Source organism: Bombus huntii, chromosome 6 (genome assembly GCF_024542735.1).
Source record: "Bombus huntii isolate Logan2020A chromosome 6, iyBomHunt1.1, whole genome shotgun sequence".
NCBI lineage: Eukaryota > Metazoa > Arthropoda > Insecta > Hymenoptera > Apidae > Bombus > Bombus huntii.
The window spans coordinates 16,854,618-17,137,997 of record NC_066243.1 but is presented as its reverse complement, the minus strand read 5'-3'; the positions used below and the strand labels follow the sequence as shown (position 1 = coordinate 17,137,997).

The 283,380-nt window shown below is 40.4% G+C and overlaps 20 protein-coding genes, 1 long non-coding RNA gene and 1 pseudogene across 75 annotated transcripts in view; 12 read left to right on the top strand and 10 right to left on the bottom strand.

Annotated features, from left to right (window-relative positions):
* Nucleotides 1–5,415: 5,415 nt before the first annotated feature.
* Nucleotides 5,416–44,820, bottom strand: LOC126866800 (cell adhesion molecule 3-like). The gene is made up of 6 exons (XM_050620761.1): nt 44,353–44,820; nt 29,370–29,578; nt 20,209–20,344; nt 13,064–13,197; nt 9,641–9,947; nt 5,416–5,657 (listed from the first exon to the last, which is right to left on the bottom strand). The coding sequence occupies exons 1-6, from the start codon at nt 44,387–44,389 to the stop codon at nt 5,569–5,571; spliced, it is 912 nt and encodes a 303-aa protein (XP_050476718.1). The 5' UTR covers nt 44,390–44,820; the 3' UTR covers nt 5,416–5,568.
* Nucleotides 44,821–44,910: 90 nt separating this feature from the next.
* Nucleotides 44,911–50,719, top strand: LOC126866806 (uncharacterized). The gene is made up of 2 exons (XR_007690045.1): nt 44,911–45,047; nt 45,263–50,719. It is a non-coding gene; the product is annotated as an uncharacterized LOC126866806 (long non-coding RNA).
* Nucleotides 50,720–88,191: 37,472 nt separating this feature from the next.
* On the top strand, nt 88,192–130,349 carry LOC126866256 (probable Na(+)/H(+) antiporter nhx-9). 7 transcript variants are annotated; one of them, XM_050619597.1, is made up of 19 exons: nt 88,192–88,562; nt 88,918–89,013; nt 89,103–90,491; nt 94,249–94,512; nt 97,823–98,019; nt 100,251–100,507; nt 103,197–103,414; nt 105,855–106,057; nt 113,022–113,111; nt 114,670–114,740; nt 115,668–115,883; nt 116,900–117,035; nt 118,295–118,456; nt 118,568–118,637; nt 118,724–118,828; nt 119,114–119,215; nt 121,551–121,712; nt 124,148–124,324; nt 126,595–130,349. In XM_050619597.1, the coding sequence occupies exons 3-19, from the start codon at nt 90,026–90,028 to the stop codon at nt 126,831–126,833; spliced, it is 3,135 nt and encodes a 1,044-aa protein (XP_050475554.1). In that variant the 5' UTR covers nt 88,192–88,562; nt 88,918–89,013; nt 89,103–90,025; the 3' UTR covers nt 126,834–130,349. The 7 variants fall into 7 exon arrangements, with proteins under 7 accessions (XP_050475554.1, XP_050475553.1, XP_050475556.1 ...); XM_050619596.1 differs by having other exon boundaries at nt 88,192–88,739; XM_050619599.1 differs by having other exon boundaries at nt 88,192–89,013; nt 118,316–118,456.
* Nucleotides 130,350–130,486: 137 nt separating this feature from the next.
* Nucleotides 130,487–138,684, top strand: LOC126866826 (uncharacterized; annotated as a pseudogene).
* On the bottom strand, nt 138,674–142,698 carry LOC126866264 (uridine-cytidine kinase-like 1). 2 transcript variants are annotated; one of them, XM_050619629.1, is made up of 11 exons: nt 142,557–142,698; nt 141,395–141,547; nt 141,194–141,324; nt 140,651–140,821; nt 140,466–140,572; nt 140,227–140,397; nt 140,082–140,153; nt 139,720–139,971; nt 139,441–139,650; nt 139,178–139,363; nt 138,674–139,099 (listed from the first exon to the last, which is right to left on the bottom strand). In XM_050619629.1, exons 2-11 carry the CDS (start codon nt 141,445–141,447, stop codon nt 138,782–138,784), a joined length of 1,671 nt encoding a protein of 556 aa, XP_050475586.1. In that variant the 5' UTR covers nt 141,448–141,547; nt 142,557–142,698; the 3' UTR covers nt 138,674–138,781. The 2 variants fall into 2 exon arrangements, with proteins under 2 accessions (XP_050475586.1, XP_050475587.1); XM_050619630.1 differs by lacking the exons at nt 141,395–141,547; nt 142,557–142,698 and having other exon boundaries at nt 140,466–140,583.
* A 94-nt stretch (nt 142,699–142,792) lies between these two features.
* LOC126866275 (ras-related protein Rab-10) lies at nt 142,793–144,633 on the top strand. Its single transcript, XM_050619653.1, has 5 exons — nt 142,793–142,936; nt 143,247–143,307; nt 143,363–143,501; nt 143,588–143,677; nt 143,753–144,633. The coding sequence occupies exons 1-5, from the start codon at nt 142,810–142,812 to the stop codon at nt 143,936–143,938; spliced, it is 603 nt and encodes a 200-aa protein (XP_050475610.1). The 5' UTR covers nt 142,793–142,809; the 3' UTR covers nt 143,939–144,633.
* Nucleotides 144,634–147,039: 2,406 nt separating this feature from the next.
* Nucleotides 147,040–159,193, top strand: LOC126866250 (retinal guanylyl cyclase 2). 6 transcript variants are annotated; one of them, XM_050619575.1, is made up of 23 exons: nt 147,044–147,346; nt 148,192–148,340; nt 148,436–148,836; nt 148,992–149,155; nt 149,321–149,447; nt 150,005–150,157; nt 150,370–150,808; nt 150,933–151,249; nt 151,490–151,595; nt 151,718–151,820; nt 151,900–152,088; nt 152,212–152,292; nt 152,393–152,569; nt 153,006–153,165; nt 153,255–153,404; nt 153,485–153,656; nt 153,751–153,891; nt 154,078–154,270; nt 154,434–154,605; nt 154,709–154,979; nt 155,459–155,470; nt 155,765–156,324; nt 156,404–159,193. In XM_050619575.1, the coding sequence occupies exons 3-23, from the start codon at nt 148,563–148,565 to the stop codon at nt 156,703–156,705; spliced, it is 4,263 nt and encodes a 1,420-aa protein (XP_050475532.1). In that variant the 5' UTR covers nt 147,044–147,346; nt 148,192–148,340; nt 148,436–148,562; the 3' UTR covers nt 156,706–159,193. The 6 variants fall into 6 exon arrangements, with proteins under 6 accessions (XP_050475535.1, XP_050475530.1, XP_050475532.1 ...); XM_050619573.1 differs by lacking the exon at nt 148,192–148,340 and having other exon boundaries at nt 147,042–147,346; nt 155,765–156,328; nt 156,408–159,193; XM_050619576.1 differs by lacking the exon at nt 148,192–148,340 and having other exon boundaries at nt 150,436–150,808.
* Nucleotides 158,443–162,035, bottom strand: LOC126866281 (uncharacterized). 2 transcript variants are annotated; one of them, XM_050619669.1, is made up of 4 exons: nt 161,889–162,035; nt 159,902–160,146; nt 159,560–159,739; nt 158,443–159,468 (listed from the first exon to the last, which is right to left on the bottom strand). In XM_050619669.1, the coding sequence occupies exons 2-4, from the start codon at nt 160,144–160,146 to the stop codon at nt 159,459–159,461; spliced, it is 435 nt and encodes a 144-aa protein (XP_050475626.1). In that variant the 5' UTR covers nt 161,889–162,035; the 3' UTR covers nt 158,443–159,458. The 2 variants fall into 2 exon arrangements, with proteins under 2 accessions (XP_050475626.1, XP_050475625.1); XM_050619668.1 differs by lacking the exon at nt 161,889–162,035 and adding an exon at nt 160,234–161,685.
* Nucleotides 162,036–162,910: 875 nt separating this feature from the next.
* LOC126866282 (dynein regulatory complex subunit 2-like) lies at nt 162,911–165,458 on the top strand. Its single transcript, XM_050619670.1, is given in 6 exon segments — nt 162,911–163,517; nt 163,582–163,871; nt 164,027–164,149; nt 164,211–164,635; nt 164,638–164,886; nt 164,982–165,458. Coding segments are annotated over 6 exon segments (1,326 nt in total). The 5' UTR covers nt 162,911–163,443; the 3' UTR covers nt 165,147–165,458.
* On the bottom strand, nt 165,196–169,929 carry LOC126866825 (dolichyl-diphosphooligosaccharide--protein glycosyltransferase subunit 2; the record flags this gene model as incomplete). The annotated part of the gene is made up of 11 exons (XM_050620782.1): nt 165,196–165,920; nt 166,154–166,325; nt 166,665–166,877; nt 166,960–167,182; nt 167,253–167,432; nt 167,641–168,016; nt 168,137–168,270; nt 168,382–168,542; nt 168,741–168,872; nt 169,099–169,307; nt 169,752–169,929. Coding segments are annotated over 11 exons (2,121 nt in total), but the record flags the coding sequence as incomplete, so codon positions are not given.
* A 399-nt stretch (nt 169,930–170,328) lies between these two features.
* On the bottom strand, nt 170,329–182,847 carry LOC126866248 (uncharacterized). 7 transcript variants are annotated; one of them, XM_050619560.1, is made up of 16 exons: nt 182,415–182,847; nt 181,825–182,089; nt 181,496–181,756; nt 181,090–181,343; nt 180,876–181,029; nt 180,496–180,789; nt 179,713–180,375; nt 179,347–179,589; nt 179,107–179,277; nt 178,895–179,019; nt 178,376–178,758; nt 177,941–178,311; nt 177,355–177,822; nt 177,124–177,266; nt 174,106–177,030; nt 170,329–173,371 (listed from the first exon to the last, which is right to left on the bottom strand). In XM_050619560.1, exons 2-16 carry the CDS (start codon nt 181,949–181,951, stop codon nt 172,418–172,420), a joined length of 7,536 nt encoding a protein of 2,511 aa, XP_050475517.1. In that variant the 5' UTR covers nt 181,952–182,089; nt 182,415–182,847; the 3' UTR covers nt 170,329–172,417. The 7 variants fall into 7 exon arrangements, with proteins under 7 accessions (XP_050475517.1, XP_050475519.1, XP_050475520.1 ...); XM_050619562.1 differs by having other exon boundaries at nt 182,531–182,847; XM_050619563.1 differs by having other exon boundaries at nt 177,941–178,308; nt 181,825–182,847.
* Nucleotides 182,848–184,171: 1,324 nt separating this feature from the next.
* Nucleotides 184,172–213,532, bottom strand: LOC126866263 (peroxisomal leader peptide-processing protease). Of its 8 annotated transcripts, none has more exons than XM_050619626.1 (10): nt 213,405–213,508; nt 204,053–204,296; nt 200,210–203,680; nt 187,001–187,796; nt 186,722–186,915; nt 186,502–186,614; nt 186,175–186,370; nt 185,140–185,424; nt 184,966–185,046; nt 184,172–184,403 (listed from the first exon to the last, which is right to left on the bottom strand). In XM_050619626.1, the coding sequence occupies exons 4-10, from the start codon at nt 187,729–187,731 to the stop codon at nt 184,309–184,311; spliced, it is 1,695 nt and encodes a 564-aa protein (XP_050475583.1). In that variant the 5' UTR covers nt 187,732–187,796; nt 200,210–203,680; nt 204,053–204,296; nt 213,405–213,508; the 3' UTR covers nt 184,172–184,308. The 8 variants fall into 8 exon arrangements, with proteins under 8 accessions (XP_050475583.1, XP_050475585.1, XP_050475584.1 ...); XM_050619628.1 differs by lacking the exon at nt 213,405–213,508 and adding an exon at nt 204,524–205,802; XM_050619627.1 differs by lacking the exon at nt 200,210–203,680.
* LOC126866274 (ion transport peptide-like) lies at nt 188,283–211,958 on the top strand. Of its 7 annotated transcripts, none has more exons than XM_050619649.1 (4): nt 188,283–188,828; nt 205,820–206,382; nt 207,243–207,363; nt 209,003–211,958. In XM_050619649.1, the coding sequence occupies exons 2-3, from the start codon at nt 205,823–205,825 to the stop codon at nt 207,361–207,363; spliced, it is 681 nt and encodes a 226-aa protein (XP_050475606.1). In that variant the 5' UTR covers nt 188,283–188,828; nt 205,820–205,822; the 3' UTR covers nt 209,003–211,958. The 7 variants fall into 7 exon arrangements, with proteins under 7 accessions (XP_050475606.1, XP_050475605.1, XP_050475608.1 ...); XM_050619648.1 differs by lacking the exon at nt 188,283–188,828 and adding an exon at nt 190,986–191,128; XM_050619651.1 differs by lacking the exon at nt 188,283–188,828 and adding an exon at nt 191,476–191,620.
* A 398-nt stretch (nt 213,533–213,930) lies between the features above and the next one.
* LOC126866257 (klaroid protein-like) lies at nt 213,931–221,402 on the bottom strand. 6 transcript variants are annotated; one of them, XM_050619605.1, is made up of 15 exons: nt 221,037–221,402; nt 220,151–220,351; nt 219,698–220,063; nt 218,727–218,940; nt 218,277–218,419; nt 217,925–218,178; nt 217,618–217,803; nt 216,274–216,482; nt 216,108–216,179; nt 215,792–216,029; nt 215,542–215,670; nt 215,173–215,459; nt 215,014–215,106; nt 214,553–214,628; nt 213,931–214,460 (listed from the first exon to the last, which is right to left on the bottom strand). In XM_050619605.1, exons 2-15 carry the CDS (start codon nt 220,342–220,344, stop codon nt 214,405–214,407), a joined length of 2,517 nt encoding a protein of 838 aa, XP_050475562.1. In that variant the 5' UTR covers nt 220,345–220,351; nt 221,037–221,402; the 3' UTR covers nt 213,931–214,404. The 6 variants fall into 6 exon arrangements, with proteins under 6 accessions (XP_050475562.1, XP_050475564.1, XP_050475559.1 ...); XM_050619607.1 differs by lacking the exon at nt 221,037–221,402 and adding an exon at nt 220,715–220,855; XM_050619602.1 differs by lacking the exon at nt 221,037–221,402 and adding an exon at nt 220,417–220,616 and having other exon boundaries at nt 220,151–220,368.
* LOC126866251 (zinc finger protein 658B-like) lies at nt 221,060–228,783 on the top strand. Of its 8 annotated transcripts, XM_050619579.1 has the most exons (6): nt 221,060–221,125; nt 221,409–221,680; nt 221,913–222,043; nt 222,294–222,521; nt 224,092–225,679; nt 225,778–228,783. In XM_050619579.1, the coding sequence occupies exons 4-6, from the start codon at nt 222,383–222,385 to the stop codon at nt 227,777–227,779; spliced, it is 3,729 nt and encodes a 1,242-aa protein (XP_050475536.1). In that variant the 5' UTR covers nt 221,060–221,125; nt 221,409–221,680; nt 221,913–222,043; nt 222,294–222,382; the 3' UTR covers nt 227,780–228,783. The 8 variants fall into 8 exon arrangements, with proteins under 8 accessions (XP_050475536.1, XP_050475537.1, XP_050475540.1 ...); XM_050619580.1 differs by lacking the exons at nt 221,409–221,680; nt 221,913–222,043 and having other exon boundaries at nt 221,087–221,125; XM_050619583.1 differs by lacking the exons at nt 221,060–221,125; nt 221,409–221,680; nt 221,913–222,043 and having other exon boundaries at nt 222,453–222,521; nt 222,843–225,679.
* Nucleotides 228,081–231,757, bottom strand: LOC126866265 (transmembrane protein 209). Its single transcript, XM_050619631.1, has 8 exons — nt 231,503–231,757; nt 231,278–231,403; nt 230,889–231,190; nt 230,490–230,810; nt 230,292–230,425; nt 229,877–230,203; nt 229,575–229,796; nt 228,081–229,474 (listed from the first exon to the last, which is right to left on the bottom strand). The coding sequence occupies exons 1-8, from the start codon at nt 231,547–231,549 to the stop codon at nt 229,346–229,348; spliced, it is 1,608 nt and encodes a 535-aa protein (XP_050475588.1). The 5' UTR covers nt 231,550–231,757; the 3' UTR covers nt 228,081–229,345.
* On the top strand, nt 231,268–237,801 carry LOC126866279 (39S ribosomal protein L14, mitochondrial). Of its 6 annotated transcripts, none has more exons than XM_050619663.1 (3): nt 231,268–231,325; nt 237,114–237,317; nt 237,397–237,801. In XM_050619663.1, the coding sequence occupies exons 2-3, from the start codon at nt 237,128–237,130 to the stop codon at nt 237,648–237,650; spliced, it is 444 nt and encodes a 147-aa protein (XP_050475620.1). In that variant the 5' UTR covers nt 231,268–231,325; nt 237,114–237,127; the 3' UTR covers nt 237,651–237,801. The 6 variants fall into 6 exon arrangements, with proteins under 6 accessions (XP_050475620.1, XP_050475622.1, XP_050475617.1 ...); XM_050619665.1 differs by lacking the exon at nt 231,268–231,325 and adding an exon at nt 236,509–236,649 and having other exon boundaries at nt 237,117–237,317; XM_050619660.1 differs by lacking the exon at nt 231,268–231,325 and adding an exon at nt 236,509–236,649.
* On the bottom strand, nt 231,901–235,743 carry LOC126866259 (methylcrotonoyl-CoA carboxylase subunit alpha, mitochondrial). Of its 4 annotated transcripts, none has more exons than XM_050619610.1 (10): nt 235,153–235,743; nt 234,916–235,046; nt 234,770–234,839; nt 234,314–234,698; nt 233,869–234,203; nt 233,473–233,769; nt 233,090–233,302; nt 232,508–233,002; nt 232,220–232,408; nt 231,901–232,159 (listed from the first exon to the last, which is right to left on the bottom strand). In XM_050619610.1, exons 2-10 carry the CDS (start codon nt 234,951–234,953, stop codon nt 232,031–232,033), a joined length of 2,151 nt encoding a protein of 716 aa, XP_050475567.1. In that variant the 5' UTR covers nt 234,954–235,046; nt 235,153–235,743; the 3' UTR covers nt 231,901–232,030. The 4 variants fall into 4 exon arrangements, with proteins under 4 accessions (XP_050475567.1, XP_050475565.1, XP_050475568.1 ...); XM_050619608.1 differs by having other exon boundaries at nt 235,216–235,743; XM_050619611.1 differs by lacking the exon at nt 235,153–235,743 and having other exon boundaries at nt 231,901–232,141; nt 234,916–235,138.
* Nucleotides 235,884–236,707, bottom strand: LOC126866276 (28S ribosomal protein S28, mitochondrial). The gene is made up of 3 exons (XM_050619654.1): nt 236,429–236,707; nt 236,165–236,286; nt 235,884–236,104 (listed from the first exon to the last, which is right to left on the bottom strand). The coding sequence occupies exons 1-3, from the start codon at nt 236,705–236,707 to the stop codon at nt 235,957–235,959; spliced, it is 549 nt and encodes a 182-aa protein (XP_050475611.1). The 3' UTR covers nt 235,884–235,956.
* A 622-nt stretch (nt 237,802–238,423) lies between the features above and the next one.
* Nucleotides 238,424–248,290, top strand: LOC126866272 (mitochondrial import receptor subunit TOM40 homolog 1). Its single transcript, XM_050619644.1, has 6 exons — nt 238,424–238,808; nt 238,971–239,085; nt 239,169–239,422; nt 239,498–239,659; nt 239,766–239,915; nt 240,081–248,290. The coding sequence occupies exons 1-6, from the start codon at nt 238,631–238,633 to the stop codon at nt 240,218–240,220; spliced, it is 999 nt and encodes a 332-aa protein (XP_050475601.1). The 5' UTR covers nt 238,424–238,630; the 3' UTR covers nt 240,221–248,290.
* LOC126866255 (box A-binding factor-like) lies at nt 244,378–276,093 on the top strand. Of its 3 annotated transcripts, none has more exons than XM_050619593.1 (9): nt 244,378–244,513; nt 259,587–260,043; nt 260,302–261,642; nt 267,146–267,288; nt 267,371–267,700; nt 272,601–272,689; nt 273,807–274,069; nt 274,431–274,708; nt 274,792–276,093. In XM_050619593.1, the coding sequence occupies exons 1-9, from the start codon at nt 244,441–244,443 to the stop codon at nt 275,205–275,207; spliced, it is 3,390 nt and encodes a 1,129-aa protein (XP_050475550.1). In that variant the 5' UTR covers nt 244,378–244,440; the 3' UTR covers nt 275,208–276,093. The 3 variants fall into 3 exon arrangements, 2 of the variants coding, with proteins under 2 accessions (XP_050475550.1, XP_050475549.1); XM_050619592.1 differs by lacking the exon at nt 272,601–272,689 and adding an exon at nt 271,914–272,089; XR_007689825.1 differs by lacking the exons at nt 272,601–272,689; nt 274,792–276,093 and adding an exon at nt 271,914–272,089 and having other exon boundaries at nt 273,807–274,336; nt 274,431–274,565.
* Nucleotides 276,094–280,530: 4,437 nt separating this feature from the next.
* The window catches only part of LOC126866824 (polyhomeotic-proximal chromatin protein-like), a 7,035-nt gene continuing 4,185 nt past the window's right edge, over nt 280,531–283,380 (top strand). The window contains exons 1-3 of the mRNA XM_050620781.1: nt 280,531–280,539; nt 281,789–282,342; nt 282,403–283,144. Coding sequence (XP_050476738.1) covers nt 280,531–280,539; nt 281,789–282,342; nt 282,403–283,144 — 1,305 coding nt within the window. The remainder of the gene's footprint in view (nt 280,540–281,788; nt 282,343–282,402; nt 283,145–283,380) is intronic.

The window sequence follows — 283,380 nt, the reverse complement described above, 5'->3', positions numbered from 1 at the left end:
AAATACGTTTGATTAGTTGCGTGCCGTGGCCAGCCGATTAGGATATTATCTTCGCTTCGGTCGCGGATACATTGACCAAGCGGAAATAGAGTTTAATCGAACAAGATGAATGGATTTATATCTTGGAACTTGAATGTCTGGGAATTTCAGCTACGGGTATACCTTGTTTACATATCTTTATTTCTCGTTTAAGCTTTTTCTTTTCTTTTTTTTTTTTTTTTATCAGATCTTACATTTTATCGTCACAGTATGTAACTTTTCTATTCGTACGAAAGTACGACTAAACGATATGAAAAATATAGCTGGTCCGGATTAATTAGCGCGTCGATGTTACGATAAATACAATGCTATGCAAATAATGTCTGTGGTCACTGTATGGTATACTGTTTTGTGGTCAAACGAGAGGAAATAGAGAATTGGAAAGAGACGAGGAAATATATGTCGTTCTAATCGAAAGTTTGTTTTCTTGATATTCTGGGTTTTATATGGGTTCGAATGGTTTTCAAGTTACAAAATGTTTCGAGTACTCGGAGATTCGTGACTATTTCTCTTTCTTTTAGGTAAAATATTGAAATCTCTTAATGTCCGAGTTAGAGTTACCGCGAGAAAATGGTCGTTTAACGAATTATATTTATAAAATGTATATCGAGGAAACGTCGTTACCGTTGCTTATTTGCTGAATGTAGCGAAATATAGACGTCTGGATGTTTTATCGGTGGTTTCGCATCGATGCTTTACAAATTGGAATCTATAAACTGCTTAAACATATTTTGTACAATTTCCCTCCGCGAATTAAACAGGAAAACGATTTAACGTTGATTTAATGAAAAAGAGCCATACATATTTTTCAAAGCATAGAGATGTTAACACTGTTCTTTATTAATCTTTCGAACGGGACAGATACGTTAGTAAATGAGAAAATGTAATCCCCGACAAAATGGGAAAATTGACGTTGTCGAAGATAGATATCCAAAATCGATTTTTATTTCAAAACAAATACCGTGCATATTACAATACATCCCGATAGCAATTATCGAATAGATTTTGCGTTACAGCTACTGAACGAGAAACTTTGAATACTGTTTATTCATCCATTGATTGCTACATATGTAGTTTCAAACGCATGCCACAATATCGCACGATCGTTTATTGCGAATACAAATGTACAATAGTGGCGATTATGCCCATCAAGAAATGCCAATTGAAATCAAGATAAAGTCCACCGTATCGATGCGTTTCGATGGTTAAAAAAATGCCAAAAATATCAGAAACGACGAATCAGTAATTAAAATTTTGACCGAGAATTGTAAATTATTCCTAGGTTTGCTAACAATTGATTTGTAGTTCTCGAACAGTACAGTGTGTACTAGACGTCTAGACGGACAAAAATGTTCGTTTCATCTTTTTGCATTTCATTGAAACATTATATTATAAGATCCACTCGTTGAAATTGGACGAACCGTAGTAACGCGGCAGATGTCTAATTCGTTTCCTTTCTATAAATTATCCGCAGACAGTTTTTATCATTAAGGAGTTGTTTATCGCCGGCAAAGTTGCTCAGAGTGGGACAATATTCGTCTTGCGTAACTTCCACGAGTCGATACGATACCAAAAACAGAAGTTGAAATATCTTTAGTTTCATCGAAGTAAATACACGCTGATATTTACCTCGGTGGTGGGTGAACTTCTTGAAACTGTAAACATCCGAATCAATAGAAAATTCGTACTTCATGGAAACTGGATCAGAAAAGAACAGAAAAATGCTTAAAGTTTCCGAGGAGATCGCTAATAATTCAAAACAGGACATTCTATTTATCGGAAGGATCAACGCTTGTCGCGTTAGCTTTCTACGTTTGAAATTAATTTAATTTTAGAAGACTCGTTGTTATCGACAGTTTCGCGTTCAACGCTTTAGGCCGAATTAACCTGTGTGACGTTAAGATTTAGGATAATACGTAGGATAATACGTAGGATCAAAGGAACGGATAGATCATGCGTATGAATCAAAGCGAATCATTAAATACGCAAGATATCTAACAGGTGGCGCCGGTATTCTAAATAAGTATGCAAATTTCCACGTAGATTCCGTTTCTTTGATTCTACTCGTAAAGAGAGAAACAAAAATCCGTAATCTGTCGACGATCGCTCATCTTCTTCGTTTTTCAAAAGAGAAGAAGAAAAAAGGAAATCCAAACAAAAAAAAAAAAAAAAAAGAAAAATACGAATTCTCCAGTAGACAGAACGAATATCATCCAGCGCTGGTTTTTTAGGGAGGCGGACGATCGAAAAAAAAAAAAAAAGAACAAAAGTACAAAACACAACAAGCGTTTAAGCCTCTCGTGTAAGTAAAAGCGTGACGCGGCAGAGCGTGGCCTTTCGAACGAGATATCGGATTTCGGATTTAAAAGAATAAACGGATTAGTCGGTGGTGAATAGCGCATCTTCGAAGATTAATAGGGGTGAAAGTTAGGAGTAGAGCGGGGCCGTGTTGCACGCGCACCGCCATGATGATCGTATCGCATGCAAAACGGGTAATTGAATTATTTCATCAGCATTATTGCCTGTGACGCGGAAACAAATGGAGTAATAATGCCAACGAAACACGATTCGATCGGCGAGCGTTTGATAAAATAACGTTTGTTAACCGGTAGCGTTCGGATCGACTTTGGTGAAAAATCGGCTGATTCGTTAAGGGGTTGTTTCAATGGCAGGAACACGGATATCGTTGATGAAAAAAAAATCGCTTCTCGAAATTGCCTCTTATCCGTGCTAATACGTAAAGCCGTGGATAATTCGTGCGCTGGAATATTTGGTCCGTTTTATGCTGAATTTTCATGAACGGCCATTAGGAATTACGTTATATCGTGGCGAATAAAACAGGGATTTAAAAAAGGAGGTTAAGTGGTATTGAGAGACTCTGAGTAAGCTACTTTTCCTTTTTACCTCCGCCCCCCTCTCTCGCAAGGTGTCCCCTCGCTGCAATTTTTAAAGAGACGACCGATTTCTTGCGAGAAGTCGAACAGCGAAAGGGAGTAGGATTTATATTTTTAACAGGAGTACGATGTTACTCTGTATTTCGATATCCTTTTTGCTTTCTTCTTACATAGTGCTTCGCAATGATACGAATTAAAGACGATAGATGGTAAAATGAAAAGTAATAGCGAGGAAGAACGAAAATGACGGTGAGCTTTTGAATGAAATGAAATGAAATACGATGTTGTGGTCATATCGTTATTATTATCATAAATATTCTTTCGTATCGTGACAAGCTGAGGAACATAACGAGCATCGATACCAAAAAATTGGCAAAAATTTCGCTAACATCTTCTCTATTACACAAAGAATCGTGAAACTATGCTGCGTGCACGCGAGATTCTCTCTCTCTCTCTCACTCTCTTTCTCTCTCTCTCTCTCTCTCTCTCCCTGACACTTTACACTTATTTTATTCTTTCTTCTTTCTATTAGACGCATAATATCTCGTTCGAAAATATCAATTACACCGCTCTCGTGCGTTTTTCTTTCTCTCCTTCTCGTTTCTTCGTCCTCGTCTATTCGTTTTTATTTGTTCTCTTTGGCTAATTCTCCGAATGAAACACGTTCCCTATCGAACGCTCGCTCGCGTTAGCTACGTAGAAACGATGACGGTTTCAAAAATACTTATTACAATTAGAAAATCATGTAGAGTATTATTCAGTCGTTGCGATCCTTAATCGATAATTCGTAACTAATACTAGCACACATCGCTCGTTAATACATAATATACATATACATATACATATACATATATATACGATATTCCTCGTATCGCTTCTTTCTTTCCTTTTCCTTTTCTCGTCCTTTCTCTCTAATTCTTTCATGTTCGATCGTCATGCCTCGTCCGTTATTGCGAAACGACAAATAAAAAAATAAATAAATAATTGTTGGAGCGACGCGAGTCGCAAGACGTGGAATTTGTGCGCGTACCGATTCGAGGCGAACGATGCACCGGCGTGAGCAACAGGAAACAACGTTCGAAACCGGAAGCAGACGGGGGAGAACAGTAAGCTCGATATTCATTGTAAACAGAACGTGACTGTGTAAATCGCTTTTGTTGTTCGTTACGTACGAAGGCGTGTCACACGCGGTTGACAAATGTATCGGAGGGAAACGCATTAAATCGAACGGTAAATGGCTATTAATTTAATAAACCGAATACGTAATAACCTTCTGCCGATGGAATTACACGGTGTGCACGCGGATAGAACAGAAAAGCGTAGGGATAACAAACGACCAAATTTTTTCTCTTTTCCAACCGTAAACGGATAAACTTTTCTTTCGCCAATGTCCTTTTCTTCCTCGTTTGTTTGGCTTGTTTTTTTTTTCTATTTTTTTCTCCTCTTTCGTCCTGCCCTTTTGTTTTCTCCGTTGCCGCCTATTTTCCCCGCACGAGAGCTTTTCACGACGGCGAACAATTCGCGCGGGAAGAGCACCATCTTTTCTCTTCGGTTTCGTTCATCGTCCTCTCGATTACAAGAATATCAGACACGATAACAGTAGCAACGCAAAGTGACTCGTCGAATATCCGATTCATCAGGTACATCTACTCGCTCGCTGTTTCTTACGCATTTCCATATTTTGTTTCGTTCTTCTTGCTCGTTTAGGTGAATCGCGTGACGTGATGGAACCGCTTTGTTTCTTTCAAAATTGAAATCGACGCACGGGTGGAAAGACAGAGTTAAAAGAAGAAGAGAATTAGAGGCAATGAATAATGGCAGTGAGAGACGGATATACAGACAGATTATACACACACACATATATATATTATATAGAATATACATGTATATATATACATATACATATACATATATATATATATATATATATATATATATATATATATATATATATATATATATATATATATATATATATATATATATATATATATATATATACACATCCACGCTACGAGTTTAGTCCATTGTAGGGCTTTATAAAAGTATGAAAAAGAAAACTGTCATTTTTATCTTGGAAACGATGCCACCGTAAATGGTGTACTACACATTGCGAACACACGATTTCTGCCAAAGAGAAAGGAAATGCATAGTGTCTAATAATGAAATATTCCTCGGACGTTGGCCGTTTCTTCTCCGATTTTTGGCCGATCACGGATGTACCTGTTTTCACGAGAAGTCGCGGTTCGTCGATCGCCATCATCGTAGAGAAAATTAAGATGCCGCGATACAGCTGTATCCAGTTCTCCGCGATTCACCGGCGAATTTCCCCTGTCCATTGCCTCCTCTCTGCTTCGCCTTTCTCGCTGCTCCTTCGTTTTTTCAGCTCGATCCAACCGACTTATCCAGCATCGAATAGCTTCCTAATAACTCGTTTCGTCTCGTTTTCCTTCGATCTTCGGCCGCGTTCCTCTCCTCTTCCTTTCTCTCTCACCGTGGTCCAGAAAAGGGCGTGACGCGGCACGTGCGTCGCCGGAGGACGACCATCGCGCGACACAAAGCGGCCTGGACTTTCTTACAAGCACGTCGATTTATATAAACAGCTCCAAAGCGCGCGTAGTTGAATGCGGTACGGTTAACGAATGGCGATCAAAAGGAACGCGAACAGTCCCAGGACCAGCCGCGCCGACGGCAGCCGCATCTCCGACCTGGACGAGCCGAGAACTGAAAACAGAGAATACACAGGCTGCTGCACTCAAAGTTCTGCGTTCGTTGCTGCGATCGGTCGCGTGCTCGCGGCGATCGTTCGCCCGCAACGCGATGGACGAATAAATGAATTTGTACCCACCGCTTCCATTTTGCCTTTTAGACGTACGAAACGGGTTAAGCGGAGTTTCGACCAGGCTGAGATTACGTTTTCGACGATGTTTGAACAGAGAATATTATGAATTTTTGCCCCGGACCAGAGACCAACGCGGTAACAGGCTAAATTGCGTATTCGACCATGCTACGCGCGAGTGTTTCCGCCATACGGTAACGTCGTACTTTGAACCGACTAATGCTTCTCCGTAATTAACGATCGAGCAGAACGCTTTTCCGATCGTTTGGAAAATGAACGGAGTAATCGGAGAACGCGACGAAAGCAAATTACTTGGTGGAAGCGGAAGTTACGAATTTCTTAGATCGTCGAACGAATGGAATTTATCGACGCTCACGATCCGCGTTTACGAACATTGTTCAGGTTGGAATCGTCGCTAATGGATCGAATTACCGATCATCGGCGTTCTCCATAGGGCAGCTCTTTTTTTTCAGAGAGAACAAAGAGCGAGGAGAAGGGGAGCGCGACTACGGGGATCCCCTTGCGTCGAGGCGCGAAACTTTCCGAATTAATACGCGCCATTCTACGTGCTAATACATGGCTGTGTAGTCAGCGATGTAGGTGCTGAGCACCGGGAATTGAAAGTAATAAAACGGCGCTTCCGAGCATAATAACGCCTGCAGAAAGAAAAAAAATCAAATTGAGGGTACGCTTATGCTTTAACAGCCGCCTCCGGATGTAGGTCATAGAATTTCGATCGAGGCTTTCGAACGATGATGGATGACGGATTTCCTACGCGCTACTGCGAATGAACAAAAATTTCTCTCTCTCTCTCTCTCTCTCTCTCTCTGTCTCTGTCTCTGTCTGGTCCGTCTCGACGCTTGTACGCGATGGCAAAACGATAAATAACATAGATAGAAGAGAAACGATTTTTGGCCTGTCGACGCTCGATCGCTAGGCTGCACTTTCTCGACCCACTAATTAACCCCTAACCATGGTGACTTGATTTACACTGGCAGTCCCGATCCAGTCACGGGCTTCGATCAAATATTATTCAATGCTCTGCGAGTGAATTAACCAGCCTGGATCGCTGCAGTCACGCTTCAAGGCCTCGAATAACATTTGAACGAACCGCGAGCGAACCGTGACGGTAACGCGACTCTGTCTCTTTTCTCCTGGTCTCGTCTGTCATCCCCTGCTCGCCCCCTTTATCACCAATTCTATCCGCATAAACGACGCTTAATTACGACGCCGGTTAATCGCTGGTATTACCACCTTTTACAATGCTCGTTTGTGCCCGATGGTTAATTTAGTAAATTTAAAGCTGAACGCGTTCCTAACTATACGTAAATCGCGCAAACATCGACCGCAGGCTAAATAAAGTAACGTGGTCGCCGTGGATGCCATATGCTGCCATTAATTATCGTTAATAATCGTCCCGTTCACTATTATATCGTATTATAGTTACACTTTGTTACAAACACTCGGGCGGCTTCGCTCGTGTATATTATAAATTAACGTTTATTTATCGTGGCAATTACGCGCAATGGGCGCGCGGTTAATTCGTCCGCAAATCTGACTATCCAGCGGCTCCATCGAGGGAAAAAGGCGAATGGATATCATCGGTGGAATCGCGATCGATACGCCATCTAACGAGCAAATATTTCGTTTATCAGGTAACTTGCTTTGCCACGATCCGGCGGAGAAACGAATACAGAGAAAGGATGGATGAAACGAAAGAGGGACTCTGCTGCTGCTGCTGCTGCTGCTGCTGATGGAAACTAGAAGAGCCACTTCTATAACGAGGCAAACCGGCTAACTCAAATAACAAAACGAAGTTTTTTTTTACAAACCACGATCAATGAATTCGACCGTGCGTTTTTTTTTTCCTCCAACGAGATGATTTCGATCGAATTGCGACTGGCACACGGCTTATTATACAACGCTTCTCCGGTGCACCGAGGAAACCTATACCGCGTCCTTTCGCTTATTTATTTCCATCCTTGTTTTTCGCCGTCGTTCGTCGCTATAGCGATCGTCGTCGTTGTTTCGTCGTCGTTGTTTCGTCGTCGTTGTCATTTTCGAGAAGAGCGCGGCGCGCCGCTGAAGTGCGGCTCACTTGACGCCAAATAATCCAAAGCCGCAGCAAATAATCCTGGAATACGTCGGGAATTATCTTCGCCGCAGCCTCGGATTAGCTGGCGTGAAACGAATTATTTGATGGCGTGCCGAGCTATTTGACGTTAACCAGGATAATTCGACCGGTCAGATTATCCCGGACCACGATGTGGACAAACAACCGGATGCTCGGCCGTCGTGCACAGTCCGTTCACGGCTCAATGAGAGAAACGAAAGGAAAAAATAGCAGACATGTCAGTTGCTCGATTTAATCGGTCCAAACCGGCTTCGTAACTCGTTAATCCGTAAAACGGACGTCTTTCGTTCGGCAGAGTCGTCGTAAACGAGGCACACGGATTGAAATGCTACTGCAAATTTCTAACTTGCCTGTGATGCTTTGCAGTTTTTGCGCGCGATCGATGACGCGCTCTTCTAATGGATTTTTCTTTATTTTTTAATCTTCGTATAGAAGTGACACGGTTCGAATTCGTTAACGTTATAAGCCTACGGCGGTGATTGCGCGATTTAAGTAAGTGGTTTTGCTAATTAAATATTGGAAGCGTATATACGGAAGCTAGGTAAAATGTGGCGATGTTTCTGGCGATGATAATAGGAAAAATGAATATTCGTTGATTTAATTGGATTAGAATGGAAACCACCATCTCGAGCAGCCATATCGAACACGACGATTTTTCTAACGAAGATACTTGGCTGTCGTAGATAAAGCGTGACTTTTATTCCCGAAGAATAAATCGTCTTTGTTTCAAAATTCACAATCTCCCCTTTTCCTCGTCTTTCAGATATTTATCGGAAAGTTTGGAAATTTCGCTATCCCGGAAACTTATCGTCGCGTTTTAATCCCAACGGTTTCAGATTCTCCGGAATACTAATCTTTAACGTTTATCAAACATCGTTATTTCAGCCCGACAAATTCTCTGAAAATAACCAATGAAGACCGAAAGTTTGAAAGAGAAGACGGCAATCCCACGGTCTGCAACGGTAAACCAAACCCTCGACAGTATCGCTATCAAAAAGTTCAATCAACGACGGGTGGAATGCTTTCCATGAAGCCTCCCTGCTTGTAAACACCCCAAAAGATCTAAGAACTCGCTAAGCCTATTATACGACTTAAGCAACCCTTCTCCTCCCTTCGCAAGAACGCTCTTTCATCCTGTTGCGATCCTGGAATTTTCTGCCTTTCGATCTTACTTTCTTCTTTCCTTTCGAAAGTTGAAGTGTCAAGTTAATGATAAAAATTCACGAAACGTTTCATTCCAGAAGAGAATTTATCGGATTTTTACTTATCAGAGACTGCGATCGAGGAAGGCTGAATCTCTTTCTACAATTTCCAGCGATCGCTCGTACGATCGTTTCATAGGACATCGTACTATAGGAAATTATAAAGCGCGAACCTGCTTCTACATTTACATATTAACGTACAGACGTGACAGACGCTGATACTTCTCAATCGTAGCAAACATAAACGAAGTAGCGGTAAATTCGTCTTATAAATTCGACTGCTAATTACGAAGTTGCAAGCGAACGTCATAGAAATGCTTCTCGAGGGTTCGATATAACGATAATTCTTAAATGACGAATAATCACAATCGTTTCTCGTGTTTCTCAAACTTAACGAATTCTATGGAAAATTACCGAAAAAGCGTAGGAGAGTTAATATTGGATCGGCAACTACCACCTAATGACAAAATCCGCAGTCACTCGGCTGCCAATCTAACAGTTCAGCAAATGAAAGTGCAAAGATTTGTTTTACCTTTGACTCCAACGTGTCCATCGGGTTTCTTCTGGCCGGTCTGGAAGTTGGGTGGCGGCTGCAGGTAGTTGATACCGACGATGGTCGCCGCTGGTTCGTAGTGTATCAGCCTCGGTTTGTCCTCCTCGGTGCTGACCTCGGTGCTCTGCCAGTAAATGTCGTATATGGAGGCGCTGCATCGTATTTTCAGCTTGCCCCCCGCGAAATGGTCGTGCGTAACGAGGAACTGAAGGCCGATCTGTGAAATGTGCCACTCGGACTCGTTCGTGTCCAAGGGACTGTACGTGCGGACGTGCGATTTCAGCGGCTGCGTGTGACAATTTGTACGAACAGGTTAAACAGGTGGCCTGCCACGTTCCTGAAAATTCTCTGGCTCCCGTTCGGCTTTCCACTTGCCGATAATTAATCCGAACGTCGTCGTATCGATTTAAGGACAAATTTCAGCCCGATTAATTGGCCGCGATCGAGGAATTTGCTAATCGCTTCGAGCGTTTCCGATAACAAGGTTTCTACGACGTTTAGGGCTACTTGGACCCTTTGTGGTCTTCGACCGACGATAGTTTGCGAACCTGATATGCTGTGACCGTAAAATGTTGGTATTTAATGGCTATTAAAGGTCTCATTACCTATAGTATCGGAAATCAAGGATCCTCCCGAGGGAATTTTCAGAAAAATACTCGCACCATTGATCTTCGTGGTCGTCGGTCGATCTTTCAAACGATCGATTCGCCGACGAATCTCTTGAACCACAACGTCCGATTTTGTAGTCGAAACTGTCTATATATCGGGTGCTTGGTATTTCGTTAATTATTCGAAAATTCTATCAAGTTTGAAGCGATACTTTGTTCGGCGTACTTCTTAGGCGACGACATTCATCGTTAGACTGGGATTGTCTATCGAGTGCACGAGGTGCTCGATATACCGTTAATTATTCTGCAATTTTATCAAGCGTTAAATTAATTTAAATTTATGTTGCGATATCTGCTTTCGACCATCAATTTTCCAATGTTTCAACGAAAACTTTACAATGGAATATTAACGAACATTGAATCCGTTTAAGGACAGATCAATTTAGAACCATCGGCGAGTAAAATGTAAAACTGGCGGAAAAGTCTAAACGAACGGTACAGTAACAGACAGGCTTTTATCGTAATATTTTACAACGAGAGAATCGTTCAAACTATTAAAAACGTACCGTTGTAAATCTGCGGAATTTTCACGGAAAATCACGAATTGATTTTTCGAAAATTCGCTACTTCCGCTGCAGATATTTTCTTTGAAGAATAATATGATTTTTAAAAGGGTGTACGGTGTCGCGTAAGAGCAGAAGACAAGCGCAGCGGCTTTCTGTCACTCCAAACTGCTGATAAAGAGGAGGGTGCACGTCAAAAGTATCGGTATTTCGAGCAACAATGCGATTTTATCGCCGGGCACGCACGTAGCACCGAATTGATAGACAACCGATTCGACAGGACCGTGTTTTGATAACGCCGTCATTACACGTCCAAGAAACTTCGATTACTTTTTCTTCTCTCTTCTATTTTTCTCCCTTATTTTTCGTCATAACGTTGCAACGTTGCTTTTTCCGTAATATGTCATTTTATTGAAGGAACAGACAGGAGAAAAACACGCGACGAGGTTTCGTTAGGTAACATTTCATCGCGAAATCAAATTTCCGAGCCTCGTTCCGATCGCAATATGCGTATTCATCTCGGACAAAAATGTCCGAAATGCGGTATTTCGCGAAATATTTCGCATCCTGATGAAACAACAGACGTTTCTCCAGAACAGACTTCCCGAAAATATAATTCGAGTCTTCGATCTTTCAACGTGACGTAATTAAAGAGTAAAACGTATCGATGTTTGAGACGTGGAAGAGCGAACGACGTTTGAAACGCGACAATTTAGAAATTGGATCCAACGACAGATTGCACGTACGAGGCTGTGTATTTAAAAACCGTCTAGAATTTGATCAGCTGAATAAACTTGGCCGTTCTTCGCCGCAAAAAAATGATAAAGCTTCGAGGTGACACGGGACAGCGTGGGACACATCCGAACAAAAATTACGGAGCACGGTCGGCGAACCGTCCTGAACTCGATACGACGAATAATAAAAAATTGTTGGTTACAAACGAAATTAGGGCGGGACGCCGTGGCTTGGAATAAAACGAAGCTCGAGAATAACAAGAAGAATCAACAAATTTCAAATTGAACTGTCGCGAAAACGAACCTCGAAGAGGAAAGATTGCATTTTACATTTTCGATTCGTTATCGTCTATATAAAATAATGCAAAGAAAGTAAGCAATGGCAAAGAAGTAATCGAGTGTATTTGACAAATTTTCGATTCAGGCCGACATTGAATTTTCGAAAATGATGCTCGCAGGTGCAATTTTATAATTCTCCGTGGCAATTCTATCGTAAGTAGTAGCTGCCCGATCTCATTTGTACTAGGAATTTCGATCCAAGCCCGTCTAATTCAATTTCTCCACTCAATTTCGCTTCGCATCAAGATAGAACGAATGAAATTGAGAACGAAACCACGTAGTACTCGACGTCTTGCGCGTATCGAAAGACGCGACGAAACGATCGGAACGACCGTAACTCCTGTTGTCTTCTCTCCACGGCGTACATCTATTTCGACATTTTAATTCAATTCTGTTCTATTTCGATGGATGATAAAAGCCGGGAAGCTGAGCCACGGATTTAGCGCAATCAATACCTCGCTGTGTTCGAGTATCGCGGTGTATAACTGGAAACTCGGTGGAGGAACGCGTCAAGACGATATTATAATCTAGAACTTTCATAGAATCAAATAATCTCGAAACGAGTATCTTCCAAAATCTGCAGAAACGAGTCCGCGGACAAATCGATAACCGCGAGTATCGTTGAAAGCGTCGGGTCACCGTATCGCAAATACCTCGGAAATTTCGTTACATTTCGCAAAAACCGTAGAATCTACGCGGAATAGATCGCATGGGAAAAAATATCTCTGGATTCTCTTTTGTAGCCGCGATATCCAAAGGTACAGAGGCGCGTTATAAATTGATGGAAAAAGAACGCAAGAGCGAAGCGTTGCCGCGATTTGATCGCAGCCCCTTAATGGATTAAATCCATCAAACTGCGCAACCGTAGTTCCTCGACCGCCATAACAATTAACTCTAAAATCTCAGACGCGATCCGCTAACTGTTTCCTAGCCAATGCATCCGCCGCGTAATGCACAGTCTCGAAGCATTCGCAACGGCGGAAAGGGGTTGTAACGCGAAACGGGTCAGGGGGGGGGGGGCGGTGGCTGCTTGGTTACGTCTTACAGGAGCCAGAGAACGAGAGAACGGAATACGATACGAGAGGTATGGGAAGACATCGGTGATAGGAGGCTAGGAATTTGTAGCCGCTATTCGCGATTTCATATAGCAAACCGTACTTGTCGATCGTTGATGTACCAGGTGAGATTGGCCGCGGGTTTACTCCGTCCGGATGTGCAGTTCAAACGTAGCATATCGTCGATCCGGTATTTCCTCCTTAACCCGTGTATCGACGGCCCTTGAGAGGGTAATTCTGCGGAACAAGAGACGTCAGGTACACACGGGTCCCGGAAGTATGCGAAGCATGTTCGAAACACCGCTTTGACGTTCGACCGTTTCCTACGTGTGTGTACATACATACGTGCACGTACGTACATACATATATATATATATATATATATATATATATATATATATATATATATATAACAAATATATGCATACAGATAGGACGTCGGGTGGTTTGGTTGCAGGGGCGGTGGCGGGGAGGGGACTTTTCAAGATTCCCGGATGCACCAACCAACCAACCAACCAACCAACCAATGTACTCACGTGTGCACAGATCGAGCCGATAGATTCGACCGTGTGTTTTCGCCAACGCACCAACAGCCTGCATGCCTGATGAAAAATTCTTCTTTTATGCCTGGCAATTCGGGTTCGCGTTTCGATATCGGAATAATGCATTCGTAAGAGAGACGGCATCGTGCCGATCTCCCCTTACAGAGAATTCACCGTGCCAAATGTTTCCGCGCAAGTGTTTTCGAAGCGAGATGCGTCTCGTACCTTTCGTTTCGTCTCTACACCGATGCACGTGAACGTGCGAACGTGTGTGCACCGTTATGCAGGGGCCTGGTAAATTGTAATATAACGAACAGAGGTATACCTCGTTGAAAGAACCGGTATAAAGACGCGGAACAAAATTTTTCAATTATCGTTCTAGTTACCGGAGGAAATGGTTCTAGCAGGCAGTTTATATCGTTAGCTTAGGGGATTTAACGTAGGCAAACTTGGTCGGTGCGTTCTATTAGGGTAACCGAACAAAAAGTGGTACGTAAGAGGAGTCGTACAGAGAAGATCATTTTATATTCTAATTAATTTTCTAATATAAAAGCTTAGATGTTTGTACGATATCGCGCGCTTGGTTATATTCGTGGGATGTGTCGGACCTTTTATACGAAAGTCGCGTGTGTATAAATTTTCATTTTCGCATCCAACAACGATCGAGCGTCTTTCTCGTTCTTAACCCTTTAACCTACAGCTACGGGCATAGCCCGTAGTACGATGATCGAGCCAAACGTAAATATTACGGGCATAGCTCGCAGTCGATCGGACCAAACGTAAATATTGCGGGAATAGCTCGTAGTACGATGATCGGGCCAAATATAATATACAGGGTGGTTGGTAACTGCTGGTACAAGCGGAAAGGGGCTGATTCTACGCGAAAAAAGAAGTCGAAAATATAGAATAAAAATTTAAAATATTTAAAAATTAAAAAAATAACGTCAATCGAGACAACGATCTACAGTGAGACCCGTTATAACGAGACGCGATAAAGTGCACGCGTACCGAGCCTAAATTCAAAGTCGATTTTCTCGGAAACAAAGCCTCGAACGAAAAATTTGTATTGTATATTTTCGACTTCTCTTTTCGCGTAGAATCACCCCCTTTCCGCTTGTACCACCAGTTACCAACCACCCTGTATAGTAGCTTGTTTAGGTTTTCGGCCCAAAATTCTCGAACGTAAATCGTAGGTTAAGGGGTTAATTACGTAGATTAAAGAGTACGATAATGTAACGATTATGCAGCAAGCCTGATTCATCCGATAATTTCACGTTGAATCGTGAATTTTTATATTTTTCACGATAGTGGCGTAAGAGCGACGGATACGTATCGCACAAAGTTTAACTGTTAAATCCTAGGCTGCCCTGTATATAACTATAGACACGAACATACATATACGTAGCCGGATCTGAGAAGATTCGCGTGTTTCGTTTTTCCATCCGCGGATATAACGGCACCGTTTAAGCATACGGATCCCGTGACTCTCTTCTTTTTCAGCCCCCTTATCCTACCCTTCTTTGTTACGTATCGTTTTCGTGATTTGCGAGAGCCTCTCGAGCTCTTTTTTTTCTCTTTCCCTTTCTTTTTCCTCCTGTATGTTTTTTTTTCTTTTTTCTTTTTTGTTATTCTGCCAGGGAGAATTCACTAGCCGCGCGATCGTCGAGGAAGGAAACGTGGGAAGAGCGCGGAGGAACTTCCCCCGACCAGCGAGCAATGCTCGGCTCTGATGTAAAAGTTTTCTCTTACCGTGTGCATACGTAAGGTCTTTTTATTGTCGTTCTTCCTTCGAAATTTGGGACTTATTAAAAGTTGAAAAAAAAAAAAGACTGGCGAGAGAGTACGGTCGTAGGATTTCATCGTTGTCGCGAGTTGGAATATTCTAAGCATTTTGTTCTCCCTGCATTCGTTCGTAATCCTCGTTAAACCGTTTCGGACACACGAATATATTCTATCGGAGCTGGAGCTTTTTCTCTCGTAAGAAAATTTCATAGTTCTGTGTCTCTTTTCCACCGCTGTCTGTTTTCCATGAAAATTCGCCACATGATTTTGCGGCTGTAAAAGTAAATGAAAAGAATAGAAAGAAGAACGGTTTGTTCGCGCAGCGCGCTTTATCTTATCTCGTTTCTCGGAAACTTCCAATTTTTCGATACTTTTCTAATAAAAATAATCCGAATATAAATATCGGTTTCGAGAGTTTCGTACGAAAAATTCCTTTCCGCGAAACTCACCGCGCTATAATACGGGGAAACTTTTCTAACCAACCACGAGGTCGCCGGAAATAAAGGATCGCGACAAAAATTTCTCGCCAGAGACAACGAAATCTGATTCACTGGGGAAACACCGTGCAGGCAGCGACAAAATTCAAAACGATCGGTGTTTTTGCAGTGTTCGTATAATTGTAATTCGGACGAAGCGACGGTGTCGTTTCGTGGAAAACACGGTTAATTCGATTCGAGTCCCGTTTGTGTTAACGCGGCAGGTACGAATGAATAAAACAAATTGGTTGGAGAGCGACGTTGAAATTGAATATTTATGTAGAAATATTCGCGAAAGTGGATATTTATGTAGAAAGGAATTCAATGATTCGTAACAAGATGAAATTTAGACACGCACTGTGTACATTACCGCTCAAAAGTATCTCGATACTTATAGGTTTCCAGCAAAATTTTATAAGTAGAAGTACGATCATTTTATCTTGTGCAATCAGCATTTCTCGATAGAGAATTTTATCCTCCGATCAGCACGTAGATTCCAAGTCTTATGATTTTTAGAAACTAACGTGCAGTGAGAAAACTATCGTCGATGCTCTTCTGCCCGAAAGATGTTTCTTTCTTGTTAAATTGTCAGAACCAACTCAAATATCGCGAATCTGTGTGCATTAAATAGTCGCGTATACCGTTGCCCCGTCTTACAGCGAATAATTGAAACGATGAAAATAATTATGATTTTTAGAAACTAACGCGCGATGAGAAAACTACCGTCGATGCTCTTCTGTCCGAAAGATGTTTCTTTCTTGTTAAATTGTCAGAACCAACTCAAATATCGCGAATCTGTGTGCATTAAGTAGTCGCGTATTTCGTTGCCCCGTCTTACAGCGAATAATTGAAATTTATAGACTCTTGATTCCATTAAACGATACCAAGTACTATTTGCGGTCGTTAATTCGTTATTAATTTACGTACTTTGTTTACATTTAAATGCTGCTACTGAAAATCGAGGAAAATGTTCGGATACTTATGAACCGTAACGCGTATCGTCGATCGTGTATTTCCAACCACCGTCATCGTATCTCTCGTTAATGAATCAAAAACAGATTGGTTTATGAAAATTCGATAATTTGCGCCCGCGCACGCCAAACTTCTCGCAAAGTACGCACCGTTCTCTTCTCTCTTAAGCTTCAGTCAGAGGAGAGAACGTTGCAGCTCATTAGCTTTATTTCGCATCAACCTACACACCGCCCTTGGACCGCGTTTACAACGGATCTGTTCTACGTTACTTTTACCCTCTATCGGTGTCTTAATCATATTTTCCGATACGGCAACTCTCTTTCTCTTTCTCTCTTACGTTGCTCGCAATTTAGAGACGTCTATGTTCCCCTGGCCTACAATTTTCCGGTTAACGCAGACGAGAAATTTAACGACCTCGTAAAGTGCTCGTTATACCGTAATTCTATTCGAACAAACGACAATTGCGTATTAATTAATACATCAAAATGATAACTCCGGTTGTCTGACTCTGTTCCACGCGAACAATTAAGAAAGGCCTTCCAAATACTCTGGTAATATGGAACGTCGAGATTAACAACGCTGATTTACTTCTCTATGTTTAATAAAAAGTTTCTTTCGCTTCTGCTGACCCTCAGATTCTCACGCGTATTTCACTTTTCATTTGTTCCACAAGCTATATCGATATGCTAACGTAGTGTTAGGTCAGGCAACGTATACGAAACGTGTAATTCGTCACAGCAAGTTACGAAACATTTTCTTTCTCAATAATTATTTTCACGTTCGTAGAAGTATCGTCGTCCTAATGTGTCGCTTTAAATCTATGGAATCGTCTTTGTAATATACGATTTAAAATAATGAAACTTGATTTTTCAAGATTTCGTGAGAAACGTCACGATCTGGTCGTTGTAACACGAACAAATTGGCAGGTTCCGGCTCTCGTAACCGAGATTATTATATAATAGAGGAAATTTTTATCATTTTTATTCATACCGATGCAATATTAAAAAGTTACAACCTAGTTTAGAAAAATTTCTTTCGAGACGCGCACACACTTCGAACAAGCTTCGAACTTTTCAATTTTAATTTCCATAACGTAAAATGCGTGGAAGATGATCGGTTCAACGCCTGTTTCAATATGTCGATTCACCATACCGTCGATAGGATAATTAATTTCATCGCTCTTTCGATCGATTTTACCGAAGCGATTTATTTTCTTAGAAAATGTATTTTCACGTTTCTCTGTCCCGTTTGATCAACCTCGCGCTTACGGTTTCGAGAAAAGGGTAAATTAAAAAATGATATATCCGACATTTGCATCGCCGTACGAAACTGATAGGAAATTAAATTGTTTGTAACTTGAAAAATAACTCTAAAATCACACGAATGTGTGAAATTCTTTCCTACCACGTACGCTTTAACATCCTACACGATAGATTCATACAGAATTCACTATAATAATATTTGTTTGATATTTGAGTTTTTATATTCATTACGCGAACACGCTGCATACTGATACAATACCGATATTGTAATTTTAGCGTGTCGCTGTTTTACCTCGTTCGCTTTTTTATCGTCGAGTTATGCTTCTTTGTTGCTTTCCACAATAACGAAATACGATAGAAAATATAAAATTTTTAATAAACATGGGGCAAATATTTTTCGTTTGTACGAAACCAAACTCTTTGAAAATCTTGCACTGTCTATCTATGTAAGAATAAAAATTGCTCGAATTTATAGCGCACCACATCTTGCGTTATGGAAATTAAAGTTGTTATTTTATTTATTTTATTTATTTTATTTATTCTTAGTCCGTACCTTTTGTCGCCCTTACATCACATATGCTTCTCTTACTCTAGCACCTCTATTATTATATACTGTCTATACCTACCTATTGCACCTTGCTTGCTCCATTTCTAATAATTAACTACTAACTTATATCTAACGCTTATAACTAAGTGCTCATTCCGAAATTAAAGTTGAAAAGCTCGAAGCTAGTTCGAAGTCTGTAAGCGTTTCGAAACAAATTTTTCTAAACTAGCCTTTGACTCATATAGCATCATATGTGGGCAAAAAATGATGAACATTCCCTGTATTATATGACAATCTCAGTTACGAGAACAGGAGGGTTAAACTGCAATCGAGTCGTTTAATATTTGTTCGGAAACAAATTAAACATGTTCCCCTTGTTACTCTCCTAATTACATCATTTAACAAGTTTCCGTTTCCAGCAACTCGACGGAGGCACGAGATGATAACCGAAACCGTCCTTTTGCCTCGATACGAAACGTATCGTCAAACGAAAGCGAAGGAACGCTCCTTAAATTTACATTCGCGACACTCACGATACACAGGAGGAGCCTGTTCAACCCTTTCGCGATTGAAACTTCGTTACTCCGCGCTCTCCAATTTGTCGCTCGACGAGCTGCCAAGTGTTGACAAACGTTCTCCGCCCACATACCGAAATTCTCTTGTCAAATCCTTAGCAGAAAATAAAATTACCAAAGAAGGAACAAGAAGAGACGAAAAACGAAGCGAGTGAAACTTCGTACTTCGAGGCATTTACAAAGAACGAAGTTAATCCGAGGAATGGTTGGCAACTTGTTACAGTTTCTAACGATTATTATCTGATTTGAAATCTGTACGAAGACTTTAGGCGTTAGGTAGAGTTAGCTAAAGAGAGCGAATCGCTGCAGATTCTATGTGTCTCGAGCAACTTTAAGTAGATCTCGGTATGGCGAAAGGTGGAATCGTCGAACGACCTGTTTCTCTTAATTAGTTGGTAAACGTGGACTGGCGATTTTTCTACGGTATTACGGCAAAAGGATCCGAGAATGCGCACAATACGAAAACAACGCGTAAAATAATCAAAGCGAACTGTACGATAATGTTTCCCATTATACTCCGTGTGCAAAACAATCTTCTACCGGGCTTCTACGTTTTTAATTACACTCTGAAAACCGTACGAATTTGCATAAAAATTCGTTACAAGATACAAACAAGGTGTACGCGATTTTAGCCCCGATGTATGGTTTCGTACAGGTTGCTCGTATTTACGAACGACGACGTAAACTCACTCTGCCAGTGGCGAATCGCGCAGCAAGTTTGAAAAGGGGGGCGAAGCGAGGGGCAGAGGGTTGAAAAAGAAGAGTAGGAAAACGTAACCCCGGGGTGGCTTCGTTCCCTGGGCGCCTAAGACACCTAATTCCCGTTCATTCCGCCGCGTGTACCCGCAGTATTATCTTCGGCTCGGTCCACAGCGATTCGCGTAAGCCTTTAAGTCCACCGAGCCGGTGGCTGGCATTAATTCGCAGTTCGAAAGTGCGCTCGCAAGCCAACACAGCTTCGGCTATGTACACGTGTACGTGTACATATGTACACACGACCGAACCTTTCGGTTCTATGTGCCGCTTATGGCGGCTCGTAAAGTAAAGCAGCTCGAGTCTTTGACCGGAGGGTTAATAAACACGTTCTCTTACCGACTATGTTCATGGTGCCTTGGACGCAGGCCGTCTGGAACGAAGGAGCATCCGCGGACACTTCGCAACTGTAGACGCCCGCTGCGTCCAGTTCCAGGTTCGTCAGGGCAACCCGGGTCGAGTTGCTTTCGCTTTTCTGCAACAGACAGGATCGTCGTAGTCAGACGTGTATCGTGACGGTCGTTCCCTTTCGCTTAACCCTCGCGAGCAGTCGCCATTCGCTTTTCTATTCCAAGGTCTTTTCAGAGGATTTTCTTCTTTTTCTTGGAGCTCGTCGATGTACGACGCAGGAGGAAGATGCGTTAGGTGTATCGCGAGATCTTTGAGGCTTTCTCGTGGATGGAGGAATTTTTTTCTTTTTTCTTTTTTTTTGTAGATTAGACATCGTTGCCGTTATCTCGATTTTATTTCTTTTGAAACACGTATTCTTAGACACGTAGACGTATTCTTGTCCAAGCCAGACTAGAAACTCTTCTGGTTATCGCGACTCTGTTTCTGTTTGCAACGGGGAATAAAGGTGCAAATAGCGCGAAGAACGTGGAGATGTATTCTTCTTCGAGTTGAAAGGGGCTAATTCCGATAGAAGGAAGATCTTTTTTCTCAGTTTCAGGGATTGAAGATTTTCGTATAAAAGCGGTTTCACAAGTTAGAGACAGGGACAAACGTTCGAAGAATACGCAGTTGTATTATATTCGTAAAATTTCCCTAACAAAGTACAAATTGTTCGTTTTGGCCGCTGTGCCAGTTGTAGCGTTAAAACGATCCTCACGCTCATTCGTAAAAACAAAACGTTTCCGTTCCGTAAGTGGTTTAAGGTTTTCGCGTAGTACTGCAATTACTGCGTTTGTTTAGCGCAATTTCAGTTCCATTAGAAGTTGAAAACAAAAGACACGGACGAATAATTAATCCGTGCGGACGTTGCGCACAGCTAGGACTCGAAGATAAACGGAAAATGTACAACGTCACCGGATGCGTTAAACATCGTTTCGAATCAGTTGCACAAAGTTAACGTTAAACGAATGTCCGTCGGACATGTTCGTTCCGAAGGTCGAAATATGTCAGCATTTGATTTCTATTCATTTGGATTTGTCACGTTTGGACAAGTCGGATGGTGCAGGTGCGCAACAGAGCTGGAACAATGACGACAAATGTCTTTTGTTTCCATTGTCGTTTATGAAGCCTATTGTCCACCGCCATTTACCGGAATATTCCAGAACAACTCTGCTTTCTTCGATCTATTTCTCCTTTTAGGAAAACACCGATGCCAATTTTACGTTCAATCGATATCAACGAAGGAATCATCGCCGTTCCATCGCTATCGTTCGATCTTTTGTTTTATCGCTTGATTCGAAACTACGCGACGATTCAAGAGCGATAAACTACGCAACGAACGTAGTACGAGAGAATCCCAGCAATCTGTCACGCACGCACACACGCACACACACCTCTGGATGATACTTATACGTCGGAGATGGAAGGACAGATGGGGACAAAACCCCAATACCCTAGTCCACACTTTTACTATAGCTGCGCTTAAGTAGTAAAAATAAGAAATAGTCTTAATGTTCCAATCTGACTTTACGACGATGGGTTCGGGCTCGAAGTGACATAGCGGGTCGCTAGACGTAGCCACGGTCACGGGAGGGACGTGTACCTGACAGAGGTACGAAATGATTATATGGCTCTCCTTAAAAACAAAGATCGACCCGAGAAGCGGGGACAGGAGTATATATAAGGGAAGTTTCTTTTGGATTAAGGGAGAGTTAGTTTGTTAGTTAGTCGTTGGACGAATTGCCGATCGAGTTATCGAGAAGTTACCCGAATCGAGTAGTACGTCGATACTTGTCCTCCCGTGGACCGTGGATTCGTCGTCGAACCTGAATTCGTTGTCACCATCATCTCGACCATCCGATTGCCATTACTCATAGCCTCTTGTAGCGTCCACATTCGTACTGATAAATATTAGCTACGTTCGCGACGGTAAAGTAAGTAAAGGTTCATCGAACGCCCCAAAATGTCAATCTGACTCCGACATATATTTAAACATTGATATCTATTCCCTGGAAAAAGTTGAAAGCGCGCATGTTTCTTCCGGTCGTAAATTTTCCATCGAAAATCCGCAACATCTTCGCGTCGAAGAAACAATTATTTCCCGCATCGTTCGGCATTCTTCGTCGTTCGATTACGCTGTCAAATGATTGATCCGTACCACGATGCTACGTCACCGCTCCATCCGTCATCCAACAGCGCACGAGGAAAAGTTTCAAGTTCCTACACTGTGACTAGTCCTTTGTCACGACCAGTCCTGCATCTTCGATGCCTATGAATCGGCTTTGACAATCGAGGATTTATGACTCTACCTGTCCATGCACCAGCAACCTGTGCCACGGCATGGAAAAAACTCGACACAACAAAAAAAGAGACAGAGAGAGAGAGAGAGAGAGAGAGAGAGAGACAAAGAAGAAAAAAAACGAACATCGAAGAATGACCGCGCGAGTATCGATCAATCGACCGGAAGACAAAGGGTGATGGTCAGCTCGTCGCATTGTTTCGTCGCAGAATCGAGCCACGAGAGCATTTCTACGACGAGGAAGACGAGTGGAGCTCGGCGGACCGTACAAACGCCTCCTTGCGATATCGATTGCGAGGGCCACTCGATGTCACCCTCGCCGACCGCACGTTGGCTTTTCGCGCAGTTTACGAGCAACATTACGACTCCGTAACGGCGCTCCGACGGCTGGTTACGCGAAATTTCGCGACACCTCGCGATTTATTCGCGCGTAGGCTTGTCCCCGCGGCGGCAATTCGCCCGAGGTAAATGGCGATGGGATCGGCGAACGCGGTTTCCCTCGGATTTACTGGAGCTGATAAAAAATCCGACGCTGACTAGCCGCGTGTTTATGGCGTGGCGACATTTTCGCTGCTGCACCTATTCGTCGTGGCTTTCGAAAGGAGTGCGCAGGGCCGATGACCATACCTTCGTAATAGGCAATTTTTGCCTGCTCGTAAAACACGCTTTAATTAATTACCGTCTTTCTTTAGATTTCGGTCTGGGACAACGGGGGTTGATAATTTGATACTAGAGGTGTTTCCAGAGGATACTTTGTAATAAAATACCACGGAGAGTATGTTTTTAATCTAACGTGTTCTTTGGTAAATAAATTGCCCTCGATGTCGGCGTGGTAAAAGAATCGGTGGAACAAAATGGTAAAAATTGCGCAAATTCTTTCGTTGCAAATAAAAAAAAAAAGAATGAAATAACATTGTCTCGCTTTGTTGACAAATAACAAAGTGGCGTGGAGGGCTGTCCTATTTTCGTTAAACGTAACGTTATCGAACTGATACAAAGGATGGTCGAGGATGAATACAACAGAGAAACTCGAATCGATCAATCGCTAGAATCTTAACAACCTTCGTTTGAAGAAATTTTGTAAAAATAAAAAGTTTGCCAGAAGGGCGAAATATCGTCCTAAATAAATAAATAAATAAATAAATAAATAAATAAAGCAACGTATAATATACTATTTGCCTAAAAAATAAGCGAACTGCACTTTTCGTACGTGATTTTCGAAATGACGCGCACATGTAAACGCGATATTGCTTATGGAATCACTTAACGGCCAGCTTGACGCGCGGAGGTGTCGTAATAAAATATAGTAGCGCGGTGTTAAAGTAAATAAAAGATTTTTAAAAAATACAGACACGCGAGTGTGTAGCTTCTACGTTACACGGCACGCTGCAGAGGATTAAAATGTATTTGTTCAGTTAGTGGAACCGTTGTAAGCTGGCGTATAGTTTGTTCGGAAGTTTGAAACGGTACTGAGGGGAAGTAATATTCGTTTTTCCGTTTCGAAATGGCGAGAGCAACCCCCCTTGTTTGTGGAAGACTGACAGGTTGGAAGATTGAATTTCCCCGATGGTTTTATTTCAATTTTAAAAAATTACATCGATTTTTATCTACTCGCGAAAATAGATAGATTTCATAAGGGTTGATTCGATCTTCAAATGGACGAATGCCAACTCGTCGGTGGTTAGTCCATGCAATCTTCCTTTTTTTTCTTTTCTTTTTTTTTTTTTTTTTCTCTCGCGTATTTAACTTTAAAGAAGTGTAATGTACGCTTGCATGAAAGGTGTTTCATCTTTTTGTTCCAGCTTGTACGAATACACTCGATCGTCAAATATTCATTTCCGCGTTTGGCGGAAAACGATGGCTACGAAAATTAACGCTACAAATTAAATTAACTTTGCTGCTCTCTCAGTGGGAATTGCGCTTACCACTTGGTATTCTACTTCTGTCAAGAAACTAGGGAATTCCGACGTTAATTCGCCGTGGCGAGAAAACCACGAAAAATTTTCATTCGGACCAGGCAAATGGAGAATCGCGAAACGTTAGACATCTACGTTACGCGCTATTTGTGCGAACATTTTGTAATTCGTTCGATATTTATTATTAGAGCTGTCAAATCCGACAAATCTGATAGAACGACAGGATCTCGATTCTTATTTTTGGATTTATGAAAATTCATTTTTACTTCTACTTAAATAGAATCGTGATTAAGTTATCGCGATATATTTCGCTGAAATTCTGCAGAATGACAGAATTCAGATTTTTCTATATTTTTCCGTTAACTTTTGACATTAATTTTTATTACGGCGCTAGTATAGTTGTAAAATAGAAAATGTACGCGGCACGAGCGAAGAAGAGGAGACTTTTTACTTCAAGCGAAATTTAAATTTCACGATGCACCTTTTTCATGCAAGGCTTTATTTTCGAAAACAAACACTTGGAAATCTTTTTCGAGCATGCGTACGTTTATCGTGAAGCGACTTTTTCACCATGGACAAATATACTCCTACACACGTTTGTATTTACAAACGTGCTTCTGTTCCATCTATACAAATGAAAAACAAAGCTTGGCACGGAAAAGTTTTATTCTACAATTCTAGTCTTCCTTTCAAATCTCTGTTTCTGCGCAAGGAATCGCATCTAGTATCACGAGTCTTGCACAGATACTTTATTCTCATCGTACCATTTCGTGATACGTGTTCACAATATTTTATAATATATATTATTAGTGTAGTATCATGGACGAGGGGCCTGGGGAGTGTCGGGTGAATTATAAACAAGCGGTTGCGAAACATGTGCGCGGTGGGGCTAAGACAAGGGACACGAGGCTAAGACAAAAGACAAGGGGTTGCTAAGGCATGAAAACGAATTAACAGCCAGTGTCAGTTAACCCCTTAACCTACGATTTACGTTCGAGAATTTTGGGCCGAAAACCTAAACAAGCTATTATATATTACGTTATATGTCGAAGATGTAAAGACATCGGGCCTTCCTTTTGGAATTTTGGGAAGATCCCCGATACTTTGGTCTAAACTATTTGTTATAGCTGTACTTAAATGATAGAACTAAGAAGTAGTCGTTGCGATACGATCTGACTACGTTTGCCCGAGATTACGACAGTGGGCTTGGGCTCGAGGTGACGCAACTGGTCGCCGAACGTAGCCACGGTCACGGGATGAACGTTTGTACCTAACAGAAGAAGTACCAATATCGAGGAACACACGCTGATTAACAAACGAGCCCCGGGCAGGAGCAACGACGGCTCTACGCGGGTCTGCCTGGTAACGGCGCCTGGAATTTTGCTGATATCCCCGGTCAATATGCAATTGACAAACGTGATCGTATCGGTCTTTTATTCTTGCGATCACCTTGGAGCGTTTACGCACATCGTCTTGTCGGTCGGTCGGAAAACCCGTGCGTCACAGCTAACGTCACTTTGTGTTTCAAAATAGGTTCAATTGTACAAAGAGTTTTCCCGTTCACCGTGGATTCGTTATCGAACCTAAGAACATCGTCTTTAACATCGAGAGTGTCTAATCGCCACGTTTAATTGACAAACTCTGTTAAATCGACATTTCTACGTATAATTGAAAATATAATCTCCATTGAACGACGACGATGGCTTGTCCTAATGAGGATACGTTACACGCCCCTAAGTCTAACGCCAACCCGACATATATATTTATATTATATGCCCGTAATATTTACGTTTGGCCCGATCATAGGTTGTAGTTGTAGGCCGTAGTTGTAGGTTAAAGGGTTAACAAGTCAGATTGTGAATTGAGAAGTGAAGGAGTGCGAACTGCGTTGTCGAGAGAGCGTTGGAGCTGCGGTGACGAGAGTTGCAAATTAACTATCTAGTTGTCTTAATTATAATACGTCACTGCGATTAGTTCGCGTTAAACAAGCATCGTTTCCTGTTTGATCAACATCTGTTTGGTCCATTTATTTGAAATAAACTAATTGCAGTGAAGATAATACGTTAGCGTATGCAAAACGTCGATGACGAACGCCTTAAACGACACTCTTTTATCGACCAATCTCCGCTATAAATTCAGTCGAAAGAGACTTTTTCTTTCGAACTTTAGCTTCTTCTTCGACTCTTCGAAGACTAATTAGAACTCGCTGTATTAAAGTTCATAAAAGATACACTTTTGAAGTATGAAATTGGTGAAAGAGAATTTTTAATCTCCAACGCTTTTCCAAAGTACGGTCCCCCCTCTCTAAAAAAAAAAAAAAAAAAAAAAAGAAAAAGAAAAGAAAAAGACGGAAATTCGTGCTCCCCGTGATTAGTTTTACGTTCGAAAACGAATTTTCCACCGTTTCATGGAAAAGTGGAGATCTAATCAGTCTTTCGCGGGCGGACGCTGGTTTCGAAGAAAAGGAGAAGAGCAGCGGCGAGATGGAGGGAAAAAAATATATCCTGACGGGATTAAAATTCGGGTCGGACGATTATGAGACCACTGGTTGCCATTAAGCCGCCGTCCCTCTCCTAAAGGGTTCCAGCTCGCCGCTGTTTTACGCGTTACCGCATAAAACACCCCCTTTATCGCCCGAATATTCTAAGCTATCGAACGTCTATGAAACGTTCTTTAATCCTGCCGTCTACCAGCCCCGAGTTTCATCAGCATCAGCACCGACCAATGAATAGAATTTCCCATTTTCTCGTACCATTTGACCAAAGCAATTCCGCCGTTTTAATATCCTTCTACTTGCCACTGCTAAAAATTAACGAGTATGTTAACAGAATATTTCTCTCGGGGTTAAAAAAAAGTCACATTCGACGTTAATCTATTCAGTTTGTAACCAGCAACGAGAAACTATAAAATTCGTGTTTGCCGAAAAAATCAAAATGAAAGGCAACGTATTATTTTATGCATCGAGTTTAAAGGTGAAGATCTTCTTTCTCGAGCGTGATTCGAATTCTTCGACATTTACGTACAGACGTAACCTTCTTGAGATTCAACGAAACGTACAACCACATGGTACTACGATAAACTATGATCTCTTTTAAATCGTAGATCGGACGAACGTTTTATATAGCCAGTTTATTATAAAGCATCCGTTTTTCTAGTTCAATGGTACTTTTACAGAAGTTTAGAAAAATTTACTTGTAACGTCGCCTTCGCGCAACCTTTACGCATTATTTCACTGCTTGGCCTTTAACGAGTCACGCACCCTTGTTATCCACGAGAAAACGAGCCGTGTTTACGGTATCTTTGGCCATGATCGCGATAATACTCGATTCTCCAGGAACCCTTTTGCTCATTCCGAGACACGCTCGTAAAAACGAACATTGGAATAATCCTTCAACGAAATTGACGGCGTTGCCTCCCCCTCCGCTCATTAAGAAACCAACGCGACTCGAAGTTTCGTCGAAGAGAGGACGATGATATCTTTCTATCGTATTTTACAACGATTGGTTATTCCTCCATCCAACCTTCCTTCATTGCGATAAATTTCTTAATAACCAGTCCCCTTCGACCCTAGCTAGCTGCCTTTTACCTTGCTTTACTTTTTATTATTTTTTCCTTGGTTTGTGGGTGTGAGGGGGTGGGATTAAAGTTAACGTATATTTAGAGCGCAGTACGGGAGCAACAACGTTATCTACGTATTAAAATATTAATCTAACGCGTCGACGTTGATACGATATCTCTATAACATTAGCAACTTTATTAATTTCAAAAAAAAAAAAGAAAAAAATCACATTGAATTATTTTGCTATATTACGAGTGGAAAATGAAACGTTATTTTTTTATAAGAAACGTTGACTAATTGCAGGTTTCCAATTTTTACAGAGAGGCAGAGACGTGTTGTTTGTTCTGTTCGAAACGATAGTTGATTACTATTTGTGTTCGGTAATCGTTGAAGTATTCTTAAGAGGAATACAGAGTGAGAAGCAATATGACAGAATTAAGCATTGGAGAAATTAAGAAGGATATTATCAACGAAGAGAATATTTATTACTATTATTTACTAGTAAAACAAGCGAAACAACTGTGAACACGATTTCCGATTCTCGACTCGTATGTCATACTCTCGATTCTCAATCATGCTGCGTTTTTAAATGTCTCACGCGTGCAACATATATACATTCTGGCCACGTGCACCACTTACAAATCTCCACACAAATCTCCACGTGCCACTCTGAATCTCAAATATCCATGTTCATTCACTGAATCCTCTGTAACCGATACTTTACCATAAAAATGAATATATTGGCGATCGAAATCTACCAATTTTTCATTATCCGCCGCGTGAAAAATCGCAGCGTACTACGCCAAGGACCAAATTACCAATCGACAAACTTGATCGCGATATGGTTTCTCGGTTATTCCCTATAACGCTGTTTGTTGTTCCGATATCGTCGTTCATACTCTTCGTTGAAGCATCGACTCCCTTTCAATCGTCGTGCCACGAGGTCGAAATGCCACGAGGAAGGTGAAATACAAATGGAACACGTCGAAACTACGCGGTGATTCCATTTCTCAGACATGCTGTGCAATAATCTGATTTACCTCGTACGCTCTCTGTTCGACGTCGACGGTCCTGTAGACTTCGCGTAGGCTCGCGGGCCACGAGGTCGAGCATACGAGAAAAAGAAGACGAGCAATAGACGAAATACGATACTCGTCGTTACTCTGGAAACCTCGTGGTGTTTTCATTTTTGGGGCACCCTGTATAACAATCTGGTGTCATTGCGATACCCGACACTCTCTATCGAGCATCGACGACCCTCCAGACTCTGCATAGGCTCGCAGGCTACGAGGTCGAGTGCGCGAAAGAAAATGCATAGACAGAACACGATGCTCACCTTCACCGTCAGGTTGCCGATGGGGAAAGTCTTGACGACCGGGATCTCGTTCGGGGCATAGCGATAAAACTCTTGACCCCCTTTGTACCACTTGACGGCGTATAAAAGATCCCCCTCGGTGTCATACCAGCAGTTGAGTATCGCCGAGTCACCTTTCTTCACGGCCGTCGGTATCTGGATGCGCACCTCTCGCAAACCGGAGCAAATTCCTGCAACATACGGTTCACACGTATACAGCATAGCTGTCGTTTTGTATTTGATATTGTACGTGCACAGCGTGCAGAGTGTTGGTGCGTTCCGTTTCCTTCTCGCACCAACGACATCGATCCTAGAAGGTGTCGACCCTCTCGAGCGAGAATTAATGAGCTCGAGACCTGGGTTCAAGTTGGAATAGTATTCTCGAACTTTCTTGGTGGAAAGAGGAGGCAAGAAAAAAGAAAGAGAGCAGGGACGAAGTGGTAGAAGGAGAAGAAGGTGGTTGGTTGTAGGAACCGCGGCGATGCGTTTAACGACAGGTAGCTCCTGCTCAGACTATTTCAGAGGTTTTATCGTTGGGTTTTGTTTCAGCATGCAGTCAAGGAGCCTGCGGCTTTCCTTTTTTCGTTGCCTTTTTGGTCGAAGGGAAAGCTAAACCGAATTGTAAGCTCGGTTTCACGCTGCTATATTACGCTGCGTACACGAGCGAATTGTAGCTTTCATTGAGTTACACGACTGAAAATGTTCAAGTTTTTCGTGCATGGGTCGTGTGCTTGTAATTTTGCAGATGCACTTGGCTCCACGGTCTTCGAGACAGCCGCGTTTCACCGGAAATAATTGCGACTTCCGCCGCGATCCCGCTGAATAATAAAAATTCCGACGTGAATATTTTACTTAGAAAAATGCACGTCAACTCGTTCGTCCGGTGTGTTTCTCAACGTGCTTGGATTTTCGAACGCTGCTTGGAAATGGTGAATTTTGTAGTTGACCTTATTGGACACGCTACACTCGCCATTTCGCCCCGATCTTTCCAGATAAATTTTTAAATATAGCGGATATAAATGAAATAATAAATTCTCCGGAGTACAGCAGTCTCGAAGAAAGGAAAGGTAATTACGTAATAGAATATTCCGCCTTTGATCATCGTTTTCAAGCTGATTTCTTAAACGTAGCAACAAATCTGACCGGAGGAATAAATAAATAAATAAATAAATAAAAAAAAAGAGAAGGGGGGATTGATTCGTCATATACCGTTCCGTCCTCGACGAAAGATACCTTTTGCGATAATAGAATAGAATTAGTTATGAAATTTTGAAACGATTCTTAAAATTAGTCGTCCGAATAATCAGAAATTTTCCAAAACTTTCCGAAAATATTTCTCGTAAAATTGCTCGAGAAGAGTAGAGACGTTATACCGTAATGTACTGTTTGTCGATTGTTGTTTTTCTAAAGATGGTTTCGTAAACGGAGCAATAAAGGCTGACATAACGATAATCGAGGTTTATAGAGGATCATAGAGGAGCAAGAACAGCGTTTCGCGTGCAACACCGAAGGAAGATCGATGTTTGTCATCAGTGGAAATCGTGAAAGGGTTTGAGGCACTTCAATCGACCTGTCCGGAACAGATTCACCACTTTGAATGCAGTTTAAAGCACAACAGACAAATACCGCATAAACCGAGCGAAATGAATTTCGCTGATTACGGTCAACAGAATTTAATATCCTACGGGCTAGTTAGGCGCAATCTTCTGCAGATATTTTAAGCTTGGGAAAACAACGAATTATTGTACGACTACGTAAAGCGTGTGTTTTTTCTCGCTAATTAATTCCACTTGCGCGTTATCGTGTATAATGGTATTCGTAATTATTTAACGTATCGCTGTTTATATCGAAAATCCTATAATCGTATTATAATGTGAAATCAAAATTTTGACCTCCGCTTTATCCCTTATATAACCAAAATTTTGTTTGCTCGCGAGGCGTAAAAGTTGTAATTCGTTACAGTTTGTTTGCTTAATCTGAAATCTCCGTTTAATTATTATCGTAAATACGAGCAACGATTTAGTATTATTGCGATGCTGCATTGGTAAAATACTATGGTAAAATGATATCGAAATCGAATAAAATTAAAAAAGATACTGCGATTCGCGAAAGTATTTGGACACTAACCGTACAGCATTTTTACAAATATACTATGCGCGTTTAACGTTCGCACTCGAGGTAGTTTTCTGGGAGCTAACCGGTTACATACAGGGTGTAACATGTGCGAGTTATGCATAAAATTTCGTTGCGCGTATTTTGCTTATCTTCGCACGCGCAATTCTACCGATTGTTTGCTCGTGCCTAGGTAGTAATTAACCAAGTTCGAGTGTACTTGACAAATTTTCTTAGCTCGATCTTCTCGAAAAGTAGGCGTCGTACAAAGCAATTTTATTCTACTAGCTGTTTTCTTATTTCTTCGTCGGATAGTAGCTTATGGCCGTTCGTACGTGTTATTCGACCGCGCACTCTGTACGCCGAAAATGTTCACATTCCCGAGAATTAGTTTGGCAAGTTGGCCCAGTGTAATTTAACGACGCGAGTGCAAGAAAGCAGTTAACTAAATCCCGTCGCAAGGAAACGTTACAGTAGCGAAGACCATCGATTTCAACTAAATTTTGTCTAGCACGTAGAATCTAGTGCGGGCAAATCTAGAGCAAACCCGTATCCCATGCATTTGGATGAATATGCATTATTTACGAAGACATCTGATATTGAAGTTTCGAGAACCGAAGACTCGTCTTGATTGCTTAAGTATTTAAGTCGGATTGCAACTTCCCACTGCAATTGCACAACGTAAATCGATATTGAATACAATCTTATAACGCGTCCGTTAGATTATTGATAACTATTGTAAATTTCTTACCGTTCTATAACGGACGACTTATACTTGCTTTATTTATATCGCTGTAGAAAGGGTGCACGTATGTATATTTACGGACATTGTCCAAGGATACATAATATATTATAGCAGGGCGACACGCGATATAACGGTTCGCGCAGAATATTCGCCAACAACGTATTGTACGTATGTATAATAGATCGTTTCCAGATGATGTTTGCGAATTTATACGCGTCTTAATGCCCCGTACACAGGATTTTACTTACTCGTATCAAATTCTCTGATAAATTGTGTCTGGCAAAGTAAAAATTCTCTCCTTCTCTCTCTCTCTCTCTTTACCCCCCCAACACACACATATATATGTCGGAGAAGCGTCAGGAATAGGGTTGTGGGCGTTTGATAAATCTGCATTGGACTTAGCCATCGTTATGGTATAACCAAGGTACGGTTTATTAACAAGAGTATGGATACTACAGACTTGACGATCAACCGCTTAGTGCGATTAGGCACTCGCGACACTAGCGATAATGGTCTTAGGTTCGATAACGAATCCGCGGTCAACGGGATGATAGATATCCTTGCTCACAAAATCTAACTCAAACGTGTAATACTCGCAGATCGTAAGGCGTTACTCTTATCGTCGATGAGATCGCAAGAAAGAATGACTTTTCGTCCCGATGATGCCACAGAGGAAATCTATGATGGGGTGTGTCTAAGGACACGAGATCATCGGATTCGTCGAGTATAGCCCTCGTTCAGAAAGTAAGGGAAATTGACGTTGCTGTCAATTGGTCAATTTGGAACAAAGACTGCCTGTCCGTTTGAACAACCTTAATTAACAAAAACCTAGGTTTTATATCGGATCCTCAGGCTAGCTGAACTTGTGCCGTGTAGGTGCATCGACATCTGGTACTCACTTTGTCCGAAGGAACCGTTGGAATGTTTTACTGTCAAGTACCTCTACGGGTATTTCTTTTAACGAGGGCCATACTACCACTCCACACCTTTGCCAGACGACGCGTCCGTCCTTGAGCCCAAGTTTATTATCACAAATCGCAAATAAGTACAATTGGGTAGAATGACGGCAAATTGTTTAATTATAGCCGTGAACTTTAATTACAATTTTACGGATTTTCCCGAAGTTCCAGAGGGAAGGTCTCCGGTGTCCTTTCATCTCCGACATATATATGTTGAGAACTGTGGATTTTAATTGGCGAAATAAAAGTAAAGGAACACTGAGGTTATGCTTAGAATTCGTATTAAAATAGTTTTAGACTTATTTGATAAACATTTGCACGCGTCTCGGCACTTTCTTTGTCTCGCCATCTTGCATACCACGCTACCAACGTAACAGTTACGTTCATCCGTTTTTCGAGACGCCGTGCACACGTGTGTCGCTGCTACGCGGCCAATCTAGTCCAGCACACAAAATTATATATATCTGAATAATGTAAATATATATAAAAGGAAGTATGATAAAGTAAAATAAAATTATTTAAATATAGACAATCGCGGTACATCGCAACTCGCAAAGCATCTAATACCATTGGGAACTTTTTGTTGAGGAAGATGCTAGGTTGGTACGATCACTAGTTCCTACGTGCAAAGTTGGTACGACTTCTAACGACGCTCTTTTGTTTTGGCGTTCGTCGCGTGTTAATTATCAGAGAGTATCCGCAGCGCTCTCGTAGCTGTGCGAATCAATTTGAAATATCGAACCTGAAAACCTATTTAATAATATTTCTATAACACATAACGCGGCTTGTAAACGTTTCTCCAACGATCGGTCGATCTTCCTAACTACTTTACAACAACAGATGCACGCTGTATCTGGAAATCGCATGCAAGTGGAAACACGAAAAGGTCTTTCCATTAACCGAATCGAAGGCAGCACACAGGTGTCCACAATCGGGCAATTGGAGCTCTCAAAGGAGACGATCTTCGACCTAGCGAATCAAGTACAACAACCACGAACTCCCTACCGAGACTCGTTCGTTCCAATTCAAGTCTCGATTCAAGAAAATCAAAAGGAAAGCAGCTATCCAACGAACGAAAAGATGGATAGAGATAGAAGCAGGGGTAAAAGGAAGAATAGAAGTTAGAATGAAAAACGTTGGGAACCGGAAGGTTGGTGGGATGGCGGAGAGATCGAAGAGCAGTGGAACATCGAACGGAGGTGAACGCGCGGGACTCGGGAAATTAGGTTGTTAAGATTTAATCGGACACAGAGGCATTTTAAGCGTCCCGTTGTCCCATTCTCCGCGCGATGGGGGTTGGCGTCGCGAGGTTGGCCAGATTTAAATTGCACCGGCTCCCCTGAGCCACGCTTTCCCAGTCGCCCTGCCACTCTGTCCCGAGAAGATAGCGCAGGATCGTTAAGATTTCTGCCGGATTCCGTTCGCCGGAATTTCATTTGCGACTTGGCCCCGGTAGCTCACCTTTGCCCGGCCCCCCTAATTTAATCGTCGACAAGATTGCTTGGCTAGGATTGTTTAAAGAAGATCCTCGATGAACGTTTGAAACGGAGCTGTCGCTGCCTCGTCAGGGCGCGAGGATGTTTTCGCAGGGTCCATGGAGCGAGGGACGGCACACGAATTCGAAGGCGGAAGTTTCGGCACGGATAGGGCAAGCGCGCGTTGTTGGAAGTAATTAGGGGATCACATGTTTCGGGAAATGAGTAATATCGAGGAATAATGCGAGTATCGTCGGGGTGTTTGATGTAAGATACGGCTCGCGTTAGGATTGTAGTATCGTGGATTTTCGAGTAGAATGGACAGACGATTTTACAAGGATGACGCGATACGCGTATGCGACAGGCAGATTTTTAGAAGAATGGCTTGAAATAATTACTAATGTAGTGACTGATGGATTCTTAGAGTAAGGACGAGTAATGATGGTAGGTTCAAAGTTTAATGTATTTTAAGAAGTGATATTCAATAACAAGAGGACCGACTACGATATCGTCGCACGTCGACTCACACTCCGTGTCCGCTTAACTCGCACTCTGCTTCTCAACCGCCTCTCTGGCCGTTGCAGCATTCTTGCGTCTTTTGCTAGGCCCACGGCACACGCGTTCCGCAGACGCTCGTAGCCAGGGTCACGTAGGTCTTTTCGGCGAAGCTATTTATTTGAAGGACCCGATAAAGCATTGATGGAGCCGACAGCGCCTCGGCTCTCGCGACATTGTCTGTAGTTAGCTCGACGTTTCTTAGGCCCTTCTCCCCGATACTACACTAAGCTTACGGGAACGAATTTTTTTAGCGGAGGTGGAGGTTTACGGAAGGACGCGTTGTTGTAATTGGGAAATCGCCTATTAGCGGAAATAAGTTATACCGGGACGATAACAGGGAATATCGAAGAGTTTGACGTAAGATATAGTTCTAGACGTCAAGCGACTTTGAGACAGCGTAGCGAGAACTTTGAAGTAGAATGACGTCGATGACCTTGCTATCGTTTAGTACGTGAAATAAATTTAGGAAAAATCTGGGAACGATTTACAGATCTGCGAAAACGTAGTTTTCGATGAAAATGGAAGTTTAACAGTAGGTAGAAAATGGAAGGACGTATCGGTAGTCGCAGGTTCGAGGACGCGGCTAATATTGCGAGGATAATGGAGGATATCGTTGAAGTGTATGACGTAAGGTATAGTTCGTGTTAGACAACTTTGACGATGTGCTAAAGATCTCGAAGATGGGTGATGTATAATAATATGGTATATCATTATATTATGTAATAAGGTGGATTTCAAAGAATAATATGGAAACGTTCACTGTTTGTAGCTTTGTGAAAACGTATCCTTCGTCGAGAATGAACGTCTGCGTATAAGAGATCGATAAAAGATCGACTCTTAGTTTTTAAGAATTAAAGGCAGGTACCTATAATTAAATTCACTTTTCGCCTTTTATATCCCGAAGTGTATCTTTTATGGAACCTTAAACGGATGAAATTCAATTAGTCTTCCTAAGACTGTTACTTCCAGAGGGGAAAGTAAAAATGTCGTTAAAATGCTACGGTACTTAAAATTATCGCTGATACCTCGGATATATAAAAACAGTGTATATTCTCAAGTTGCGTGATACGCTAGAAGAATTTCAAGAATCGTGTAAAAAATATAGGCGCGTTTGGTATAAACCGGATCGTTTATATTCACGCTTGATCTTTTTTTATCGTTTTCGACTTACGAAAACTCGTTTAAAACGTTCTAGAATACTTGAAAAGACGAATAGAAGAATTTCGGCTTCACGTTCTTTTGTTTCTTTAAATTAACGTTCGCCATTGCTTCATCAACGAACCAAATTTTCTGTCAATCGGACGAGAAACGGCCAATTCGCGGGAAACTCGACAAAACTCGGACTCATCTCGTTTAAACCTATAAATTAATTTTCCAATAATGTAACCGAAGTAGACTTTACCGAAGCTTCTGATCCTACTAAACAAAACCTTCGTTATAGAGTATCTCTGAGAATCATGAAAATGTAAGCCGCCCATATAGTCAGCAGATGAAAGAGCATGAAATATACGAGAGTATCAAGATTTCGAGAGCAGTCGGTTCGCCGGAATTTCATTCGCGACACCGACCCACCTTCTGCCAGGCGGTCGTAATTTAATCGGCGATGTAATTGGCGGCGGGTGTGCCGGTCGTTTAAGAAAACCCTGGCGAATTCATTACGAGGCGGCGACGATTAAATCTTGGGCCCGTGAAAGCTCGTTCGTTCAGTGAAAATCATCGGGGATAGAAATGGTTTCGATAACTCATAACGTTATCAAAAGACTCGGCGAACAATCTTCCTGGCGATCGCAAGCTATGAAAATTGGTTCTCATGGCGAATAAACCGATTATATAAGAAGTTTGAAATCTGATGGATTTAACTTTGTAAGTCGAGTCGCGTTTCTTATGGCGAATGGTTTTACGAATTCCTCGATGCTCCGGCCAACTTAATGGCGCGAAAACACTTTACCGATTTGCATCGTTTTCGATCCGATCGTGTTTTTCTGCCGTTAGAGAGTTTCTCAAGTTCCATCAGGATCTTTTTGTTTCAGTTTTGTAACAATGTTTTCCGTGGAATATTAAAAGTCTCTTTTATTCGTTCAAACAGCACGAGGATATAAAAATTCGAGGACCGTAACAGAGTTGGCTGTCATCCCTTGCGTCAATTTGTCACGTTAAGAGGAACGAAAAAAAGCAGTTTGCTCTGCTTCTCGTTTTATCGTTTGTAGAGCTTAGCGAGAACTGCAAAAACGCATATTTTTCTAGAAACAAGATAAATAACGATAACGATGCACTGAGATATAGGTATATATCGTAATTGAAAGAGCAACGATACAAATTGTATAACAGTGACACGCGATGTCGATGTTGCGAGTTATCCTTTACGCAGCAGGAATTATTACTATTATTTTACAATTTACAGCGAAATTGTTTTACGATAATTCTCCTATTGGATATATCGTTGAACATCGACGTCTTTATTTCGATACTACACGGATATATCAACTAAATTCTTGTGTTTGAACTCTGTCGGACAATATATAACTTTCGTTAAAAGAAAGTGGTGATTGGTTGGACGAGAGGAGTGAAAAGTTCGGATGGTTGATTGAATAGTGAACGAAATTTGTAGAAGGAAAAGGTTAGGTTGAAAGAGGTCTGCAAACTAAATGAATGCGAGGAAACTCGGAAAAAGAGAGAGAGAGAAAAAGAGCGCTGATGGAAAGAAGCCAAGGATGTAGCCCGTGATATTGTTAAAAATTTTCAATTTACGCTGTTTCTTAGTTTTATAATAATCAATTATTCGGTTTAGCTACCTAACCTTGTTAGAATTTAATCTCGAAATTAAGATTAATAATCTGTGGAAGACACGATGTTCGTGTCGAAATAATATGTGATATTTATTAAGCAAAAATTACAGGAAATATAAGCGAGTTATTCTCAGACTGACTGACTTAGTGACCCATGGCTCTTGAGAAAACATTTCGAACAATTTGCAGTAACGAGTGTGACCCGAGTAGATGTCTGTGAGGCGGCACGTGCCACGGAACCTTCTAGCAGTTTCGCGATACAAAACGCTACGCCGTCAAGGCGCGACACCGACGTGCCCAATGTTCCATCCATATCCTTACGCTTCTTCCGCCGAACCCTCGGAAGAGCATGCACGCGCCAGCCGCCGTCATACATCCAACGAACGCACGCTAATGGGGATATCGCTGGGCAACGAAGGGAAGAATCAATCAGCTCGTCTGTACGCGATTAATATCGTTGTATTCCAACAAGCCTGTTACAACTTGTTTCGTTATACCTTACACCTTAGAAGTTTTGACGCTAACGATAGAAATCCGTAGTGTAGAATATGTAATCTGAAAAAGAAAATTACCGAATACGAGATACAGGCTGGTCACCGAAATACAGTAACATCCAAAAAAGAAAAAGACTGTAAATCGAAGAATCGAACAACCACATGGATCGTTGCAACGACAATCGTGGTTCTGCGCGGCGTTGTAAATTTTTCAATAAGAGATGGAACTAAAGCTAAAGTATAGTAGTTTCTGGGGAATCATAAAGTCAGTCAGACGTCGTCTCGACGAACAAGCGTAGACGACACAGTTGTAAAAGTTAATAGAAATGACGGAAAATAAGTAGTCGAAGAGATCATAGATCGGACACAGAAAAGAATACTTTTTCGTTATAGCAAGGTTGCGAACGAAAAGATCGAGAAATTGACACAGTGACGCAGGAATTTTATGTGACATTCTACATTTTTTAACAGGACGTATAGTATCCTCCGTGAGACCGTAAAAGACTGAGAAACGTCATGGTTTACGTGTTCCGGTATATCGACGAGTAAATTGACATAAAGCATAGACGATAAAGTTTCGAAACCTCGGTCATGGATCAGCAGATGGTATATATAGGAAGACACAGTACGTACTCTCTCTCTAATAAAAAGATTCTAAATTAGAACATGGAATAAAGATGGTTGCACGACCGCACTGCGGATATTTATGCAAATTGTGTTCATACGAGAATACACGTTTTCATAAAATCATCAACGTATCGGCGGTGTACATTTTATTTATCCAAAATACCCTGTTTCACGTACGTAAAGATCGCATACGCTGCACGGTATCGCCCGATTTAAACTAACAAAGAGTACAAATCATAAAGTCCTTTGAATTCGATTCAAATAGTTTAGGAATAGTGGCGTTCAGGATACGATCGTTTAGGGAACGTATCAACGTAACTGTCGCTTACAAATTCGATGACAAAACGACCGGGCCAATTATGCCGCGAAAAGGTCTAACAAATAGGACAAATCATAAAGTCCTTTGAATTCGATTCAAACAGTTTAGGAATAGTGGCGTTCAGGATACGATCGTTTAGGGAACGTATCAACGTAACTGTCGCTTACAAATTCGATGACAAAACGACCGGGCCAATTACGCCGCGAAAAGATCTTTTGATATGTTTCTTCTGACTGCAACTTACTTACCGGTCATCGAAGCGCTACGATATATTTTCGAGGATCGTCTGGCAGGAATGGAAAATCATTCGCTCGGCGATTTAAACGAATCACGTCGCAATACTCGTGAACGAGAGTGTGTGTATCGTATACTCCATCGGCTCGTAAAATCGGTCAAGCGTCATAGTTTACACGTTCGGGTGGCTGGACGAGGAAAGTGAGGGAAACCATAGAAGATAAGGGTTGGAAACTTCAGTCAGGGATCTCGAGAAGCGCGTACTAACTTCCACCTAGTGAGATTCGGAATCGAGGTGCCAAGTAACAGCATACCAATTGATGCAACGACAACCAGAATTCTATGCGCGACTGTTGTAAGCTTTTGGACAGGGGACCGAATCAGAGCTGCATTTCACGAGACGCAAATCGAGGCTTCGTATCTTCCGAAATTTCGACAAATTGGCTCGTGCAAGCGTTCGAATATGTAAACTTCGATCATCTAACCAGCGTTACGACACTTGGCCATATCGTACAACCTATTATCCTTACGATTGTTCGGATTCGGGCGCGACATTAAACGTTCAGGGAGAACACGTTGCCGACTTCCGAGCAGGAACACGCGTTTCCTTCGACGATGAAACGCATCCAAGGCAATTATCTCCCACTCCGGATGATAAACACGGATGCAAATTAGCGAGATCGCGCGGATGGTGTCGCGAGGATTGCGTTTAACGTGCCTTAACGCCGACGATGCCACTACAATCAGGGCAAATTTCGTCTGTTTTGTTGTACACGGTGCTGCAGTTATCGTTGAATTTCTACGCGAAAAACAAGTATTTTGTTAGAAGACACTCGTTTCGAAGAAAATCGGCTTTCGAAATCTTCGTGAACGAACGCAGCGTGCTGCGGCAACGTAAAATTCACGACATCCTCGTCCTAAGGTCGCCAAACAATTACGCTTCCAAGTTGGAATGTAGCCTCTTAACGCTAACACCGGCAACTGTTGTACCAAAATATGAAAATGCGTGTTTCAAATGTGAACAGTCAAAACGAAAGCCTGTACAAAAAGACATACGTATCGTACACCGAATCTTCCAAATCTCCGTCGCAAGTAACGATATGCAAAAGATGATAAATTGGTTATTTCTATTCTTCTATCTCGTAGTATTTCCCGATCTCTTCTAAACCGCAATTTCCTTTTAACGATTGTCGAACAAACCGAATCTCCGAACATGGAAGAACAGTTTTAACCGTATTAAAAATAATTACTTCGGAATATAATTTTAATTGAACGTTTAACCAGTGCTAAAAACAAGCGAAACAAACGTCGCAAAAATACTTGACCTCGTTGAGCGAAAAATCCGAGTTGTACTACTAACGGAGCCAGCGACCCGAAACATCAAACGCTGCCATTCCTTGATATTTTAATCTACGATCCACGTATCGCTATATTTCGTCCTGTCCAGCCAGTTACTCGTGTCCCAGACCGCTTCCTAGCCATCAATCGAACCCGAGGAATTCTTCCGGTTTCTCGTAGCCGCGGTCTATAGCTCTTTCGAAAGAAATAGTAGGGGGGTTGGGCGCGGCAAGAATCGCTGGTTGCGTAAGAACGGAATAAGGAGCGGCGACCGGATGGGTCTGAATAAATCGGGTCGCTTGCTCGTCGGGAGAATTGCTTGGCCGCGGTGGGAAACGACGATCCACGCTGCAAGAGTGGCGAAGCTATTCAACGGAGTCTGGCTGGCAGCGCGACGCCGCGCGATGCTGCGTGAAAGATGACAATCGTCGTGACTCGTTAACCTCTCGTGGCTGCTTGGCAAGGGGATGAAAAGAACAGCTACGACGAGGAAGAAAGAAACGGTAGCTGTAAGGGTGGCACAGAGCACGGACAGCAGACGGAGAGAAACACGTAGGAAGGAAGAACTGCGCGAGAGAGAATGCACCTGCTCCCTCCTAAGGGAGCGAAACGGCATGAGAAAGGAGAAGAACGGGGATAGGAAATAAAGAAGAAAGCGTGAGTGACGAAGATGGGACACGCTGCAACCGATCCGACCGACTTGCGTCTTTCGTACGATCGTGTAAGTGCACGCGTATCGGTGGAGGCTTGGCGAGATATGATTAAAAAGAGAGAGAGAGAATGGAAAATAGAATAAAGGAGAGGGCAGAAACGGAGAAAGGATCACGCTGGAAGAAAATACACGCGGGAGGGGGGCGGGGAAGGGCGAAGAGGCAGAAAGAGGCAAGGAAAACAATCTAGCGGCGCCGCGCGAGTAAAGAACAAAAAGCCGGTCGGGAAACGGGAAAAAAGAGGAAGAAAAGAGCGCTCGATGTCGATGGAATCGCTACAATGGAATCGACGTTTCGACGCCGCGCGATCGTATTTCACGTCGGCGATTCGACGAAAGAGGGGTGTTCTCGCGGCTGAGAACCAAAACGAGACGCGCGAGTTTCGCGCGCGGTTCTGGCTCCCGGCGTTTCTATCCGTGAGCTCGTAAAACCGCACGAATATACACGTTCGATTAAACCGCGGTTCTTCGACACGAATTTTTCAGCAGTGAGTTTATCGTCGGTCGTGTTTAAAAAGTTGAAAGGGACGAGAGATCAGCTGGATGAAACAGGCGGTAAAAAAAAAAAAGAAAAAAGAAAAAAGAGAAGAACTCGATAGAGCGTCGATGAAATAACTGGACGATGAACGAACGCGAAGGATGGCTCGACGATAGAGGCCAAACTAACGGAGGGGGTTGCGATTTGTTGCGGCGAGTGAATTACGATAGAAAGAGAGGGGTGATCTGGCCTGAAACCGGCAGTGCTCGTTCGTGCAGCGTTAACGCAATTATCCATTGACACAATTAATCGTCAAATTCGCTAAATTTCCATCATCGAAACGACCGTTCGACCGTCCCAGAGCAGTGACCCTTGCAAGCAGCGTCTCGTCGTCGCGAGCCACCCCCCTTTCGCGAGTTCAATGCTCCGATGGATGAGAATCCTCTCGACTTCCTATTCTCCTTCGTATCTCGTACTTCGTCCAGGTCTTTGTTTACGTCTTTGTCTACGTCCGTCCATGTACCACTCGTTTCTCCTGCCATTTCCTCCTTTCGTATCCTATCCACCATCCTTTGTCTGCCTCTTCCCTCCTGCTGCAACTTCTTACGGTTTTTTTGCTCCTTCATCTCTCCGCACGAATCTGCACGGAGTAATTTTTTTTCGATCGATCGATACGGTTGTTCGTCGACGAGATATCGGTTCTCAAACGCGTTCGCCAATCGAGCTGTTCGATTCGCGTTCGACGAATAAATAGTTGCGAGGACAAATATTTTAACCGCCCGGTGACGAGTCGCCCTCTTCGGCCCTTCGCGTATCGTCGAAAAACGATCCCGACATCCGACTTTCGTTCGCAGTTTTCCCTTCCCTTTCGCTCGTTTCAACCTTGCTGTCCCTCTTCCTCTCTACTGCATATCCCCCGTGCGTATTTTGTACCTGTACATGTGTGCACGCGTATGTTCACTTTTTCGTTTCTCCTCTTTTACCTCTTTTTTCGCTTGTTTCCCTTTTTTTGTGCTTTTTCCATCCCCTAAACAAAGAGTCGGTCGATACACACGGTCGCGACACGTGAAGCGAGGTGAAATTACAAAATTTCACGGAAGCGTCGATATTCAACGAGTTCCTTTCTCTCTCTCTCTCTCTCTCTCTCTTTCTCGCTCTCTCCCTCTCCCTCTCTCCCTCCCTCTCTCTCTCTCTCTCTCTCTCTCTCCTTCCTCTCTGTCTCCTGTTCACGTTCGAACGGCTTGATTTCATGCGTTCATTTTTAATTGAAGCGTCCAGATCCGTTGGAAATCCGATGGCGATGATTTCACGAAAATTTCGATACACTTTCTTTGACTCGATATAACGGCCGTTCTTTCTGTCGTTATTCACAGGTGTTGGTTGATTTATCGCCTTTCGGCTCGACGGAAATCTTTTACGCGTTTCAGCGTGTAACCGCGCATGCCGTTTCCTAATTCCTTAAGCGAAAAATAAACGAAAATGTAACCATCGTAAGTAGTGGAAAGAAACTCGGCGCTTGGTGAAATTAAATCGCGTTTCAATCCCCTCAAAGAACGAGCCGCACGCTTTTCACCAAACAACCCCGCCGCTGGTGCATGAAATCATACTTAAAATTCATGCCTCTGATCTCATCCGGCAGCTCGTGTTCCTTCCACCCTCCAGCTTGCTTCAATCTCGCTCTATCAAAGAGAAAACCACCGACGAAATTGAGAGACATCGACGTGCCGACACACGTCGCACACAATCTACGCGAATCCTCTTAAATCTATCTAAAATAATCGGAACCTCGTTCAATCGCCTAAGAACACGCGACGAAACTTCAAACCGCTGTACGCGTGAACGTTATTTTATCGTGCCTTTGGGATAACGGGCTTCGTTCGAACGGAGAATCTAATCCATACAGGACGCGAGACACGAGGGGCAACGGCCCGCGAGGATGGCCGAGAAGCGAGGGTCAAGCAGGGGCAGAACGACGGACGAAGCGGAAGGAACGTACGAAGACCAGGGACGAGAACAGTCGGACAGAATTTCTACGCACAAGGATCACGAAAACGTGGAAAGAATGCAGCGAACGATCGCAGGATCGTGTTACGAATAATAGACGCGAATTTGACGATATGGTTCCACTCACCCACGATATGAACGAACCAGAGGATTTTCAATTCCATGGATGCTCTCCTGCAGTGTTCGTCCTGCGAATATCACGTTCCTACTCCTGCACAGATCGCTGGTGGTTACGATGATCGTGGCACGTCTGTGTGTGGTCGTAACGCGGCCGGCGCGACGCGTCTCTTCGCATGTCGCCCTTCCAGCGCGTGTTCTCTCCCCTTCGCGTGTCCAGTGCGTGTTCGCGTCCTCTGCTATGTTCCCGCTGGCACCCGAGCGAACGACAACGACAACGACAACGACCACGACCACGACCACGACGTCCCCTTACATAATAGCAACGTCGCGCACGGTCGACGAACAGTCGTGCCCCCGACGGCTAGACGAAGGACCAAGCGGCGTATCGGACGGTGTCGTGCGAGGCGAACGATGCGAACAACCCCCTGTGCGGTGTGTGCGCGGTCTGCGGAGCCCGGCTCTTCCGACGATGCTCCCTCGTAGCCTGGCGTTTCGCGCAGAATCAATTTCCTTGCAAAACGACGTCGAGGAGCGGCGCGAGTGCGAGTGCGCGCGCAAGCGCTCCGCAACCGATCTCTCTCCGCTATTCCTCTTGGCTCGTCGCCGTCGTCTTTCACCACCACCGAACCAGTCGACGAGGGGCGAGGATGGTCGCGGAGGACGCGCGATAGCAAAGCGAGAGGATATCGTTTGCGTGTGCCGGTAAGCCGTACACTGTGTCAGTGAAATCTGGCCCACCGATAGATTCCGAGCAACCCCGAGCCGATAGGCCAACCCCTTCCTTCTCTTCTCTTCTCTTCTCCCTACCCCCTACTCTAAAATCATCTACTCCCACCCTTCCCACAATACCCACCGTTCCTCCTTCTCTGTTCCTCCTCTTCTTCCAACCGTGTTAACTCGTGGCTGCTTCGTTTCAGGAACCTCTTCGTCCTTCGTAAGCCGGCGAGTATGTGTTCGCGGAGGACGCGAACGCAGACGCGTCCCTTGTGCAACGCGGAACGCTAAACTCGTAGCGGAGCATCCTTCTTCGCGACACACAGAGACGCATCCTTGCCCTTTGTGCATGCTTCTATTGTTCTGGAAGCGGAGCCAGGTACCGGGCCACCGATACCGGCAATTCCTTTGCAACCGGCACCGTCGTGACACACGTCGTCTCTGTTTCGTAGAAGAGGCTGGCTGCTAAGAAAGAGGAAAAGAAAGGGAAGAGCTCGCGAGATCGCTCGTCGTTTTCGGAGATTCTGTCCGCACGGATGCCCGACGGATGCTTTCGCCCGTGCCCGCGGGCGACTCCAAGTCGCTGTACTCGATAGAGTCGGCTCTAATCGACTGGAGATCGAAGAATGGATTCAAGCAGGTTGTCCCGAGACGCTTCGCTCTCGCGTGGAGCTCGATGCTCCTTGTTTTTTTAATGAAATTTTGTTGCGTAACACCTGTTGGCCGACGTTACCCCTCTCGTGGCCCGATTCCGACGTTTATTTCTATGGTTTCGCGAGGCAAGGAAACCGAAGTCGTCCTTGGGGAAGTACGAAAGTCTATCGTTCTTGCTTCTTGAACTTGGAATCGTTTTTCGGCTTTTCCGACATACACCGACGATATTTCGCGATACGTGGTAAGAGTCGAACGCACTTGAGCGCGTTCGTTTTTTAATTCACTACCGTAGATTCGTTATCTTAAGTGTCAAGTACTCGAGATAAAATTTATCAAAGACTTTCAGTTCACACTAACGCGTAAGTGTCCTAATAATAATAATCGTGACTCGCTAGAGTATTATCGTAATTACAGACGCGTTCGTACGTGGTCGAAATTCGATACTCGAAACGTATACTTCGCTTTTTTGCAGGGGGTTGTCGTCGCATGATTTTATTACGCGTGTTTGTCAACGACTTTACGCCGATAAAAATTCGTCCAAGTTGGAAACACCGATACATCGTAAATTTCAATTTCGCGGCGATCTCTGGGATAAATCGTTCCGCGGGAAAGTCGGGGGGGGGGGGGGGGAGAAGTTCGGTATCGATATATTTCGCGCATAATCGAGTGTCTTCTCGAGAACGATCGGATATAAATAGATTCGATGTATCTCGATCGTTGAACCGCCGCACTGTTTTAATATTCGCGGGGAAAAAGACGATTCTCCGTAGTAAATCGTCGCTGTCTCCGGTGAGAGAGTGCGTTTGAAAAAATGCACGGATCATAGACAGGGTCGGGAAAATGGCGAATCTAAAGCGTCATCCAAACAGCGTTACTCGAGGCATCCAATTTCCTGTTAATATGTGGCCAGAAAATATATAGGAGATGGATTTCCATGATCTTGCTTTTCTCCCGTGGCAATTTTTCAGAATAATCTGTCGGAAAATTTGCCACCGGATGCAAGACTCTGTCGCTTATATACCTATATGTGTGTGTGTGTGTGTATGCGCTGGTGCTTCGTCACACTTAACTTCTTTTCGTTGGATTGCACGGTTTTTCAATAGCTACGTCTCCAGAGGATGATGGATTTGGTTAGCATAAGTAGCGTAATGTGGTCACCTCGATCTCTCCAGACCTCTCACTTAGATATATTTTTTGTCCTCCTTTTTATTTCTATCGCGCGTAAATGGAATTTTCGTTAGCTGTTGCGCCCAGTGAAAATCGACGAACCTCGCGACCCGCAACAATGGCTTTCGAAGTCATTAAATAATACACAATGGCTTTCGAATTGCTCGCGCGACGAACGATATTTTCAGCTGCTTTGTGGAGTATGTTCGACCAGACACTACGAGCATCTGTATAACCCGGAACAATCGTAAACCAACTGGTTGTTCTGCTCGTTTATCGAGTTGTTGTTGTTCGCGTCTTTCAGAATCCGGATTTCACTGACGAGTCTTTTCGACGAGGATTTTGATGAACGCGACTACGTAACTGGCTATAACGCGGTTAAATGGCCGCACGATTACGCGTACTCGCTTGACAGTACGAAAATTACGAGAAAATAACGAAGAGAAATTATTTCGCGAGATACATTTCACGCTAACCTATGGCGACCTATGGGTACCTATGGCGAAGCTTTCAAAGTCCGTTCGATGCGTGTTCTAAATAGAAATTTCTCCGGAGCGGAGATCGCACGATGAATTATATTTTTATCGATCTTCAAGACGAAGAAGTCTTCAAGACGAATAAGAGTACTTTGCTACGACGTATGTAGTTGCAAAGGGAAACAATCTGTTCGTTAGTCAAAAAAATAGGAATCTTCTGAAATAACCGATGGACGTGCAAAGTTTTACAAAAGATCATTAGGCGATATAATTACTTTTACGACGTACGCTACGGATATTTATACGAATATCCAATAGTAGCTGATAATAGAAAACGTGTTATTAATAATTTTCTACTTGGAGTTCGGTTATCCAACTCGAGCTTCCATCTCACATCTAATTTCTGACAAATTCAGATTTGTACTGCTTAATTCGAACCTCGTTATTACTACTCGTTCTTTCGTGTACTTTATATCAAATCGTTTAATTTAATCGCTTAGAAATTCGAAGTGGAAAATAAGAGACGAAGTTATTTGCCAAACCACTCGATACTATAGAGTTTTATCGAAACTCGTTACCGCGGTTAAATGCGATAAAAATTCTCATAAATACGCAAAAAATGTTATCGCGAGCATGATCCCACCTCCTATTACAATACTTACGAACGACCTTTCGTAGGCGAGTCGGTAAACGTCTGAAAAATGTCAGGCTCTGTGTCTTAGAAACCGAAGAAAACGCGACAAACAGGGGGAGGTAAGCGACCAGTGTGCGTCGCGAAAAAGGAAACGGAAGATAGGGGAGAAAAGGGTGAATAGAACGTTCGTGAAAGTTTCGCGTGACACGCCGCGTTGGGCTATCGTCTGGTTCGTACAAGGGTGATTTTGCTAGCCATGGAACGCAGGAGGGTTCGCCGACCAGGGGTTGCTCGGCATCTATCGGTAGGCCGGATTTCACCCCCGTGTGCACGCGAGCCCAACTTTCTATGGCATTGGTTTCCGTGGAATATTCGTGCTGGCTCGATCGGTCGACGGCTGATGAGCGCGTGTAATAGAAGAAACTGACTGGCTTTCGTGAGAGAAGAAGGAAAGATAGGAGACGATGTAGAAAGAGGCATAAAAACAGGAAGAACGCGTAAGATGATTCCACGAAAATAATTTCCCTTTTCGGTCGAAGAGTCTTAGTTAGAAGACCGACTTGCTGGAACGGTTCGTGCTTTTCTGGTTGGAGCTTCCCTTCGGATAAAATTGCGGATATTGTCGATGCGAGATTCATGGAGAGCAGATAAGATGGACAATTCAAATCAATGGACGATTAATTATTATCGATTTGTTGTATTATCGGTTATAAATTGGCTATTCCAGTTGTTAATTATTCTTTGGTATTATAACAAATTTCTGAAGAAGAAGAAACACCGATAAGAACAATATCTGGCAAATTTGTGCAACTCATTTTTATAATCCGCGGATCTTTATTCGTTTCTAGAAAATTTCAAGGTGGAAAATCACGCGAAATCCAAATGTACAAGGTGGTTGGTAACTGATGATAGAAGCGAAAAGGGGGTGATTCTACGCGAAAAAGGAAGTCGAAAATATAGAATAAAAATGTTTCGTTCGAGGCTTTGTTTTCGAGAAAATCAACTTTGAATTTTCGCTCGGTACGCGTGCACTTTATCGCGTCTCGTTATAACGGATCTAGATCGTTGTCTCGATCGACGTTATTTATAAAATTTTTAAAATTTTTAAATGTTAAATTTTTAAATTTTTAAATTTTTAAATTTTTAAATTTTTAAATTTTTAAATTTTAAATTTTTAAATTTTTAAATTTTCACCCCCTTTCCGCTTGTACCACCAGTTACCAACCACTCTGTATATAAAATATTCGAAATACCAGACTCTACGACATTTATAATAACTTTCTACTTAGGCTGCATCTTTTTAATTACATTCATAAAGATAGAAATTCGTACGAATATCGGTCTCGATAGACGTCGATCTTGTGAATCGATTAGAAAGAAATCGTAAAACGACCGAGGCGTTAACGCAACGTTGCTTCTCGACGGTTTAATGTCAAGCTCTCGATTTCGCGTAGCTCGGTCGCTCGCAACGAACAATCGTGTTAAATACGCGTTTCCACGTTACGTATCATCCCGTTTGTTTCGATCGTGGCTCGTCCGAAACTTGAATTTTCCCTTGCTTTTTCGTAGAACGCTTTGGTTTTTTGATATTTTTGAGAACGAAGCCAACGAAGCCAGACTTGGAATTGCTCGTCGCCGTACACGATGTCATTCCTGGTTCTTCCAATTTGCCGGCAAGCTGCCGCGTTTTTGAGAGGCTGCGTCAGGGCTTTTCCGTACATAGTCTGGCAGAGTTTCGGTAAAACGGCCATTCAGGGGAAAAGCAGTTTTCTAGAATAGAATCGCGACCGTCCGTTTCCTTCTCGCTCTTCTACGCGGTCTCTTATTCTCTGCGTCGCTGTACAGTTTTAACGATGTTCGGATCGAACATTCTTCTTATTAGAATGCTTTTGTTACCGTTGCGTTGAATTTTTTGAAACCTGAAGCTACGGCTAACTTCTTGTCTGTAAGTTTCTGCGCGATAGGAAAGTCGTTCGTTCTTCTTGCGAATCCTGCACTTCAATTTTTCATTTTCTACTTTCGTTGGGTTAAACAAAATGTTTTTGCATTTCTGCGTATTGCGTTAATACGATCGGGTAACGTAATCTTCCAACGTTTCCGAGAGTTTAGCTGTCAGAACTTTCGGTTTGGTTCTTCGAGCTTTTCAACCCCTTCCTTCACAGAAACTTTTTCCGTTCGGATAAACGTATTGGAATCTGAATAAATGACAACCGTAATGGCTGATGTTAAATCAAGCGAATATAGACGAAGCTTTTTTTATACTGATCTCCCGTTTAATTCCATAATTTTATCCAAATCGTAAAACTGTTACGCTCTCGAATGTTATTCTAAAGTCAGCCACTCTGTTTAAATCACACTGGATCGAAACTTTGCCTTAGACCGTTGACCTGGAATGGATTAACTCTAAATACTAGTCTATTACATATTTCGATGTACGATATTAGAACGAACAGATGGTAAAACGAGCGCGACTGTACAGCCAATTACGTACGTTTTAGCATACGTAGGACGCGCGACGAAATAAAAAATTACCTTATAATTATTCTTTTGGAAGGTTGATGAACGTGTTTAATTGCGAGCTAATATTATTACCTCGTGAAAATAACACCGTGACAATCGCGATACGTAACTGCAAAAAGTAACTTCCCCCCTTGCTATTAATAGAACGTTCAATTGCATTTATTTGACTCTATTGATCGGTAAAATAAAAAAAAAAAAAAAAAAAAAAACAGGACACCAGGGTGAAATTTGATCGAAAACGGTATTATCGTGATTTCGTTTGATTATTTTATCAGCGATTATCTCGATCGCATATAGCGTGTAATCGAAAGAGTACGCGAGAATAACGAATGTGACGATGCGACGAAGCGAGGACTTACACAATACTTATCGTAATAATCGAGCAAGACACTACCGTGACGTCTGGTACATCATTTTTCAGAAGTCAAACTGATTAACTTCGTTTCTCGTTAATTTCTCACTGTCGCTACATTGTCGTCATCGACAATGTTGTCGTTGCTATCGAAAAACGAATGGCTTACGTCTGCAACTTTATTTATCGCGAAAAGATAGCCGAAATGACAATAAACCGTTAACCTAAATTTTTAATCGGTAGTTGTGAAATTTCGTCTGATTTATCACCGATTTATTTATCGATCTATTCGTCGATAATCGTATGCAAATAATATCGACGAATTTGTGGCGTGTGAGATTTTATTAATAATTTCAATCGCGCAATCGTCGATAGTTTAATGGGTAGTTGTAAAATTCCGTCTGATTTATTACCGATTTATTTATCGATCTATTCGTCGATAATCGTATGTAAGTAATATCGACGAATTTGTGGCGTGTGAGATTTTATTAATAATTTCAATCGCGCGATCGTCGATAGTTTAACGGGTAGTTGTAAAATTTCGTCTGATTTATTACCGATTTATTTATCGATCTATTCGTCGATAATCGTATGTAAGTAATATCGACGAATTTGTGGCGTGTGAGATTTTATTAATAATTTCAATCGTGCGATCGTCGGTAGTTTCGATGTTAATGTCGCGAAGCTTTAAAGTCGCGAAGAAAGATAACTACTTACGACTCTTTCAGTGCGAAACACGAAGTCTCCTATTCGCATTATCTTTTTCCCTTTTTTTTTTTTTTGCGGCTCCTCGATGAATTCACCATATTTCGAAAAACGCCGTGTCAGAGTTTTCGCGATCGTCTACTTCGCTGATGACGCGACGACGAAACTCGATTGCACGCGAGCCGAACGAGAACGCCGGAGTTGGCGGCAGAACCGGCGTAGTTCCGTTCCCACGGTACCGTCATCGTTGATTTTCTCTTCTTCCCGGGAAGTTTTTTTACGGTTCGAAGAAACTGTGTCAGGTTTTCCGCAACATCTACGAGCCCTGCGAAAGATACGAGGACAAAACGCGGTTGCACGCGTTTGCGATGGCGAACGGCCACGGAGTTCTTTCTCGCCACGTTCCTCCCCGTTGTCTCCTAGCTATATTTTATATTTCCGAAAGACTGCGTCTGCTTTGTTGGGACGCGCATCGCATTCGCGAATATACGACTATGAAACTTGCTTCTAAACAAAGAAAAACAAAGATGGTGACACGTTCGTTGTGCAACGTACAGTGCTTCTTTCGCTCGCTCTGATCGCTCGCATCGCTAAAGAATTATCGTCCACCGATGTGTTTCACCGATCGCTTTGCTAGAAATACCGTCTGAAAAATATTGTTTTGCGTAATAATAGGATATTCGTGTTCCCCCTGTTTGAACTCCTCGTAAAGTCTCTTTCAGTTGCGATCGATTTGCATTCGACAAATTTGAAAGCACGCAACCTGCTTTCCAATATCCTTTCGAATTTATATACTTGGCCACGTTGGTCATGTTGTTCGAATTCTGATTATTCTTCTGGTTGCTGTTCCTTCTCTAGCTGCTCCGGTTACTCGTATCCGGAGTTATCTTTCCTACGTTCTTATATTATCGAGGAACGTGAATGGTTCTCGCGAATTTAGAAACAAAAGTGAAACAATAGGAGGAAGGAAAAATTGCATTAGGCACGTCGCAGTAGTCTGGTATTAATGCAATTAACATTCATACACGCCTAATCTCTTTCCTGCGCGCTATTTTAGACATCCATTTTAAACGAGACATCCACATAAAGTCAGATTACATGAATTTAAACAACCTCGAGTCAAACATCATCCCCGCGTATATGAATATAAATTTGAATTTAAATTTGAAAGAGGCTTAAAACTTTCTATTTTCGTCATTTAAAGTTTGTGCTACGTGCGAAAGGTATTTTCGCAAAGTGTTTGCGATAGAAAAGTGCGTTTCACTTGGAAAAGAATGACGGCGAGCCTCGGCTCTCGTATGAAATGAACTTTGACGTTCGCATTAAAACGAGAAGTTCTTTTGATCATAACAATTTTATTGCGCGACGTTTCTCAGAATTCCGCGGAAACTGAGCCGGGTTTTATGTGACGAGGTTACAATCTTTGCCAAAGGTAAGTAGTATAAGCGGAACTCGTTCCTCATACAAAATGAACTCCGACTGTTACAGCTTACGCTAGTTATTGTGAATTTCTAATATTAGCAACGACTGCGGTGACACAATTTTTCTTTCTTTCGCCTTTTCACGATAGAAGAGGCAAATTATATAAAACATGGAGCGCAATTCGCTTGAAACGAATTTTAATATTTAGAACGAAAGTATGGTGGTGTTCTCTGTCGCTAACCATTTTTCCAGAAACGTTTTTATCGCCTTTAATCACACAGAGCCATGCACCGGGGTGAAATTATAAATATTCGTCGAATACATTCGACGAAGCTTATTTTTCATATAAAAACGTAGACTCTTCGCGATGTTTCTGTTGCACGAACATCTCCGGTAGTTTTAACGAATTTCATATTTTAAGATTATCGTTGGTTCGTTCTGTGACAGACGGTATCGTTTCAGACGGAAAGTACAATGAAAGTTATCTCGGAGAAAGGAAAGAGTACACCGACGTTTACGAGGAAACAGTTGAAAATAATACTTTGAACATACTGAAAAAATGATATTATGGTAGCACGCTGGCATCGTAAAATTCTGCATCGATGTAGCCATGAAAGTTGCACACCGGAGCAAGAAGAGTTTCGATATTCTGAATAAAAGTCGGAGTTTCGCTTCGAAACTACTTCTCCTACCTTATATTTTCAATATATCCGACAAATTGTTTCTCGATTTCTGCGCGATAACGCTACGAGATTCGTCAAAGCTGTAAACGATAATATTCCGCCTTTTGCCGTGCAGAGAAAACCGTGATTTTCTTTCCGAAACAAAGTGATTCTTATTTAAGATACGTTTCTTACTATTTCCGGGCTATCAAACAAAAATAATATTACCATTTCTATGACAATTTGAGAAATCTGTATGTGAAAGGGACCTCGAAACGACTGTATACTCGAACGTTCAAATGCTTGGAATCTTTGCACGTTAAATTCTAAGACTCTAACTTTACCCTCGTCGTATACAGGGTGGTTGGTAACTGGTGCTACAAGCGGAAAGGGAGTGATTCTACTCGAAAAAAGAAGTCGAAAGTAAAGAATAAAAATGTTTCGTTCGAGGCTTTGTTTTCGAGAAAATCGACTTTGAATTTTCGCTCGGTACGCGTATACTTTATCGCGTCTCGTTATAACGGATCTAGATCGTTGTCTCGATTCACGTTATTTTCAAAATTTTTAACATTTTTAAATTTTTAAATTTTAAATGTTTAAATTTTAAAATTTTAAATTTTAAAATTTTAAATTTTTAAATTTTAAAATTTTAAAATTTTAAAATTTTAAATTTTTAAATTTTTAAATTTTAAATGTTTAAATTTTTAAATTTTTATTCTATATTTTCGACTTCTTTTTTCGCGTAGAATCACCCCCCTTCCGCTTGTACCACCAGTTACCAACCACCCTGTATAATTGGATATATGGAAAGTGATGTAAGTCCATTTTCTTTTGTTTCGAAATATTCAAAGCGTTTGCGTTTCCATCGATTGAAAAATCCTGATAACATCTATTTAGTTTGTTCACCTCTCTATATGTTTTAAGTACATGTAAGTTCATTATACAAATTATACAAAAAAGAAGACACAGTTTTTTCGAGGATCAACTAGACGAATATCTTTTGTCAGGATCATTATCCATTGTCGTTGTCCATTGAGTAAAGATAACGACAATATGTAATACTTTTGCACTTCGATACGATGCGATGCAAATGTAATTGATTTAATAATATTTCAAATGTCGTAATAATTACGTTCGATTATAACAATTTAACTTAATAATAGTATCGACAATTTAATAAATGTAATGATAATTTACGGCTGTATCACTGAATCGCATTTAAACAACTTGTTCACATCCATGAATGCAATATTATTGGTACAGAGATTACGATTACATTCACCGTCATTTGTTTCTAGCTATTGCTTTATATTATAAATTATATTATAGATTTCAGGAAATGGATTTACATCGCTTTCGAAATAAACGGCTGAATATTACCATATAAAGATATAAATATGTCAAGTTCTCATTACGATTAGGGTTAGGGGCGTGAAACGAATGCTCATTCGGACTGCACATTGTCGCCATGCAATGGAGAAGACATCGACTAGTGCAAATACGATTATTACAGAATTTGACAAGTAACCGCGGTAATCGGACGCTCGAGAAGCTAACGACAATGATCCTAGGCCCAACAACGAATCCGCAGTCAACGGGGTAACAGAATGCGCTTTCTTCCAAAGCTCAAGTTGTAATCGACTTGCTTGGCTACGGTGAAGGTATCACTAAACTAACTCTTTGTTAAAACGTGGAATATCCACCGAGCGTAAAGTCACTCGCTGATACGACCTCGCGAGAGAGAATGACTTTCCGTCGCGATGATGCTCCAGAGGAAAACTATGATGGGGTATGTCTAAGGACACGAGATCATCGGATTCGTCGGGGATAGCCTTCGTTCGGAAAGCGAGGGAAATCGACGTTGCTGTTAATTGGTCAATTTCCATGTTGGTGGCTAGAAAAAGATGCTAGCCGCCCTTGAGGGAAAGTCGCTAGCGGAAGCGTTGTTCGTGAGAAAAATAGATTTCTCGGATCTTCTCATAGTTGGGACAGAGACCGCTTGTTCGTTTGGAGAACCTTAATGAACAAAATCCTAAGATTTCTAGCGGGTCCACAGGCTACCTGAACTTGTGCCGTGTATGATAGGTGCGTCGACATCTGGTAATCATTTTGCCCGAAGGAACCGTTGGAATGTTTACTGTCGAGTACCTCTACGAATATTTCTTTCAATGAGATTAAGAAATAATTCTTTTAATCTTTGTCTAAAAGGATGCAACTCACTGGCGTTACCAACGTTCTCCAGTTTAGAATATCTTAACGAAATTCGCAGGAAGAAGCCTCTCGCAAAGAGCTGCCTCTTCATGCTACATAACGTTCACCATTTCAGGACATGTTTCTTCCCTTACGTTTTCAATTTATCCAACGAATTACATTATAGTCCGTGCGCGATGGTTCGCAGAGATTTGCCAAAGGTGTAACGCTGCAAAACCTCGTTTGTCACACGAAATGAACTGTGACGTTTATGGAGGAACGCGGTGTTCGCTTTCTACGATATTGTCGCCGCTGGCACGACCGCGTCTCGGGGAATTTTCTCCTCTCCCAAGGAACTGCGCTGGGATTTCCATGACATCTGCGAACCCCGTTAAGGAGACACCGAGCAACAACAACAAAACTCGTTTCGGACGCGCAACGAAACCACTGACGCGTTGATGGCGAATCACAGAACGAGCGTCGGCGTGTGTCGCGAATTAGATTTCACCTGGTATTGCCAAGTATACGTGCAGCCACGTTTCTTTGCCGGCGTTCCACGTGTCAGAAATGGTTCGAAGCGTAAACTTCGATCGGTCGTTGCGTATCCTAATCCTCTACGCGAACGTATTTCGATTTTATTTCTCTGTGTTTCGATAAATATCGAACGTAGAATGCGAGGAGAGGCATATGCGCCGGGACAAGATGTGCTACGGAACGAAGAATGTAGAAATATGAAGCGTAGAGCGGAGATATACACCGTGTGAATTAGAATGGAATATATGGTCCGAGGATACTGGGAAAGGAATATAGAAAAGGAGACAGGGAATATGAAACGTTGTTGGATGCGAGATGAAAATGTGAACTGTGGAATAGGCTTGGATAATGGACATGGATATGGATATGACATAGTGAATGTTAAATGTCGAATATAGAGTATAAAGTATGCGAATAGTGGAACACGTGGCGAGTGAAATAAAGGTCGTGGAACGTAATATGCAACTTTTGTGTGGCATCGTGTATGGAAAATGAAGTATTGATTATGGGATGCACGATATAAGATGTGACATGTGAGTCGTAGGACGTAAATGATGGAATAAAACTCGGGAAGTAAGAATCTTCGTCAGGGTACGACGTTGTAACTCGTTGATAAATTATTTTCCAAACGATACTTCTGATTAGAAGAATCACCTTTGTCTGAAGTAAAAAGGAAACACCCAACAGATCTCATAAAGGATATAATCTAACAAACACGAAGATGGTACCCCGCTGGGAATAGCCACCCACGTGATAATCAAACAGCCAAAAAATTCTACCAAATGTCCAAATCGGACGAATTGTGAATGTAAACAACTAAATAAGCAAAAAAAAAAAACCTTTGTCTGAAAGCATTTTTTCTAGCTCTTTCAGTTGGCGAGTTGTAACGAAAAATCGGAAAATAACCGAATTTTCAGGGATCGATCTCAGCACGCTGCCCTCTCTTAAAGCGAATCTGGTCAGGAAAAAGAGAATAAGGAAAAAGTTTTATAATTTTTTGAATTTACGGATCGGAGTCTGATAGACTCGTAAGCTGAGATTTTTGAAGAGGAGCACGTGTCTCGAACAGACGAGCGATTCCGAGGAATGTGCGCGCGTGTACGTGCGCGAATCTGACAAAAGCACTTAAAGGTACGAAACGAGATGGAATTTTCAGGAGCTGAGAAGAAACGTCTCTCGGACGAGAAGAGTTTAGAAGAAGTTTTTAAGTTTACAGGTTTCAGTTAAAGAGTAGCTGGACAGTTTTCGGAAAGCGTTTAACATAACTGCATCGATTCCATTTATCTTCTGCATCGTCCTCGGAGTTTCTATTGTTTTCATTAAAAACTTTTCAACCATCGGGACGACCAGTCGATAAACTTCGAACAATAATCACTGAACATGGAAGAAACTCGAGAACTTTGCTTCGCTTTTTCCATCTTTTAACGACCTTGAATCAGCAACGATACCAATTCAACGGCGTGCCATAATTTTCGACTAATCTCGAACATGAAAATTTGTCGTTTCTGCTCGTTTCCTTTTCGTGCTATTCGCTTCACTAAGAAATACCATCCAAACGCTATAGTGAATCGTACGTTTGCAGTATTTTTTGCTGAGCGGTAATCTGAAATTTTATGCACGTGGAATAAATATGGCCGTATCACGTAAACAGTACGTATACGTAACATGTTTGTTCTTATTTCATGCAAAAGCGTTGAATTTAAACGAATCACGGCCTGATTGTTTCTTGTACTTTATACGTATGTATACGCACGCGTACGTACGTGTGTAAGAATCGCTAATGTGTCCATTTCTTGTGCTAACCGCTAAAGGGGAAAACCTAGTATCTCGTCGGTAGACAGAACAAACAATCAAAAGTCCCTGACACGCGAAAAATTTTGCTCGTTACGGCCGAAATACCGGCGTCGAGGTTAATTAACAAACGCAATAGCAACTTGCAAACACGTTCCACTTGCTCTTCTCGAGCGGATTAGACAGCGATGCTTTAAAGGAAGCGGCAGCGCGTCCGGTTTAATTAGCTTAGACGAGACATTTTTTTAATTTAAACAGACGTAGAAGGCACGCGATGCTTTTGTACGAATCGACAGTGTTCTAGCTCGTTCTCGTCGCAACTAATAATTGCCGTTGTTTCTGCTTGTATATAAATCTGTATACACCGCGTTCAGAAATATGTAGACACTTTTGGTCGATTTGTATCAACGACACACGCGAATGTTACCAAAGTATACGAATTAATGGTAAACCAGTTGTGACAAATATCGTGGAATCAACAGATGTATATCGTATGGAATACAAATTATTTGTTTAGAATTTTTTCCAATGAAATATCGAAAATGATCGCAGCCCATGTTTTTCCAGAGAAACGCGCCAGGACATGCTTCGTATATTTCAACTATTTTAAACGAAATACTCGTGAAATTGCGCAATGTTTGTAAGTATATCGGTATATCGATATCACAAACGAGCTGTATTTATTTAAATCATAAAATCGTCGAACCTTGATAAATAACATTCTTGTAGAACCGTTTAACTTTGAATTTAACGAGTATATCGTTATCTAGAAAGTAAAAAAAAAGATCATTTTTGCTATGGCCTATCACAGTTCGACAACGAAACAATCCGAGAACAACGAACTCTTTAAATGACAAAACTTCTCCACAATGTTTGACATTTAATTTGATTATTACGCGTTAACTTTTAAAAGTAAATTGTACAATTGTTGAAATATGTATAATTTTCTATGCTGGACTAGGTTAAATGCGTAGTAGAGATACTTGTATGTGAATATCAGTGTGTGGAAGTATGTGTGTCCGCAGCGTCTCGAAGACAAAGGAATGTAAACTCTTCAGTCGGTTAAGAGTCGGTTAACAGTCGGGTATAGAAGAAAGTGCTGAGACGCGTGCAAGTGTGTATCGATGAATATATAAGGAATCGTTCATGAAATAAATATATCATTATTTTAATATTAATCCTCGGTATAAACTTAGCGTTCCTATAACGTTATTTCGGCTTCAAAGATCCACAATTTTCAACAACGATACTAATTAATATTCCAATAAATGGTAAAATCAGCACGAGTGTTTCCAGCTGGTTAACTTTGCAACTAAATCATATTCTGCTAAGAAGCAAATAAACGTTTACGCACTTTCGACCAGCAGTACGTGGTATACGGTAGCGTACATGTACAAATATACATAGACACGTTGCAATTTCGGATCAGCGTTGCTTTGATTAAGCGAAACTTTCAGCTTCTTTCAAACGCGTCGAGTTTTTCTGGCTACGAAGTCAGAGCTCGATGCAAAACTTTCACGACTCTACCTCTACCGTTGCTACTCTTATCCCTTCCATCTCTGCTCGTCGTTTCGTCGCTTTTTTCCCCGCTGCTAGTTTTTCCATTATCCGGTTTTATCTGTTACCGTGGCGCGCTGCTTTGGCGGAAAGCAGAACCGCGTTAGAAGCGAAACGACCAGAAGAACGCCTGCCCGGGTCGAGCAACCTGCGGAATTGGCCACTCAGGGAACGTCCAGGCTTAGGATATAGAAATTGCTTGGATTTTTTCCCTCGTACGAATATAACGTTGAACACTTGCCACCCCCTTGTCTCCTAAAAGAGTGCAGCTACGTTTTCATACGAATTTAAATCTGCATGAACTTGGAAATATTTAAACACGCGGAGCAATGGTAATCTTTCTGAATTTTTCTTGCTATATCGCCTTTTTCCACATAGATACGCAACTCATATGGAAACAGCATATTAAATCAATAATAGACAAAATACAGACAGCAAGGAGACAAGTGCATTGGCTAACAAGTCGAAAATCCAATTTAAACATGGAAAATAAGTTAAAAATATACAAAACGATCATAAAACCAATCTGGACGTACGGAATACCACTATGGGGAACAGCAGCAACGAGCCATATAAGCAAAATAGAGACAATGCAAGCTAAAATTCTTAGAACAATAGTAAACGCCCCATGGTACGTTAGAAACGAGGATATTCGGAAAGAGCTGGGAATACCAATGGTCAAGGAGGAGATTAGCAGATGCGCAAGAAGATACAGAGAAAGAATAGCAACGCACCCGAACCGGCTGGCAGCGGAAACGATCAACGCATCAAGCATAGAAAGAAGACTAAAAACACCCAGCAGATCTCATAAAGGGTATAGCCTAACAAACACGAAGATGGTACCCCGCTGGGGGTAGCCACCCACATGATAATCAAACAGCTAAAAAATTCTACCAAATGTCCAAATTGGACAAATTGTGAATGTGAAATACTAAATACTAAATCGCCTTTTTCTATACATCTATACATCCGTATCTCTCGCGAAGAGCTGCTTATGAAAAAAATAAGCCAGACGTGAAAAAGTTCGAAGATGTTGTTAAAACGTTGAAAAATAATGTTCTCCTTCGTAATGCAAAAACTAACTTGATATTATTGTTACGATAAGACACTGGTATATTCGTGCATTGATCGTTAAAAGGTAGTCGCCGATGAACGATGCGAATCGTAAATTATTCAGCAAATATCGCTTTGATGCACGCGATAAAACTTATATATTTTTATGGATAGTCGCGAGTCGTTATCGCACCAAGGACGATATCAATAAATAAATAAGTTTTCATTTGTCGATTAAACGATAGAACGAAGAGGATGAACGAGCTCTCGAGCTTAACTCTTCTCCTCGACGATGTTGAAGCCTGGCCTCGAGCAACCCCACGTCTGTGTACTCTGTCTCGCCGCTGTCATCTAAACGGAAAAGCGGGGGGAATAACGAGGGACGAGGGTCTTTGTTTGAGACCTGGAAAATGTGATTGTTTAAGCCGCGACGACGGCTAATCCGGAATCGTTCTACGGATGGGACAAGCCTCGTATTATTTGGCTAAAACGGATTCGTGGTTAGTGGTTATTCATTTGACTCTCGAGCAACGTCCCAGCTATTTGTCTGGTCGAGTGAATTGCAACTGCTTTGCCATTGCTGATAACTAGACTGCCAACTCTTATGCATTCGTATGGAGGAAAATTAAGGGATGCAAAAATATACAAAAATGTTACGAAATACGGAAAATACGTAAAGCGAATCCACTCTGATATTTGAACAACGAAACGAACATCCGTTTAGCTTTCGCTTCGGTAATTGCATGCATAAAAGTACGAATTTGTATAAACATTGGCAATCCGCTCGTAACTATACGATTTAATACAATATTCTTAAATCTTTCGAACGCACAGTACAACGAAAAACAAGCATAGGATTTTACTTAAAACTGCGACAAAAGTTCTACCTCCGAGGAAACCTCGATTTTACAGTTTACCTGCTCTTTGTTCCATACTCTTTCGTTCCATATTCCTGACGATCTGTATAATAAATCGATTACCACACACGAAATTCCCGAATTTATAAGAAGCCCACAGAAGATCCGTATCGTGGCCAGAAAAGGACTTTATCTTCCGTTCTTTTTGCTTATTCTTCGCGTTTATACTCGTTCTTCGTAAATTTTCAAATATGCATTATACTTCATTGGCGAAGAGTAGGAAATACACGATATATATAGCAACGAATATCAACGAGGTTGTCACGTAAACTTGAGGGTTGGATGATAGAATAAAAATAGCTGAGTCGTAACACAACTATTAATTTTGTTTTAATTGAACTTTATTACAAATTCAGCGATCAAACTGCAATACACGCTGAATTAACCTAAATCACAATTCACTCCAACCACGTTATGTAAAACTTAGTTACAGTGATACGTTAAGTACGCGACAGTTATAAGGGTAGAGACAGGCAAAGATACGTTGACTATTTTAAGGATACAGGACACGAGACCATCGGATTTGTTGATGATAATTTTGGTTAAGGAAGCGAGGGCAGTAGACACCGTCTCCGATTGGATAATAAGACAGTTGGTGGACCAGGAAGGGTTTTAGCCGCCCTCGTGAGAAAGTTGCTAACGAAACGTACCAGAAGTGAGGAAAAACTAACTTTCCGTGTTAACCCGTAGTAAACGATAAACGTAAAAGGATACCTAAGACAAGAGATACTCGCTTGGTCCGAAGGACCTTAACTATGAAAATTACAAGACCCCCGGTGGGTACTTAGGACTATCGAGGGTACGCGCCAAGGATGTGCAGACATCTGAGCGTCATCCTGCCCGCGGTGTGTGACCTGGTCTCTGATGTGAATTGACGTTACAAGGGAATGGCGAACTATTTTGCAGACTATGACAAATCAGTATATAAAAAATCGTGCATTAATTCGCTAAAATACTTTCGACCAATTTAAATTGAAATTGTAGAATCGAAATATCCAGAAAAAGTCGAAGAACGTGTCACGACCGGCACACGTCAACCCGATGGACTGACGATGGAGATAAAGACGTGGCGGCACTCGGCGAAAACGTATATCGCCGAAGTGCCTAATGAGCCATCGATATCCCAACGGTCCTTTAGCCGAATGTTCCAGAAGAAAGCGTGCGTGGCAACGGTCGCGGACGCCTAACAAACGCGCGGTTAGTGGGGATGATATTGAGGGGTGACAAAAGTGAAATAACCGAATCCGATCGGAAGTCGAGTTGTAAGAGTCAGTCTTGAAAAGTCACGCTTAGAGCTCGGAAACAAATTGTAAAACCAAGTTTTTTTTATTTATTGATATTTACGATCAATTCTCGCATTGGGAATTTTCAGTCATTTTTTTCTGGCGTGGAACAATGACATGGGTAAATATTTATAATAAGTTAATACTTATTATAGATAAGTAAGTTTTAAGTAAATGTTGTAAATAAGTAAATATTGCTTAATATAAATAACTAATTAAATCTAATGTTTAGGTCTATCGAGTAGTCCAGTAATTAGGGGGTTTCGATGTTTGTTGACTCTTTTGCTATATCTTTCGCTATATTTTGCTATTTCTTTCTTGACTGTTGTAAAACCAAATGTTAGAAAAAAAAAAAAAGAAATAAAGTTCCTTCTTTTATTTTTCATCTTAAATTTGGTTTTTATTTTTTTGTGTTATTCTACGCGATAAACGCAACGTTTTATCGAAGAACGAAATTAAAATATAATATCTGTTAAAATACGATTTTTATTTCGAATGAAACAGCCTTGAGCAGAATGAGGAGTTAAATCGCCTCTAACGATTGTCTCGTATCCACCGTATAACTCACGATTTAACCGTGGATAATGTAAAACTAAAGCCAAATTCAAGCAGAAGTTATTTCGAGAAGATGATCGCGTCGTACAGCGCGGCATTTGAATGAGAATTCAGAGCAAAAATCAAAATTCACTGGACAGACACGGAGTGCACGGTCTCGCGTCTTACAGTGCGGCATTTGAACGAGCATTCCGGACAAAGATCGAGAAATGCATATAATGCGCAGTTTCTCGAAACTTGATATCAGGAGATAGGACGCGAGTAGAAGTCTATTTATCGAATCTTTGTTAGCATTTTCCCTACTCCCTGGCTCGACTGAAATATCTCCAGTATTCGTTTCTTCGTCCAAGCATACACGGTGACGTTTGAATAAACAGTGCCGATATCGGCAACGATCTTTCCATCTTTTCCTAACTGCCATGCGAAATTACTTAGTCGCGATTACGAATAGATTTCATTAAAAAAAGAAAAAGAAAAAAGAAAAATAAAGGATATAAGGAAATAAAGCGTGGCAGTTTTTGTAGCAGAAAATAGATTATACAGCAACGTAATACGAAATGCCTCTTTGACACAGAAGAATCAGAATTACAGGACGGTGCGAACATTTTCTTTTAAATTGCTCTTTGAAGAAAGAAAGACACATCTAAATTGGAAATTACAATTATGCGTCTTTTTATTCGGATTCTCTGCATTTGAGACGTAACAGCTACTGTTTGATCGGAATTAATAAACAGGGAATTATCGTTTACAACCCGATAATAAGATCAAAATCTAACAATGATTTTTTCGACTTTTGTCCACTGCATGCCGTGCTGTGACGTCGGCCCGTTGGATCAACTTCGAGTCTCAACTTACCAGACGCTCGTCTCATTTTCCTACGTAATCAGAAAATAAAATCCATCGTCGAGATGGTCCAAGTTCGCGTTCCCTTGCTTCTCTTTTCTCGTCGTGTTTTCCCTTTTATTAAATTGATCGCAGCCCGGCTGCTGGAATAAAATTAGCCGTAGTGTATCGCGATTAAAGTTTCCCTGGTAAATCAAACGAACGGCCTGATCCGCGGAGGAAGAGTAGAAGGGTTGGAATCCGGCGAGGTTGTCGGCAGGAGTATCGAGATCCCGCGATTGTTTCGCCCGGAGGAGAGCGTTGCAAATATAGGAAACTTGGTGGATGCATCGATGTCGTCTGTAATTTACGTGCAATGCGAAAACTTCTGCAGTCACCGTTATTTCCACCCTTCCTACGGTGCCTCGCCTCCAGGCCACCCTCTATCTCACTACAGTTTCTCCCCCTCCTGCTGTACCATTCCGTTCCCCCTTGTGCTCTTGTGTTCTCTTGCTTCCCTGCGTTCTCTCAATCTCTCCTCTCCTCTCCTCCCAGGGTTCCGCTGCTCAGTTCCACTGGGAGAAAGTCGTCGATTTGAGAGAGAAAGAAAGAGAGAGAAACTAAGAGGGTTGAGGGGGTGCAGTGGAAAAGCGGCACGATGACGTGTCTCTATATTAAGATCTTGAAAATGTGATTGCTTAAGCTGGACGGTCGTTTCTCTTTTCTCCATTTCCAACGTTCCCGAGCTTCTCTTTCTCTGTAGGTGTATACAGTCGGGCACAAGAATAAGCGGCCAGATAGTGGAAATAGGCATCGGTGAATTGAAATGAAATGCGGCTTGTTTAAAGAAAAATGTAAATACTAATTTCGATTATTTTTTACTGAATAATCTAATGGATTGGAGCAATAAGTCGGTTCGCTTTCCATTAATGTATACATTCAAAGGGAATGTTTTAAGTAGACTGCAGATTTTTATGCAAATTCACGTTCTTGGCAATATAATTAAAAAAGTAGAAACTCGGTAGGAAATTGTTTTAGTCCCCAGCAAGTACCACAAAAAGCAAATTATAATTTGAATATCTTGTACGTTTTCGTACATCATATTATGTACATTCTGGTGCAATTTTGTGGCTTCAAATTTTTTAGAAATGCATAGAAATTCCCAGTCTGGTTACAAGAATAGTTTAGAAAATGTGAATGCATCTGAATTTATAAACAAACCGCCTAAATATATTAGAATGTCTCAAAAGTTTCTTTCAAATATACGATATATATAAATGGATCGTACATAATTCAATGAAACAAAGAAAACAAAAAGCGTCGTACGTCTATCGTTTATTTACAAAACGAAAGATACTTTCGGAACAACTTAAGTTCATCGAGAAGAAAAATATATAATAATTTAATGCTTTTTTGGTTTTTCGTTTCAGTCAAGAATTACGAGGTGTATCCTTCACGCCGATCGAAAACCACAGCCCTTGAAATAGGCTTAGAAATCTGTTATAATTTTTTTGTTTACTCTAAAAAAATTTTTTTTGTATTCGTTAAATATATACAAAACCATACCTCAAAATTCAATAACTTCGTTTCTTTCTTGCCCTTCTAAAAAAAATCACAAACAGACGCTGTTTTAGAACATTGTAATTCGGGACATCCCTTTAATGCGTTATTCGTAGCTTTCTTAAATAGATTTTGTGCGAAAGTAAATAATAGTATCTCACGCGCTCTTTTAAGTAAACGCGAATAAACTTATCACTCGATAAATTAAACTCGAGCATATAACGCCAGTACCGCTAGTTCGATTAAACTTCGTTGAAACCTAGTTCCACTACCACCTGTTCTTTTGTTTTTGCACCTGACTGTATATACGTGTATCGGACGATAAGTCAGCAGACTCGAGTAAGAAAACGGCTAACCAGTGAGCGGTTCAAGTCCTTTGAACTCTGTTTCTTTCTTTCTTTCCTCTCGATTCCCATAATCGTTGCACAGACTAGCGAGATGTCCCCTTAATGAAATGAAGCCTGTAATGAAAGGGGAGCACGGTAGCGTGAATAAGCGCGACTCCTGCAGAGCCACGTGGCCACGAAGAATATTCGTGGTAATTGCGTTCAGGAAAACGACGCGAGCCAACCAGCGATTCAGCCGATCCACGTATTTAAAAACAGCTTTAGCCTGACTCCTGTAATTACTGGAATGCGTTTCAGCCTTGTTTCCTTAGCGATTTAGTGGCTGCGTCTGACGTCGCGAGCGTTGCCCGTTCCCGACACCTTCGTAGTTCGTTTCTAATTAACACTGGCTTTTGCATATCGACGAACGTTTGACGACTGATAAATCTTTTGAGAAATTTTATCTGTAACGAGAAACTGATCGAGGAATATTCAAGCTTCTTTTCCTCTTTTTCAATTATTGCTCGAAGTTGTTCGGTTGTAACCATTTGCTTACGAATACGGTGAATTTTAATCGAAACATTACAATTTTTTAATTCTTCGGAAATCACTGTGTGCTAATAATAATTATCGATCAGACGAAATATTTAACTTTTGTTCGCGGTTCAGCATTTTACAGTTTAGATTTTTAGAAAATGTTTTTTCTACAAAATTTACATCGTTTTAGCTTGTCGGGGAAAATCTCTAAATCGAATACCTTTTCTTTCTTTCAATTAATTTTCTTATATTCCATTTTATATGCCTTGTGTTTTTTTATGTCTCGTACCCCCTCGAGGCTACCTAAATCGTCAAAACGATAATACTAATCGTCGATGTCACCGTGAACTATTACCGTCGGTTTAATCTACGAACCTTAAGAGATCGTTTCAAGCTTCTCTTTATTCCCTATCTCTATTGTTTCCATTATTGTCCTACAATTTGATCGCAATTGCATTTGCGCTTTAATTCGACTTCGCATCGACCGAAACTAACGACTTGGCTCGTAACAAATGGCGAAGAGAAATAAAAACATGCTGATAAATAAATAACGCGTTCTCAAAAATCGATAATAAATAATCTAAATAATAGTTTCTTGTCTCTGAATCTGTCCTTCGAAGTGATTATCGTGTACCGACCAATGAAATATAGCGTTCCAGTTAAGTCGTTGCTAAAGATGACTATAGCCGCTCAATGTCGAGCACTTGGTTGCATTAAAAGTCACTATTTATAGTCGCTAGGCGCTTCTTATGTCCCACAGGTGATTATGGCCATTCTTTCAAATGTCACGTAAATAACTGTACGTAATTGAGCGTACTGTAACTTTCTACTCCGCTGACCGACATTTTTTTCTTTTTATACAATTCGTGTATCTTATTTACGGGATTCGTTCGATCGTTTTAACAGGCTACGTACATAACTATAATAATAAAACTGGATGACAATATTTACTAAAATAACGTGTCGTTTATCGAAAACGAACTGTGCAACGACAGTTCAGATTAATATGGCGAAATTTAGATTCGTGAAATTGATTTGTAAAATCCTATCTTACTTTATCATCAGACTTGTTACTGATATACGAGAGACATTTATTAACATTGAAAATTTGCGACTCGTAAAATTCCTCTAATAATATTAGTTGATTTATATTCAACGGATGAATCAGAATCTCAATTCCACCATCTTATTCTACCATTCCGCCATCTATATTCTTATTTTTAAACAACATATCGTTATTTCTTATAGAACGTGCTATACAATTGTTCAAAATGTTATATTTTATGGTGTATACGAAGTGAAATATAAATTTTAAGAAAATTTAAAAAGTGTAACACAGTGGAAAGCCGGAAGTTTGTCCGGTGCCGACACCAGAGAAAATAGAAAAAGTAAATAAATAAATAAATAAATAAATAAATATATTCAACAGAAATTGGAGGATATAGAATTAAACGAACCGCTCTGTATCCTTGCAACAGAGGATCGCTTTTAACTATAAATCATGGAATTTTTGCCCGTCCCCGTGCCAGGATTATTCGAACGATCTTGTGTCAATGTTTAAGATTTACCGTGCGCTTGGTGTTTACAGAGTCCAAGGAATCTAGTCTCGTTGATAGAAGAGCAAACTGGGATTCTAGTTGATGCCAGGCTAGAACGAACCTGAAGTGTTTCTTCAAATTCGCCTGTGATCGTTCCGAGCCGCGTGTCCGCGCTTTATGCATGCGAAGTTTGCTGTCACGAAGGACGCTATAAATTTTCGAGCAGCCATTATGCACTTCCGTTGGCAACGCGTCGAAATGTCAACCATTTTTCCACGATCGCGGATCTATTGTTGCATACTGAATCGATAAACATTCGAGGATCTCGTCTTTTCACTTCGTTTTTCGTCGACTAAATATTATAACGTTTAAAGCACTAACTGTCTCCATCTTTGATACCCTTTGAAAGAAAAATATGGCTTCTCGCTTGGTGCACGAAAGATGTTTTACACCATAGACGACACAAATTTGAGAATTAATTCACTCTACAAAATTGTATTTCATTATATGCTGGCAGAATATTATTTCTATCAAGTCACCCGAAAAGTTTCTTTCGTTTTATAAGGAATTAATCGATGCACAACATTTTCCGTTTTATATTATTTTATCGAATCACGCGTTGAGAATTTTGGATCTTAATAGCCGAAATAATGGTATAAGAACACTAAATTCACACTTAGAATTCATATTAGAATAGTTATATATTTATTTGATAAGCGATTTCAAAGATATTCATCGATACACACTTGCACGCACTCTCAGCTTCTTCCATAGCAGACTGTTAACCGACTGAACAGTTTACATTCATTTGTTTTCGAGACGCCGCGCACACACACACTTCCACACACTGATGTTCACATACAAGTATCACCACTACGCAACTAACCTAGTCTAGCACATAAAATTATACATATCGCAATATCACGTATCAAAATAAAGATCACGACGTTCGACAAATTAGGTTTTACGTTTGTATAAAGATGCATCGTTGTAAAAGACGTATCTGTAAAAGAAAGACGTTTTGCGGATAACCTGATAAATAAGATTATCGTTCACAAATTTCCATCGATCGTGTTTGTTAGGTTAAATTTAATTGGATAGATTCATACTAACGTTACGTAGTCGCAATCGTTAATGCTAATTGTGATTTTTCCTTCCTTGGTGTGAAAAAGGAGATTCAATATTCAAATTGCATCTTTCTAAAATGGAAAATATCTGAAATAAGGTACAGGCTTAATATCTTTAATTGGGAAATTTATTGCTAACAACGTTCTTCGACAGTGAGTTTAAGTGGTTTCTTTCATAATGATCGGTTTCTTACGAAAATAGCTCCAACTTCTTATACTTACTATGTGTTCCATCGCAAACTCACCGAAGGATCTTATCCAAGTTTTTTATCACCAAAAACTAAACCTTGAAGCAGGACTTACACAAAGTGTAATATATCGGTTACTTAAATCAGCACATTTCGGATACCAGTACCGGTGATCGCAATAAACAACAAGTTTCGCTCAACATATTTCTTAGCCGCGCAGTAAACGGATCGCGTGAAAAAGTATCGACGATCGATGGATCAACGAGACATCCATTCGCTTTAATTGGCGAACAGCGATGCGAGTTCTCGTGGCGTAACGCGAGATTCACGCGTTTCGAGAATTCCGCATGGTCGAGTCCATAATTCAGCTCAGTTGTCTCATTATCCACGCTTTGTGGCTCGGATTGCTTGCATTTTTCAGACCGTCCATTAATTTCGACGCACGGTGACATTTAAAAAAGAACTTGCAATTACCAAATACTCGGATACTTTGTAAATAAACTGTCCGTTAATTTAATTCTATAATTGAAACACCTTATAATTTGCATCTGTTGTTTGCTCGCCAAATTACCGTCCAGTTTCAAACCGGATAAAGTTCGCCCTTAAAATAACGATCCCACTTTTCGTTTGTCTACTTTCTTTTTTTTTTTTCTTTTTTCAATCTACGACTTTATTATACACGTGAGCGCATTACACAGGGGCCTGTACATGGAAAGTTTGAATTTCAAGCCTCGATGGTAATTAACTCCATAACCCAGAGGTTTCACCCTTAAAACAACGGGTTGTAATTGCCTGTAAAATCTATATCGCGTATAGAGGCCAGTGACACGCGAAGAAATGAGAATCTATATCAGGTATGCAGGGCAACGGTACGAAGAAAGGAGAATTCATACCAAGTATAGAGCGGCCGGTATCGTGGGATTAAAGGCGACAGAACGATGCACAAACACGATCAACGTAAGAGTATTGCTGGCAACCGTTCGCTTTTTTATTGTTACGTAGAAATAAATTATCGGATATTACGATGCATGCAGAGTTTCCTGCCGAAAATTGGTTATCGATAGTTCGCTAAATAAAAAATTGAAAGTGATAATACTTTATTGCACTGCTTACAAGTATCCAGATAGACGCGTACTTTTGACACAAGGCGATTTCGTAAAATTATTAATCCATCTGGGATCCCTAAACGAGGGTTGACAAATTTATAAAATCGTAGAACCTGCCATTTTGACTGCTGTGATATTTCTAGCGTTAGCATCTAGCTATTTTCCTGATAACTGATATCATCATACGCACTTGAAATTTTGAAAACGTGCAGGAAGTTGTAGAAAACGAGGAAACTGGTTAATTGGGGTTCGATGAACAGATTGCAGGACCCTTTTACACTTTGACAATTACCAGCCATTTTGACTGGTGTTGGTATAAGTAGCCTTGATACAAAATTATTTTCAGTTTGAATACATAGAAGATAAAACACAATACATTATATTATTCTTTTAGTTATCGTTGCGAAAGTCATTATATCAGTGTGGAAAAAGATATAACATGAAGTAGGAATTTTAAAATAAAGTTGTAAAATCAGTCAATTTGACTAGTGTGGTAGTTCTAGTGTCAATATTAGCTAAGATATACTATTGTTCGTTTAACCAGATACACCAGATGATCAGACAATTTAAAGTAACCAAAATTTACAACTTTCACTGACTCTGTAACAAAGTATTAGTAAATAGAAACCTGCAGTCGTTATAATTCGCCATTAATTTCTACGATTTATCAAAGCTCACACATTCTTACTGCGAATCGATCAGAGTGTCCAAACACTTACTTACCGTGCAAGTATAGTTATTTCTAGTGGAAAAATTGGAACGTAAGATGGACGTTCTAGTGTTAATATTAGCTATGATATACTATTGTTCGTTTAACCAGATACACCGGATGATCAGACAATTTAAAGTAACCAAAATTTACAACTTTCACTGACTCTGTAACAAAGTATTAGTAAGTAAAAGCTTGCAGTCGTTATAATTCGCCATTAATTTCTACGATTTATCAAAGCTCACACATTCTTACTGCGAATCGATCAGAGTGTCCAAACACTTACTTACCGTGCAAGTATCGTTATTTCTAGTGGAAAAATTAGAACGTAAGATGGACGATCAGCGAGGGAACGGAAACATTATTCGATACTTAAAACTTGCTCGAATTCTGTAGAATGACTTTTCGACTCTCTCGACTTTCGAAGGTGCAACGATTCCAATTCAAAGGGATCAATCTACCGGGCTGTAGCAACTCGAACCGGAAGTCGAAGAACCGTAATATCGTTATAGACCCTGCCGTTAAGAAGCGAGAGAAGTCGAGAGGAGGAGCCGGTAAAAACAGAGAGGAAACAAAAAGGAGAGGAAGGAGACTCGTTATCTGGATGTTGCTCGCGAAAACGCTTTAAGCTACGCGATCCTTCAGCCGTGTAACGTCGATTTTACGTTTCAATCGTGCTCGATAAATTCGACACGCGAACAAGCCATTTTCCCGGAACAGACCAGACCAACCGCCGAAACATATTTCATTTTCGTTCCTTTTCTTTCTTTCTTTTTGTTTTTTTCTCCTCCTTTGTAAAACCCTCCGGTTACATCCACCCTCTCGTTATCGTTATCAATGGTTCAAGGGGGAAAGAGAAGGATTGTTGCAAGTCTTGGCTGTGATCAAAGAAGCGCGGAAGGCGTAGAACGCGAGAGGTCGTGTTACATCGAGTATTAAGGGAAAACAAGCCGTCGTAAAAACTCGGATTCTTTGAACTTGGAAATGAGAGCACAGCCTTCTCAGCCATGTTGAAGCGTCGAAGAAAGAAGCGAGGCGCAGTTTACGCCTTGATTAACGCCGGCCAGGCTGTGATCAAAGCGTGATCAAGCGGGGCAAAGACGAGAAGGGAATCGAAAAGAAAAACGGCCAAGTGATGCGACTTTACTTGTTTCTATCGAGGGTTCAGTACGTACGTCGTGGCGCTAAATCTTTTAATGTGACGTTAGCAGAGTTTCCATGACCGGAGGATAATGAAATTGCGTTGCGAGCTGAATTTTGGAGAAAATCGAAATTTTGGAAAAATTCCAAGTATGTCCGAGATATAATAGATACTAAACTGGGCTTGCTAGAACGCATTACGATCTATAAATTATCAACTTGGACATAGAATGTATGAAACATTTCTGTAAAAATTCCAAGGTTAAAATTTCATCTCTTTACAGCTGTCTGTCTACTCAGGGATTATTCAAGCTATTAATATTTAGCGCAAATTGTACACATTACGTTGCTTTTATTTATTTGTGTGTTAAATATTTTATTTAATTTGCGTCACGCACTAAAAGTACAAGTATAACGCTAAACGAAGTAAAATTTGCTACATCTTTCCAATATGAACATAGCGAGTAGTTGTCAGTATAATCGAGTGCCTGAAAACTCACGCCTCTGACATAATTTCGTTATTCTCAATTTTTTTCTTTTTCTTTCTTTATTCTAAAAAACCATAGAATCTCTCTGATTTTGTTCGAAGCATTAATTTAGGCACACCGTGTATAATAGTCGAACCATCGCAGTTTGAAGAGGGAAACGAGCGATGGAGCGTACGCGTGATTTTCTCGTAGAAGCAGGCGAACCGACACCAGCCAACAGCACTACACAGTGAAGAAACGAATTTTGGGGCGGGTTTTGATGGAGTAGCTTGGAGTGTTCGCTCCATTGCTCGAGCGTTGGTAATTTTTTGCTAAGTCTTGACCTGATGCTACGGGTGTTCGGAAAATATATTCGTTTTAGAAAAAATATCGGTCATGCTGGAACGAAACTAGAGCAATGGAAAGTTGTTGCGTCTCTACAAGTAGTGGACGTGATACGATTTTCAGAGAGGAAAAGATGGTGTGTTTTTTTCACAGATAAACATTATACACTTTTGGAAGTTTTAAATCAGTTATGAATTTTGTATGGCACGAGTTCTTTCGCTTCATCGTGCTTTTTCAATTGGCAAGAATGCTCGAGCTCGGAGAAACTTGTTTATTTAGAGGTCTTTTGAACGATTTTTATTGCAACTTTTATTAGAACGTTTTCTCCGTCTCTCTATTCAAATCTTTATTTCCAGTAAAAAATTTATCCGTATTTTAGCTTCGTAACGTTATAAAATCTGTACGAATCGTAGAATTTTCTTTGTAATCGGAACGTTAAACGACGGAATTCAATATCGTGTTGATTATCGTGTTGCGTAGTCGCAGTTACTGTCCGCTGGCACTCGAACTACTAAAGTGGTCAAAGTTATCAATCCGTAATTTTTTATACAAGTTCTCACTTAACAGTAGGTAAGTAAGTGTTAAGTAGTCGGTAACTGTTTCATTTAAAAGTGCACATTATCGAAGATATAAAAATACGTAGACATCGACAGCGATAAAACAGCGGCGATATTAAAAACCAAAGCAATAACATAAATTGCCGGAAGAAAAAGTTACGAATGCAATGTTGAGCTAATTTTAAATTAAGCTTTAATGGATTAAACTGAACAAACAAGCGTTAGTAAATGAAGATAACGGTAAAGAAATGCGCAAGGAGATCGATTAAGATGGACCATCCTGTACATCTGTCGCAATGCGTAGAAACGCTATATACGTTACACAATGTCTTTTAGAATGTATGATATTATCGAAAAGTTATCGATAATCATTTTTAAGGAAAACATCGATCGATATCGTCGAGCGGAATTTACCTTCGAAAGTTGGCGATTTCAGCAAAATCGAGCTTGCACAATACATAGAGCTAGAGGAACGCTGTGCTCATCGAGTTCCGTCGACCCTTAGATTTAGTGACTGTAAGTGGCAATGTAGAAGTGTCACCCTCTCGTGGCTCTCTCGGTGCTTCTACTTCATGTTCCCCTTAAAAAAAATGATCCGGAGAGCCTAGCCGATGAGATTTCAAAGCTACAAAAACCGTACGAGGATGGCTCCGCCCAGGCGAAATTTATTTCGACTCTTTTACTCACTCGCGCCCTCCATTTTATAACTCGTGTACCTATCCAAGCGCCAGCAATTCACCGGATTTCTTTAATAAAAAGGCAATCTCGACGTACTGGTGGGGATTTTTGTTGCTTTATTAAAACGCTCACCCGTTATCGATTTACATCGCCTGCTACAATGAAAAACAATGGTAAGATAAATAAGAGTAGATTACTGTAACACGCAATGCTGTTGGTAAAAGCATCGGGAAGAACACCAAAATGAAGAAACTCCGATGTTCTACAATGTTCTTTCATTAGCCCCGACACAACACAACTTCTCTCCTTTTCTTTCTCTCTCTCTCTATCTCTCTCTCTCTCTCTCTCTCTCCCTCTTTCTTTCAGCTATTATAGCGCTCTGAGAGAATCTTTTCGCCAACGAGACACCGTATCGATTTACCAGCTACGAACAATCAGGATAATTACGTTCGAGGGTACTTTTCGACTCCTCGCGAAGATCCCAGGATAACTGACAATTTGTGTCTTAAGCTTCTAAATTATTATGTTAGGCGGGTTACGCAAGTCGGATTATTCGAATCGAAATCGTTCGGATTCGTGAATATGATTTTATATAAGTGGATAATTTTATCGGAGAGCGGATATGTGGGATGAAATCGAAGGAAGATTTGTTGCCACGAGACGATATTTTTAACACGAAATCCGGTAGAAAAATACGTATGCTTCTAGATATTAAAACGTATTGTTGTTCAGATGTATCGTTAAGGATTTTCAAACGAGTCTCACAGTAGTTAAAAATGAAGAAAAAAGAAAGACACGAGGTGATCGTCGGTGAAGGTGCCCACAAGAAATACTCTCGATTTTCAACAATAACGTTTATTAAACTCTTAACAATTAACAACAAACAGCGATTAACCACGATTAACGATTAACACTGAACTATCGAGAGTCGATAACCCGTTTCTCTAATTGTGTTTACTTCGTTTAACCTTGCGCACTTCGCAGCTCGGGACAGAATGAATGTTTTGGTTCGAAACCAAACAGATTCTTTCCTTTGTTGCCCCTCGATATCCCCACTACGCGTGTGTTTATTCGAAGTCCGCGACGGTTGTCGCGTATACATTCTTCGGAATATTCGGCGAAAGAATCGTAGGGATATCGATGGTACGTTAAGCCTGTCGCCTTACGCTTTGAACGCATAGCGCTTTGCGTTGCGAAGCCGTTGGAAATTTCCGTGGTCGAGTGCCGCCACAGACAGTGTAAAAGCAGTAATATTTCTAAAAATTGGTTAATTTAGATAGGGTCACATCTGTCACTTTGTTAAAACGTGTTAACTGTAGAAAAAGATAGTGAATTGTAGTATCGTCGACGAAAGGCCTAAGAAATATCGAGCGAACCGTAAACAATGTCGCGAGAAAGCCCTAGCGCCGATAGATGTCCTATGCCCAGGGCCCAACGATGTATCGTCGGTCCTTCCTTCGAGCGAATAGTTACGCGGAAAAGGCAACACGTGCGTGGTGGGGCTAAGACAAAAGACAAAGGAATGCCAAGGGACAAAGGGGAATTAACAGTCAGTGTGAATCGAGAAGTCAAAGAGTGCGAATCGCGTTGTCGAAAGAGCATGGTCTGTGTGAGAGAGAACGTTGGAACCGTAGTGACGAGAGTTGCAAATCAACTATTTAATTGTCTTAATTATACTACGTCACTGTGATTAGTTCGCGTTAAACAACCATCGTTTCCTGTTTAACCAACATCTGTTGAATCCATTTATTGTAAATAAAATAATTGTAGTAAAGATCTTACGGAATAATATAAAATTCAAGTGGCTCGACCAACAGGAAGAAACAAACGCAAAAGAATATTTCGAATCATACGAAGAACAAACAACGAGTCAAAATCGAATAACAAATTGCAAACTTCTGAAATTCAAGTCACTGAAATCCAGGTAATTGATTAATCTGACCAAATGTACACGCAAATACTTCTTCGCGTCTCTCCGGCCATTTATTATCGTCAAACAGTAAAGAACACTTTGTCAACCAATTTCCATCTCTGACAACATCCTCTCGTAACAATTCCGTGGAACAGGATCAGCAGTTTGAGAAGGGAAGCGAGAAAGCCACTTCAGCGTGAGATGTTAACCGAAACTCAAGCCGGATTTGCATGACGCGAAGGAATTCCAAGGATCCGCAAGCATCGAATACGCGGTTTCGTGTATCGGCCGGAGAGTCGGTCATTGATCAGCGTCACGAGGGTAAATCTTGATTTTAGATGCGTCACGGTACGCATGGCCAACGAGCAACGGTTCGATATAGTTCTCGGTCATTAAAGTGCCATTAGCCGGGCTAACTTGTCCATCACGGAAATTAATGTTATAAATCCAGCACTTTAGAAACCATGCCAGACCAGCCAACTCTTTTTCCCTCGTCCTTTCGGTTACACCCGCTGTTTCTGTCATTTTGATATCGCGTTAGGTCATCTCTGTTTCCAGTTTCATCGAAGAACACAGGAAGTTTCTTGCCGCGTTTCCGAGTGTCCGTAATTGAGACACGGCTTGCAGAATTCCAGTCTATTTCCATTTCTGACGGATAGACGAATAGCTTTTTCCTTCGCTGGATAAAAATGAGAAATATTTGTTAAACGTTTATGCACAGTGTTTAAAAATATGACAGCAAGTTCTACGAGCGTCTCTAGAGATTGATATATCTGTGAATACACTTAAAAAATGAAACCCACGCCAAGATATTTATATGTTTCATTAAATATCTCGAGTACTATACTTTGAAATATTTTACATATTTTTATATATTGCGTGTATTATTGCGCGTTCGTCAACCTTCCAAGTGTACATAAACGCCCGCGATCTCACTCATATAACGAAACTATTACAAAATAGTAGTCGTTAGAAAATCCGGATAACGTTATTCAACACGCGTGCACTCAGTTGACCAATTACATGTATCAAGTAGAATACACATGCAGCCGCGAATTTGGTATCAGCCACTTGAGCCGGCCGAAAGCCAGCGATTCAGCCGCCCGACGTTGCAAAACCTCTTCAACACCTGGTACAGCCGAAAAACGAGAAGAACATCGGTCGCAAAACACGAAACACCGTTACTCGTATAACACGTACCCGTCGTGGAATCACAATTCTCCTGGTAAATTCACCTACAGACGCTGTGATACAACTTGCGCAGACACAGTTGCCAAACAGTCACCGCATCTTCATCATACCTATCATACGATACATAACATTTTCCCATTCTTCGAGTCGAATTTGCCATAGGAAACATTCCCAAGCAGGTATCCGGTTCGAAGTAACGCTTGTTGCGAATTCCGCAGTGCTTCCACGTCGTTGTCGTCGTCGTCGTCGTCGTCGTCGTCGTCGTCATTGTCGTTGTCATTGTCGTTGTCGTTGAGAATTTCACGGTGAAACTCGTCGGTACACGCGGAAACGGATTTGCCATCTTGAAAAATAAGCGCACAGCCTACTACGGCGGAGGCTGCACGTGGTCTAACGAGAAATCGATATCGGCTCGCGGTGGAAACGTGGACAGTTTTCCTGGTGCCGTCTCGGCCGCTCGGACACCTTTATCGTACGTTAGCGCGATTTGTCGGACGGAGCGATAACGAGGATGTAAGCGGAGAGAGACTGGCATGTCTGAACGTTTCGTCATTCGACGGTGAAAAATCTCGTCGACCGGAGAAGATCGTTCGTCGTTCATCTTCGCTTTTTCCTTCGTGTCCAGCGTACCTTACGAGCGGATTTTCCCGATGATCGTCAGACGTTGCACATCCACTGTCGGCACCGAGTATCAGGACACCTGGGTCAGCTTGCGCGATAATTTATTATGTAATTACATAATTAGATCGCCGGTTTCGATGACTCGCGACTGTACCCAAGGGAATTTGTTAACGTTGGAAACGTTGGAATTTGTAAAATTTTCTTGGTAATATTAATTTAATGGTCGTGGAGAAGGCCGTGCTGACATTTGGTAGAATCGAATGCTCTTCGTTGCCCGTGTTTCCTAGTTGTTTCATTATAAATTTGCTTTATGCGCGTCGTGTTTGTACGTTTTACGATGCAAAATGTCAAATTAAAGCGAAGTCTGGCCAAGTTTGCCAATATTTATGGCAGTGTACGTAGCAGATTCTCTGACTTTGGCTTACGAAAGAATCATAAGTACAGAAATATATGGAATGGGAAGAACGGAGGTTTGATTTTAAAAGCTCGAAGCTTTTTTGAAAAAATCTGATGGTGAATGTTGGCAAAATGGAAGGATTAAGCTTGCCTTGTTAATCGTGGGCAGAATGTAGAAAATCTGCTAGATAAATTTGGATTAATGTTTGAAAGGTCGAGGAAGGATCGAGAAGGGTTTGATAATATCTGAAGATTGAAAGACTCAAATTAAAGGGTGAAGGTATCGTGGAATGAGAAAACTGAATTTGAATAAGTCGTGGGATGTTTGATAAAATCCGAAGGTAGCAAGAGTTAAGAGTTGGAGGCATCGTGGAATGAAAATGTTCGGTTTGAGTCTGTCTGTGAAAATCGGAGGATTTTTAGTCAAACCTGAAAGCGAACGAAATTTAAAAAGGAAAGGATTAGACGTGGAAAATATTGGAAAGATACAATTCGAGGGCGAAACAAATTGGAAACTAGAAAAAGTCGTAACGTGATCAAGAAATGGCAAGTTTCAAGAATAACAGAGAAAGTTTCTGGTAAGAGAGCCCGTAAAACAGAATGGTAAATCGAGTAAATTACGTCGAAAGTAAGCAGTTTTTCAATATTTGAATTGATAATTATAATGGCGCTTAAGGAACTACGTTCTTTTTATTACTTGAAGGATAAATAAAAAGGTCGTAATAATTCAACAACTTGAATATAAAAGAAATCTTAGAAGAAAGTTCCTCCATTATGATCTTTATAAGCGAAATCAAGTAATTTCAACGTTGCAGTGATTTGAAAGGCGACAAATAAAATTTCCACCGGTCGATATCGAGCGTTGCAAACAATTTTAGCCGGCAATTTTGAAGAATATCTTGGGAAAATGTTGGCGATGCGAACAAAATAAAAAAATCCCTGCCTTTCTGATTTTTCTATCGTCCGCCAAAAAACAACAGAAATAAATTGCACATTAACGCCACTGTGTTCGAACCGTCTTGTACTATATTTTTGGTAAATCTGTGCCTGTTGTAACACGAATTGCGATACAATAGAATCGATATACACCTATTTCGATTTCGAACGTTCTGCCCCTGTTACCAGCGAACGCTGTAACATTTCCCGAGCGAAATTAAGGCTGTGTCGCAATATCGATTGGTTTACAATTGGCGCAACGTGTCTGCAAGGTACACGACGAATTATCTTTCCAACTTCTCCTATACAACGAACTCTCTATATAAATTGGACGAAGGAAGAAAATGCGAAAGGTCGGATCTTGTATCTTCGAGTTGTTTATTATTTTATTATTACGGACATTGTTAGCAACGAAACGAAATATATTTCCAGAAAGGAAATAATCATGGTCTTGAAATATTTAAAACGGAGGATCTACACGAAGAAACTTACATAATTCGGTGGCGCAAAGACACTCGACGCCATCAGACCCTCCATTTCTCAAATTTTATCAGCGACAGCGAGAATCACCTGTCGCGTAATACAAGAACTCTTCAGCATTACCATACTGCGCGTTTTGTCCCGCAGAGAAATGGCACAGCTTGTTTTACGTACACCTTCTACTTACCAGGTAGAAAAATTGAAACATCTTAATGCTAATTTCTAAATCGATCGTTACGCGCTAATTATACTTCCTTCTATTTATTTACGTAATCATCGACAGATTGGAAATCACGGATCGCTCGATGATTCTATGTAATTTTATTATTCGTTTGTCACCTTGCTTAGGTAATAATCGATAAACTCGTGTAACTATAACGATGTACGATATTTGAATTTCGCATAGAGATGTCGGTACAGGCATAAAGAATTAATCGAATTAATTTATACTTTTATATCGCTCGATAACAGTTATCTGAATATAATCGGTTACATAGATCGCGAGTAAATCGTTTGTTCTTTTTATCTTTAGCATCTTTTTTTTTTTCTTTTAGACGATAAATATGAAAAAGTAAATAGATAGCAGGAGGATAAATAAATAAAAATAAATAATAAACACGAAGGGCCGTTTCACGAAAAAATGGCATCGACCAGATTTACACTGCTACGTTCCTCGGTTCACCGATCGCTAGCCAACAAATGATACCTTTTTTTTTTTTTTTTTTTTTTTTTTCGTTCTACAGCAATTAGCACTTGTCAACGAAAACTTTATCCGGCGATTGGCGTTTTTCCAATTCGATAAAATTAAAAGGCATTGTTGTGTAATCGCGATTGATCCATAATGGTTTTTCACGGGGATGGGATTTGCCGCGCTGACTGCAGTATTTCATGCAATCCACGGCGTCGATCGAGCGAATTGTCTCGAATAGTAGTAGAATTAAATAGCGCCTGACTTAAGATTTATCGTTATTCGGCAAGGTGCGGATCCATTTGTCTTCTATTCTTTTCTTTTCTTTTTTTTTTTTTTTTTTTTTTTTTTAAATCGATTATGCACTCACGGAACGACCGCGATTTGTCCCGTGCCTGTACCGTGAAAGAATATTGTCGTTTGTTATTGTTATTATCGTACAAAGACGAATCGAAGTTGGCTGAAAGTTTCACAGGTAACGGCGGTAGAACTGGAAGCAAAAAGCTTTTGATAAACGCGGTCCCCGTGTACTTCTTGCTTCCAAAATAAGCCTTATCAGTTTCGGCATGAATCATACATCACGTTGAGCCGCTGCTACTTTACTACGTTGAAAATCGTTTCTTACAATTGTGTACATTCTCGTTCACAAGTATCGGACCGTCTTGTACGACTGAACCGATACTGTTACCGAAATTTCACAAGTTTCGAATTATCAGCAATTATATACATCCTTTCGGAATAGTTTAATGGAACAAGTTTGATAACGAGGCGAATGAAATTTTACAAGCGAATGTTGGAAGTTACAAGTTGCCCGATTTTCTTATTTTATGAAAGTTTATGGTAGAGATCTGTAACTTGTAACTTGTTTTCTACGAGATGTCGCAATTCTTGGATCGTGGAAAAATTGGAACGACAATAACGATGTTATCGATATTCTTGACGATAATAACGTTAATGTTAAAATTTATCAAGAAACATAACGGACATATAATAAGAGAAAAGGAAATTTCATCATATGAAATTAGTAATGTTGAAACATATTTTTAATATAATATTATTGAACTGTATATTATCGTATTACGATCATTGTTAACCATCTTTCAAGTTTTCTTACATTTCTCCTAATAATCGGCTACTTGTGAACGAGGGTGTACGCGTTTGTGTATATCGGACAGATTAAATAAACATCAGCGTAAATCATCGTAATTGTTACATGTATAATTTCGAGAGGTTTCTCGTGAAATGTTTCATTAATATTAAAATAACGGCTATTTGATCGTTTCGATGAAACGATAATGTATCGGTGGGTTATTTGCGATAAATGGACGGATAAGCCTCGCATTAAGGCTTTGTTTAGACATGGTTTGATTGATATTGCAGAACCGGTATTCCCGAACACTGAAATTCCATGAGAACGAAGTAAGATTTGTAAATTTAATCGATGCACCCTCGAGAACCGCGGTGATCGACGATAATGTACGAATGACGCGCGATCAAGTTATTTCCGCGTTCCTTTCATCTTGAAAACGTAATTTTTCATTTAATAACGAGCCGATGTCCGTTTGGCGTTTGCTCGAATTTCTTTTCCGTTGGTGTTATTTATCGCGTCGTTAGCCAAACATGGAACGATAAAATCGATAACGATGTTCCTCCTCTATTTTTATTATTTACGAACGAGATAGCGATCCTTCGTTTATAATAGTGAGAATTGTGATGACGGTATAGACAGACGGATGAAAGGTACGTTAACAAAGTGAGGGAAGACAAAGGTGAGGAAACGCGTAGCTGAGAAACAGAGCGCAAAGAATATGCAAATACAATTATGTATCAGGCTGTTCGAATGAATTTCAAATAAAGTGAAAATCAACTTCTATTATCGTGGCAACTATTGTCTCCGACGTACACTGAGAACATCGATTTTTCGCTCATTTGAAGACTAATATTTTGTAGTTGGAGAAATGAGATTCAATTCTCTTTCATTTCCATTCGACTTAAATTTCCTGTCGTTCAAATTTATTAATTTTACTTACGTATGAAATGCGACTGTGCTAAACTAACTATAAATACCGAACTATTTTTAATTATAAAAAGAAAATTTGGTCGTTTACAAGGAAGATAATTGACGAATGATAATATTTTCTTTCGTTTACGATCAATAGTAGAATCCTTTCGTGAAGGAGGAACGTTGCGTTAAAATTGCGAAGAGCAGTTTTATCGAATCTATGTTTCCCCATTTGTCGTTGATTAATAACTTGTTGAAATAATTTGAAAAGATTAATCCCGCAATTGCTGTAAAATTATTACCAGCGAGTAATAATCTTTTCAGCATCATCGAAGAGAGTCTCATCCTGTAATCCGATCTGTAATCTTATTCTTTTAATCTAAAATCCAATTCCAAGCAGACCTCGTTTCGTTTGTTCGGTGTCGTAATACCAAACGACACTCGGAACTATTAATCACATCAACTGATTGAGAAATATGTATGCAGCGTACTAAAAGAGAGACGATACAATCGGCAAGGTCAATAGATTTAATTGATATTGCGTTTTTACGCTTTCAAACCAGGGATAAATTATTCGAAGCTTTTCTTAAAAAAAAAAAAAAAAAAAAAAAAAAAAAAAAAAAAAAAAAAAAAAAAAAAAAAAAAAAAAAAAAAAAAAAGAGAAAAAACCCTCTTCAAGGCTGTACGACTTTACGATCTTCGAGATTCGATAATTCCCCTCTACGAAAATCTTCCATACAATCGCGTTTGTATGATTTTCAAATATCTCGTTTGCATACGATTTTTTCTACGGATTTATATCGATATTATTCTTAGGACTTTTGCCCGAAATCCAAGTTTCAATTGTAAAAATATTATTACGAAACGCGTGAACATTCACCCGTACCCTTGTATTTTGAACTCTTCTTAATACATTATATAAATTTGTCGATAATATCGCCACGGCATATTTCTTTCTGCCGAAATAAATAAGTGTTATCTCGATCCGTCCGCCACAGTCCATTTATTTTCCCTATTTTGCTTAAAAAGAAAATCCGGCAATCCCCTACAAATTCAACTTTGAATAGCGACTGATAGACAGACAGGACAAGGTTAAAACGGCGCCATAGCTCAGCCCTCTACTCTCTCGACTTCTCTGTACTCGCGAATACACGAAAGAAACAGCCTTATGAGAGAGCGTTTCGTTGCCGAAGAAAGGCAAACGCTTTTCTGGTAAAGGCAGAATTATTTACGAGCTGAAGGATCGTTTTCGATATCGAAACGATCTCGTTCGCTGCATGTGCGTCGTTTACATTACCGCCATCGATAGTCGATCGGCGCACGTTCGCCAAAGCTCCGAAAAGAAATCCCGCCCACTCCTTATACCTTTCGTGTAAATAAAACGTGTCGATCGTAACTGGTTCGCGAACCGGTTCGCTGGTTCATAATAGATTCGCGATTCGAGCGGTTGGAATAAGCTGTTATCCGAGCCTCTTCGCTTTGAAAACGATTTAAACGTCTGTCGAATATATCCAGCTGCGAATCATCGCGAAATTCATATCGGAAACGTTACGTAACGCGTTATCAACGAATAACCGATGACACCGTTCGATTCGACCGGATCGTATTAGATTTCATGCTAGGCCGTTTATCAATCGGCTTATTATCTGCCTGAAAACTGACTGGCTCGATGTCGCACGTTGATAAAAAAAAAAAAAAAAAAAAAAAAAGAAAAAAAAACACACAACGTGTCAACGACAGATCGTTCGAAAGATGATATCGCAGCTATTGATGTTCTTTCGAATTGATTTGCGTATATTTTTTTTCTGACTTTTCTTAGATTAATCAGACATTCTATGGTATCTTAACGTTGGACGAAAAACATCGTCTTAACTCGTATTTCATTTTGTCAAATTTTCAAACTTTCGATACGTAAAGTTCGCGAATATTGGAATTCTCGAATATTAGAATTCTCGAATTTTCCAATTTCTCGATTTTTAGTCTTCGGACTCGGTTCGAGCCTTGTGGCGTTTGAATTTTCAGATTTTATCACTGTTTGGTCGCTAATCGTTTAACGACGGTAGAGTTTGAAGCGTTGATTGTTCGCGAGCCGAAGAATCATTTGTTATACCTGTGTTGCGTTTTGCAAGCAAAGAATCGTTGACAAATTACATCTCGAATGGAACGAGTAACGACGAGGGACCTCGACGAAAGTTCGCGTTAAAAATTCCAAATGAATACGATTAATACGATTAATAGGATATCGAGGAAAACGTTGACAACCTAATGACCCTGAAGAAACGGAGAAAAATGAGTGAACGATATATCGAAGTTTGTCAAAGCGTAGTAACGTGTGATTTATCGAGTCGTCTTATAGATTGGACGAACGAAATTACGTGAATTTAATTCCAACTGGATTGCGCGCTATAATCGTTAATACACTTCTAGTTTAGAGATATGATATTTACGAATTCATTGTGATAGGCATAGCACGATAATAAAATTAATTTCGTTATTGCAGGATGCAATCGTTAATATAGCCGAGAGATACAGTAATACAGTTTAGAGATACGGAATTTACGAACGCGTTGCGATAGCTTTACCACGATAATAAAATTAATTTCGATATTTCAAGTGGAAAAGATTGGAGACAAAAAAATACGATAAATTCGGACGAGCTACAAAGCGAGTAGTATTTTTAAGATTTCCATAAAACAAGGTAATTAATCAAACGTTGACGTACGTTTTAACGTTTACGACACGTTCGTGTTCCATTTTCATCATTTTCGGAACTTCGAACACCGAGGGAAATGAGGATTTATAGACGCAGGAATTATTCGAACAGCAAAAATTTCAAATCAAATTTATTACGAAAACCGTGCAGCGTAAAATTATACTTCGCGGATCGAGAGACAGGAATTACGAGAACAGAAACTCACGATCGCTATATATAAGACGGGATTTCATTTTTCAATGTATTTTCTAACCACCGAGTGTCGTAAATGTCAGAAAATCGACAGAGACAAAAGTGCAGAGAGAAATTTAAAGATGCAAAACTACACTGGGTACATATGATACATAAAAATATACAAAATATCCCAAGTAGAATATCGATTATAATTTTTCTAATTTCTATTTCCTTAATTGTGCGCGTAAAACTCTAAATTTGCTTAATGACCTACTGTTTGATCGTTACATTTCCCAAACGTGTCCCAAAGGAACGTAATTGTTAACAAATCGAAGGGCAGTCAAAATGGAGAAAAACGAATGTCGTGGCAGACATTTCGATACGTAAAGAAATAATCGAAAACGGTAACCTACATACGATAATTGCAGTCGTTGATTATTCTACCATTTTTCAAAGAAAGAAGATTCGACGGTAGCATCAGAAACAATTCCATTTTCGTTTCAAATCGAACAGACTGCGTTTGCGAATAGCCACGTACGTTTAATTATCGTGTTGTTATCGGTCAGTGGAGAACGAAGAGACGGCGTATAGTGTACGATTTTCCATTTGTAACGAGAGAAAAAGCTCCGATACCGATCCGTTACCAGCGCGGTTTATCGAGTAGAACAATCCCGAACTGATCAGACCGTCTCTCTCTCGAACCGACACGTGCAATAGGCTAGGAATGGCGAGCACTGGGTCGCAGTGTCGCAGCACACCGTATGATGGAAAAGGTTGGCAAGTAGCGAGCTGAATGTCGAGACAGCCCAGCATTTTGCTAGCGCAACAGCGACGAGGTCAAGGTTAAAGATGTCTCGAAGATCCAACGACGTGACGCGGCTGGTTTAAGGTCGACTCTCGATTTTAAACCTGAAATCTCGCATTCCCTGACTCGATATAGACAGGTCGACGTAATTTCTCTGTATAACTAGGATTTTTCGCGCTTATTGTACTCTATAAGATATTTAATGTAATCGAGAGAAACGTTAAAGCGACACTCCGAATCCTGATATTTCCAATCGACTAAATGTTGTGCGTCTGATTCTCGTCGCGAAAAATAAACAGCTACGAGCGATGCGTTTCGTAAAACATTCTTACGAGCGTTTTCCTCGAAACTGTTGGTAAAATCGCCGAAGAAGCAAAAACAAAGCAGTGGAAGCTTACGTGCGTTCTCTCCTTTAAATCCAAAGGTCGGGTTTCGATCGTACCTCGTGACGTCGACATACGGTATACTCGGTCAATCTAACTTACCTATGCAACGTACAGCGACACTCGATATCCATTGGAAATTTAAGCGAACAATCGTCTAAAATTTATCGTTAATTTTCATTTGAAATGATCGGTCGAGGGACAAGCGATTAGACCACAATAAAGTTAAGCGAGCTCGTCTTCTATTTCTTCTATTTGCGAACGAAGCTACGAACGACGTGTGACCATCGGAAGATAAATAAAACAGTTGCTCGAAATAGTTGATAGTCGAGTAAAATTAATCAAACGATCGACCAAAATATAACTCATCTTCCAACTTGGTCTCTAACTGCACTCGCGGCATACGGTCTCCGAAAATTAAACGAAACGATCACTCGAGATGCGAATATTTGTGCATGAACGAGACATTGAAATGTATAAAAATAGACAAAAGTATATAAAATATCGCAAATACGACTGCTCTCACAACGTCTATGAAATATAGCAAATCTCTCTCTTTCGTGTTATAGTCTTATTCGTAAAAATACATATGCAGCTCGTTAATCACAATTTCCTCATTATCGCGCGAGAGCATCAATCAAGAAACAATCGGTGGAAATCAAACAAAACACAACATCCCGCTACGCGTCTCCGATTCCCGCCATTTGCAAACAAAGCTGCACCCGCGGTCCGCAATTCAATATCCCATTCCGTCTATCCTTTATCCAGTCTGATTATCGATCATTCCAGCCGCATAGAATTCCAGTAATCCCTTTCAAACGCAATATTCGCAATGCGATGTCCGGGCCTCGGCAGAGTGAGAGAGAGAGAGAGAGAGAGAGAAAAGGAGAGCGAAAGAGAAAGAGGGAGACGGCCGCGTTCAACAACAAACCTCGTCGAAGCTTTGGCTGCACGCATCGCACACCCAGTCGTCGTCATCGTCGTCGTCGTCGTCGTCGTCGTCGTCGCCGCCGCCGCCGCGTGATACTATATCGGGGCGTCGCGACGCCTGCGCGGGTTCTCGCAACGATCAGCTGGCTGGAACCTGACCGACGAGGGGCAAGGAGACCTAACCAGAGGGAGACGGAACGATCGGATACCAGTGAGTCGAAGCGGGACAGCGCTATATAGGAGGAAGACGGGAGATATCGAATGGGCGAAAGTTAGAGAAAGAAGGATGGAAATGCGTGGAGTCTAGTGTCAGTAGCGACGTCGAGGGTGGCCTCGTCGGCAGCTACGCACGTTTTTGGCAACGTTCGTCGATGCCCATAGCTCTGATCGTGGCAATGGTGTTGATCGTGTGCACGACGTCGACGTAGCTGCCGAGAGCCGGCGCGCGACTCGACGACTCCTTTTCGCGCAGTGCTGCCGTGACGGTCGATCGAAGCGCACCGCTGAAACCTGGGAATGCCACGCAACCTTCCATTTTAACGACTCCACGATGCATCTGCCCGGCTGCCACGTCGTCGTCCCGTGCCCTCCGTTCGAGTCTCCGGATGGTTATCTGAGTTACAGGAGGCTCGTGTATCGACAAGTACCAGCGTGAACCCTCCTACGCTAGCTGCCGCCCAGAAACTCGTCCGAACCAGCGGTATATCCACCCTGTGGTTTCCTCGCTCGTTCGCGAACAGTACCGTATCTACCTTTTGGAAATTGTTCTCGTTGAATTAGAATATCTCGAGTCTCGTTGACGAATGACGACAGCAAGGTAGAAGGAACGTTCTACTATCGCAAGAGGGACAGAGTCGACCAAAGAAGCCTGTTTCCAGTGAAGTATTTTTCTGATTATATCGTTAGTAAAGTGATCAGGCGAATCTGTGCGCTCGATCGATCGTAATCGCAAGGCCGTTGCTTGTGCAAGGAACATAAACACGATGGTTAAGTAGTGGAGGCTCGATAAGGGCTGCTCGAGTGCCTGATCACCCCCTGGTCTGGTTCTGTTGCAGCTGCGTACCGAGAACACTCTCTCTTCTTCGTCGATAACCAGCCAATAAACGGCGGGGAGAGCACGCTCGCGAGGCAGAAGCAGCGTCGGACCCGCGGTAAGTACCAAAACAAATATGCCGCCGCGGACCTCCGCTCCTTTTTTCCGCTGGAACGAAAATGGATCTCGATTTTGCCCGACGTCTAGGTCGCACTACTACGTCTCTCTCTCTCTGTGTCTCTCTGTTCTTCGCTGTACTCCAAAGGGTTCGTTGACACTGTGGCTAGGAAATCGACTTTGGAACTCGTTGGCCGCCGAAAAAGGTCACCGACGATACAAATATAGAAACGCGGTGGAACGAGGCCGACAGTGGAGCGATATCGAAGAGGAGAAGGGAAGCGCGGCTGTTTAAGGATCCCTGCCGTGTCTCGTTTGTGAATCGATAGGAATTTTTCTCCTCTGTTAAGCGGAATCTCTAACGAATCGTTCTGATATACGGAAGAATCTTGAGAATCTCATGTGTGTTTAGGAAAACAGTTCGAAGAAGTTGTTGTTGCTATCGCGAACCGTGTGTACAACGAGTGATAGAAAACAGAATCTGAGAGTAAATGCCTGCCATAGAAGCAATAAGCGAGCCTGGCTCGTTTAATCTGCAACTTCAATAAATAGGACTACCGTAGAAATCGGACCTACTGCTGAGAGTGTGAAACGATCGTCTTCCACGTGTGATACAATACGATACAGTCTCCTCGAACGATTCTTAAACGATCATCGTTTAGGAAACGGAATAATAGAATAATTGCGAAATAATCTTGCGTCGAGTACACAAACGAATAAGTAAATAAATAAACGAAATCTTGGACGTTGAATAAATAAATAATTCTTAGAGACTCGGAAGATTATACCGTGAGAGCAAAACTCGTGGTAGAAAAAAGCACGAGAAGGGTGCAGTGAGGTAGATACACGAGGGTGCACTCCCTTCGAACAGCGGGAGCCATTGAAACTAAGGTTTCTCGAGGTCGGAGGTCTCTGATGGTACAGAGGGTGACTCAGCACCGGTGGACGAGCGCGAAAAATCAGCGCGGTCCCCGTAACCAAGATCGGCATCATAGTCGTCGAGTAACATCGTCATGGCTCCACGTATCGTCATCTCGACGATGATCGCGTTTGCGTTGATCCTTGCTTGCTGGTCTGCTCAAGGTCACGCGGGTTTAGCGAGGTTCTACGAGTCCGTGCCCGATCTACAACCGGACAGACGAATTCCTAACAACGACTACGCGATTCACGGACCGATCGTCGACGATCATGAGTTCCCTCGAGATCTCAGGGAGCCTTATCCAGGCAAGAGTTTCGGTCCCATGGGTCCGATCGATGGTTCGTTGCCCGATGACGTATCTTTTCGAAGTTTGGCCTCCGGACAAGAGGAAGCAGCCAATTCCATGGAACATTTGTCGTCGAATCAGGCGATGGAAGGGCACGAAGATGAATCTAAGCCTAGCAAACCGGAGTATAAGATCATGTCTGTGGAGTTTCATCGGGTCGAGACACCGTTTATCATTGGAATCTGGATCTTCTTCGCGAGTCTCGCGAAAATAGGTACGGAATGCGTGGAGCTTGAACTTGGCTCAGGCATTGATTGTTTGTTAGTTTCGTTGGTAGCCGCTGTGCGGTCGACTCTTGTCGCTGCCGTGTGGTAATTTCGGTAAACCGATGGCTTTCGACCCTCGTTCGGCGAATTCGATGCTGGAATTTTGAGACGTAATGGAGGAGTTGAGATGTTTAATTATTTGTAGCGATTCGTGATAACACTTTGGTTTAGTTATCGTGGCAGAGTTTGACGAATGTATTATGCGTGTTATGCAAGCTTTTATACTTTCATTTCTGCTCTCACGAAGCACGATTATATTGACAAAGTTTGGCAATCGATCTGAACTTATACGCATATATAGTTATCCTCACTCGTGTTCGGATTTCACAGTATCTTCGAATTTATAGTTTTGTACACGAAATAAAAAGACGAACGTTTAGCTGTAAAATTTCTTTCAATATCGATAATAATTTGATTAAATGTACAATTAAATAGATTAATATCGTATTATACATATGGATTTGAAATAAAAAGGAGAAACATTAATTTTAGTTGCGTGTAGAACGATCGTATGGAACGTAGAAGCTAGATAACGTTAAATGCAAACACAAACTTGGTAAAAAATTAGTATACAGTGTGGAGATATTGCCTTACAAATTTTCGATAAATGTGTCATAGCTTTTAGTTTTCCAATTTGTTTCAGTACTATCATAATAATCGTGTCGTTACAATATTAATGAAACTTTGATATTCTTTGCATGATGAACGTAGTATTATACGTAAGAGGTTCTTGCGATAAGTATTCAAATACTTCCGTGAATCACTCTAAGTGTCGAAAGTGGAGATTTTCAGTATGAATGAGATATACTGGTTTAAAGTCGACGCTCTATTTTAATAGTTCTAAAACCTAATGAATTCTTCAATGAATTATTCTAGCACTTGCGATGTTTAACGTCGTATTCGGTATAGCGTTTAATCCCTTAACCTACGATTTACTTTCGAGAATTTTGGGCCGAAAACGTAAAAAAGCTATTATACAGGGTGGTTGGTAACTGGTGGTACAAGCGGAAAGGGGGTGATTCTACGTGAAAAAAGGAGTCGAAAATATAAAATACAAATTTTTCTTTCGAGGCTTTGTTTTCGAGAAAATCGACTTTGAATTTTCGCTCGGTACGCACGCACTTTATCGCGTCTCGTTACAACGGATCTCACTGTAGATCGTTGTCTCGATTGAAGTTACTTTTTAAATTTAAAAAATTTTTAAATTTTTAAATTTTTAAATTTTAAATTTTTAAATTTTTAAATTTTAAATTTTAAATTTTTAAATTTTTAAATGTTTAAATTTTTAAATGTTTAAATTTTTAAATTTTTGAATTTTTAAATTTTTAAATGTTTAAATTTTTAAATTGTTATTCTATATTTTCGACTTCTTTTTTCGCGTAGAATCACCCCCTTTCCGCTTGTACCACCAGTGACCAACCACCCTGTATATTATATTTGGCCCGATCATCGTACTCTACGGGCTATGCCCGTAATGTTTACGTTTGGTCCGATCGTCGTACTGCGGGCTATGCCCGTAGTTGTAGGTTAAGGGGTTAAATTCTACTAAAAAAAGAGTGACTTTTTATCCCATTTGCATCCACATCGTTTATCGTTCGAATTCCACAATTAACGTTTTATTGTTGTTCGTTCAAGAAATCGTCGTTCTTACTTTTTACGACAATATTGGGATTTGTTGTTGAATTCACATTGTGTTTGGTTGGTTGGGAAGATAAGAGATAATATTTTACGAAATGATTACTTGGAAATTTCGAACAGAATTATCGGAAATATTGAAAATTATCGAGGTAGAAACATTCGACCGATTCTTAATCCGATTTATTTGATTATATGCTTCTCTGTGTGTCGGTTTTTGTATTTATTAAACGCTTCGAATCGCATTTTGCTTTCAATCGCTTGGAAAATTCAAACTCGAGAAAATAATCTTCATAATACGTTTTGCGTTCTCAGTTTACATTTTTGCTAGAAAATCGTTTCAGTATTTCTTCTTTCTTGTCTGAGAAATAATAATTATTAGGATTCATAGTAAATATTCGAAGAAATTTCTTTATTATGCTTTAAATATTCAAAAAGGTTCCGTTATAATATTTAGCATTATCTACTATTAATTTACTTACTCTAATAATTTAAACATTATTTAATATTAATTTCGTTGCTCGAATAATTTAGTATTATTTATTATTAATCGTATTATTTTAATAATTTGATAATTATTACTTTTATTATTATCAAATAATTTTGCATTATCATGGTATTATTTCGGTGAAATAAATCTCTGTTTAATTTCTAGAATTATATTTACAAAAAGTCGGAATTGCATAAACATCTGCAGTCTACTAATTAATAGTCTCAATTATTCGAATTATAATTGTAACCATTATGAAACTAGTCGATTGTCTCATAGTTTATTTCCACCTAGTAAACATTAATCTCTGGATATTACCTACTCTGTTATATAAATGATTATTGAATATTAGACTCGCATTAAACTCTATAAATAAGGCTGCATTGTGTTGCATTCTATCGTGTTCGAGTTAATGTAAAACGTTTCCATTTCGAAGAGGGACGATATAATATAACCATGTCGATAATACAGTGGTCAGACAACTCGATGTAACAACTACGAGCCAAAGGTTCGAATAACGAGGGTTCTACTTGTTTCTCAGTAATATCGATCCCGTTTGCAGCATGCTCCTGAACTACTGTACTGTCCGTATACAATCAGGCTTTTTATAGATTCAACACATCTTACAAAAATAACAGCCAATATCGCGTCTCCCTCCCTTCTGTTCGACGACACAATTTGCAAAATATCGTCGCGTGTCTATCTCTTATAGGAGAGCAATTTCAAAATTCTAATACCATGTCAAAGAGATCACATTATTGCGACAGAAACGTTCGGGTCATATCCGAATTGATAATTCTAGTAGAATTCGATCGTTAAACGATATTCACAAAATGCTCGTTATCTCGCGATGACCTGGTCGATACCAAAACCGAAGACAAGAGGACTAGTTCCGTGATAAGCTGCAACAGGCGGTTTAAAAACCGGTCCAAGTACAGCGTTCGTCGAACGAGCGTTAATAATAAAACGTTCGCGTGCTACCACTACGATCTACCAACGAAACGATTTTTCGCGATTCTACGTTTCCGCCGCATTCCCCGTTCTATTAATACACCTACGTGCAATATTATTCATAACTGTTCGAACACGAAAAACACGCGTCTTTCGCGTTATGAAAATTATAATCTAAAAGATGTTTATCATTGTTAACGTAAATAATTCTTTATTGAAACAACGAGTACTATTTTCATGTGTCTTATTGTATGCCGTGGATTCAAATTATTCCAACAACGTCCACCGACCATCGATATCGTTCGAATAATTGCAACGCTGTGAATCACAGTGACATAAGTCGATCCACAGCTACTTTTGATAAAATAGTGTTCGTTGTTTATTATTGTCGAAAATTCGTCGTACCTTCTCAAGCCCTGAAAAGTGCATCACGTTCGAGAATAAAGTTACAGCTTGTTAATTAATTACGAAACCAAAGAGATGATACTTTCGAAAGTTAAAATACGCGACAAAGTTCGACTCGCCGATATCTTGACCTACACCACTGCGATTTTCGCGTCGTTCAGTTATCACGGGTGATAATGTACGTAAAAGCGAGGCCGTGTTAAATTATGATCGCGTACGTGCAGGCTTCCACATGACGTCAAAGCTGAGCAAGATCTTTCCGGAGTCCTGTTTGCTGATCGTTGTCGGCGTCGTCGTTGGTGTCTTACTGTTCCAGGCGAGCAGCGTCCACGTGTCACCCTTAACTCCCGACACGTTCTTCCTCTACATGCTACCGCCCATCATCCTGGATGCCGGCTATTTCATGCCGAACCGACTATTCTTCGACCACCTGGGAACGATACTCCTGTTCGCCGTCATTGGGACTATATTTAACACCTTGTCGATAGGTTAGTAAAAATTCAAAACTATTACGAAGTAGCGGAAAGTAACGCCGTAAAATTTCATTTCAACGTTGTTTGCTCACCGATCCATTCGATTTTCCGCTATTAGCGTATCAAATTTTTAACAATCGCCGTGTTTCGCGTAATTCATTGCACTGCTTGCTCTTGGCCTGCGATAGGAATCATTTCGCTTAGAATATTTTCGATATCGTAATATCTTTTAGTTGTACGTCAGACTTTCGTTTCATTTTAGTCAATTTATATTAGAAAATTTTCTTTTCGTCAAATTATGGCTATGGAAAGAACGAGAATTCCAGCAATTTTCTTAATATCTTCTAGACAAATACTATTATAAATTATTTCATTGAATAATAAAATTGATAAATATCGATAAATGCTGGATCATAAATTTTATGATACTTGATACGCGTTATCCTTTATAAACCATGACAAAATTTGTTTTATGTCTCTAATTTATAAGACGAGCTTCCAGAAGGGATCTCTATCGTTCTAGTACGTTTTTTTATTTTATTATTCTAATATTATGTTCCCATTATTCCAATACAAATCACAGTGAATCGACTAAAATTTAAGATCCACTCTTCGAGATTACGCAAACAAGATACGCTCTTCTCTATATATTTTTTTAGGTTTTCTCTCTTGCTAATGTAGCTTTTCAGTTACATCGATCTACGACCTCCACGATATTTTTTTATTTTCGTTTCGCCTCTTCCATGCGGATACGGGTTCTGATGATTTAAACAGACGTGGACGTTTTTCAATGTAAACTGAGATAGATGGCGCTTTTTAAAAACAGTAGCGAAGCGTTTCTTCTTCTTCTTCTTCTTTTTTTCTTTTTTTTTTTTTTAAGAATTCACGTTCAGGACGTAAATATTTATTTCCTCCCGTGTTACGTTGTTTTTACGCTAGTTATGCCTTCTACGTTTCTACCTCTGTTTATTTTTTACCGATCACGTGTTGAGTGCACGAGAGTAATTGTGCAGCAGGTGTTCAAACTACTTGTGAGATTATCGATGCTGGTCCAGAAATACTTCTTTCTCAAACATTGGCAGCGTTCGATGCGATAGAATCGCGCAAGGGCACTTTACGGAGTTAATTAGACCTCGTAATGGAATAAAAGATTCGTTGTCGATTAAACGATAAACTCGAGCGATATTCACTGACGGCAACGTATAAGTACTTTTACGTCGCTTGAACGATTTGAACGCATTTTCAATGGTCTTAATGTAACTATCAGGTACAGGAATCGTCCAATTAATATTATTCTTTACTTTATATCGCGCGTATATGTAAATGTTTCTTAAGATATTCCGTAGTACAAAAATAGCTGAACGCGTTTAAAAGTTAGTGCAAATCGTCTTTTGATGGATCTCAAAGAGATCGCTTTAAATCTCACTCTGTTTATTTCTGAAATGAAACATAGTTTTTTATATTACTCTAGGGATTTTGTTTTTCCAACTATTTTTAGATAGAGCGGAAAGCTTTTCGAAGAAAAATACGATATAACGTTTAATACGAATCTAGAAATTTTAGTTGTCAATTAATTCTACGTACGACGGCGAATGAAAATGTAAATAAATTTTTTTATTAATTTGAAAATATTTTTTTAATAATTCCTAGTAAAGCCTATTAAAACGCGTGGAAAATATATGAAATAAAAGCTCTTTCGTTCGCAGTTTAGTTTTTCACGGAATTAATTTCGAAAATTTCCACGTATACGCTGAACCGTGCGCCCGCTTCACTCGACGTTTATAAATATCGTAATAATCAAAATCGGCCTTCCACCTTGTCTATAACGACTAGAGAAGATTTTAAGGGAAACGTTCTTTTCTTATTAAAAAAAGAACATCGAAGCCCATCCTACAGCGTACTTTAAAATCTATTAATATCCAAAACTCGCACTAACGCTCACAGTCGCCAGTTACAAACATTCGTAGCGTGTATTCTTTTTAAATATTAACTCAACATTTCGTATTTCCATGTCAGCTGTCCGTTTCGCGCGTTCACCCATTCGCAAAGTTCAACCACGCGCTTCGCAACCACCCATACAAACACAGAAACTCGTGCACGCGAACGCCTAGGTGTATCGAGTGTGGAAACGCGCGGATGTCGAACGCGCCCACGCGAATTCTGTTTACGACGCAACGTGTTCGCGAACGTGCGACGTTTCTTCGTTACGAAACGTCCGCAACTCGCTCGATGTCCACGATAATTAAAGACTCCGCGAGAACGCGACATTCGTGGAACCGGTGATCCGCGTTTGTTATTAATATCGATGAACAAACGCCGCTAACGCGAGGACGGTCCTCGCCAAAAAATTTTCGTACCGACGATTTTTACCTTGGACCGCGGATCGATCTTTTTCTTGTATCGAGTTACCGATTGGTCTGTTTACGCGTTTGGGTTCGAAACGTGTCGCTTAGAACTTGGAATTTGCACAGGACGAGATATAACACAGTACGGAAACGCACAGGACAGAAACAGTTATGACATTGGTGTATTGAGAATAGCGAGATATATAAAAAGCTGGAAATGTTATTTCACACACGAAGTATTAAAAAATACTGGATAAAGGTTTACATGAAAATTTAATAAAGCGATGGAGATTCTGGTTTTATATTTTATTACGAAGCGAAACAACTTTGTTACCGGGTTGCTATGATGCTGATTGAGTGAATTCATCTGTGGACATATACGTAGTTTCGATGTAACATTTTTATATTTTACCATTTGTATATCGATATATGTGTTCCAATTTTACAAAGTTTACAAAGTTTACAAATTTGAAGTTTAAACCGAGCAGTATTACATGATATATAATCATTACCTAACGACGATCAACTGGATGTAAAGGAGATAGGGGCAGACGATTAAATATAACGAATGGTTACGACATTTTAACTTTCCATTAAATTTGTAATTAAATTAATAAAAAGGAATGTGGAACATTCCCCCCTAAACACCTACGTTCATCGCGAACACGAAGAAATGAAGTTTACATTCACCATTGATTCCGATTGAATTTCATTAAAAACTAATTACATTTGTAGAATACTTCATAATACGAAACAGTTGAACGAGCTTCAAAATGAATCGTTTTACCAATTATTGAAAATCCAGAAACTCGAGTTTCGACCTTTTAATAAACTACTGCTGAAAATTTCAATCTCTCGCATTTCAATGGCGTTTAAACTGCCATCTTAATTATGGTTGGATTAAACTAAAATTTGATTAAAATGGTTAATTTTTAATATTCTTATTTTTTTTTTTTTTTTTTTTTGTAAATTGTTTATAGGAGCTTCGTTGTGGGTGTTAGGTAAGAGCGGCCTGTTCGGTTTCGAAACTCCGCTGTTGCAAATGTTCCTGTTCTCCGCGTTGATCAGCGCCGTCGATCCTGTCGCCGTGCTAGCGGTCTTCGAGGAAATTCACGTGAACGAAATCTTGTACATCGTCGTATTCGGGGAGAGCTTGTTGAACGACGCTGTCACCGTCGTAAGTACCGTTTATGTTCATCTTACAGGGCTTAACTACGTTTAATGTTGTACTAGTTCCGAGGATCTTTACGCATACCTGATTCATCGCAATTACGCTGCGCGTGTATATGCATTTCTGACGAGTACAATGCGGATGCCCGTGCATTTTTGAGAAGCTTAGGGCTGAAAAATTGTACACAGTGACATATAAAAATATATAAAATATCTAAATATTATATGTAACAATATATAAAATATACAAGGCGGTGATATCCAACAGAAGAAACGAATTCCTATCTAAGATGAATTTTTCTAGTTATATTCATGACCAATGTTATACAGGGTGGTTGGTAACTGGTGGTACAAGCGGAAAGGGGGTGATTCTACGCGAAAAAAGAAGTCGAAAATATAGAATAAAAATTTAAAAATTTTAAAAATTAAAAAAATAACGTCAATCGAGACAACGATCTACAGTGAGACCCGTTATAACGAGACGCGATAAAGTGCACGCGTACCGAGCGAAAATTCAAAGTCGATTTTCTCGAGAACAAAGCCTCGAACGAAAAATGTTTATTCTATATTTTCGACTTCTTTTTTCGCGTAGAATCGCCCCCTTTCCGCTTGTACCACCAATTACCAACCACCCTGTATAAACATTATTTTCTAGTTATAATACGAAACTGCATAAACATTTGTAGTCTAACAACGAGTATAAACATACAAAGTTTACAAGGATAAGAATAAACGTATAAAATATCACAAGTGAAACACACTTTAACCCTTTGCACTCGGAATTTTATTTCAATTTCCTTATCAGCAGCTCTCAACGCTTTTAAGCGTTTTATTTGAAATTTACTTTAACCAAAACACCAGTTAACATCAGTTTTATTCACACTATCGTTGTATTTTCTAATTTTTAAGTGTACGACATATCTCGAAACAATTTCTAGGACGCAATCCTGCTTTTCTTTCGCACGTTTCACAAAAAAGGGTGGGACTGAAAGAACGTCGAGTGAGACTCGACAAAGGAGTTGCTGAGATAAAAACTGATGTCGAGTCACACTCGACATAGCAGTGCAAAGGGTTAAGATACTCGTACATAACATATTACATATATGTTGTTTAATCCCAGACTATAGATATATTAGTTTATCAACTTTCATCGATCGTTGATCAAAGTAACATCCTATTACCGCATGGATCGATCAAATGAGAGCCTACTATAACTCACATTGTACCTTCATTCGTCCTTCCACCTTAACGCTAGTACTACCACGCCAGTCAAATTGACTGGTTTTACAATTTCATTTCATGTTTGCAAATTCAATGTTATTCAATTTCAAATTCATGTTATACGTTTTTCCGCACTGATGTAATGACTTTGGCAACGATAATTAAAAGAATAATATAATGAATTGTATTTTGTTTTCTATGTATTCAAACTCGAAATAATTTTGTACCAAGGCTACTTATACCAATAGCAGTCAAAAATGACTGGTACTTGTCAAAGTGTGAAAGGATCCTGCAATCTGTTTATCGAACCCCAATTAACCAGTTTCCTCGTTTTCTACAACCTCCCGCACGTTTGCAAAATTTCTAGTGCGTATCATTCGATATGATGATATCAGCTATCAGGAAAATAGCCAGATGCTAACGCTAGAAATATCACAGCAGTCAAAATGGCAGGTTCTACGATATTATAAATTTATCAACCCCCGTTTAGGCATCCCAGATGGATTAAAAATACCAAAAATCTGCTACGTAACATGGAATTGCTTCTGTGAGAAAGTAACAAATCAATAAATATAAAAATATTCTATTACTACGTATTTTTTAAAGACCAGTCATTTTCACTGGTTTTGGTAGAAACAGCTTCGTGCTAACTATCGGTAGTTCTAGTGTTAAGATACAAAATTACACATCGGCGCTAATAACATTGCACACACCATTAAACGCTAGTAAAATCTCCCAAGAAATAGTCGAAGAACGTGATGTAACGACATTTCTTCGCAGAAAGTCGGTAAATAAAAGTTCGAACGTAATCTTAGCCCAGATCAGAAAGTCCCTGACTTATAACCTTATCTTGGAACGGTACTTACATCATTTAAAGATTACTCGACCTCACGTGTCCTCCATTTCATAGACTCGGCTTCATATACCCGAAGAATTCTTATCTACTCGATGGCATCTCGTGCAGTCGTTTAATCGGACGGACAGCTGAATAAGTTGTGGTTGTTTAATGATACGCAGGTACTGTACCACATGTTCGAGGCGTACAACGAGATAGGACCAACGGAAATACTCTACACGGACGTACTGTCAGGATTTGCTTCGTTCTTCGTGGTGGCGATCGGCGGCACGATAATAGGAGTGATATGGGGTATCGCAACTGGATTCGTTACGAGGTTCACTCATCAGGTTCGCGTGATCGAGCCCATCTTCATATTCGTCATGGCTTACCTGGCCTACCTAAACGCTGAGATTTTTCACATGTCCAGCATTCTGGCGTAAGTTAACCCATCTACTTCTGCAAGCTCTTTGGCCAGTTGTCGCAATGCAAACAGGCAGAATATTTAAAGGCAACGCGTAAATTCGTTATACGTACGTATCGATCGAAGATTTGGCAAAATTGAAAACGAATTGTCATTTGTCTTTGACGTCTACCGAAGAAGCTTCTTAGTTGTTTCTGTGTACACTCGAACGTTTATCTTTCTCTATTAAGAAAACTATGGATGATTATTGTTGTCCAGGTTGCTATATTTTTTACGCGAATGAAATTATTAGCAGACTCGTAACAAATGAGCATAAAATTTTCCGAAAGGTCAGTTTACCATGAAAACAGAGAAGAACATATGCAAATTTCTCCACTGTGTTTCTCTTGTTTACATCGATAAACCCAAATAGGCCGCACGTGGCCACCGCGACCTAGAAATTTGCAGCACGAGCATAGCTCATTCCTCGACACGCTCTCGACCTGCGGTAAATTCCAAAAAGGACCTTCCCAGTTCTCACGCGAATCGTTACCTCTACAAGGTGTCTCGTTACAAACTGCTAATACGATTCGACACGGAATAATTCTGCGTAGAAAGTTAAATCGAAAGTATGAAACGAAATTTTTGAAAATCTGTCCAATACGCGCGTATAGGGTTTGATACGATGAAACTGTGTTTTCTTGAAAACAACGATTTAAACGAACGAATTTTATGTTTCGTACGTTTCGCTTGTCTTATTTCACACGCGTAGAATAAAGTAATCTCCCGTCGATTATCCTTCTTCTTGCCAGCTGAAAGCCAACCAGGTTCGCGTATACGTTTCCGACAAAATTTCCAAACGCAATTTTCCCAAAAGCCGTGCTCCGTATGAGAAAATGTTCTTGTATAGTCTCGGTTTATTTTTCACGTAGGATCACGCTGTACGTGGTTTTATACGTTGTCAATTACAAAATACCCTGTATATCGAGCGAAGCGTGCACATTTTGCGTGATGTAGAAACGTAACGATTTCGACACGCCTTCCAGCAACCTCGCAGAAACTGTTCGTTAAACGACGAAGTGAAAATAGCACATTTTTCCCACCGTTGTATCATGCAAAATGCGGAACGTGTCGCGAAAGAAAGAAAAAAGATCGAACGAAAGCGCGGCGCGTTCTCGTGATCGTCGATTTGTTCGATAATTCTCTCAAGGCTGGTCTTTATGTTAAAAAACGAAAGGGTAAGAAGAAATGGTCGTCGTAAATAGTGGAAAGCTTTACGACAACGACGCGATTCTAGTTAAGTCTATTATTTACACGTTTCTCTAGCGAAATCGATGATCGATCTCGATATAAAGAATGCTCGCTGTACGATAACTGTTCAAATATGCTTAACCCGTAATCGCTCGGTTCTTGTTCCGCTTACCGTGATTTTTCTTCATACGATTAAACAGAGCCTCCTTTTGTGTTTGATTGACAAACAGACGGCTTTTGAATATACGACCGATGGTCGTGACACGATTACAAACCGACGGTTTGTTTATTTAAAAACGTTTAAGACGTGCGAATATTTGGACAGCGAAGCGAAATCGATGAGAATCGTTCGTTTAACTGCTTTTACGACTTTGTATTCTTTTCTTCTTTCTTTCAATTTTGCTCCGGGGAAAATATGATCAAGAATTCTTGACTAGAATTTTAATGATGCTACTAGTCCTTCAGACCGTTTTAGATCAATCGAGAATTGATCGGATGTAATCAATGTCGATTGTACGTATATTTATCATACCGCGAAAAGAACGAAACCTTCGCCTTCTAAATTACTTTCGACGTTTCGTTCCAACTAATTCATATTCGATAACCTATTATTATTCACGATTGGATTATATCTTTGTATTTTTGTAGCCAATAACCCATCGACCTTAATGTATTTCGATTGAACTCGATACGAAACAACGTATTCTGTACTCCAAAAAAAGAAAGAAACGGAGCAAACTAAACAATTCTCTATGGTGTTAATTCTACAGGGTGGTTGGTAACTGGTGGTACAAGCGGAAAGGGGGTGATTCTACGCGAAAAAAGAAGTCGAAAGTATAGAATAAAAATTGTTCGTTCGACGCTTTGTTTTCGAGAAAATCGACTTTGAATTTAGGCTCGGTACGCGTGCACTTTATCGCGTCTCGTTATAACGGGTCTCACTGTAGATCGTTGTCTCGGTGGATATTATCGCAGTTTAAGTTTGTTTTTGCCGTAACGGAAAACATAATGAAATAATATGAAGTAATCATAAAGTTTATTACAAAAATTGCTGAAAATGTTGCCCATTCTGCCGAACCGCGCCGACAGATCAGAAACGTAAGATGACAACTGTAATAGAAGACTTGAAACTTGCAAATTCGAAAATCAAGCTCCTAAATTCCCTTAGCCCAATTTAGCGAACGATTCGCAGATCCAGTCTACGAGCCATCTAAATGTACGTAGACAGACGTAGGCACGAATTTGCAGGGGTTGTGGAGCGGTCACGTCCCTGTCGTAAATCGAATCGACGTCATTGGCCCGTAGCCCGTCGATTTCGTAAACCCCTCGGATCGTATACGTTCGAATTAATTTCGACGACGTTTGGGAAACTGGCCGAATGGCGATCGATACGCGGCTATCCTAACGTCTCTCGAACCACCCCTCTACGTGTCGTCCACCCTCGTCGATTAACCGTGACCTCTGTATGTCGTAGGATCACCTTCTGCGGCATCACAATGAAGAATTACGTGGAGGCGAATATCTCGCACAAATCGCACACAACCGTCAAATACACGATGAAGATGTTGTCAAGCAGCTCGGAAACCATCATATTTATGTTCCTCGGAGTCGCTACGGTGAACAACCGTCACGACTGGAACACGTGGTTCGTCGTCATGACCATCGTATTCTGCTCGGTTTATCGAATCGTTGGTGAGTAATGTCAAGGTCGATGCTGTACCCTATACGATGACCACACACAAGGGTAGAATATAAGTTGTAAGATACGCTCACGAACGTATTGCGACATATTTTTCACTTCTATCCGCCTCTGTTCGCCAAATATACCGATAGAATCTCGTTTATTATTTATGGCGGTCTTTACGAAACTTAAAGGGGTATTCTGGTCTAGAGGTATAAATTTCGGGCGATTTTCGAAGCTCTGTACGAGCGAAACAAAAAATATTTTTGCTATCCTTCTTTTTAGGAACTTTTTAGAAACGAAAGAAACTTTTCGCACAATAATATATTTCAAGGTTTTTGCGGCTCACAGGGCAAAATACATCAAATTCACGTGGCAGTCAACGCGTTCTAGTACTTTAAAAGCCCGTAAAAGTTGGTTGGAGCAATTCGTTCCCGAGAAAGACGAAAGATCTTTCGAGAAAATATTCGTTGAGTTATTATACGTGGTAAAAAAATGAACTCTCCAGTCGAACCTTTCTTAGCTCTCGTTACGAATCTTCGTGTCGTGTATGTGCCTAACTCTCGCGACAGTAATCTGGTCACGTGACTCCAGCTATCGAGCTGCACGATTCGAATTTGACACAGACAGAAAGAGAAAGAGAGATAGAGAGAGTTGTTAATGCTATCAAGAGATAAAGGAGTCTTAAGCTAAACCGATCATGGCTTATCGAGTGTCACTTACTTAGAGAATGGTTACGCGGCCGTGCCAAGAATAAAGCGTTTCTCGTGTTTTGCTATTTGTCTTTTTGCGGAATATCGATCCGGACTGAAGGGAAACTTGGCATGAAACTAAGCATTGTTTCTTGTTTTCTGGTGTAATTTGGATGGCAGAAGGAGCGAAGATTAGGGTGGAATATGTGCTTCGGACGGTGCCCTGTTTTAGGTGGATGATCGCTCATCTGGTGTATTAACCTCTTAAGAGATCACAAAGTTCAGGATCATAGTACAACGTCTCTTCTTATCGTATTATTTTATTATGCTTATAAAATGGTGTTAAAAATTACTTTTTGGAAAGAATTTTATTCTCGTATTTATCGTAGAGGAAATTAGACGCGCGAAGATGATACACGAGACGAATAACGTTAAGAAATAGTTGAAAAAGCTTGAGAAAAATAATCGACATCATTTTTGGTCATTAGATCAGACAGAAGATTCAAGAGCATTTTAAATGTACCAATATCTCGCGGAAGGTTAATAGATTAAAAAATGAAGCGAAAAGAGTAATTGGAAGATAGAAAAAGTTGAAAAATTAGGAAATATAAAATTGTATGTTACAACCCCTATGTATAATAATTTATCTCCGTTGCCCGCAATCTCGATTATCCAAATAGCCAATCCCGAAAATTGATATTGGCCATTAGACAAACGGAGAGAATAATCTTGAAGAAGCACGAATTTTTCTGATCTATCCCTTCCCTTAAGACGCGAAATATATCGAAAGACACTTAACGAGATTCGTCTAGCTCCTTCCACAACCGGCAGTTTACATCACGGATTACTGTCACGAGCTTACGGCTTCCTGTTCCATCGGCGGTTTATCGCCAAATCGTCAGCCAGCGGCGACACTTAAAAAATTCATCGCTGTCTCTATAGATATACCTTGGCAATATTCTGCTTTCCACCATCTACAGCCCGGTATTTCCTTTTCCCTCTTGACTCTTCTTTTTTTTATTTTGCGAAATAAAAGATGCGATTAACCGCAGCTTTTTATTCCCGGATAAAGTATGTAAGCTACTGTTCGTTCTTTAAAAAACGTTGCAATTAAATACAGATTTTCGTTGTCGCATAAGAAATGGGAACTAACGTCTATTTCGATTAAAAATATATTCGATCACAGTGTATACGTCGACTAAAAAAGTGCGAACAACTAATTGTTGTAAATAGAAATTTTCTTTTCCCTTTTCCATTACGACTAATCACAGGCCTTCGTTGTCGGCTGGAAAATGGAAATTTGTAGTTATCGCGAATATATTTCCCATTTACAGAAAGGGCTTGCAATTGCTCGTAGTTGCGACGTTACATACAAATTGGAAATTAATGATTTCTTTGCACGGAAATTTTTTTGATCGTCGAAAAAATTCCAATTAACTGCGTTTCTTCGTTGACGCGCGAGATACGAAGAGAAATTTTTTGGATGCAAATTTTTTCATTGACGTATGCAACGATACGAAGACAAAATTCTTTACGCACCAAAGACAATTATCGTAAATAGAAATTTTCTCTTTCCTACGGTTAAACATAGCTTTCTTCCGGTGTTACGTCAAAGTGTACAAGTTAATAATTATTGGAAACAGACGTAGAACTCACGACGTATAAATAGACACGTGATTAGCTTTTGAGTCAGATCTGTAGAGGATTATCAGCGACGAAATGGGCAAACGCATTGAGTCAGACTGAAATCGAATTTCAGGCGTGATCTTACTGACAGCCTTGGCTAATCAATTTCGACTGCACAAGCTGAACAAGGTGGAGAAGTTCGTGATGTCTTACGGTGGCTTACGAGGTGCTGTAGCGTTTGCTCTGGTCCTGCTGATCGACCCAAAGCACGTGTCCTTGCAGCCAATGTTCGTCACCACTACGATAGCAGTCATCTACTTCACGGTGTTCATACAGGTAAGACAACGATAACACGATCAATCAAGTAACCTCGCAGTACGATAACGAATAGACCGAGGGAAATCAAATATTACGGTTTATGCCTCGGGAACCAATTCGTATCTCGACTGCTATAATATTAGAGACTATGGTTAATCTGGCCTGTTAGGAAAATAAAAGGGAATAATTCATTTTTACAGATTATAAACTACTTTGGAATAAAATATAGAGTATACGAATAGCTTAATATGGATTCATAGAAGGAATTTTATCGGTAGAATCGAGATCGATTAATCATTTTTTTTAGTAAAAAAATATTACAACGAAATTTATATCGATACTTTTTTCAAATTTTCGATAAAGGAAACGTAATTAGTTTAAAAGTCTCTTTTACTATTCCAGCTATCCGTTTTTAATTAAAACGCGTATTTAGTAAAAATTCGTCCCACGTCTATAGCTTTGAAACAAAGTTATCATTCGATACAAATAATATAGAAATATCAGGAATTAAATACTTAATATCTGCTCGTGTCAGATCGCGAACAAAATTTCTTTAATAGAAAGAACGATCGATCCAACATTCACGAGGAAGATAAATCGCGATCGTTATCGTATTTGCTTTTATTACTACAGATATCAACGTTATTAACAATAAGCTAGCAATACGACCAAGTATTACTGGTAATACTGATATTTCCATACTCCTCGGGTTTCCCTCTGACCGTCAATGATTACAATATTAAAATCCCGCAACCGCTTTGTAACGTTAAATATCACGAAATATCTTAATTCGGAGGTAGTCTTTACAATTAACTATACTACGCGTGACGAAATGACGCTGTTAACGTCATTCTAAGCCCTTAGATATTGTCAGAGTTGGGAAATTAAATAGAAAGGATGGAAGCAAGCGAGCCTTCGAGTTCGAGTCAGAGCGTTTTCTTGTGTTTCGAGTGGTGGAATAACTCGGCGAACTTTTCACGGATATTTGCCTTAAAAGAAGACATTTAAGCAAATAGTTGAGATTTGTGCATTACGTTCTTTTCATCTCCGTTGCGAGCATTGTTACGCGCAGTTTCCATCGAGTACTATGGCCTCGGTTATGCTTGCTTTTACGTTTGCCATTATAACTTCATGCTGCCTCTCCTTTTTGCGTCTTTCGTTTGGATTGTCCCAATACATCCCAGAATTGTTTCGTAGACAACAGTTGTTTGAACCAATGAGGTTCAACGTTACTTTCCCGCGTGGTCTCGTATCATTTGCGTAAAACTTTAAATTAAACTTCACCGTAATCTAACGCACGGTACGCTCGAATGTGTTTTCGTTATGTTACGTTTTAATACGAAGTTATTCCGTGGAGTTATTTAACTCGGCAGGATATTCGAGTCACGTTGAATTTGACTAAAAAATAGTTCGCCTCGTAAAATTTCAGCTACGAAGAATTTACAAGCGATTTATATTTGAAAACAGACTTAATCGTTAATGACATAATAAACAGTGAAATATACCCCGTACGTTGGCAGCTCGACAGCCATAATTTTCTACGAGATATAATTTCTGCTTGTCGGGAGAAGAGAAATCTGCTTAACTAATTTTAATATTCTCACTTGTAATTATCGTAATCCAGTAGCTTGTGTACATTACTTTGTTATTTTATTAATTCTAATACAATAGGCTCCTCCCTCATTCAAATTTTCTCGTTCTTTCGTTAATATGTTAAAAGCTAATAGTATTTTATAATATCGCGAACTTTGTTATTCCTGTGCAAAGTTCAAGATTGATTTTTAAGATGTTTTTAAGCTTGGGTGACACAAATAACCCACCCTACCTGTGCCATACGAAGAGATAACAATAAAGAAAGGTTGCTCGATTCAGGACAGAACGACGCGATAGTTGGAACACCCCCTACCTCTAAATCAACATTTCACCCCGAGAGCCCGTTGTTCGTGAGAAGTAAACTTTGAGAAATGTTGATTCAGACTCGAGAACCATTCATTGGCTCGGCTGGGCCGAAGCCATTCTTACGAATTTTCTCGATTCCCTTTGATTCTAATATACCGGGTACATCGATAGGTGGACCAAAGTTTCTCGGAAATGAATGATTTTTCGAAACTCTGGAAGGTTCCGGCATTAATAATTATTGGAGCACGCAGGTTAAAAGGTTCCAAGGAAGAAGAAACTTAAATGGCTTTTACCTCTAAGTATTTAAGATGACAGCTTTTAAGGTCTCTTCTCGTTTGTAAAATTAAAAAGCGGTTTAGATAAAAAAAGAAAAAAAAAATGTTCAGGAAATAAAGTTACGTAAGACGAAATGAAATTTCTTCGTCTTTCAGCATTAATCGTACTAATTTTTAAAATTAGTGCTATCTAAAATATTCATAGATATTCGACCAGAGAAAGAACTCATATATAAATTATTCCAAGACATTTATTAAAAATAGAAGAAGATTATACGAAGGAAAGAACACAATTTCCTTTATTTCACTAAACCAAGATATATGGAAAGAATGAAAGGAAATATACAAACGTAGCTGAAACATTTATATTCGATTTGATCGTTGCTCGTGGAAACTACCTAAATAACGTTCCGTAAAAGGCTAGCAGCGATGCGACGTATGGGAATTCATACGCCGGAACCTGTTATCACAGTTTGTACTACTAAGTATACGCGTTAACCGGGAAATACGCGAACATTCGCTACTTGTCTCGGTCATTTTGTCATTACAGACAACTACTATCGAACCGTCGAGTTTTGCTCGACTCGCGCGACTTTACGACGATCACCGCACACCGTCTAGTGAACGCAAACATACTGCGTTATAATATTTCCGATCGTAATATCGGTATATGCGTGAACATACCACGTGGAGGAAATTCCCTTTTTTTTCTTTTATACTGCATGTGTGCACGCATGTATACATAGGATACATCGAAAATCAAGGTACGAGCCGAAGGGAGGAGATCGCTCGAAGCTTGGAAATTTGTCAAAATTAAAATTATGGTCTCTTCCTGTACTTCTTATCTTATAAATTTTCTTCTGTCTGTATAAATGATGAATCTTCGATCTTCTCGAGAACGAAGCTGTAAACGAAACAATTACATTCTGTATTTTATTTATCTTGGCATTTAGTATAACATATGTTTTTCAGAAATATCGCATGATAAACCTAATGGCAAAATTTTAGACGTAACTGATCATTATAATATCAATATTAATATAAAATAATTGAGCGTTATAATATTTCCGGTCGTAATATCGGTATATGCGTGAACATACCACGTGGAGGAAATTCCTTTTTTGTTTTTCTTTTATACTACATGTGTGCACGCATGTATGCAAAGGGTACATCGAAAATCAAGGTACGAACCGAAGGGAGGAGTCGCTGGAAGCTTGGAAATTTGTCAAAATTAAAATTATGGTCTCTTCCTGTACTTGTTATCTTATAAACTTTCTTCTGTCTGTATAAATGACGAATCTTCGATCTTCTCGAGAACGAAGCTGTAAACGAAACAATTACATTCTGTATTTTATTATTTATCTTGGCATTTAGTATAACATATGTTTTTCAGAAATATCGCATGATAAACCTAATGACAAAATTTTAGACGTAACCGATCATTAGACAAATACTTTCTACGCCTACTGTAAGCGAGACGTTCTTTCGTCCGCCATTGTATGTGCAAGAAATTCGACGATGTCTTCTCCAGCGTTGCCTTAGAAATTTTACAATGTCTCCGGCATTTCTCGTGTAAGTTATCGCGCTATGCAAAAGGATCGTGCCGGATATCGCGGAGCGTGCCGTCGATATCGAATTTCCGATCGACTGCACGACAAAGTCGATGGTGTTTCTAGACTTAATGGAGGCCCAGAGCGGTAGTTCCGCGGAGGTCGCAAACAGGACGCGCCTTCAGGATGAAAGGAGCATGTTTTTCTATCTAGTCGTTTTTTGCTCGAGGCGCTTTAACCGTTGCAGTTTAATTACATCGCTATTCTATTTGGCCACGCTTCTTTTAAACTCGATTTAATTCATCAGCGAAGAAATTCGACGAAATTAAAGCGAATAACTATGTACGAAGTGTTAATAAATTGCATTGGATTTTTCCACCCAGTCTCGCGATATTTTTGTCCCAAAACACGCGCAAAGATACGATCTCTATATTACAATTATTCGTATCGAGTTATCTCTTCGTTTAAATTAATTTACTCAAATACGAATATTTCCCAAAATTTCTTTTATTTTTTAATATGTACTGTGTTTCTTCCCATTAAAGAAATTTACGTAAAAATCAGAATAAATAATGTATTTAACAAAGAAATGGTATTTATGGCAGATAAATATGGACACCTCGATCGATTGTCGACTCTTCTCCATCGACCAATACGGTCAATTCCTTTCTTCGTCGATTATTCCATTTAATGTCCAATATCTGACAAATAGAAACATTTATCTAAATACATCATCTACTTCTTTCGCAGAAGTTTCTAATAAATAGCCTAATCTTGAAAAATTTTCCAAACTTTTCCAACAACAACTTTGTATAGAATAAAATTAACGATGGAATATCGAATGAAATTAATTTCCCTGAATTACAAGTCTCTCGTTAATCTTCAATATCTTCCCTCTGATAATCTTCCTGCACCTTTCACCTTTTAAACTTTTTAAACCTTCTTCCCCGTGATCCACCGGAGTAAAGAACCGCCTGTCAATTCGTACCGACCTATAATGCGTTCGAATATAATACGCGCAATCACTATGCTTTAGTAGCGCAGATTTATAATAGAGCCAGGCAATCGATGAGTATCGACATAGAGAAAGGTCATCGTCGATCGCGTATTTATAACGCAGCTAACAAAAAGGCACGCTGCACGCGTTTAAATTCTATATACAAGGTGTATGAAAAATTGTGATACGAGGGTGGTTGCTCGTATAGAATTAAGTGAAAGATCTAGACAAAAGTTTCGTCATACGGAGCTTCATTTCCGAGAAAATCGAATTTGCAAGTTTTTCGAATACGCGTGAACTTGATTTAACTGCCAAGATTCTAAGGACAATTCGCATGAACGATCGACGGAAGAGTATTCCATAGACAATGGCGGATAAAAGAAAGTTCACTCATTTAAAAAAAAAAGTAAATTTGCTACAAGAAAGTGTTAGTATGGTGATCGATTACGATTAGAAAGTTTATTGACATTTGTAAAAGGTACATATGTTATTTCAAGAATATTTGCTCGATAATTCGTGTCACTATACGTCTCTGCATGCACTTTAACGCGACGTAGAATATGCAAGAAAGAGAGATGCACTCAAATATATGCGAGAAGTCTTCAGGGACTTTGAAAGCTTCTGAAAGAAACGACCCTTGGGTAATAATAATCTTTGCAGCGTGTTTTCCTTTGATATCTTGATTGTATCGTCGTAACATAACGATAATATTTAGGTGATTATTTTTACATGGAACGCCCTAAATATATTATATTTATTCGTTGCTTTCGTTAAACGTTATTCCATTTTGTAATTTAGTGACGTTTACGCGTTGAACTTCCTTTCGTTCGCCACTGTAAATCAATGGAAAGTAACGTCAACTGTTAACTGTGGAAGCACGAATACTACCATGCACGATGTATAAATATCGATAATATGCAAATATTGGAATCTAAATATTAAATAGACGGATTGAACGATTAATTTAAAGTTAGACTCGCAACTATTCATTTCCTTGCTAATTATGTGAATAGATTCGTAGATATAAAAGCTTGTTATATTATAATAAATCATGATTCCTAATTTTATCTTCCTTTAAATAGAAATAACGCGTCGCGAGCGGATAACTATAATACATTGGGAATACTAAAAAGATATGGCGAGGGTTATTTCGACTCCACCCTGCCAGTTAAACGACGACCCTTTAACCCTTTGCACTCGGAATTTTATTTCCATTTCGTTACCAGCAGCTCCCAACGCTCTTAAGTGTTTCATTTGAAATTTACTTTAACTAAAAACTAAGACAATTTAAATAAATAAAGGAAGAAAGAAATTCGCTTAAATACCAGTTTTATTCACGCCATCGTTGTATTTTCTAATTTTTAAGTGTACGATATTTCTCGAAACAATTTCCAGGACGCAATCCTGCTTTTCTTTCGCGCGTTTAGCAAGAAAGGTGGGCCTGAAAGAACGTCGAGTGGGACTCGACAAAGGAGCTGCTGAGATAAAAACTGACGTCGAGTCACATAGCAGTGTCAGGGGTTAATCAGCCATCGGTGTAATATCGCATCTGGCGGTGTATTCAAATTCTCTGAAAACGTGTCTAAAGTAATACGCATAATTGCGCGATAAAATATTTGGCGATTTAAATTTGTAATTGCAACCACAAGAAGATATCACAGAAATAGGTACAATTGGGCGCAATACAAAAATCACCGTTCTTCTTCTATTTCTACATTTGAATCTTCAATTTAACATTACTGTTCTCTTTCTGCATTTAAATTTCGTCGTTTAGAGCCGCACATTTGAATCTAATATTCTTCCGCGATATCCCTAAATTTAAATCTTCTTTCTGATGTTCTTTTTCTGTTTCTACGTGTAGATCGTCTACCCGATACTCGTATACACTTACAATCAGTTACAGAAGTATCCAGTCACCTGAATATTTTATATTCGGCGCTTAAAATATCATTTTTCGATCTACTCTATCTTCGACCTATAGAACTCCATCGCGTTACAATAACGTAATGAATATTCGCGAAAAACGGATTTTACCTTCGAACTTCCTCTTTATCATTTTATAATTCTACGTAAAGTATACCAATCGCTCAACCTTCGAATCGATATCTCGCTGACAAACAGTATCGGTCTAAATTCTAGCTCGACCTAATCTAATCTGCATTTGCCAACCGACAATTTAATATCGCTCTTTGTCCGTCGAACACATTCGTTTACAATGAGTCTATTAGAGAAAGATCCACTATGAGAAATTCTATTTCCAGGGAATCACGATCAAGCCGCTCGTAAAAATCCTGAACGTGAAACGGGCAGAGAAGAAGAAACCTACCATGAACGAGAGGATCCACGAACGGGTAAGTTGTTCGTTGTCTTCTACTATTTGTATTTGCCTGGAAAAAAAGAAACGTCCGAGACCGGTGATCAGCCATAACGAGCGAAGTGCCACGCTTTGCGATCGATGGCTTAATAAAAAAGTAGCGAGAGAGTACGTTGCGTCGGGGAAAAAGAGTGGCGAACGAAGAGCGGCGCGTTGTATAAATTATAGAGGACGCGTGGTTATACGCCCTTATCGTTCGTGCAAATATTAAAAAAGAGCAGCGAGCCACGATACACGGGAAAATCAATAATCGTTCGTTGGCCGATGTGTACGAGAAGACTGCACTGATTTTCACCGGTAGCCATATTTTCGTAAACGAACGCTGCTGCAGGAAAAGAGCAATTTCCTACGCTTCGTTTTACCTTTGCCACGCGTAGTATTCGTAATAAATTTTTACGCGTATACCGTGCGCATTAATGCGAAGTATTTTGAAATTTCATTGGCGCTGTAATGATCGTACGTATTGGCAAAATTTGAAGCTAGTCCGATAGTATACAGGATTTTTCGTTCATCTTGTCCGCTATCGCTGCGAAAACGATCCTGTCCACAGGTGACCATAAATTCCAAACGAAGGTTTATCTGGGCACGATAGTGGACAGAGGAATGACATGGAAACGACACATCGTAGATAAATCCAAACAACCTGAATCAAAATTTAAAAAATTCTACTGGCTCACTGGCAGACGTTCCAACTTGAGCGTGCAGAGTAAAATAATGCTATATAAGGCAATGTTAAAACCTGGTTGGACCTATGGGATCCAACTATGGGGAACAGCGAGTAATTCCAACAGAGAAATTCTTCGACGATTTCGATCGAAAACTCGAAGATCCTTGATAGATGCACCTTGGTATGTTACCAACGAAACGATACATCGCGACCTTGAGATATATCCAAATTCAGTAACAGATATAACGTAAGAGTTAACAACCACCAAAACTCATCGGTTACTCAATTACTTGACACGACGGATCAGATCCGTGGGCTAAAAAGACATTATCTTCTAGATTTAAACATTAGATTCAGCTAGAATCAAACATACGATAATCACCTATTATACACGATATAGTACCACCCTAGAATAATTCACTTATAATTCTCGATGAGAATTGATCGTAAAATTCTTCCAAAAAAAAAAAAAAAAAAAAAAAAAAAAAATCTTGTCCGCTATGTCAGGAAGATGTACGAGGAAAAAGTTCTTTTCGACTTTAACCGAATACGGAAACTAAGAAATATCGTAGATAATTACTCGTTTAATAATTCTTCTTATCTGTGGAAAATGCACGCTCGTACCAATTGTGTTGTAACTAAATGTACACATTTTCAGAATCGTTTAAAATTTTGCCAATATAACGACGATAGTTGGATGTTGTTACGGTGCTGATGAACTTTCAGAATGTTTCGTATAACAGAAAATGTCGACAAATGTGGGAATGTTTTCGTAAACCGGTGTTGAAATATCTTGCTGGATAAGGGAAAATAACAAGCGCGTGATAAATCCGGCGGAGTAAAGGAAAATGGCATCTCCGTTTTACAGATAATGGACCACGTGATGGCTGGGGTCGAGGACATTTTGGGCAAGCACGGCAATTACCATGTTCGAGACAAGTATGCATAATTTCTGAATATATTACGTTGTATAACGAATATCGTTACAGGCTAAAGAATAACACGAAATTACGCTTTTTATTGCCGTAATTCAAAGTAAGCACCGGCTCGATTGATTTCAATTTCAAAGTAAAATCTGGCCTTCTTTTTCCGTGTTTTGAAACGATTTAACCGAATCGACGCTCGTAAAGTCGAACATCTTTGTAAACTGTTTTCAAAATATCGTTAAGTCGTCGAATGAAACGATAGACCGTAGTCTTTTACAAACATACGAGCTACGAATGAAAATAACCGTGGAATATTTTTTTCGTCATAAAGTAACCGTAATATAAGATGTTGTTGAAAAAGTGACATTTATCATGCAACAAACTAGCGTTTAACGTTCGTTAACATCGAAGATAACGTTTTCTCTGGCGTTTGCGTTCTTTCGGCCATTGATTCTTCTCATACGTTGAAAAACACGAGCAAAGTTTATTGACTTTTCTCTCCCCTAGTAGGATGACTCACGAGTCGTTGAAGATGGTGATGCGGGATGCAGATGATCCTGATCACCAGAGTACATTCACCATCATAAATTATTTACTACGGTTTCACGATGGACAAGAAGTTTCCTAATCTTTTTCGGAAACGTGAAAAGAATTTCTTAAATATTTACTTCCTAAATATTTAGAATAATTTCAAAATGACGTTCCGATAATCGAGATTCCACAATTACTGTGACATATTCATTTTAAATTCCACGTAGAAGAGAAACGACGCTATTCTGAGAAATATCGTAAAAATCAAACTCCAACATATCTATATTAATGACGTACTTTGAGAATGATTTTTTTAAATTTATTAATTCTTTGATCTCGTAATCTGACATTTCATCTTTAAATATTCGTTCCTCGTTTCGTCATCTTGTTTCTTTCTTTTGTTTCACAGATTCAAGCGGTTCGATAATAAATTCGTTCGTCCGTACCTAGTGAGGGATCACTGTGGCGCGGAACCGAAAATATTGGAAACGTACTCGAAGCTCGCGATGAAAGACGCTTTGGATTACATTAGAAGGAACGCGTCCACCATCGGCAATATCAGCGGAACTGAAAGCATGTCCGCGATATTCCGCAACTATAGCAACACAGGACAGTTCAATGGAAGGTAGGGCTCCGTTCTTTTCTTCCCTCCACTCTTCGTTTCTCTTTCCATTCTTCCCAATCGTTGGCACACTGAGTTATCTTCGTTCGTACCTGACCTGTTTACTTGCACAATAAGGAGCACGATGAATGCTTCTTTGATCGTAACAGATGTGTACGCCATCCCTTTGTCTCCCTGGTGAAAATGTATTAATTATCGAGGAAAGTTTTCCCGGTGAAACAGAAGAAATCGTTGCGAACGAAATTTCTTTGAGCTCCATCCACCTCGCAGTCCAACGCTTTGTTTCCGTTAGTTCGGTGTCACAAAAAATTGACAATGGAGTTAAAATATTCCTTTTTACCTTTAACATTTTTTTATGAATCAAGACACGCGAAAATTTGGTTCGGTGATTTTCTTACTTGTCAACCTGGAAACCAGTTAAACAAGTAATTTCTATTATCGTAAAAATCCTATTCGTCGTATTAACGGAAAAGTATCAAATATAGATAAAATATCGCTTACGTATCGACTGTTTCGTTTAAATTATGATCAATCGGTCGTGCAAGCTTCGTACCTTTACAATGTAGTGCCTTCGAATGTCTTGTAAAACATAGATGAAAGTTTCTTTTCTTCCTTGCATTACGTACATTGTCTCATACCTTTCGTTTTAATCTCTTCGGTAGAAGCTTTATACGCTTTCATACTTTTATCGTCGACAACACTGTTAACGAAAAAGAAACAGGAGAAGCAATTTCTATTATTGTAAAAGTCCCGTCACATCGGTGAGATGGAAAGGACACGACGCGAAGTAACTTTCCATCCGGTGCAATGTCCTGTTATATGCTGCAGCGTTACAAAACGCCGTAGGGTGTCGATGACTGCCTGCATGACTCACCCCGTATACACCCTGGCCAAGGAGCATAACCGAAGATAAGTCTGCATTGTATCTCGATTGAACGGTGGACCCTCCTCGAAACACAGTATCGATCTTGAAGTGGCAGCCCGTCATAAAAATGTAGTCTCATTCTTTCTCCTTCCAGTCCGAGTTGCAGCCAGCTTGAAGCGGGCTGGAATATTGATCTCCAAGAACTGGAGTACAACCCTTCCAAGAAGGACTTGACGGACGCCAGGATCCACCACCTATTGGCCGAAGAACTTTGCAAGCCATACAAGAGGGTAAGAAACACACTTTTTGCTGAGTATCCAAATTTTTATGTGTGTGTATATATATATATATATATATATGGTACATATCGTGGTATGCACGTCCCTGAAAACCTTGCTGACGAGGACTGATTTTTTTTCTTCGAAGGATAATCGTATCGCTGCTTGGAACTTCAGCTGTCGATTTTATCCTTTAGTTATATTACGTAATGGTATTATGCGAGACTTAAAAGACAAGTGGTACGAGTGGCGAGATCCTGCAATTTGAGAAAATTGCAGCTTCGAAAGTTTCAGATTCCGGAAGACTTAGTCTTCGTCAATTGCGAAGCTTTTCGAGAAAGCCGAGCATAAGACAGAATGAATAGAATAAATTGTATTGCAAATTTCTATTGTTATTTTTCAACGTTAGCCACGTCAGAATTTAGATAGTCTGAATTTCATTTCGTTCTTCTCGCGTATAGAAATAAAAAATTTCATAGTTGTTTATAATTTTCGTGAAACGGAATATTAATACTTGAGATCAACTTATTGAAATTTCATATACAGGGTGATTGGTAACTGGTGGTACAAGCGGAAAGGGGGTGATTCTACGCGAAAAAAGAAGTCGAAAATGTAGAATAAAAATGTTTCGTTCGAGGCTTTGTTTTCGAGAAAATCGACTTTGAATTTTCGCTCGGTACACGCGCACTTTATCGCGTCTCGTTACAACGGATCTCACTGTAGATCGTTGTCTCGATTGACGTTATTTTTTAAATTTAAAAAATTTTTAAATTTTTAAATTTTAAATTTTTAAATTTTAAATTTTTAAATTTTTAAATTTTTAAATTTTAAATTTTAAATTTTTAAATTTTTATTCTATATTTTCGACTCCTTTTTCTTCAGAATCACCCCCTTTCCGCTTGTACCACCAGTTACCAACCACCCTGTATTAATTTATATTTTGTACTCTATCTCTCTCTCTCTCTCTTTCTCTTGATGAAATGAAAATCGACATCGACAGCTAAAATTCCACCGATAACGCTTAATTTCATTTGCAATACGTAAAAGTCGTTTAAGTTGCTCGCACGCGTGGCGATCGAAAGAAGAACAAGAAATACTCTAAGAGACTTTCGAACCGCCTTGAACGATCGAATCTTCTTGATGCTTCTTTGCCACGACGATTAGTCGAATTGTGTCGCATGTACGTATTCGTGGATATATATGTATATGTTAGAAAAATCCTGTACAAACGAAAAGAACGAAGGCGAATGAGCAAAAACGTTTCTCTACAGCATGGAACGAAACTGTTGCAGCATCGGCGTCTAAGCTACAGCCGACACGCGGTGAACGATCGCGATCTCTCGACCCAAGTCAATTACAAAATGCACATGAACATACGTCGGATGATGGGAGAGCACAAGCATCGTCACAAGCGCAGTAAAAAATTGCTCAAAGTAAGAATGTTCTCGCGTTGACGCGTGTTCTTCGAGTTTATACGAGTTTCCATTATATGTCCTGTTCGATTTGCAATTAAAATGTCGTTCCTTCTCTCAACCGAACCGTAGGACGGTAAGCAGAATCACGTGAGTTTTCCGGAGTTCCAGCAAAATGGCTCGACGAAGTTGTTCACACAAGGTAAAATTGGCGAAAGAGATATCGACGCGTTTTTTCGCCGGAAAAAAAGGATCTCGTTTGAATACGTGAATTTTCATTGAACGTAGATTACATCAATGGCGTCCTGTACGAATTGGAGAACGGAGACACGTCAAAGCCTTCGAGCAAAGAGGACTGGGACTCGGCGATTACTTTCACAGCTCGTACTTCCGGTAAGAACAGCCTTTCTCTCCTTCTTTTTTTTCTACCTTTTTCGTTCATTTCAGCGAAGCTTTTGGCTACGTCGCGTCGTCGATAGAAGACGGCGCGCAAAGTTCTCGAATTATCCTCTCATCCTCGCGCCGATTCTTTTGACAAATTAGTTTCGCGCAAGATAATTCAACGAGACTTCTTGCCGAAGCGTGTCTTTTGAATATAAAACAGCAGAAGAAAAGGTGTAGCAGCTAATTCCTGTCCCGATTCGTAGTTATAATTTTCTCGTCGCTCGATTTCCGTAGACTCGTTGAACGTGAATGTGGACAACCACCACGGCGCCACCACCACTACCTCGATGGACACCATAAATACCGACGATCCCGATATGAAATTAGGACGAGACGGTGAGTTCTTGCTCGTTGTTGATGGTATCGCCAGAGATCGTTCGTCTTTCAATGGAAATCCCATTCCTTGTGCAAGTGTCGAGTACTTTGCACGATTTAACCGTCTTCGAAATTCCTTTCGACAGCGTAAGAAGAATTGTCGGATACTCCGATAGCGCAAAAGATTAAGATGGTTCGGCTGCCAAAATTTCTGCCAAATCTCGTAAAGTTTCTTTAAACTACGAAACATTTCGTTCCTATTTTGAAACATCTCTTACGAATTCGAGAATCTTTTAGTATCAAAGGAAATTCTAATTTCGTAGAATATCAACTTTTGAAGCGTAAAGTATCTTATTCGATATTTCGTTGTCTCTTTAGAATTATCCTTCTTCAACACGTTGACTGCCACGACACCCGAATACGGGTGTCAGAAAAGTTTCTGGTCAGGCCGCGTAACCCATATTCGGGTGTCGCTTATTTGACTACTCGCGAAGGATCGTCGTAGGCATCTGAAAAGATATTCCATAATAATAAATTGTTAATTAATAACTAATCGTAATAATAATTGAATTGTTATAAAACAAAAATACGAGAATGGTTTATTAAAAAAATTATTTAGAATGTAAAACTTTAAAGCATTCTATACTTAGCTGAGGTTGGTCGGGACAATTTGAACAATAAGTTGTTTTCTTCAAATTCTTTCGTGCCTTTGTTCGGTCCATTCGACGTCTTTTATTCGCATAACACAGTTTGCATGCGCGTCTAAAGCTTCTTCCGGAATTATTTTTCCGAACGGCGATTTTTTGTATTTTCAGACAACCCTAATAATTTCGCAACTAATAATGGTCTAAATATTCTAATATTTATATTCCTTCTCGTTGCAATTTTGTAAACCGCGAAAGCGTTTACAACAGAAATTCCCAGAAAGAATGGAATGCCCAGTTTTCCGTATCATTTGATTCCTTTTCTAATTGTGGCGGCACAAGAAACCATTTGGTCGGAATAATCTATACCACACTTTCCTCCGTTATATTCAACAACAGCCAGTGGTTTTAATGTTGCGAACGAATGGAACGAAAGATCGTTCTCGAGACCACCGCTTGAGCGATTCGCATTACTAAAATATCGACATCAGGGAGCATCTAGCAGAGAACGCTTGGTACTGCTGTGCTCGTGGCCTGACGGAGATTTCTTTGAAAACACGCGTGGCAGTCAACGTGTTAAAGGATTTTGGAATTTTTTCTTAAAGTATAGAGAGGATTCGGAAATACAAATAGTTTACTTTATTTCACACACAACAGCTATACATATACAGGGTGGTTGGTAACTGGTGGTGGTACAAGTGGAAATCTACAGTGAGATCCGTTATAACGTACCGCACGCGTACCGAATAGAATAAAAATTTAAAAATTTAAAAATTTAAAAATTTAAAAATTTAAAATTTAAAATTTAAAAATTTAAAAATTTAAAAATTTAAAATTTAAAATTTAAAAATTTAAAAATTTAAAAATTTAAAATTTAAAAATTTAAAAATTTAAAATTTAAAAATTTAAAAATTTAAAAATTTTTTAAATTTAAAAAGTAACTTCAATCGAGACAACGATCTACAGTGAGATCCGTTGTAAGGAGACGCGATAAAGTGCGTGCGTACCGAACGAAAATTCAAAGTCGATTTTCTCGAGAACAAAGCCTCGAACGAAACATTTTTATTCCATATTTTCGACTTCTTTTTTCGCGTAGAATCACCCCTTTCCCGCTTGTACCACCAGTTACCAACCACCCTGTATATCACACTCTGAAGACCTCGATAACCTTCTTGTACGCACGCTTGTTGTCAACCGACACTTCTAGATCCTTCTAACAGCCTCCAATAGTCTTTTGTCTCGACTGAGACCTGGACACTCTCTGACACTTACACGCACATTCACATGTACAGTGTAAATGTATCATCTACCTAACATTCTTGCTAAATCCTTTGATAATAAAAAGGCTAATCATTTTGTTATGGAAGTGATACATTTACACTGTACATGAGAGTGTGTGTGTAAGGGTCAGAGGGCGTCCAGGTCTTAGTCGAGACAAAAGACTATTGGAGGCTGTTAGAAGGATCTAGAAGTGTCGGTTGACAACAAGCGTGCGTGCAAGACGTTCTTCAGAGTGTAATATAGATGTATAGCTGGTGTGTGTGAAATATAGTCAATTATTTGTATTTCCAAATCCTCGATTTTCCTTAACACATTTCTCTCTTAGAATCTTCGTTATACCTGACAGAGTTGTTTGAAAGTCTCAAGTTTTTCCCGTGATTTGTATTAGTATTATGGAAGTAGCAATAATACTGTTATTTCTCGAATTGTAGAAACCTACAGGGTAACGACACCAACAGCCACGGAGACCATGTTACCATGGAAGCGAGAAGACGATTACGATTCCGGGCACCCGATTAAACAGAATGAATTCCCCGCTTGGTGTTCAAACAAGGAGTACCTGGCTTACAGTTCCCCATCAGCCACATTCTTAGGTACGATCGATTAAATAATCCACTCGATACTACGAATACATCATTTCGCCACGCGTATTACATACAAATTTCTGATAATACTCGGTCGTAGTTTCGTTACATCATGCACTCTGTTTTTTTTCACTAAATCAACAAAGTGTTAAAGAAAGGTGATTCATAAAATGAACGAAATAAAAGATGTTCAAAAATTGCTCAAAAATTTACTCGTACCGGATTATTGAACGTTTATTAAATGTATTAACTATTTAGAGAATCAAATAGAGTTAGTCGTGACGAAAGAATTATCGAATCATCCTTTTTTAACAGTCTTTAAAAATAATACCCAAATTATACTCTCCGACACCTACTAGAAACCTTAACATACAGCTACTTTTCTATGGGGCTCGGGTAACCCCTCTCACGTTAGAGAGACAAATCTACTCTACGTATTTCCATTAAATTATTCATGATATATTTTGAAACTTTTACGCGTTGTTTCAGGTATTCCCTAACACGTCCATTTTTCCATCCAAGGTTGATTGGATATTGGTACTGGTACTGGTATTCGATACTGGTATAAGTAGCCATCATACAAAATTACTTTCATTCTAAATGAATAAAACAAAATTAAAGTTTATTATATTATTCCTTTAGCTATCCCTGCAAAAGTCATTACATCATTGTGGAGAAAAGATATAACACGAAGTAGGAATTTAAAAATAATGTTGTCAAACCAGACATTTTCACTGACGTGGTAGTTTTAGCGTTAATCAACCAGCTAAATAACAGTTCATCTATTATAGCTAATATTAGTTAAAAATCTCATTTACTAAAATCAACCAATAATAATCTCGGACCGAATGAACAATTTTTCCAATATCCAATTATATTCTAAAATCTGTATCTATACATCTAAAATATTTAATTGTAGGTTGATGTATGAAAAGAAAATATTTTTGACTGTCGATTCGGCTAATAGATAAAAAGGTACGTAAAATGTTGAAAAAAACGCTGCTTTACAGGAGAGCCGTATTTGCGAGAGCGGGCCAGCTTAACGAGCTCGGAGGATACTAGCCTCGGACTTCCGGCCGAACAACATGTAAATGTTATCTTCAAGTGGTCTCAAAATTTCTGTGTCGTTCTTTTATTTTCTCTCGATCTGCAAAGCGAATGCGTTTTTTCTTTCGATCTTTGGGTTACCCAATCCCCCTTCGAACTCTTTAAATACACTCACACGTACACCACACACTTGCATACACAGAGCACCTTGTCACCATAATACACGATTGATTGTGCATCACACATGATCGATCTTATCGAATCTTTCGTGCATATTCTCAGCCTCGAACTATCGATCCAGAACACTTTTGTGTTGCCAAGTTCTTCCACGAGCACTTCTCTGTGTTTCACATTTTCCTACGATGTACAGGGTGTTTCGGTTACTTTGGCCAGCTGAAACATCGATGTTCGTTGCTATCGGCTTGCTGTGTCGATGTGAAAATTTAAGAATTGATGGAGCTTGCAAATATATTTGTCGAATTACACGCGCTATAGCTAGAAATTGTTTAGAACGTTCTTCTCATTCGGTTTCACGATTGAATATACGTTTGGTACAAAGAATACGATCAAAAATGCAAATGCAAATCTTTGACACCTATTTGTTATATCGAATTTTGTTATATTGAAAATTTTGTCATATAAAACGTGAAATTGCGTCTCGTGAAGGAAATAATGGTCCGGGTACTTGTGATTGGTGGTAGTGCACGTCGGAACATTGGGTTCTCAAAATTTACGATAACTGTTTTTTTTTTTCAATCGAATGCAAACCATTTTTAAATGTCCTGACGTTATTAATCTTTATTTAACCGGATGGTGTTGATGTTCGGTTATCAAGTTCCCTTGCAGCAACGAGCACAAATGGTTAATAACGGCTGTAATTCATTAAATGCGGTGGACCATAGATTTTTATTCGCTTAACGTGTATTCGATGAGAAATGGGCTAATATCCTGAGCCATATATTCAAACTTTATTCAAACAAATGCAATTTTCCTCGTTTCGTATAATAGATACGTTGTAATGATTTTTAAATTATGTTCGTGTCCTCGTCCAATGAATGAAAGAAGAGAAACAGAATAAAGACGATAATACGAGGACTACGATACGAGTTACGTTCTTCGTTCCATTAAAAGCTGCATCTTCTTATTAGATTTTGGAATAAAACGTGTAAGTAGATGAAACTTAAAAAATCAAAATGAACTTATCATAGCTTTCTCGCCTGTGGTCTTTATTATGCGCATAATCTAGAAAAACGATCAACTCTGTGCACTTTCTCTTAACAGAGATATTCCAAGAGAAAGAGAGAGAGAGAGAGAGGGGGGGATATTAGAGGTGGTCGAACCGAAACACTCGATGAATCTTCATTAACCTCGTTAGTAACACTTGCTTCTAATTAAAGGTGGAATCGAGCAACCAAAGGTCCAGTCAGTAATTGGTCTATTCCGTGGTGAGAGTGTGTGCACCCCGGATGGTATCGATTGCCAGGAAACTGTGGACGAGCGTGACGAGTACACGTTGACGGGGACAGAACAGACGGAGGATTCGCCCACGAAAACCTTCAGTGAATACGAGAAAGGTAAGACGGTAAAAACCATCGAACTATATATAGTAACGTATTATAATACGGTACAATAATGTAAAGTTTTAGATTTCAATGCTAACTATGATTTTAAAAGAAAATTTTGCAACTTAAACGATGCAACATATAAGATCTATGTATGCAATTTTAGAAAAAATTCAAAGTTCTACTTATGAAATGAACAAGAAAGATTTGAAGTTTCTCAAGGAGATATAATTAATAAAGATGAAGTGTAGCAAGGTATATAGACCACGTTAAAGACGTCGTAAATTCAGCCAAGTATTAAATATACTCGACATTGAGTAAGGATGGAAATATAAAAGGGGGATATTAAGAATAAAACAGTTACATCTCGTTATGGACCATGAAATGTAACATTATCAGTCGTGATTTCATTGCCACTAAGTATGCAGGTTTATTACGTGACATAAACGTCGCATAGAATTTACGATTCAACTCTCTTGCAGTTATATTCGAAAACCACTTACGCAAGATAAAAATTACCGTGATTTCTTGCAGTGTACTATATCTGCTTACCTTCAGGGACAAATTAAGATAATACAGCTTTTTTATCTTTAAAACACATGTTACTTTAATTTAGCAGACACGCGTGCTGCTTTATTTCTGTAACATAATGTAATATCGTGGAAATTTAGGCTGCGCTTTAGCGCTTGTAGATGTCGCTGCTGGGTACGGCCGCTTCTCTTCTATTTTTGTATCGTGGAAGCAAAATCGGACTCAGGTCGCCGAAGATTCAAACTCGGGTCCCGAACGTTCGCAACCTAAGGCGCTAACCACCACTGCACTACCGTCGTCAGACACTAGTTGTTAAGTGTCGAGTGGTGGTATTTACTATCGAGTGCCACCACAAACCCTTTCTTTCCACAATACTAATAATACTCGGTCATATCTGACAATCACATCTATCTGCCCTCGGATGTGCTCTCGTCAGCGCTAATTTCACTCGCTGGAATTTTTCTCTGGCGAATCCTCTAGGGTCTTTTTGAGCGTTAACACTGTGCGCGCTTAAGGCTCGTCTTATCACGAAGGACTTACCCCCAATTCCGCCCCCCGTCCTGATTATTGAGATCGTGATTTCCTGGACCGTTGAGACGTCTAAATAGTCCCCACATTACGCCAATCTCTTCGTCGTGTCGTCGTCTTTCTCGCGCACCCGCTTAAGGCGGCTTTTGTAGATGTCGCGCTGCTGCTGGGCACAGCCGCTTCTCTTCTATTTTTGTATCTTGGAAGAAAAATCGGACTGCGGTCCGCCGGGATTCGAACCCGGGTCCCGAACGTTTGCAACCTAAGGCGCTAACCACGCGCTACCGTCATCCGACACTATTTAGTGTCAAGTAGTGGTATTTACTATCGAGTGTCATCACAGGCTCTTTTTTTCCACGATACTACAATAACATACAATACATACAATAACGATCTCTTTCGTCTGACCCGTTTCTCGTTCCTCCCTTTATTCCTTTCGTCTCTTCCGTTCTTCCTCTTCGCTCTTCCTTATTCGTACGCGAATTTATATCTGCAGAATCGTATTCCGACTGTAATATCAATACAACTTAAGTTACATATTATGAATTATATCGTTATATCGCGACAGTATTGCAGCCAACTGATAATAACTAATGTAGCATCGTGGACCAAAGGCCTAAGAGATATCGGGTGATCCATAAACAATGTCGCGAGAAAGCCTAAGTGCAGACAGGCCCTTCGATGTATCGTCGATCCTCCGATCGAACAGTTGCGCGGAAAAGTGGCCTACCTGATCCTGGCAACGAACGGTTGAGGAACACGTGCGTGGTGGGGCTATGAAAAAAAACAAAGGGATGCTAAGGGAGAAAGACGAATTAACAGTCAGCGTGAGTTGATAAGTCGGAGAGTGTGAATCGCGTTGTCGAGAGAGTGTGGTCCGCGTGAAAGCACATTACTGTATTTAGTTCACGTTAAATAACCATCGTTTCCTGTTTAACACGTTGAGGCCGGCGTGTACCATCGGTGGATCACACGAGTTTGTTCCGTGAAGCGGCGTCAACGTGTTGATCCATTATAAATAATTAATAAATCCTATACCAACGTCATCGAACGTTAGATCGAATCCTTGGAACAACTAACCTCGAAACGTCTGATTATCCTATTCTGAATTCACCGTATGTTCACCGTATTCACGAGTTTACACGTAAAACCTGAAATTGCGATAAACATACAATCCTCTGTCATAAAAACTTAAAACCCTCAAAACAGTTTCCCTGTTACAGACAGCAAGAAGGGACCCACTAGGCGAGTATCCATGATGGAGCTGTGCTCCATGGAGAAATCGCAATCGGACAAGTGTACGGAGGACGGATCCCATTCCCTGCCAGAGTGTTGGAATCCTCAACGGATCCGAATGAGCTCGTTCGCATACTCGGCCCAGGTTCCAAGTCTCTCCACCGCCCTTATCACCTCTTCCTCCGAATCGTCGGAGGAGATAGACGAGGAGGAAGAGAAAGCTTGACCTTTGGGGATCGTCGAGGAACAGACGTCATCGTTCGCGGTCGACGAGCGTCGTCTTCGTCGGCCATGGCGGCGGCCACCTCGGCGTTCGTTGTTCTCGTCTCTCTTACGTCGACCTAGCGCTCCGGTCTGAACAGAGGACGTGCCTCTAATATCTTTCGCCCCATTCTAGGGAGATACGATCAACCTTTCAACCGAAAACGAAAATAATATTTGTTCCCCCTTTGACGATCGCCGATCTCGCTCCCTTCGAGGATGGACACTTTAATAGAACTCACACTGGAGACGTCGAGCTGTTTTGACAGCTCTTGTTCTCTTCCACAGGACCAGATTACATGACGGAAAGTACCCCTCGTTTTGACTACCGATGCTTTCATTCGCACGCAGAAACGAATGCTTTGGAGTTGTACGGGGTGTCCCAAAAATTAGTCCCTTGTTTGTTTTTTTTTTTTTTAAATAATTTCCGAGGGAAATGAGAAATTGTTGGATCTTTGTGCAAGGTATAATAAGAGAAGCTTTACCTTTGTATCTTTGTACAATTTCTTAATGGAATAAGGTAGACACATTTTAGCAATAATTTATTGAATCGTTGGAATTGCGTTTCTCTCTCTTTTTGGTCTACCAGCCACGGCGAGGGAATCTTCAAGACGTTTGATAATTTAGAGAATAATAGGATTACTTGACACAAATTCACGACAGAAAGAGAAATGAAATTATGCGACTGATGATTCATTGATCAATGTATGGGACAATCTCTCGGGACACCCTAAATTAGATCGTCCAATAAGTTCGTCGTCTCTACGACGTTATTTTACGAATACAGAACGATAAGCGATCAAGATGACCAATGACCAACCTTCAATAAGATCAAGGCCAACCCAGAAAAAGCACTTGTAAAGAACGATTCGGTGGATATCATTTTGATTGCTGCATATTTAAGAATCGTAACTGGAAATGAAATTCTAGTACAAAACAGCCCAGGAGTCTGACGTTTTGAATATTCCAGAATTAACTATCCATCGATATCTAAAACAGAATGAGACTGGACCGAAGTTAAAAACATCTAAATATGAAAGAAATGTGAACGAACTTATTAGGCGACCTAATACGTTACTTAGGTAGAATTCTTCGATCTCAGAGGAGACAAACAAGTATTTTCTCGGTTGGTTTAATCGATAGAATCGTTGACACAATGATATATAATACAGTTGACGTTGTAGTAGCGTGATTTTCAATATAGCGATGTTACCATTTTTCGACGAGAATGATTCAGTCGAGGTTGCGTTCTCTTTTGATACTCGGTGATCGTGTGAATCCATTTTGAATATTCGACCATGAGAGTGATACAAGTGAAATAAAGAGTGCAAGAGCGAGAGAAAGAGCGAAAGTAAGAAAGAGAGAAAGAGAGAGAGAGAGAGAGAGAAAGAGCTATTTTTTTAAACCGACGATACACCTCGTTTCCTCCGTAGCACGACTGACGGATGAAAAGTATTAACGAATAGACTTGGAGGAACGTTTTTTGGTAGTTGATTTTTCAAATGCTTCCTGAGAAGAATGATTCGTCCATTGGAAGGGAGATGCTTTCGATCAGCAGGAACGAAAGATTTTTGAAGCACCGACGATTCTTCGTCGATGTGTTGCTTTCTGCGTGCTGAGAAAGATCGTGAACCAGAAAAATCACGCGATTTCTTTCTCTTAGACGCCATAATAGCGTGTATCCCTTGTAGCGACGACTCGTTTTAACGATCGCTCATTAACTTGGTATCGTGGCCTTAAGATTCCTAAAAATATCTTAGCAGCAACTTCGAACCTTCCGGTATACTGTAAAAAGGATGAAGAGGAAAAACAAGGAGAATGAGATTGAAGGTATAAAAAGGGTGACTTGTTTTTGTGGGAAAAACTCGAGGGACCTTGATACGTGTTGCGTTTAAATGACGATTAAATCATGACATGTAAACGTGGTGATCTCTTTCTTTTTTTTTTTTTCTTTCTTTTTCGGTTTTTTTGGTAACACCAACGCTAAATAGTCTTTCGAAAATGAAGTATATATATATATAAATATATATATGTATAATATGTACAAGTTTGGTATTATACTCGATACGCAACGCTGAAATCGTCGTGCGATTCGCTTTCGAGTTTATAGACGCGAGTCTAGATTTAGACACGCCATGTGGCGTATATACTGATGTAAAGTAAAAATGGGGACGATTAATTATTCCTGTTGTGTTTTGAAAATATGGAAATGTTGGGCAGAAGAGAATGAGAGACTTCAGGCTGTTCTTTCGTTTCGATATTTCATAAGAGAGTATTTTCTAGGATTTATTTATCATTCATATCATTTTCTGCCATTCGTTTACTCTAACGCTATTGGTTCGTATAAGAAAAATTAAGAATACAATTGATCGATAGATTTCAATTTATCTTCATTTCACAGAATAATCTATTTATTATTTTTATTTCTACACAGCGAGAGTTGAAAATAGAATAAAATTGTCTCCATTTCGGGTATATCTATTTGTTCATTTCGTTTTATAAAATATTCTTCTCTTTGTGGAACAAAAAATAGAGCGATTCTTCGATAATTTCTTTTTCTTGCGTAGCGAAAATAAAATAATTGCGCGGAGTATACGATCGACCGATAAAATCCAAATTGATCTGGAAATAGAAAAAAATTGCGATTTATTTACATTTACCGAACATTCGATCTATCGAATTCCTCAGTTTTCTTCCAACGAGACTTCCGTGTTTTCAAAAACAACGATGTCCCCCTTTAGATTACTCACTTTACTCTCACGCTAGATTTTTTGCAGCGATTCTTGCGAATTTTCAACTACGAAAAAAAAAAAAAAATACTACACTCGGCGTCCAAAACATTAAGTCTCGACATGTATATTCGACATGATGTTATACTAAAAGTACGCGTAAATTTTAGAGAAAACTTTTCGCCTATATTTATCTGTTTCAAAAAAATTCACGAGGACCACTGCATCAAACTAGTTCGAACACAGTGATCTCTTGAATCATACAGACGAAGAATCTCTACGATCGAAACAATAACAAGAAAACAACAAAGCAAACTGTCGAAAAGATGCTGGAAAATAAGAATATCGAGCATCTCTAATAGAACTCACCATATTACAATCGTCGAAATCTCTTTCACGCTCACACACACACGCACACACACTCGTTCGCAAACACACACACACACGCTCACACACACACACACACACACTTGAAAGTTGTTTAAACGAAACGCTCCTCCTCTCCTTAAGTATGGCCTTAAAAGAAGCAGAAAACAGAAAATAAAAAATAACTAACTTAATAAATAAATAACCGACTAACAGTCTCGTGTAGAAAAACAGCCGCGGAAGCGTCGTAGGTCTGTACTTAACGCATTCAATGAAACCACCGTATGTACATAACGAGACAAGAGACAAAAGATACTGGGAAAGATCGTAAGAAGATCGAGGGAAAAGCCAAAAAAAAAAAAAAAAAAAGGAAAAAAAGCAAGAAATTTTTCTTAGCAAGATAAGGTAGCAAGTTAATCGCGATGACTAATTTGTTACGATCGTTTATCGCGACGCGAAACGAGTGAAACAAACATTGTGACAAGACAAAGTGTGAAACTATGGCGGGGAGCTGCCAAGGGAAACTCTAGAATTCCGGTTTTTATGAGAATTGAAGATATTCATTGATTAATTAATAATTCTACACTGGCACTCGAGATTGATTAGATGCTTACGGAATTGAACGAAATCGATTTGTTAGCTTTCGATCGTTTAGAGATTTAATGTTATCATCGATGGCGTTTGAATTGGTCGAAAATACGATTGTCGAGGAAGATCGAAGAAACTGAAGAGTGTGAACTTTCGTGGAAATGTAATAGTGGTTTAAATATGTATATCGAGTTACTTCGATATTTGATATAGGATGTGTTAAATATGATAGATAGTTGATTATTTTAACGGATGATAAATTAGATTAAATTGAATTAACGGTTGAATCGACCGAAGTTAAATATGAAATTAAATTAAAACGTCAAATTATCTTAATGAGTGGACTTTAAGAACAACTTCAGAAATATTCACGAAGCGGAATACGTTGGAAGGTAGTAGAAAATAATCGTAGCGTGGACATAATCATCGTTAATCCCGTGTCTTAACTGGTATTTCAAAAGTTGCTCTTATAAGTTCTACGACTTCTATGAACGCACGTATACGTACGTTTTCTTTAGAATTAACCATAGAGATATACGTATTTACGTATAAAAGAAAAAGATACTTTCCACGATAGAAGTTTTAGCGCTTCCAAGTTTCGAAATATTTCTCAATCCACAACTTTTCCATCTAATTATCTCGGAAGTAAGCTTTTCTGGTAAATGAATTTAAAGGAACTTTAAAAGTATCAAAACTCACGTCCAAGTACTTTCAGTAATATTTGACAGGATGATTGATTTGAATAAAATTTCATCCCTCATAGATTTTCATTTTCAATCTATGAACGCTTCGATTGTTCGCGTAAAAATTACTCTATAAGCTGCTTCCTTATTACAATAACGTTACCTTGTTGCACGATCGACTGAAAAATATTTCTACTTGGAAGCAAAAGTATCCGACAAATTGCATCTTCGACCAAGACAGCGATTAACGCGATGTCACAGAATTCTTGTCAATTATGGCAGTAGGGTTTCCTTCAAACTCGTTGTTTAGGGAGGACATTTTTCACGCACATCTCGCTTGAATAATATTTGCTTCAAAAGCGAGGGGTTTTTTGGTGGAGACAAAGAACGATTCTCAATTTTCGTAAAAATCGCGGCAGAGTTCGAAATTTCCCTTCGCGCGTTATATTCCTGGCGGCCTCTAGTTACCTAGGTCAGACAAATGTCGGACTAGTCTCTAGACGCTAGTCTTTACGCTGTTGATTTGTTAAAATAAATGTTTATTTCGTAAAAAAAAAAAATAACGTGCTTGTCTTGCAATTATCTTGGCACTTGAAAATTTCCTTCCCTTCTTGGGCATCTTCCATATCTCTGTTGCCTTCATTCCTTGCCTTACATTTATCCTACGTTCTTTCTTTCTAATTGAAACATAAAACTAAGCTGATACGTTTTTGAAGTCACCGAACAATTCAGAATAAAATGCATTTCAACGTTTAAGTAGAATGATCACTAATCTCGCAACTGAGCAAAATTTTTGGTACTTTGACGGTTTATTATTCGACGAGATATTTTTCTTCTTTCTAAGATTTATTTATAGCTTCTGAGCTAAAAGCTTGCCAAAAATTATCATAGAAACCAATGGGAAATTTTTGAAACATTATGGAAGAAATATTTTATGATAAATTCACGAAGATCGAAAAACCAGAAAAATTGCTAGTTGGACCAAAAGTCGATGTACGACTTAGGCAAACGAAATCGAGAACTCATTCGTCGAGGCTGAATGATAACGACGGTTCGAACGATATCGAGGATGATTTGGCTGATAGGCGACATCTTCGAAGTCGAGGACGTGGCATTTCCGGTCAGCGTGACTGACAGAGACCCGATTTTCGTGTCAATGGAAACGGTATATTATGCTTTTTATCCTTAACCGTTACGATGAGATAGAAAGATATTGATTTTCTGTTGGGATTCTGAGGTAGCACAATGAAAATTTAAGTCTGAAGTTATAGTTTACAATTATAGGGTTCGATCTAAACGAAGATTAGCGAAACTTTACGTCATTTGCTATTTTAAAGCGAAATTATAACAATTTTTATGTCATTCGAGGTACTTCAAGATTCCACGAAGGCAATTAAACGTTAAATTGAAAATGCCTCTTACACAACTCCATTTATATTTTATATGAGCCGATCGGGGGATAAACAATTCGTATAATAGAAGTTTACCGATTCTCTTCGCTATCTATGGTTTTTTATTGATATAATAGACGTTCAGATATATTCAGTAGGAGTTTATTTAATCGGGCACTAATTAAGATTTCTTTACACTAAATGGAAATTTATTGTGCTTCTATCGCAACACTGGAGTATTCTTTCGATTATTACGAGGTTACAATTTCGTTTGATAGACGAACGTTATTTTCGTTCTATTTTTACTATCGTTGAGTAATTTCGGTTTATTTAGCCTCAATTAGAGGCCCATGATATGGCTGCTTTGGAATATCGATGAACTGTTGTTGCGATACATAAAATACGAATCTCGTTTATTAATACGTAGAATGTAACTTTCAGAAATAGCATATTAATAATTTTAATAACGGAATATTAATGGTATAGTTCCAATACTGGATAACATTTTACATCGTTTGACCTCGTCGATCTCTTACATCATCCACTACTTTATTTTCAGAAGAAGAATTATATATCTAATAATTTAACTATCTAATCAAACTAGTACATCAATTATTTTATCAGTTTAATGCCAAGAAACAGGAATAATGAGGCTGAAGCAAGTTGAAAGAACAAGAATTTCTTTTAACTATTCCTCTTTCCATTATATTAATTACTTACTATTTTATCAATTTGACAGCAAAGCACAAATTAAATTTGGAAGAATAAAGAACGAATGAATATTGAAGAAGCTACAGAAATAAAATAGCCTCGGTTTACAAAGTAAATCGCATCCAATTACCCAGACATCAGGCAACCGAGATAACTGGAGAGAAAAAAGAATTGTATGCCCTATTGTACAACGTAGCACGACAGCAGACTTGATACAAGCTTCTTCTATCTGTTTTATCGATCGCTATTATTTTCCAAGGTCTTAGAGGAGCTGCTGAAGAAGCTGAAAGTGGAACACGTTGTTTGGTGTAGGGACAAGGGAAACGTGTATTACGAGGTAAGAGAGTAACGCTAATTATTTCCATTTCCTATTACTCTCTGGCTTTATCTCTCTGGAAAGGTGATATTTCCTGCTACCAGCTGGGGAACCATGCGAGAATTGCCTCCACTGGCTCACGGAAATGGGCATCGGCGTGAAAATGAACTCCATAGTAAGGTGAATTAATGTCTTCGGTATTTCCCCTCCAGGAAGCTTTTCCAAATGTCTTCGTTCACCTTCCAACAATTTCCAGCGTAATTCCAACTCAGTGCACGTATAGCGGTATGTGCGGCGTTGGTGCTACACCCATCAAGGATGACTTAGCCAGAAGATTGTCGGATATATCTTCTTAACATTAAACCTACCGACACTTCGTGTATACCCTTTCTTACCGTCTGCGGTCAAAATAACCGATGATTAAAGAAGTAATAGTTTTTATGATTTAACTTAGACAATGGTTAATTTATAGCTAAATGTATATAAAATAATGAACTTACATAAAATTTCGTCCAAATTTACTTTTGTTTAACACTTTCGCTTCGCCGAAGTACTGTCACTGAACGGAAGCGCGCACAGTGTACGTGGTTGCTGTATATACGTTTTCCTAAGTCTCAAATAACATAAATTCTTGTAAGAACCGTATATGAAATATCGTTTCACTGTCAATGGATTTAACAGATTTTTTAGCACGAAACAGTATACGATCGTTTGGATGTTTGAAATATATTGCGTAAAACGTTTTGATGTTGTTTCAACAACAAGTAACTTTTAAGAAGTGATAAATCCAATATATCAATAAAATCGACAGAAAATGTTCTGCCGATAACGAAAAAATATATTATTGACTACAGATGGCACTGGTGTATGCCCGATATATGGGGTGCCGAATCCAGGATTCGTAGCTCGGATGGAAAAAATAAAGATTCGCGAAAAGTAATACGCGTCTTCTTTCAGGGGAAATTACAGGTCCCTCTGGATGGGTGTGTTATGGGCTTTACCATCGGACACAGGTGTAGTCGTGGCTTTGTTACAAGGAAGCAACGGTCCCCTAATCGGAGTTGCCATATCAGCTTCATTGCTACCACCAGTGGTAAACTGTGTAAGTAACGAACGATAAACCCACCGTAGATACCGTAAATATAGGGTGGAATAAATATGTGTACGAAGATCACGCGAAAAGAATATGATAAATCCATTTTTGTTGAGTTTCTCGCTCTTATATTACTTTGTGATTAACATGAAATTACTATTTTAATGTTAGTCTACGATACTAATCTATAATATTAATCACAATTAACATTCTTGATAGTTTCTAAATGTGTGAGAGGATAGTAAAACACATATTTAATCCGAAAATCAACTGGAAGGATAATTTTAACTAAGGATAATATTCTAATAAAAATGTTTAATTGCTCAATGTGCCACTTTTTATTTCAAAGTATCTTCTATTTATCGGTTATATTCACAATGTCCTAACTATCAATTTTCATTCAATTTTTACAATTGTAAGAAGTTCAAGCACTCCGGTCACCAATGATCACCGTGGCGTCACAGGAGAAATATGACCAACGTGGCAGTCAAAGTGTTAACGTAGAATTAGTGTCCATGATAATAAATTAATAATTTCTCGCCTATAAAAGAGATTCATTGACTCGTATTTCACCAGATTTTCTATAAATTATTTAAAAAGCTTCTTAACGATCGAGTCGAGAATTCACGTGTTTTTTCCGCTTATTTATTCACGATCCCGTAAATCGAAATACATATATCTCTATATCCGCGAAAGAGACATTGAAATTGGCCAGCTATCGACACGGGCAGACGGAATAATTCGCGAGGAAAGATAGATACGAAAAGAGGTATCGGCAGTCGTGCGGCGTTCTCATTCCATCAACAGTGATTAATGAATGGCAGTTAATCTGACCGTGGCAATCGATGAAATTTATTCCCGCAGGGTTTATTCTGGGCTCCCGGATGTATACGGCTAATCTATCGACCGATTAAAATGCCGCACATGAAAGGAGAATCGTACACAGACTACAACACCTCGTACGTTTATGTGTACACCGATTACCTGCCGGTTGAATTCGTCTGCAACGGAATAATCAGCGCGTGCTTGACCTTTGTTAACGTCATGTGCATCTTTATCACGGCCATCGTCGCGTTGAAGGTGAGCAAGGTCACGAAACAGCTGATTTCTCAAAGATAAAACACGAGAAATCGCCTCTCGCACGTGATGTCATTTTCCCAATAATTCCTCATATCACGATGTCATTGTCACGTGATTACGTAAGCAAATATAATGACGCTAGAGTGACATCTGTAGAGTAGATCTGCTGATTAATTCGCTAAAAGAAAATTTTGAAGGAATTAAGAAAAATTTGTTTCTATTAATTATTAATAATAGAAACATATTGGTCCTGATATCTTTATAAAAAGGACACGATGTACTAACCAAGTTTATCGAATAATATCTTAATTGTGCATTGTTTCTTAAAATTTCCACGTGATTCAGTGCTCTTTTTCGTTATTCTAATTTTGTAAGAATTATCAGTTTTAAAATTCGGAAATTCGTAAAACCATTGCTTTTGCTCGTGGTGTTCGACCGTTCGCTGAGAGACGCGATCGCGTGGAAGCGCGTCAACGGAAGTCGTAAATTCCCGTTACGATTATACAATCGATGCCACGAAACGATCGATTCCCTAATTCGTTTAGGATAATAGAGGTGGTTGAATCGATTATAACCTAAGTTAACAGGTTACAATTTACACTTTATTCCAACAACTTGTAGACGTAGACACGTTCGTTCGGTGCGTACAGATATGTCGGAGAAGCGTCAGGAATAGGGTTATGGGCCTTTTTCTAGATCTTCATTGGAATTGACCATCGCTGTGTTATAACGAAGGTACGGCCTGGTAATACGAGTATGGATACTACCGATTTGACAATCAACCGCGGTGGTTGGGCACTGGCGATACTAGTGACGTTGGTCTTAGGTTCGATAACGAATCCACTCTCTTCGTCGAGGAGATCGCAAGGAAGAATGAATTTTCGTCCCGATGATGCCACCGAGGAAAATATGATGGGGTGTGTCTAAGGACACGAGATCATCGGATTCGTCGAGTATAGCCGTCGTTCCGAAAGTAAAGGAAATTGACGTTGCTGTCAGTTGGTCAATTTGGGACAAAGGCTACCTGTCCGTTTGAACAACCTTAATTAGCAAAAACCCTAGGTTTTATAGTGGGTCCTCGGATTAACTACACTTGTGCCGTGTAGGTGCCTCAACATCTGGTATTCATTGTCCGAAGGATCCGTTGGAATGTTTTACTGTCAGGTACCTCTATGGGTATTTCTTTTAACGAGGGTCATACTATCGCTTCATATCTTTGTTAGATGAAGCGCCCGTCCCGTTGACCGCGGCTACGTTCGGCGGCTGATGGTCGCCTTGAGCCCAAGTTTATTATCACAAATCGCAAACAAGTACCATTGGGCAGAATGACGGCAAATTGTTTAATTACAACTGTAAGCTTTACTTACAATTTTAGGGATTTTCCCAAAGTTCCAGAGGGAAGGCTCCGGTGTCCTTTCATCTCCGACAGATATAAGTTAACCAAATGAATGATCTAAAGTAGATATAGACAGTGAAGAGATGTTGACTGATCTGAAGATGATGAACCAATCCAGAGATGTTGACTGATCTGACGATGGTAAACCAGTGAAGTTCGGTGACGATCCTGTCGCAGAGGAAAACTATTGCTGGGTGTTGGTCGCCCCACCACCGGTCACTCTCGGGTGGAAATGAATATGGAACAAACCCGACCTTCTGATTTTTTATCTGATGGAGCAATAACCATAAGGAACGTCTCGACTTGAATATATTTTATAACTATTAAGGGACCTAACGGTAAAATACAAATGCTTAGTTTTATTACAGTTCCTTGGGATTATTGCGGTCCGACTAATTATATTTGCACAGGTAGTGGCCGCCTCGAGGGATGCATTCCGGGTTACATACAGTGTCACCGGACGTAACATGTGGAAAATGCAAAATTTTGGTCATGCTTTTGTTTAATAAAAACACATTCAGCATTGTTTAATTAAATGGTGAAAAAGGCGTAGAATATCTCTTCTGAAAATAGATTTGTGGTTTCCGGTTATATTAAGGAAGTAGCCGCGCCATACACATCGACGCCAGAACTACGTCGCTTTTGGGAACACGATATCCGCTTGGTCCGTAATAAGAACATCTCGCGAGATAACAGCTTCCTGGACCCGAGGTAACTATAATGTTTCTGTTATAAAATTTATTGCTGTTGCTAGTTGAGTAGAAATAAGAAGAAAATCAAGGTAACTAAGAAGAAAATTAAAAGTTTCTAAAATCCTTTCATTGACATAAAAACATGATATGTTTTATATTTAATGTTTTATGGTATTTAACGCAAAATTAAAAAAAAAGAAATATTACCAGCTTTTACGATGGATTGAGCACAAAATATTCCGCAAGGTGCAGAGATCGAGTTATGGTCAACACCGTCCAGAAGAGGTAATTAAAATATTAGATATCTCGTAATTTATAGCGATACCTTATGCATGCGTAAATTTAAAAGCTATCTACCGCTTACGCAGTTTACACCAAAACTTGAACTTCCCGCTAGCAATGGAATACGTAGAATTAGAAATATTGAACAGAAGCCAGAGGCACCGCCCAGTGGCTTTAATCCACCAGAATGTTTGGGTAATTCTGGCAATATAAGTGAAGATTTGGCCGCACTCGATCGTATGATCACGTATCTTTTGGGACAATCGAGAAACGTCAGCTCTGGCCATTTGGATTCTTGGCACCGTTCCCATTGGACAAGTGCAAGAGGAGATTACAAACAATTACATAGCGCGCGCACCACTGTGGAAGAAGGCGTCGTTGGCTCTAACATCGATACAACGTCTCTTTAACCGCGCAGTTAAATAGATTGGTGTTGAAATTTGTGTATTGTAGATAGAATGAATATAAACGATACATATATTCCCCAGCGTAACACAAATTTTATTAAAGATATATGAGATTACTGCACTTCCATTATAACAGATTAAATAGCTTCGAAAATTGAAGTATAAGATCTTAATTTGTATTAATCTTCGATGGTTGATGGCTCGGTTCCAAAGTATCGGTCTCCAAAGTTACCGATTCCAGGCAATACGTAGAACTTCTCATTTATCACAGGATCTAAGGCGGACGTCACGATTTTTACGCGTGGAAATGCGTAAGCTATCGAGTGTACTCCTGATTCTGCCATAAGTAGAGATACGAGTAACACGTTCTCCTCAGCAACATCATGATCCAATAAAACTCTGATAGCCATAATGGCTGCTGCACCCGTTGCTACTGTTGCATCCATTAATATCACTTTGTAGTCTTTAATATCTTTTGGTAATCGAAGGTAATAAAGCTGAAGAAAATATTGATAATTTTTATGTCAATATTTAAATGATCGTGGCAAATTAGAAAAGTAAATTACATCATTTACCTCTGGTTCTCCAGTCTGTTGGTTGGTTTGTATAAGTATCTTTCCTATTCTAATATCTTTGCATACGTCCCTAACAGCTTGTTCCATAGTTTCGCCGGCACGCAAAATGGAAACACCGCATATCTTATCCGTAGCTGCGCGTTTTCCGTGATATAATACTCCTTGTGGTGTTTCTACTCTTACATCCTGTAAACACGTGTTTGTAAATGGCTATTAAAAGTCACGTTGCTCACATCTCACTAGCGTTGTGTATTAAAATTTACCTCGAAGGGTAGAAGAGATAACGCGTATTCAATAACCAAACGTATTAGACGTTTGGAATAAAATATAAATTCATCTCTGTATGTTTCTTTGTTTCTTATAAATGTGTGGAGACCCTTTATCTGTGGTGTATCTGGAAGCAGGTAGAGAGAAGATGGCAATGGCTGACCAATATAAGAATGAGCTAATTTTTCTCTGAGTTTGAAACCCCTCTAGAACAAGAAATGAACTAAAGTAAACATAATAAGAGAGAGCAAGATTTACGAAACCGATAATTTTACCAGTTGAAGCTGAGTATGTACGTGCTGTACAATGAGTTCTATCGCGACTTCGTTATCTCCGCCACGAGGTACGATAATATCCGCGTGAACCATGAATGGAGCTATATAATAATAAAAAGCGGGTTGTACCATAGTGCTATATTGCTTTAGCACACCCTCCAAGTCCCTCCCTCTTTGCGATATATCTCTACGCAATCTTCGAGCAAGCCTCACATCAGCATCAGTATCAACAAACACCTTCATGTCGCACATCTTGACCAATCGAATGAAGGAGATCAGTGGTAATTTGATTTTTACTTTCGTACCTTACTACTGTTATTCAAACCCACTCATTCTGTTTTCCTGACAATACATTGACTTACCTTCAAAACGTCGACATTGTAGAACGTCAATATTCCCTCAAATATAATCACATTGGCACCATACATTGTTTTCTTTAAAATAAAAAGCAAACATTATATGTACAAAGTATGTTTAACATTTATACACTTATCAATATTTACATACAGTTCTAGTTTCTCTGCGATGTGTTACAAAATTATAGATAGGAACCTCCACCATTCTACCTTCCTTTAAACGCTGTAGCGTTGTTTTAAGTAACTCAAAATCGAACGCGTCGGGATGATCGAAATTGTACTCGTTCCGCGCAGCCATGTCGTGTTGTTTTTCATTTAAAACCTATAAGAAAAATTGGATATACTATTTGCACTCTTCTTTATGCAATAATATTTATAACTTTCTCATACTTTGTAAAATGAATCCATGCTAAGAAGTGTTACCCAAGGTACATCTAGAGATTCTATAATTTTTGTTGCAACTGTGGTTTTTCCAGACGCACTGCCTCCACAAATACCTAAAACAAAACTATTAATAGCATTGTACATTCTTTCCCTTTAAAGTAATAAATATATTTTATGTTTCTATTACTAACCAATTACAAAAGGTTCTACTTGCTGACCAGCTGAATTGTACCATGGTGGTCTACCAGCTGTGTATATTGTTCTTGTTTTACTTCTAAGGATAGACTCTGCAGAAGTTTTTTTGCTAGACTGAGATAGACTAGTAGTACGTTGTCTTCTTGATCTTGGTGATCTCTGAGAACCTGTCATATAAACACAAATAGTTTCTATTAATTCATTTGAGAAATTACGCGAGGTTGCATCGTATTATTAATTACATTTCCAAAAAAATACATAAAAGTAAATAAAAATCAAAGAAAAAGGTTTCCTTTCGACTATTATGTAGGATAAGGGATAAAGGATAAAGGTACTTTTGAAGGCTTTAACTGTTTTCTTCAAATGACAAAAAGATTCTACTTCAGTAAACCATGTACATCCTGTTTGCCAAACGCAAGTACTCCATATCAATGACTCTGTAAATAATTGGTACATCGCTTATTTACTTCAAGAAATAAGTAAGATGTAAGAATACTCCAAGAAGTGATACATTGAGGAGAAAGTGTATGAAATCTCACCCGTGGAAGGTGGTCTTGGAGATTGTGGAGTAGGTGTCCCAATGTCAGAACGTCTGCAACGCTCAGCATCCTCGCACAACTCGTCAGCAAATAAAATTTCCTTCTCGTCGAAACACACTTCAGTATCGTCGCTAAAGCACAGTAAATTCAATGCATATTCGACTGGACAGACGAAACAGATGGTAAAATACTGTGGTTTACCTTTCAGAACTCGCTGAGCTTGGTGGATCAAAGTGTTGCATTTTAGCTGCCATATTCTTGATCACGTAGAAGAAAAATTACGTATTGTTACAATACGTTTTACCAAGCTTCTCTTCCTCATGCATCTGAATTTGTACTGACAGAAACTACAAACTACAAAGACAGGTAACGATAATGAAATCGTAGATATTTTTCATTGCCACCTATCGCTCGTGTTCCGAAGCAATTTTTCTATACTTATTACCCAGTAATGGGTATTTAAATATGAGTATTTATATATATACATATCCTTCTTAAATAATTTAATACAATAGTCTTTAAAATTTATAATTATATTTCTAATCCATTAATTAATTAAAGTGGTATTTATGAAGTTTTGTATGAATTTTGAATAACGTTTGACAAAGAGATAGAAACTCTTGTATGTATGTATATAGTAATATTGGTCCTGTTGAACCCATTACTACCCTTCATATACAGCATTCATCAACATATTTTCCCGCCTGATCCAAATGTTGAAAACCATGCGATAAAATATCTTAGTCATTAACAATATTCATCGATTTTTCAAGCAAAAATCGCTTAAAAGTAACTGTAAAGCATGTTCATTAGATAAAAAATTATATCGCATCGCAAAATATTCATAATGTATGATGCGCATCGATACGAAACGAACAAAGTACAGATGTATAAGCGTTAATGTGAAATCGATAAAAAAAAGTAATAACTAAACTGCAGATATTTATATAAAAATAGAAACTGTGAAAAACGCACAGAATATTTATGATATGTGAAAATATACAAACTATCTAAAGTAAGCCAGTATATTTAGAAAAAAGAATGATATTTAGAAATCGAAATAAATTTCTAAGTTCCACTTCTCTGATTGCGTTCAGAGAAACGTGAATTTACATAAACATCCGCAGTCTAGTAATAACTTTGTGCGTATGTGTCCCGTTAGTATCCAGGTGATTTAAAATTATTCTTGCGGTGGTGGTGACCTCCCGTGGTAGATGAAATATTCGCAATTGAACCCGGCAGAGTTTCGCGATTACCGCTAATTACTATAAAGATACAGTTGTACATATTACGGATTGTTGGTCGATTAATAAATCAGTAAGTTCTGTTCAGGCTTGTGACTGAAAGCAAAGTGCAAAGTTACCCCGATGCTTCTGCGTGCTGGTCTGTTGTGTGACGTCGTACTGTCTTTTAATAGTCAGCCCCTGTGACCGGTTTTTCCGTCGTTAACAAGACACCGTTGTACGTTGAGACGCGCCCTCGTCCGACCTTGAAACCTATAATCGTTCATAGCGTTCGATGTTCGAAACATCGTCTACAAAACTATTAATCGTGCTCCACAGGTTCGAATCTTTTTTGTTTTCTTCGGCGCCTCGTTAACAAGAAGCAACAGTGAAATGGCAAAAAAGACGTACGATCTGTTGTTCAAGTTGCTGCTGATCGGTGATTCCGGAGTTGGCAAAACTTGTATATTGTTTAGATTTTCGGATGATGCATTTTCGACGACATTTATTTCTACGATAGGTAAGGAAAGTTGTCCAAATAATTATCATTCGTGGATTTCCTCGATCAAATTATCCATTATTGTGAATTTTTTTTCGGTATAGTAGGTTATGCTACTAAAATAATGATATTGTAAACTGAAGTTAATGAACAATAAATAATTGAATATTGAAGTGTGATTGTCTTATTACATTAAGTGCATAGAGAAATTCGCGTTTCTGAATTAATATTTTGACAACATTGTCATCAAAGTTGATTGTTTTATGTAAATAAATGCTATTATACTGTGGAGTATGTTAGATATATGAATAATATGCTTTCTGTCACTTAGGTATCGATTTTAAAATCAAGACAGTGGAATTAAGAGGAAAGAAAATCAAGTTACAGATATGGTAAGTTGTAAAATATTAAATTAATCTAAACAGTCCTTAACCTGTATATTTACAGGGATACAGCCGGTCAAGAAAGATTTCATACCATTACTACATCATATTACAGAGGTGCAATGGGTATTATGCTTGTTTATGACATTACTAATGAAAAGACATTTGAAAATATTGTTAAATGGCTGAGAAATATAGATGAAGTAAGTATGATTGCAAACTTTTTTGTCTATACATAAATATAGTCATTTACAATCGTTATTTATTTTTTCTTTTTAATTAATTTTAGCATGCGAATGAAGATGTGGAGAAAATGATACTGGGGAACAAAAGCGATATGGAAGACAAACGTGTTGTTAGCACAGGAAGAGGGGAAGCGGTAAAGCAGCTATAATTTAAATTGTACGTAAGTTACAAAAATGTCACAAACTAATAAATTAATATCCTCCTTTAGATAGCACGAGAGCATGGAATCAGATTTATGGAAACATCTGCAAAAGCAGATATTAATATTGACCGTGCATTTAATGAATTAACCGAAGCAATATTGGAGAAAACTCATGGAAAGGAACCACAAGATGCTCCTGATAGAGTAACGGTTGATCGAAGGGTGGAAAGGAATTCTAATCGGTGCTGCTAATCTTATATTATTTATTTTAACAGCGCATAATATACTATATATCAGCTCGTGCCACTCAAAATAGATCTGTGGATAGATTTAGAGCATAATTTAAAAAAGCATAATAGTATAATTAAACTCTTCACAACACTGCCTAATCAAATTCGATTGTACTTATTTAATGAGATTTCTGATAAAGATATATCTAAATTTATTTCAAAAAATATAAAAGGAAGTAACTCCAATTTGGAAGTGAAGTTTTTTAATTATACCTGGATTTCAAAGGGTGGGTTATAAATGCTATTTGTCACATATATGACTGTATACTTATAAATGTACTTATAAATGTGTCTATTGCATGTATACAAGCATTAAGCTCCATCACAGCTTTTATAAAGAACACAAAAAATCAATAATATATACTGCTGATGGAGCTTTGTTTTCCACGTGAAACTTCATGCGTTGTTGCACGAACAAAGTCAACTAGGAACAATTTGTTTGTTACGAGGCTGCAATTTGTTACCATAATGAGAAGAGTGAGAATGAATGAGGGCTTTCGATCTTAAAAAAATCTATGTGAATGCTTTTTCATACGGACATTGCACTACATTGCTTATTTACATCTTAAGTTAAAATCTAAAAGCTTAAGTCCAAGAGCTTTTATTCTACTTGTGTAAGACTAATTTACTACAAATATAAATATTCACGATTTCGAAGTAATTGTTTTTGTTTTCCTTCGCAATACATTTAACTTATAATAATAGGTACTTGATAAAAACTGGCTTTATACATAATACGTCAATAGTAGTGCTACGAGTAATTATCACAATACATAAATTTTCGGTTTTTATAATGTATTAGTAAAATGATTAGTACTTGTGATAGTGATTTTAATACTGGTATCGGAATATGCATCGAATATATATAGGGAAACGAATATACGTGGATCGGAAGTGTTTCAATATGGCCAAAAGGGGCAATCTATGATAGAAATGCACGCCTATTATGGGGAAATTTAATCAAATACTTTACAGACAATATGCGATAGTGTTTACAATACTCCATTTAAGGAAAATAATCGAAATAAGTAGACCATACGTTGTCGAAGATATGTTTCCCCTAAATTATTTGTTTAAAGAAAAAGCAAAGAATTAAAAACGTTGTGTCTACTATCGATTAATACTAAACAGAGGGAAGGTACAGAAATTTAAATATTTTCGTATTACGTTCAAAACTTCACTGTAAGAAATATACAAAAACTTTGGTATTGAGCGATGATGTTATAAACAAAGCGAATATCTTATTTGTGAAAACAAATAATATATGGATATGTATGTGATACATAATATCCTATAATCTATATTTGTAATCAATTGTATAAGAGATAGTAATCGTTGTATCATCATTTTTTAAAATACGGAACTAGTATCAGTTTACTGGTACTTCTATCTATGATGAAAACGTACGAATGATTTAATGTTTGTCAGGTTTGGATTATTCAGTTCTCACGTGCGTTTCCAAGGATTAGGATTCGAGTTCTCTCGTCTGGAGGCCAAAAATTCCAAACGTAACCCAGCAGAATTTAGAAGTCGAAAAATCCAAACATAACCCATCAAAAAGCGTTTGAAAGGATTAGGATTGAATTTTTCTCAAAAGGGGGGTATGGAAATCGCCGATGCAGTGTTAAAAATGTCAGCCACAAAATGCACAATAAAACGAAGGTCCCCTAGCGACCAAAGACTGGACTATACGCACATTTCTTCTCAGATGCTAAGAAATAAGCATATTCGGGGCGGAATGTGCACTCGTACCAGCAGAGGGTAAGTATAAAGAAAATATACAAAATGCTTGGAAGTTTCACTAAATATTGGAAATAAATTGCTTTTTACGTTTTGTTTACAGAAAAACTACTAAAAAGCACACAAACTAAAAAATGAAATTGCAAAATAATTAAAATGACACTAAATTTAACAGTTCTCAAAAATTCGGAGAAGCGATGTGAAATTCCAGTTATGAGAATAAGTGCCACCACCAACAAAATTACATCGATTATAAAATCGGTCCAGAATTTTGATCAGGTTTACGTCTTGAATATGCATTTGAAAGTTGAAAATCTCAAAGATGGCCTCTTGAAAACGCATTTGATCTATAGAAGCAGACAGTAAATTATTAAATAATGGTTTAAAATGCTAAAGAAACAAAATAATTATTATAAATAGGGGAAAGTTTACAATTGACTAATACGTATAAATATGAGAATAAACGATGTTGTGATGTGTACGCAGCTTGTAAATATAGGTGTCGATAAGGAAAACAATAGAAATACGAAAACGAAGTTTCTTTCGCTAAAGTACATATTTTTAAGCTGCCATTTAAGATCTCACCCTACATGAGTAATTTATTGGTTTTATATAACATTTGGAAATACCGTGAAGATAAATTAATGATTCGATCGCTGTAGATAAATTATCGTTCAGTGGTAAAGCTGCGAAACTCCATTTTCGTCCTCATTTTAATGCCGCAAGGTGTTTTAGTCAAACTATTAAGAGCTTTTACGATCAAAGCGATAGCAAATCGATCAAATTAAACTGGCGATATTAAGAAAAATCGAAGCAAAGTAGTTAACTGGTAAGGAAATAGGATATAAAGTAATTATCTTATTCGATATTCATATTGCATATTTCGCGTCTTTCCAGACTTCTCGCATCCTTCTCTCAATTCCTATTACCGATGGATTCTGTTGGACCGTCGATTCATCGATCAATTTCAGAAAACAAATTTTACAGTTTGACCGTACGCTTTCGTGCAGCGTTCTCCTTCGACACGATTACCCTAAATATCTCCAACCGCATGAAGCTAAAAGATTTAGGCGTAGTGTACGTGTATTTTGGATGACAGCGACTGTGATAGATATCGCGTGGGCCAAGGACAGTTTCACTCGTGTTCCATGACAAATTCGGAAGGTTAGCTAGCCTTTCGCGTAACGATGACACGGATCGAAACGTGTACGGGGCGCGCGACTGATACTGGGAATGGTGCGGGCTCGCGCGTCCGCTAGCTGGATTCGTTTCCCGGGACGGAACGTTCTCGTTACCTCGTGATAACGTCACTTCGGGCATGTGTAGAAGGGTGAAACTCGACTTAGTTCAATACCGGACGCCGAGGCGTTCGGTCCGTCTGAAACGTTTGAGATTTCTACTCGGACGGGACGAATTACAGATTACATTTGAGACACGCGTTTTATTCGTCTGTGCGCGACAGAAAGTCAAACCGAATTTTGAAATATAATAAAGTAACTTCGTTGCTGGTTGTTCGCGATATGCGTATTTTTAAAATATTTCTAGACTCGCGCATCCCCTTCTGGTATATACGCAAACAGAAAAAAAGAGAACTGTTTCACCGTTGTTCCTCGTCGCGGAAAGAGAAACGGTAAGATGAAATTCCGAACGATACACTTTGTATACTTAACCGAGCCTATCAACGTATCGATACATGCTTCCTCTTTTCAAATATCGACGATTTATCTATCGGCCGTTTTAATTTCGTTAAAAAATCTAATATTCCGTTAAACTTGCTGCTTTCCGTTCTTCGATAAATTTCACTTCGGATGGAAACGCGGTTATTCTCTTTGATCGAATATACCAATTAATTCGATCGTTGATACTCGAATATTGTAATGCAATTATCGTTTGTCGATGAGAAAATAATACGTCAGGCTGTGCGACATATAAATATTCTATCAGGTAGAATTGGACGTTCGATTTCTCGAAATCATTGGTACGGATTGGAACAGGATTGCTCCTCTTTCAAAGCTGCTGCAACCCTGCGATTATTATACATTGATAATTATAGGGAATGAGTGACAGCAACCATGGGCTATTGTTTGCAAATATTTTCAACGTCGTTGAGTATTAAATGTAGCGGAAAATGTGTTTACAGCAAATTGATCTACCGTGATTAAAGGATTCACCTTTTTTTACGAAAAGATCGTGCACGCTCTAGTTGTCGCCGCTTACCACATTCTGTGGACGCTGCAGACACCGATACCGATATTTCCGCGCGTTTTCCGATAATTCGCCATAAATAAACGAATAAATAAAGTTATCCGTGTAATTTGAAGGAAATGGAGGAATTCCGTACCAATGATCGATGTATGTATTTTGCGTTTTCATCGCCAACGCGTCGTTTCGACAAAAGAAAAAAGTAAATGGAAAGAGGAAAAAGGGGCAAAAGTGAAAGAGAATGTCGCTTATACGATTAGGAGGTTGTTGCAGTTGAAATTCAAAGGACATTGGCATTTTACCGTGGGGCCAGTCGAGAAAAGAAAATTAGAAGAACAGAAGAAAAATTGTCTCTTTCGGTCTCGATCTCTCTTTGTTAAAGTCTGTTAAACGTAGGGCTACGATAATAAGAGAGTATAACGGTACGTAGCTGACGATACGTCGTACGATCCGTTGGTGGGGCGGCTCCAGATTTTTCGGTTTCCGGATCTAAACGATCGTTTTATCCCGTACACAGCGAAGATACGAAAAGAAGGCGAATACGGAGACAAATAGATACGGGTCAATAGGTTAGCTGCTGAGGAAAAAAGCGAGCAGCGAGTAAGCTACGGGGCGAAAACGGTAAACAGGGTGGTTACAGGCCCATGGCCGGGAACTCTTTTCGCCGGCTTTGGTCGTGGATCTCGATCATGATCCTGCCCGGATGTTTGTTTTCTTTGAATGGTGAACAAGTTCCATGCGTTCCTTATTTGTCGGATACGATCGACGAGAATTACAACGATAGCAAAGCGGAAGTAATGCTCTTCTTAAGAGAAGATTGCAACAGCGAGACGAATACCACCGATATGGCCACGGATATTCAAGACTATTTCGATCGATTTAATTTCGACGTGCAGATCACCGTTATACCCTTATCGCGTGAGTATCTCACTAATACGCAGCATCCTTCTATTCGTAAATTCTTCGTCACGCTGTATCCGTCCTTGTCACGCATACATAAGTAATACACTGCTACGTTTCCGTGTCTATCGTAACGGAATCGAAGGGATCCAACCTTTTTCTCTGCTCCCTAGTGTCGTGCGAAACGAAAACTTGGGGTCTCGACGCTCTGTTACGTGTACTTGGTGAAAGAAGAGCAAAAGCTCTCGTAGCCGCTCTCGACTCACCTATGTGCGAAGTTACCGTTAAACTCGCGCATCTCTGGAACATGCCGTTGTTCACATGGACTTGTCCTTTGGTAAGCGAATTAAACACCAAACAGTAGCACATACGCCCTCTGCGTTCCGATTCTTCCGTTCCCAACGTTCTATGCACGTAAGCAAGTAACTTAAACCTAATCGTAAGTACGTCGTACAAACGTTTCGACCGATATATACGTACGCAATCACGGTAATCGTTTCAGAAAGACTCGGAGGAAAGGCAAGTTTCATCGATCGTTAGGCTGTCGCCGTCGTTACCTATGATAGCGAAAGCCCTCGCGGAGATGCTGATACACTTACAATGGAAAACCGTAGCGATAATAGGAACAGGTAAATTTTCATTTCTGTTTTTCCTTTCGTCGGTAATATCGTGTAATCGTCGTAGCGTTACTTTGCACTTCCGAATCGACGGAGATCTGCGAAAAAAGCAGCCGCGCGATCGATCTTAACGTTGAAGTTTAACATCAAATCTTTTTTATCGCATCGCATTCCACTCATCGCGAGAATGAAAAGTCTGGAAGAAGCCATGGCTTGCGACTCAACTGTTTTTCCTTCGAAATAGTTCATCATTAAATCGTTCGCACGACGATTCTCGGCAGATACTCAAGAGAATCCCGAGAATCTCGACTGCTGCTGATACTTTTCGATAGATCGAAGGATGATCGACGCAGACGATGCATATAGGCGATACACTCGGGAAAGAACTAGACTGTATATCTTGTTTGCGGAAGCGTATCTCGTATCGTATACGTATCGCGTGTATCGCGTTAGCGTTTTGGATAAATCGTAGCGCGTTTATACAACGCCGCGGATGATATTCTTCTCGAGCTCGCCTACGGACGAGTATGAAATTACGGGCGTGTAAATATATGTACACGATGTTACAGATCACGAGCCATGGATGAGTCTCGAAAGAGCATTGTTGAACTCTTTGCAAAGTATCGGAGCTGTAGTACGACGACGCGCGGTACTACCACGGCGAGCTTCTTTCGAACAAATTCGAAAAATTCTTCGCACCGTTTACAAGGTTTCTCGCAGAGGTGAGCATCACTTTTGTACTCTTTTCTTTCTTGTACGTTTCAACTTTCGATCGAATTGCTTTGGCTTTTGTTGGTTCGTCCAACTTACCTCGACGCCTTTTAAAACGCTTTTTTAAATGCTTATACATACATATATCGCTATCCGTGTGTACACCGTAACGTGTTAATGCGATTCAAATGCGATTCACGATTTCATTTTCGATTGCACGCAGTTACGGTGTTATGTCTACCCACATCCGACGAAGACGGATTAATAACTCGTGTCCTCTCCGAGATAGATAACGTACAGCAAACCTCTAATTCCATGTGGGACTCTATGACCGTGATTGTTCATACGGAAGACGATGACCTCTTTCTACCACCCGGAAACACTTCGATTTCTTATTTCGATTCAGCAACGTCCAACGTTTCGCTGGCGACTCTAACACCCTTGAATCTCTCTGACTCTGCCTTGAACGTGTCCTATGAAACGACATTTGACGACTACGATGACAGCGTAGCGGTAGCAGACACGTTGGAGGAAGCGGAAGAGCAAGAAACCAGACAACGACCATGGAATAAATCAAAAACAAGTAACCGATTCCACCCGCCAAGAAACTTGAGCTCAACTTTTCTAGAAAGATTGATCACGATAACACCCCTCGATTACAGGTACGGTCAAGTTTTATTCAAACTGTTGCCACCTTCTACTTATGTAATTTATATAACGCGTGTACATGTATAACAACCTGTTGAAGATGGATGATAAACCGGAAGCGTATGCGTTCTTCTACAGATATGACGTAGAAAAAGTATTCGAGGGCGTAGAACGATATATGGTACCGACGTTGATGGACCGTTTGAACGAAACTCTTAATATCTTAATGAACGACAATTCTAGTATAAATGCATTCAATAACAAGATCTACACGTACGTTATGCTGGACTGGCGTGTTGACGCCTGGAAACCTATAATGATCACCGTGGAAGGACGTGAAAAATTGTTTGTTCGAAAGTTATCGACGAATGCGGTGGCTTTTCGTAATATGAATGACACTGATCTTCCGAGATGCAACATCGATGTCAACGGGATTCCCTTTATCGATTGTACAGGTAAGAAAGTAAGAAAAAATAAATCGACTAATATTATCTTCGTATCTACGTTCCTTCGTTGAAATTAAAAGAGATGTTCATAAAGCGGCGTGTAAAATTAGAATTTGTCGGGAAACGTTGGCTCAACGTATCGTTAAATTTCGTTAAATCTAACCTAAATCACCTAATCCATATCCAAGTTAATTGGATCGGATTAGGTGAAATTTTTCTATGAATTTTCTAAAATATCCACTTTTACAGAGAATACTTCCGACGAATCAGCATTGCGTATCGCACATATCGTGACTATCATCCTGGGGTCGCTCTTACTAACTGTGTTCGCAATATCGGTCGCAATCTTGATTAGGTAACGAATCGATCTATAATATACATCTAAAGTACTATTTTCCTTGGTATTTTCCGAGTAACCACGACTTATCTTGTGTAAATGTCATCAATGTGGTAATCGAAATATCCTTTGAAACTCAGAAAGAAGTTGCTTAAGAAGAGAATGTCCAAGGGTACGTACAAGATCATTTTAACCACGTCGGATTTCGTATTTCCTCAAGTGCCTCAAGTAGATTCCAGAAGGGTAAGTCGATAATCCGCAATGCGAATTTCATATATATAAAATTTCCCACGAGGAACAAAGTTGACGGCAAGGTGTGTAGGTGGACGAGGGTATCGAGAGAATGTTATGCTGTTGGTTGCAACAACTGCAAGAGTTTGGTGGACCCGAAGTAGAAAAGCCAGATCTACTTCAACTAGGTAGCGTATCTTCCCTGAAACCATGTTTACGAACTAGCACAGGAAATCTGACGCGTCATAATTTCTTGAAGGATCCTCGTGCAAGATACAACGTGAGTATACGCGTATGAAATTAACGAATGAATACGTATTCGTATGGATAGAGATACCTGTAATTGTCTGTCCGGGACCATGCAAGCAATATACAATTTTCTGTTATGTCGCGTTCATGGCAGGGTGACTTTGTGCAACTGAAAGAACTACCAACTCAGGGTACGTTTGAACTGAAAAGCAAAACTATGGATGTATTGGCCATGGTAAGAATATTCTGCCATTCGACGATATCGCCGACTATTAACATCGAGATGAGATAACAAGCGTTTGACAATCGCGTTTTTTCTCTATTATCGATCGTAGATTCATGGTCTGCGTCATGAGAATCTCAATCCTCTGATAGGATGTTTGAATGAACCGACAAGACCGTGCCTTGTTTACGAATATTGTTCAAGAGGATCGTTGGAAGACGTACTGGTGCAGGACGAGATCAAGCTCGATTGGTCCTTCAGATTGTCGTTCCTCACCGATCTTGTGCGGGTAAATAAAAGAATTATTTGCAATTTTTTAACGCATTACGTACGGCGCCCTGTTCGCTCAACATGCTTCCAAGATCAGCACGTTATTAAACGCTTGAAGAAACCTTCATACAATGCATAGTTACAGTTTTTAAATTCACATTTACAAAGTATTATAACAATAAATCTTTCATTTTGCTACTTTCTTAGAATTAGGATCTATTTTGTAAGATAATTAAGAAACTGTTTCCTCGAAAATTAAAACGCGGACTTTCGAATAACAGAGTATTGTACGACGATGAAACACTTTATAATGTACGATGCACGATCTAACGGCGATATTCCACGTACATTTATTTCGCTAATCGTTTGTCATAATAATATACAAGGCTTCGTTACCTTGATGACGTAACGAAAAAATTGATTTTTAATTGAAATTTGTTGATTTCTGTTTAAAGGGTATGAGATATCTTCATGGTACACCAGTGCGTGTACACGGTTATCTTACTTCGCGAAATTGCGTCATCGATGCTCGCTGGGTTCTCAAGGTAACCGATTATGGACTGCCTGTTTTTCACGAAGCACAAAATATCGTTCCTCCGGCAAAAACCGCTAGGGGTATGACGATTCCCGTTAGTTTTTTTATACAAAAGAAATGCAAATTTCGAACGACGGAATAACGTTTTTCCTAACGCGTTCGCGTTTAGATCTTTTGTGGACGGCACCCGAACTATTAAGGCAACCAAATCTTCGAAAGAAGGGAACGCAAGCCGGAGATGTTTACAGTTTTGGTATTATTATGCAGGAAGTGGTAGTCCGCGGAGAACCATTTTGCATGCTCGCTTTGTCCCCGGAAGGTAACTAACGAAATGAAAATCCTTTATACCGACCGTGCAAGTTTCTCCATAGAAATTTATATATACCTTCCTATATGCAGATATCATCGAGAAAGTGATGAAACCACCGCCACTGATTCGGCCGTCTGTAAGCAAAGGTGCCGCACCGCCGGAAGCGATAAATATCATGCGTCAATGTTGGGCAGAAGCAGCGGACATGAGACCCGATTTTAACGATGTTCACGATCTCTTCAAGAAGCTTAATCATGGAAGGTAAATGGTTATTATGTTTCTGTATACCTAGCCGTTCTTAGCGCTACTGTAGATCGTTGTTCGTTTCACACATCTAGTTAATCTGTATCTGTAGAAAAGTCAATATCGTCGATACGATGTTTCAAATGTTGGAAAAGTACTCGAACAATCTGGAAGAGCTAATACGCGAGCGCACCGAACAACTCGACATGGAAAAGAAGAAAACGGAACAGCTATTGAATCGAATGTTACCCAGGTAAATAGAGATATCTTTTGTGTTTCATCGCACGTCACCTCGCTTCTACCCACCCTACTTCTCTCTCTCCTCCCCCTACCTTTCTTCCTTTGGTACAGAATCGAACAATAGGTGTATAGATGTACCTATATTTACCTATTGATATTTTAAGATTGGCGGCGTATCAAACACGCAATGACCTTTTAGCTCTGTTGCTGAGAAATTGAAGCTGGGCATGCCCGTTGATCCTGAAGAATTCCGTGAAGTAACAATCTATTTCTCGGACATTGTTGGCTTCACGACCATCTCTGCACACTCGACCCCGTTCCAAGTAGTCGATCTTTTGAACGACTTGTATACCTGCTTCGATGCCACGATCAACGCATATACTGTATATAAGGTGATGGAATGCAAGGACGCAATAGACACAGTACATGGTCGATAAGTCAAAAAGCGTGATCGATTTTTATTCGATGATAAGAAATCTCCGCGGAGAATATCGATACGTATCTGTGATCGTGTTCAATGGAAAAGAAAATCATTCTCTTTCTTCGCCGTTACAGGTGGAAACTATAGGAGACGCTTACATGGTCGTAGGTGGCTGTCCGGTAAGAATACCAGACCATGCTTCTCAAATAGCTACCATGGCGCTCGATTTACTGCACCAAAGCGGAAAATTCAAGTTGAAACATCTGCCAAATACGCAACTGAGACTTCGAATTGGCCTTCATACCGGTTAAGTGTCGTATCATCTACGTTATAGCATACGTCGTCCTATTGCGTTAATACGTATATGTACGTTTTGCGTTAACGGCGTATCTCGATTACGTAAACGTAGGTCCCTGTTGCGCCGGTGTTATTGGCCTGACTATGCCAAGATACTGCCTTTTCGGTGATACCGTTAATACCGCATCGAGGATGGAGTCTACCGGTGCACCATGGCGTATCCACCTCAGCCAAGTGACAAGAGATCGACTGATTCAGGCGGGTGGATATCAGATCGAATACCGTGGACGGACAGAAGTTAAAGGCAAGGGAAAAATGCCTACTTATTGGTTACTAGGGAAACAAGGCTTCGATAAGGAACTTCCAAAACCACCCACGCTCGGGTAAGCCTTTATACTCGTTCAGTTCTTTTATTTCTTTTGTTAAAAGCCACTTCTATACATATGTACAACGTACGTGCATATATTTATGTTCATAATGTAGAAAAAGAAAATATTTCGTTCGTTTCCCTACCTATTTACCTCATTTACTTATTTCTAGATAATTCTATCGATCCGATCTCTATAAGTCGATCTGGCTACCCTGTCTTCTCTTTGCCTTTTCCTTTCATCTTTCGCTATCGATTCGATCGTCCCGTTCATCGAACATCGTCGCATCCAAAACTATACGTACGACGAATTAGAAGATACGGTTGAATGTCAATTGTCCTTCTTTTCTCCTTTGAATATTCAACGTCGTTAAGTGTGTGCTAACGCTCATTGCATCTGCATCGTATACTTTGATTTGGTAGATCTTCATTGGAGCCGTTTGCTTTTCAGATTTTTAATGCTTTTATCTGTTGCCATTCTGCCGCCATCTTCAGGGAAAACCATGGGTAAGTGAAAAATCGGTAAATACGATAATGCAACCGTAAGAAATGATCAATTGCGTTTTACGCACGTACACGGTACACGTGCAAATGGAACGATCGCGTGGATACATGCGCGAACATACATATACGTATGATAAAATGATTTCCATGTAAAATATCGATGTTTAATGATAAACGCGCACGTATCCTCGAATACAGATAGTATAACGGACAAGCGATCCTTCCTCCACCCTCTAAATAAGAATCTAATTAACGACTAATTTGATATTTGATGATTTTCAATTTCCCACGCCAAAGGCTGAACGAGAGTCTAATATTTGAGAGCTCAATGAACGAAGAAAGCATCGTATCGGCAGACGGCACGCCTATATCCATGGCTTTGTCTTGCGAAGATACAAAGGAGGAGGACGAACGCAAAAACCATAACGAATGTCGCAACGTAAACGTCGACGATGTCGATACAGCCAGAAATATCGATAAAAATGCAGAGACGTGTAAAGTTGCAGTGTCTGTGCACGATAAACAAGTTCAGGATTCAAGTTCTTCCTCGAAATCAGCGCCAGTTTTACCGTCGAAGATAAAACCGGACGAAAAAGAGAACGACGACGCGAATCCAGCTACCGTCGTCAAAACTACCAGCGATACTCAAGCGGCTCTAGGAACATCTGCTATATTTTGTACGGAAACAGCCGTTCTTGGCGCATCTACCACTTCCCTTACGTCGATTTCAAGCTCGGCTACGGTCCCTTATAGACCGGGACCGCCAAGACATCGAAGAATAGCTGGTTATATCGATGAGAACGACTTGAGCACGCCATACAATCATTACAGATGTCTGTCTCCGAACGAACATTATGGCAAGTCTTGATATTTCTCAGCTTTCTCTATTAGATCTGCAATTATCAATCCAATTGACCATCCATTCGATTCTCTTAGGAAGAAGTACAGGTTGTCGTTTCTTGAAGAGGCAGTTCAGTCTGGATCGGCCCGATGAAACCGCCTGCCTTGGTTTTACCGAACCGGCCAATTATCAGCCGCAGCTTCAACACCATCATTATCAGCAACAGCAACAAAACACGAATACGGCACCAACAAGACTGTACAAACAAAACAGCGCGGGCGCAGCGAATGACTTGGAACGTATCGAAGAGGTTCCATCTACTCCGGCACCTCTTCTTCATCACTACAGACAAACCGCATCCGTTTCTCTTTCTGTCGAGTCTTTAACGCTTCGTTGATAAATGTTCCATTTTAGTTGGTCAAAATGTCGATCAGTGAGCACCTGCGACTAAAATCTCACAAAAAAATATGACAATCGTCACGAATATTCGTGAGTCATCGGATATGCTGTATAAACGATATTACATTTTTAAAATGATAAAAGAACAGTCGTGTCGGTCATCGTGAAAATGAAAAATTGTATCGGTCCTCTTAGAATTCTTTCTTACAATTTTACGATACTGATAATAGATCGACGTTTGATCTATGATCGATCGCTGATTACGGTCGTCAAGTATAGAGAAAAGTTTATACCCATTATCGCGGATGACAATCTCCGTTACATAGAGACACGCATATGTGTATATGCAGGCTTCGCGTTGTGTTCTTCGCATAGGAAACATGTACAAACTCTGTAATTCTGCGTTTCTTCCGATCCGTATTTCCTCGGTCGTTTCGCTTCCTAAGAATGAATACGAATCGCCAATAGCATACAGAACGTTTATAAAAAGTGAACGCTGATTACAGGATCGATTCCGTTGTGGATGAAAGTTCATGCGTAAAAACGACGAGGCTTCTTTTCCAAGTTATAAATAATTTAATCTTGCGCTGCGAATTGCGTTTGTACACGCGCAACCCACCTTATGCCAATGCAAGTAAATACTTACTTGCACATTCGATCGAGCGACAGGGAACCGTATCACGATGTCACTTGCCAAGCAGGGCGCCTCGACGAAAAATATTCAAGGCACATAATCGTATCAGTTCGGATACGATCGACTGACGAAACGAAATTTTAATGCAATGCACACGCAACGGTGCGTATATCGTTGTAAAAAAAATTGAAGAAGACTCGCAATACCTTCTATTTTCTTATTCGAAGAAAGGTGAACGCATACGAGTCGCATAGGTTTACGGTAATTCAGCGTTGTAAGGTAGTGTCTTATAGCGCTCGGTTGAAAATCGTAAACGAATCGTTGCATCACATTTGATCTGCCTACTTGCTGAAATCCACAGAATCACATTTAAAAACTCGCTCTATAGCATCATTTAAATATTGCGCGTTAAAATATATTCACAGATATGGAAAATTCTACGCGTACCACGAGCCTCTGTAAAAGCTACACAGCAACATGTACTACACGCACCTGTTACCTACCTGCTGTCGCTTACATTTTGCACACAGATTATTTGATAAAAACTTCCTTCGAGATCGACGAAACTTTGTTCCTAAAATTTTATTCCGCTGTACATCTTTGAGTTTCGAGTGTTCGGCTCGTTCATTTCGAACGAAGAAAACGAGAAATATTAAATGTACACCGGTGTAATTAATACAATATCGATGTCGTTCGAATTGCCCACTTTTTTTTATCAATAACTCGATACAGTTAATTACGACTTGGAACGAAACGTTGCGTGTTTCTACATAAGATGCATAATGCTGCGAACAATCCAACAAAGCAAAATCTTATCGTTAAGATTGTTCTTAAAAATCTTGCTGAAACGAGACAACACGCGAGACAAATACCTTATTACTGTAATGGGATTGTATGCAATTTGGCAAGCAACTAAGCGTATTCGCACCATTTCCGTACAGCAAGAGAAGAAGTTCGTTATTTTCTCATGAATGTGTGCGCGACATCGTCGTCCCCGAATCGTCGTCGACAATAATTCAAAAACCTACAATATAAAGACGTAGGTATTTTTTCTCTCTCTCTCTCTCTCTCTCTCTCTCTCTCTGTCTCTCTCTCTCTCTCTCTCTGTCTCTCTCTTTCTCTCTCCCTCCTCCCTTTCTCTCCCTCTTTCCGATTTCCAATCGTGCAATTACCTATCGTAAAGATTAATTTCGCGAATTTTTCGAACGTAATGTGTATTTTGAGATTAAGGATAAGAAGATTAATAAACCGAACGATGCGACGTTAAACGCGCCAATTAAAAATTGCGTCCGTGCGCGACCTCACACGCAATTAATTACGATAAAACAGCACGTGCAAACGTGTTTTATGTGATCGTGCAATAATTTGTGTGTTAGATGTACGAATAAGTGTATATAGCGCACATAATGTATAGATGGACATTTTATAATGTTGCAAGCGTTCGTGAGCGAAAAATTATTAGGAGATTATCAACGAGTTTTTCGCATCGCGAAGCTTATAACACGTATATATGTATATTGGAAAGAATCGTGATCGATAATAAGATGTAAAAATACGATCGTTTATTTAACATTAAGCCATTTAAATCAATCATCTGACAAATGAACCACGTATCCGTAATTCGTTCTACGCAACGATGCGGCTAAGAACGGTGCGATAAATTAACGCAAAACGTGGAGCAGAACATACGCATGGAAAGTAAAATTTGATCGATGATACAAGAAAATGAAACTCTTTTTCTATGTACTCCTTTTCTTTTCCCTCTAAGGTAATTAAAGAGACGATGTTACTTTGTATTCGTCTTGACGCAATAATTCATTTTAAGCAATAAAACAGTATGATACCGCATCAATTTAAATTTTAGATCGCCAGTCACGAATACAACGTCGAGTATAGTATAAAATATTGTTTTGTTCTATTGTACGATGAGTCTTGAACGTATGCATAATTGCATAGACGTGCGTGTGTACATGAAAATAAACCAATACGAAGACGTTTTGATAGAAATTTCCTGGTACTTTACAAACTTCTTCTTGTTGGTCTATGCCGGCTATTGGATTATTATTTTTGGCCAATTTTACGTGATTACTTGCACCGATTGATGATTTCCATTGACATTACCAAGGCCTGAATAAAAAAATGTAGGAAACAGGAACGAAATTTGATTAGCATATCACACGCAGAAAAACGGCGATCTTTTGCCATAAGTTAAGCTTACCCGTAAGGAGAAGATTCCCTGTATTCGACATGTACCGGTTTAAAAACCGGAGTTGGCCTCTCAATTATTCTTTCCACGAAGACAGGTTTGTCAACGTATTCAACGTATTTTACGGATGCTGGAGGACTCGATACATAAACATGATGAACTTCTGGAGCCGTCTTATAACCAAGCTTGTACCTGGAAGTGATAAAATAAAAACAAGATATTAAACCAAGTATTTTGTAGATATTTTTGTAGATATCTGATAGATATTCATAGAAACTGACACAAACTAGCTACAATTTGAGAAACGTTCTTAAGTAAAGGTTCGCTTTACGGATGGAAATATTGTTCTTTTACCCTTTCACGGCACCTAAGCCGAAGCCCAAGAGTCCTGCACCGATAAGTTTTTTCTTCAGCAGAAGCGTTCTTTTTTGCCTGTTCAACGTAGCACCCGAATATTCTTCATTTTCTAATTGACCAACAGATTGATCGAGAATCGAGGAACGGCTCTCTGTCGATGGTAAAGCGTCTTCTTTGGCTATTATACATGGTACGATATAACAACAAACAACAGCAAGAACCACAATGCTAATTGGCTGCATCTGGCGAGAAGAAACGAAGAAAGATCACCGTTAAAAGTATTTCGGAATAAAATAATTACGTTGCTTATGGATTTCTCGTTGCCTTACCGTCGTATTTCTTTGTATTTCGTACGAGGGGCCTAGGAATAATGTTAAGCGTACGTTTTTAACTCGTATGGTACCTTTTCGATAGCCTCCTTTGTTTTTATATAGAGGCTTGCCTACCTTCGAAACGACGAATTCTCCCACCCACTCAAACGATCCAACTTACGTTCGTGTTCCTTTTTAAATGTTACACTACTCCGTTCTCACCACGTTCGAACCACTTGCGACACAACGATGAAGTGAAAATATCGGTGAAAAGCTCTTAAAGCTCGTAGCGTTTCTGTATTACGATACTTGTCCCTTTCGCTATTCTAAGCTACGTGTTTGTACAATTTTATAAGATGCCACTCTCTGCATAAAATGTGCAGCGAATGTGAACTGCGATTCCTTTTATCGTCTATCAACGATGTACAAAAATTCACACGCGTATATTACAGTGAGCTAACGCGATTTTCGCTTAAACGTATCGTTGCATCTCTAATTTCCGTGATTGATTCTAACGGTTGAGCTAAAAAAGAAATAATTTAATAAGATAGTTAATACACAACGATTAAGCTGATATAATTAATAATAAATAATAATAATGTATATACGAGACGAGGAGAACAAAATCAATCGATCCGCATATCAAATAATGTATGTATGTTACGTTTGTTAACGTAACACCGGGTCGCACCTTTAATCGCAAGTGTCGCAAGTTTAACGAACAATCACCGAATAGTAATGAATCCATTTCTATCATTTTCGGTTTACTTACATTTCCAGATGTCAATCGTTCAATGAATTAGGTAACGGAGTAGCGCGTGACAAGAATAACGAATACGGATCGCAAAAGAAAAAGGTTGCAAAAGTAAGAGAAAAGACGGATAAGAAAGTGCTTGCTTTTACAATGCTTCGAGTCATTAGGTATTCGTCGATGGAAATCCATCTCGTAACATTTTTAACCGCGTGCTTCACCTTGGTATATGAACCGATTGATCAATTCTTCTCGTACTCGAGTTTTGCCGTACAATCAAATACTTAAATCTATCGCTGTACATTACGAGTTACGAGATCGAAACATTCAACTAGCGAATAGTGCGAACAAAACAAAAGCTGAAAACGTGACGCTATGGATGAAACGGTACATTTTAGGAATAACAAGAAAATGACTTCTGTTCCCTTCTTTTCCTTCTTCTTTTTCCTTCTTTCCTCTTTTTATTCTCGTACTAACCGTGTACGTACGTATTTAAATTGTAATAAATAACATTTTTTATTCTTTTATAAGTAAATTGTGTTAGAAACAAACTTAGAATATATTACAATACAAAATAATATATTTTAAAACATAAAAGACAAATTTTGATACACCAATATCTTCTATAAATCGACTCTTTATCGCGTGCCGAAGTAATTGTGTGAATAACGACAAAATTATTTTCCAAAATTGTTATCCTTGTATTGACGAATATTAGACGTTACTTCCAACTTGGTCCGTAAGTGTATGGAACATAGTGATAGCTTGAATATCCACCTCCATAACCGCCGCCATAACTGGTACATATCCAAGGAATTCATCAAAATTATATATACACGTTAAACATGATTGACAGTAAAAGAAAACTACTAAAATAAATGTATACATATACATATATAGAATACCCTGAAAATATACTCACTATTTAGCTTTGTACAAACCAGCTCCAACAATTCCAGCACCAAGAAGAGCCTTTGCTCCAACGGCGGCACCGCCCAATAAAAGTGCTTTTTTACCAACTAAGGCTGCTCCCGCGAGCAAAGGCAAGTGAGACACGGGAGCTCTTTTCACGCGAATCGCTTTTCCTTCCACAATCTGATCGTCCCGTATAACAGAGAGACGATTTCCTCCGTGCGCAATCGATAACATACGAATCGGATCAACGAGCAATACCACCAGTATAAAAAAGTAAAACGACTTCATCTAGAAAGCAAAGACGACGAAATTAGAATTTTCCATGTGGTTACGAAAAGAAGGAAAGAGGACAGAAAGGGGAGGAAAAAAGAATAAGGAAAAGAACGTGGAACCGAGAAGATATGGAAATTCGTAAGGATGAAAATTGTAACAAAGAATCGTAAAAAATCGTTATGTGCGAGAATGAGAAACAATGAGTACTAACCTTGTCAAGATTGACAGACTCGCGACAAAGAAAATATTCCGATGCTTGAAACCGCGCGAATCGCCTTTATATATGAGAAGCGCAGATTTTATCCCTTCCATATCATTAACGCCTATTTCTAGTTTTAGAACCGGAATTTAGCAAATCTCCTTCCTCCTCTTCGACTTATTAAGAGCCATTTTTACTTAGGTGTATTCCCTTTCTTTTAATCGGCGCGACCAATTAAAATTACCGAATCTTTTTCATCGCATTCTTCCTTAATTCGATGCCACGATGCAGCGTTTATGCATTTTATAATATGAAACAGTATTAAAACTGAGAATTGGATATCGTATATGAAAGACGACACTCACGGAGAATTCGAAAAAAAGACTACGGGACAGCGTGCTAACTATCGGCTTTCACTGAACAGTGCAAACAGTCGATTCTTTAATTCCATGGCCTTGAAGATTCCAATACCGGTGTACGAATCACGGAAGAAGGCAGAGCGAGATGAGTGGAATGAGACGCAACATCTTTAGAGAATTGTATGTAAAAACGCTTACGTATACGATATTACGGTTATCATTTGAAATTTGAGAGGATGATTAGACCAGGCATATTTCACGCATTTATCCAGCAATTATGCGATATCGAACATCTGTAACGACGCGATAACGATTGTTACGTATCGTACGATATGCCTTTTCAACGTGTTGAAAACTACTTTACCAGCAATACAATAGTAACCGTTACGATAGATGATAATAAATATCGATAATATCGAAAGAGATATTCTCGATTGGTCGAAAAAGGAGAGTCGTACGTTTACAGATGAAAATCGAAACTTAAAGGATATAGGCTAATCTGTAACGAGACGTGGAGGAAAGAGAAAAAAGATCGTAAAAGCGTGTTGGCGAAGGTTGACTTAAACGATAAAATGGCTCCTAAATCGAAGCGAAAAACACGGAACAAATCAAACGGTCAGAAATCAGAGCAAGATTTCAAACGAGAAACGCTCTTACGTGAACTTAAGCTCAGCGCTTTGAATACGGAACGTAATCGACGTTACTGGAGAGAAATGCTTACGCGCGTAAAAATGCCGGATATCTCGAAGAAGATAGACATAACTTGGCAAATTCTAGAACATGCCTTCGACTTCAAGGACTACAGGTACGATACGATGTGATAAACGACCCATTGGAATATATTATAGATATCCCCTGTACCTCTACAGCATCGGCTTATTATTGGACAGTCTGCAAGAAGCCGAAAATCAACGACGAACGGCTAATGGTGCCCACGTAGAGATAATCGATCGATCCTTAGAAATACACGAAACTCGACTAACAGAGGCCGACACGCTCTTCTATGGAAATATGAAAACGGCGTTAGCCGATAAAACCTTTCAGTTTGAAAATATCAATTATTATCGAAATAAGAAAGAAACTGCTTTACGAAAAATTAACTTGTTCTTAAATCATCGAGGTGAAAATGCAACGAATGTCGCGAGAAGTACTGCCATTAGTAAGATATATTACCTACTAACGTTTTCCATGCTTGCAGAATCATATATCATTCTCACACGATTATCTCTTTCTTGATTACTAAAAGGATACCGTATTACTTTCGGGACAACGATTTCAGACATTAAATTATTTGATACATTTTCCAATTCTAAGGTAAAATCAACACATTCGTGGAAGATAGAGAAAACGAAAAAAGGATAGTTACAACGCAACTTCAAAAAAGATTAGAGAATCTATGGAACGATTTGCGAAATGTTTTTTCTGATTATCGTAAAAGTATGTAGATATTATTCTCTCTCTCACTCGCATATACATATACATATACCCTCCCTAATAGGTACAGAAGATCGACGAAAAGGTTATGAGATTGTCAGAAAAAAGGATCAGACCGATCAACAAATGATAACTCGACAAAATATGCGTATCGCGATTCTTCTCGACGAGATCATGAAATTTCGTAGCAAGATTAATTCTTACAAGATAGAATCTATAATTGAACTACAAGAAATGACAAAAGAATCAAATTTCTTTTATAATGCCTATCGAGAGACGAACGAACGTTTTATCTTTGGTACATATGTTCGATACATCTCTCCCTTAACCACTTACGCTACCAATAAACTCACGGTTGCACGTGCCGTGTGCTACAATATAACACGCGACAAATGCCTATCGACGTGGTATACACGTCGCTGGCGATTTTGGAACGAAAGCATCTCGACGTGCGTGGCACGTCTTTCTAGCGCAAGTGGTTAACCAGGTAGCGGTAGATTGTGACAGTGAGTGATTTATTAGGTTGCAAGAAAGATAAACATAAAACAATGACGATGTCTAAGGAATATAATCACAGTGTAAAATACATGAAAGATTTGATGATCAAAGCTGAACGTATACTCGCTTATATGCAAATGTGTCGAAAATACGAGACGCAAGATGAAAAAGTACTTCCAATGATTGATAATCATCCTATGCAATTACCAACAACCGATAACAATATCCTTCCATTTCAAACAGTTAGGTCTTAGTTTACTATTATACGTATTTACTAACTCGCTTTCTAACCACTTTGTAATCACTTTGTAACCACTCCAACAACAATTTTTTTCAGACTATGAAAGACTTTCAATATCTCATTAATTTTTGGCGTCGACTAAATTTTGCGCAAATAATCACCAAAGAATTACGTACAGAAAAATGCCAGTTACTGATACAAGCGAACTATTTACGAAAATTGATGAAACGCTACTTTATTGATGAGACAAGTCCGATGTAGTTCGAAGCATATATTTCGACAAATCAATGAATAGTACACATAACAAAGGTCTACTAAAAATCGATTTATTATCATCAAGTACAAGTGTGATGGTGGTACTCGTATACCATTGAAAATGACGTGATTATATCAATTTCTTCTCAGAGGTATTCTCACGTATTTACATGAGATCATAAACGTTAGATCATAATAAAGAATCAAAAATGCAGTAATATGAACAATTTGTGTAAGAATTTCAAATTTCTTATGCATTCCTATAACAAGCATACAGTGTACCGATAAACATGAGACATGTAGAGTACAGCTTGTTTTTAATAAATAGAATTGTTCATAGCTGCAATAATTCATTATAATCACAAATCTAACTTATTTCGCATATGATTACGATGAAAAATATATATGCATATTGCTTATCGGTAGTATCGACCGATCGTAGTTTACGCTACACAATATCGACGCGATGTTCATCATAAAATACCGGCATCAACAAATTCGTTCGTTCGTTACTTCCGGTGATTTATTTCTAGCGAAGCCAGTCTTATGCTTTTGCCTGGATTTCTCTTGTCCTCCTTCATGTCAAATAACTTAAGTTCCGGAAACGATTATAAAAATATCATTGTGGTCTAACGAGTTAACGCAATTTATGTTTATGCGCTATACGTGACAACATTTTATTGCCTGCAAGGAATGTAACAATACCAAGTCCGAACAGATATCGAAGAGTAACGAACATGTTTAATTTTAACCAAAATACTCCGGAAAGTATGAAAATACCTGAAAGCACACAAAAATAGTAAATGAAGCAGTTAAGAATTACAAATAAGCGGTTATTTATGTGTCGTGAAAATTGGGCTACAACTATAATATGATAATTACACTTGCGAAAATTTCACTTTTCTTTTATGCCCGAAGTGCTATCGCAAATTAACTGAAAACTATAATTTGTCAGATATCGGGCACGTTATACTTAAATAATATTACGATGAATATTATATAATGTTACTCACTTCCCAATCCGAGATGAAACGTCACAGCACTAATCGAAAATGGAAAGTTTGATATATTCACTCCAAGTTTAGCCCATAAAATAAACAATAAGAGAATTGGTGCTAAGCACAAACCGGTGAATAAATTTGAAACAAAGGCGGGAGGCCTCTTCTCGGGTTTACGAAACATGTGCTGCAACATACCGATATATTTATCAATCAACCCATTGATAACGAAGTTCAATAAAAATTTCGAATTGAAAGGAATGTCCGTCGAAATATGTGAATGTAAACATTCATTCTAAACAGAATTTGATCTAGAACAACAGAAAGATATCTCGACAGCGATAGTTCTTTTCCAATGTTAAGGAGGTGACAGAATCTTAAAATGATTACTATCACTAACGAGCATTGGTTCTATCAGGCACAGAATAACATATGGCCAAAGAATTGCTGCAAAATTCGAAGTCTTTATCGTATACGAAATTATCAATTCGTAATCAATGAGTAATTGTAAAACACACTGTTATACCTTTATTTCCGGCTTAGTCGTGTAAATGTTGGATTTATGTTTGTAAAAAACATTTTTATCCGCTCGTTCAGTCGAAGACGGTTCAGGGAACTTCAGGCTAACTGTTGCCACTGTCCATTGAAAAGGATTACTCAGTACTGCATCACCGACAATCAATTCCACATTATAGTCCCCGCTTTCATAGTCAAAATTCGCTGCTGTTCCTCCCACCGGCTATAAAACGTTCTAATAGTGAGATGTTTAAACAATTTCAACAGAGATCACCAGAATGATGACAGAAGGAGTGTACAACTACCATATCGAACTTATAAAGATGTGATGTATCTGTTTCAGCAACAAACAAAATTTCATGTCCTCTTTTATCGTTGTTTGAAATAGACGCAGAAGAAAGCCGTACGAATGCTTGATGTGTGCGCATAGGTTTTTTATTAGCAGCATCTTTTAGTAGAAACCGCATAACTAATTTTTGTTGAGAGTCAGCCTCAATCTTTTGTGACAATTTTTCAGGGAAATGCACTCTGTAATCAATATTTATCGAATGAACATATGCGATTTATGGTTTTAAATCTATCGTCTCGATTCAATTACCGTGTAAGCTTTGGTTGAGTAGTTTGATCAGCATCAGCAGTACCAATTTCCATATGATCAACTACAACTTCGCAAAGAACTTTCACCATAACGGTATTCGTTACCGAACCAGCAGTGACTGATATCTTGTAAAATCCACGTTCTGGTTTCGTTTCCATGAAGTTCATCATGAATAAGGTCCTAAAATTAAATGATCATGTTAAAATACTTTGTACCTTCTATATCACAAAAAATTGTTTGTTGAGCTTCTTGATCTTTTCCATGATTTTAATGAAAGATCAAAGGGTAGCACCAACACGAATACTTTACCCCAAGGTATAACCGACTTGAAAAAGAAAATTCGAGCCGGTAAAGTATTGGGGAAAGGCGGTGAAAGTTTAACGCTTACCTATCCGTTGACGAAGGTTGCAAATTTTGTTTGCTGAATATAACGACATCATCACCGACTCTTGTTGCAGAATTTGCAATCACTTTAAACGCGTTGGTTAACGGATTGCCTAGTATATCGCAAACTCTTATTGTGACAAAGGGCTGTTGCGTAGAAATGCTGATTTCTTCATTGGCTAATATTACACAGGTTGGTTTCTCAAAATCATTGTTTGCCAAAGTCGTTAATGCTGAAAGCAAACTTGTAACGCCTCTTGGTGTCTGTACGGAACGTCGAGATAGAAGATAATTAGCCATTTTTACTATCTGCTGAGGTGTTAATGGCGGTTTCTTTTTCAACGTGTTGGATAGTTTAAAAATACCATTTACTAGGAAACCTAAGAAACAAACAAAGTGTGTTCTACTAACCACAGTCGAGATTGTACAGAATTCAATTCCATTTCTTGGTAACGTGTCGCAGGTCGTAGTACTAATCAGATAACACACTTAGTACTCACTGGTTACAGAGAGACCACCTTCGAATTGCAAATACTGTCCATCTACCTCATCTGCCTGAATAATCGCGTCTTCGATACGATCAAAACCAAAGGTACCACCAAGATCTGAAGCGATGTGGAATGTATAACCCAAGCTGCTCATAATACAAATTAGAATTTTTTAGATGGTTAGCAACGAACCTTGTATAATTTTTAACGAAAACGAAACAAACTATAAGTTTAAAAATGAACAGAGTAAGCCATACTTCCATAAATTATCATCCTTTCGCAGTGTATTTTGTATTGTCTTAATTACATTATCCACATTTTCACGGGATAATTTTTCCGATAAAACAGTCAAGCCGCTTACTGCATAGTATAATTCCACCATACTCAAAGTCTCTTTCTCTATCGCACTCACCAGTACCTATTTAAACAAAACAATTTCCCTTTATATCTCTGATAAACGAAATTTTTGCTAATGCATATGATGAATTCTTTTTTTTTTTTCAGTAAGCATAGCTTTCTTCAATATAAAAATCCAGTAGAACGAAAGTTTCTAAACATCATTAGTCGTTTAAAGATTAATTAACAGTATATGCTTTAGTTTTTCAAAGATGCAAACCTTTATAATATTAGACGGAGGATTAGTTTGACAATTTCCCACATTTCGCCAGGTAGATGCAATGTAAAAAGCTTTTTCTGTTGTGATATTGTTATCATCTTGTGTAACTTTTATTAGAAAGTTACAAATATCCTAAAAATTATAAGAACCTTGTTAAAATATTGACAAAAGATCAGTACGAAACATTCTGTATATAAATAATTTGATCAGTAAGACTAATCAAGAAATCATTATATTTCAATTATGGCAAAACATATCATCATATATCTGCACATTTTTATACACACTAAGAAATAATATACGGTTAAATATATTTAAGTACAATATAAAACATTTTCATTAAAATGGTATTTCTAACCTGTTTGTTTGGCAAAACTTCTTTGAGAAATGTGTATCCATGAACTGCATAATATGTAAGTGCAACATCATTTGATGTTAAGCCTGGTTCAAGTATCTTCTTTAAATGAACTCTATCAGCCGTTGTTAAATAGGAGTTTGTCGATTGTAATATTTCGGTGGCCGAGAAGCAACTTGTTATACCGATAGTAATGACTAATAGTGGTGTAACTGAAAAAAAGTTGTGTCACAGTTAGATGACAACTGAGATTCTATTTTGATTATTTTTAATATTTGTGGTTATACTTAAATTAAATATTAAAATTATGCAAATCTCTCGGAAGACTGATGCAAATGTAAACTGTACGTGCATCATGTACCGTGCATTATTATTTGTTATTATGAAGCTAATATAAAAACGACTACTAAACTTAAAAGAGAAAATACGTATGAATATCATTTTTTTGAAAAGTAAAGTAATGAAATAAACTCTAGAATAAACGCAATAAAAATAAGATATGGAAAGTGTAGTTGATCGAAAGAACCAGGGATATAGCAGTTGAGCGCAAAGGACGAAGTATCATTATTATAGAAGAACAGAAATATCTATAAAGGCTTGTATTTAAATTCATCTAAAAAATATCCTAAAACAGTATACCATTAAATAATACTCACGAATGTTCATTATGGGAGGAAGACCGGGAAGACCGGCTGCCACGTTGCTGCTCCGAACAAAATGGCTCTTTACCCATTGCGCGTGTACGAAAAAATGGACGACTCTCCGTTCCGGAAGTAGTTGGCAAAACAAAAGTATGTTTAGTAAAAAGCATGCGCACAAATTATATGGTAATATTCAATCAATTGTACGTGCATAGTTTACTAAAAATTCATTGGTATGATCACTATGGGATAACCAATTAAAATATATCAAAATGCTCGAATTTGAATCAGTAATATTTTACTAATAATGAGAGTTAATTTCTTCAGATGTCTCCGTTTCAACGTCGTGCAATGGCCGAATATTATAAATTATGAATTTTTCTACTGAAAATGTCACATAAAAAAAAAGCCACAAAATTTACTGTGATTATATTTATATTCACGTAGAATTTGGAGAATTTGTAATTAAAAAAGTGAAGAATTTTAATCCTACTTTAAAATACCGTATACAAATATGCGCGATTGGAGCTTTTATAGACGCAAAATCTGATTGGCTCTAAGAATCTTGGTTTAAAATAACGTATAACGAATAATCGAATTTCATAGTACTTTTTATAGTGCCGACGGTTCAAAACGTTTGATTTTCTTTGAACTCGTTTTAAGAAAACTCAACAATGAATAATCTGCATATAATTGCATGTATAATTACGATCAAAATTAATTACGTTAATCATCGACTTTACCTTTATAACGTAGAATTACGGTAACGATAATTCTAATGATTAACTAACAAATAAGTGATGATTTTAATTACACTATCAGTACCAATGACGATAACGAAGCAATAAAGATGACAATATGCAATAGCAATCATATTAATCGTAATAAAAGATAGTAAAAACAACATTAACGAAAGCGATAATGATGTCGTTATACAATGAATTGTTATTGTGTCACACTATTCAAAAATGTGTACAAAACTTAAATTTAACGATAATTGATCTGTATAAAACGAATATAGCTAAACGTACACAGGATTTCGTTTATGAAAAGAGCGATATATTCGTGCAATGATTAAGATTTTGTGTAAGAATAATGAAAATTGCACGATCTCCCTTTTGATCAAAATGCTTGTCTCCTTTTGATACACATACATACATTGTTCATACAAGTGTGTGTCAATCAATATAAGTTTCCATTTCAATTGCATACTTTCAGCAATATGTTATTAAATCGAAACCGTATTTACATATAATTGTCATTGTAATATCTAATAGGTCTTCGATCTTCAAGCAATATTTCGTATTACTTGCAAGCGAATCAAAGATAGATTGTAGTTGAATGAATCGCATCGATGAGAGGAAGAAAATGGAACGAAGAGAATAAAGTGAAATTCAATGGAAGGGAGGATAATGTAAGAATAATAGCACAGTAGTACTAGTGCATCAATATGCGTTAACCATGCGACGCCGCGACACTATCAATGTGTACCTACAAACTTATAACGAACATCAAAAATAGGAAAAACGAGAGATCGCCGATTTTTGGTTAGTTTCTTCATAGATCTCAAATTGAAAATGGAAAAATAAAGACAATGTAGCCGTAGTGAATTTGAAGCATTTGAACCGTATGCATGTCAAAGAATCTACGATTACACCTTTGCATAAACGTTCAATTTCCCGAATGAAGCATTACAAACTTAAAAGTATCATATTATATTTATGAATTGTTAAAAAGATGCACGGCGTATAAATGAACCGTACAAACAAATGTACAAACGTGCTGATCGGAAAAATAAAGTCATTGGTCGGTCGTAGATCCTTATAATTAACTTATATATACATATATATAGTGTGTGTATATTTACGTGTATATATATTTATATATAGACACATAGTGTATATGTGTATGTATATATATATATATATACACTGACAGATCATGTAACACGTATGCACCGTATTACATGATCTTTCGAGTAAATTTAAACAATATATTACAGTATTTTTAGTGAGACTATATACACATAGCGAAGGACTTAATGAACGAAAAAGAGCGTTCACTTTTATCGCCTTGGTATTTACAAAATAACCTTTCGTGCCAAAGCATTTTCGACAATATTTGATTTTTTTAAAGTCCTTGCTTTCTGCCTTTTTTGTTGATTTTAATACTGCACACATCGCACTCATACGCACACGCATGTAGCATAAACAGGCACACACGCACACACACGCGCGCGCGCACGCACACGCGCACACACACACGCACACGCACACGCACACGTACACATGCAAACGCAGATGGTTCGCAGGATCAAATATCCATGTGAAACAGATCGATTTTTACGTATCAGATAATAATAAACGCTTTTACGTTTATACCAAGATCATCGATTTGGTAGGAAAATATGACTAACAACTAATGATACACAATAAAGAATTTCTCTGTCCTTTTTTCGTATTAATAGTCACCAGCCAACGAATTCTAGTCGAAGAACAATCCAATGACATGTCTTTGTACCAAATTTACTCAAATTTAGCCAGGGTTAACCGAATATACAGTTACATTGCTCAACGCAAAAGTTTGGAATACATAACAGACGTTCCACTTCCTAAATGGAAATGCTTGATAATATTAACCTTTCATTGGGAAAAGCTTGTCCTCCTTGTATAATATAGTAGCTAATCGATCGATTCCGATGGGCCCTGGCCCCATCGAGATTTCATTCTTATTATTTTGGTCGAGGAGGAAGGAGAAGTAGGAGGAACGTCGTCGTTAACTTTCCGTTTAACGCTTAACACAATACCACTCTTTGGAACGAACTTTGAATGAGAAGATGTCGTTTTAGATACATTGTTTTCCAAGTTTGGTGGCGTAGATGGAAACGGAGGGAAATCCTCGTCTTCGAGACCTGGGGGTTTCGGCTGTTCAGGGGCTATGTTTCGTTTGAAAGGTTCTGGGAAGGGATTTTTGTAAGGAATCCCTTCATGAGTAGGAGAACCCGTTGAAGTTAAACTTGACAGATTTGCAGATGGTTGAGAGATTAACGATGGAGACGTAGTGGTTCCCATGATCGATGGAAGAGCTGTTGTTGTTCCAGATAAACTCGATGGAACAGAATTTTCGGTGACCCTGTTTTCTGGCACTATTGCGGCAGATGCAGCTGCGACGGCCGCTAATTCCTCTTCTGCTTTTCTAATTAAATCCAAATCGCTTAATGAGCTCAAAGTACCCTTACTTTCTTTCTCTTTTGAAATCGATTCTCGATGATTAGATGACGATTCCACTATAGATTTCTCCGAATTGGATTTATTTAATCCGCTAATTGTAAGTTTTACACCAGGCGATGAGGAATATTTTTCCGAATTTTGGTAAATAGAAGAATTTGCAGTAGTTAAGAACGTGGCACTAGGTTTAGAAGGTAAATACGGGTCTACTTTAGAGCTCTCTTGTCGTTTGACGTTTGCTAAAATCTCTTGTAAATTTGGAGGTATCGTTATGTTTGAGACTTTTTCGAGAATCGGTTGAGTGAACTTTGAAATACTCGTGGGTGGTGGTGGTGTAAACGATCTCGTGTCCGAAGGACTGTAAGCTTCTTCGCATTCATCGCTGGGCGGTGGGTCCAGCCCTAAGCCCTGAAAAACCAACAAAACCACAACAACGTTAGTAATGTTACACAGTCTGTAACTCCATTCTTATCTTTCTTTCAATTTCGATATCCTCTACGGACGTATTAAGAAATCACTGTATTCGGAAAATTAAATGCGTATGACACGATTAATTTCTTTGCAATAAACAAAGTACAATCTTAACTTCAAACCACCAATCTCCGCCGACATTGTTTTAGATTTAACCATACTAATTGATATCAGTTGACAGAAGGAAGAATTGAAATGAAGACCGGAAATGAAAGGACCTAGAGCTACTGGCAGACTTCTACTACTTGTTTAATATATGTCGCGTATTAATATATTTTTCCTTTTTCTTTTGCCAGAAGATAACGACGAACATGAAAATTATAGAGAACGTACGCCATTTGTATTTGTAATCGTAATGACACGTAGGGATTCGAAATACGTGATCGTTTTAAATCGTAAATGAAATTTATACAATTGTACAAATAGATAAGTTTAGGTGAAAAAAAAAGTAAAAAGAAAAGAAAAAAAGTATATCTCCTGCCCCTCCCTCCCAGACAGAAGTAAAAAAACCTCAGTGAAATATGTTTACGGCAAGAAGTAAAAATCCGAGCAGCTCGAGGATAGGAAGAGGATATCCGGATAGAATTGAAATCAATTTTATTTACAATAGGATAAAAGGAAAAACAATAACATTCGATTTTATAAAAAATAAATCTTGTTAAAATTCTCACCGGCAAAGTAGGCGTTGATTCACCGAGAAATGAAGAACTAATATTCTGTATTTGTTGCTTCTGTTCTTCGATTTGTCTATTTAATTCTTCCATTTTTCGTTGGAGTTCGGTCGAATTTTTACTGGAAGAAATGATACCATTATCGAGTGTACTAACATCGTGAATACCCAGTGAACCAGATATCGGAGCTACTGTGGTTACTGATGTCGATGTAGGACAAGTTCGTAAGTCAAGATCAATATCTTCCTCGTCCATCTGGCCAGGACTATACGGCTCGTCACCATCGTCCTCGAGAGGTACTTTACCAGGCGAAGAAGTAAGATCGATCTTTGACGACAATTCAGGGACTATTTTACATATGGTCGCAGTATCGAGTAACGTACTCCTCGACATTCCTATATGTGCTCTATTTAAATTGTCAAGAGTGGTTTGAGTAACGGGATGTTGTTTTTCTTTCGTAGACTCGGTCGTGCTGACCGTGGTAGCCGATGTTTTATGATATGTACTCGTTGCGGTTGCCAAGGAAGGTGATGATATCGTTGGTGTCGCGGTAGAGGTAACAGAGGTAGATACGATGATCGTCGCGTTGCTACCATTGCTAGACTTATCTTTCGAGGCACCTATTAAAGGTGGCGTGTAACTTCGATCGGCATCCTTCTTCGATAATTTCATCGGTATGCCTGTAGACGATATGCCAGCGGGTCGTTTTCTTTTGTTGCGAACAATGATTCCTAGAAGAAGATGCGGTCTGTGCTCTTCGAAGCCAGGCCCGTTCAAAGGTAAGAGAACCTGAGGTATCGTGCTCTGATTTGAAAATGGCATTATATAAAAATCCTTTATATTCTTAGAAACATTCCCAACGACTCCAAGTCGACTTCTACTGTTCAAATAACTATACAGCGTTATGTACGGAATCTTTTCTTCGTCATTCGCTGCGGTAAGTCGAATTACCAAAATCTCTTTCGAACCGGTCTTCTTCATCTTCGAAATATAATCCCAAACAGTTTCGTGACTTATTCGGCCAACAACGTCAACTGTATCTGGTAGATCGTCCATCAAATCTTTCGCATGACCACTCACCTCTTGTGCGGTGATGAAGAATTTTGCAACATCCACCATGTTAACAAAACCCCTCCAAACCGTTTGCCATCCTCCTGCTTTCGGAGTTTCACCCTCGACAGTTGATGATGATTCCTGTTCTCTTTCTCTATCAATTTCTTCGTTAATGTCTGGTGTTTTGATATTAACCGTTGAAGAAGGTTCTCTGTCTGACACGTCCGAATCATTCCCATCAATGATGTTGGTAGTTGCTTCGTCTTCGATATGCCGCCAAAGCCGATCCTCGATAGATTTTCCGGCCGATGTTCCCGTTAAACCTGACAATTCCTCTTTCTTTTCCATCTCTCTTTTCTTCTCGTCTTCTCTTTTATCAACATTTTTCAATTCAGAATAAGCAAAACCACTACTGCGACTTCTCAAAATATTTTCATTGCTTTTGTGTCGTTCCCGTTCCCTCTCTTTCTCCCTGTTCTTCGCTTTTTGCTTAGCTTTATCTCTGCTACTTTTTTCGCGGAGCTTTAATTTCTCCCGATCTCTAGTTTTGGATCTCTCTCGATCTCTTTCGCGATCTCGTTCTTTTTCCTTATCACGATCTTTTTCTCGCTCACGCTTCCCTTCCTTATCTCGAGACCTCCGTTCTCTGCTTTTCTCTCTAGTTTTACTACGTTCCCTATCGTCTCTACCGTGCTTATGTCTACTTCTACTGATACTTCTACCACGCCGATCGCTCGCACCCTTTGAACGGTTACTCTCCTTCTCCTTTCCCCTTTCTTTTTCCTTATCTCTTTCTTTCTCCCTACCTCTATCTTTGTCTTTTTCCTTCCTTTTCTTATCATCCAAGTTCCTCAGTTTTTTCGCATCTTCCTTGCCTCTTAATCTTTCCTCGTCGATTGCCTTCTCCAAATCTTTCTCCATATCATCCACGGTCGAACTTATGCTGTCAGCACTGTTCAATGCAGTCACGATATCTTGCACCGGAGTTTTTGGATCCACATGATCGATACCACCATCATTCTCGATTATTTGTTCACCTTTGTGCGTTTTAACGACGATAGATTTAGCCTGAGCCATTAAATCTAATTCGTTTTTCTTAATCATTTCTAACTGATGCTTTGTTTCTTTCTCCCTCCATTCAGCCAATTCTTGACTGGCCATTTCATCAGGACTTAACCGCACCACCGCATCCGGCGTCAACGATCTATCAGCTATCTTTCTAAACAATGTTAGATTCTTCGTATCTTTTATATTGAATACGAGACTTCTGTATTTGGCTTTGTACTTTGCACCGGTGTCTTTGAAATATTTATATAACTCTAATTCGATATTATACGCTAGGTCCGCTATTTCCTCGTCGGTAAGTTTCAAATCTTCGGTTTCTTTTATACGGCTAGATAACAATTCTGTCAAAGTTTTTCGTATATTTAATCTTATAGGTTCTGTCTCAGGTTTTCTTGGTGGGCTTGGTTTAATCTGCTGTTGTTTCGATTGTAAGATTGCCTGCTTTGATTCTTGCTTCTTTGCATTTGGTGTTTGTTTAGGTGACACAGCAACACCCAATTGCTTTATTTGTGGTTGAGTAATCAATTTTGTCGTTTTTAATAACAAAGGACTCTTGTTTGACCCTGACAATAACGTTTGTTTCATTTGTATTGATTTTGTACTTGTCGGTTGAGTTTGCTGTTGTTGTTGTTGTTGCTGCTGTAGTTGTTGTTGCTGTAGTTGTAGTTGCTGCTGTTGTCCGCCAGAAATAAGTGTAAATTTTTTATTTCCTGCTGTCAAAATCATTTGCTTAGAACCTGGTACTTTCGCGTACGTCATCTTCGGAAGATTCTGTCCTTTTGCGGGTGACAGTAGTGCAGACTTTGTCTTAAATCACATTTTATTAAACATTTAGCATGAGAATAAAAAGCATACAGACCATGAAAAGCAAACAATTCAAAAGAAAATCTCTATACTCACTGTTTTACCAGGTACTTGTGTTTGAATAGTCGCAATCGTTTTCCCTATTTGCAGTGCACCAAGATTATTCGTCCCAACCACTTCAAACGTAGGATGTTCCTTTAACCATGTACGCAAATTTGATCTTGTAGGAGCGTCCGAACCTTGAAGGAACAACGACAACGATGAATAGAAATATCTCTTTTCCTTTCCCGTGAATATAAACGCCATGAATATATGTATTTAAGCTACCAGTTAATATTCTTCCACTTTTCCTCTCAAAAACGATAACTCGAGCATCGGATTTCGACTTTGAAGCAGGGTCGAACGGTGACGACCTTGTTCCTTTTGGACTAATTGTTGGTCCTGGTATTGGTTTGTCTTTGGTCAATGTTTCTTGGGCATGTGCAAGTATACATGCGTCGGAACAGTAAATGCTCGAGTTTCTTGCTTCTTTTTTACAAACGACACATTGCATACTACTAGAATATTGAACACCACCATAGTCACAACCAGATTGTATCAAAGGCGATGTTTCTCCAGTAGATGAACTCTGATTAACCGTGGGAAGGTTTTTTGTATTCTCAAATACAGTGTCAGATTGAATCCGTTGCTTCCCAGAAGCACTCTGGGTACTCGATTTAGCTTTTATCTCTTCGTCCTTCTTTTTGGCGCAATTTGGACAAACCCATTCTATTCCTTTCTCCTCCATTTGTTGACCTAGATAAAAGAGAAGAAACAAAGTAGAAAATAGAACTAAGAACTCAATATATACATATTTTATGCTTTATACAATCGCATTATTTATACAAAATAATTACAGTATTTTTCGTCTTACCCATTGCTTTGCTGACATGTACGCATTTTCCGTGAAACCAGTCTTCGCATACATCACAACAAATCATGAAACGATTGTTATGCGGTCTTTTGCATATACACCAAAGTCTATCAGGATCATCTTCTGAATCTGAATTATCCTCTTCCTCTTCTTCTTCCTCCTCTTCGTCTTCTTCACCGACCTGTTTCCGATCTTTCTCTTTTATATCTTTCTCCTCTTCATCCTCCTCTTCTTCAGCTTCCTCCTCTATATTTTCTTCTTCCACCCGAATTGCGCATTCATTTTTCTCACCTTGATCTATATTCGCACGAATTTCGTGTTTGATGGACTGCGACGATGCCCTTTGTTGCATTGTTTGTACACTGTAACTTCTAGCAAATATCAAATATAATCTGAAAATTATATAATTTAGTTTTATTTGGCTTGGTTACGTACCCGTGCTTCTCCATCCGTTTAGCAGGTTCAAATGATTTTTGAATAGGTTCAGTACTTTTAATTTGTAACCGTTTGCTTCTGGTAGCTGGTGCTTCGATGGGAGGTAACGTAATTACTCGTCCACCACGAATAATTTGAATAGGTTCCTTATCGTCTTTGACAAACTTTTTCCCTGTCTCTTTAAGTTCATTTGTATTCGCGCTAGTTGTTGCCATCGTTGCAACTGTTGCTGTGCTTGTCATAGTTGTTGTTACGATTATTGTCGCAGAAGGATCCAGCGATTTAGCACTTTCTTGCTCGGATGTGATCAAGGAAGGAATAAGTATGTTATTTGAGGTTATCGACTCCGACGCAACACTTCCTCCTTGTTCTACAAGCGCAGCCTATACAGTTGAAGAATAACGGAAAAGTTAAAAATGAAAAAAGAGAACCGATTCTATTTCCTAATAAAAATTAAGTTTTCGATACTATATCCTCCAATTAAAACACTAATGCTATTAAAAACAAAAATCTTAATACATGTTCAGCCAAGTCGACTCCAAGTTCTTCTTGTAATAATAACGCTTCAGCCAGTAATTCCTCTTCATGTTTACTAGCTTCCATTTCTAATGTAGCTAGTAGATGTTCCTCGCCTTCTATAGCGCCTACAAAAGATATTCGAGATTAGAATGATAAATACATATACATGACAACTGTTTCAACACATCTTTTATCTAAGATTAGTATCTTACCCGACTTACCCGAATCCAGAGCTGGTTGTAATTCTTCTGATGCGTTAGATTTTACACCCGGCTTAGACTCTGCTTCCTGATTTTCTACCAAACAATCGTGACTTTCTCGCTTTTCCGTGGAGATAGAAGTTTCAGAATGTGTAGTTCGGTCGGAAGACATAGAGATAATACCTTTAATCACAAAATTTTGAATAATTTTGAACGTATAACAATTTTTTTTCTACATATACAAGTACAAACCTGAACGATTTGATGTTATGGGTGATGTCGACGATGATGATGGCGAATGTGTTACTTGCATAAGAGAATTTCCAGAAGAAACAACAGCTACAGACGGTGTTATTATATTTTCTTGTACTTTCGAATCACCATTCGAACCAACACGACGAATAATATCTGGGGTTGAAAAAAGAGCAGGACCTAAAGTATCAACCATGTACGCTGGTGATTTACGATTCTCTTTCTTTGCATGTTTTTTCATACCTAAAAGCAGGTTAAAATTTAAGTGAAATATTTCATATATCTAGTGTATTGAGTAAGATAATCAATGAGAATAATATATAGGGGAAATAAGGTATTACAGGTAAATAAGCTACTCTTACTAACCATCAAAAACTTTGATCTCTGTTGTTTTATTGGTATCGATTTCTATTTTCGTAACACTTTCCAGACCGTCAGATTTTCGTTTCTCTTTCTTCGGATCGCAAGATTTAATTTTTGAAATAACAGCAGGTGTCGTCACTTTAGCCAACTGTTGGGATTGCTGCTGTTGCACATTTGAAATCTGAGTTTGTATCATGGCAGGCTGTTGTGTTGATGACACTTGTGGTATCACACCTTTCATTTGCGTTATCGATAAGTTTGACGTTATAGTTTTAGTAGTTACCGGTATTTGGACCAGTTTGCCATCTTTGGTCGCGAAGAACTTGGTTCCGGTTTGATTAAAAAATTTCCCTTTAGGAAGAATCACCTGCTTCTTTACGTCGATGTTTTTAAGGTCATTCGACTTCATAAGCACTTGCTTTTGTACAAAAGTAACTTTTTGATTAGCTCTTCCCTGTCCTGGTTTTGTGAGAATCATGTCACCTTTAACCATATTAGCATTGATCAAATTCGCTTTAACTTGGTTCGTCGTCTGCAGCGGTTTTTCAAAATTAACCGACACATCTTGATTTATTATCGAAGACGATTCGTTGCGTTGCGATTCCTCTTTCTTCCGACCAATAACGGTTTTAAGCTGTCTCTTGCCTTTAACGAAACCAAATCCTCCTATCGAAAAAAAAGATAAAACCATCTTTAATCTACCATTAGTTCACGCGCCTTATTGTCATTTTATGCAAATAACTATCATAGAACATATAGTCATGACTCGCGTTGCTACTCTCATACCTGATTTTTCATCTTTCTCTGGACTCTTCATGGCATTTACAGCAGCAGCCATTTCCATATCTAATCGGCGAACTTGTTCCATATCCATTTGTTTGTTGGGCCCTCTTCTACGAGTAGCTACCATACTTCCTCCTCTGGTAGTAAGCCCTTTCCTACCGCCTCTAGCTCTTATACCACCTCTTCTAGGACCTCGTGGACCAAAATCTGAATCATTGTCAGATGGTGGTTCTGACTCGGATGATTCACTGGATGACATTAACTCTTCTTCATCCTCGTCATTAGATTTTCCTTGATCTAACCAAAGAAAGAAGAGTAATAAGAGCTATTATGATATCAATAGTGTTTTTGATAAATTTGATGGAACAGCACAGTATGATTACGTTTTCCAACACCCTGCTGCAATAAATTCCTTGGAACCGGGTGTCCGAGAGATTTAGGCGTACTTGCTATATTGGTCGATGATCTCGTGTTGCTATTACAGGTAGGAACAGAAGTCGGGAGGATATTTTTTCGCGGCCGACCAACTGGTTTGCCCTAAGATAAATATCGTAACAATCGACTAATTCGGTTCTCTCAAACTACCTAAATACTCACAGTTTTGGTTGTAGCCTTTGGCTTGATCACGACAGTATTCTCAGCTTCGCCGACAGGGGACGATGTTTTGGATGTTCCAGGAGCAGGTGAATGTTGATGCGAGTATTGTAATCCATCGTCGGAAGTAGGTGAATCGATAACAGGCAATGGATCCCTCGGTTTTGGATCAGAAGGTGATAATCTACTTGTGTAGCAGTGATCCAACTTAACGCTATATCTTATAGAGTTTTGTTGTTCCTCTACTGTTAACATATCTATAAAATGTAGCGATTGCTATATATATGAATGGAAAGGTGGCATGAATAATATAATTTTAACAATACAGTATATTACAGAATAGAAATAATAATAATAATAATAATAATAATAATAATAATAATAATAATAATAATAATAATAAAAATACCAAGCATAGCTGTGACATTTTCTCCAAGAATTTGTTTTGCCTCTTCACTTTGTAAAGCTGTCTCTAATCGTTCCAACTGTTCTGGATCCATTTCCATAAAAGGATCGACTAAACTGGTTGCATCAGTAGATGTACCACCAGAATTAATTGCAGCAGATGTAAACATTGGAGGATCTACAGTTAATGTAATATCTCCATTTTCTGTGTCTGTCTCTGCTTGTCCTACTCTAACAACGCTGACATTTGCATTAGATTGATTCACTGAAAATCAATACGAATATTCAATATTTACAGTTGACAATCCAAGTTATCCAAATAATGTAACTTACTAATTAAAGTCTGCAAAGTTTCTTGGTCGACAGATATAGTACCATCATCATTGACAATGATAATTAATGTATCATCCTTCTTTCCTGATCCGCTCTCTTGTGGCTCGATAATGTACGAGCTAGACATTTTTTTCTAAGCTAAATTACTGTCGCGGTATTTACTGTTTTAATCAAACCGTCTTGTCAAAAAGGACAATTGCAAGATGTTGCATCCGTTTCAGCAATAAGTCGTTGTATCCGAAAGAATGAAAGATTATATACACTTCTAAAATAGAAGAGCAAACATTCGAACAAGCATCGATAGTAGAAGAGATAAACAAGAATGCCAATTAATTCGCCACGTTCTTAGTTGAATGAAAATGAAATATCGTTGCTATGTAATTGAAGCTGCCGGGTAAGACATCGAAATAGGTTGCGAATCTCACAGAATAAATTTTTTAAGATACATCAATATCAAAAATCAGAAGAAATGGAGAAAAAATAAAATAGCAAGTAATAAAAAAACTATGGTATATACACACACACACACTCATAACCACATACATATGTAGTATTATCGTTTTATTCGTGTTTGTCGCGTTGTTACCTACTCTATTAATGCACGATTGCGAAAATGGTGTTGAAAATAATAAACAGCACAAGATTTTTTTTAAATATCAAATTAAAGTAATATTAATTAATAGCAGAGTAGTTAAATACACAACACCTTTAATGTCACACTTTGTAAAGAACATAACGTTCACGGTCAAGTAAACAGTACCGCCAAGAAAAGGATAGTCGCCATTTTGTTTGATTCAGCCAAGTAACGTTCCCCGAAAATTTTCAGACATCCGTCGTTGTTTCGTTGTTATTAAGTTATTCCATAGGAGAATTACTTGTATGGAACTTCATCAGCGAAACTTTGGTCAAAATAACGTAACTAGCAGAAAAATAATGGCTTTTTCAACGATACATGATGTTACGAACGCACTTGTACCTTCCTGCACATACTGAGACGCTGCGCGCTCCTCGTTGCGCAACAACAAGAAGAGCAAACCACTAGCGCTATATGTGCCGCGCTAAATACACCACATTTAATCGTGACTGACGATATAAAAATTTCATTTTTCTTAGTTCCATAACTGTTTCTCATTTTTCTCATTTGCAGTACATCAGTTTCCAGTTTATGCTATCATTAGCTTTTACACTTTTCACCGATACTATTCTCGTATTCCAAATTCTCTACCTAATTGTAAGAAACGATGTTTGATCATAATATAGAGAATTTTCAATCATAGTTATAAATTACATTGTACATACATATCTTGACCTATTTTTTCTCATTTTTCTTGTTAAATCTTAGGCGAAAACGGAAATTTTTATATAGTCGAAGACATATTCTAAAAAAGAACAACAGAGATATGTCTTATTTATTATCATATATCGTACATATGAGTTAAATAATAAAAAATCAATTTTCATCTCTTTCGTCTCTAGCATATTTGATAGATCGTATTAAGCTTGATGCCAAACTTGGAATAACGATAAATTAGAAGTAGAGAACGGCTATCTAAAAATTGAATAGATGAAAGTATAGCAAAGCAAGAAGCAGGGAGTACCGAAGAACCACGTTTGTGTGTTGCAGTGTCGCATGTGTCATCTAAAGTTTGTTACTCGCACAAGATAGCATTAGTTCTTACTCTTACTTACTCGTGCTTACAAAATATGGATATGGAAGTGGAAAACATTGAAAATATAGAGGATGTAAAACTCGATAATACATCGAAAGTGAAAAGAAAAAAACGTGGAATTGTATATTTATCTAATATACCTAAATACATGAATATCACGAAAATTCGTGAATTATTTTCTATATACGGAAAAGTTGGAAGAATCTATTTACAGTTAGCAGAAAATGGTTAGTCATTACGGATAAAACAACAAGGTAGTCTGATAAATGTCCCACTTATATATAGCATAACCTCTATTTAATAGTAGTCAAAGATATTTGCGGTTTTAAAACAATATTTGTTTGATCTTCTGATAATATATATTATAAGACTTTTTTATAGACGAATATGCATTATGTTTTTTCCATACAGAACTGAGACGGGATGATAAAACAAAGAAACGAAAGAAAGTTGGTACAAGGTTGTTTACAGAAGGTTGGGTTGAATTTGAAAGTAAGGCAGTAGCAAAATATGTTGCGACTATATTGAACAATACACAGATCTCATCTAGAAAAAGAAGCAAATTTTACGATGCTATTTGGAATATAAAGTATCTACCAAGGTAACAAATTGCTTTTTAAACTATGACTGTAGTTTATTATGTAGGAATAATTTAATCTTATATTGTGTTTATTAGATTCAAGTGGATTCACTTAAGCGAACGTTTAGCTTATGAACGAGCTGTACATAAACAAAGATTACGAACTGAAATTGCACAGGCAAAACGAGAAGCAAACTACTATTCGCACAATATCGATAGAAGTAGGAAGCTACGTCAAGTACAAAAAGATGGAGATAGTAGTTTTATACCGCCTGAGATAAAACAGAGGGATACCGATGTTGAAATTAGAAGCAAAAAGGAAAACGAACCTGTAACAGATAGAACAGATTTCTTAAAATCCTTATTCGGATGAAATTTTTTTATCAGGGAAACAAGTACAGCATTTACCCATAGGCATCCTTTATCTATATTTAAATAATAAATTCGTTGCAATTATCATTTGATCAATGAACAAATGCCTGATTATCTTGTAACATGTTCTTTTATTTTTCGTATCTTCTGATATAAACAAAATAAGGTACTACAATTGTTCTACGTAAATTAACGAATGGAATTTATAGAAATTAAATGCTTAATGTTCCATTTGACATTTAGCATGAAAGTATATCATGAAATTATACAAAATATACATTAAATTTATTCCGATAAAGTATTCTACTTATATTTATTTGGTGTTTTTATCTAGAGAAATAGATCCCGCATAACGATATATACGCTATATCTAAACGTTTAAATTTCCTTAAGTAGCACATTATAAAATTGCATGAAGTTGATTTTAATCTGTTGAAATTGATCATCGAACGAATAAAGGCCTTCTTTTCTTCGATATATTATATTTACTTTGTTTAACACAGTTTATATATTACATACTTGAGGGAAGAAAAGGAGTAAAATTCCAAGTGCTTGCAACGTTCTTATCATATTGGGTCAATCCTTCTAACGCTTTAGGATCTGAAAATTTCGCAATAACGTTTCATTTTTCATAGAATTAATGTAAAAGTAAAAAAAAAAGAAAAGATTTTAGCGAATCGGTATGTATAGTACCAGCAGTTCGTAGATAATCATCCAGTGGTTTCTTAAAAACAGTAGTCGGTATTGCCATGCACAATCGTGGATATAAAACAGAATCGTTCGATAAAGCAACATTGCAAACCACTATCCCTAACATTTTAAAATTGGCGCGTCGAACAATGGGTCCACCGCTAACGCCACCGTGCACGCAACAATTGGTTTGAAACATGTGTCGCCAGGTTTTTGATATTATTCCGCTGCTGATGGTAGGCCGTCCTTTCAAGGAGATTGGAAATCCTATAGAAAGTATTTCTTCCCCTACGAAAAAAGCATATTATTCTGTCATAGCTTATGATTATCAACGTTCAACATGGGAGATATGTACATCTTTATATACACGTGTAGTCGTGTATGTGCGCACTTGTATGTGTGGAACAAATGTCCAAAGAAATCCTTTTAATTTGGTTAGTATTTGTACCCAATTCGTAGTTAATAATAGAGGCTCATTAGACTCAATTGAAGGGAGTTTGAAAGACGAGCGGAAGAAAGAAAAAAGGCAGATGGATAGTTGGATGAATAGCGAGAGAGCTTGGAAGAGGGATGGATGTTCGCAACATTTGTTCGATATCAACGAAACGTCGATTCAGCCCCTCAACGATCAATTGGCTCAATTTAGACCTAGTTATTTTTCCGTCAATGAAAGAAGGTCAGTGTTGCTTTCCCTTGCAACGTACGGCGCCACAACGTCGCCTTCTACTCCATGATCTTCCTATATTCTTAATTCTTATTTTCATTACCGTTAACCAACCGGAATAACCTCCAACGGTGTGGATGCGTTACAAAAAAGTCTCGATTCTTGATATAACCGAACGTATAACTGTTAATACGAACTGCGCTAGTGATGACACCAATATGCTTTTCTTTTTCCATTTCAGCTCACACCAGCATTATGTCTAACGAATTTCTTTCGTTTTTGTATTTTTATTTTCATATTATGGTATTTAAACGCGGAGCTTGTAGAGCTAGCTGGAAGTTAGAAAGAAAGTATGCAATTTTTAAGCGCCTTACCCTTCTGTGCATCTGTATCAGCAAGTTCGATAGCCTTCATCGAAGGTTCTTTGAACTTTAGATCGATCTTCAATACAGCAATATCATAAGGTCGTTCTGTTGGTGTTTTATATATCAAATTTGCTTCTGCAAACCATTCGAACTCGTCTGTGCGCGACATAATGCAGGTTGCAAGTTTAATTTTTCTTTCTGGTGCCTAGAAATGATTAAATAAAAAGATTAAAATAGATTCGTGATTCGCGATACGAAGAAATCCACGGCGACTTTTCCAATAACTTTAGAGAGGAAAAAGTGAAATAAGGAAAGAAAAAAGAAAGACTTGTATACCATTGTAACAACATGTGCGCACGTTATGAATGTTCCGCTTTGTTCGTCTACTAAAGTAGCGGTGCCCCAGTTCGGTCCACACTTTACGATCGCGATACTTTTTTCAAGGGTGTCTGAACAAAGGACGAACCAATGATTGTCCATAAAGTTACATGTAGAGACCCGTAGAGTTCAAGAGTGAACATCGCTAATGAGAAAGAAAGGAAAAGTGCATGCGTACCAATTTCGGGCAGACTCCGCCATGTGAAAGGTAAAATCTTGTAGGACAAACATCGAGGATCATCTTTCAAGACACGACTTTGGAGAATTCGTTTCAACAATGATAACAGGTTCACAGCGAAAGTACAATTTACCCATTCTCCGCGGTACCGGCTTAATGACGCAATTACCATGCCGCAAATATTTCTTCGGCCACTTGAAGATTATACGAAATGTTAGCAAGTGCAACGAAAGAATAAATTCAAAGGGCAAACGGCTGAAAATATAATAAATGAATTACCAATCGTTGATTAAAAATACAGGACTACCTTCGCATCCAGGGAAGCTAGTCACGTCGATTACAATGAGACACTGGTTGGTTCCAAGTAAGTTTCCAATAATTCCGCGACTCACCGAGTCGATAAAAAATGCATTTCCAAACGGCGTCGAGACTAATTCAACGATAGCTCCTTTTGTAATTTTGCCGACAGCAGCTTGTTTCGCAAGTTGAAGTAAAACTTGTTTAACTTTCGCTTTATCCGTTACTTCTGATTCTCCGCCCAGCTGCTTACTTTCTACGAATGTCGAGTCTTTTTCTCGTCCTATTGTTTCGTCGCTTAATTCGAACGATTTGCATTTGATCATCAAGAAGACAGGTAATAAAAGACGATCAAAGTCGTGTTGTTTCTCGAAGGTAAAATTTTTCAAAGAATTCTCCAGTGTTTCCTCCAAAAGAGGACATTTCCAAACGGCTACTAACTTTCCTGATTCCTTTAACGAATGGTTACGATGTATCTGAAACGTTAAATCATCGAACAACTGTTCCGATGCTCGAGCCGTGGCTAAATCTCCGGAATTTAAAACTGTAAAGAAACGAAGGAAATCCCGGGATCGAGATAAAACTGGAGCCAGCATGGAACCGTGTGCAAGTACCCAACGTTCTGCGACTAAGACGCCAGAATAGCCATGTGAAACCATTGTCCCTTCCGTCAAGGAAGCGTACGATACGAAAACATTTTCTGCCACGTGCATCGTCGATATCTCCTTGTTCCACGCTTCTTCTGTAACTGTTCGTCCTTTAGCGAAGAAAAGGAATCCTGAAAAGAAAAAAAGAAAAAAAGACTAGTGGAAGGTATAAGAACAAAGATTACTATGCGGGTAAAATCTGTCTTCTTTTATGGAAATAAGGAGCGTAAAACGCATATTGTTGAGAATAGGGTCACAGGTGAGTTGAAAAACATTTACTCTTTTCAAGCACCATCAAACGAAGCTATTTGTACAATGCATGTGTTTGTTGGTTATAGTAGTCTCTGATCCGATACCACCGAGGCGTCCCTGCGGCACCCTCGCAGTATCCTCGATTTCAGCGAGCAACTCAATGGCACGTGTACTCAAGGCAATTTCTTTGCCGTTCCACGTGTATCCCAAAATTATCGTTGATCAACTGTCTTTTATTCTCTCGTCAACGCCTACAGTATCATCCTTTGCCATCGTCAATTTTCGAAATATAGCTCGTAACATTGCGTCACGCGTCTACATTTAATCTTGAAAAAGTTAATTGAAACGATGGCAGATGACTGGAAAGAAAATAAAGAAGAAGGAAAGAGAGAAGGAAGGAAGAAAGAAAGAAAGAAAGAAAGAATCGTAGGAAACGAAGCGAAGGCGGGAGGAAGATGGGAACGGACAGGAAAGCTAGATAGGTGATGGAGGATAACAAGAAGGGAGGGTAACGGAAAGAAACGAAGACAAGGGAAAAAAGGAAAAGAGAAAGAAGAAATCAAAGGAAAGAGTGAGGGAGAGAGAGAGAGAGAGAAAGAGCTCGTGACGAACAAGACGTAAGCTACTCGTTATTTGCAAGGAAGAAGATTGCAGGCTCTATTTCTGCCTGTTCGCAATTAGGCGGGCAGCTGGTGGTGCCGAGGGAGGTAACTCGAAGCTGAGCGATAACGCAGCGATTCTCTGGGCAAGTTGAAGGGGTGGCGAAGAAAGGGGTTCTCCCTGAAAGAGAAGGACGCGCGCACCGAACACCCGCCGAGAGGTGTATATTAGACGCGGAACGCCGCGACGCCTAGATCAGAAGGATTCAGTTCGTTGTGCTGTTACTGTCATTCAAGGAAGACCGTATCAAGGTATGTCTTTCGAGATACCGACTCAAAGATTCACTTTCTAGTTATTGTTATCTCGATCGACAGCAAAGTTCTGGTTTTGGAGAAAACTCTATACCGTAACGTTGTCACTGTCTTTAAGGTCTGGATTCGTCCTCGGTATTCAGTGTCGAGTGTCGAGTGTCGCATGTCTAAGTGTCTCGAGTATCGCGTATCGTGTCGTGACTAGGGAATGGAGCAAGAAAATCGAACGCAACAGGATATAAAAGAACACAAGTCGGGTCGAATCGAATCAAAACGAATTGTATATGGATTCGAATCGAACTAGGGTCGGGTCGAATTGAATCGGATCGTTTCGAAAGTCGAAAGGATGTATCACACGCCACATAGTCTTTCTTTCTCTCGGGTTTTATAAAACTTATATAGAAATCATGGATAAGAGACACAAGATGGATAACTAAAACATGAAAAGTTTGAATGGCTGTTTTTTTTTTTGGCTTGAATTAAATAGAGCTTGTTTAACCGTGTTTGACTGTTACAGTCACGTTCCATTTTCAAATACAGAAGCACGCCATCGAATAAATGGTCGTCCAAGACTTAAGAGACAAATAACTGAAACAAAATAACGTGTATATACGGCCAGCTGTCTACCCAATGAGATATATCGAGAAAAGAACGACGTTCTCTCACTTTCTCTAATTGTCCGCTTTAATTTATATCAATTGCATCTTGGCACGGTCGTTCGAGAGTGATATCGTAAACGTCATCAACGAATCATGTTGACGCACGCTTTCGAATGAACCGTGAGCACATTTCAACTGTTGGATGTTTCAACGAGTCAAAATCGTTTACCGAGTTTTTTCTTATTACTGTACCGATATCTAATATATTACTATATCTATACATATTTTTCTTTTATATACTTGACATGACTTGTATATATATACATATTTTTCTTTCATATACTCCACACGATAAGCATTATCCATTAATCATTACACAATCTTCTCCCAACGATGAAGGTCGATAGTCAATTCGTTAAAGAACAGGAGAATAGAATATAAAGAGTGTCAGAACTGTTCGAGGAAGGAAATATTGCAGTGGAGAATGGAGAAAAGGAGCTTATAAGTGGTTAAATACAGAAAAACGGGTGTAAATATCTTTTATATGTTATCATCTGTCTAACTGATAAATATCGAGAGTGATGAAAATTAGGATAAACATGGGATGTTTAAAATTAGGTGCTGTTTAAGAGCTAGGTCATATCTACAAAAAATAACGTGATAAAATCATAAAATCGCGTTTCGATTACTAACAATGAACTGTATTTATATTTCATATATATTGAAATTTTAAAACGTACAATTAACGTTTGTAAATAACATAGTGTGTTGTTAGTGGCAAAATCTCTTTCGATAATCGTTGGAAACCTATGCTGTGCGATAATTATAATTCGTTAGTAACAGCCGATAAGCATATTGATTACATCGATAAACGATATGATCTCTAATGATTTATGCATTACGTAATTACGAAATGTCACATAGGTTAAATCGATCGGTTGAAAACTGAAAAAAGAAAACATAGATACGTAGACGATCCAAGAGCACCATTTAAATAGTTTTATCATTTATTTATTATTAAAAAATGATACAAGAAGGCGATCGTGTAAGTGACGTTAGGAAAATAACCAACGTAACCACTTATTATTTACCATCATAATCGCACATGGTATACTAGCGACCGGCCAAGCGTCCGACCGACTGACCGACCGACCGACCGATCGACCGACCGAGCGACCGGGCAAACGAAAGAACGAACGAACGAACGAACGAACGAACGAACGAACGAACGAACGGAGGGACGAACAAACACCGATCCAGAAAGCTATTCTGGGAATTTGCTACGGAACTCGAAGGCGAGCTACTTTCCGTTTTCAGAGAAGTTGTCGAGTTATTTATAGCTCAACCCTATCGTGGTCCGTTCGTCGGAAAAGGACATTTCATCTTTCTCCCGTTTCTGTCTTTTCTTACTAACGTTAATTTTCTTCATGGAATCTTTGCTCGATATTCTTTGCTTCGCTAATTGTAAGTACTAGATACATAAAAATCGGTTTGACGTACATATTAATTTACGTTGATTCGATTCGATAGAATTCATCAAAGTAACAAACTAACCTATAAAAAGCCTGATGGTAAATATGGAACGGAGGAAGAGTCTAACGATCGTCCCAAACCGTTGACCGATTATTTCAAAGCTTCCATGATAGAAGATGGATGATCACACACGATTCGGAGTTTCATTCTTCGATGATGGAGAGAAAGGTTGATTTGCATAGCCGTATTTGGAAAATTGAAGTTTGGAATTTTGTTGGAAGAAACGGCAAGAACAGAACGGCACGGTGTTAGGGAATCGGAATAGAAAAATTCGGATGAATTGTGTTTTCGGACCGCATAATACTTTACGTACGAGTAAATGGAGTATAACCATTCCGTTGTGACTCGCGATACGGTTCGCCGCGAGAGAACACGAGCACGCGCGTGCAGAGGTACAACTGAAAGACAGCGAAAGGGAGGAAAGGGGAAGGGAAGTGAAGTAGGATCAGAGGAGGGGGTTAGCAATGAACGGGTGCGCGTAAGAGGAACCTAGGCTGATCGTAGTTGTTTCGAGTGGCCGCTTGACTCGCACAGGAGGGTCTTTTAACCGTCCATTCGCGTTAAGTGGCAGTCGTACCTACAGAGGGGCTCGACCGCAATAGAAAAGGATGGCAAAGCGTGTGCGTGCTTCGCAGCCCTACACAACCAGTCCGATTCCGAGTCAGTATTCACTGTGATTGGCTACTCTATCACCGATGCTTTGCTCTTTGCTCTGAACCTGACAAATTGGTGCCGCGTGTCGTTACGTTTCGGACGTTATTGTATTTTCCCCTCTCTTTTACAGTGTTCCATTTATGCGAAATTTACCGTTAATTTTGCTTGTCATATTTCTTCTTCGTACTTGTTTGTTTTCGTCCACCGGTTATCAGTTTTCCCGTATAATTTCTACACGCCACACACGAGAGAAAAAGATTTTACATCCGTTGCGTGATCTTGTCCTGTATTTCTGTATTTTCTACTGTCCCCCAAAAAGGGAAAGGAAAGAAAAAGAAAAACAGGAGAAGAAGAAGAAGGCAAACTCGAGCCTCGTCGATTAAACTTTCCGTACAGAATTAATTCTTAAGTACATGCACGATATGTAAAACAACGGGAAACAAAAGTAGAAAATTTATACGTGAAAGAAAAGTTGGTGTATTACGTTCGTTCCATGTTTTGCAAGAAAGTTAAAACGTTACTGTGAACTACTAATACTTGTTAGAATTCGAAAGGGAAAGAGAGGTAAGAAGAGAAAGGGAAAAAGGAAGACAAGGAGGAGGAAGAGGGTTACGAAGCAGAAGAGAAAACAAGAGGAGGAGGAGGAGGAAGAGGAGGAGGAGGAATAGAACATAGAGCAGAAGAAGGAGGTGAAGGTGGAGGTGAAGGTACAGGTGGCGGTGGTAGTGGCAGCGGTGGTGGTGGTGGTGGTGGTGGTGGTGTGATGGTGGTGGTGGAAGTGAAGGTGCAAGTGGTGGTGGCGTTGGAAGGAGAGGCGAGAGTTGGACTAAAAAAAAGTAGGAGAAAGAGTTGAAAAATTAAAAAAAAGGAGCATACGTATAGTCGAAGATGAGAAAGTAATTACGCGTGTAGGTTAAAGGAAGAGTTATCATATACAGTGGCGTATCAAAGACATATTTCGGTGTTTGATTCGGTATTAAGATTATAAATTTGGTGAACGACTGAACGAAGCAAGAACGGTTGTTGTTGGTACAAGGAGTAGCTGTCGACGTTGGAGCCAAACGCGTGAGAAAATTGGTCGGAGCGTATGCACCGACTGGCACGGATACAGACATTAAACCTATCAGCCCTCCTCATCGTTGACAGAGTTCTCTCTCAATCGTAATAAAGTTCAATGTTACGCAACTAAAACAATGATAAAATTATGAAAAAAAAAGAAAATACGTGATACGTAGAGGAGAGTTCTTGTGCAAATATAGAGAAGAATACGTTGTGCGAGAATGGAACAATTATAGGTAAAAACGAGCTACATATTGGGAAGAAGAAAAGCAAGCTAAAGCTCGAGGCTACGTTGTATTCGCGTCGTAAACGTTTGTTACCGGTGCACGGTATCCTTGTGGAAGGGAAAACTGCTAGTCGATAACGATGATCAAATTTTCTTAAGTCTCGAACGTATCAGTAGGGCTGATTTCGATTTAATTCGGTGTTCTTCGAGGGAAATGAAGCTGCCGGCGCGTATAATCCACCATGGAGGACAACGACCGTCACCGCGCTACGAGGAGCCGTGTCAACTTAGCGATTCGCTACGTGAGTTTCGAGAGTGAATGTTTCTGTGAAACTACCTATTTTGTAAGCGAAACTTATAAAGTATAATTGTAGTAAAAAAAAGTGGAAAGGCATGTTGGAGCGTGCGTAACATTTAACGAAATATTTCATCGAAAATAACGCTGTCTTTCGTTATTATGCATATTAATTGGCATCGATCGCTGCTTCGTTTCAGACGTGTCAATTTTCAACATTTTCTTCTCTTTTATCCGTTATTTCCTTTCATACCTTTCTTTTCTTTTCTCTTTGTATCTTCTTTCATAATTCTTTGATTTATTTCTTTGTTTCTTTCGTCTTTGTACTTTTACTTTGTTTCTCTGCTCTTCGTTGAAATTTCTCCACTTAAACGCGCAGCCTGATAATCCGTATTCAAGAGAAACGATAAGATGACACGAAAATTACCTGTTCTTTTCCATACGAGCTGAATATTTTGAACAAGAGCAGGAAATTTTCAAGATCTTACACTAAGTTTTACCTTTTCTTTGTTTATACTTACATATATCTAATCGAGTCTCATTTTGGCCCATGGTTTATGCTTTACTGTCGTTCGATGGACGACATTTGTCGTGTAAACGTAACGAACAGTTGGTTGCTGAAAAACTACAGTTGTTTCTTGATAAAAAGCTGACGATGATTGTATACAATTTTTGCATCAGATGTTTGTTAAAAAATTGGGAAAGATTTATTACAACTGGCTTTGAATGGAGAAGATAAAATGACGCAATGAACTTAGTTCTGTTGTCGGTTGATGCAACCGTGACGCGAGTTTACGCGACCATGACGAGACAGTTTCTAAAGTAGCTCGGTTCTTTCCGAATAGGTTACGCACGGTGTTTGAGAAAATCGAAATGACACGGAGGGAATTTTCTAGGAAATTTTAAATGTACGTTCTTAGAACGCGAAATAATAAAATATTTGTTGTACATAGCCTGACTCGGCAAAATATTGTATATTGGACGAAAACAAGCAACGTTTATATGGCATTTTTGGCACTTGTCGTTGCATATTGACGAGGAACGTTGAACGAGTATTTTTCGGAATATTTTTTTTAAGAGCAGAGCATCTGTACAAATGGACGATAGAGCGTACGAGAGAAAGACAAGGGTGAAGCATTCTCGAGTAATGTATCGAACTATATTTAATTACCAAAAATAATATACGTGGAACAAGCCAAGTATGGCATCTAAAAAAAAGGAGTGAGATCTAAAAAGACAATAAGATAGAGGTTGCAATTATATAAGAAGTAGATAGTGGTGATAGAAATAGATGTACATATGTATATATGCAATGGAAACGTAGATAGAACTGGTATTGCCAGTGATGATATTGACGATGCTGGTAGATGTAGTGTTAATAGCGTTGACGATGGTATACTAGTGATTCCAATGATTGCAACAGCGAGTAACGGTGACGGTGACGGTGACGGTGACGGTGACGGTGACGGTGACGGTGACGGTGACGGTGACAGTGACTATGACGATGACGATGACGATACTGATAGCAACGTTAACGACGTCAATAATAATAAACACTACAGAAGAAGAGATAGTGCATAGAAACACGGTACTGGTCAGAAATTCGAGTATCCTACGAACGAAGATAACCAGCTGGAGGTAACGTCATGTCGGAACTCTTTCTTTAGTTTGTCGAGCATATTTTATCTTCGTTGTGCTGAAAGAGTTAGTAACCGTAAGAGAAAGGACCAAACTACTTTGATACGTATAAAGGAGAGAGAGTAAAAAAAGGAAAGAGAGCGGATTTACGTATACACGATGGATGCGTGAGCGAGCAGAGAAGAAAGGAAAGATTAGGAAAGAAAGCCGGATAGATAAATAAAATAATGGAATAAGTAGATGAATATACAAATAGGCCAATCCGATCGGTTCTTCGGATTGTCACGCACGGCCCACCTGTGCGCGGTGGATCGCGTCGGAGAACGGCTGTCCTTCGATATATCTCGCGTTGTTCGGCCCCGACGGACTCGGTGCTTGGAGCCGTAAGGGGGTGGGTGGCCGAGGAGGCGGGCGGGCATTCTGCCGCGCGCGCGCCTTTCTCGAGATCGCGATACCACAGTTCCGCGGTGGTACTTGTCTCGCATGTTTCCTTCCGCGACGTTTGAGGAACTACCTCGAAGAAGGAAGTGTTTCACAGGAGACAGAAATACGAAAGATTTCCGATTTCCCAAGAGAATCAAGTGGTCGTCGAGCGACTAAACGAACGTTAAGATACTACTACGAGAGGCGAGGTGGCGCGTACGAAATATCTAGTGAAGTGATTGTTGTTTTTCAGCCTTTTAAAGCTAACGTTAGATCGAAACATCGGAAAGTAGAAACGAAGTAAAGAAGGAATAAATAAGGACTAGAATCGAGACCAGCGGAGACGTTCTCGGTGAGATCGACGTACGATTTCTTTGATATCTTTCTTAATATCGTCGGCTATCACGACGATATTAAGAAAAGAGAAGAGAAGAGAAGAGAAGAGAGAAAGAGAGAGAGATTAATAGTGGATACGAAACTGTTTAAAAGGGAGGGTGGGAGATAGGAGGGGGAAGAGGGAGAAAATAGGGGGTGGAAAGCAGGTGGGAGGGTGGGAGGGAGAAAAGAGGAGGAAGCAGGAGAAGAAGAAGAAGAAGGAGAAAAAGAAAAGGAAGAGGAAGAAAAAGGTTACTGTAGGAAGGGATTTACCATAACAAAACCAAATTGCATAAAAACGATCGTCTCGGCTGTAGGAAATAGTTTGTACAACTGGAAAACAAGCGAACAGGAGTGCTGCGAAGCTGAAGAGAAGACAGAAGAGCGGTATCCATAGAAAGAAAGTTTGAAAGACTTAACAGCACACCTGAAGATAAACAGTTAGAAAGCATAACAAACGGGAATACGGTGAAAGAAAAAGGGAGAAAGAGCATTTTAAATGTAAGTTTTGTATTTTTGTTATGTCTATCCTACGGATACAACGCGATACTTTAATTTCAATGCACTTATGATCGTCATTTCCGTTAATCGAGTCAAATCAATAAGGCAGGTCAAATAGTTTCTCGTTGTTCTTTCAATTATTTTCATCTCGTTGGAGAAACATGCGCGATAAGGAAGACCCAAGGTTGGACATATTTAAAATTTGATAAAATAGAACGAAACTGCGGTTCTCTTTCGATTCTTCGCTTCAGCCAACCACTAATTTTACGTATCGTTCGTTTCATAACGTATCTCTATAAACAGTATTTTGCACTTTCACTTATTCACCTATTTATCCGTTTCGATGAATTTGCCGCAAAATGAGTTACGAGCTTCCGTATCGTTGAATCTTTCTTCGAGGCTTTTTGTAAACGAATTTACACGACAAGCGTAAAGCTCTTACGGACAAGTACTCGAAAGCAGCTAATTTAAAAAGTTGGAACCACATGTTGTCGAACGAAATTCTACCATGCTGTCGAGAACATTAACGAAAAGGGAAGAGCACTGTTAGAGTGCTCGAGTGGAACACTGTTAGAAAAAGACGAAGAATAAAAAGAAAGAAGGAGGAGGAGGAGGAGGAGGAGGAGGAGGATAAGAAGAAGAAGACGAAGAAGAAAAAGAAAGAGAACAAACGAAAAGGTGAAAAGAAGATAGAGGATGAAAGGATATAGAGGGTCTCTATCTTTAGAGTTCATTCAGAGAATCTTTCACTCAGGGCCGAGTGAGGACCAAACACGAGTTGAGTCATACTTGAAAGACCAACGTATGAAGAAGCGGGAAACAAGGAGATTCGGGCTTGTTCTTCGCTTAGGTACATCAATTTAATCCGAATTTCCGTACTAGTGACAAGAAAACGAAATTATAAAGAATAGAAACGCACGGGAAACGTAATTAAGTAAAACGGAATGGCAAACAAAAGAGTTAATATCGGTTTAGTCGAAAAGTGTGGTATTTTTGATATACCGCTGTAAGAAAATGCGAACAGATCGTTCGAAGAAACATTATTAATTACGTATAGCACGTATATAATACGTGTGTTTATGTTCTAATTCGATAGTCGTTCCTTTTGTAAGAGGCGAGTTTACACCTGAAGTGAAATATTTCTGCCACGCTACGTTAAAAGAGAAATAAAGGAGGAATAAAAGGAAAAGTTTGGTTACAATATGGAGAAAGGAAAGGGAAAGTACTGTTAAAAAACGGAATCGTGCGAAACAACATTTAACAATTAACAAGATGTAAGTAAGAAAGAAAGTAATGTACATATGCTCGTACTGGATGAAATCCTAAAAGAGCGAAAGAAACGGACATTGCGTATGTGATATCATAGAGTATAAGTATAAAATAAAGAAATGACGACGAAGGAAATCGGGAAAGAGTAGGAGGAATGAGGTACAGCCACCTGTAGCTAGCAGCGACACGCCTCTCGAGAAACTCGCCCAGCGAGCGTGCGCATTTTCTGGCAAGCAGGTAGAAACGTAGCTTACGGTCTTAATTCTTTCGGTATTTCACTCGAGTTCTCGAAATTATTAGCCTAGAAGATGAACGGACTAATCGTGGTCGATCTCGTAATGTTTCGAAAGAAATCTTATAAAACGATCGCAAAATGCAAGTAGGGAAATGCGCTGCATTTAACTAAATTGCGACACACGATTCCAGCAAACTTAATATCGTTGCATCGTTTCTTCGCGATGCTTCAGATGTGAAATGTAGCGTAGATTCCGTTTCTTATAAATTTAGAAACATCACAGAGATCCTTAATATGCGATTGCTTTTATACGGTTGGTACATCGTCGATGCTACACGAAATTTGATTTCAAGCGGACAAAATGCATTTACTACTACGTACGGTTTACAACGGATCGTGTTACAAGCTAAGCCAGTATAGCGATTAATCGCGTTAGATCGTACCAGCTCCGTAACTGCCGTCTAAACGAGACGTGGCTTATGGTCAAAGAAAAACAAACGAAAATTGGCATATGTTCCTTATCAATTTTTTACACACGAGTAATCTTATACCATGTTCGTGTGAGTATTTAAAAATCTGTCGATCGAACGGTCAGTTCGATTAGTCCGAATTGGAAGGAAGAATTATCCGTATTGTACTCTTGAATCGTGGGCTTGTCTATCGCGGAACGTCATAGAGATCAATTTCTTCCCAGTTCCCGTTTCCATCGTAATTTACTTTCATTCGCGTTTCTATGTAACTACAAACTCACTATAGCTACCCCCTGCTTTTTTCTGTTTCTTCCAAACATTTACTAATTGCCATCGTTTATCGCGTTTACGTTCGATTCTTGATCGATCATCGTCTCGCTCGCGTGTTTATCCGTTTGCGAACGATGTCGTAGCATTCGTGGAAATTCGTTGGCATTTTGGAATTGCTAAGATAGAAAGAAAAGAGGAGAAAATAAAGGAAGGGGAGAGAAGAGGAGAGAGGAGATAAGAAAAGGAAAGCAAACTAATTGCGGAGATATTAAGGGAAGAGAAACTGAGAAAAGGATATATTGGAATAACCGTAGAAAACACGTCGAAACATTAGCAATGTAAGATGCGGTGAAGCGAAACGAGAGAAGCGAAAGACAGAGAAAGGCTACAGCTTGTCGTAATGCGAACCATAGGACGCCAAGCTGTCTGCCGGAACGCTGCTTTGCCCCACTACAGTGTTCGACGCTAATGTCCAATCGCGACGTTGCTGCCAGCAGTGACTGCAACTCTTGTCTTGTTCTTCTTTCTGCATTTGTTTCTGCTTTTGCCCCTATTCCCGTCCTTGTTTCTGCTATTACTTGTACGCGTACTCGCGAACACTACGTTGCTTCAGTACCGTTGCTTCAGCCCCAATTCAATTTCTATATTTACTTCTGTTTGGCCACCATCTTCGTTCTTCGCGCTTATATTCGATACCTCGATCGTCGTTGTCGCCACTATTCGCTTATTACTCGCTTATTATCGATGATAGAGCGATCGTATTAAAATCGCGATAACGTTTATTGACATTGCCACCATTGTCGTTACTTTCAAAGAAAAAAAAAAAGAAAAGAAAAAAAAAGAAAATCAGTGGATAGAAACAACGACGAACGATAAGGGACACTTAAAGACGTCCGATGGGTGAAATCCGCGACTAGACAGCAATGTTGATACGATAACCAGAACGACAGTAGAAGCGACCACCACAGTGCAGGCTTTGTCCTACATACGCGAAATGTGTGTATATATATATACATATATATATATATATACATGTACTTTACACTTTTAAAATGTAACGGGCAGCCAGGCCAGCCAGATCGTGTAAATAAATCGTGTACGATTCTCTCCTTATAGCTTCCTCTTAACCACCACTTAGCCGCGAGTTGGAGAATGATTCCAAGCATACTAAGAAAAAGACACGGCCACACTGAAGAAACAGTAACTTCTCTGTCGATGGCTGTGTACTGTGTATATATTCGTATACTTTCTCGTATCTCGACTCGGCGAGAAATAATTGGCTTCGACGTTCGATTTCAGTGACAATGTGACACCACGTGTATTATTACGTTAAATAACGCAATTTACATGTATACGTCGTTCGAAAAGCATCTTACGTCAAACTTTTCCAAGCTTTTTACTTATCGTTAGACGGATCGAACAGATCGATATAGACGGAGCGAGGAACGCATCAAGTAGAAGCTGATATCTCTAGGATTTATCTTGCCGGAAATAGGTTCGGAAGAGGCGCGATAATATTTCTTACTTTTGGGTTTATTTTTGTTATCGCTACACTTTCTATATTATAATCGGCCTGTTCGAGTATACGCTACGGTACTGTTGGCGTACAAGATTCAACATATAGAAAAATGGGGATATACAGAAGGGAGAAAGAAAGAAGAAGGAAGGGCGAAAGGAAAGGCGTGTACGCGCGCATAAAGCTCAATCCGAGCGACACACCTGTTGAACATTCCTTCGCAAATACCCGCGCGTCGACTACGTACATTGCATACGAAGGTGCATGCGGACGCAGGACGCAGCTGTGCTTGGCTTGCTTTGCCTTGCTTTGCCTTACCTTGCCTTGCTTTGCCTTGGCTTGCCTTGCCTTGCCTTGCCTTGTCTTGTCTCGCCTTGTCTTGTCTTGATTTGCCTTGTTTTGCTCTGCTCGTGAGTATTCCACGAATTTCATGGAAATAAGTTTCACTATTCGTCTTTTAATGCAAATATCAACTTGCACGTTGATTTATTTCTACGAAATTCCTTTGTATAAGCGATTCCAGATGAAAAAGCAGTATGGAAAAACCTATGATTTCACGTGATTTTTGTTGAGTAACGTAACGCTAACAACGGACTACGTAATAGAGAGTAAGACAATGCACGAAATATAATCATCTTTAATGAGAACTGGGATTTGAAGAAATCGATCTGTACACGCGTCGTTCGTTTGAATTGTAATTCTCTTTGCGCAAATTCTATCGCTATAAATTAATCGAGATGTTAAATTTGCTCTTGCCTAATTATACTCGTATGTTAATGATATACTTTGCTTTAAATTATTTATATACATACGCTAAAATAACGATGAGATGACATGTATATACGTATATTTACGTGTCCAAGTATATGTATATACATACATATACGGGGCCAAATTGGACGATACGACGTTCGACCGTACTATTCGATCGGAATAGTTAAACAGTTGGAAAGATAAAAAGAGGCAGCAAAAAGGAGATGTATGAAACGAGAATCGTCGTTCGATCGATAAATGGATTTAGAGATTTTATCGCGATCATTAACTCGTCATTAGCTGTCGGCATAGGTTAATAAGGACTGTCCTTATGTAATTAAAGCAAACGATTGACGTCATCGGCTCTTCTATTTATGTAGCATCTCTTCGAGAATCGGAGAACCACCAGTAGTATACGCGTGTTTCTGTTTTTTCATTCTGATTATCGACGATTCGATGTATCGAGCTGTTTCTACGAAAGCGTATGACGTCAAAGGAACGTACCCTTTTTTGTGCTCTGCGTTCCCGGCATTTAATAGCTATAAGCTAGTATCCACCTTCCAATTGGGAATTATTTTTCGATATGTTATTTTCGATATGTTAAAATGCGAAGGCATAGCAGAGGTAGAGTCACGATGACAATCCCGATATTTCATGACTGTGCGTTTCAAGCGTACGTTTGTTGGCCAGCAACGATCGAGTTTTTTTAGAAGATGCATCTATCCATCGGTCGTTGAAAAGTTTTCGAAATATTTCGCAAAAATCTGCGCACGTGTCCACGTGTACAGGTCGTTTATATCGGTAGTGCAAAAAGAGAGAGAATACGGATACAAGAGAAAGACAGAAAGAAAGAAAGACCGACGTACGGGGGATGACGATGGGGATGGGAAAGGGGAAGAGAGAAAAAGAGGAAAATGGGAGAGAGGGAGAGGGAGAGAGATCGTGCAAAAGGGGAAGAGCTCGTATTCGCATTTGGAATCCCATACGCCATACAGTATACAGATTCCCACTTCTGTCGACTCAGCCTTTTCCTCCTTGTCGAGGTTACAAACAGCATCTGTACACGTCAGAGCACACCTGGGTGGTGATCTCGTGTATTAAATTATCGTCGTGTTGATCTTGCAAGCGAACGGGAGATCGTTAGTTTTGCTCCAAGATCCCGCGATCGAGGACGCCGGACGCCTCGATCCTCCGTCGTCCGTTCAACCCGCCTATCTCTCCTTCTCCTTGAGTTCTTCGGCTTCTCCGCGTCCTTCTCCCCGCTCCGCTGACAACCCCCGCCCTCCCTTTTTCTTCTCTTTCCCTCCTCTTCCTATCCCACCTCTTTGATCTTCGATCGTGACCAGATAACCAGCACTTTCGCGGCACTTTCAAAGTATTACCTCTAACTACGTTCGACTCTACCGGAAAGTTCTCGAACTTGTTCAAGAACGATATAGATTCCTCGATGCATTTTCGCTTTCTTGATATTTCTTTTAATACCTATGGCATATAGTACTTATTTAAGTACCAGTTTAGTTTATGCACCTCCCTCTGCGCTGTTACCGTTTACAAGTGAATAAATCTCTCAATTTCTTTCATCGTCGATTTTTATCGTTGATCGGAACATCTGTCGGTACCGTGCACCATAGCTGCATATGTTATTCTTATACGTGTTCTTTAAATAGAATCAATTTCTCAACACAGCGTGAACAGCCATGAGTTTTTATGTAGGAATGAAACAGAAAAAGAGAATAATAGGTAAATATAGTTTTAAGTATCCTGTACAAATTCGTATATTAATTTGGAGGTGATCGATAATCCCTTTGCTGGTTGATCTCGTCACCTCGTTGTCTATCGATTTACGATCCGCGTCTACCTTTTCTTTTTCTTCCTTCTTTTTTTTTTCCCTTGAATCTGCTCGCTTACCGCTCAAACGGTTCCTTTTCTCTCCTCCTCCTCCTCCTCCTCCTCCTCCTTCTTCTTCTTCTTCTTCTTCTTGTTCTTCTTCTTCTTCTTCTTCTTCTTCTTCTTCTTCTTCTTCTTCTTCTTCTTCTTCTTCTTCTTCTTCTTCTTCTTCTTCTCTTGCTTCAACCATCTAATCTTTCTCCGCGTTTAATTTTTCTCCGTCCCTGCAAATACTTCGACTATCTTTTCTGCTTGCTTGCTCTATTAAGTAGCGAATCTGTATCGCGTCGTCTCTCTTCTTCCTAAGCTCCGTTCGTTTCGATTAATTTCCTCGCGAATGAACGCGTATGAATAAAAAGAGACGACGAGAAGACCATTTTATTCGAAAGATCCACGTGTTTGACCAGAACGATCTGCATACACGTGTAAGTACGCACACCACTGTCACCGGCGTAGAAATATCGAGTAAGTTGGTTCACGAGGAAAGCCAAGGAGGTCGGGAAGGGACTGCACTGAATCGCGTATATGTACGTACATGAATACACGAATGTGGTAGGAGACGGGCAGACAAACTCAGACCAAGACACGAAGCACATACGGTTCTAGCGAGTCTTCTCGTGAGCTCGTCGAGCAACTCCTTCTCACGATTGAGTCATCCGGCACGGGAAGAGGACCACCTGGTGAGGAGAGCCCAACGATGTATCTAACGATATAGACCGTTTCGCCTCGTGGCTCCTTCCTCTTATCCCATTCGACCCAACTGGCTTTCGACTTCAGTGGGTTCGACTCAAAACGATTCGATTCAACTTGTAACGTTACTATTCTCTCTCTTTCTCCTTTTTTCCCCCTCGTTTTGCTAGCGATCTTATATTCGTTATTTTCTTATTTGATGTTGATAATTCTGGGAACATGTTGCTGATTCTGGGTAGTGGCATTACAACGCAACAGGATATGCTTCGAGATACTCTCTTTCTCTTTCTCTCTCTCTCTTCAAACAAACAAATTCAACTGATCTCTTCTTTTCGATAAGCTCTCAATTCCGAATTCTCGGAAGAGCTTGTATAACACCGGAGGAACGACAAACGTTCGTCCGTTCGTTTTCATGCGTTCGTTCGATTATTACATTCGTTCTCGCGCCGCATTTTAGATCTGAAATAAAAATAGTTAAACGGACGCAAGTAAACGGGATACTTCGCAGGCATGTCGGTAATATTTCGGGTGCAAGGAAGAGATCTATATTTTAATTCGCACGATTCGAATGCAAGCATTTAAGATGCGTGTCGATAAAGGAGTTGCATTCGGTCGCGTGTAAGCATCGAACGTGTATACAGTACGTACGTACATAACTAGTGACTCGGATAACAGCGCGCGACAGAGCCGTGAAGCGGTGCCGAAGAGTGTATAGTTTTTTGCTAAGGGGGATTTACAGATTGCACACCTGTGCATGGCTCGACCGAGGAAAGACCTCACCTGTCGAGTAACCGGTCTCCATTGACTTTTTCTTCGTTTACGTACACTCACTTTGCTTTCTGCTCTCCACTCTACTCTCCGCTATCTGCTCTTCACCCTTCGTATTCCACCCATCTCGCCATCCATTCTTCCTCGCCCCTCAACCTCGACGTTTAGTTATAGTTTTCCACCCTAAAATCTTTACAGTGAGCCTTTCGTCTCCTATTTTCATCTCTAGTTGATCCGACGCAGGTTGATCGCGTTCACCATCCGTAGTTTTTTTATTCTCTCTTTATCTTCGGGACTCGAGACGAACCTAGAATTCCAATTTAGTATAGCAGGAATTTATCTTTTTTCGCTCTGCGAAGAAGAGAAAGCTGTAGCTATAGCCGGAGACTTTTAATCGCAAATCGACGCTACTTTCGCAAATCTGGCTAAATACCATCGAAATACGTAATATCGGAAACGAACGTAAACTCGTCTACAGATAAATTCAACTATTGTAATTAAACCTGTTAAGTGGAGTTTTAATCGATCGATTACCGTTTATCGACGCCGATTATCGTTGCAAATTAATGCAAATTGTTAGAAAAACTAGATGAATTAGCGGCGCGATACGACGCAACGCAGCGAGACGGCCAATGATCGGCGATCAACAGTCGGCGGTCGGCGATCGATGATCGATGATGGACGATCATACTCGGTCTGAAAATCCGTGGGACGATGTTTAACGATCGAGACCGAGCGACTTTAGCGGCAAATTATCGGGCTGCAGGTAATTACCAGGTGGGGGTCCGATATAGAGTGGGGCGGTTTGAGAGTTCCAAGAATCGGTCGTGGCTAAAAATAAGATCCCACCCGGGAGCAGTGATTATGTTCCGAAAAAAGAGAACCGAGCGAAACGTTCTCCTCGGCGTGTACAGGTGCCGCCGCGCCGATGAGACGAAGGCAAAAGAACAAACAAGAAACCGTCGTGCGTTCGAGAATCTCGCATTGCCCCGCATCGCCGCGCATAAGAAGGCTCCCCTCGTCTCGCACATTGCTATGCAGTACCGTGCCGTGCTGTGCCGCTCTGCGCTTCAGCTCCGCTTAATGAAGTTGTCGGTTCGGGACGTTTACAGGTGGGGCCTACCTGCGTGTGGTCCATTCACAACGACTGCCGCGGGACTGGTTAGGAGGAGAGCTTTACATCTTTACTTTTACCTCACGAATCGCTTTGAGTTTGTCGAGCCTCGAAATGCCGTGTGCTCGACTCGAACAGGGCCGCGGTCATTATCGTCGACGTTGTCATCGTCGTCGACGACGTTCTTCTCCTTCTCGTTATTGCTGTCGCCGCTGTTTGTTACTGTCACCACGGTAAAATGACAAGGAGAACACGGACGGCCACTATTACGAGTGCCACGAAACAACTTGTACACTTTCGAGGGGTTAGGTTCGGGAAAGAGAGTGCAGGGACACTGAAACGTACAAATACGAAATCCATACGCATCCGTAAGCAGTGTACGAACTGTACAAGCATATAAGTACTTACACGAGTCGTCTCCGCGATGGATGGATTTAATACATCTTCGAATTTTACGTTTCTCGCACTCTCTCTTCCCCTCTTTTCCTCTCCCCCCCCCTTTCTCCTTTTCTTCCGCAATATTCGCTAGTCTTTCTTTCCTCTGGCGCAGTTTTATCGTAGATGTATTATTCGCCACAGAGACGTTATTCGTTCTTAAACTTCGGCAAATCTCGACTATGTCTTTCCAGCTCAACGGATATAAAACGATCGGTTTCTTTGACATCTTCGTTTCTTTCCGATTTGCCAATCTATTTTGTACTTTATTTCTTTTTCAGACTATGCATCGGCAACAGAGGCTTCGTTCCTCATCGTCGTCTTTATCATCGTTAACCTTACCGCTCTCGATGTCTCGTTCATCTATCCCATCCACAACTACATCGATATCGTCTGTAACGATGCCGTCTTCTACGACAACCTCAACGTCGCCATCGCCGTCGCCATCGACGCCGTCGTCGCCGTTGTCATCGTCGTCCATCTTTCTACCATTGTCAACGACGTGGCCGACATCGAACTTGTCGTCGTATTCCTGGAGCGTACAACAAACCTCATGCTCGAGGTTACCTTCATTACCAAGCGAATCGTCGATCGTGTCAACTGTATCGATACCCTGCCCAAAACTCGTCTCTGTGTTAGCTTGGTCTGTGACACTGTTACTCGTTTCATCGTGCATCGGTCTAACGGACGCTGGCATCTTGAATGGACATCCTTTGGGTAAAAGGTCCTTTATCGATATTCAATGTAAGGGTATATACGATAAAAGTATCTTTGCCCGACTGGACCGTATCTGCGAGGATTGTTATAACCTGTTTCGGGAACCTCAATTACATCAACTATGCAGGTAATTATCCATAAAGATTCGAATACGTTCTATCGATCGTATATGCGACATACATCGTCTATTCGTCTAGTGTGTTTATTGTAACGTGTCGTGGATTTAGATAACCATCGACGAACGAAATTTTTCGGTACCATCGCAAAGTAATGCACGCGACACGATTCCTTCCTTTCGATATAAAACATAAGCAAGTATGTACTTACATTTTTATTTTTTGTCACGAATGCTTTTACCCGGCCGTATCGTCGACATCCTCTGTCCTTTCGATAGAAAACTTTCGTTTTACTGCACGCGTTACGTATACAGTGACTGCAATCGTCTTGTCTTTTTTACTCCGTCGATAATACGACGCGTGTGCGATCGGATGTTTCGTGCCTCAAAAACAGTACAAATTAGAGAAAATTTAGGAGGGCAAGAAAGATGTTCAATACCGTCTAGATATGAAATTGTTCAAACATTTTCTCTGTAGAACGTGCGCGTGATTTCTTTTACGCCTTACGTAAACCGTTTACGAGAGGAAGTGCGACAATCGAAAGGTCGATACGTAACTTCGATTGTATTTCGATGGATTAAAGCGTACTTTCGATTAGATACGTCGATGATACGGATGTCGAGAAATCGCAAATCGTAAGCTCGAAGAAGGAAGGAATATTGGAAAAAGTGTATCGTCCAGTGATTGTTTTACCTTTCGTCGGTGAATTTGTGAGTCGATGGTTGTCTAAAAATCCTTATCTTATACTAGTGAGAACGAATCTCGCTAATATTTCACTTATTTTCAGATCTAGGACGAATCACTCAAGATAACGATATGTAGCGAATTCAGCGGATTATATTTAGTGTTTGTATTTTGAAATCTTTTCCAGGAAAAACTGCTTTACATCAGACTACTTCAAAGGATGCTTAGACGTACTGTTGTTACAAGACGAAGTAGAGAAGATCCAAACATGGATCAAGACACTTCATGGAGCGGAACCCGGGGTTTAGGTAGCTTCTTTTTTTGTGTTTATGATTTCTTATCCGCGTATTTTCATTTTATAGCTTTACATGTAGTACTCTATTCGCCGAACGCATTCGCTTCTCTCATTTTCCTCTCTTTTCGATCTACCCCGATCATCTTATCGTCCTTTCCTATTTTATCATTTTCTTTCAGCAATCATTCATCTTACTTGTGTCTCGAACAACTACTTCTTTCTCCTTTAACTACTTTTACCTCTTTAAATTCTTCTTCTTCTTCTCCTCCTTCTCATTCCCCTCTTTCTGTTTCTCTTTCTCCGTCTCCATTCTCATCTTCTTGTCCTCCTATATTCCGATTCTTGAATTTTCTCTACTTTTTGGTTGCACGTTTGTTTTCGTTGCTCGTTAACAAATTCTCGTTCCCGATAGTTACCGACGTTTACGATCGAACTAGTTGTTTTCCGATCGACGGAAACTATACGCCTTTGTGGTCGTCTCAAGAATTTATGAACCACGACTCAACGATGCACACAATATACACGATGATACGCGACATATGCGCATGCTGCCCTTAGGTAATTCTAAGTAAATTTCGCAATAATAAAACGATGTTGCTCGATATTTTAGTACATTTTATAGGTATTTCAATAGACGCATTATGCGCATTTTGAGCGACGAGTAATTACTCTTTTTCAATTAATTTCTTCTAACTCTTACGTCTCGTAGATAAGTACATGTTTATTTGTATGCTTATCGATTTTTCAATATCGTAGCTAACCATATTTGAGGATACATAAGATACGAAATGGCGGCGTTACATTCTTTTACCGATTCGGTCGTTCGTTTTCATTCGTTTTTTCCATTTTTCTCCCAACGATTTTTGAGATGAGCAACACACATTTTTCGACATTTTTTCCAACTGTTTTTTGTCGCGCGTTATCGTGCCTCATCGAAACGACATAGATTTTGTACTAACGTACATTTTTCAGACAACACGACGGGTACAGGATGCCAATGGAAATATGTACTGCAAAGAGGAGAGAACAATAAAACAAGTTTTTGCAACGTTCAAATATTTTTGCAGGTTCTGTTGCTGGAAGCAGCTGTTGCGTATTTTGTTGTTTTTTGTCTCCTTGCAATTACGATTTTTGCGGACAAGATATATCCATTGTAAATCATTTACTAGTCATTTCACATTTTATAAGAGAAAAAATATGTACACCGTATCAATCGGTACATTTTTCAATTTTTCAATTTTTCAATTTTTCAATTCTACGTTATTTAACAATCGTTGTATCGAAATTGAAGGATTCGTTTGTGTGTGTTTATCGTAAACGCGAAAAGGCGTGGTCTATTCGCTGACATTTCATGTGTCGTAAAACGACAATTTCACATGTGTAACTGACAATAACAATGAGAAAGTTTCTTGTTTCAAGGCGTAAAAGAAGACCGTACGAAACCAAACGAACGAATCCTAGATTTTTTCTTTTCATTTCTTCTTTCCTTCTCTTTTTTCCTTTTTTCTTTTCTTCTTCCTCAGTTTTACATTCGATTTACAAACAAAAAAATCCGATTTACACGATAAGATATAAGGTATATATATATATATATATATATATATATATATATATATATATATCCGATCTAATTTATTTCTTTATATATTTAGGCAAAACTGCTTTGGTACGCAATACTTCAACAGCTGCGTTCAAGCATTGCTGCTTGAAGATGAAAAGGAAAAGCTTTTGGAGATGGTCGAGTACCTAGGCGGCAAGAAGTAAGAAGAAAAGAACACAGAGGCGCTTTCATTACGAAGACTTTCATTTACACGACATCTACGATGAACGATTCTAACAAGACCAACGAGGAACTACGAGAAACGAGAAGCTATAAGAAACAATTTTGACAACGATTTTCCGCAGAATTTTGAGTAACTTATCAACATTCGTTCATGCTATTTCCTTCACAACGTCCGAAAGATCGAACACCCCTGAACTGGGAATTCGAGGCACGCTACGCGATCATACCTCTTCCTTTCGTTTCCAGGATGCATCAAATGGATTAGCAGTAAATGTAATTGATTACTACACGCATACACTCGTTCACACGGAGAGAGCGGGAAAATGGGAGAGAAAAAGAATGAGATATGCAAATATGCATCCGGGAGGAAACAAATCTTTACGGAAATAGATTGAATTTTAGACAGATTTAATGGACGAATATTCGATGAATTATCAGTTAGATAAATCAGCAAAATTTCTGCTTTTGCTACAAGGCAGTCACAGATCTACCGACAGATCGACGTGATCGTAGACGTAATAAAGCATTAGTTAAATTATTCATTTTTATCGTTATCTCGACTTCGTCTCATTCGTTTTTCTCCTTTTTCAAAGCATTGCGTATCAAAGCATGAAAACGAAGTGGTATGAGCTAAGTTTGCGTGCTAATGAACCCATATACGAATCTAGTCGACAGAATATTTGCGTTTTATTCAATTAATCATTAATTATTTACTTTAAATACCGTCGTCCGTTATTACAACGATTATTATTTTTTATCCTTTTATATTGATATTATAATTCTTAGAAAACTAGCAATCGTACATGTTACTTATTCAGTATATGATTCCAATGGTTAAAGTAGATTGATAGATAGTTAAATAGTTAGATAGATAGAGCCTTTATGATGGTTTGTCGCAATTACCATTAAAAATCTCGCCCAAACCGCTTTATATGCACTTGTGGAAGAGGACAAGATTTTCGTTATAGATTTTAGTAATAGACTTCGATTCGATCGTCGAAATGTTCAAACGATTGGCTAAAGCAGGGCATTCGATACAAAAACCGAGGAAGATTCATGGATCAAATTAATACTACGTCACCAATTATCTACAGTATTTCTATTATTAATGCTATAATGTTACTGCTGCTACCACTATTACTATTACAATTGCCGCTCTACAAAAACTACAAAAACTACAAAAACAGTAAAAATAATTATACTGTTGTTGTGGTTGTTAAATCATTGCTATTGCTACCTCCAATAGTACTGCTATCGCTACTGTGACCGTTATTACTGCTATTGTCGTTGCAATTGTATATAAGTAAAATTACTTGCATCGTCACTCTCGTTGCTACTCTATTTCCACTTTCACCACAGCTATTACATCTACTAATACTATTGTTTCAATTATTGCTACTATTAACTTCAACTATGACGGCAATTCAACGATATCGATATCGATATCGTCATTGAATACTATTGCAGTTGCTATCGTTTTTATTACTGCTATTCTTATTGATTATTACTACAGCTGCTATTGCTACTTCTACTATTACAACCCTTACTATTACTATCGCTACTATTATTATCGTTAGTACTATTACTAATATTAACTTATTGCTATTGCTACGACTATGACTTCTATTACTGATATTGTGTTATACTATATTATATTATTTTATATTATATTGTTAGTTTATAGCATACTTATTGTTGTTTAATTGCTACGACAGTGTGACAACTTCGAGTTCACCTTTGACTATTTGGAAAAATATAGGGAAGCGAACAAAATTGCGTGGTGTAGATAGCTAAAACAACGACCAATGCGAATACTCGGTTGTTCGTGAGTCGAACGATGAACGGAGTTATGCGTATGTAGTAAATGTATAATATTTATTTATTTGTTTACTTTTTTAGTTTGAGAAAGGCGATCGTAAAGCGGTCACAAAACTTACGCAACAATATTCTTCGAAATAGTTATTGTATGAAAAAAGTTACGATCGAAATTAATCATTTCCGCGTATAAGTTTACAGCCCGATAGATGATCTCTGATTATCAAGCAGGAACCGTTAAGTGGATACTATGAAAATTCCATTAACGTTACTAAATATTATTTATTGTTCTAACACTCGTCCCAATCCTGGGAATTACGAACCATTCCAAAATCAGTATTGAACCCATTCCGATATCGTTCCGAAATCTCATCGCCGATATATATCCGTTTCTACCTCGTAACATATGTAACTGTTCCTCGAAATCATCTACACACTTTTGTTACCGAGTCTTGCGAATGTCGCCGTTCCAACAGTTAAAACACCGATTATCGACTGTTCGTTTTACGATATATAATGTATTTTATGTATGTATATCGATGGTAACCCATTGCTCATGTCACCAGGTACGTAGGTAGAAACGAAAAAGACGCGGCGTGATGTGCGTATATTATTTGATTTAATTCGATTCTTTTATAATTTTCTCTCCCCCTCCCCCCCCTCTCTCTCTCATTCTGTTTCTCTCTATACATATATATAAAGTATACTATATTACATCTTATATAGTATATAATATATACTATCTGATATATAATATATAATGTATAATATATATTATATACTTTATATACATACATACATGTACATACTGTACATTATACGTATACTTTATATTCCATACGCATAAAGTATAACGTATAAACACACATGTATATGCATAAAAAATTACGTACACGCGCTTCATGTACCTAAGCGACGTGTACGCACATATATGTGTACGCGTACGATTATTGACACGGATATTTAAATCTATTCTTGTTTTGCGTGAATAAAGATGATTCAAAAATGAACAGCCTTTCTGCCGCCTCTGTATCTCACCATTATCCCCATATGATGATTCTGATACAACCGATCAATTTAGCATTACCCAGCCTATATTACGCGTAATTTCTATTTACAGTTAATAACCATCAGCCGGAAGGATTAAAACTAATCAGTCAGAATGTAAATGAAACGTCGTTTCACACCCAATATATCTGACGATGATGATTTGGACACATAAACGTTATCAAGCTCAGTTCGAATAGATTTTTATAGATTACAGATTAGGACCAGTGCAGACGAACGGTTTTCATCAACGTCGCCGTCGCGGCATTTTGTTGTTGCGCTTTAAAACAAAATAGATTTAAGCAGTAAGCAGTAGCTGTAAGCAGTTCACATAGAACGCAACTTTGAGCGGCAACTAGATAAGCAGTAAGTTTGCGTCTATCAAAACAAACGCTCGTACTGTTTGGTTGCGAACGGAATACTGACACTCGGTGGACGTTACATCAAATTTTCATTAATTTTTACACTTAATTCATGAAAATATTCCCGACCACATAAACATAAATAATTTTATCTCGTTTTCCCTCAAATTGATAAACATGGAACTTTGAGAAGTCTGGCAATAATGAAGGGATATATCCAATATCTCCTTCCTGTCGTAGATTAATATAGTCTTAAATAAAACTTACAGAAATGCATTTTTTTATAATTTTGGTAATGAGTTACCGCATCCATGTTATTAAATTTTAACTGAATGAACAAATATGCGATATGAAAGCGAACGCAAAACGCTTGTGTGAATTGTAAGAAAAGTCGGACGCATAAATGCGGCGGCAAATTGTTGCGGCGGTGACGCTGACGCATCGTTCGTTCGTCTGCACCAGGCCTAAAGTGTCACATCGTACGATACTTGTCTGTGTTACTACTACATAATTAGACCCTCATTCGTTATACATAAATTTTCTCAGTGTTTCTCACTACGTATTTTGTTGACTCATGGCTGCAATTATTTTTAATTATTCATGATTAATATTTCTAGGTTAGGTTAAGAGGTTGCCAAGTAATAAATACTAAATAGATGAGCGAACTACACTAATATTCAGTTTTATTAACAATGAGAAATAATCGACGATCTAAGAGATCCAATTGCAAGCAAGACATTTTTTGGAATAATAAAAAAAATCGGCGAGGCGACCGTCAGTATTTCTTCGCGTTTGTTGTAGTCTACTAATTTTAATCGTATAATCGCTCATTATAAAGATTATATTATAACATTCGTTCTTTGTAAAATCGTTCGTTATAACTTACGTCTAACATCTTGGTTTGTATAACCTGGTATAGTGAATAAGAACTTATAGACAAACGATTTCTTGATAATATAGTAATAGTTTCAACAATTCTATTCTAGTCATTTCACTTCATAGTTGAATGCACTTCTTTTGTATATAATTATATTTATATGTACTTACGTGTCACTGTGGCTTCCGAAGTACGTATTTTTCGAACACTCTACACCTTCGTTTACTGGAAATGACATTACGTGAAAAGCCAAGTAAAGGTAATAAAAAATAATGCAACAGTAAAAGAAATATCGTAAGTATCGTGTTCGATAAAGTAACCTCAACGAGAGGTGAAGAATAAGAGAAAAGATAATATGTATAAAAGTAGCCTCTTTTTTTCTTGTAAATTTAGTTTATAACTTGCAAAACAGTATAATTCTTGCTATTTTATACATGTACAATGTATATGTGCATATGTACACAACACGCGCACAGTGATTGCATATGCGCTAACCAAATATATTATCAAACATGTTATACTAGATTTCTATGAAACGCATTAGTATAATAAAAATTATCGTAGAAACACTGCATACTTATGTACCTGAAATTAGGCAGAGCTTTTTTCTTTACAATTTGTACTGTCGTGTGAGTTTTACAACTGTACGATATTAGAAACATAATGATACTGAACTTTGAGTAATATTTAGAACGCTGAGCTTTTTCATTTTTTATTCCTATCTAATTGGTTCTTCGAAAAACAGCTTGTGTTTTTTTGTACATTTCGCTGAAAACAGTTGTTACATTTGTGCTTGATGATAAAACTTGAGGGAAAAGAAGTATAAACACTCGTACAAAGAAAGAAAATGATTAAATAATCGACTCCATGTACTTACGTATATATGTATATGTATATGTATATATATATATATATATATACACACACATATACATATATACACTTAGGCTTGTATTGTCTACGTATGATAACGGTAACTTACGTTCGCTTTATTCACTTTGCGTATGTCTCTACGCGTTAAAGAATAAATCTCTCCTTAAATCGTGATGGTTATTGTTATATCGAAGAGTAATTGAAGGCACAACATGCAATGGCTCTCCCTTCCAATCTTCTTCCCTCCCAACCCTTTCTCCACTGACACTCATTACTGACTCACGCGCACTCACCGACTCATTTACTTACTCCCTTTATTGACTGATATGAATCGAATTGCAAATCCACTCCTGCTACAATTACAATATTCAAAAAAATTTTGCACTTGAATTTTCAGTAAAAGAAATTTAAACTGATTTTCCGTGTACACGAAATCTGTACAAACATGTATATTCAAGTTGTCCATGGTTACTGTGTATCCTTAATTCCACATATTCATATGGTGTCTTGATTGCTGTATTCTGCATTGTAAAATATCAATTATATTAGAACGAGTCTTTAAGAAAACGCAAAGTATGTAATTGGATCATCCTGAAGCTTCCTTGATAAAACATAAATAAGCACCATTGTAACGAATGTATTTTGGCGATATCTGTAGATTTCTGTTGTATGATTTTGTTGATTTTGATTTAACATTTCTAAATAACACTTGCGAAATTGGGCCATGAAAGTACCCGATATGGTAAATACTATTATATAACGTTGGTAAAAATACGTAATAGTGTTTATTTGAATTCACGGATAATGAATTTTCGTGATGGTATACTTTTTCACAACGAGAAATTCAAAGCCATCTTTACTTTCAGAATGATCTAATAAAATTACTGCATTAAGGACGTAACTTACTTCAACTGGGAAGTATTGTAGATTATCATCCGAAGCTGCAAATTCGTAATCACCAAACAATACAGGTTCAGAATCATTTTCATCGACAAAACCCTATATCAACATGAGAATGTAGAATTGAGCTGTATACCTCACTTATAAAAGAGTCGACTTACTTACCCAGACATTAAACTTTTTAGGCGCACTTCTCATTTCTTCATTGGGTAAAATCGATTTCGGTGCATGTTCAACTGTAAATCCAGTAATATAAATAGAACTTCGTAACTTAATTAATAAATATCCTGGAAAGCCTTGAAATGCCCAGCAAGCACCTGGTTGTATTGGATTTCCTTGTATCACTGTACGAGGATTATTATTTTCATGATATAATGTAAAAGCCAACAGTTTGACTACCCTAGTTTTTATATCGTATTTTTGAGTACAACGTGTACTAATGATCTGACCACCTATTAATAAAAAAATCTAATATGTTTTATCCAGTCAGAACAATATTGGGCCGAATCGATCTATTGAATTCGACAAACTCACCGGCAGATTCTAAAGCATAATCAACGCGTCCCGTTTTGTCCGCATCATATATTTTTATGGCTTCCTTGACTATTTCGCGAACGCGATCATCCGTTATAACATCATTCGCAATCCATGATTTGTCTCGAACTGTAAAAAGAATTATTTTTCATACACTTTGCATTCACACCCGTTGTATTTGATACATAATTAAGAACATGAATATTTCACTCGCTTTAAATGAGTACTGCGATTATTACGTATCGGGTACCTTTAACTTTTTCTGCGTTCGACATCAACGTACCGAAATGATCAATTAAGATCATTTCGATACGTTTTTCTAAATCTTCGCTAGTAATATGATTTGTACGTGTGCTACAGCATAATTTTAACTCCGAATAAAATTCTTTCAGTTTCTCCAACTGAGACTTAATAACATCAATTTCTTGAGAATAGATATCAGCTAATTTATATTCTTTCAGTCTCTCCTCCAACAATAATATTTCATTCTGAAAGAAACAAAATACAATGTCAAGTTCAGATAATATTACATCGAAAAGTATTACGAACAAATTATTTAAACTTACATCATCTTTTGGCCAGATATATCCCCTTTCTTTAAGCCGCTCCAGCGCTTGAGTTATATTGAAAAGGCGGTCCTGTGTATATTAAATATATGACTAGTAGCTAATCCGGTAAAAAAACTAACAAACTTTTCATATTGTGTAATTAAATGTCAACAAAGAGCCTTACAGATTGTTTGATAGTTCGATCCTCCAAGTTGTTGATCCTACTGTGTAATTTTTCGGTGATCGATTCAAAATTATCTTCTTTTCCAAACATTTCCCCCTTTAAAAATAATTGCTTTTCACCTGCAACTAACTCCTGTCCAGTTCCAAATTCCCGCGTAATTACTTTGGTTTGAGGAAATAGAGCTGAAAGATGTGGTAAACACCAGCAACCTGAAATATAAAAATATAATCTTCTTCAAGTTTTGCTAATCTTGTAACTTGATACAAATACCGAGAGAAGGATAGACGAAGGGACTCACCATTCCGATGATATCAAGATATAGAGATTACATCCATATTCCTTGTGAAGCACGAATACTCCAATTCTACATCGCCAGTGAAGTAATCCTACTCCCTCTATCCTTCTCCCATAGTTAAATTTAATCATTTGATTTCATTGATTACAGTTTTTTTTTTGTTTTACGTTGATAACATTACGATGTTTACGAACATCAATTTCTCCGAACGCGTTGAACTGCATATGAACGTGCTTTTACAGATACCACAGCACCGGGCATATATAAGGATAAATTTTTGGTAACTATTGTTATTTAACTCATTTATATACACGATAAAAACATATAATGACTAGTAATAAATAATAATGCATAAAATATATCGAAAACATAACATGATAATACCTTTCGGTATCAATTACAATCTATCACTTTTTATTTAAAAATTACGGGAGGTCAGTTATGCATCACAAGGCAAACATACATACACACATACATAAATTTATATATGTATGTATGTATATATATATGTATGAATATAATATAAAGTAAGTTCAACCAAATCCCACGTCACTATAAACTACAAATAAAACAAATTATATAGACGGTAAATAAAAAAATTTTGAAGAAAAGATCAAATTCTAACCAATGCTAAGGCATCTCGGGTAAAGACACGTTCACACCGGGCAGAAAATGTACTGACAAATTTTTAATCATTTTTATATATTCAATAAATAAATCGGTTTGAAAAGACGTTAAACTGATAATATTGTTAAAGATGCGATAGGTCGTCTCAGTGACATCATAGGGAATATTGTGCAGAGAATCCAGACAGATAAAGGACTGTTTTTGCACGATGTAAGTTCCTGAAACAAAAAGAAAAAGAAACGCCAGGATAGGTTTCACCGGTCTTCCCGAAGATGCCAAGGCAAAAACTCGATCTTGTGGGTGAAAATGGCAGATAATAAAAAGGAAAGAAAAAAAAAGAAAAATAAAAGAATATCGATATGAAGTCACGAATTTCTTAATTGACGAACCGTTTACAGTGACTTAGTGGTTATAAAATTTACCAGTAAGAAGAAACAATGGCAATAAAGCAATCCAAAACAGTATTGGGCTTTTCTGATGCATCCATCTCCTAATACTGGATACACGACTCAACAACCACGAGTCAAAGAAAAACACCCTGACCATAAAAAGATAAATATAATGCAAAGGACTGTCAATATATTTCCAAATCTTGGACCATCTAGATTCTGAAATTACATAAAATTAATATGTGTTAATAAATTATTCATTTTATGTTACATTATAAGAAAATATGAAGAGATTATGAGAAGATTGCATTTATAGACATGTTAAATAATTGAAAAATACCATATCTTTGATATTCATAAGTGGCATAATATTCTCTTCTTCTGACTGGCTTGAGCTTTAGAAATTCAAGGAATTTGCTAAACCATAAAGCAGTAACCAGTATAAAACTCGTAAACTGATGTGTTATTTTGCTTCTTTGGCTATAGTTATTTGAAGCTGTTTCTTCTAATTCAGTATCTGAATCAACAGCAGATGTAATTCTACATTTTCGAGAATCAATACGTTTTAATGGCAAATCAGAGCTCAACGATTGCCTAAGAAATAAACATATTTTTTTTAAATGGTTTCATATAACTTTAAGAATGATTTTCGTACATTTATTGCACATAAAGATTTGAAACACATAACAAACCTTGATTGTGAATTCGTTGAATTAGTAGGTTCTGCATAAATTACTTCCCTGTGACAACGGTACTGTTCTATATGTGTCTTTGTGTATTGAGCTTTAGACTTATCCGTACTTGATATATGTGCTCCATAATATTCATTAACAAACTATAAAAGACAGTAACGAATAAGATATAAATTATATGTATGTATGTAGAATTCCAATAAATGAATACCAATAAGTGAATAAATAAGGATATATTTGTAGTTTACTGAAATATTTTGCATTAATCCTCAATCGTACTATGAGTCACATATATGTACAACACATTTTTATCATATACAAATAAAAATTCTAAGTCATTCTTTATTCGTTATTGATACTCTAACGTAAACATCCATTCGGTATTTAATCATGTATTATTTGCAATTCTGCATCTATAATATAATATTGGAATCAAATTGTTGTACTTACTATAGAATCTTCTGCTTTTGTTCCTCTCTCGTTTCCGATATTTGTTCTTTCATATACAACATTCTCAGACGGAACATGCAAGGATCGATTAGAATCCTGCGTATTTGAATGGATGGATCGCCGTGACATATTAGGCATGGCTAGTATACCTGGCGCTATTTCATAACGACACTTGGACCTTTCAGAATAGGTGTAGTCCGTTTTAGGAAATACACTAACAAACATTAATAACTAATGTAAAATAGTTTCATATGATACAATATAAAAATAAAATTAATCATTCGTAACAGCCGCTTGGCTTTAACTTCACTTTAGGGGACATAGAATTATTGAATTCTTTTTTTGTCATTTCATAGTTTTTGAGGCATAGAATCAAAAAATGCAAGTCTTAATTCTAGGAATCCAATTCAAAAATCATGCGTATGTAAAATTTAGCATTCTTAACGTATTTTACAGGTTAGTATGAGATGCCATATTGCTTCTATCTATCATCTGATTGGTCCGCACAGATGAGCATTAAACTGAATTTCGCTTCACGGCGGTCAAAGGGTAAAGTATAACCAAACCCTAGTCCAATACACACAATTCAAAATCCCGCCACAAAATGGCCACAACTCACGTGCATTTGTGTACGGCCAGCGACTCCACTCATTGGACAAATTACGAACAGAAGCCAACATGGCGTTAAAATAACGTATAAAATATGCTAAAAACGCTCAACTTTACGTACAGATATATTTTGGATCATCAGATTCCAAAGTTAATATTTGTATTTTTGGATCTTACTCGTTGAAAGCTATCATAACATATAAAAAAAGGGGCCAATGAATTTATGTCCTCCAAAGTCAAATTCAGCCAACTTATTTATACGAAATTATAACTTATATAAGAAATTAATTAATTAAATTTCAATGAACGTGTATAAATACACAATAATATAACATCATGACCTTCATTTCACAAATACATACTTCCACCAATCACCAGCTTGCTTATAGATTTCATGCGCAGAACATGATCTATCAGACAATTCTTCTTGTTCTGTTTCCTCTGAAGAATAATCACTAGTAATAGTTCTATGTGGAAAGATGTTTTTTTGGCTTTCTCCGCTTTTATGTTCAAATAAACCTTCCTTGTTATCAGTTTGACCATTTGCAAATATCTGTTTTTTTGCCTTTTGCCGTTCAGATCGACGTTCTCCTCTTTTTGTATAGACAGAAGGATTTTCAATTCGCTTATTTTTATCCCCCAATGTTGTTTCAACAGTGAGAATTTCTTTTTTTCTTTCCACTATAGCCTCCACATTTTGATCATTTGTTTTACTGCTACTACCAGATCTATAATAATGTTCAAATTATAGTTGAGATTATGCGTAAACCATGTCTAAATTTGTAGTCTCCCAACCATATGTTTTTAATACATACAATATTCTAGGACCAGATCTTTTAGTATTTGCAACTTCTCCAGGAGTATGAGATCTCTCCTGACTTAAACTTCTTAAATGATAATGATGTTCTAGAGTTTCTGGTTCACTCATGACACAAGTTTGCACCAAAGGAGTTCTAGAACGTGATCTACTTCCACTTCGTAATTCATAATGTCGTTGTTCATTCTCCATAGTTTTGCTAAAAATAGAAATAATCTATTTTAAGAGATTAACAAAAAAAATTATATTAATAGAGATAGATACAAAGTCACAAAAACTACAATCCATCAGGGTGCACAGTATATAAGCTAAAAATAGTTTCCCTCCTGCTGAAGGATCTTTAAACAGAATCCTTCTCTGCTGGCTTTTATACCAAGCACACTTTTTCTCTCTCTCTCTCTCTCTCTCTCTCTCTCTCTCTCTCTCTCTCTCTCCCTCTCTCATTGATTTCAGTTTGTTTTTTTTTTACTGGACCTCTCCTAGCGCGATACGCTGCACATGTCGCACATTGCTATATCATATGCACAATCAAAAAATATCTATTTGTTTTCCTATTTCTTACTTCACTAAGGGAAACCAATATTTAATATATGAGAGACACAGATAGATGATCTAGGATCTGATCTCATTTATACATATACATATCTTGGCACTCGATTCATACACGTATAATGTATACACGTCTGATACGTAAGAAGAATTAATCTTAATAATACTTTCGTAACACAGACACAATGCATTTTGAAACACTTTTAGATGAATATTTGTCGAAATCATAGATATATCTGACATTAAACGTTAAGTATATACACCCACATATTAATATCAAAATTTAATCTCGCCACTAACTTTCTCGAAAATCTTTCTATTTATAGAGAACTCACCGAAAATATATAAAAGAGATTCGCGATTCTTCCTAAGTGATTCGATATGTCGTGCATTCAAGAAGATAAAAAAATATTCGCTTTATAATGTAAGTTATGCAAGATGATGATTTTCGTGGTAACTTTAAAATATCTGTCAACATTTATGTTCCTTCAAGATCTAACACGAGCTTGCAAGTTGCAATGCGTAGAAAACGACGAATAGCCGTACCTATGTGCGCGCGCATCTTTCGATGATTCATTCTACACTCTCCCTAGTTTAATATACCTCAAAAAGCTACTAAAAAGAATTGAATTATGGTTTTTGATTTAAAATATGTCAATAAGCTGTATGTAATTGCCATTAACAATGGTTATCATGATGTGTTGAAGATATGGGCACAAACAACATAATGTACCTGAACTCGAATAATAAAAGTACTTTTCTATATTAAAAATAGTAAATACTTGTTCACGAAAGTTAAAGTTTCGTGAGTAACAAGGCAAAAAATAAGAGAAAAGTTTAATTAAACCAATCGTTCGATTAATAATTTCAAAAATGAAGACTTATTTATGCAGTCAGAACATATCAAATTGGGAAAGGAACTAATCAGAATAATCTCAAACAATCTTTATTCATCCGTGAAATAAATATCTGTATAAAGGTAAACAAATATTGTACAAATACAGAATTCTATATTTTATTTACGATTATAAAATATCTTATTCTCTCTATACCTTAGTTGCAATTTCATAAATAGACGTTTATATCAAAAATTTACTAACTATCAATGTTAAATGCATTGGATCATAGATCTATTTTATACCTTGTCTGTGAATTTACTTATGAGAGAAAAGTAACTGATAAAATGTATTAAAAGCTGTTTATAATTACAGACGAAGTGCATAAATAGATTTCGTATATCACAAGGAATTAACTGGGACCTATGAATAAGAATCTATGCTTTAGCTCGTTAGCCGAGAAAGGCGAGTTAACCCGTCACTCCCTAATTGTCGATCTTCCTGATGTAATAATTTCTTTATTTATTACTTTATTGTAAAAAAGTCCTCTACTTTTTTTATATGTTATTTTATTTCTGATAAAAATAATCGATTAACTTTTAATTTCGTCATTATAGATATTTTGTAATTAATAGAGGACTCAGTTAATAGGTCAAAATGTGTACAGTCAAAACCTGGAAAAATGTTATCCAAAAACTAAAAGAAAACTTTGTAATCTTTCTATTTCATTTGTAACAATTAATATCGTTCATTTAGATCGTTTTAGGTTAATTTAAGTTTGAAATTGCTTAATGTTGTGACAACTCGAAATCCATATTCGATGCCAACGGAGCAGCTGTCAACGCATGAACGTAACTTCAGATTTACAGATATCGATATGTAAATTAGGAGCGAAGTTTGAAATCATATGTACCACGTCAATACTTGTATGCAGAAGATGCAAAACACGCATTAGTATTTGCATAGAAAGTCAGAGTGCGAAAGGTAAGAAAATTCAATGTTTAATTCTTAAAAGTCATAGGGAATTAGCAATTTAGTAGATCTTCCTCACTTTCTCTATACCATTTCTGTATTTCCGTACTGAATATTGCAAGTGTCGCGCGCTTAATTTATATATTATTGTTTATGGACATAAAGTCAAGTTCACATGATAACGTAACACTTCGTTCGCGTAATACCTACTTCTGCGTACACCTCTCTTTTGTATGCAACAATAGCCTACGTTAGATATTAGATATAATCCATGGTGAACGATGCGGCAACAATGTTTCTACAAACATCAAATCTTTTACTTTAATATTGCAGTTGAAGTGCAATACGTATGTACATACATATATATATGTGCTTGAACGGATTGTGATTAACGTTTTTTATTGAAATTGATTCAAGATATACCCCTAATCCTTGTGATAATTATTGTATATTTAACTAATGTATAAATATCATAATATATTGTGTACTAAATACTATGATATATAATCATGGAAGAGTTTGATGTATGATACATACATGTAAGTACTTGTATTTCAAGTATTTACAGTAGTTTTAAATACGAACATGAGCATGAAACAAGTTAAAATCATCTTTGAATACAATTAAAGCTTCTAAAAATGGACAAAAAAGTGTCACATGTTAGCAAAGGTAAAGGTATAAAGGAGACGAGACGACTAACGTTAAGCGAAAGAGGTTAAGTGCATTCATATATGTGAAAATCAGTGGCAAGAGAAATTGACAGAAAATACTGCAGAAAAAATTATCTCTAAAACAGTATTATAATTGTTGTAAATAAAGATGAGAATGGAAATATTCATATTAGTATTTAAATAAATAAAAGATATGCTATATTTTCCCAGTTCAGGATAACTGCTGTGATACGTTACCATTACTGATGCAAGAATTTATAATTTTGTATTTTTTAGAAAGAGAGAATTATTTGATTCTAAAGTAATGTCAATTTTTCTTAAAACTGAGAACACAGTGATGCTATGACACTGTTCATTTATTAGGTCCTATGATAAAAATCTATATAACACTACTGTATTTTACTACTGTAAAAGATAAAATAAAGGATACGAAATAAATATTTGAAAATTTTGACTTTAGATTCAACTGTGTTACACATGTATATATTGATTATAAATATAGAAAAAATCTGCGCTATGTATACATATATATATTGTTATAGGTATACGCTGTTATACATTCTATTGTATTGAATTATAATTGTCTCGTTGCATTAGTATTTAGTGTCATTTATCATAACAGCATTTCATAACTCGCGCGAAACTTTTGGAGAGGCCATGTTGACTAGGTTATGTTTACACCGAGGCGAGAGTTATAAACATTGTTGCCAAATTTATTTTCACCATGGCTTGCATCTAAAGTAGGCTGCGATGCTACTCTCGACTCGTCAACACGTGTGTTCGTGATTCTCTGTTTTTTCTCTTGTAATCCTTTCTTTTTGCGTCTTTCTCTTGCGGTAAAGTGAATTCGCATGGCCGGCAGTATTTATTTAGTCGAACACCGTTATTAACGAGTCTTTCGCGTTTCCCAGAACAGAACTCGAACGCGGTAATGGAGGAGGTAATCGATCAAACTATCGCTACAGAGCAGACATCGGGAGAGTGCCTGAGTCATGAAGAAGAGGACATTAAAGTAATCATAGATGCTCCCATTAACGAAGAAATGTTAAAACACGAAAACGGGGATAACGATTGCCTTGAAAATATTTCAACGGTAGAACACGATTATATATTGCAGCAGGAGTGTATATTATCTAGCACGAATGAGCAAGAGCAGCAACAACAGCATCATCATCATCAACAACATCAACATCAACATCAACATCCCTCCGGAGAATCGTTTCAGCGGGAGGATTGTACCGAGTACGTAGATCTATTGGTAAAAGCAGCTGATGCAACGACAAAACAAGAAGATGAGGTGGAAGATGAAGAAGAAGAAAAATCGGATATTACGAACACGGTTGTTCAGCCAGATGCAGATTCTCAGTGTCAAAATGAAACGAGAAGAAGCAAACGTAAATTAGTTCGGCGAAATTTTGAAACGAGACGAGATTCCGACGAGGAAAACTATTTTGAAAATTTGAATTTAAGCTCGAGACTGAAAAAAGGTCAGTCCTCTGATCAATCGGAAAAAATTTTTCTATGTTATCTGTGCGACAAAGAGTTTTTGTCGAAGAATGTTTTGAAGGAGCATATGCATTCTCACGAAGAAGTTCGAAAGGTATTGTCTCTGAAAAAAACACCGGATACACCGCAAAAGAACGTTTATAATGTTGCAAAGTCCCCTCCATCGGGTAAGAGATCAAACAAGTGCCCGCATTGTGGCAAGCAATACATATATATAACCTCGTTTAGTAAACATTTGAAAAAACATGAAAGGGAGAAAGAAGAGGGCAAGGAAGAATCAATGCCCTTAGAAATATCATTCCACGAAGACGAACATAGTCTAGATCTTGATAATTATAAAGATGCACGTCGGCATTTGGATAACGAGTATCGGAAAAAAGTCAAACAAAAAGAGGTGGGTCCAGAAGAGCATAGAGAGGAAGAAAAAGGGAACGAGGCGAAAAGAGGCAATAACGGTGGCGGTGATGGTGGTGGTGGTGGTGGTGGTGGCGGCGGCGAAGGAGGAGGAGGAGGAGGAAATAACAACAATAACAACAATGATGATGACAACCACAACGACGACGACGATGACGACGACGATGAATACAATGACTACGACGATAAAAGACAAGTGGGTAATTTGATTAAAAAAGAGGAACAGGAGAATCGCAATGTCCGTACAGAAACGTTTGCATGCGACAAGTGTGCAGAGAAATTTTATACAAAACGTGGCTTACAAAGGCATGCGATTTCGCATGTTGTTCTCAGTTGCAGTATATGCGAAGAAGAATTCGATTCACTGGAAAAATTAAGAAATCATCGCGCGAAACACGTGGTTGAAGGTGTTCTAACTGAACAAGAACTTGAGATGGATGCAGAGTATTCAATTAGTAAGGAAACATGTGATTACGAGACAGAGGATAAAGATAGCATAGACAGGAATCACAGGATGGAAAACAAATCAATACCAGGATTGCTGGAAACAGAAAATAATTTATCGAAGAAAAATGATAGGTAGGTAAGAACTAAAGATGTTGCAATGTATATTATGTTATTATAGGAAAATCGTCTTGCACATGTCTATCATTCTGATGAAACATTTTATTGTTTAGAAACATGGAGACCCATCGTCATTCGGGGATTGACTATAGTTGCAAGGTGTGTTGTCAACGATTTGCAATGAAAGAAATGTTGCAAAAACATACGGAACAGCAACATGAACGTGTAAAAACTTACAAGTGCACACAATGTAACAAAACATTTGGTAACGAACTTACTTTACGCAATCATCTTATAGCTACTAATCATAAAACTTTCCTTCATGGACAAGAATATGATCCTAATAAACGTATTAAAAGAGTCGCTGCGAGAGCTGCACAAAAAATTATAGATAAAATTAAAACCGAGGATGGTTTGGAAGATTTCGACGAGGAAGAGGAGAATATCGATAGAATTAATCGCGCTAATGTTACAGATAATAATTATAGTCGGAATAAGCGAGAAATATCCTCGCATAAGAGACATAATCATAAGAAGGAATTGGAATGTGCGAGTTGTAATAAAAGATGCAGTTCAAAACAATTGTTAACAAAACATATGGAGCAACATGTAAAAGACGAGCAACAACGAGTGGTCAAGTCGGAAAAGCAAAAGCAATCGGCAGATAAGAAAGATTGGCAAAGGGACTACGCTAATGAGGAGATGTACCATAAAGAGAATAGAGATGACGATTATGATTCGGATTTTGAAAGTGGTTTGGATTGGCCAATGGATAATCACGAGTGCCCGAAGTGTAAAAAACGATACAGCACGAAAAAATCATTGTTACGTCATCAATTGTTGCACGAAGAACCGAATTTCGAATGCGATATTTGCAATGTTAAGTTTTACCGCAAAGACAAACTAAAAGCCCATTATGATAAGTGTTCGGAGAAGAACCCCGATCAAGTGAGAAAGTGCAATATCTGCGGAGACACATTTGAGAACAATGAGATTCTGCGAGAACATAGATCGAAACATGTTACCGAAGGCATTCTTACGGAAGAAGATCTGAGAGATATCGAACCGCGACCCGAGGAGAAAAAACCAGGTGAAAAGATTGGTAGGAAGAGAAGGACTGATATCGTAGGTTTAGAGTGCACGGAATGTAACAAGCAATATACATCGAGAAAAGGGCTTTTACGACATATTCAAGTCCACGAAGGAAAAAAGTATCTGTGTGATATATGTCCAAAAAAATTTTATAGAAGGGAACATTTAAAGATACACGTAGCTAAACATAACATGATTAAGCCATATAAGTGCACACGATGCACAAAGCGTTTCATTAAAGAGGAACAGTTGACAAATCATTTGTCAAAGCATGACCGAACTTTCAAGAAGAATAAAGAAACGGACAGCTCAAAAAGATTCCTTTGTGAAATTTGTTCGAAAAGTTTTACGCAATCGACGACGTTGATTGCACACCTTCGAGCACATAATGGTATAAAACCATACGTTTGCGAAGTTTGTTCGCGACCGTTCACAACTAACGCTTATTTGAAAATGCACATGAGAACGCATACTCAAGAACGACCGTATGTTTGTCAATATTGTTCACGAGCATTTGCTAGAGCCGATACGCTTGCTAATCATTTGACTTCGCATACAGGCGAGGCTAAATACCATTGTAAGTACTGTCCGAAAAACTTCCGTCGTCTGAAGTCGCTCAAAGAACACGTCTTCATTCATACTGGTCAAAGACCTTATGCCTGTCCAACCTGCGATAGACGGTTTAACAACAATGGAAGTCGATATGCTCATAGTAAAAGGTGTAAACAAACTTTTGTTCAGAATCAAAATCGTGCTCAAACACTAACCGCGCAAGTACAGGCTACGCCTCAAAATCAACAAAGAGTGCTACAACAGACTACTCTTGAACAAGGACAAATAGTAAAGGCACAGAATATTAAAACCATTACTATCACTAAACCTGAATCAGTCGCCACTCAACAAACAGTTATGCAACTTCAAGAGATATTAATGCCTTTGATCCTTCCTCTTACAGTCACTCTTACGGATGTTGGTGAGGAAGTAATATTACCAGAAGGAACCAAAATATTTACTACATCATAAGTTGGGATAGAACTTTTCTATGTATTCATCAGATTGTTTCTTTAATTTCCATTCGTAAACCGAAAACTTTCTTTCTCAGCATCACAACAAAGAAAGAGAGGGAGAGGGAAAATGTGATTGAAATACTGTCTTTGACTTTGTATTATACATTGTATATCTCTGTTTATATTTAAATATGAGTCGTAGCTGTTGTAAAAATCTAGAACAAGGAGAAAGGAAACAAAAATGCAGTTGAATGAAAACTTGTTTTACTTGTATGTAACGGAGTCGTCTTAAACGGAGCATAAAAGAAAACAAGAGATCCTGTATCACATAGTTTCGAATCAGTTTATTTAAACACTTGTTGATTTATGTGTGTATGTGTACGCCCATGCGTACATGTCCCTCTACTGTGTCTATGTGTGTCTCTTTTCTCGTCGGTTATTGTTGATTAAAAAACAATTATAATTGCGATCTGTAGGCACGCAAATATATATGTATATGCGTAAATATATACGTGTATACACGCACACACGTATATTTGAAAAAAAGGTACAAAAGTCGTACAGAAATATTTTATGAAATCCATTTTGTTGTCGTATTTCACTGGAAACCATCAAACGTTTCATCTAATTTCATATATGATGTCATTTTAAAATAATACAAATGTAAGATGATCTCAACGATAATTCTTTCTAAATTTACTCTGAACGGATCAATCGTTGATATCGTCAAGGTGTCGTGATTTCGTGAAACACAGCTTAGCCTTCAAAAATTATCATCTTCGACTTACAGAATTACAAACTAACGTACAAACGAATCTGTTGCTTTTTAATTGTATATCGAATACGTTATTATTATTTTATCATGACATAACAACGGTGTATATACCGATTGATTTTAAATGTACAGAAACCGTTATCCAAAGAATGTATTATAAATTGTACGAAAAGTGCAACATAATTTTTTACGACATATGGATTTCCGATCGTTGGAATAAAACAAAATAAAAAAAAAAATAATTATGAGATTGTATAGAAAGTGGCGCTAATGCTAACGTTGAAAGTAATTGCATTCCTTGCGTGTGGCATGATATCGATGGAACACGAATAGGAATGCAGATTCATTTACGATCCGCGAGGATGACGCATTTATTTGGTCATATGATGACAGTTTTAAGAATTCCGCGAAAAATTCTGCGGTAGTTGTTTTAATATGTATTCATGTGTATTCAAATAAAATTTGTAAAGTGAAATTTAAGACGCGCGCAAAACAGCAATCATATGCTGTTCAACAGTATATTAAAATTTTATTTTCAATGTATGCGGATCGTGATTTATCATTTATTTGTACATATACTTAAGTACTGTGAATAAAACATTCGTAGTATCAAAACGGTTATAATAGATTTCTGCTCCTTCTGTTGATACATACGCGCGTAAAATATTTTTAATTCAAATAAGATAAATGTACAATAAAAGTACAAACAAATCGTTAAAAAGAAATATAATAAAAAAAAACAAAAAGAAATGATATGTAGTCGAATATGCGCGGTGTAATTTTATCACTTGTTAGGGTTTCAGATATTCAACCATCGATTACCCATAAAACGTTTATACCCGATGTACCCAAATTAACACGGCCTAACATACCGTGATCTCTTGTCTTAACAATGTATAAAAATAACAGAAGTGTATGAAATAAGTTGTTCCTACCCTAAAAATGAGAAAGGAGAAAAGAATTAGTCTCAACTTGCAAATATTACACTAAAGTAAGTGAACGTGATGATAAAGTAAATTTAATTGAATCTACTTACACGTTGTATTTCCTCATAATCGCTAGGCAATGAATCTCCAGAATGTGCCAAACTGTAATGCGGTGGATTTATAGATTGGCATACTATCACGGGACCTTTGCTACGTGGTAAAGTTATTCCTGATCTAGCCATATACCTCGATGTAAATGGTCGTGCATCGGGTTGATCTAGAGGGGCTTCCAATTGTGTATCCATATACGTTGACACCAAGTGCATAACTATCTGCAGAAATGAAATAATATATACATATTGTTGATTGTATCTGGATAATATTTTACGAAAATTCAAAAAAATTAAATTACCGCTGAATCAGTTGGCAAGCTAGAATCCCATTCTTTATCATTGTGAGATCCTCCACCATTCCACTTGAATTCACTCATTGAACCCCCTTTTGCAAGAATTTTAATTCTCTTAATTAAATATTCCTGATTGTTAGAAAGTTCTAAAAAAGGTACTAAAGTTGGTAAAGTAGGAATAGCAAATACTAAAAATGGTGCTTGTGCAAGTTTTCTCAATCTATGCAATCCAACACATCCTAATTGGGAATCGCTTAAACCATGACGGACCAATGCCAAGCAAACATTATCAATTTCGGTTGCTACACGTTCAATAACTGTTTTGCTAATCCACTGAAATAGTTGATACAATGTTCTTTTTATATATGTACGTATATTTGGAAATAATGAAATTTACTCAATATCTGATTGTTTTACTTGCCATGCGAAGATTAGCTGTCCATTCGTTTACTTTAATTGGGTCGATCCTATATTTTCTCCAAACATCCGGAGCGCCGAATATACCCCTAGGTGAATTGCCCTCTTCGCTCCCAGGACTAGCTGATTTTGATTTATCTACGAGAAAAGAAAGCATCGTAAATTTTATCTTATCAAAGAAAGAAAATATATTCTTTCCTACCAATAATGGGTGCTAATTGGTATGCACATCTTCTTAACAATGGAGAAACTTCCCCGGGGCTTCTAATCGCTGGATGCGACCAAAATGAGCTAAGCAAATTGGAAGGCTGATCAATATCCGTTGATAAAACATGTTTTTTTTGGTGAGCTTCCTCCAAATAATTTTTTAGTTCTCTCTCATTTTGTATCAAATCTTCACTTGTTAAATTTCCATTTGCCGAAATATTGAGAGATTTATTAAAAGATCCATTGGAGCTGGATACCGATTTTTGTGATGTAGGGCTACCATACTTAAAAAACTGATTCGGCGATGAAAAGTCCTCTTGAAAATAAGTTTTATATATGGTAAAAACAAATAGGTTCGAATAATATCAGAATGTAAAAAAGAAGTTTATCATACTAGATTCGCTTAATCCTGTAGACCCAAGTGAGGTTATTCTCCTATTGAGGCTAATGCATGATAAATTTAATGGGACCGGTGGCTCTGAAGTTTTTGGAGACGATGGTCTTTCATTTTTAAAAAGGGGGTCATCCTCTGATATACCTAATAGGTATCTTTGCTTAGGATTCAGCAGAATTGGCCGCAGAGAAAAATTTGCCCATGTATATTTTGTTATATGATAAACAGCATTTAATGCAAATATTAAGGCCAAACACCACTCAGCCCAACAGAATGGTTCATATGTTGCACCTCCATATACTCTAAAAACGTAACATATAAAACATGTATATTTCTTTCATTACTGATAGAACGAACAATTGATTAATTAAGAAATATGAATAGTTTACATGTCAAAGACCAGGATTCCAAGTAAAGAACTGTTGACGAAAAACCAGGTAATACTATTTCTTGCTTTATTTTGAGTTTGTCTTATATCAAGCGTTTGTTCCACTTGAGGTTTGGCAGTCAAAACTCTAAAAATAAAATTATTCAACGTGATCATACGTGCCGGGAATAAATAACTTTCTAACCTTCGTTCAATGCCTTTCTCTATTTCTAGTTTATTGCATTACCTTGCATTCGGAGAAATGTATCGCATTGGAGATCGAAAATTACTCATTCTCCCTACAACTCTCTTTTCTCCTTGTTAATTTAGTCTAAGAATTATTTAAAAAGCACCTTATTATTCTTGAAATAACGTATCTTCGTAAACGAATAGTACGACACTGTTTTGGCGCGTTTTTGGGAACGGAATTACAACAGAAATACAGTCAGGCAGTTTGTATAGTTTGATTTGATACATTTAATTGTAATTTATATATTTTATGTATTGTGTATATCAATATACATCGTATACATATATATTCGCACAATATATAATTCACAAAAAATTGAAATTAGTATTCATATATTGTACGTAAGTACGTATATATAATTTAAATTTGATTTGCATATAAAATACACGTATACGTTGGTCGAATAAGAATTTATTATTAAATATTATGAATCTTTTATAACTGTAAGATAAAAAAGAATTGTTTCAGAGAAATTAAGTAAAATAAAAAAAAGAGAAGACAATAATAATGTATAATGTTTGTGTTTCAAGATACAGATTTAGTTAATTTAACCAGAATTTTATCCTTTGGTACATTGTCACCTATCGAACATAGCACGTCTTCGACCATTCCATTTACGGATGCTCTGATTATATGCTGTAAGTAAATAATTAACTTTGAAACATAAACACATGTCTGAAGTTACAATAATTTTGAAACATAATATAAACATACTTCCATCTTCATGGCGTTAATTACAAGTAAAGCGTCTCCAATCTTTACAGTGTCTCCTTTCGCCACACATACCTTTTCTACAGATCCTGGTATAGGACTTAAAGCTTTGCACGGGTCCTCCTTATTTTGACACTTTGCAAGATTATAAAGAAATTTTCTAGGAGGTATGTTAAATTGCCATTCACGGTCCTATAAAAACTAAAGCTGAAGATAATCAGTTCTTAGGCGTTTTTGTTTTCGGAATTAAAGTAATCAAACAAAAATATATTAAAAAGAAAAAATACTAGCTTTGGTGAATAAATGTAATTTGTTATGAATTTTAATAATTTTCGTTCTAGTAATTGTTTCGTCAATTTCGGTACATAATTCCAGCGTGTTTTCCTTTTTCTTTAATGTGCCTGTTACTCTCCTCCAAGGACCGATTTGATTGATTCTCATGGAATAGACCTCAGGTTCAATGTATCTTATTTCAACTTCGATATCATCATCGCAAACGTTGAAATGCAAAGTCCGCGTTAGAGTGTGATTTAACCTTAAACCAATTTCGGTTGCAAAAGGGCTGAAAGGATCAACAGTTGTAAGAGATGATCGTAAAGAATGCGTATCTTCGTAAAGTATAGAAGCGAGAGCAGCCTGAGCTACAACTTCACTTGGCACGTGTAATTCTCGAAATAATTCTCGACAATGTTCCTCTATGAATCCTGTGTGTACTTGACCTTGCAAAAAATTCGAATGGGAACATAAATCTTTGATGAATTCTATATTAGTACTTAGTCCTGCTATCTAAAAATATATACAGAAAACAATATAAATATCCAAGATTTTTAATAAAATAATACATACGCATTTTCCATTTGAAAATTTACTTACGTTGTAATCGTTTAACTTTGATCTAAGTATAGCCAACGCTTCTTTTCGATCTTTTCCCCAGACGATTAATTTAGCGATCATGGGATCATAATGTACTGATACTTGGTCTTTTTCACGAACTCCGGTTTCGATTCTGATCGCTTCAGTTGCGATTTCTGGAACTCTCATGTATGACAATTTACCCGCTCCCGGTAGAAAATCTTTTCTTGGTTCCTGCAATTTGTTGTAGTTTATTTATACAATTTAGCTAGTTTGCTGCAAGAATCAACTACAATTCCACGATTGGTTATCGAGATTAACCTGGTTAATGGAAATATTAAAGCCATTTTATCTCATCGAAGGTACAAATTATGTGTTTTATAAAGAAAGACTTTTGTCATTACTTCTGCATAAATTCTCGCTTCAAAGGCATGTCCTCTAAAATTAATTTGTGCCTGTTTTAATGGAAGTTCCTCTCCCGCCGCTATTCGTAACTGCCATTCAACCAAATCCAATCCCGTAATTGCTTCCGTTATGGGATGTTCTACTTGAAGACGTGTATTCATTTCCATAAAATAAAAGTTATTTTGATCCCGATCCATTATAAATTCGACGGTACCAGCGCCAACATATCCTACCGCTTTTGCCGCTCGAACTGCTGTTGCGCCTAAGTCCGATCTCAAATTTATTGAAATACCAGGCTACAAAACAGAACAATCATTATATTATTATAATTTTCATAGTATTAAAAAGATGTCAAGTCTCTCACATTGCAAAAGTTTAAATATGCATATACATACTGCAGGTGCTTCTTCGATAATCTTTTGATGTCTCCTTTGAATAGAGCAATCCCTTTCAAACATGTGAACAATATTTCCATGTTTATCTGCAAAAATTTGTACTTCAATATGTCTTGGATTCCTGACATATTGTTCGAGTAAAATGGAAGAATCACCAAATGCTTTTTTGGATTCAGTCTTTGCAGATTCCAAAGCTTCAATAAACTGTGATTCTTTTAGAACTATTCTCATGCCTTTTCCTCCTCCACCACATACAGCTTTTATCATTAAAGGAAAACCTATCTTCTTTGCTTCCAATAATAAGGTTTCATTAGACTGGTTATCTCCATGATATCCTATTGTTATCAATAGCATAATAATCAGATTTGAATATTTTATTTATATAATATGTTATGTGTGTTTGTATATCCGTGTATATACTCTTGTACAGTGACACAAATCATACCTGCTATAACAGGAATTCCAGCTTTTATCATCATATCTTTTGAAGTACTTTTAATTCCCATATTTTTAATTGCATCTGCTGGAGGCCCAACAAATACAATATTTTCCTTCTGGCAGAGTTCTGCAAATTCTGCATTTTCTGAGAGAAAGCCATAACCAGGATGTATAGCTTGACTCTTTGACTTTTTTGCTATAGAGATAATTTTGTCCTGTCTTAAGTAGCTCTGGCTAGATGGTGCAGGTCCGATACAATATGCTTCATCTGCTTGTTCTACGTGCAAAGAATCTTTATCTATGTCGCTATATACTGCTACAGTCTTCACTCCTAATTTTTTAGCAGTTCTTGCTACACGGCATGCAATCTCTCCTCTGTTTGCAATTAGAATCTATAATACAGTAAAGAACTGCATAAGCTCTGTTAATTTTCAAAATTATGAGTTGAAAAATTAATTCTTACTTTATTAAATCGGTCAGTTGTGATTTTTGAGATATGTAAATTACGACTATGTGGAATCAATGTACTGCATCTGAGCATTATTGATAATATATAATTATTCAATTTCATGCAAAAAAATGGATTAACACACTTAACAATTTACTTACTGCGAAATTGATATTTGTATTTTTTCTATTAGACGCATGATCTACTCCTAAAATGAATTGCTATCGTAATAACTGTAAATGAACGCTCTTCCGATTCTTGCCTTCAAAACAAAGTTTATCATTCGTTCCATCTATATTAAGCATTAAAGCATTTTACGTAAGCAAGCCAGCAATCGCTAACCTTTACGGAGAGGTTATACCGATGGTTATACGCATCATACATACATACATACATACATACATACATACATACATATACTGTATGCATAGATAAGATAATAATATGAATGTATACGTAACTGCCTATAATTTAAACATGAAAATTTTGATTGTTTTACAATTAGATACCAATTTAATCGTTTAATAGCTTTTTAAAGAAAAATTTCGTCCCATGAGTGCTGCAGTACTGCAGCTTTCGTGTTATTAGTGCTATTAGCACACCGCTTTAACTTTTTTTTCGTAATAATTTGTTTATTTCACGCTCAAATTAGATATGGTGTGAGTGTGCGTGGGACTAAACAAATTACGAAAAGATTCTTTACATTTTGTGTGTTTTGGTATCGATTTGTCAATCGTTTGACTATTTTTGTTGCTATGATTTATGCGTAGGTTATGTTTGTTTGTGGGTGGTGAATGTATTGATTATGAAATGGACCTGTATGATTCTTATGTCTATCTATCTATATAGTTAGGAATATTTTGGTTGAAAGGATAATAAAAAGTGAAATTTCCGAACTGGGTATAGTGATATGACAGATATGACGCTCTAACCGAGTGAACTAATGGGCTGAAGTGAAATTAATTTTTTTATAACAAACGATAGAATCACACTAATATAATTCCATAAATAAAATCCATTATACAATGCAATCATTAAATCAACTTAACTACACAATCATATTAATTACATGAACATATAATATGGTAATCTCAATTGTAATAATATTCTATACAATAAAAAAATAAGAGATGGTCAAAAGAAGCATTCTTTTATTTATTTATGATCTATTATTGTACAAAATAAACATAATTATTCTAGTTCTACCGTATTTTCGATGGGGATTGTGCTAAACCAAGAAGAACGCAATCTGCTTCTAAGAGTGTTAAATCGGTAGATGCTCCTAAAAACCGCGAAGACAATTCTAAATTCTTTATTAACAATTTAACCTTTGCACCTCTGATATATTGACTGTAATAATAAAAATTAACATTATTACTTATTAAAGCATATATTCTGCTTGTGACTTACATAAAATTTTTTTGAGGCCTTGGGCAAACACAATGAAATTTCCATCCAAAGTCAATGTATAAGTCATTATTAACAATCTGAAAAATTTCTCCCAATACTACTTTATCTTCAGGATCTCCTAGCTGAAATATAATTAATATACATAAGTGGTAAATTAGAAACTTGGATTTTGTTTAAAAAGAACAAAGAAGCAAGACAAAAAAAGCATATATATAATAAATGCTATGTTAGATTGTGTAATAGAATAAAATATTTTATATTTACATCTATAAATTTCGAATGTCGAAGTAACGAAGTGAAAGTACTGCGTCTTGGATTCGCTAAATTCTTCTCAGTTTCAATATTTTCAATCGATTGACAAATTTGTTTAGAATTAATACTTTCTGGATCTTCGTCACTACTATCTTGTTCCTTCGCATTTGTTATAGTTTCACCCGATTTTCCTTCTATACAATAATTTCGGACGAACAGTGAACTGATTTGAGGTGCGTAAGCGAGATATAATTGTTTAATTATTCTTTGATGATATTGAACCTTATTCATCTTAGTAGGCGGGGAACGTGTTTCTTGTTAAAATTTCATATAGGTTATGTTCTGATGTTCGACTTGTTCCGAACATTGATCATTCTTAAAGTTCGAAAGAAAACATTTTCAGTACTTCGGCAGTTTCAGATAAATTAAGTGAGTAGTGCTATTTTGGTGCTAAAATAAAAAGTTTCAAGATAAATAGTTCTACTTTCTGTTAACTGACGCATTAATTAAATTTTTTAATTGAATAAATGTAAATATAGGAAATAAAATGTGAAAGAAGTTGGGTTGATAAACAAAATTTAAATTTTATAATTTCATTTCTTTTGCTGTACGAAGTTTATTGTTTTTATTGAAAAAATTAAACTGTATTCAATAATAATATTGATTACTATAATAATATAAACGTTTTTTATTATAGAAGATATTGCAATAATGCCTATACATGGTACGCTATTCAATATTGTATCCAGAAATGTTTCCACATCGACGATATGTAATCAAATAATAAAATTAACAAGATTAAGAGTTGTGGACAATAGTGAAATTGGGAAGCAGGCTATGATGGAAGGAAAACCACCACGTTGTATTCATATTTATAATAAAACAGGAGTTGGTTTAATAGGTTGGTTAAGCTAACAGATAGATTATTGAAATATATTGATAACAGATATATTATTTATCATTATTTGTAATCAATGTAGGGGACAGAGTATTAGTTGCCATAAAAGGTGAGAAAAAGAAAGGTATATTGGTTGGTTTGAAACAACGTCAAAATCCCAAAGTACCAAGATTTGACAGCAATAACATAGTTCTCATAGATGAAAATGGAACACCTTTAGGTACTAGGATTCATGTACCAATTCCTCATATCCTGAGAACTATCATGAGAAATAAGACACACAGCAAAGGTGCAGATTATACAAAATTGCTAGCTATTGCCACAAAATTTGTATAATACATACAAGCGCACAATTCTTCATATAGGTACTACCTTAAATAGTTAGGAACTGCATCTGCATATATATGTATATATGTTAATATTATTATGTATATATACTGCAAATTATATATGCATAACAAAATAAAGTGTTACATTCATAATGTCAGTTGCATTATTATATATTATAGATATTAACTGGGAACGCAAATTATGTTACTAGTCCAAATTTGAAACCAATAATACGAAATATGATTTATACAAATTTATTTGTTTATATATATATAAATGGAAGTCTGCGTTGATTTTGAAGAGAGGCGCTGGGATCGCCTAATCCTAATCCATTTATCTTCAATAGAACCGCTCTCGCAAACTGAAATCCGCTTTCCAACAGTGGAGTACATAGCATTACCAACATGAGGTAGCTTTCCTAGAGATTGTAACTAGGACGACCTACTTTGGTCTACAAGCGGGGAAAGGTAAAGAAATACGAATTACATAAGTGGACGAAAAGTTTGTTTTTATATGTAGCAAGAATTATGAATATTATTTTATAGATAAAAAAATTATGTTAAATTGTTTTGAATGTGTTCATGTTTTACATTTAGATTGGAGAAGAAATAAATATATATATCGATAATTGCAACGTACAACCAATCAGGATAAGGAAATAGTACGCGTGACGCGTACTTCCATTTGCAAGTTATCCGGTTGCCTGATAAGTATTTACTTATAATATATATCATGCTTTAATAGGGATATTTCGAGGAAAAGAGAATTTCCATGCTCTGAGCGGTAGTGGCTGTCTTTTACAAATGGCGGCTTAGGTAGAAGCACGCTGTTTCCTTTAATCGGCAGATTTTTCATTAACGATTTTTGTGTATATATAGTAAATATTTAACGTTTTTGCGTGAGAATTGATACCGAATGAAACATTAGAGTATTGTACAGAGAAAAAAGCAAAATTATTAAAATTCTTAGCCATAAAATCGAGAAAAATGGGAAACGTACTGGCAGCCTCTGTACCTCCTCCACCTTCGCCGCCACCTCCAACCTCAGGTTTACTACCAAATTTAGAAAAACCAGATTCTTCCGAGTCACTGCAGTCGTCTAACAAATTTTCCGACGGTTTGAAAAATCCTGGTACAATCGAGGATCTTCATAAGAAATGTAAAGGTAAGGTACCCATGTATCTATTCGATCCATTTTCACGTAATCGATGTATTAATCTTTTTTCTTTTGATTATTCTTCTTTTTTATTATTCTTAGTCTTATTTTAAAATTATTGTTACGAAAACAATTGTATATACATGTATTTAAATATTAATTTAATCGTAGATGTATTTCCCGCAAACTTTGAGGGTGCGAAGCTGATGTTTAATAAAGGTCTTAGTAATCATTTCCAAATATCACATACGATAAGCATGAGTTCCATTGCACAATCTGGATATAGGTGTGGTTGAAATTATGAATAAAGTTGGGTACTATTTGGAAACGGATGGTCAACAACTGATACTAATGGTCGAATATGTTCAGGTTTGGTGCAACTTATGTTGGTACTCAGCAACCAGTACCTTCGGAAGCTTATCCAGTGTTATTGGGTGATATCGATCCAACTGGGAATCTTAATGCTAATATTATTCATCAGTTTGGCGAAAGGTTAAGAGGAAAATTAGCTACTCAAGTACACAAAAGTAAATTTACTGCTGTTCAAATGACAACGGATTATCGTGGTGACGCGTATACAGTCTCTTTGACTTTGGGTAATCCGGACATACTTAATGGTTCTGGTAAGCGCTCGAGGTAAAGATCGATTATGTAAAATTTTAGAAACGATTATGGTACGGAACGAATTGTTTTTTTAGGCGTTTTCGTAATGCATTATCTTCAAAGCATAACTCCATCTGTCGCGTTGGGTGGAGAACTCGCTTGTCAACGAGGGCCTGCTGTACCAGGAGGTCAAGTCGCTGTTCTCTCAGCCGCTGGAAGGTATACGAACGGAGACTCTACAATTAGTGGTAGTTTAGGTGCGTCAAAGGCAATACTCCCGATGAACCCAATAATCATAATATGGTCGCCTGCCGTAAGATTGCGAAATAATTCATAACTAATAACAAAATCGTTTTTCAATAGGTTTATCTGGATGTCATTTGTGTTTCCATCAAAAAGCTAGTCAGCAGCTGCAAGTTGGTGTAGAATTGGAAATTAATTGCCGAATACAAGAATCTACCGGAGCTATTGCTTACCAAGTCGATTTACCCAAAGCTGATTTAATATTTAGAGGTATGATAGAGCACGTAGTTGCTAGTTCTAGATTGTTTATTCTATCGTTAATTCGTTTACATTCTTATACTATTTTGTTCCTTCATTCCTTTTTTCGTTCGTTTGTTTGTACGTTCATTTTCGAAGCGCATTTTTATTATATTCATTATATTTATTATATTATAGGAACTATAGATACGAATTGGACAGTGGGTGCTGTTTTGGAGAAAAAATTACAACCATTACCATTTACATTTGCTTTAAGTGGTATGATAAATCATAGTAAGCCGCAGTTTAGACTGGGTTGTGGATTGATAATTGGTTAAGAGTAGCACGTAGAAGAGTGCGAATCGCATACATAATCTAGTTAAATGTCAGGAAGGAAAACAATGGAGTACCACAGCTTTTGAGGATTCTACTCAAAAGAAACTTGTAACTAATATCGACAATTGATGAATATCCAACCTGATTCCCTTCTATTTGTTGATTACCTCATCTGCTCGGCATCGTGTTTATATAAGATCGTTTTTGTTTGTTTATTTTTTATTAAAGAAACACCGTATCAACAGGTTTTCCTAATTGTGTATGTTTCTTCACTTTAAGGCATGCTGTCTTCATTATTCCCTTTATACATGATTTGTCGGGGTTGATCAATGTGTTCAATCGTTCGTCGACCGAGAGTTGTGGCTTGTAAATTTTCCGAGATAAGTGACATTCGATAAAAGACGTAAAGTATGTGACGATCTCATCGCGATCATGTCTGTTCTCCGAATATAAAGAAACGCGCTTGTACAGTAACGTGAACGATACTGTCAGCATTTTTTATTTTCGAAAATACACATGTATTCTGTTATACGCATACGCAACAGGATTAATTCAGAGGTCATAGAAAGATATATAATCGTTCATAGTAGAAAAAGGTGTATTAAACGAAAAATTTCTTTGGAATCGAACAGAATTATATAAAAGTATAATAAATTTTATGTTATAGGAAGAAACTATTTTTAATATGTTATTTATTGTAATTTGTAGAACTCTTATTCGAGGAAAAACCTTTATATCTCGAGTAAATTCTACGCTCAGATATACGTGTATGTATTGCAATTTATCGACTCGTTATTCAGTTTTCTTTGATTCAATAATTCTATCCATACCGGTAGAGAGCGTGTAAGTACAACGTAAACTAAAGCAAAAGAATAAATAGTATACAAGCATCGTTGTGGAACACGAGCTCCGTAGAAATATCGACTTAAATACCGAGCAGTATTATCAATTGGTTACGATACACTTTGTTCTTGCTTTGCCGTGCTTACGTATACTGATGCAAATACGTTTGGAAAAATAAAGCAGCGCGCACTCATATCGTTTAACGATGTTGACCTTTGACTCTCTAATCGCCCATCTTTATTTTAAGCTAATAACACGAGTTGTTCTCATATTGAACAAAAAATACAACCGTAATACGGTAACAGTAATATTTTGCTCGTTTACTCGACAGTTTGGGGATAGCAAATAGAAGAATGGGGAAGGGTGGGAGGGAGGGAGGGAGGGAGAGAGAGAGAGAGAGAGAGAGAGAAAAGAAGAAACATCTATGAGCGGATTCATTGATTAAGAACACGCTAAGATTTGAAATGAAATTGTCATGTAACGTATCGTTTATCGAGATTTGGACGTAGAATTGTCGATGAAACGTACATTCTCGCGATAACCGATCAAGATTTTCTTACGCTAAAGATTTATATTTATCTGAGTAATAGCATAAGTATACACGCGCATATATATATATATATATATATATGCACACTATACTAGCTTAAGAAAAAAATGTAGGCTAAACTTAAGAATAACAATGAATTTCCGCTGTTGCGAATCGTCTTAGCCTATTTATTCGTGTCGCAAACTGGTTTGTATAAATGGAGTTAAGCTTGCGTGGAGATGTTGATTGTTTCTCGACGAATACAATAAGCGATCAGCAGAAAAGTTAAGAGAGGCTGGCAACACGAGCTTAGCCGTGTACAGCGCGGTATGGAGTTTAAGAGCACGACTAAACCAAGTGCATGCGTAACTTTCATTTTTCCGTTCAGCGAATTTTTTTATGAACTATGAAATATGAAATATCGCGCATTATTCGCTAGAAGTGCATCACTACCTGAATTCATGTTTTCTGGTTGTAGCGTGTTATATGTATAGGGAGGATGAATTGGATTAGTACCCATTGATCCATATGATTGATCTTGCCAAAGACGGATGAATGAACATGATTGTCCTTGAGTTTCGGTATACATGCATAGCTTCCGGTAACGCGTTATCGAATCGTGACCGAGCAAAGCAAAGAGAGTACGATCAACACTTGCAGAAACAGTCTATAGGACAATACGTATTTCACTGAAGGAATGGAGTATCGTAAAACCCACGAATGTATAGACTATAAGGGTCATAAGACAACGTGAGTCATTTTTACAAACAATGAACACCGAAATTGCTAAAAGATGGTCGTGTTTTTTTTCTATATATGTACAGTACCTATATATACATTTAATATATATGCAAACTTACATAGTCATTTGTATTGTTATCATCGGTCGGTTGTTGTTGAAATTTTGGAAAGATTTGGAAAGACCGTTGAAAAGGTGTTTATGGGTAATTTGGTTATGTAAAGCACGTAAGCTAGGTTCAAGGAAAAAAGAAGCTCCATGAGTCACTTGAAAGATTCATATCGAAGGGAAAACTTATGTCAATGAGTAACCGACGTCGACTATTTTGTGAATCTTCGTATTGTTACGTATTCTTGTTACGTATTTGCGCGCGTTGGTTAGACGTGCAACTCGTCTAAATATTTCATTGAAATACTAGTCGAAGGGCATTCGAGGAATATTAATTCGATTGCTGTGTATTATTTGTAGCACGACGAGATTAATAATTGAGGTTGAGAGGGCAGCAGCGTAAACTAATTAGACACACAAAGGCACAAAGGTAGATGGATGGGGTGGAGGTATCGTGGATCGAGAGAAGGAGAAGAAGGGGAAGGAAAAAAGAGGGTAAAAGAGTAGGAGGGAAACCGGCAGGGATAATGATAAGGAGAACGAGGAGTTGACGAAGGGGCGAGGTAATGGAGGAGAAGCAGCGACTATATATGTTTATTGGTATACGTTTGCATATATGTACGTATATACGCGTACGATTGATAAGAAAAACACGTTGGAAAAGAAAGGAAGCGGCGCATGCGCTTTTCGCGAGGATCGACGTGTGTCATGGAACGCGAACGTGCACGAGGCGCGTATACGAACAGCGTCGATCCAAATCGATCAACGACGATGCGATCGAATTGATGGTGTGCAGTTTTCCTTGGTGCTATTCGCGATATCCCCACCGTTGAATGCGAACAAGTTGTCGATCGCAGGGGAATCGGGGCTTCCCCGGTTAGGCCAAAACTTAGTCCTTTCGAGCCTTAGTATTTGCCGTCAGCTTTCTTATTCTTTTCGAAAATTTGTTCATCTTGGTCGCCTCGTTTCCTTCGAAATTGAAACGCAACGCATTCGGATTCGTGCCTGGCTGACACGCGCAATCCGATTCGACTCAAGTCGATCAAGACTCGATTCGATTAGATCCAACTCGATACGATCCAATCCGATTGGATCGAACACCATTAGGCTGAATCGATTTAACTCCATCCGATTTGATTCGACCATCCACAGAGTTCTATTTCTCTCTCTCTCTCTCTCTCTCTCTCTCTCTCTCTCTCTCTCTCTCTCTCTCTCTCTCTCTCTCTCTCTCTCTCTCTCTCTCTCTCTCTCTCTCTCTCTCTCTCTCTCTCTCTCTCTCTCTCTCTCTCTCTCTCTCTCTCTCTCTCCTTCACACACACACACACACACACACACACACACACACACACACACACACACACACACACACACACACACACACACACACACACACACACACATATGCACACACACACACGCATACACACACACACACACATGTATATGCACATGCATACATACTCCGTTATGCATGCTCTCATTCTCACTCTATCGGTTCTTTCGCTCTTTCGCTTTCTCGCTCTGTCGTTCTTTTCGTCGAGTGCTCTCTTTGTTAGCTCCACTCTGCTCACTGGTCTCCTCTGTGTACATAATGCACACCAGCCTCGCTACCGATCTTAGAACAGTGGTCAACGCGTACACGATCCTAATCGGCAAACGGTGAAATTCGAAGGAACCTTTGAAGGAACTGCGAGTAATAAAATAATTTGTATATCGTTGGGATTTGCAGCGGTTAAACAAGTGTTGGCTGTGTTGTAAATTCCCGTTTATGTCACTTGTTCTGTGAAAGTACAAGCAATCGTGATAGCCAACGAGTTTCTAACCTCGACTGTAGTATTGCGAGTATACAAGTGTGACACGAAAAAAGTAACGCGCGAAGCAACGTTCGATTCGAGATTCGAGCTTCGAAGAGTTGTCGAAGTTTCGAGAACGATCCGATCGAAGATTCGTCCAGCGAAGGAGTTTGGCTTCGCGCGGTACCGTCATCAAGAAACGGGAGAGGGATGAAGAGTAGGAAATCCGATGATGAAATTCGTGGAGAAATGGCGAAACATCGACGACACATCAACGAATACGGTGAGCGTACTGATTCGGTGATTTCGCGATCCGTGTTTGATCGATTTAGCGGGTCGGCAGACACTAACGGTTAGCGAGCGATTGGAAACGATTCGCGGTCCGTTGATCGAATAGAATGAAGGAATGTTTGGAGAATAGTTTTGGAGGGAAGGTGACAAAAACGAGAATGGAGAGGAAAACAAAAAAAAAAAAAAAAAAAAAAAGAAAAAGAAAAGAACAAAGCGAGACTGCACGAGTTTCGAGAGCGTCGGAAAGAATCGGTTAACAACGGGCCGCGGTGGTCCGCGAGTCACTGGAAACCTGGGGCCGATCGTGGGGGATGTATATACGTTGGATATCAGAGTGATAATTCTATTACTGGTGACGATAACGCGATGTACGCGTTAATAACTGTCGTCGTTGCGTTTGCGTTTGCGAATCGGCCTACGAGATTTTCGTGAACGGCCATAGATTCGATACGACGCGACGCGACGCCAGGACGCCGGGACTATTCCTCGTCCGTGCTATTCTCTTGTTTTTCTTTTCTTTTCCGCCTATAAATTTCGAAATATTTTCGATATAGTTCGATAATTGACGCTCGACGAGCCGCGTATCAGATATACCGATATCGTATATCCTAAACAAGACGACGTAACCCTACCAAGATTTTTTCGTGGAATTTTGAAAATTTGTCCAATGTATTTAGGTATAATCATTCAGGTCGAACGAACCCGAGTAAAGTAGGAAGAAAAAGGGAACGAGGTACGGTTAAGTTCGTAACGCGGTATTATTTGCACGTTCGACCATGTTTTTAAAGCTGGTCTAAATATCGGCAAATTTTTTATTTTCCTTCCGTTTTTATGGAAACGGAGTTTTTCAGCAAACTTTTTCTATTTTTAATCGACGTCGGCTCTTGGACGGATGCGATACGACGTTCAGAGATACGAGATACGAGATACGTGGCAAACATCGTATTAAAGTCGCAGTAGCAATTGAAATTGGTTGGTAAAGACGAGGATCGTCGTCGAGAGATGGAATTTTTCGAGCGTAAAAGCTGTGAACGCAAAGTTCCAATGTTAGTTTACAGGGTCCAAGTCCAATCCTGTTATCACAGTTTTTCTACCATACGATGGACGTGTTGCGTCGTCATGGGTCAATGTACGCAACAATAGCGCGATATTAGCGTACTAGCGTTGAAAGTTACCCGTTAAATCAATTCGTTGCCGTGCAGTTTGCTCGTGTATATAGGCGTTTTCATAAATTCAAAAAAAAAAAAAAAAAAAAAAAAAAAAAAATTCCAATAGCCCTTCGTGCTCGATAAACGATCCGCGGAAAGAATCAGTTTAGAAGGGACTACCGCGTGTCGCGATATCTCGATAACCGATACGTTATTCGTAGATTATCGGTGCTGTTTAGCCGGTATCGGCACGCAACAGGTAACGACGAGAGAAGAAAGAGGAGGAGGAGAAAAAGGAGGAGGATGCGCTGTATCATGGATGTTCGAAAATGGCCGCTACGATGAAACGCTGCGAATGGTTAGTCGCTAACGCGGTTGAAAAGAATTCCTTTCTCTCGGCTCGCTCCGCCTTAATTCCACCCGTTGTTCGATCAAATCGCTCGTAGTAGCCCTTCGAAAACGGCGGAGCGATCCTTTGAAACGAATCGAAGAATCGAGTTCGGTGCGCGGATCTCGTTTCTTGGATTTTCGTTGCTTCGATCGACACGTCGGTATCCGTTTTTAGTTCTCAGCTTTCAACGATAGGTGGTTATAATTTGGCGAATACGCGAGAGGACGCTGCATAAAGACGGTCCTGTTGTCGATGCAACAACATGGCGCGAATTGCGTAATACGCAAAACCGAACAACGATAACAAGATTTGGTGGAGAAGCATCTCTTCGAATCTTACGATTCGTTTCTTATTCCATTCGATATGACCTGGCGCGATTATCTCGCTTAGTTTTGTATGCAGGGACCGTCAGAAATTCGATAGACGTACGAGATAGACATATAGGTTCGGTGTGGCGAGTTTTCGTTCTGGTATCGCGATTAGATCGATCTCGTATCGAGATTCGTTGTCGTTAAACACAACCTTCCTCTTCTGCCATTCAAGAGTCGGCCAAGTAGCGATTACATATCCCATACACCGCGTACCCTATACCCCATACCACGTATCCTATAGCTAGCGCATACCGCATACCGTGTTATTTACGATCCGTTTGGTTGCCTATTGTTTTCGAGTTTCTCGAAACGGTTCGCTCGGTTAGAAATCGTAACTCGCGAACGATCGCGAAATATTCCGAGCTACGTTGCTCGAGTTGCTCGCTTAAACTCGCTACGTATACGTATATGTACTTACTTACTTACTTACGTTTACTGCTTATTCGCTATTCGCCGCTTCCATCGGTATCGAACAGTCCAATTTAAATAGATTCGCTCGTTTATTTTTCATCGCGTATTTTTCACCAAGCGTACCGTTACGTTCGCGAGCTGATTTTTACGTGCATACGTAGCGTGTTCAAGGTTACTTGGACTGCCATTAGTCGAAAGAATAAACTAACGCGCGTATATACGTATGCTTGCAACGATTACGAAGGCCGAAACATTAGAAGGCTAGCAGGCTAAAAAACGGACATACGTTTTATTTACTTTAATATCCGTCGCCGGCGACGTCATTCTTCGTAATAGACTTTGATACTATATATCTGCAAATCGGAAATATAGTTTTTCCTCTAACGATAAGACGGAAAAACGAGCGAGTGTGCTCGTCTTTCTCTGTTCGAGTAGCTCGTTCTCTGCTCGTCTTTCTTCTCTCTCGTCGTAAAAAATTAAAAGAACGTGGTAAATCGGTGTCCACGCGGAAGGTCATAACGATCGATCGATCGATCGATCGATCGTAAACCAAAAGATATTGCGGATATCGGAGTAGCATCTGATTTTGTTCCCTCAAGGCGTCTTAGAAACAGTAATTTCTTTCACGTTAATCAACATGGCGCAACTTATGCTTACGTTAATCGTATCCATCGCGTGCTAAATCGCGTCAAGTCCTCTCGTTCCAGGATGCGTCTGTTCGTACAAACCTTAGTCTCTTTATTTTGTTCGTTTTAATTTATTTCATGCTTGTATCTACATCTTTAACTTATATATGTATATCCATACGTTAACGTTAACACTCCTCTTACTTTTGTTATTTTCTACGCCAAAGGCTACACTTTACTTCCAGTTCAAACAAATAAATAAAGATAAAACGAAATAAACTTTCGCGTCCGCTAATTTCGATGCGACACGATATCCGATGCGCGCGTTGTCTTCTATCTCGACTGCGTGCTAGGTGGAATAATGGTTGTTCCATCGAGCAGCATGTGTATTAGCTACGACGTACCTACGAGTTATCTCGCGGCACATTGTTCTTCAACGAAGAAACGTTTGGCATCGTTGTATCGGTCCGCCCACTCTCTCGAATTTTGCCTATTCCAGATTCAAATCCGTGATCGGGTTTCGAAGCGATTGAACGGTACGCGATCATCGCGAATCAATATTTAGATAAAGAGCGTTTGCTTTGCGAACGTCCTTTTCGCGTTAGTCTACGTCGTTAGCCGTCTACGTCGAACGTTTCTCTTGTTTTTAATTGCAGACTCTGCTCTGTCTCTCCGGTCTGCTTGCCCCTCGCTCTCCTTTGTTCCGTTTCGCATCGTCGCGACGATAATTTCCATCGAATGCATCAATTCGACGTAGCGAACCATTTTTCGCTTTGCTCTGTGACAAGAAGTAAAAATGAAAAAAAAAAAAAAAAAAAGAAATGAGTGGAATCACGATTCCAGTAAGTTGGGAGCCACTGTCGGTGTGCAACTACTCCAGATAAGGTATCGGCCGACCGCCGGTCTGCGATAACGCTTCGCAGCATGACCCAACGTAACGCGCATCGTCCTGCTTAGCCTCGTTTCCTCCTCCCTCGTTGGTCTTGGTCCGCGTTTACTTTCCGCTGCCGCTGCCACCATGACGGCCATCGTCATCGTCATCACCACGATTGCTGCCACTACCACCACCATCACCACCACACCACCACACCACCACACCACCAGCATTGCCACCGTCACCGTCACCACGGTTGCCACTCCTCGTACTTTCCCGCGGCTCTCCTTCCCGCGTGCCGTACTTACGCCGCACGCCTGACTCGAAAAACGAATAGCGTAACGTATCGTGTTTGCGTTCGAATTCTTGCCAATTCCTGATCACGCGTTAGAAATACGTTCTATTCGTCGCAAGTTAAACGTGCACGATCGTTTCGTCCTTCCGAGCTTCGTTTCGCCTCTCCGTCCTTAGACCTTCTCCGTCTGCACACTTTTTTCTTAACGTTGCGCATCTAAAACTACACGTTCGCACGTGTTTCAGCCACGTTATTCGTCGCGAGCGCGAACGTCAACAGAGAGAACGTCGATCGAGAATCTAGAAATATTTCGTCGTACGGCCACCGATCGCGTTGTCGGACTGTCTTAGAGCGCGAGCGCGTGCCCATCGCGATACATCGATATTCGGTACCGGTTTTTAGTCTTCTAGCTGGCGAGTCGAACAGATTTGCCGAGTCGATCGGCTGCGATCCGGGAAGGATCTGTCGAACGTCTGAGAAAGAGGATGGGAGGCGGAAGAAAGCTTTTATGGATAAGGGGTGGAGTATACTTTTGGAGTGCAGGAGGGAGAACATGAAAACGATAGAGGCGCGATAGAGGCGATAGAGACGATGGAGGTGATAGAAACGCTTACGTATATCGAGCGTCGGAGACACAGCACAATTCCCGGTGATAGGGTAATCTTTCATGGACAGAGATTAGCCAAGGACGCGCAGATAAACCGCGACATTGTTGGCATTCTTTTCTTTCTCTTGCTCCTTTAACATTCCTCCCTTCTCTCCTTCTCCTTCTTCTTCTTCTTTTTCCTCCTCTTCTTCCTCTCGTTTGGCGCCAAGCTGTTCGGCCGACGCTTTCGTTAGCTCTGCGAAACGTTTTTGCTCGATCGGGCGATTCTAGCGGATCGTAAGAGAGTGCGGAAGAGAGAAACCGTCTAGGCACGTACACGACACGTTCCTTCGTCGAGAACACGGTGTGGCCACCTGCGAGCACGTTTATAGGGGTGTGCCTCGCACACGAGTCCTTTGCAAACGCGGTTCTTTTATTGTCACGTTGAAAGAGGCAGCTGAACAATCCTCACGGAGCGTAGGCGAACATGTACGTTCGTAATCGAGAGACGAAATCGGCGTATTCGTTGGCGATCGTCGTGATCGTCGAAACGACGATGGGACGATCGACGGTAAGAGAGAAAAAGAGGTTATTTTCCCACGTACGAAGCGAACAACGGAAACAGAAAGTTGGGGTCAAAGATGAAGCGAGCGAGTGGCGTTTCGTATGGTTGGCAGGTTTGCCGTTTCGTGCCGTACGTGGATGCGGGTGTTATCGCGAGGACGCCGGACGAGTCGAACGCCGTGCGAGTAGGAATGGTTTTCGAACGAGCGGAGAACGGGTTCGGTATGTTGTCGTCTCTGGTTTTCCCGCGGGGAAAACGTGCACCGAGCCGCGAGTCCCTTAGGAACGCGAACACCGCCCCGAAAACGCCCCCATCGAGTTGTACGGCCGGTTATCTACGCGTACCAGACGCGAGATCGGTTCATCGGTTTCATACGTTCAAACTTGCCAACCCTCCGACTGAAAGCTGCTCGTCCTAATTCCACGAGTTTGTCTCCTCTTACTTCTCTCTTTTCTTTTTCTTCCACGAACTGTCGTACATTTTCGCCGTTCTTGATCCTTCGCTCGTTCTACGATTTCTACGATCGGTATCTCTCAACGATACATCGGCAATCGCGCGTTGTACGAACGTGAACGATAGAATAGGCCCATCAGAAATCCGCCAACTGAATATTCGCGAACCTTTTCCAGCGGCGAATGACGAACTAATGCCATCTGTTACTCGCGGTTCGAACGATTTCAACCACTAGTTCGTAGCTGCGGTAAAATTATCGAAATCGGCACTCTTACGCCAACAGATTGCCGGATGACCACGCGTTTTCCGCGAATCACACTGTTTTTCCCAAGCAGAGCCTTCCCCAGACACAGTGAAAGTCAGATAATTGACTGTAGATTAGGCGAATCACGGTGTTGGTGAGGCTGCCTTAACCTTTGCCTAGTTAAACCCTTGATAGTGCGCAACCTTGCTTCATCACGGAGAGACTCGTGGAGCAACGTCGTTGCGTCCCCTTCCCGTACCTTTGGTATTCTGTAAACGTAGTGAAAAATCTAGGAGACGTTGACTCTGGTCACGCGGTTTTCGGAAAGATTTCCATAACCGTAATGCAAAGCGCCGCTCGAGAAGCCATCGCGGTTATTTCCGTGAAACCAAAATTCGCTCCGTCGAACAAATTTTTTCCGTTACGAGGAGTTCGTCGGAAACGACAGCGTGGCACGACGTCAAGTACGCACGATGTAACGCGTGTCAGGAATTTTTGCTCTTCCGAATCTTCGAAGGGAACGTGGGAAATGAATGATCGCAACGCGTAAACCGATGGTAATCCGATGGAACAGGACAGTAAAATAATAAGGAGACAAATATTTGCGGTTGTCCTTTCGAAAAGCTTGGTCGGTCGTCTCGCTGGACGAAAAACTGTACGCGCGACCACGTATCCGTAGTTTACGCGCGGCTTTGTTACCCAAATGTTACACCCTTTGTCGGAGAGAGAAAGAAAGAGAGAGAGAGAGAGAGAGAGAGAGAAAGAGAGAGTCTGCAGGTCTCTCTCTCTCGCTGGAATAAGAACACGGAAGCGAGGAATGGTCGAGGAAAGACAAAGAACGTTTTCTGCCCATCGGTTAATCCCTGTGGGATTCCAAGCGGGGACGGATCCGCGATTCTCCAGTGCAACAACTTTCCTTCTCTCATCGCGCGTATCTCTACAACACGCTCGTACGTTTGGAGGGCTAATTTTGTTAATTACCGAGTCGGAATTGCGCGATTCAACGATGCAGCGTGACGCGATGTGACGAGACGCGATACGACGTCACGCGACGCCAAGTTTATCGTTGGAACGTTGATTCATTGTTTGGTCGAACAATCGACCATCATCGACCAAGAAACGAGGCGTTTTGTCTTTCGTCCTTTCGTGGAAAGAAACTCGCACGTATCGGGTGGTGGTAAGACGATTTAAAGCTCGGCAAGTTGAAAAGGGTAACGGAAACTATTCGTCCTCCCCTGGTCTCGTCCCGGGCATCGAACGACCGCTCGTTCCTTCTCTACGTTTCTTTCTCTTTCCTTGACAAACGTAGATTTTGTTATCGCTCGGGGACAGGAGTCCGGCAGTGAAACCGGATGTCCGCCCGCGCGCAGGATGTGACGTCAAAACTGCTGCTCGATGGCAGACCGGCGAATACCGTAAACCTACCCACCCGTCCGCCTCTCTTGCCTGCTTGCCTGTTAGCCTGCTTGCCTGCCGCCTTGCCTGCCGCTTTGCTTGCTTGCTTTGCCTGTGCTTTGCTTGCCTGCCTGTTTGCCTGCTACGCAAACAATTTTTCGCCCACCCCACACTCTCATTCGTTCACCTACGACGTCGGTTATATATACCGATCTTTTTTTATTATTATCATCCCTGTTCTGTTTATCCTTGTTCTCATCGTTGCATTTCTATTTCCATTTTTTCGTAGTCGTGCCAGTTGTTGTTTCTTATTACGTTCGTATAATCGTGGTAATTGGTGTAGTTAAAAGCTATTGGCAAATATCAAAGGTGAAGAACGCGTTTCCATGAAATCTAAAACGTAAACGTGCGTATAGACTATTCGAGAAAACGCATTGCCTCAACCCTGATTTTTTCACTTGACCGTAAACACGCGAAGCGCCTCGTTTGTACAAGGACAAAGGAACGAGTACCGTTTTCTAAACTGACCCGTACGGACCCAGTTTCGTCGTTCTCCCAAGTAAGAGGACGACGAAACCCGACTATTTGTTTATTTTGACGGCTCGTTGCCATCCTTCGAAACGCAGATCGCGAGGGAAGTCGTTCGCGCGATAAGATCCTCGACGTCGCTTCGATATTCGCCAAGCTGATTTCCAGATACGATTTATCTTTCAGACGACCACGTAATTGAGAAAAATCGGCGAGCGACGCTTGCTTCGAACGACTAAGGCTATACTAATCAACCGTTTCTTATTCACAGCTGCGGGCGAACGCTAGAAAATTAACTCGAAAATCGCCCCGTCTTAATACCCCATTACCGTCTCGATGTGAATATAGTGGAGCACTGCTGACGACCTTCGACCTTTCGACGACTGATTTATTAGCGTTGCGCTCCCTCTGCGTCTTCACGCACTTGTTTCCTTCTCTTTCTGCCTCCTTTTCTCTCATTCTGCCTCGCTAACTCTCATTCTCTCGTTAGCTATGTGGCTCGCCGGCTATATACATAACTCACTCGCCCCGACCGTGTATGTATGTAACGTATAATGTATATGTTTCATCTTCTCTTCGAATGCTCGCTCCCATCGTTGCCGTGAACTCGATCCAACGAAATTATATTTAAACCGGGCAGATCAGTGGGTCGATACGCGTCGATCTCGACGCTTATTATGCACAATGTTTCCTGTAAATACGTAGTTTTGTAAATAAAGCGCTTTTGCAAGCGGAAATTACTCGTTCTTATTTTACTTTATTCGCAAGTATGTTTCGAGAAAATATTGCGTCGCGTCACATTTTTATCGATATGTTCGATCGATTTCCGAATGATGAAGACGCGACGCGAAAATTATACGCAATACGAATATTTCTACGATCCAGATACAACGTCGAGCGAACATGCTGACGTACCATCCGTCGACGAAGGTTTCTAACTTTCGGAAACGAATTCAACGGTCGCGAAATTTCCAAAATTTTGCTTCTTTATCCACTCGTTAATGCAACGTTCGATGCTCGTTGCCAGACATAGTGCACATCCTATGTCTTTCGATTCTCGTAGCTACGACGTAGTAATTTTAAATCTTCCGGCATAGAGTAACGGAAGAAAACCTAGTAAGCGAACATTCTAGACCGCTGATTTACCGAATGTCCAGGTGGACAAATTATAAAGTAGAAATTAAATAATAAAAAGAGAAAAAAATTCCTTGGTCGCTGAGAAATTGCTCCCTTCTACACGGTAAAACTTTACTACCTAGGGCTATTTTAACTAAGTCGAATTGTTTACCTCGTTAACCGTGGGCATCGCTATTCTATCTATTTAGGTAGTCCTTATTATCGTTGGAAGATCTCTTAAAGCGTTCGTTAGTGACGGGCAGAAAGAGGTTTATGTAATACGAGTTACGAAAAGGCACGGTAATTTTACAAAATCGATTTACACAATTTAACACGGCCGATGAATAAATACAACACAATTATCTCTACAGAATTACTATATTACTACAGAACGGATGAATGTTATCAACGTGGTAAACAGTCGTTAATATACAACTTACTGAGATTCATAGAGTATCAATTTCAAACTGTTGTTTATCTTGACTTAGTTAAATATACTTTCAGCTTTCATGTTTATCGTGAATTTCAAAGCTCCGAGTAACGTCTTTCTCCCTTTCTCCTCTTTGTCTCGTATATATTTGCGCGTGTAATCTATCTTTGTCCGCATCAAATCTTTAACCTATCTTAAACCAACTGGTTTAGCTCGTTAATAACAACGATAATAATAATTTTCATCGTACAGGTAGTCATTCGTTGACTACGCGTCGCGTAGAAAAGTAATACGCGTACACTGACAAGTTCTTATAGAAGGCTACATTTCTTACGTAACTCCGTGCGGTTGACCGTCACTGTGTCCGTTCTACCGTCGCATCGATAACGGCTTACGTTAACGTCTACGTTGATGCGCTGAAAGTGGCGCTTAGCCACTTGGTTCGGGGCTGAAGAAAAAGGAGGAAAAAAAGTAAGAGGAAAAAAAAATCGTAGGGCTAGCGTGCTTTAGTCAAGGGTAAAGGAAAGAAAGAGCAAGGGGAGGTAGGAGCATGTCCCATAGCGCGATCGGTTCCCTTCTCGTGTTACGCCACGCAGTCTGCGTTTCGTTGTTTCGCGGCTCGTGACGGCTGACATGTATCACGAGAGCCGCACGAAAGAAACGGACTTGCGTAAATCTCGATGGATGCATCGGTGGCAAGCTTTTACCGAAAGAGAATTCCCCATGCCTTTATTTACGTCGTTATCGAATTTCGTCCCGTTTAGTTCTGTTTCGTTCACGGAACGAGGCTGCGAACATATCGCGTGATATAGAAAACAAAGTTGAAATTTATTGTTTAGTTATTTCAATTTATTATGGGGCAGTATCACGTTGTTTACCGGCATAGACTATATAGCCCGATTATACGCGTGCACGCGTGGAAATCAAACAAACATACGTTAAAGAAATACAATCCCACGCTACAAGTCGGCGCAAGATACATTTAAACGAAGTATTTTTAGCAAGGCAGACGAAGCGGTCAGCGTAGCAATTTGCATAATTAAGGATACGGTACAACGGGTCCAAACAACCGTACCTTGAACGTATATCGTTGACATAAAAAAAGGTTATACGGGTAACAGCATTTGGTACAGAGAGAAGTCGACATACGTTAATGAACAAATGATTAACGATCGATAGAAGGTGACATATGGAACGGTAGTTGGAATTGGAATTACGACTTGTACAACGGTTCCTGATGTGTTTCTTAAAAGACGAGCAGCGCCGCGCAAGAACTCGAGCAAAAGTAGACGAGCGAGTAAACTGTAAATACGACCGATACAGCTACTGCAGGCATAGTTGATCCTGTACAGAGGCGCGCGGAACAATGGAACATTTAATAATGGAATAATGGAAAAACGGACGTGGAAAATTTCTGGGCAGCCTGTGTAGTTGTTTACGATGTTACAGGCAAGCTTAACGTCGGCTATGAATCTACGTCGTTCGAACGTAAAAGATTCGAGGGATGTTAAGAAACAAAGATTGAAATCGATGCGAAATTTATGTGGCGTTCCTCGTTTTTCTTCTCTTCTCTTCTCTTCTCTTCTCTTCTCTTCTCTTCTCTTCTCTTCTCTTCTCTTCTCTTCTCTTCTCTTTTCTTATCGCAACTCATGGACTTTACCGAGAGTTGCGAGTTGCACGCTCTTCTCCGAAACAAATATGTCATTTTTTATCAAGATGCACGAGCGTGGGGGTCGCGTGGACGAGTAGCAGTAAGGTCGCGGCGATCGCTGCGCTCGCGTTCTCGTGTCTCGCTAAAGTCTATTTTCTTAATTTATAGATACGCGGCCGTAATTGGCAGCTTTCAGGGTTCATAAACGTTTTTTCCCTTTTCGGGACGTTGGTCCGATAGGCTGGTCGGAAAGTTAATGGGGCTAAACGAATACGAGACCGAGGATAGAACCGTGTTCGACCATATTTTGGTAAAAAACACGACAGAAACTCGACACCTAGCATTCTCGTAGCCGCGTCGCATTAGCTTCGAACGGATTCGACTTGGTGGCAACTCGACCATTCCCAACGATCGCTATATATCTCTATATAACCGAATAGATGCGCGCTAGTTCTCTTTTTACGATCGCGTATTCGTCAGACGCACAGAAACGAGAAACACGTAGCAGGTTCTTGCCTATATAGTAACCGATAACACTTGGATGATCGTCGATCGTCGATTCGTTTTCACGTATCGTTCGCAGGTTCGTAGTTTGTAAGTTCATATTCGTTTTATCGTCGTTTCCCCTTCCGTGAACTGGTTGCAAAGATGGTCGGCATTGTTTCCTTGTTGGAGACGCCGTTAACGATCCTAACCGCTACGTTTCTCTTTTATTCTCTCCTTCCTCTTTCGAAGGGCGAGCAGTCCGCTGGAATATTTGCTTTCCTTCCTTTCTTCCTCGCCTCGCTTTTTCTTTTCTTTCCTTGCATCGCGTACGGATCCTTCTCGGTACGGGTAGGTCGTGCGTGGACGCGCCTTCCTTTTACACCGTTCCAGGTACAACGTCGGATACACGTTCGTCGACTTTACCATGGTAAAAGCTAATCGCGCGTCGCATTCTCCCTCTTCCTGGTCCCACGAGCGGAACTCTGAATTATCGTAGATTTACAACTACGGATCTACGATTTTACAAGCTTATTTTTTAGCGACAGACACAGATGGCACCAGTCGAGATACAGAAACGAAGAACCGCTGAGATAAACCAGGGTTACCGACCGCCTTCGTTCCTCTACCACTGTCGTGCGTGTACTTACTTACACATATTCGTGTACTCTAACCCTCTCTCCATCCCCTTGGCTCGTCATGTTCCATGCGATATCCATTCACTGGTTCGATTGGAGAACTTCTTCGGATCGAGAATATCTCGATCAGGACTGTTGCCTACTTCGATACGTGTCTATCGAAAGAATCACCGCAATTGCCCGCAATTGCTCGCAATGGTCGTGTGCCGTCTTATTTCGTATTTCGGTCTCTGTTTTACCTCGAACGATATCCGCGTCGTTACGGGAGGGATTTAAAGCCGGTTTTCCGTCGAATAGGTTGCGCCGAAAACGTATACCGGTCGATTGGCGTCGAACGTAAAGCTGTCCGCGCAAGGAACGTTTGGTCTTTGTACAATGGCGTTGTTGTTCTATCGCGGGACATACCGTCGTTGCTCTTCTGCTTGAAACGCGCGACCATTCCACGCTATTTTATACTTTCTTCTATTCTATCGCGCGTCGACCCACGGTTTCACGAGGGAGGTCTACGCTAGCCTTAGCCAAATCGAGCGCACGAACCAACGTACTTTTCGTATATATCCACGCGTTCGTCTTGTTGTTCCCCAGCGACTGTACCGTATCGATGCTCGCGTCTATCATCCTCTTATTGCATATCTACTCGTAAATAGGGATCGATGAGTCGAAACAAAGTTATTTTATCGCATCGTAAAGTGTATTCTCGGAGGAAGCGGCGAGATCATGGGAAAGGGATAAAGGAAGGAAAGAAGGGAAAATAAGAGCAGAGAAGATGGGACGAAAAGGATAGGGCGAGAAGGAGGGAGCGAGAAACGGGCGGAGGATGAAGAAGGTCGAGATAAAGGGACTATTCAATCTCTGAAAATCTCGTCGTAAACCGCATCGATGTGCGCCGTCTTGCTCGTCTACGTTGCGGATAACAGTGAACGTTTTTATGGGGCCAAGAAGATAAGAGCAACCTCTGCCCCCGTTGTACAAAACGTCTTCCGCTCGGCCAACGGAATCTCTTTCCTCGCTACCACTTCTATGGGGAACGTTAACCTCGTTTCTTTGGCTGAGAGCATTGTAAGAACCGCGCAGCGAAAGAACGATGAAATATTCGACGGCTCTCGGCCGCGATTTACGACGCGCCTATGTATAACGCGCAAGGGTGGTCTCTCGTAGTCTTTTCGCGTACGCGTGTAACGAGCCGATACTCGTCCATAGCCACTGGCTAAACGACAAAAGGACGAGACGGAGGGAAACGATGTCGGAGAGATCGATCCGCGATTGCACGCCACGACTCTACCAGCAATTAATGGAATAGGTGAGACAGGCAACAGGATGGAACAGCGATAGGTTCGTGACCGATATGGTGCGATTTGGTTTCGCAACGCGAGCGAGAAAGAGGTTTCTCGGTGGTTCGCGCCGCGTCGTATATTTTCTTCGTGCAGATTGATTAATCGGGGTCGTGACTTTTGCGTCTTCGCGCAACTCCGCGCTCCTATACGCTGTCTCATTGACGCGACTAGACTCCATACGATTCGATTCGATCCGATCGTAGCCGATTCGAACACGCAATAACGAAGTTCCGTTATCGACGCGTCAATTCCATTATTCCAAACGTCGCTTCGTCTTTGAACTCTTAGCGAAAAATATATAAACACTTTTTCGATAGAATTGGCGAGTCGCGATGGAACGAAGCAACGTCAGATAATCCAGCGAACCTGACCTTTCCAATTCGATTAACTAGCGTCAATAAGGTCGGTTGAATGTTAACCGACGACACAGGTCTTTCGAGCACAGATACCGCGCACAGATACCGTTTCGATCGTTCACGAAGTTTCCGCCAAGTGTCTCGCTTTTCCTCTCAAAACTCACGTACGTACATTCGTACCTTTGCATTTGCCTGTGTTTTATGCTTCCGTTAACGTATCTCTCCGCCTCCGCCTCCGATACTTTCGTCACCGCCTCCGCCTCCGTCGATGTCTTCTCCTCCCATCTCCTTTCAGCTTCTCATCCTCTTCGTCTTTCCTTCACCCCTTTCCTCTCAATCCTCTAATCGCTGTTTCAACCCCCCGTGAATTTCCCCCTTCTGCCTCCGCGGTTCGAACGTAGCGTCCGTAGCGATCGTCGAAACGACTTCGTTGCTTTTTCCGATCGTACACGTGTATCGCCCTCGATAAGGACGATGTATCTCGATAAGACGAGGTTGTGCGTACAGGGACAGCCGGTAAACGGTGTTTCCTGTGAAACCGATCGAGAGAGAGAACGAAGACGGAAAGGGAGGGAAAGTAGAAAAAAGAAAGAACGCGATCGAAGAATATTTGGTCTACCCTACTACTATACTACTACAGGGTAGTATACACACTATACAGGATAGTATAGCAGAGCCGAGGTTCAATTTTCTTTCTTTTTCTCTTGTCCATTGGCACCTGGCCAGGCGCGTCGGCTAGTTCTCTGTTTTCCAGAGCTGAAAAATACGAAGACCGATGCAAAGCGCAAACGCGTAAAATCATATATACGAGGAGAATGTGAGCGAGTTTGCACGATCGCTAACGAGCTACAGATAACGGCGACGAATGGTTATTTTTGTACCGTAGCGGTTAGCAACAGTTTGTTGGCGTGTGTCATCGAAACGCCTCGAGCAGCACATTTTCCATCTAATCGATCGATCGTGCATCGGTCGGCCGGTTTTCGTTGTACCGCGATTACTACGATACGCGGCAGCGACGACGCTGTCGCGTGGTTCGCAAGATCGAAAGCGAATGCTGGTACGATTTTGCGAAATCGACGATGCTTTGGACGATCGGAGAAATCGAGCCTCGTCGTTCGCTCGGTCGATCGATCGTTTGGTTTAGGCGATCCTTTGCATTGCTGTTGACAGAGTTGACGGAGTACATGGACGACACGGCGGCGGACTACGCCACGGGAAGGAAGACGAGATGCGCGAAAGCGGTCGGGGATAGCGTGGAAGGGTACGACGACCAAGAATCGATCAGGCTGATGCGAATCGAGAGCGGCAGATCGGTAGCCGCGCAACTTTTTCGACAACAGCAACAACTGGACGACCAGGAGAGGGAACGGCAAAGGCAACGACAACGGCAACCGCAACGCCACCAACAGTTACCTTACGAAAAGCATGGAACCGAAGAAGGCGGGGACATGGTAGGCGGGCTGGAGGCGGGACAGCAGGAAATTGAAAATGGCGCGGTCGAAGAGGCGAGTAACGCCGAACCGGTGGTTACGATTCTCGTCTCGTCGGAACAGGAAAACGACGTGGACGCCGCTTACGGCGTGCACTCGCTCGACTTCGTCAGCCAGGATTCCGACGTCGGAGAAAGGTGAGCAGTTGGGTATCTAGGGGCGTTCGACCACGAGTAGGGGCGCAGCAGGTCTCGGGCGAATCGTTTCGACGCGTCACGTTACGTCGCTCGGTCGAGTAATCGCGTTCAACGATCCGTCCTTGATCTCGAAGCGACGAAATCGAGCGATACAAGCAAGCGGCATCGTTCTCGTTCGCTGAGCGAAACGATCGCGGCACGTTCGAGCGTCGAGGCAAACGCGAAATATTAACGAATTATCGTGTGTCGGTTGTCAAGGGGTTATCGCGATCAGGATTCGAGCGAGTACGGGGGCGGCGATTCCTCGAAACAGGAGGAGCAGCAACAACAGCAACAGGTCTCCCAACCCCTTCACCAGCAGCAGCATCACCAACAACAGCAGCGTAGGCAGCCGCAGCAGGACCACCACCTCCACAACCCCCACTACGATTACGACCACGACCACCACCACCACCACCACCACCAACACCAACACCAACACCAACACCAACACCAACACCATCGGTCAGAGTACGTTCAGCTAGGGGCGAGAGAAGTATCGGTTACCGAGGGTGGGGATAACGGACGGTCGGGCGAGGTCTGCGCGTTGTCGGAGGAAAATCGGGACGCCAGTCACGCGCTTCGCTCTACCATGCATCGTTATGGTAGCGAGTCGCTCTCGCCGACCGCGACCGATCACCACCACCACCAGCACCATCACCACCACCACTCTCAGCGCCATCACCATCAACAGCACCATCATCACCAACAGCAGCAGCAGCAGCAGCACTTACAATCGGACACGACCCAACAAAGTGTGGTGCTCTCTTCGGCAAGTCATCGTCACTTGGAGGAACAAGAAGCACAGTCGCACTCGCATTCGCTCTCGCACTCGCACTCTCACTCGCAATCGGTGCCGCATCAAGAGACGGACGAGGATACGGAGAGAACGAGTGGAATTACCGCAGCCATGAGGGGCGCTCGTGGGGATTTTACCCTTGGTATGTTGTTTCCGAATCTCAGCACCACCGGTGCGACCAGTTCGGCCAGCGACGTCGGTGCGAACGACGGCCATCAACAACAGCACGGTCACCATCATCATCATCATCATCACCACTTGGAAGAAGTGTTACCGGATGCCGCGTACCTCCAACATCAGATACGGGCGAGCGGAGGTGGAGGAGCTGCCGGTAACGGTAACAACGGCGGTGCGGATGGCGGGGGCGGAGGTGGCGGTGGCGCGGAGGGTAATGGTGGCGGTGGTACTGGCAGCGGCGGCGGAGGTTCACCGACTCTCCGAACGGGCAGTTCACCGGGTTCCAGTCGCAGTCCGCACGACGATCAACAATTGTCGTCGCCTCACCGTCAAGGACAATCGGAGGGAGGAGGATACAGCCCGAGCGATCACGGTAGGCAATCGTACGCTCACTTGACCGCTATGCAGCCACCGTCTTCGGTTCAGGCCAACCACGGTCTCGGCCAGGACACCAGCGATCGCGTATCCGATCAGCTGTACATGGACTCGATATACGCTCATCACGCTGTAGGAACGCCTCATCATCATCAAGATCACGAGACAGGCTCGTCGACGCCGCATTCGCCTACAGGCCCGCTTTCCAGGTTAGTAGTGGGTACGCTTTCTGTTTTTCCGTCCGTTCGACCAACGACGACAGCATGGTACGACCGCGCTCCGTTCCGTCCAGACGTTACGCCGTTCGACCGTTAAATGGAGAAATCGCAAGGTCCCATCCGGCGATGCGTTGCTGCGCCGTAAGACAGGCGCAAGAACCGCGCGTGGTCGTAGGACGTGAATACCCGCTCGAAGGTTTACCGTCCGCAAGCGTATTTACACGGCGGCTTATGGGATGCACGCTTCGTGTTTCCTCGAGTATTGTATACGTAGGCGATACAAAACCAAAAATAAAGCTGAACCGACGATGGAATACGGTGTGACGCCTCGGCGGCCCTATGCTAACAGTTTTGTGAAAATGAACACAACGTCCTTTGGTGTTTGCCGATGATTCGTCCAGGCACGAGCCGCCGTTGTCGTCACCGCTCGTCCTCCGAACGTTTTTTTTTTCCATCGATCGTTTTACGTCCGCTTGAATTTTGCAACGTGCGCGGCGCGACCGTACGTTCCTCTTTCGTCCGAGGATAGGCGAGAAATTCGCACGCCTCGACGCGAGTCTCGCGAATCGAGTACGGCATAGGATTTGTACCAGAACCGGAGCTCGGTCTCTTCACGCTGTCGCGATAAGAGTTTATTGACTCCGATAGAAACGATTCTTCGATCGCGCGCGTTGTCCGTGTCTCGCGCGTCGGCAGAACGAAACGTTATCGGCAGCCGCGTCGATTACGCGCGTTGCATTTTCCGATTCGTCGATGCTCTTCGATTCGTAAAACGGCCAACTCGAAATCTCGTGGGCTCGGTTTCACAGAGTACACGCATGCGTAACGCGCGCTCCAGCTCCTTGGCCATTTTCGTGTTTGTCGATTTCCTCATGCTCTGTGCGCGTGCACAGAGGCCACGACCTTCGAATTTAGATATGAAAAGTTCGGGTGCAGAGGACAATCCGTGCTTTTCGTTTCTCTTTTTGCGGGATATATCTCGTTGCCGTGATTATATCGCTCTAATTGTAAGAGCCGAGATGACGTAAAATCTCCTCTTCGCTTACTGTCCACGATCTCGTAACCCCGTTGTTTTTCTCTCCTCTTTTCGATTCTCTCTGCGGGCCGCCCAAGAAACCACGCTACTCGTTCGTTACTCGTCATTTACACGGTTGTTACTCATTAGTTATTTGGTCGTTAGTCATTCGTTACTCATCAGTTACTCGGTCGTTACTCATTCGTTACCTGCCAGTTACTCGGTCGTTACTCGCTAGTTACTCGGTCGTTACTCATTCGTTACCTGCCAGTTACTCGGTCGTTACTCGCTAGTTACTCGGTCGTTACTCATTCGTTACCTGCCAGTTACTCGGTCGTTACTCGTCAGTTGCTCGTCCGTTACTCGTTCGTTACTCGTCCGTTATTCGTTCGTACGTAATTCGTTGGACGTGTTGCGGCATAGGTATAGTCGGGAACGAAAAAAAGACGCGTACGTAATATGTAAGCAGCCAGTAATCGTTGATCTTTGACGCAAAGTTCGTCATCGTGAATCATCGCGCAGGGTTTACAGTCCGACAGAGTCGTACCCATCGCGTTCCGAGAAACCTTTTGGTATCGTGTGACACGACGATGGCGACAGACTCGAGAAAGAACGCGTTCTTGCGTCCGAGGATCGAGAGGGTGGGGCAGACGTACGACGCGCGATATACGTCGTTCGTAAGTGGTAGTAGTTCTTGGTCGTTCAAACTCTCGTGGTAAACGGAATAGACGAGAAAAACTGGCAGATCGAAACGGCGACGGATGCGACGAAAGAGCGACGCGAAGCAACGCCTAATGTTTTTTTACTCGAGCGGTACGAACGCGATCGATCCTCGTGAATGAAAGTAACTCGAGACGGCTACTCGCGGCTATTTCTTTTTTTTTTTTCTCAAGCTTTTCTTCGCGCAACGCGAGACGCGGTTCGTTGGCAGAATTATCGCGTCGCTGACGATAGTTATCAATGGCACGATCGTTTCGTGCAAGCACCTACACGTGCGGTTACTTACTACGCGTAGTATTATATAGGCAGCTTCGTTATCCGTATCGTAGGTTTTCGTCGGCATGTCGCTTCTCCGACGTAAGCTGACTCGTAGGGGAAGACTAGGAAGAAACAAGATCAGGTATAAGAGACCAGGAGAAGCGGTCGGCGGTCGGCGGTCGACGGTCGACGGTCGCAGGATCGGTGGTAGATCGGGAAGCGCGGAACGGTGGTGGGGAGTTGAAAAGAACGCGCGAGAGAGCGTTAATCGAGGGCGGGAGCGAGGTATCGCGAGAGGGGAGGCGAACGAACGTAGAAAAGAAACGAAGGAAGGGAGAGATTCACGGAAGGGGAAATCCTGACCACGTTCGAGGACCTGGAACGCCATTCGCGTCGTACGTTTCCCGTAAGTACGCGTTGTCCGTCTTCTGTTCGGCGAAAGAATCGTCGAACGAGATCGCGTTCGGTTCTCGCGTCCGAGTTTAGTTGCCGGAATATAGCGAGAAGCGAGAACACGAAGATCAAGAAGGGCGGAGGAAGACCGAACGAGTCGCGAACTAGCAAAGGGTCTCCAGGTCCTTTCGCACGACCACGCGAACGACGTTATGCAGTGAGTGTTTTCGATAAACGTTACCTCTTGCTTGGTTCTCTCGTTGGTCTTGCTGTTCGTTTCCTTTCGAGAGATCGCGGCGCCGACCAGGCAAGATCGAGGGACAAAGACGTTCGACGTCGGAATCGTGGCATATGTCGCTTTCCAGGCTATCGGCGATGTTCGTCGTCTCGCGGCGATTCTCGTTTTCCGTGTTCGCTCGGGTTCTCGTGCTCGTCCTCTTCGTCTTCGTCCCATCCTTTTACCCGCGTGGCTCGTTTTCCTGGCAAAAATAGTCCTGCCACGTTCCACGTTGCTTCTCGTTTTACCGCACTGCGATGTAGTAACCCCTTCCCTCCTTCGCAGTTGTATCGTTCGAGCGACGTTTCGTTTTTATCGGTGCTTCGTAGCGAACGCGAAACGAAAACAAAGTAAACGGGGAACCGATAACGGTTGCGAAAATATTGCTCGTAAATAAACGGCGCGAGTCTCGACTTTGGGTGGAAGGTGGTCGTCGCGGGCCGAGCGCGCGGCACGCTGCGACTACGCAGGGAAAACGGGATTTTCATTCGCGACTCGAACGTCCAAACGTTTCTCCAGACTGGCACGCTAGTCGTTGCTAACGCAGCCGATTCGTCTCGAAGATCATCGCGTTGGCGATATATCGCGGTATCATGGTACACCGTGTAGTACGGTCCACGTCACGAAGAAGCTCCCATCGGCGGAGTTTAGCGGACCTCGGATCTCTTCCCACCACGAGACGTGGCGCGCTATCGTGAGAAGCGGCAGGGCTTATCGGCTCGGTGGATTCAGATAGCGATCCGGTAACAGGGGCTATAACCCTGTCGCTACCGACCTTCTAGATTGAGTTTCGCGATATCTGCATTCTTCGCGACCCGACCGAAATATCTCCTTTCCTTTCGCTTTTCTCTCGCTTTGACGGTGCGCTCGGAGAGAAAGAGCGGATCTATGGCGATCCGTTGGAACTTGGTGCGGCCGGAGAATCGCGGCAATTGGAGGAAAGAGCGCGGGGAGAGAGAGTCTCTCGAGATGGTACTTGGAAGAAATCCGATCGCCCGGTTATTGAAGGTTCCGGGGACGTGCGTTGGTACGCGTCGCCTCGCGGTTTCGATTTCCGATTAGGTTGCGTGTCGGGTCACCGTTGGTCAACTAAATAGAATTTTCTTCGAACCCGCGTTTCGAATCGACCGATCCGTCTATCGATGCGTGTAACGTCGTATGTAAATATATCGCGGAGATAAATTCGATCGATCCGCCTCGATAAATTCGATCGACAGAGGATCGACGCGAATTCAAGTTGCAACGGATGACTCTGGAAGGAGACGTCGTCGCCCGAGTGACTCGCGAAACGAAGGTACTCGGAACCTCGGACACGGACGTCGGTGTTGCACCCAGTCGTGTCGTGGAAGTTACGAGCGCGTAACACGTGCCACGGGCACGTATCCTTTCCTTTCTCGTTTACCCTTGTCCACGTCCGTCGACTCGAAACGGCACGAGGAAGCTGGCAGACACCTGGTTAATGAGAGAAAAGTGCCGTGGACGACGACCAAGACAGGGAAGTGGAAGCGCGATTCCAGGTGAAACGTTCGAGACGCGAGCAACCGTGACGAGAGACGACGACGCGTATCGAATCGTCCGTGTTCTCTCTCTCTCTCTCTCTCTCTCTCTCTCTCTCTCTGCGTATTTTCATCGAACGCAGCTCGACCTTTCTCGTGTTTGTTCGCGCTCGCCTCGCGACTCGTCGTCGGATGATTTTCGTTTTTGCATTCGCAAACGGCAACGATATATCGTTTCGAAGGACGAGGTTGTTCGGTTATCGATGTTTCCATTACCGCGAATACCGTTGCTCGAGCCAGTTTTGTTGGAAATCGTTCCGGGAGAATACGCGAATCGTCCGATGAGCACGTACCGATCGAGCGGTACGTGTCGGACGAGTCGTGAGAAAACGCGAAGGTCGCGCGTTTCTCGGTTTGCTTTGTGTCGTTCGATCGACGACGTGTCCGCCAGCGTTCGACGCGTTGCCCCGATCCGCGATAAAGATACGCGATAAAGAAGGCGATCGAGCGCGAAGATCGAGCTCGGACAGAGAGACGTACGTGTGTGACGTTGAATTGGACGTTATTGTTGGAAATCGTGACGGTTCGAGCATCGCGAGACACGTGCCATTCGCGTTGCGCAACGGCTGCGCGAACCGGAACTCTTTCGCCAGGTCTGTTTCGCCAGCAGCCGAACTGCGTTTATCGTTCTCGCAGGGAAAGTAACGACGACGACTACAACGACGACGACGACTACGACGACGACGACTACGAAGACAACGACGACGAAGACGACAACGACGACAACGACAAGGACGATCGTCCGTAAGCGGCCTGGCATTTTGGAAATCCTTTGGAAGGCGCCTCGTGTCTCGCATCGTACGGTTTTCCGTCGTACGGTCGTCAAAACTCAGGTAGACGTAGGGGGGTCGTTACGCTAATGGTAACGGTAGCGTTAATAGCCACCGTAATGGTAATGGTAATGGAGTAGTTGTGTTCCGGGTAGTGTTCAGTCGGAAAAGAACATCGAAAAACGTCCTGCCTCGGCACGCGCCCGCATTTACGGCCCGATGGATCGGAGAACGGTTCTTCGGTTTCCGGTCTCCCGCGAAACATTAGCGAGCCCGTGTCGCCGAGGTTTCCTTTTTTTGCTTTCCGTCGTGTATGCCTTTCGTTCGTCCCCCCACCCCCTTTCCTCTTTCGAATTTCCTCTTTGCCTCGACCCGATCGTAAATCAAATCGGATCGTACGAATTCCCAAGGGCAGGGGCGTGTGCATCATCCTCGGCCGGGCTGCTGCTCTCCTCGCTAAACATGCAGCCTGTACGATCGAGCGTGTATCATCGTGTTGTTTCAGTCCGTTGTATCGTTCGATGAGCAGTGTGACCGGTATGGCCGCGGCTAGCGCGACAGGAACCGCTGGTGCTTACGGACTTCCTTACATGACCGGCAACCCCACGGAATTGACAGCCACGCCGCAGCAATTATGGAACGCTCAAGGTAAGTTTATCGTGGTATTCGACGACGAACGAAGAGCGAGCGAGGACGAAGATTGATCGACGACCGATATTTCGAACGACAGGCTTAGGGACGACAGGCCTTTCCGCAATTTCGGAGGATTACGGCAGCAGCGGCAAATCCTCGGGTACGGTGACTCATCAGGCCCTGCCAGCCTTTTCGCAACCGTTCTGCGGTCGGCCGAGTTTTCGAGGATACAGCCCCTCTTATTCTACGCAGCAAAACACCAGCGGAGTAGGAGCCACCGTGGAACCTTCGACCTGGAGCTACGGTTCGCCTTCGAACGACACCCTGGCCACTCAATATGCCGCTCCTTCCAGGCGACAACCCGTTGTCAACTCTCCGTCGACCCCGGCGCAACATCAGCTGACAGCCACTGCCAGCCTTAGCACAAGTAAGTACGCTTCCTTCGTCTCTTGCGTTTTCTTTTCTCTCTACTCTTCGTCGGGTGTTTTCTCCTCCCTTTGGAATCGCGCTTTCGTCTCACCCCGTTTTTCTTCCTTTCGACCCCTTTCCCCTCTCCTCTTTTCTCCCTCGTTCCTTTCCCTTCGTTCCTTCGATTCCTCACGCGTCGTCACTTGCCAAGCGCTCGTTCGCGAACACGCTGCTCGAACGATTCCGCGCGAACAAACGGCTCGACGTCAAACGGCATTTACGTTTACGCGTATCGTCGACTCGCTGGCCGTCCGTGTCGCTCGAAAGACGAAAAGTGTCGCGTTACGGCTGCCCGTGGACGAGTTTCGGAAAAAAAAAAAAAAAAAAAAAAAAAAAACGATAAATCGTCGTGGATGACGACGATCAGGGAGGAGCGCGAAGGAACAGCGACACGCACCAGCTGCATCGTGTTGCAGGCTCTCGTAAATTACGAGAAAAGGATTCGATCGGACCCGTTCGTTCCTCTCGCTGCTTACTAATTCGTCGAACGAACGTCCAGAGGCAAAGGGGGACGAGCGATCGAGCGAGAGGGCAGAGCGCGAGCACGCGAGTCGTGACAAATTTTTTCGACCGCACGGCGACGTCGGTGGGCCGAAATCAAGTCCCCTGCGCCTGAAAAAAAAAAAAAGAATATCGCGTTACAGTTTCTCTCGTTTCCCGACTTCTCCTCCGTTTCCTCCTTTCCTCTCTTGTTTTCTTCCATTCTTTCCTCTCTCTGCCCCCTCCGCCCTCTTTCATCGTTCCGTAGTCCAAGTATTTGGTTTATACGTCGATTAAAGCGAAGTTTCGCCTCCCTTCTCGCCTCTCCTCGCGCGCATCTCGCGTTATCTTGCGCGCAAAATACGACGAGTGGAAACGTACTTGGCGCTCGCGCGAGCGTACGCTCGCGCAACGAAGGGATAGGTACGGCCGATGGTACGAATTTTCGTGGTTATCTGCTCGAGACGAGACTTTTATCGGTTGCACGGGTCGCCGAGGCGTGACCGATGACACGGTGCTCGTTTCGTCTCTGAAAACGACGACCGTGCGTTTCTCGGTCGCGTCTTCGCGAACGGAGAAGATCGACGAACGCGACGATTTCGCGACGCAACGACCGGGTGCGTTCGCCGCGTGGGACGTTGGTCGCGATCCGCGTGGTACGCGCGCTACGATCGTCGTGCTCGGTATCGAAAGAGGCGTTGATATACAGCGACCATGACCTAGACAACAGGCGCACTTCCAATCTAGTTTTGTCTATGCGCGATACAGAAGCAACGATAATAGAGTTTTATGTATCTAATCTTGTTCCGGGACCGCAAAATTTAGATAAGTTCGACGGCGAATCGCGATCGCGTTTTAGTCGGAGTCGAACTCTCTGCACGGATAGAACATGGAACGCGCGTTCGTTGCCGAAGAACGCCGCAACGATCTCTGTCGAAGAGAGAAACGGTTTTCTATGGTCGCGCGGCTATTTCGCGGTGACAGCGAACACGCGTGCACGGTTAAGCGAGAGCGCGACCACCGAACGACGCAAAGTCGTCGATCGTTTCGGTTCGTTTGCGTTCGCGTGATAAAGTGTTTTGTTTGCGATTCGAGATCGGTGTAAATCCGTGCTTTCGACGATCGTTATTTTTACGCCGCGTTATTGTAATAACGACGGCCGCCGCGATAACGTCCGCGTCGAGTGCATCACACGGCGCAATCTCGACGAAGGACGGCTCGACCGGTTCAAAAGGTCGCGCGGATTGTTTTTTTTTTTTATTCCGATCGACGTCGTAGATGCTTCGATTCTCGTAGGCCAACGAGAGAAAAAACTCTAGCGGCTGTTTCTCGCAGCTGCGCCGCCTTTCGTCGTTGCGTCCGTCGCGTCGGCTCGCGTTCGTTTCGAGTTTCGATCGAAGGTTCGTCCGTGGATCCAACGACGACCAACCGTCGACGACTACCAGCGACGGTGTATGGCGACGTGCGTGCGCGGTGGGACGCACGCGGCTCGCATCTCGGAACGCCAGCCAGAGGCTCCGTCTACGGAGAAGAAAGTCGAGTCGAAAGCTTTTTAAGTGGCGTGCGCGCGTGGTTCTTTTGGAAAGCGAGCCGATGCGTGTGCGGTTGCGAGCCGAGCTCGTTACTTTAGCCGAAAGCCGAGGGGAACCAGGAATATGGGGCTTTTAACATACCGCGGATCTCGAGTGGTTTTGGAACGCGCGTCTGCGACGAGTCGAGTCTCGAGGCTCGTCCGCGCGAACGAAGAACGACGACGGGGCGAATCTCTACGATCGACCACGCGCCTGCTCTCGGTTTAACTTTGACTCTGCTCGCCAGACCTCGTCGAGTCGACGCTTCGACGTGTCCTGTCCTGTTTCGTCTCTCTTTGCTCGCGCTCTCCACCAACCTGAACTGCACGCACACGTGGCCTTTTCCGTTCGAGTACGCTCGAATCGCTTCTCTCTTTATCGCAACGATCTCGCGAGCTCGTGCGTTTCGTTTTTTCACCGTCCCGTTTTCGGCTTTCTCCCGTCTCTCCGCGTCGTCTCTTCTATCCCGAATCGTACGCGTTCGCTTGCCCCCTTTTTTTCGCATCGATTCTCCTCGTACCATCCCGCTTTTACGTATCTCGCGTATCGTAGCGTTGTTCGTTGGACGCGTACCTTAGCTTTCCGCTCCCTCTCACCCTCTCGATAAAAGGAGGAGGGCTCGCGATTGCCCTTACGGCACTGCTTCGTCAAGTAATTAGACTCTGCCATTCTCATTCCCCGTCGCTTCGTCATCTTCCCTGTGTGTGTGTGTGCGCGCGTGTGCGTGCGTGCGTGCGTGTATGGCGTCTCGGTCATCGTCGAATATTCGGTTACGACGAAGAATATCTAGCATTTCCGTGCGGGCACACACCGACGATGATCCGCTTCATCGCTGTCTCTCTGTCGCAACGACGTCGGCCCTGCAAAGGGATAACGTTACCGACCGCTCTCGTACCCTTCGTTCAAACAGAATCCGCGAGAAGCGTACATCGTAATTCTCGTAAGCTAGTTAAAAACGCGTCGGAAAGAAGACGCTTTCCGCGTCTTTGCGCGTTTCCTCCGCCTGTCCGGCTTCTCCGTTTCTTCGCGTCTCGGTATCGCATCGTTGAGAGCGGCTGGAGATCGTAAGATGATGGCAGCTGACGTCAGCTACATTTTGCTTACTAATATACGATATCCGATTGCTTCCCAGTCCCGTTTCTGCCGGATACGCGACTACCGGTACGCCGACCTTTTCGTCCTCTTCTCGTTTCGATGTCGCCGTCTCGGAGAGTAACGCGAGACCGAATCTCGTCGTGGTTACGTCTCTCGTCGACGTTCGTCGCTTCGTCGATCTCGTATCTCGTCCTTTTTTTTTTTTTTTTTTTTCTTTTCTTCGGTAATAGCAGCAACGATGGTGGAAACGCGTGCCAACGATATACCGTTCGTCGTCGTGACGTATTTAAATAGCTGGACGTAGCGGTACACGTCGCGCGTACTCGCAACGACCGCTGGTTATTGTTATCGAGAAACAGCGGAAATTCCGATAACGCCATATCCCTCGACATCCTTTGTCGCGCGTTCCTACGTTTCCTGTATCCTTCCCCGGCGCGCGTTTCGCCTTTGTTTCTCGTTTCGCGTCTGTTTTCCGTTCGATCGACGGGACACGAATTCGCGAATTTCCGCGTAATTTTAACGAACTTTGGCGAATTTCGACGAATCTCGGCGCGAGAGTCGCTTGGTAGAATCGTCGCTGGTGAAAGTTGCGGTTGCGCGCGCGCGTCTCTGATAAAAGTCGCACGATTGCCTGCGAGCGATGGAAAAATAGAAAAACGAAATTTTTCGGTATCGACGATCGCCGCGGGTATTTTCCACGAAATACCTTGGAAACCACGTGGCTGCGGGCGTTTCGCGTTCAAAGTACTTTCTCCGGCCAGGCGTTCGTCGTCGGACGCGTCGGATCGTTGGCGCGTGCAAAGCAGCGTGCTTTCGCGTATCCCTGTCGCGTCCTTTTCTTCTCTCCTGCTTCTCCAACGTTCAACCGTTTCGAGGTGAAATCACGCGATTTCGAAATCGCCGGTCTCCGATGGGTAAATTTCACGGAGGGAAAAACCGACCGAATACGGAAAACATCGATGGCCGCTTGCTTAGGCGCGGCACGACGAACGAAGATTCGATATTGAAACTGTACAAATCGCACAGTGCACAACATCGAGGCGGAATACTTTACGGAGGGACGCGAGTGCGTAAATTGCGGCGCAATTTCCACTCCGCTTTGGCGACGAGACGGTACGGGCCACTACCTGTGCAACGCGTGCGGTCTCTACCACAAGATGAACGGAATGAATCGACCCTTGGTGAAGCAGCCACGGCGATTGGTAAGGAAGAAATGGAAGGAGATACGACGGCCGGCTAAGCGGTCGCGGGAACGCTGGATCGGCGAGTTTCTCGTCGAGAGCGCGAACGCGCGCTTGGCATCGCACTGTTTGTCGTTTGCCGCTCTCGCGCGACCATTTTCTCCGTTCGCAATCGGAAAGGGGAGGAGAAAGTTGGTAGCCGGGAGAGCGGTGCCGCGTACACATAGAAAACAGAGGAGCCTGTGTGGAAATTCGCCCGAGTCCGAAATGGGCCTACGATGCATGGTTTTGCCATACGCGCGGTAGCAAGTTGGGGATCGGGCGGTAATCCGCGATTCAAGAACGGTACGCGCGAACAGACGCGCGCTACGCGATGGTAGCGCATCGGGAGGACCGATGGTTCGACATCGTGCTCTTTTCGACTTTCCACGTCTGAGAAAAGAACGAAAGGATTGGAGGCGCCGCTTGCTTTAGGCGCGCACGCGTACGACTAGAAGCACCCCTAACGTTTGGCATCCTGTCTCTGTTTCAGTGGCGGACCAGGGCGATTTCTACAAAGGCTTCTATGGGTATAGTGGCGCCCGTCGCGCCGTCGAGGAGAAATCGACGAACCGGCGTTTGGTAGGTGTCATCCCCCAACACACACACTCACTCACTCGCTCGCTCATCTCGTTCATCTCGCCGTGCATACGTGACATCCGGCGTATATTCTTCCTTTCTCTCTCTCTCTCTCTCTCTCTCTCTCTCTCTCTGTTTCTTTCTCTGTGTCGCTCTGTGTCTCTCTTTCCCGCCCTCTCTTTCTCTCTCTCTCTCTCTCTCTCTCTCCCTCTCCCTCTCCATCTTCCTTTCTGTTTCTATCGCTCGCACGGTCGTTGGCTATATTTGTCTCTACTGTTTTATTTCGATCCCGTTTCGATCATCTAGTTCGCGCATACGTCGATCATGCTTCATCGATAACCTTGTTTTGATCATTCTCATCGTCCGTTACTTCTCTTCCCATTGCTCGCTTTACTTCCGTCTTGACGCACTTCCCTCGAAGACTCGGAGAGTAGAACAAACGACTTCTGTTTTGCAGCGTAGCTCGCAAGTAGCAACAACTACCGGTCGAACGTTTGTCGTAGCTTCGAGGTGCCACTATACCCATGGTAGAATCGCGCTCCGTTTCGAAATCCTGCGTAGCCTGATCGGACGACGTGCGCCGATTTACCTAGACGCGTGTACGCAGCGCGTCGTTCGTCGATGCGACCACAAACTGCCAAGAAATCGCTTCGTCGACTCTCGTCGTCGCTCGGTTCTCGCTCGATCGAGGGTGGTCGTAGGCGGCAGGCTCGCTTGATTTCGTTCGCAGAGGGTATAGCCGATTACGCTGTCTCGCGCGCGGTACCGATCGCGTCGAACGGTTGGCGATCGCCGCGCACGAGTCAGCGTTCGGGCTTGATCGATCATAAGTTAAACGGCGGTAGATGTAAGATCTCTTTCAACCCGATCCACACCTTGCTTTCCCCGTCCTTCTCCGTCTCGCTTCTTCTTTTATAAGTGTCTGTCCGCTCGTTCGCTCGTTCTTCTACTTGGACGAAAGAGAAGAGGCTCTTGGCGATATCTCGTCGCAACCTCCCTGCCCCGCGTTCCTCCTCTCTCGCCCCTTCTCTTTCAAGTTTTTCTCTCTTCGTGTGCAAGTCGTGTGCGCAAGTTACTGCTTAGTTAGCACGCGTTTTAACGAGATTTCGTGTGTCCGCAGTCCGCTTCGAGACGAGTGGGCACATCGTGCAGCAATTGCCAAACGACGATGACGTCGTTATGGCGCAGGAACACGTTAGGTGAGCCCGTTTGCAACGCATGCGGGCTCTATTTCAAATTGCACGGCGTGAACAGGCCTCACGCTATGAAAAAGGACAGCATTCAAACCAGGAAGAGGAAGCCGAAGATGAAATCGACCGATGCGACGGCGATCGCCGGCACCGTAGCGTCCTGTACAGGCAACGGTGAGGTGGTTCTCGAGGGGTACGTTATCGGATATACGGATTTTTATACCGCACATTTATCGACGACCGTCGAACGATTCGTTATCGTTGAACTCGATCCGAACGTTACGACTATTCCTGGTCGAAGATTCTGCTATTAAATACGCCTATCAAATACGAGGCTAAAGCCGAATCGACGCTGTTTCACCTTGGACCACGAAAGAGCAGCGTAGATTCGGCTCCAGAGAGTCGCGCTAGCGAACTCGAATGGCACCAATCTCTCCCCCTCCCCCCGGTGGCTACCAGGGTACGTTTCGTAGCTCGGATCGACGCTCCCGACGATCCTCCACCTCCATCTCCGTCTTTCTTTTAACGCTTGAGTGTATTTTTGTTGTTAACAGAGATACGCGCGGTTTCGTCCCTGGGCCCGGTGATATCGTGCCCATGCCAGTCGGACGAGGACTTCGCATGATGGCACCGCGAGTCGAATCCACGCGCTCGGGAACGTCTACCACGATAGAGTGCGTTTCCGCGAGTCACGGCACCTCTGCTCGTCACAACGGAAACACCAGCATCACCACCGCCAGCAGCAGCAACAGCAGCAGCAACAACAACAACAACAACAACAACAACAACAACAACAACAACAACAACAACAACAACGTCAAATTGGAGCCAGGTAAGTATATCTCGTTGGCGTCGTTGTACCACGCCGCCGCGCTATTCGCAGATTTCGTTCATCACGTTGCAACGTTTGCGCAGGTACGTACGGAGAATTGAGGATGAACCATACGGCAGTGCCTCAGGTAAGCTACGGCAGCAATCTGTACGGCAGTCCTCAGTCGACCAGCCGAATCGTCTCCTACCAGTCGGAGATGTATTACGATATGATCGCCTCGCAGCAACAACAGCCGCAGCAGCAGCAACAGCAGCATCAACATCAGCATCAACATCAGCAACTACTCGAGACGCACTCGCCGAAAGTCGAGTGCCCGTCGCCTCCTTGCGCGAATCGATCGCCGGTCATGTTATCCGCGAGTCATTCTCCCGATCATCATCAACTCGCTTCCCCGCATATCGTAACGCTTGGCAATTCGTCGCCCAACACGGCGGCCACTAAAATTATCCTGGACAACGGTCACCTGGACAGACCTACCGTCGTCTCGATATCGTCGTAAAGTCCGTTCATCCGTCGACGTTCGACGCCGACGAATCTCCAACGTAGCCGTAGGGGGCCGACGAGGACGTATCGTGATTTCGAAGGAGGTGCGAAGAAGGAGGAACGTTTTCGTTCGACGATCGGGCACGAGAGACGAACGTTCGTCGAGGTTCGCGAGACGAGAAGAGACGAACGAGAGGAAACGAAAACGAAAAGGAAATGTCTTTCGTCGTTTCTTTTCGTTCCGGCTGTTCTCTCGTCGGTGCGTGCTCGCTGTTCGAACAACGACCGATGGAATGGACGCGAAAGACGCGCAAACGAATCGTTGGATTCGTCGAAAAGACGTACTTGTGTACCCTTCGTACACCCGTTATAACACCCCCTAAGATCGGCGAAAGGAATGGAAGATACGAGTACGTTTCGTAAGGCGCGAACTCGCGGCGTTACGCGTACGTAGAATGAAGTAAGAATTTTGCCGAATATACGTTGTTGGGAAAGATTGGGTTGCGAGAATGACCGTTGGATCCTGTCTGTGTAAATAGGAAATACACGTTATTAGAAAGTAACGAGCGTAGATTCGAAGCGCGAGCTGTGTGCGCGTCGAATCGAAAGCATTAGAAAACTAAAAATAATCGTTATCTATCGCGATCTAATTGTAGCATCGCGTCACCTTGCTGCGTTCGACTCGTTCAATTGCACTACGACGTATATATATATATATGTATATCACGATACGATACAGAAAATAGTAATTTTATAACGATAATGTAATTATGTCGACGACTGAATATCGACGATCAGCGACTAAATGTCGCACGTTATGTTTTAACATGTTGATATATATTTTCAAAGTGTGCTGTATCAAATAGGTTATTTTTAAATAAAAAGGGATATTTAAATCGGAAGGATGAAATTGCACGAGACTGCTGAGACCGGCCCCGGGTCCCTGAAAATGTAGAACGTTCGCGGCAGATGCAAGCGGAGCATAGGAAGAAGAAGCAACGAGTACTACTCGACCAGCTGGCGAAGAGAAGTCGGTGAACGTGCAGGAAAAACTTCATCCCTGTGTATTTTCGGCGATAACGACCGCGATATCTCCACTAATCTCGGCTAAAGGTTGGGTTCGAGAGAGAGCGAAAGCGAACGAGAGACAGCGGCGGCGGCGGTGGCGGCGGCGTGGCTCTCTGCCTCATTGGCGTAACCGGTGCTGGAAACGGTGCTGCCGTATTCCGGGTATTTCGCGTATTCCGGGTGAACGACGGGAGCCCGTGGTAGATGGCCGATGAATGGGAATTATCGAGATAGGTGGACGAAGGGGATCGAGGCGTGCGATGTTTGCTCCCGTGGGGATAAGTTGGACGACGTTAGGCCGTTGGGATTTACGCGGAGTCGCGCCCCACGGCACCAATCTTACGACCGTGTCTCACCTGAGCGAGTCCCTTATCGCAGGAATCCCGTGTGTGCTCTGCAAGTATGACGACACCCTCTGTTCTCGACTCGAGCTCTCGGCCTCTTCTCCCGCTGTTTTCAACGATAACGCGAGGTATGAGTGCTCTCTGCCTCTCTCTGTCTGTCTGTCTGTCTGTCTCTCTCTCTCTCTCTCTTTCTCTGTCTCTCTTAACGCACGGTGCGTTTTTTAGCTTCTTTCCGCATACGCGACGGTTCGCGTATCTCGTTGATCGGGAAGAGACGCGGACGATCCGGTACGACCGGAGAAGAAGAAGAAGTCGGTTGACGAAAGGAGCGATAAATCGTTCTTCTCTTCTCCCTCCAGCCAGCTGCCTTTCCTCGTCGTCCGCGTTGCCGCGTGGCCCGTTTCTCGCCCGAGAAAGGATTCGGAAAGGAGGCGAAAGGGCGGAGGGAGAAAGATGGAAATGCGAAAAGGGGAGGATCCGGTGCAGCGAGACCAAGATGGCGGCGAGCGAAAAGGGAGGCTAAAACGCGATCGATGCGACGAGTCGAGGGAAAGCGCGAGGGAACGAGCCGAGGCTCTCGTCTAATCGTGTTCGGTCAATATTTAACGCGGTTCGCGTTAACGTTGGCGGTCGCGCGTGCTTTCCCTCTCCCACGTTTGCTCGAATCGAAGCTTCGGTACGACGCTACCAGGCGGCAGCCGACCCGAATCGTCGTAGGCACACCTTGGCAGCGCACCTGTGTCAAGCCGCGCTTTCGCCACCTTCGCTGTCGAATCGTAGCCGCGTCTGTCCCGCGAGTCGACCATCGACCGTCGACGCGACACAAATCAGAGCTTCTTCGATATCGTTCGCCGAAACCGACTACCTGTATCACGGAACCTCGTTCACGCGAAACGTTTCTCTCACGTTCTCCTATCACGGTAAGTTCAGTCTTCGTCCTTTAATTTTCCCGCTTCGATGTTCGTCCGTTTCGTTCTCGCAGCCGCCTCCTTTTCTTTTCTTTTCTTTCTCTCTCGCCTGCTATTCTCCGTTCTTTCGGCCGTTTTCTCGCCTACGCTGGTTCGTCGGTCGCGCGTCACCTCGTGCTAGCAACGACGACGGAAGGGAGCGCGCGTGAAGCACGTAGTGAAGGGAAAAGGAAAATCGCGAGAGAAAACGCGTGGAAACCGGTCGGTCGCGTGGCTCGGTATACCGTTGGACGATCGGGCGAACTGGAAGTTTCGTGGCGAACGTACCGCGGATCGAAACGCGGCGCCGTAACACGCCGAGTATGGGACGGTATTGCGTGGCGGCGCGGCGTGGTGAGACGCGGCGAGTCGTGGCAACTCGAGACACCAAGACGGATAGAACGATATTTGGAAAGACGTAACTGGCGGTCTGTTTTGGTAGCGCGTGCACGATCCAGCCCGATCGGAACGAAACACTTGTGTTTTACGTTCCGAGTGGATCGACGACACTTGTGGCTCGGCGGATCGTCCGATTCGTCGGGTAGCGCGGCCACGCAGACTGCGAAAGGTCGAATCCTTCTGCTCGATTCGGGGGCCAACGAGACGCGAGAAAGCCGCCGGCGGTCACGAGTGCCAGCCGTCTCGACCAAGTCTACCGCGAAACTATACGATATCGAGACGAGATACCCCTGTGCGCAGATATTTTATTAATCGTTGAGCACATAGCCGTGGTAAGATAATGGAATAATATCGGGCAACAGCCACGATAATGCTCTGTTTGTCGCTCGAGCGTTAATTATTGGTCTCGGGAGTCGCGTGGTCGCGAACGGAACGCGGCGCATCGTCCGCGGAAACGCGCGACCCGTTCGTTGTCGAAATTCGTGGGACGCGTTCGCGCTGCTTTTGCCGTTTACGCGGAAACGCGGCGACGCGAGCGGGGCACGGAGGCGAGCGCGAGAGCGAGAGCGAGAACGAGAACGAGCGCTGTTTGTTCGTGGAAACCGACAGACACGGCTCGTTCGTTGTAAATTATTACGGTAATTGGCGTTGTAAAACGCGGGATCGCGCGCCACGGACCCGTTCCGATGGATCAGGCGTTATCGCGCGGTCGCGCGAATCGCGTCGTAAAAAGATTTAGACGCTGCTAGCGTTCCGCGACGATTCGAGACGCGAAGAGACGAGACACCGCGCTAAATCCATCGTCAAACTCGGTTTCGTCGGACGAGCAGAGAGAGAGAGAGAGAGAGAGAGAGAGAGAGAGAGCAGAGCAGCGAGAAACGCGTCGCTCGAATCGAATTGGGAAGTCGACGACGAGATGGAAAGTTACGGGAACCGCGACGCTCGATTCGAGGAAACGCGATTGCGTAACGCGATCGAGACGGGTACGCGTCAACCCTCGGCGCGTGCGCCGCCCGATCTTGCCACTCGGACACCGTCATCGCGTTCCAACGAAACGAAAAAAAATTTCGTTTCTTACGCGATCGCGTACGCCTTTTCGATATCGTTTCGTTCGCGCGAGCACGTACGCACCCACACCGGCTCACCTGGGATTTTCACCGATTTACGCCGATAAGAATTTCCTACTCGACTGATAAAGAAAATGGCCTCGTCGTGTTCGCGATTCCAGTCGTGACGCAACCCTGTGCGTCGTCTTTCGCAGCCGTCGTCCTGCCGAAAAAACGAAAGAAAACGCAAGCGGAATCGCGTGCTCGTGACGCGCGATCGACTCGTACCATCCGTCGACCGGATCTTACCCGGTTTCACGGCCACAGCGATTCGCCACCCCGTGCACATCCTCTTTCGTTCGCTCTCTGTTTCTCACTCGTCTCTCCGCGTTCGTCGGATACGACGATTTCAGGATCGAGATCGCACGCACCGCGCGTCCATGTATCGGCGCGTAACGATCGAACGACCGCGACTCGGACCGCCGATGCTAACTCGAAATGGCGACGACTGACGATCGGCGGTCAGCTTCGAGACGTCCTCGCGAAACTCGACCGCGGAACTAGAGACACGGCCCTACGCCTTCCTGGCGAACCCGACGACTGAAATTATCATTTTAGCTGATATACTAGCTAATGTAAGGATGCAGTTTTATCTCTTATTATCATGGGAAACGAGATAAATCGCGATAGTGTCGTTTATTTTGACAACGGCGTGCCTCTTGCCGATGGCTCGACATCCCCATCGGTAGCCGCCGCGCGGCCACATCCACGCGTCCGCGTCCTTCTACGCGTCGCGTCGCCCTCCGTTCGTGCAACCTGCGTTCGGCCTTTTCTTTCGTCGTCGTCGTCGTCGTCGTCGTCGTCGTCGTCGTCGTCGCCCAACGAAGCTCGCGTTCGATCGTTTCGCGTTTCGCCTCGCCGTTTCGCTTTTCGGACGAAACGCGCTCGATCGAAACGCCGTCGAAAACGGAGAGCATCGTGACTCGTTCGTTGTTTCTTATCGTTCGTTATCAACGATATAACGCGAAGCGATCCGCTCGTTTCCTTCGTTCTCCGATAAACGACGAATTTTTCGATTTCGCCGGAGATACGCGGCGAGGATGGATGGATGGAAAATTTCTCGCTAGACCGGTGGTGGCTGGTGTCCCTCGACCGACGCCATCGACCACCTTTCGCCGATCAGCCGAGAAAAAAACGCGCAAGGCGGAATAGAAGAGGCGCGACGAGTGATTCTTCGAGCGTCGTTATCGCGATCGAGCCTGGCCCGAGAACGTTTTTCGATTTTTATCTCGATCGTCCGATTAATCCGTATCTATGGCGAAACGCGAGACGTCGATCGCCGTCACGTATGCCTCGCTCGTGGATTTTTTTCCACCGCGTCGTGCGGCCAACGCTTCCTGCTCGAGAAACTGGCCGATCCATTCGCCCGACGAATCGTTACCTCGCCGATGACGCTGCTTTCTTTGCGAAGATGAATCAGTGCCGTAGGGTCGACGACGCGACAACCGCGGCTCGTTCGTCGTTTGCCACGGACGATGACGGTGGTACTTTCGGCCGGTTGAACGAAAGACGCGGGGCAGAAAGGGGAAAGACGAAATGTCGGTGGACGGAGGACGGGAGAGAAAAAAACAGAGAGAGAGAGAGAGAGAGAGAGAGAGAGAGGAAGAGGGAGAGGGAGGAAGCGGCGATAAGCAGCGGGTGCGAATGATTCACCGTGAGCATCCTACCAATACCGGGTAGCGAGTACCGAGACCCCGAGTACGTACCGATTCCGTGACGACAAAATGGCGTTGACAACGATGGCCGACGAGAAGGGCGAGGAGCGCCGGGGGACTCACGAACACCTCTCGCGATCCCCTCGTGCACCAGCTCCCTCCGCCCCAACCCCTCGTGACAAGGCGTTATCTCGCCCGTGAGCTAGCGAGCGGCCGCTCGTTATCGACGAACAAACAAACGGACCCCTCCGTTGCCTCTTTTCCACTCGATAGCCAGAGATTCTCGGCGCTCGTCTTTCTCCTCTCTTTCGCCAGTTTTCCGTGAAAAGAGAGAAAAGCAGAAACTTTGCTCGGCGGCGGCGCGACGGTTCGCTGTTGTCGCTCGGTGAATTCGCTCGATCGTTTTTAGCGAAACGAGCGCAACCGTCACGGGGGTGCGCCGCACAGTGCACGCGTAACGTTTATCCGACGTCGACGCGTTCGCGTTCGCGCGCGATTTCGATCGTCTCTCGGAAGGTAGTGGAGTCAACGGCTGGTTAACGCGGCAGCCCGTGCAAACGGAAGGAGCACCGGCGGCGAGCCAGAGCCCGCCGTCCCAGAGACAGACAGCAGAGAGCAGAGAGCAGAGAGAGAGAGAGAGAGAGAGAGAGAGAGAGAGGTACGGTCGCGTGCTCGGTCCGGAAGTCGAAAGTTTGACATCGTCGAAGGGAAGTGTGACGCGAGTCAGGGCAAACAGCCGTTCGTCGGTTTTTTCTCGAGACGGACGAGGCGCGCCGTCCGTCCCTTTCTTCTCCTGCCGCTCTTCTTCCTGTCGAAGCCCGTTGTTCTCGCGTTGTTCTCGACGCGAGCACGACGCGCCGACCGACCGAATTTCTCAGTTCGCCTTCACGAAACGCGAGCGAGTCGCGTGTCTCGAGAGTCGTGCCCCACCTCCGCGCTTCGGCCGACAGTGGTCGTTCGTCCGAGGACGACGACGACGACGACGACGACGACGACGACGACGACGACGACGACGAACGACAGTCCTCCGCGCGTTGGTTCGGCAAGCGCGCACGTCCGCTTCGTTCTCGTTGAGTAGTTTCGCTGGAAAGATTCGACGCGTTGGTGTTCGCAGGTCGCGATGAAGGAGACGTTGTCGAAGCAGGAGGTTAAACGCGAATGGGAGGACGGTCGAGCGGAAGAGGATTCGCCGCGAGTGGCAACGGCGGACGAGCGATCCGTCGAGAGTTCCAGGTCGGTGATCACCGCGAGAAGGCACGTGCGCACCATCACCACGGCCGGACACATCACCGAGACCGTGGCCGAACCCGAAGCGGACTCTCAGCATCATCGTCGATCGGTCGACGATCAAGCTCAGCAATGCAGATCGCGCTCGTATCAGGACGAGCAACAGCAACAGCAACAGGACCAAGGCTGCAAGCTGAGTATCCTGCAAATTGCTCATACCGAGGCGGAGATGCAACAGCAGCAACAACAACAGCAGCAGCAGCAGCAGCAGCAGCAGCAGCAGCAGCAGCACGCTCGTTCTCGCGAGCAGTCGCTCGTCTACATGACGAGCAACGGACAGGAGGTGCGGGTGCAGGTGTCGGAAACGGTGGATCCGTCCGTGCTGACGGTGAAGGACACGGTCAGGTAAGCGAAAACGCGTGGTCGCGTCTGTCGATCTTTCAACGATTTTCAACGATTCGAAAGGTACGAGACGCCGGAGCCGGAGAGAACGGACGCGGATCGCATGTACGCCGGATACTCGGCGGACGGACAGCAGCAACAGATGCGAAGGGACAGTCACGCGATCGCGATCCAGGCGGTGCAAGAGAGACGCGTGGTTCAGTCGGCCGGCGGCAATCAGAGGTACAGCCCGCGAGAGGCAGGCGGCCAGTCGAGCGGTGGAAACGGATCGACGGCGGTCGCGAGGTCGTATCATCAGGGCTCGTCGCCGGTACTGGTCGCGACCAACGAGGAATACGAGGGCGGTGGCGGCATGGCCGAGACGAACGTCGGGGTGCAGCTCGATTCACCCGCGCCACCGTCTTACTCTCCGCCGATCGGCGGCGACGGCGGTATCCGCGCGACCGCGGCTTCCGTGGGTCACCAGCAGCCGGGCCAGCAGCATCAAATGGTCACGGGATACGTGAACACCGGTGGGGTGAGCATCAAGTACGAGACCGAGGCGGCGAACGTGGCCGCGACGAACGCGGTGGTGGCAGCAGCGGCAGCGGCCGTCGGGGCCACGGTTCCGGTCGACGGTATCAAGGTGTCGAGCACGTACACGACGCTGGAGACGGTGCCGATTCCGCCGTCGCAAGCCGTCCAGTATCAGCAGTACATATCCGCCAGCGAGACGTTTCAACAAGCACCGACTTACAGCTACACGAAACCCGGCGATCAAGTGATCTTCGCGTATCCGTCTCAACTGTCGTCGCGAGTGCCCGGGGTAAGTAGGCTCGGTTCGATACTTTTCTCCGTCGTCTATCGTACCGCCGATTTCTTCGTCCCTTTGTCTATTTGCCCAGCGTTGCGATATTATTACGGGAATCGTATAAGAACAACGAAACGACGATGAACGACAACTACGAATAGTATTGGGTTGGCAACTAAGCGATCGCTTAGCTGCCAGCCCAATAGTTACGATCGACGAGTTCTCGCGTTCGGTTACTCGGTGGAGTCGTT

What these genes read in the sequence shown, in the direction of transcription:
- LOC126866276 (XM_050619654.1), bottom strand. Translation starts at nt 236,707, where the DNA reads ATGAATAAGGTTCAATATCATCAAAGAATAATTAAACAATTATATCTC. An exon ending in GACATTCGAAATTTATAGAT is followed by an intron (nt 236,287 to 236,428) that starts GTAAATATAAAA and finishes ATTATATTTCAG; the next exon opens with CTAGGAGATCCTGAAGATAA. An exon ending in AGGCCTCAAAAAAATTTTAT is followed by an intron (nt 236,105 to 236,164) that starts GTAAGTCACAAG and finishes TTATTATTACAG; the next exon opens with TCAATATATCAGAGGTGCAA.
- LOC126866279 (XM_050619663.1), top strand. Translation starts at nt 237,128, where the DNA reads ATGCCTATACATGGTACGCTATTCAATATTGTATCCAGAAATGTTTCC. An exon ending in AACAGGAGTTGGTTTAATAG is followed by an intron (nt 237,318 to 237,396) that starts GTTGGTTAAGCT and finishes TAATCAATGTAG; the next exon opens with GGGACAGAGTATTAGTTGCC.
- LOC126866263 (XM_050619620.1), bottom strand. An exon ending in GCGGAGTCTGCCCGAAATTG is followed by an intron (nt 186,615 to 186,721) that starts GTACGCATGCAC and finishes TCCTTTGTTCAG; the next exon opens with ACACCCTTGAAAAAAGTATC. An exon ending in TGATACAGATGCACAGAAGG is followed by an intron (nt 185,425 to 186,174) that starts GTAAGGCGCTTA and finishes CTTTTTTCGTAG; the next exon opens with GGGAAGAAATACTTTCTATA.
- LOC126866281 (XM_050619669.1), bottom strand. Translation starts at nt 160,146, where the DNA reads ATGCAGCCAATTAGCATTGTGGTTCTTGCTGTTGTTTGTTGTTATATC. An exon ending in GGCTTAGGTGCCGTGAAAGG is followed by an intron (nt 159,740 to 159,901) that starts GTAAAAGAACAA and finishes TATCACTTCCAG; the next exon opens with GTACAAGCTTGGTTATAAGA.
- LOC126866255 (XM_050619592.1), top strand. Translation starts at nt 244,441, where the DNA reads ATGAAGAGTAGGAAATCCGATGATGAAATTCGTGGAGAAATGGCGAAA. An exon ending in CCTACAGGCCCGCTTTCCAG is followed by an intron (nt 261,643 to 267,145) that starts GTTAGTAGTGGG and finishes GTGTTGTTTCAG; the next exon opens with TCCGTTGTATCGTTCGATGA. An exon ending in GGTGAGGTGGTTCTCGAGGG is followed by an intron (nt 274,070 to 274,430) that starts GTACGTTATCGG and finishes TGTTGTTAACAG; the next exon opens with AGATACGCGCGGTTTCGTCC.
- LOC126866275 (XM_050619653.1), top strand. Translation starts at nt 142,810, where the DNA reads ATGGCAAAAAAGACGTACGATCTGTTGTTCAAGTTGCTGCTGATCGGT. An exon ending in GACATTTATTTCTACGATAG is followed by an intron (nt 142,937 to 143,246) that starts GTAAGGAAAGTT and finishes TCTGTCACTTAG; the next exon opens with GTATCGATTTTAAAATCAAG. An exon ending in AAAATCAAGTTACAGATATG is followed by an intron (nt 143,308 to 143,362) that starts GTAAGTTGTAAA and finishes GTATATTTACAG; the next exon opens with GGATACAGCCGGTCAAGAAA.
- LOC126866259 (XM_050619610.1), bottom strand. Translation starts at nt 234,953, where the DNA reads ATGCGTCTAATAGAAAAAATACAAATATCAATTTCGCA. An exon ending in AAGCGAGAATTTATGCAGAA is followed by an intron (nt 233,303 to 233,472) that starts GTAATGACAAAA and finishes AACAAATTGCAG; the next exon opens with GAACCAAGAAAAGATTTTCT. An exon ending in TTAACGCCATGAAGATGGAA is followed by an intron (nt 232,160 to 232,219) that starts GTATGTTTATAT and finishes TATGTTTCAAAG; the next exon opens with TTAATTATTTACTTACAGCA.
- LOC126866256 (XM_050619597.1), top strand. Translation starts at nt 90,026, where the DNA reads ATGGCTCCACGTATCGTCATCTCGACGATGATCGCGTTTGCGTTGATC. An exon ending in ACAGGACAGTTCAATGGAAG is followed by an intron (nt 115,884 to 116,899) that starts GTAGGGCTCCGT and finishes TTCTCCTTCCAG; the next exon opens with TCCGAGTTGCAGCCAGCTTG. An exon ending in GACGAAGTTGTTCACACAAG is followed by an intron (nt 118,638 to 118,723) that starts GTAAAATTGGCG and finishes CATTGAACGTAG; the next exon opens with ATTACATCAATGGCGTCCTG.
- LOC126866800 (XM_050620761.1), bottom strand. Translation starts at nt 44,389, where the DNA reads ATGGAATTGAAAATCCTCTGGTTCGTTCATATCGTGG. An exon ending in GGTACATCAACGATCGACAA is followed by an intron (nt 9,948 to 13,063) that starts GTACGGTTTGCT and finishes TGTCACACGCAG; the next exon opens with CCGCTGAAATCGCACGTCCG. An exon ending in TGGACACGTTGGAGTCAAAG is followed by an intron (nt 5,658 to 9,640) that starts GTAAAACAAATC and finishes CTCTGTTTTCAG; the next exon opens with TTCTCGGCTCGTCCAGGTCG.
- LOC126866265 (XM_050619631.1), bottom strand. Translation starts at nt 231,549, where the DNA reads ATGAGTAATTTTCGATCTCCAATGCGATACATTTCTCCGAATGCAAG. An exon ending in GGACAGCTAATCTTCGCATG is followed by an intron (nt 230,204 to 230,291) that starts GCAAGTAAAACA and finishes CAACTATTTCAG; the next exon opens with TGGATTAGCAAAACAGTTAT. An exon ending in GCTTGCCAACTGATTCAGCG is followed by an intron (nt 229,797 to 229,876) that starts GTAATTTAATTT and finishes TCATTTCTGCAG; the next exon opens with ATAGTTATGCACTTGGTGTC.
- LOC126866272 (XM_050619644.1), top strand. Translation starts at nt 238,631, where the DNA reads ATGGGAAACGTACTGGCAGCCTCTGTACCTCCTCCACCTTCGCCGCCA. An exon ending in ATTGCACAATCTGGATATAG is followed by an intron (nt 239,086 to 239,168) that starts GTGTGGTTGAAA and finishes GAATATGTTCAG; the next exon opens with GTTTGGTGCAACTTATGTTG. An exon ending in GGACATACTTAATGGTTCTG is followed by an intron (nt 239,423 to 239,497) that starts GTAAGCGCTCGA and finishes TTGTTTTTTTAG; the next exon opens with GCGTTTTCGTAATGCATTAT.
- LOC126866257 (XM_050619602.1), bottom strand. Translation starts at nt 220,596, where the DNA reads ATGAGAGAGGGAGAGAGAGAGAGAGAGAGAGAGAGAGAGAGAGAGAGA. An exon ending in GCCATTGTTTCTTCTTACTG is followed by an intron (nt 216,483 to 217,617) that starts GTAAATTTTATA and finishes TTTATATTTCAG; the next exon opens with GTTGCTGGTGTTTACCACAT. An exon ending in ATCGAACTATCAAACAATCT is followed by an intron (nt 216,180 to 216,273) that starts GTAAGGCTCTTT and finishes TAATATACACAG; the next exon opens with GACCGCCTTTTCAATATAAC.
- LOC126866248 (XM_050619560.1), bottom strand. Translation starts at nt 181,951, where the DNA reads ATGTCTAGCTCGTACATTATCGAGCCACAAGAGAGCGGATCAGGAAAG. An exon ending in AACTTTGCAGACTTTAATTA is followed by an intron (nt 181,757 to 181,824) that starts GTAAGTTACATT and finishes ATTGATTTTCAG; the next exon opens with TGAATCAATCTAATGCAAAT. An exon ending in AAACGGATGGAGAAGCACGG is followed by an intron (nt 178,312 to 178,375) that starts GTACGTAACCAA and finishes GATATTTGCTAG; the next exon opens with AAGTTACAGTGTACAAACAA.
- LOC126866250 (XM_050619573.1), top strand. Translation starts at nt 148,563, where the DNA reads ATGGCCGGGAACTCTTTTCGCCGGCTTTGGTCGTGGATCTCGATCATG. An exon ending in CGTAGCGATAATAGGAACAG is followed by an intron (nt 149,448 to 150,004) that starts GTAAATTTTCAT and finishes ACGATGTTACAG; the next exon opens with ATCACGAGCCATGGATGAGT. An exon ending in TCCTCACCGATCTTGTGCGG is followed by an intron (nt 152,570 to 153,005) that starts GTAAATAAAAGA and finishes TTCTGTTTAAAG; the next exon opens with GGTATGAGATATCTTCATGG.
- LOC126866274 (XM_050619646.1), top strand. Translation starts at nt 193,142, where the DNA reads ATGGAGGACAACGACCGTCACCGCGCTACGAGGAGCCGTGTCAACTTA. An exon ending in TCAACTTAGCGATTCGCTAC is followed by an intron (nt 193,202 to 205,819) that starts GTGAGTTTCGAG and finishes TTTCTTTTTCAG; the next exon opens with ACTATGCATCGGCAACAGAG. An exon ending in CAATTACATCAACTATGCAG is followed by an intron (nt 206,383 to 207,242) that starts GTAATTATCCAT and finishes AATCTTTTCCAG; the next exon opens with GAAAAACTGCTTTACATCAG.
- LOC126866264 (XM_050619629.1), bottom strand. Translation starts at nt 141,447, where the DNA reads ATGGCAGCTAAAATGCAACACTTTGATCCACCAAGCTCAGCGAGTTCT. An exon ending in TCCAAGACCACCTTCCACGG is followed by an intron (nt 140,822 to 141,193) that starts GTGAGATTTCAT and finishes TTTATATGACAG; the next exon opens with GTTCTCAGAGATCACCAAGA. An exon ending in TATCTCTTCTACCCTTCGAG is followed by an intron (nt 139,364 to 139,440) that starts GTAAATTTTAAT and finishes ACGTGTTTACAG; the next exon opens with GATGTAAGAGTAGAAACACC.
- LOC126866251 (XM_050619579.1), top strand. Translation starts at nt 222,383, where the DNA reads ATGAACGTAACTTCAGATTTACAGATATCGATATGTAAATTAGGAGCG. An exon ending in AGAAAGTCAGAGTGCGAAAG is followed by an intron (nt 222,522 to 224,091) that starts GTAAGAAAATTC and finishes CGCGTTTCCCAG; the next exon opens with AACAGAACTCGAACGCGGTA. An exon ending in TTATCGAAGAAAAATGATAG is followed by an intron (nt 225,680 to 225,777) that starts GTAGGTAAGAAC and finishes TTTATTGTTTAG; the next exon opens with AAACATGGAGACCCATCGTC.